General features: G+C 47.0%; 3 protein-coding genes across 14 annotated transcripts in view; 2 read left to right on the forward strand and 1 right to left on the reverse strand.

The window, feature by feature from the left end:
• The first annotated feature begins 11,164 nt into the window (after positions 1-11,164).
• On the forward strand, positions 11,165-137,362 carry PRDM2 (PR/SET domain 2). 9 transcript variants are annotated; one of them, XM_059137559.1, is made up of 11 exons: positions 11,165-11,274; positions 26,745-26,818; positions 42,881-42,995; positions 45,239-45,342; positions 56,839-56,991; positions 62,962-63,088; positions 86,122-86,232; positions 91,893-96,279; positions 112,711-112,779; positions 130,520-130,663; positions 135,495-137,362. In XM_059137559.1, the coding sequence occupies exons 2-10, from the start codon at positions 26,810-26,812 to the stop codon at positions 130,638-130,640; spliced, it is 5,196 nt and encodes a 1,731-aa protein (XP_058993542.1). In that variant the 5' UTR covers positions 11,165-11,274; positions 26,745-26,809; the 3' UTR covers positions 130,641-130,663; positions 135,495-137,362. The 9 variants fall into 9 exon arrangements, with proteins under 9 accessions (XP_058993542.1, XP_058993545.1, XP_058993546.1 ...); XM_059137560.1 differs by lacking the exon at positions 11,165-11,274 and adding an exon at positions 11,893-11,910; XM_059137561.1 differs by lacking the exon at positions 11,165-11,274 and adding an exon at positions 25,031-25,048.
• On the reverse strand, positions 101,767-103,075 carry LOC131810014 (ankyrin repeat domain-containing protein 26-like). The gene has a single exon (XM_059137569.1). It carries the CDS (start codon positions 102,882-102,884, stop codon positions 101,856-101,858), a length of 1,029 nt encoding a protein of 342 aa, XP_058993552.1. The 5' UTR covers positions 102,885-103,075; the 3' UTR covers positions 101,767-101,855.
• Positions 137,363-175,156: 37,794 nt separating the features above from the next.
• The window catches only part of KAZN (kazrin, periplakin interacting protein), a 1,030,689-nt gene continuing 919,221 nt past the window's right edge, over positions 175,157-286,624 (forward strand). For 2 of the 4 annotated variants that reach the window (XR_009344966.1, XM_059134944.1), the window contains exon 1: positions 175,179-176,040. Coding sequence is in view for 3 of the 4 variants with exons in the window: in XM_059134944.1 (XP_058990927.1) it covers positions 175,920-176,040 (121 nt within the window). In the remaining variant the exon portion in view is untranslated. Of the gene's footprint in view, positions 176,041-286,624 lie in introns of all 4 variants that reach the window. The other 2 variants (XM_059134942.1, XM_059134941.1) reach the window with 2 other exon arrangements.

The following is a 286,624-nucleotide window of genomic DNA, read 5'->3' on the forward strand; positions in this document are numbered from 1 at the left end:
AGAAATCTTAACAGGAAAGAATTCAGTGAACCCAGAAAAGATTAAAACACCATTACAATATTTACTAATCCTGTACATACCATTCTTATAATTTTGTTTTTAGAATAAAAACTTCTTTTAAAATAGACATTGCAGATTTAGAGAACATTATTTTTCTTGCTATTTCCAAGTCAACTCCTATTCTATTATTCAGAAATCTTCCAACTCTGGGGGAGAATTTGTAACAATTTCTTTTTTTTTTTTAAGATTTTTTTAAAAGATTTTTTTAAAGATTTATTTGACAGAGAGAAAGAGACAGCGAGAGAGGGAATACAAACAGGGGGAGTGGGAGGGGGAGAAGCAGGCTTCCCACTGAACAAGGAGCCCAATGTGGGGCTGGATCCCAGAACCCTGGGATCATGACCTGAGCCTAAGGCAGACACTTAATGACTGAGCCACCCTGGCACCCCAAGGTCATATAGATTCTTAAAAAAAAAATCCTTAACCACAAATTCTTAAAAACAAAGACAAAATACTAAAATAACTTCAGAGACTAAAACAAATATTTTTAAAAGGAACCTAGGAGTCAAGTTTACATGTAGGACCCATATTACCTTGCACAACGCATTACTTTATTCCCTGATAAAACATTTGTTTGCTCACCTGCAACTATTGTCATAATCTTCCATCACACTCAACTATAAAAAGTGGCTGAGGTTTGTGGTTTGTGATTCCACCTGGTTAAGTAAGAAACAACTCATGGGAATGTCTTTTGCTAATTTCAGTCATATCAGAAGAGAAAGTTTGAAAAACATTGCCTGGGGCATGCCGTGCCCTCATGCTTGGTTCTGTCTCTCTCTCCTCTTTGGCATAAAAGGATATTAATGAAGCTTCAGTCTTGCTAGTAAATATTTTTAGACATTTGCTCTCAGAGTAGTATACACAAAAAGAGTATGATTAATATTAAGCTTTCCATATTGCTATCTTTATGCCTTCCATCAGGAGATACATTTAGAAAGAGGGAAGGTGCCTCTCTGGTCCAAATGCAGCCTGAGTTTGTTGATATGTTTAGATTAGGTCATCAAAGTACGAGGAAGTGGAGCTTTGGTTTTCTCCTTTTGGGGGCTTTTTTTTTTTTTTAATTTTATTTATTTATTTGACTGAGAGAGACACAACGAGAGAGGGAACACAAGCAGGGGGAGTGGGAGAGGGAGAATCAGGCTTCCCACGGATCAGGGAGCCTGATGGTGGGCTCGATCCCAGGTATTAAAGGCAAATGCCTAACAACAGAGCCACCCAGGTGCCCCTCCTTTTGGGGGTTTTAGTTCATTTTTGGGCATACTGTCTCTTTGGATCTAATAAAGCACAATCCCAATCTTATAATGAAAAGCAATTTGGCATGAACAACATTCATTAGTAAAACTAATTGGGGAAATGTTATCTTATGGATACAACAGCCCTATTTTAATCAATGTATTCAGCCTTTCTACTAGTGAAATTTTTTTCTCATAATCAGGATATTACACATTCTCTATATAGGGGCTTAAATTGGTTCTGGTGGGATATAGAATCTTAACTATAAAACATTTAAAAATTCTTGGCCATACATTCTTTTTTTTTTTTAAAGATTTTATTTATTTATTTGACAGACAGAGATCACAAGTAGGCAGAGAGGCAGGCAGAGAGAGAGGGGGAAGCAGGCTCCCTGTTGAGCAGAGAGCCCGATGTAGGGCTTGATCCCAGGACCCTGAGATCATGACCTGAGCCGAAGGCAGCGGCTTAACCCACTGAGCCACTCAGGCACCCCTCTTGGCCATAAATTCTTAACAACAAAACAGAACACCCTAAAATTTCCAAGGCTGAAACAGATACATGGGATCTGAGTTGATATTTAAAAGCTATTTATATGCCCAGAAGTAAACCCTCACAGATCTGACCAAGTGGTTTTCAACAAGGGTGCCAAGACCATTCAATAGGGAAAAGCCAAATGGTGTTGGAAAAACTGGTTATCCACATGCAAAAGAAGAAGAAGGAAGAGGAGGAGGAGGAAGAGGAAAGGGGAAGAAGTTGTTGAATCTTTTCCTTATACCATACACAAAGATTAAGTCAAGATGGCTCAGAGCTCTAAACATAAGAGCTGAAACCACAAAACTCTTAGAAGAAAACATAGAGGGCACCGGGGTGGCTCATTCGGTTAAGTGTCTGCCTTCAGCTCAGGTCATGATCCCACGGTCCTGGGATCGAGTCCTGCATCGGGCTCCCTGCTCTGCAGGGAGCCTGCTTCTCCCTCTGCCTCTGCCTCTCTCTCTTTCTCTGTCTCTCATGAATAAATGAATGAATGAATGAATGAATGAATAAATCTTTTTAAAAGAAGAAGAAGAAGAAGAAGAGGAAGAAGAAGAAGAAAACATAGAGGGGGAACTCCATGATAGTGGATGTGGCACTGATTTCTTGGCTATAACACCTAAAGCGCACACACACACACACACACACACGAGACAAATTGGACCACATCAAAATTAAAAACTTTTATGCATTAAAAGATACAGATGTACAGAGTCAAATGATGTACAGAGTCAAAGGAACCCAAGAATAGGAAGAAATATCCGCAAATCATGTATCTGATAGGACCTTAATGTTCAGAATATACACCAATTCTTACGACTCAATAGCCAGCACAATTAAACATTGAGCAATGAAGCAAAGGGGGAGAAAAGAGAGAAAGAAAGAGAGACAAATCAAAAACCAGACACTTAACTATGGAGAATAAACTGATGGTTATCAGAGGGGAGTGGGTGGGGTGATGGGAGAACTAGGGGGTGGGGATTAAGGGGGGCACTTGTCACGATGAGCACTGGGTGATGTACAGAAGTGCTGAGTCTCTCTACTGCACACCTGATACGAACATGGCACTGTCTGGTGTTCTTCTTTAAGATTTTATTTATTTATTTGACAGACAGAGATCACAAGTAGGTAGAGAGGCAGAGAGAGGGGAGGAAGCAGGCTCCCTGCTGAGCAGAGAGCCTGATGTGGGGCTCGATCCCAGGACCCTGGGATCACAACCAGAGCTGAAGGCAGAGGCTTTAACCCACTGAACCACCCAGGCGCCCCTGACACGGTATGTTAACTGTACTGGAATTTAAATGAAAACTTCTAAAAAATGAGCAATGAACTTGAACAGACATCTCTTCAAAGAAGATATACAAACACCCGATAGACACATGAAAAGATGTTCAATATCCCTAATCACTGGGGAAATGCAAATCAGAACCACATTGAGATACCACTCGTGACCATTATGATGGCTGCTATCCAAGAAACAGAAAATAATAAGTTTTGGCAAGGGTGCAGAGAAGTTGGAACTCTTGTGCACTTGGAAGGAATGTAAAATGGTGCAGCTACTATATAAAGTTGGGGGGCTCAGTCAGTTAAGCATCCAACTCTTGAGCCTGCTTAAGAGTCTCTCTCTTTCTCTCTCTCCGTCTGCCCTTCTGCCCCCTCCCTCTCTCAAATTCTCTTTCTCTTTAGGAAAAAAAAAAAAAAAAACCAGGATGGCAATTCCTCAAAAACTTAAAAATGAAACATCCAGGATCACCCCCCTGGGTGTCTATCTCCAAAAGAACTGAAAGCAGGATCTTGAACAGGTGTTTATACACCTGTGTTTGGAGCAGCATCTCCCAATAGCCAAAAAGGGAAAGCAACCCTCTGACAGATGAACGGACAAACAAAATGTGGTCCATACACACAATGGGCTATTACTCAGCCTTAAAAAGGAAAGGAATTCTGACACCTGGATGAACCCTGAGGCTGTGACACCCAGGGGCATAAACCAGGCACAGAAAGACAAATGCTGTCTGATTCTTCCAATTACAAGAGGGGCATAGAGCTGTCAAATTAACAAAGAGAACAGAATGGAGGTTTCCAGGGGACCAGGGGAGAGGCAGAAAGGGAGTGATATTTTCAAGGATGCAGAGTTCTGGTTTGGGACCAAGAGAAGAGTTCTGGAGGTGGATGGATGGTGGAGATGCCTGCATACCTGCGTGAATGTTCTTACTATCACGGAGCCAGACACTTAAAAACAGTTGAAATGGTGAATTTTATGTCATGGGTATTTTAACTTTAAATTTTAAAAAAGCTGTTTATAGGGGCGCCTGGGTGGCTCAGTGGGTTAAAGCCTCTGTCTTCAGCTCAGGTCATGATCCCAGGATCCTGGGATCGAGCCCTGCATCAGGCTCTCTGCTCAGCGGGGAGCCTGCTTCCTCTTCTCTCTCTGCCTGCCTCTCTGCCTACTTGTGATCTGTCAAATAAATAAATAAATAAAAATCTTAAAAAAAAAAAAAAAGCTGTTTATAATCTTCTCTAAAAGATGAGTTTATTCTCGGCTAAAACACGTGTTTGCTCTTTCGTGACCATGGCTATAGTACTTCCGCAGAGTACAAAGCACCGATACACACGCAGAACAAAAACAGACAGACAGGGATATTAACACTTCATGGTGAGGGGGGCAATTTGAAAGAAATGTCTAAAGAGGCTTTTGGGATAGGAGATGTAACAATAACAAGAACAGTTGAGATGGGGTGCCTGGGTGGCTCAGTTGGTTAAGGGTCTGCCTTTGGCTCAGGTCATGATCCTGGGGGCCTGGGATTGAGCCCGGAGTCCAGCTCCCTGCTCTGTGGGGAGACTGCTTCTCCCTCTGCCTCTGTCCCACCCCACTGCTTCTGCTCTTTCTTTCACTCATCTCAAATAAATAAATAAAATCTTAAAAAAAAAAAAAAAAGGAGTTGGACTAAAAATCACTAACACATGATCCCTAAGAAAGAAAAAGAAAAGAAAAGAAAGAAAAAGAAAAAGATGACCACGGGAGCATGGAGGCAGGTTTGGAGGGATGCGTCTACAAGCCAAGGAACACCAAGATGATCAGCAGACTCTAGGAGAAAGGCGTGGGGGAGATTGTCCCTCAGAGCCCCTGGCAGGAACCAGCCGTCTTTGCCAGCCCTTTGATTTCAGAGATCCGGCCTCCGGAGCTGTGCATTACATGTCTGTTGCTTGGAGGAATCGTGTCTGCAGTACTCTGTTGTTAAGGCAGCCCTGGGAATCTGCTATGATTCCTAATGGAAGATTTTATCACAACACCAGCTTCCGAGAAGACCCAAAATTCAGATGGAGGAGACGAAGGGTGATGGGTAAATTCCAGAGAAAGAGCAAGCTGGGGAAAAACAGAGCAAGCCATTTCCAGAACAGGGATGGGGGCAGTGAGAAGCGTGGCACCTGGTTCGGGCGGCAGATGAAGGGGTACCGTCTGCACAGGGAGGATGGGCCAACCTGTCCATAGACCACCCCGTAAAGGGGCACACAGGAGCTTCAATCTGGGGAAGCAAAGGCAGGCTTGGGGCTTCGCTGCCTCCATGCTTTCTGCCTATTTCTGTACCCGATGTATCTTCTATTCCTTCGTGTACTGCTTGCTATTTCCAGCTGAAAAATATTTTCCCTCTGTGTTTTTGCTGCCAACCTAGATGTTTTATTCATGGTCTCATGGTGGTGTATTAGTGAATTAATTCTGCCTTCAAGGAAAATGAAGACTGTAATAAACCTCCCTTTGTAATCTCTAGGACAAAACAGCATCGGCCTTTGAGCTTGTTATACAGGGGCTCAGAAATAGGAGCGGACGCCGCCACAGCGGACCTCGGCACAGCACATTCTGAACTTTTAAGCAGATTTATGGGTAAGTTTGTGTCTAAAGGTGTGGTGTAAGAAGTACGATGGAAAAATCTAGAAACAGCACTCTGAATTTTCTTATAGGATAGAATACACGTCTTTGGAGGGGATCATGAGTTTGACTTGGTTAGAAATGTTGGTATCTTGGGATTGGGGTTTTTTCCTCTTTTTTTTCTTCGTACATGATTCTTCGTTGTTTCATTCTAGGACAGGTTATTAGACAAACCACAACTGTTTTAAAATCTCAATTCATTCATATGCTTTTGTCCGGCCCCTCCCCAACACTCCATGTTTTTAAAAATAAAGATTTGGTATTTTTAAAAAAGGTTATTTATTTACTTGAGGCAGAGAGAGAGAGAGAGAGAGAGCGTGCATGAGCAGGACAGAGGCACAGACACAAGTGGACTTCCTGTTGAGCGGGGAACCTGATATGAGGCTCAATCCCAGGACCCTGAGATCATGACCTGAGCCGAAGGCAGAGGTTTACCCCTCTGGGCCACCCAGACTCCCCTGAACTGATATTTGTATACATTGTGAAATGATCACCACAATGTCTGATTGACCTCCATCAACCATACATAGTTACAGACCTTTTTTCTTGTGATGAGAACCTTTAAGATATATCTACCTACCTATCTATCTATAACTCTGTCTATATATTATGTTATATAACATATTGTTATATATAATGTCTAACATCATATATAACATATACTATGTTACATATACTACTTAATAGAGATACAGAAAGAATGTGGTATATGTATCATACACTAATGAAATAGGTAGATACCCAAATGTATTCACTCATCCACTGATGGGCACTTTGGTTGCTTCCATGTCTTGGTGATTGTAAATAATGCTGCAATAAATATGAGAGGGCATCTGTTTTTTCAAGTTAGTGTTTTCATGTTCTTTGAATAAATACCCAGAAGGAGAATTGCAGCATAATATAGTAGTTTTAATTTTAATTTTTTGAGGAACCTCCACAATGTTTTGAGGAACCTCCACAATGATTTACCTTCTCACCAACAGTGCACGAGGGCTCCCTTTTCTCCATATCCTCACCAACACTTGTTATTTCTTGTTTTTCTGATAATAGCCATTCTCAGTGGTTTTCTTTGCATTTCCCTGATGACCAGGGATGCTGAGTATCTTTTCATGCACCTGTTGGCTGTTTTTTATGTTTTCTTTGTGAAGATGTCTATTCGGATCTCTATCTCAAATAGTTTTTAATTTTCTTTTCTCTTCATTGGTTTTAATTTTCTTTTCTCTTCAGTTGTATGAGTTCTTTATATATTTTGCATGCTAATCCCTTATCAGATGTATGATTTGCAGATATTTTCTTGCACTCAGTAGGTTGCCTTAAAGTAATATCGATAAAAGAAGAATGGGACGCAAGCCCAGACGGAGCAGGGAGCATAACGATGTTGTTCTGCTCTCACACTGTGCTCTGCGGTGCTTTTGTAAGCAGGCTCAGACTGCTCCACTAGAGCCGAGTTCTTGGAGGGCAGGGATGGTGGCTCTGTCCCTTTGTGTTCTCTGCAGTGCCCAGAGACTGTAGTGCTAAGGGCTCCTCGGTGACTGGGAAGCAACAGCCAGTAGACAGATCACGGACTTTGACACAGGACAGGTTCTTGAGTCTTGTCTCTGGAAGTGACCAGCTATGCCCCTCTACTATCTGTGCTTTTGCTTCTTAGTCTGCAAAATGGCTGCTGTTGTTTGTCTCATTGGAAACCATTCGTACCAAGAAAGGAGACGCAGGTGTGGTTTTTTTTGTTTTTGTTTTTTGGTGTTTTTTGTTTGTTTGTTTGAAGTAAATGATGTGTTTCTTGGACAAATGTGAGTTCATCTGATGCCATTACCCTAGACACCCAGTTCTCTTTCCCTGTGATCATGAAATGCTCTTGCCCGACAGTCCAGGGGGACTACTTAGAATGGTCTCCTTATGCTGATACTGAAAAGACACATCCCAATTCTTACCACAAGTATCTGGGTTTGGGAACAAGTAGTTGAAATCATCTAGTGGGAGAGTTACCCGAACCAGCTCTCGGGCTTTCCAGTGCGTGCACATGTGTGTAGGGAGTAGAGTTTATTTGGTAAATCTGCAGCTTAAGAGGTGGCTAAACTGTCTAGATTGAAAACCTGGCTTTGTGACTCACTGGGCAGATTCTTGAACTTTTGCTGGCCTCGGTGTCCTCAGTTGTAAAATGAGGATAGTTCTCACCCTACAGGGTTGACCAGAGGCTGAATAAGACAGTCTATGCAAATTACCTCGAGTAGAAGCCCGTAGAGAATCACTATTGTTATCATTCAAGGAATTTTAAGCCCACTGACATTCCCATTGGTGATGTGTTGTAAATTCTTTAATCTTGGTTGTAAAATCTTTCATCTTTTTAGGAGCACTGCTGTAGGTCTTCTGGCTGCTCTGCTGAGCAGAAGTTCTGTGGTTCCTATTATAACCATATGCTGTCTTTTTAATGCACTGTCTCTTTGGTCCACACATACTTGCTGTAACCCAGCCAATTCAGAAGAGCCAGAGAGAAGACTTTTCCCTGTTAAAAACATCTATCTAGTGTTTACCATGTGCCAGACAGTTCTGCGTCCTGGGATGTTGTGGTGAATGACGATATGTCCCCTGGAAGGGTACCGCACCCCCAAATACAAAACAGGTCAGAACCTACACTAGATGTACCTGCAGAGAGTAGAGCTTCATTCATGTTACTGATTTAGACAAAGAGTGCATTTTATACTTCCATCCCAATATAGAAATTGTCCATGAGACATGATGAAAATGTCTGAATTTCCTTCCCTCATCTTTTAGCAATATATTTTATGTTTTCAACAAGGCAAAAGAGTAATGTTTAGCACATCAGACAGATAATAAACACTCATGAAACTACATTGTGTTCTTGACAGCATCTTTTTTCAGTTAAGTTGGTAAAATAAATGTAATATCTATCCTGAAAAGTGGCGCAGGTTGAAGAATATTAACACGCTCAAGAAAAATACAGAGGGAAAATATGCAGCGGTTGATTGGGGGTAATTTAGGAGAGCGGAGGATATACCCAGTGTGGCAGGCTAAATAATGCTCCCAAAGGTTTGTTCACATCCTAATTCCCATATGGAAAGAAGTCTTTGCAGAGGTGATTATGTGAAAGATTTTGAGATGGAGAGATTATCCTGGATTATCTGGGCGGATCCGAAATGCAATCACATATATCCTCATAGGAGGGACACAGATGGAAATCTGAGCTCAAGTGATAGATGAGAACGTGATGTGGAGCTGGAGCAGAGAGATTTAGAGATGCTGGCCTCAAAGACTGGAGGGATGTGGCCATAGCCTGTGAATGCTGGCAGCCACCCGAAGCTGGAAGAGGCAAGGAACCATTCTTCCTTAGAGCCTCCAGCAGGAATGTGGCCCTGCTGACACCTTGATTTTGGTCCAGTGATACTGATGTGGGACTCCTGGCCTCTAGAACTGTGAGAGAATCCATTTCTGGTGTTTAGAGCTGCACAGCTATGGTAACTTGTTACAAGAGCAACTGAAAACAAATACACCCAGTCATTTCAGATTAACGACGGATGGAGCCCACTGACTACTCTGTCAAACACCTCTTGGCATGATGTTATCTAATATATGTCTACTATATGTCACCGTGTTCCTTCTAACCTGATGTTCCTTTATTTATCTTTGCATTCTGTTGAATGCCAGACGGCACGGAGATTGTTTTTTTAAATTTTGATTTGTATGTCAGTGTTTTTTTTTTTTTTTTTTTTTTTTTTTTTTTTTTTTTTTTTAAAGATTTTATTTATTTATTTGACAGACAGAGATCACAAGTAGGCAGAGAGGCAGGCAGAGAGAGGGAAGGGGGAAGCAGGCTCCCTGCTGAGCAGAGAGCCCCATGCGGGGCTCGATCCCAGGACCCTGAGATCATGACCTGAGCCGAAGGCAGAGGCTTTAACCCACTGAGCCACCCAGGCGCCCCTGTATGTCAGTGTTTTAATTGTGGATGAAACGGGGGCATCTCTCATCTCTCTCTCTCTCTTTTTTTGCAGATACTCCAGATAATTTTAATGCATGGATCCTGTTGCAGGGCATTGATTTAGGTAAGAAATAGAAAGTCTGATGTCTGCTTTAGTAACATGCATAGGAGTATCTCCCAGATTAGGCTCTCTTTCCCTCTAATGATAGCAGAGGGAAAGAGAGCCTAAGGCTCTCCTTAGGCTCTGTGCTGACCGTCACTTTTTAAGGCCTTGATGAAATTTACTCTGATGAAGTTATCTTGATTTTTTTTTTTTTTAAAGATTTTATTTGTCAGAGAGAGTGAGCACAAGCAGACAGAGTGGCAGGCAGAGGCAGAGGGAGAAGCAGGCTCCCCGCAAGCAAGGAGCGGGTTGTGGGACTCGATCCCAGGACGCTGGGATCATGACCTGAGCCAAAGGCAGCCGCTTAACCAACTGAGCCACCCACGCGTCCTTATCTTGATTTTTTTTTTTTTTTTTTAAACTATACGGACTGGGTCATTGGCTTTATCAACCCTTTGCAATATTAACATGGTATATGTTATATACATCATGTTTTCTTAAGATTAAACCCCGGTTACCTAAATGGACTTGCACACCTGCCTCTCAATGTCTCTTCTTTAGGATGGGTCCTTTCCACGGAGGCCTAATGTTACCCATTCCATTTTCATTCTTCCCGATTTCATTCTCAGGCATAAATTTATTTTCAAGCGCTCATGGGCCTTCGATACCACCTATTCGTGAGACCCCCACCCCCCAACTCTCCCTCTCCCAGACTCCAGACTCCTTTCCTGCCAGCCAATCTCCCCATTCAACGCTGCCCTCCTCCGCGGCAGGGGTTATTCCGAGCCCCCCAAGCCACCGATGTGCTCCCTTGTTTGTTCACAGTTTAGTCCCACCAGGACAAGGACAAGGTCCCGTTCTGGGTCTGACGTGGCTGGGGCACCGAGCACAGGGCCAGGCACAGGGTGGGAGGGGGCAGTCCATACTCGTGCGCCCTCAAGAAGCAAGTGACACCAGGTGCATCTGCCCTTTTGGCGCTTGAGCTTTTTGGGTGACGCTAGACTGGTCCTTCGAGGATGAGCCAAGAATGGGACGTATGTTTATCTGACAGGAACTCAGGGATGAGCCCATTTTTCTTCTTCCTCCGAAGGCTGCGGATTCCCGCAGTAACTTTGAGCCGCTCAGAATTCCAAGCCCTCGGTGCGGTCAGACTGGTCGCTGCGAGCCGCGGGCGCCTGTCGCCGGGGTCCGCGGAGTCCCCGCCAGCGCGGCTGGGCCGGCGCGAGTCTGAGGGGCGGCGGCGCGGCCCGGGGACTTCCGCGCCTGTGCGACCCGGGGGTGGGGGCCCGCGCGCCCCGGGGTCGCGGCCCTCGGCGACGGTGCGGGCCGTGCGGGGTCCCGGGGCCGCGGCCGGCGCCGCCCGACGTCACTTCCGACCGGAGCCAAGATGGCGTCGGCGCGGCCGCGGACGCCGGGGCGGGCGGAGCGGCGGCAGCGGCGGCGCGGGCGGCGGCTCTCGGCGCTCTGAGGCGCGGGGCGCGGCGGGCGCAGGTAAGGGGCGGCCGGGACGGGCGGCTTCCGGGACGGCGGCGGGCTCGGCGCCGGGACGCCCGTCGCTGCCCGCGAACAGCGAGGAGGCGGCGGCGGCGGCGACCCGCGGGGACCGGGCGCGCAGGGCCGGGCGGGCGGGCGGGCGGGCGGACGCGCCCCCTCCGAGGACCCGGCGTCCCGGGCGGGCGGGGCTCCCGGAGCCGGGCGCGGGCCGCCGGGGCTCCCCGCTCCTCCTTCCCGCGCCCGAGCCCCCCCGGGGCCGACCTTGGGGCCCGCCGCGGCGAAGTTGTGTGCGGTTCGCTTTGTGGCCGTTGGGTCGCCGCGCGCCCCGCCAGGGGGACGCGTGTGCGCGGCGAGGCCGGGCGGCGGCTGCGGGTCCACCCGGTCCCCGTGTCCCCGGACGGCGAGGGCGCACGCGGGGTCCCGGGGCCGCGCCAGTTTGCAGCCGTTGATGCTCTCCTCTTTTGTGTTCCGCCCGAGTGTGGCTCTCCCCCTCGCGTTCTTAATTCGTTTTGTGTCTTGCGTCTTTGTGTTTCCTAAATAGTTTTTGTGCGGTTCCCACCTGGAAATGGTCGCCTTTAGTGTTTCCACCGCAGACCCACCGGCGTTTTTGTTTTTAGCCGACGTCGCACTTATGTATTAATTTTGCTCCCCAAGACACCCACGGACCTGTTTTTGACGGGGCCAAGGGAGACGCGAAGTATCCCTCAGAGGTCAAGGGTATGCCCAGACCTCGGTGCTTCTCTCGGACCCACGCGTGAACCGCGGAGCCGCGACTGGGCGCCTTCTGCCCGGCGGGGGAGCTTCGGGAACAATCCCGCGATGTTAACCGGGAAGCCCAAATTCCTTGAGCTACGCAGCTGCAATTTCCCCTAAGAAAGGGGATTCGTGCTGGCCCCTCATTTTCCATTCAGTGTTGTATTGGGGTTTTTGGGTTTTATTTCACAAGTGGAACGCCTTTTGGTGACTTCCAGTCGGTCTTTGGGCCCCCGTTCATCAGACCTTTGAAAGGGTCGCCCCCAGAACACGACTAAAATATTTCATGAAGTTTTTGTTTATTACAGGTTTCTTGTTAAAAGGAACCATAACTGAGCCAGAAGCGCAACCTTTGGTGAAATCTTTTACCTCCCTTACCAGACTTCCTATCCCATCGATCAGTTATGGCCACGTACTGTGAAAATGTGGGCCTCCAACCTTTTTTTTTTTTTTTTTTTTTAACATGTCATGAAATTTGTTGTACAAATATTGAGGAGGAACCGAGACATGTAATTATGTTTTTTTTTTTTTTTTTTTATAGAGGGTTTTGTGTTTGAGATGGCTTGCAGCTGCCCCATCATTCTCTAGAAGCTTCCTTACAAACACTTCCTCAACCGTATTCGTCATTTGTAGACTCTCATTGTAGCCTGGAGAGGACCTTCAAAGATGATGGTATTAAACCCCCTCGTTTCAGTCTGTAGAAACTGAGGTTGCAATCCACAGTGAGACGGAGATGGTTCACAGCTTCTCTCATTCCAGGGCTCTTTCTCCGGGTCCTTTTTGGTTTGATTTAAATAAGTTAATATGCTGTAGTGTTTAGGAAAATAACAGACACACAATAATAACACTCAGTGAAACTTCGCTTTTCTTGATTCGGAAGGTGGTTTCTTTAATTGAAAAGTTGGCACATTCAGATGTGTTTTTTCTAATTTCGTGGACAGTTCCGGAAACAGTATAGTTTAAATTTAATAATCTCTTCGTTTTGTGAGTACAGAACATAACATGATTCTCACCGTAGGACAATATGAACATGGAGAACAGCACAGAGAAGGGGAGAAATCAGCCCTGATCTTCCCAGTCCTCAGATCACCACCGTTAACGTTTTGGCATACCTCCTTCACCTGCATGTCTGTCTTGTGCGTGTGTGTATTTCTTATGTAAATTTACTCACTTCTATGTGTTTATATTTTATACAGGATTGATATCATTGTGTGTATTATTCATACCTATCTTCTTACTATATTCTTACTTCTTACTATATTACTCTATATTGGGGGTATATATTCATGCCCTGAAGTGTTAGTCAATATGATTTTTAGTGGCTGTGTAATATATATGGGTGGGCCATTATTTGCCAAGTCCATATTGATCAGTAAGGTTTCTATAGCCTGAAATTCTCTTTTCATTAAGATCTGTTTAGGTTTTCCTGTTGTGTATTATAAAGTTTTGTAATTAAAAAAAAAATACGTGGACATGTAAATTCTGTCTATTAGCGTTTAAATATGTATTTTTTCTATCAGTGCAGTTATAAGAAGCAGCAGTCAATTTCAGCTCCTTTTATTCTCTTCTCCCTGAGCTGGGTCTGTGCAGTTCCATATACATATATATCTATTTGCACACATACTCTTTTGATGGTTATTTTACGTTAGATGTTTATTTATTCACGGGACTGTTTCTTTAAGCTGCCGAGCTCTTTTCAAGTTCCAGATCTGATTTACAAACCTTTTAAGTCCTGTTAAATCATAGACTTTCCGGGATGGAAAGCACCTCAGGTTATTTACTATTTTCACATCTTCCAACTTGCTTTTCATGCTATTTTTAATACTCAGGCAGAGGAAAGGAAAGCCTGTGGGCTGCACGAGAGAACTCCATAGTGGGAGTGAAAAAGGGAGTAGGCGGACAGTGGGGGAAGATCATCAGACTTGTGTGGCGATGTATAGATACGGGGAGTTTCCAGATGATGGGGACATTACCTGACAGTCATTATTACTGATACTGCTGACGTGTGGCCAGCAGTCTGTGGCTTGTGTGGTGCCCATACGTTGCGCTGTCACTCCTAGCATTTGGTTAGAGGTCTGGCTCTCTCCTTTTGAAGTTAGAAGTTTATAATTAGAGCTGCTAAAATCATCTTCCTAGAGCAACTGAAGGCTATGGACTCCATTACTGAAAGCATTATTTAGGTTCTATTAAAGTAGATTTCTTAGCCTTGGCACGATGAACATTTGGGGTTGCGTAATTCTTTGTTTGGGGGCTATCCTGTACACTGTAGGGTTTTTGGCAGTGTCCCTTATCTCTACCTGTGAGATCCCCCCAGTCTGCACAACTGAGAAAGTCTCCAGACATTGCCAGATGTCCCCTGGTGGGGACCCAGTTCTCAACCACTGCATTAAAGGAAGGCCCATCTGACTGGATGGTGGACTCAGTGAAGCAGTCTGTGGACTCTCTTTAGTCAAAGAACTGTAAGACTAGACTCTATGGTTTACATGAAGTCCACCTTGAAGGGGGAAAATGGACTTAACTGGCCTGTTTTGGTCTCTTCCTCTGTGTGTGTCTTTTTTTTAAGATTTTTTTTTATTTATTTGACAGAGAGATGGAGAGCACAAGTAGGCAGAATGGCAGGCAGAGGGAGAGGGAGAAGCAGACTCCTGCCTGAGCGGGGGAGCCCACATGGGGCTTGATTCCAGGGCCCTGGGATCATGACCTGAGCCAAAGGCAGCTGCTTAACCGGCTGAGCCACCCGGCGCCCCACGGTGTGTGTCTTTATGATATTTTTGAGTCGTCTACTTTCAGCACTTCTGTGGCAAGCGATAAAGCAAGTTGAGATAACCTGGAGACTATGAAGGTGTTTACATGGCCTAGGATCAACGTTGCCTGTATTTGGTTAAATTATTACGGATTTAAATAAATTTGTATAGAGTTGATGCGTGGTGACTCACGTAAGCTTGTGGCCTATTATACTTGAATAGCACAGAAACAACTGTCTTCTGGAAAATGATACTCCTTGAAGCAACCCGTTGAAGATTGGTGGTAGAGACCAGACTAGTTTTTCTAAGATCTTTTTTTTTTTTCTTCTTGCTCTCTCCCTCACTCCCTTCCTTTCTTCCTCCCTTTATTCCCCTCTCGCTCTCGCGCTCTTTCTCCCACCTTCCCTCCCTTTTTCACTTCCTTCTTCCTTCCTTTCTTCCTACCAGTTCACGGAAAGTGATGCATTTGTCCCGAGGAAATAGTATCCTTTTGAAGGCTTATCTAACTTTTAACTTTATGATAAGTTTATAACTGAAAGATCACTCTTGGTCTTTGTGGCACACGCGCATCATTAACACAGCTTCCTGTGGGCAAAGGAAGTGTAGGCTGTCACATCTTTCTTTGTAGTCTTTGAAAGTATAGATAGTGTGGATTGAATTTTTATTGTGGATTAAGTGATCTTTAGTTAGAAGTTAGTAGATAAGTAGAACATAGGAAAAGAGATGTGCTGTTGGACCACATTTGGTAATGGGGTGGCTTTCTCAGTTACGGAATACCTGCAGAATTTCACTGGAATGAATGTATGTGTCATTTAAATATTCTTTCGTAAAGGGAATGCCTTTCATTCCCTGCCCCCACTTCCTCGGAGCATGAATTAGTTATTGTATGTAGTAAATCTGGTTCATTTGGAGTGAAATACACTTAGAATATTTTTCTCAGTACTGTATAGTATTTATTCTTGGAGTCTTGGTTCAAGTCATACCTATACTGTGTTTCATTTATTACTCTTTTGGAACATGCAATAAAGGAGGTTTCACTGAATTACTTATATGTTTGCCAGCCATTTTGGTGAAAAGAATATTTTGTAGCTCTTGCAATAAATCATCTGATAGGCTTTGCTTTGAAAGAGCTAAATTACTTCTTGGCACAGCTTGCCTGAAATATGTAAAGCTAAGTGCAACTGTTAGTTTGATTACTGTGGGCAGCCTTTCTGGGAATTGGTAAAACCTACAGCTTTTACATGTGCATATAAGTAGTTCCACGAAGACTACATTAAACTCTGGTGGGAAAACTCTATGGCATTTTCAAGTAATTTAAATGATGCTGTTTAAAACTGAAAAGAAATTGGAGATTCACCAAACCCTTACATACTTCAGTACGAATCCTGCGCATTACCCAAGGGGTTATTAAGACAGTATAAATTAAGCACAATTTGGAATAACAATGTAAATATGACATTCTAAGCATTTCTCACTCGGTGAGGCTTATTTTAGGGACTTCACTGTAATTCCCAAAGACCTTAGTTTTATTTTAAAGTACATCAGGGGGTCCCTGGGATAAATTTAGGTTTTTCATTGTGAAGCTCTGTTAGTCTTTGTTAGAGGACGTTGAGCAAGTCAGTTTACTTGTTTTGGGAGGTAAATATTGTGTCTGTGCAATTCCATAGTAATTTAATCGAGCCCTGCCTCAGTGTACGGAATAATGCATATCACAGATCACCACAGGGGCTGAATTATTTCTGGCAGTGGTGAGGGGTGGCTCAGTTATCCTCTCCTCTTCCTGTTTGTAAAGTGGGGACAATGATTACTTCTTTCTTTCACCAGGATGTTTTGTGACGGATCGATAAAGAATATGAAAGCAATTGATACTTGTAGGTTTCTTCAAAAATATTAATAGCATTTTTCTTAGCTACTTTTCTTAATACAACAAGTCCTGAGGGATAGCGTGGCAAAATTATTGCTGCGAGAAAGCCTTCCAAATCACCTCTGAGTCCTTAAGGTTTTTGGTCCCCCTGCCCCCGCAAGGTGGTGGAGGGCGCATGGTTTTTTCTAGTCCCTTCCATGACTGTCACAAAGCCAAATCCTTAGTCTTCTCTCTGGGTATTTTTGCCTTTGGCAGTTTCCCTAGGCACCCCCTTGCGGCTGCAGACTTCTGAATCTCCGTCCCTAGCTTTGAAGGCAGTCTGTGCTAGGACTGTTTTTTTCCATTTGATGGATGCAGCTTTCCGTGTGGATGTCTGTTCTCCCCAAAGTCTAAAATGGAGCTCACCACCGTCCACTTAAATACCATCCCTGCTCCTGGCTGCTCTATCTTGAAAGTACATTCATTCTTGCAGTCACATTCCCTGTATTGGACTCCTCTTCACCATCTCTTTTTACTGCATGCTCAGTTGGAACACGTTCTATCCATTCTTCCCTTGTGTAGTGTCGGTCATTTTGTTTTTTGTTTCTTTTCAGCTGTTACCTGTGGTTCACACCCACATACCCCTATCGCTCATCATCTCGAATTCTTAACAGACTTGCCTGGTCTCTCTGGTCTCTCTGCCTTCCCTTTTCACACCTCACTCTTTCCTGTCAATTTCATCTTTTTAAATTGTTAGACATTGTTTCATTTGTGGCATTCCTTAGTCAGAAGCTCCCTGTGGCTCTGTGTTGCTCATCCTAAGTGGCCAAAAGCTGCTTTCCTAAGGGGCAGTGGGGAAATCAGGCTCCTGCCCTGGTCTCCCAGCTGCATGTGCTCATGGGCTCTGCTTTTAAGTAAGTCCTCTTGCCTCTTTCCCTAAAGACCTTTGGGGCTTTTGTGGTGGGTCCGGAGCGGGGATGAGTGGAATAATGACTGCTCGTATGACATCTGGGGAGCCCAGCCGCCAAGTTTGCATTTAACCTGGGACTCAGACTCCTCTAGAACTGACATGTTTAACCTCCTGCTGCTCTGCACTTGAGTCACGCTCTCTGGTTTACCACTGCTGATGGTACCAAGAGATAGCCTTTCAATCTTTTTTCGTAAGTGGGGAGGCATGTATCTTTACCTTGAAACAAGAACTGCAAATTCTTTATTTGGAATCCTGCTTTCCTTTAAAAAATAAAAACTCGCATAGGTTCTAGAGCTATTAAAACTGCCGAGCAACACATGGACAGTGCTGTACAGGCAGTGGGTGTTGCAGTTATGTTAAAATGCTCTTGAGGACAGAAGGACTTGCATATTTAGATGGTGGACCCTACACCTCAGACTTTAGTTAGAGTGAGTCACTCCCTACCAAGATAATAAATACCTTAATAAACTCTTGGGAGAAGACCTTGAATCTTGTAGCAACAGAAGTATGCCTGGGATCTTAGCAAAATATAGTTGAAGTTGTTAGTCTGTCTGGGATAACTTCCAGTTTTGCATTAGGTTCTTTACTTGTGAATTCAGGAAGCCTTGTCATTTATGTATGGTTTGTGGAGGTTGAGTTTTCTTACGTATATTATCCTGTAGGCAAGAATCAAAAAAGCTCTGAACAGCTAGCCGCTGGTAAGGTGACTCTGTTGATTCTTAGAGAGTCTTTGTCCGAGAAAATGAATACTTGGGCGCCATGTTGCAGAAGTTTTCTTTCTTTCTTTCTCTCTTTCTTTCTTCCTTTTTTTTTTTTTTTTTAAGGAAATTCGGAATTTCAGAATTTCAGGAATTTTTTTCAGATTTTCAGAATCTCAGGAAATTTCTGAATTTCAGAAATTCAGAATTGTAGGCTTCCTGAAAATCTCTCAGTTTTAAATGTTTAATCACAAAGGTGACACCTGTATTGGCAACGCCAGTGGAGAAACATTAACTCAAAGGGGTCAACTGAGAATTCATTTTATTTTGGTGGATTGTGAAATGAATGACCATGTGGTGTCTTGCTTTAGAAATTTTGTGTTTGAGTTGGAAACTTGACATTTGAGTGTTAGGAAAGAACTGACTTAATTTTCCTTTTAAAATAGTTTGAAGTTTTTACATGTCTAACATGGGAAAATATCAGAAAAGTATCATTTTATCATTTTATAGAAGTTCTTTGATTTGAATGCCCTTTGGCAGAATGTATAGTCAGCGGTTGGTTAAGCTGAACTGGGAGGGAGGGGAGTTGAGCTGTACTACAGCTCTTGAGTGGGGCAGTTTTCTTCATGGAGCTGGGGCTGGCTGGAGAGCATTCGTGTTCCTGCCCACCCAGCTTTTGATGTGGATTTTTACATCTCTACTTTTTGCCAGCTACTCTGGAAAATGAAGAACGGAAATTAACTTCTTAATTGAAGGGTATTTTGATTGGATGGAATTACTTCAAGAAAACTGACAGTGATTCTTTTTTTTTTTTTTTTTTTTAAGATTTTATTTATTTGAGACAGTCAGGAGCGCATGCGCATGGGGGGCAGTGAGCAGAAGAAAAGGGACAAGCAGATTCCCTGCTGAGCAGAGAGTGCCACTTGGGCCTCCATCCCAGAACCCTGGGTTCATGACCTGAACCAAGGCAGACACTTAACGGACTGAGTCCTCCCTGGCGCCCCGACAGTGATATTTTTGTTTTTAGTGCCCTGAGGAAGAGTATCAGAGTAACATGTTAACATGAGAGTATTATGTTTTAATTTCTTTAGAGAAACTCGAGTATTTTTAATTGTGGGGTTAATTGAGGGGAATTTTTATAGGAACCCTAAACAAAACCTGAAATTTATGATGTAATAAGTTCTGTGTTCAGTGCAATATAATGACATAGATGCGTAAATTTAATCAGAAGAAAGGAGAGCATTTTTTAAATAGATGTCCATAACGAACCACATAAATGGTAAATAATCAGCATTTGCTATACATTGATTGCTAAGCCAGTTCTTTGTTAATGGCTGCTTGATGCAGTATTGTGTGAAAAAGTTTTTTTTTTTTTTCTCTGTAGAGATATTCTAAGGGAAGGAAAAAAAACCCCTAGAATGCCAGTCTAACTTTGGGTTTATAGTACTTTCCTAGTCTGCAGATCTCTTATTTAACATTCTTGTTTCATGTAAACTTACATATGTATTTTCTTTAAGATTTATTTATTTATTCATGGGGGGGGATGCAGACTTTGTGCTGAGCACAGTGCCCACCCCTGGCCCCATCCCAGGAATCCTCGAGATCCTGACCTGAGCTTAACTGATTGAATCACCCACCCACGCACCCCAACTTACGTATTTTATTTTATTTTTTTATTATTTATTTTTATTTTTTTTATTTTATTTTTTTACCAACTTACATATTTTAAACAGAAGTTCTAACCAACCTCATTTTCTCATTGGATTTCTGCACCTCTGAAGCCATTCAGAACAATCTACTTTCTGTTTTTTTGCCTCCATCGTGTGGAAACTGTTGTCAGGATCAGATTGTCCCACCTGGAGTAAATTTGCTGGACTCTGCTTCCTTATTCAGGCTTGTGTCAGGACACCCGGTTCCAAGAATTTGGAGAACCGGGCCCTGGGATATTTGTCCGTGGTGTTCTGGGCTGCTGGGGGGGAAACTGCTGTATTGAAGTGGGAGAAATGATGGGTTTATGTGTGAGCTTTCCATTCTGCGGATCCCCTCACTTACTTTGCAGGCAGGGAAATTCCTCTGTGTGATACATTCTGCCGTACAGTCGCCTTTTTGCCTGGGTGGAAATCATTCTAGAGCGGGGGAGACGTGAGCGTCGGGTTTTGAGAAGCGAGAGATCACACCCTCCAAATCTTTGCTGTATTCTCAGTCTCTTTCTCTTTATACACACACACACACACACACACACACAAGCACACGATCTTTATTCTTAAAATGATAAACATAACAGGTTTGATTTTGCCCTTCCGCTTATTTGGTTTGGTAATACCGTCTGCTTTTTAACCAACTGAGCCACCCAGGCACCCCTGTAGTCTGTCTTTTACAAGGGGACTTGGGGTATATTTTTTAGTGTGAAACTAGATGTTGAGATTATTTTTGTGAAATTGTATTTGTTATTTTAGAAAAGGAAAATGAATGATTTTGCATTTAACAAATTCCTGGGTAGATTCCGTATTCATGAATTACATGTTTTTGCTTAATCTGAGTAAGTGCTAAATGTTTTCATTATTCATCTCTAGAGTTTATAGATTGTAGTTTGGTGATTCCATTCTTCTGGTAGGAGTTATGAATGGTAGTTTTTAATTACAAATATGCTATCTGTGTTTGTAAGTTAATAAAAACTGCTTTTGAGAAGTTGGCGTAGTTTAGATATTTTTACTATTTTTCTAGAGGTTTCTGGATTGCAAAATTCTTTTGGTCATAGTAAGTTATGATCAGTGTTAAACACTGTACAGCTGCTCCACTAAAAGCTTAATCATCTCTGTGATTGCTGTAAAGATGCTTCTTTACCATAAAAGATCTACTCTGCGCAGTGATTCGTTTCAGAATATTTTTCTTTTCTTATGTAGGCTATAAACTTTCTAAGAATTCTTTCACAGATTAGTATTTTTAAAACTTCTTTGCATCTAGTCCATGTTTTTTTTTTTTTTTAAGATTTTATTTATTTATTTGACAGACAAATCACAAGTAGACAGAGAGGCAGACAGAGAGAGAGGAGGAAGCAGGCTCCGTGCTGAGCAGAGAGCCCAATGTGGGGCTCGATCCCAGGACCCCGAGACCATGACCCGAGTCGAAGGCAGAGGCTTTAACCCACTGAGCCACCCAGGCGCCCCACATCTAGTCCATGTTTTTAGTACATTTATGATCTGTTACATTTTGATTTACCATACCAGTTCTCTTATTTCCAGTGACTCTGAATGTGCAAATTTAAGTATTTTCCAGAAAGCTCCAAAAGAGCTTAACTGACCCAGAAGAATAATTGGAAAATAATATCAGTGACTTATAAGTGAATATACAAATCAGATCAAGTAATTATCTTCCCAATTCTCTCCCTTCCTTCTAGATTTAAACTAATCTTAAAGAATCTGCCATTGCTTTTATTTTGCCTCTCATACAGTTGTGTAGATTTTACAGGTCTGCAAAGGGCAGATGTGACAGTTTATTTAATCTGTTATGTGTATTGCATTCATGTTACCTTGTGTCTGTCCTTAGTTTATTCTACCTTATCTCAGAGGATGAGTGATAGAGAGATGCGGGGGGCTCCTGGAAGGTTCTGACTCAGGGGCTGGAGTATCCTGTGTATCTCTCTCCATTCTCTGGTCTCTGGAGCTCCATGTCAGGAGACAGCAGCCTCGCAGTAGTTGAGGTTATCTTGACACTTTAAGAAACCAGTATTGGAATAAAGACCCTAATTATTGTTGCTGTATCGATACGGGTCATGTATAATCAAATCATTTTTATGATATTATTAACTTAAATATTTGTAAGGATGATTTGTCCTAGAATTTGGAAGTAATATCTTGAAAAGTTAAGTATGTACATATTACTGAAGCCACAGATATGTACAATCAGGACCATGCTCTTAGTTTTCTAAGAATGTGTGCTATATTGGGGTACCTGGGTGGCTCAGTCAGTTAAGTGGCTCCTTTTGGCTTGGGTTTTGGTCTCAAGGTCTTTGGATCCCACCCCGCATCAGGCTCCTTGCTCAGTGGGGGGACTGCTTCTCCCTCTCCCACTCTCCCTGCCTGTGCTCTCCTGTTCTCTTTCTGTCAAATAAATAATAAAATCTAAAAAAAAAAAAAAAAAAAAAAAGAATGCTTTTAGCTAAGTGTAGTAGGTGATAAAAATTTGCATGCTCTAAATTTGTGTATCTGCCTACTGTACTTTATCTGATAAATGTCAGCAAGCTGGAATGGAAGGGATGTGTAGAAATAGTCAAGGCAGTTTGGTCAGGTATAGAAATTGAAAAAAGAAACTAAGGCATAAGCCAGGATAGAAGTCTTGGTGATTTTAAGATTTTCAGTATTTGCTATTGGAAAACCAGAGGCACTTAACTATTTAGCATTTTTTTTTTTTTTTTAAGTTTGGTGGCATTATTAAGTTTCAGTAATAGGTTTGGAAAGATTCCTCCCTGCCTCCACACTAATAGGATTGTTAGTTTTGGTTCTCACATGTGATAAAACTTGGACCTTGAGTATATTAGTTAAGTAGGTATGTGAAAACAATGCTGTTGAGGTCAACACTTAATATGAAAATATGTAGGATTCTAGGCGGCTTTCACAGGGGGTTTGCACTGCCGGTGGGATCTTTGGGAAGTTCCTTGAGAAACAGCTTTTAGAATCTGGAGTTGCCGTAAAATATATTGTGGTATCCCAGTAAGTTACATGATTATTGTAGTTCATAGGTTCTCAGCTGGGAAGTTATTTGGGGAGGTGTTTAGGTATTTTTGATTTTCAAAATTACCAGAGGCACTGCAGGCCGTGACTTTTCAGGGCAGTGCTGGGTGGCTGTCATAGAAGGGACAGGCGAGGAGTGGTCGCGCGTCCAAAAGGCAGTGGTCTTCTCTTGAGAGGCACTGCCAGGTTCTCAGTTCTTGTGTTTAACATCCCTTGTTTTTAATATAGTTTAATAAAGGATTTAATTTTTTAAAATAACATGAGAAGTCAGTGTTGGATTTGCAGTGCTTTTGACATTGCAAAATATTTTAGATAAATAATTTGACAATGTTGTGAGTCAAGAGAGGGGAAAAAAAATGACGCGCTGGAGACTGGTTTTTGGCAGTTGGGATTAGTTAGAAGTGATGGAGAGAAGAGTCCAAGCATACATGTATGTAGTGAACCGTTGAAAAAAAAAGATGGTAAGATCATTTTCTGTGGAAAGAAATGGTGAGTGTGTTCTAGTAGAACAAAGAGGGAACAGACAGTACAGAAAGTCAAAGAAGTTATTATTTAACAAGTTGAATTATTTGTTGTAACTTTTTATTAAGAAAAGACGAGATTCCCTGGGATAACAAATGAAAAACGAAAATGTTGTAAGTACTTTAATTTTTGAGTTCTTTGGGATTAGAGGCCAGATGCCATGGAATCTCAGTTGTTTGACTTGTGCCTGTGAGCCAGCAGCCACAAAAGGGGAGGAAGGAAAGGAGGAAAGTGTTAAGTGAAGGGGAAAAAAGCAGTGACAGCAGATGGGAAGAAGGAGGCAGTATCTGTTTTGATGAAAGAAACGGCAGCTCCATCCTTTGGTGTTCTTAGGATAAAAGTCTTGGTGTCCTCTCGGACTTCCTCCTTCATACCTAACACCTACTGTGGCAGCAAATCTTGGGGGCTCTGTGTATAAAGTATATCCAGGATCTGATTACTTCTCCCCTCTCTTCTACTGTATGGGCCAAGTTGCCACCATCTCTTGCCTAGTTGGGGGCATTGGCCTCCTGAGAGGTCTGCTTGCTCCCACGTTGCTCCCTTATGGTCTCTTTTAAACCGAAGTCACACCAGGTGCGCCACCTTGAGCCTCCCAGTGGCTTTCCATCCCTGATGGAAAAGCTCTAGCTATTTTGGTGAACAGTGTTTACTTTGTAAAATCTATACTTTATCTGTCTCCCCCCCCCATCCCTACGTCACCCCCACACCTTTCTGAATCACCTCCTCTACTTTCCTTTTCATTCACTGTGCCCCTGTCACCTTCCTTGCCCTCCCTCAAACACCCAGGCACACCTCCGAATAGGGTTTCTCACTGCCTTATGATGCTCCTTCCTCAGACCCTCCCTGGCCCACAGCTCTTCTTCTGGCTTTTATGCAGATGTCCCTTTCTTTTCTTTCTTTCTTTCTTTCTTTCTTTTTTAAAATATTTTCTTTATTCACTTGACAGAGATCACAAGTAGGCAGAGAGGCAGGCAGAGAGAAAGAGGAAGGAAAGCAGGCTCCCTTCCGAGCAGAGAGCCCGATGCGGGGCTCGATCCCAGGAGCCTGAGATCATGACCCGAGTCGAAGGCAGAGGCTGTAACCCACTGAGCCACCAAGGTGCCCCGCAGATGTCCCTTTCTTACTGAGGTCCTCTCTGACCACAGTGTTGGAGTCCCAGGTAGGGAGACAGAGACTGTATTTCCTACCTCCCTCTTTCCCTACCACTTCTATTTTTCCTTAAAGCACTTTTGCTACCTGACCTGCCCATTTTACTGATTTGTTTATTGCGGTCTCTCCCCGCCAGAGGGCTGGGATTGTTCTGCTCACTGTATGTAGAGTGACTCCTGACCACCCTGAACTTGTCTTGTTAGTTGAGGATGCTAGTACTACCTCTGTAAAACTCAGCTGGGCTGATTTACGTGAAGGTGTAGCATGGTTCCTGCTGGTCTTAGAAGACACCTCACAAATGAGAGCTGCGATGATGATACCGATGATTCTTGTGGGAAGAGGAAGACAAGCCGAAGGAAATGGTAAAGCATCATAGCTTTTTCCAAAGATCTTTCAGACAGCATTTGCATTTTACTGCGGGTTTTTAGTTCTGTTCCTGAAAGAGGACTGACTCCCTGTGGCCAATGTTAGTAAATCCATCCGTAAAAGCTCAGTAAGAGGGCAAGTGAAACTGTTGACATTTCATTCACTTCTGGGTGCCACGTTGTCCATCATGGTCCTCCTGGCAGACTGTGTGGCATTCAGTAGGCACTGATGACAGAGGAGGCAGAGGGGCGCACACCTTGGCATGTGACAACCGGATACACAGCTTAACTCCACGACAATTTCAAGTCTCAGAAAAGGATCGATTCTGCTCAGTAGGAGATGTATATACACTAAGGAAAGGCGTGTTCAGTATATATGAGAGAGATATTCAGTATGAAAATTTAAAGGGATGGACCTCATGGGTTGTTAATCTGCAGTTTTCTGAAATCCTATTCATGGAGTATTTCCTTACTCAGAATATATACGGGTCCGCCTAGCACCGAGCTCTCCAACAAGATGTAAGTTACACCCCTGTGCCACTTGTGAGTAAAAACTAGTTCAGATGACCAGGTCCTGACTTACATATAGTACCTTTGATGGTTAAAGGTGATCAGGTGAGTGTTGTTAAATAGCCCAAGGGGGAAAAAAATCCCCCCAAACTGTCCTTATTAATGAACTGGGGTAAAATGTCAAAGTACTGTTTTTTTTATGATAAGTGGGTAGGCTGCATGTTCTTCTAAGATGAAGAATGTCATGAAGTCACACGTTCCTTTGTTTTATTAGCAATTAGAACATAAAGGTCCTACAATGTGAGTGGAGTCTTGTGCATCTGGGAAGGAGGGAGAATCTATTAAAGCAAGTTCACAAAGAAATAGGAGATTATGCCTGATGGTGTGTGTGCGTACGTGTACCTGCTGGAAGTGTTTAGGACATCACTGTGGAAAGGCCACTTCAAATGGTATGGCTTTCACTTGTGAGTGACTTCAGTGACTTCCGGGATGTCCATGACAGAAAGGAGCATCTTCACAGATTGTCATTTAGAATCAAGTATGTCATATGCATTTATAAGAAATGATTTTTGTCTCAACGTTTCAGGGTACTGTGAATATACCGAATGAAAATTTTAAAGGGATAAGTGCGGTTCTTTCCAAACAGCCTTTATTAAAACATTTGCCTTTTACTACAAGGGTTCTGTTTTGTTCTTCAAAGACCAACTCCCTGTGGAAATGTCAGCCAGTCTACTTTTCTACTTCAGGAATGTGAAAAACTACATAATGTAAAGGGTCTAATTGTGTTTGCATTCGACACAGTATTGATATAAGTGAAAGAAGGACATTTGTTTCCATTGCATAATAAATTACTCAGCACTGCTTTGTGTTTCTGACTATTGACAGAGCTAATCTGTTTCTTCGTAGGAATGATGCAATTTCACAGCAAAATTTTGATGTCATTCTAATGAGTCTGCTTTCGATTGTAGAGTACAATGAAGGGCTAGTAAAGATTATTAAGAAATCTATTTTATTGTAGATAATAAATCTGCAAAGTAAGCTCTCAGCATAGATGGAAGTTGAGCCGGCACAGGGCTGCTTTATGAATAGCCCTTTGAACAAACTCTGCAGTTCTGTATGTGGTTTTAAATCACTGTCAAATTGTAGGCAGGTACATATTACAATTGTCTGTTTTTCTTTTTAGGGCTCATGTAATCAAAGAAGTTTCTTTGTTGTGTGTATCTTTTCAGAACACAACAGGAATTGAAAATGAATCAGGTGAGTTTAAAAATAAGAATTTATACAAATACATTACCTAGATGTTAGACCAGTTCTTGGTTTTTAAAAGATCAAAACACACACATTCATTTCTCCCAGATTTTCTTTTTTGTTTCTTAGTACCATTAACTAGTTCATCACTTTCATAGTGTGCATTTGTTCGCGGAGTGGCGTGTGCACTGTTGTGGCAGGGGTCGGCGTTTCTGTGGAACCCTGCACCGGGGGCTGGTTTTTGGAGACCTTGTGTCTCTGCCTTTCCCCTGCCACACTGTAGTGTTAATTTTTTGTTTTCGTTTTGGAACTTACTGAGCTTTCATTTTTAATACTTTTTATTTTGTCAATTATCCATTGGCTGAAAAGGGAAGATTGAAATTTATTTAATTTATTTTTACAGACTGAAACTGATCAAATGGGAGACTTTATAAGCATTCTGTCCTTGAAAAACTGTGGACAGAATAAAAACAAGAAGGCAGATATTAAAATATAAGATGTGTTTCTTGGTGGAGGGTGTGGGACTACCTGGGGATTAAACAGTTCTGCTGGGGAGATTTCTGCAGCCTCAGGGGTGTTCTGATAAGTAAAATCAGTTATGTGGACTTAACGTATTCTAGAGGATTCTAAGGATTCTTATTTCCTGGTCTTAATATCATTTCACTTGTAGTTGCAGAAATTCATGGGTGTTAGAAACACTCTCTTATGAGATCATAATAAACACATTTAAAACATATGAAAGGCAGAACTTAAAAATGTGAAGTCTAATTTGTTGTGCTTAGCTTTAAACTATCAGACTTGAAAACATTTTGTGTCCCTCCTTTTCTGAAATTTTGGACACCTTTTTATCATTTACAGGTGCTTCTAACTGGAGTCCCAGTTTTATTAGGGTGGCCATGCTTAAGTTCAGTCCCGTGTTGCATTGAGAGATGTGTGATTTTTGGAATGGATTCGATTTCTTTTCATAACTTTCCTTTATCAAAAATACGTTTATTTTAATGCAGAGGACCATACATCATAAAAAATGAATCTGGCGAACACATGGGGCACGTGGTTTCTATTATTTGACAACTTGCAGATTTACTGACATGCTTTTGAAGCCAAATTAGTTTTGAAGTGGTGAGGTGGGGGAGGGGAAAGGCGAACAGGGTGGATTTTTATAGTCCTTGTTCATCAAAGTTAGGTGCCTATATATGTCATACATTTCATTTATTTTTCTATCTGAAGACTGATTCCACATATCTGTTCACCCAAAGGAACTTGCTCTTTTCCTGCCGAGAACTGCTCTCAGAAGAGCCTTGGGATTCTGGATGAGAACGACTGTGAATTCTTCCAGAGTGGAATTCAAATATTGACCTTGCTTTTGGGGCATCACTGTTCAGCAGTCAATTATTTCAGGTGGCTACAAGGTTACCCGTAGGCTTAGTCAGGCTTTAATTCTCACACTCTATTCAGCTACTCAGATTTTTATTTCTAACGTCTTTTGACCTGTTTTGACACCTCATACTTTCACTTTTTGGTTCCTTTTATATCAGGTGACCTTGTGTTTAGAGAAAGTCCACGTGCCTTTCAAAAGAGTTGTAGCCATAACCTTTTCTTTTTTGGCTCTTTCACAATTTCATTTTGTTTTTGACAAGTTTTAATATCAGATTTGCAGAGGACTGCCTTTGATGCCAAATGCCAAATATCGGTGGAAAAGTGTCCTCTTATGTTTCTAATGGTTAGCACATTTCTGATTTGGATGTAATTTAAGTGGTCTGGTAGTAATGAAACTTTTATTTGGATTATAAGAATTGTCCACTTTTTATGAGTAGAATTTTCAGCGTCTTTAGTTATATTTTCCTTATTGGAGGGATTTTACTTGCATGATGGTTTTATGTCATGGCATAAAATCAATGAGTGTTTTTCAACAACTCAGTAATTTTTAAAAATTAAGAATTGTTTCAGGACATTTTACATTTTTCCCCTCTTATATTTATCGTTCTCATTTTCAGCCAGTGAAAATGAGCAATCAGTGCTTTAGAAACTTGAAAGTAACCACACAAAAATTTGGATATTAAAAATGTTTTAACTTGAGGGCGCCTGGGTGGCTCAGTGGGTTGGGCCGCTGCCTTCGGCTCGGGTCATGGTCCCAGGGTCCTGGGATCGAGTCCCGCATCGGGCTCTCTGCTCAGCAGGGAGCCTGCTTCCCTCTCTCTCTCTCTCTGCCTGCCTCTCTGTCTACTTGTAATCTGTCTGTCAAATAAACAAATAAAAAATCTTTAAAAAAAAAAAATGTTTTAACTTGAACCAGATTGATTTTTTTAAAGCTTATTTATTTAAGCAATCTCTCTACCCACATGGGCCTCGAACTCATGACCCTGAGATCAAGAGCCGTATGCTTCACTGACTGAAACAGCCAACCAGGCGTCGCTGAACCAGATTGATTTTTAATTAAAATCTTTAGGGTCAGATTATTCTCTCTAGGGACTCAGCAAGTCCCTAGATGAATTTTAGCAGTTAGCATTCAGGTCTGTCTCTTACAGTGGGCGTGGTCTGGATGATAGTAGCACAGTATCATTCATTCATATGTGTCTGCTGGTGGAGCTTTGGGGACTGAAGGCTCCCCAGAGTGAGCCGACCTTATTGTGCACAAACGGGTTCTGTAGAGGAAACAGCAGATGTGGGAGTCTCACAGTGTTTTAAGAGCTGACTACTGCACCAGTGATCTGAACCGCTCAGTCTTAGACCAGTGTTCCAAGTGGCTTATGGTGCGGTGGCTCCCCAGGCTCTCTCCCCCTCCAGCTCTGGGCTCTGCAAAGCCTCTAGACCCACATATTCTGTGTCCTTTCTCCTCCAGTTTGTTCTCTACTCAACACTTACCCCTTCTCTTATCTTCCCAGCTCGGAACTCCGATTGTGTTTTGCCTGTGAGTGTTTGTTTCTTCCTGCCCGGTCCAGGCCCTTTGGCAGGCAGGGGGGGAGCCGCTCTGCTCCTTGTTTCATTCTCGCATTTTCTTTTCTCTCCATTGTAAATCCCAGATACCCTCTGCTTGCTTCATTAGCATCAAGTTTGCAGATGTTCCACTGTTTTCCTCCTTTTCTCCCCCCAGATGTATCTAGGGGATTACAAACTTTACAAGAGAATTTTTCATTGAGTAAAGAGTTTAGAGAGCTTCTGTAAAACAGAATATCAAGGGTGAGCTCAGTTCCCTAATTGGAATATGCTTATGGTAGTTTAAAATCCATATGCTGGAGTTTACTACCACGTCCTGTCGTCCTGTCTACTGACGGCTAAAGCAACACGCCAGGCACTCTGTTAAGTCTCGTGCACATTGTTTTCTCACTCACTTAGTCTTTGTGGACATTCTGTGAAGTGTAGGTATTATCTCCATTTTATGGATGAAGGCCTTAAAGCCCAGAGAGGTGGCCATGGCTTGCCCATGACCGCTCACACAGGAAGTGGTAAGAGCTCTGATTCACACCCTTGCTAGTCCAGAGCACGGGTTCTTGGCCACCATGCCTTATTGATGCATCAGTCAGGATAAGCCGTGTGATGCTGTGCTGACAGACCGCTCCGGAATCTCGGGGAATTAACGCGCCACCTTTAATTTCTCGTGCTGGGCTGCGCGTCCTATGTGGGTTCACTGTGGCGGTGGCTCAAGATCCAGATATGATGGGGGCTTGGTCTTGATATACATCACTTCTACTCCTATGTAATTCGTCTGAGGTAGTCATTGGCCACATCTAACTGAAAACAAGGAGGTTAGGGGCCGGCTGGTGCGGAGGGCAGTGCGGTCCGGTCAGGTGCCTGGAGGAGAGGAGAGCTGTGGTATTTGGGGATAGCATCGGTCATTTTGCCCCAGCTTTACTGAGATATAGTAGACGCGGAGCCTGGTGTAAGTTTTAGCTCTAATGAAGTACTACAACTGCCTTGATTTCTGGTTTACTGAGTCACGGTTAGGGTTTTTTGTTTTGTTTTGTTTTGTTTTTTTCTTTTAACGAATCTTTGGGTAACTCAAGTTCTTCTTGATAACTTGAACCTTTCTGTGAACATAGTAGCTTATGATTGCGGCATCTCTCCGTCCTGATCACTAATCTACGGTATTGCCCGCAGCCTATAGCAAAACTTAGGTTAGCCACTTAGCCTTCCAGACTTTTTTTTTTTTTTTTTTTTGCCTTCCAGACTTTTAAAAAAAGTTTTATATAGTAAAATAACAAAAGCAGCCTTTAATCACTGGATGCTGCAGCTCCAACCCCGAGAGCAACTCCAACCCTGAGAGCAGCTCCAACCCCGAGAGCAGCTCCAACCCTGAGAGCAGCTCCAACCCCGAGAGCCATCCATAGTTGCGTTATTTTCGCTGTTCTGGATGTTCTTTCTTTGCCTCGTTCGTCCTGCGCACACTGCCCCCCAGCGTGTTGTGGATTCTGCAGTGAACCAGAGAGGCAAGGGCTCTGCTCTGCATCTTACCTAGTCAGAGAGAGACGGTTGAAAAGCGGAACACGAGACCATTTCAGGTGGTAGAAAATGTTGTGCAGACAGTGAAACCCCGTAATACAGTTAAGAATGATGAGTGAAGGCAGGGGGAGGCTCTTCGGATTCCATGGTCAGGGAAGGCTGTTCTGGACAAGTGACTAACAATTAAAACAGAGACTCAGGTGATCACCAAGAATCAGATACGTGAAGATCCAGTGAAGAAAGAGATCTCAGTAGTGATGAGCCAGTAGTGAGCGCAAAGGCCCTGAGTTGGCCCTGAGTTGGGAGTGAGCTTGCTGGTTCAAGGACCCAGACAGAACAGGCTGGGGGCTGGGCTTGGCAAGCATCAGGGACTCTGGGACAAGGTGAAGCTGGGGAGAGGCAGGGGTCAGATTCGTAGAACCTTAAGGGCCATAGAAAGAATTTGTTATTTTATTGGAAGTGCAGTGGAAAGCCACTGGACATTGACATGATCTCTATTCCGTTTTTTAGAGCATCACCTATGTCTTTGTTGGGCAAGAGGATAGCAATATGCTCACTTACTATTGAGATTAACACCGTATTTGAGGATAGTTTCTTCAGTTGGGCAATTTAATGGGCCTGCCAGCTTTTTGCAAGAGCATACTTTCTTATGTGATTCAGAGCTATTTGACTACTGTTGTCTTCCAGAGACGGTCTGAAGGTTTTCTTGTTCTGTGTCCTCATCTCTTTATTGTTGTTACAGTCATAGTCATTCCTTAACCAAACACAATTTAATGCTGTTTCAGTGAGCTGAAGCTTGTTTCATCCCCTCCCCCATTGTTTGCTCCCAGAATAGTAGCTAAGAGTCTTGTTTGCAAGTTTAAACAAAGAAGCGCAGTTCATAGAATTTAAAGTATTAGCACTCTGCTTCTGGGATGTCTTTTGCCGCTAACAGCAATTAACTGTGGTGATTATCATTAGTCTGTTGCAGAATAATATGCATCTTAGTGTGAATGTACTGTGACGTATTCTCCGTGCGAAGTGATGTTCAATCTAATCTCTTCTGCCAGCCTCCGCTGTTGCTCTCCAGTGTTTTGATTAAGTTGAATTTTTAAGAAACTAGGTGCCTTAATTAAATAGATTAAAACATGTATAATCGTCTATGGTCGTTTTCTGGGTGGAGTATGTAAAAAGACTGACTGGTATGGATTTAAATAAAATACCAGTAAAACTGCTTATGTTTATATTTTGAAAAATAAAGACATTTGTGTTTACGGCCTGTCTCAGATGCTGCGTGCAGCCCCATTTCACAGCAGCCAATGCCAGGGTCATGCTACGTGGTGCTGTGTAGAGGAGTTATCTGCCCGGTTCCCCGCGTATCTGTCCAAGAGGTGGGGGGGGGTGGTTGCAGGGAGTGGAGCAGGCTGTTGCCATGGCTACCTTGTGCCTGGAGCAGAGCAGGTGAGGGAGGAATGAATGGGCAGGGAAGTGTGGATTCAGCTCCGTGGTCATCCTAAAGATAAGAGTAGACTTTGGGAGATGGGAAACTTGGAGGCTTTTGATCAGAGGAATGCTTGAGTTGGGTCAGAAAAAAACTTTGAAAGAAAAAAAGGTTTTTTCTTGGCATCAGTATTTTTATACTTCATTTTCTGGGACCATTAAAGTTTCATTTGAACATGATCTAAAGAGAAGAGTGTAGAAGTCACTTATTTTACTTTATAGATTTTATTTATTTATTTGAGAGAGGGAGAGGGAGAGAGAATCGGAAGCAGACTCCATGCGGAGCGCAGAGCCTGATGTGGGGCTTGATTTCACGACTGCAAGATTGTGACCTGAACTGAAGCCGAGAGTTGAATGCTTAACTGACTAAGCCAACTGCGTGCTCCTATTTTATTTTAAAAACCAACCTTGAGGTATAATTTTTGTGTATTAAAATGTGCTCATTTGAAGTGTATAGGTCTTAAGTTTGATAAGGACTTGCCTATATCCACTGCTCTCAACGATGTAGAATACTTCCACCACCCCAACAGACCCCAACAGTGCTTTCTTGCTGCTCTTCCGTTAGTATTCCCCGCCCAGGCCCTGCCCCTGGCAAGCACCGATTGGCTTTCTGTCTCTGTAGGTTTGGTTTTTCCTGCATTTCACATGAGTGGAATTGTTAGTACTTGCCCTTTTGTGTTTGTCTCCTTTTTTTTTTTTTTAAAGATTTTGTTTATTTATTTGACACAGAAATCACAAGTAGGCAGAGCAGCAGGCAGAGAGAGAGGGGGAAGCAGGCTCCCTGCTGAGCAGAGAGTCTGATGTGGGGCTCGATCCCAGGACCCTGGAATCATGACTTGAGCCGAAGGAAGAGGCTTCCACCCACTGAGCCACCCGGGCGCCCCTTGTGGTCTACTCTTGAGCAGCAGTGTTGTTTAGATCCATCATGCTGTTGTCTGTATCGGTAATTTGTTCCTTTCATAGAGGACATTTTTGGGGGGACATCTGACCATGCAGATCAATCTTGTATATTGTTTTATTTTCTATAATTCTATTTCTTTTTCTTCTTTACTTTTCTTTCTTTCTTTTTTTTTTTTTTTTTTAAAGATTTGTTTATTTATTTGACACAGAGAGAGACAGCACAAGCAGGGTGAGCAGGAGGCAGAGGGAGAGGGAGAAGCAGGCTCCCCTCAGAGCAGGGAGCCCGATGTGGAGCTCGATCCCAAGACCCTGGGATCATGACCTGAGCCAAAGGCAGCCGCTCAACGACTGAGCCACCCACGTGCCCCTGTAATTGCATTTCTAAAGACTTGATGAAACCTTGGATGGCTTTCTCTCCTTCATTTTAGGTTATCTTCCCCTTTTCTCCTAGTCCTAGATACGTATACACAGACAGATGCACACACAAGGTGTAAAAAATTGAAACCACTTTTTCTGTTTTAGAATGTTAATCATATAGAATTACATTTATATAGGTAATTATAAATGCAAACTTGATTTTTCAGACCTCTTAAAAAGAGACTTCCAAGTAAGATGATTGCTGTGTGTGAGGACTTAAACCTCAATTAATGAATGTATAGTTTGGAAAATTAATATGTTTAATGGTGGTGGCACTTAAATCTCATTTTGAATCATGTATTCTAACAGATAAAATAGCAATTTTTATGAGGTCTAGGGACCTTGTCTTTCTGAATGAAATATTATTTTTTTTTAAGATTCTATTTATTTATTTGACAGAGAAATCACAAGTAGGCAGAGCAGCAGGCAGAGAGAGAGGGGGAAGCAGGCTCCCCCCGAGCAGAGAGCCTGATATGGGGCTTGATCCTAGGACCCTGGGATCATGACCTGAGCCAAAGGCAGAGGCTTAACCCACTGAGTCACCCAGGCACCCCGAAAATATATTATTTCTGAAATTTGAAAAAGAACTAGCAACTTGGATGACATTTCCTTATATAACTGTGGAAGGAACTATGGCAAGAAGGATTATATTTTTCATTATTCTGATATTAATGCTTTGGTAGAGAAAAAGGTTATAGGATTGTTTAGCTCTTCTGCACCTTTGCTGTCTGGTGACTCACATTCCACCTCCAGTCTTGGCTTGTGACCTGTTGTGTGACCTTGGGCAAGTCACTTGACCACTTAGTATTTGCTCTCTTAATGTTACGTAGACCGAGTAGAGGTGCCCACCCCATGCGGTTGTGGTCAAGAGTAAATAAATTCATAAAAGTAAAGGCCAGTGCCTGGCATGTAGGAGACACTGTGCAAGTGTCAGCGTCATCATCATCATCATCATCATCATTTTCAGCTAGTAACCAGGTGTGGGTTCTGCCCTATAGCATACTTGTCAAGCACTGTTAGTGGTTAGTTCAGACCAAGGCATTGCTTGTTTGGACTATGAGAGAAACCCCCTCATTGATTGTTTTGCTGACTGTCTCTCTCCCCTTGGGACCATTCTCTACAGGCCTTGAGTTCTGTATTCATACAACATAAACCTGACCATATAGGATGTCAGAAAAGTGGGCAGTTACGAGTTGTTTGGAACATCTTCCTGGATGAACTGGGGTTTGAACTTGACCTAGAAGGATGTAGAAGATACTGACTGCTCAGCAGAATTGAGGGCAAGAAAGATCAGTGGTCGGGAGCCCATCAGCTGGAAGCCTGCCTTGTGAAAGACCCCAAGGATAGGAGGACCTCCAGAGAGTGGTGCCTGAAGGGACCAGGGAGGAACTTTAAGAGTAAAATTGGGATTTTTCTGTGATTTCTTCCAATAGAATCCCTACCACCCCCCAAAGCTGTAGATAGACCAAACACACTCCATTGGACTTGAAAGACTGTGGCTCCATAGTTCTGCTGCCTTGGAGGAAGGTAGGTCGAGATTTGGTTGCTGGCTCAGCAGTAACACACTCACTAGGAGGCAGTAGAACTCTCCTTCTGGACAAAGGGAAGGATTATGTTAGGTTGAGAAGAGCTCTCCGGTACCTAATTTACTTTGCCTCTCTCGAACCTTAAAAGACTCTAAAACCAGTAGAGTAAAGGCTGAGTTTTATTTAGAAAGTTCTTAAAAAGAATTCTGAACCAGATGCTTTTTTGAATGATTGATCAGGAAGGCAGAGGGGTTTGGAGAAGTTGATGATAGAAGAGACTGGAAAGCAGAAAACCTTCCCATCACATCACACTGGTCTCCTGCCCGAAGCCCTCCAGTGGTGTCCTGCTGCGCTCCAGAGGCATCCCAATGTCTGTGCCCCGGCCTTCAAGCTTTGCAGGTTCTGCTTGCTCCCTGGCTTACTCTGACCCAGCCACAGTGGTCTCGTTTTGTTCCTGAACATGCCAAGTTGTCTCCTCAGGATGTTTCCCTAGAATGCTCAGTCACTTGGCCATTCTCATCTCTCAATTCCAAGTGCCTGTGTCTGTGATCTTCTCTAAGATGTCCCTTGCCCCCATCCCCATGGCTACCCTAAGTAGGATAGTGTCCCTTCCTTATCTGTTTCTTACACTCTTTATTTCATGGGTCCCAGTGGGATACCCTGGCAGATGGGCAGAACCCGTCTTGTCTTCGCTGCTGCTTTCCTCAGGTGGCTCCATGCTGGCTCGTGGGGCTCATATTGGACATGTGTAGGATGAGGAGTTTGCTGGGTTATTTCAGATTGGAAGGATGATGGAAGCAGTGGGAATTGGGGAAAGGGATAGGATATGGCAGTACCACGAGCTCCCCGGTTGCGTTTGACTGTTGACCTCTCCCCCTCCTTGAACCTTTTCCCTGGCTTTTCTGATGTCATGTTCTTGGTGCCCCTTCTGCCTCTGTGACGTCGCTCCTGGCCTTGTCTTCCATTCTTAGTGGCATCCCGAGGGCTTTGTCCTGGCTTGTGTCTCATTCTCTGATCTCATCCGCCCTCCTGTTGAGTCTGCCCCTCTTTTAGCCATCCCTGTGCACCCAGACTTGGTGGCACTTGTCTGCGGATATGTGTGTGTTGTTTCCAGCAACCACTGCTCGGAGCGAGGCATCCCAGGTCAGGCACCAGGTGCGGTTACAAGTGACAGAACCTGCCCCCTGTGTCTGCAGCCTAAACTTGCCCCGGTGGAGGGGCCATTAAACGGGCCAAGCAGTAAGTGCGGACAAAGTGCAGAGTGCCCTGAGAGGGGGAGAGTGTGCTAATGGAGCCTTGGGGGGGAGATCCTGCTCCGTAGGACAGTGGGAACAGACTTCCTTAGGGTAGGGCAGAGGCCTCGGCCACGCCTGGTGGCTCCCTGATGGGTCTGGCCTTGTTGGTCTCAACCAAGCAGGTGCTTCAAGGAAAGGCGAGGAACTCTCTGCAGCTTTCCTTTCCCTTCCCTGTGCAGGAGCTTGAAGGGGGCACAGACAAGAAGTTGCCTTTAATTGCCTTTGAAGCTACTTATCCCAGTTTATATTTTGCTTGTTCTCCTTTAGCGATGCACAGGGAAACCCTTACCATGAACACCCACCCTCGTGCCCGCAGGGAGCAGCCTCTCCTGCCCCGGTGGAGAAGGAAGGGAGGCAGGACGCGGACGTGCGGGCCCGGCCCTCCTTCCTTGCTTTCCTCTGCTCTCTCCATCATACGGTCCCTCAGAGTCTCTCTTGTTCTCTGCTTCGCAGGGCCGAGTTGGGAGGTGCCCAGGGAGCGGAGGTGGTGTGTTTAGTGTAGCAGTCTGCCAGCTTTTTGTCTCTGTGGGTTAGATTGGTGGATATTTCCCATGTCAGAAATTGAAACACATTTTTTTTAAAGCTTAACTTGGGGCTTGAACTCAGAGATCTCGAGATCAAGAGCCCCATGCTGTACCGACTGACTGAGCCAGCCCCTTGAAACAGAAATGTTAATTGGTGGCGAGGATTCACAGGAAGTTGCAAGTAGTCCTTGGACTCTTACTCAGCCTTACCCAGTGGTGTAACATTTTCCCTTATTACAGGATCAGGACCAGGAAATAGACCTAATTCAGGAGTTAGACTACAGGCTTTATTTGTAAACCAGAAAATTAAAAAAAACACAAGATCAGAAGCTACTTACCCCAGCTACCCCACATCCATTAGCTAGTGGAATTGATGACATCATCACTTGTCATGACCCCTGGAAAACTCCCCTCTTCACACTGGCGGATGAAAAGGGCAGGTGACATCTCAGTGTCATTGTAAAAGTAGCGCTGAGCTTGGGGACTCCTGGCAGGTGGCCCTCAATGATCGTGCGAGGCCCCGCTGATTTAGTGGTTGGAATGGGGGCTCTGGAATCCACCTGGATTTTGTTTGGGCTCCGCTGCTTTAAAACCACGTAGCTTGGGACCATTACTCCCATTACTTGACAGGACAGCTCTGGAGCAGAGTATTTGAGAGTCCAGACCCTGAAGCCTGACCGCCTGGGTTTGAATCCTGGCGGGGCCGCTTACTAGCTGGGACTGGGGGCAGGTTTCAGTTTCGTGTGGAAAGTGAAAGTACCCACACCCGGAGTGGTGTAAAGATGACAAGAAGTGACGTCAGAAAGCTTGGCTCAGAGGAAGCCGTGATGTCCTGCTCCTGAGCTGCTCTACCGTCCAGCATGGGGAGGTCATCCGGCCACAGGGAAGATACTCAGTATTAGGGAAAGGAAAAGAGGGCTCGTCTAAAGAGCTCTGTGAGGGCGGGGCCTGGATCAGCTTTATTGACCTTCATATCTTCACTGCGCAGCCCAGAGCCAGCCTGGGGCAGGCTCCCGGGAAGTATTTGTTAGTCCAGTGATGGACTGAAGGAATGAAGAACTGCTCCTGCTCTGAATCGGGGAGGGGAGGGGAGGGGAGAGGCTGCTGACTTTCTTTGGGTTTGAGTTAGGAAGTTGGAGACATTGATTTAATGAGCTTAGTTGATAATAACTGAGTAATTTACTAAATTAGCTGCTTAAATGTAATGCATCCAATTTAACCTGTATAGCTTGAGATCAGTTAGTTCACTGATACATGTGTGGGAGCTATCCCTCACTAGGCCGTGTTTCCTGTTACATAACAGGAAAGCAGGGAAGTCCTTCTAACGTCCCCTATGCTTACCACAGTGATCAGTGTCAGAAACCCTTGACATGGGAACATGCCTTTATTCTGGGGTTCAGCAAAGATGGGGTGCTGGTTGCTGTTGGCCACCCCAGAGGAAGGAGCAGCCAAGGTTTTCTGGAGTTTGCAGTTTGGCCTCTGGTTGGTTGCCTTCTACTCCTCTTAGTCTGTGCAGTCCAGCAGGTGATTCATCTCTCCTAGGGTACTACCCCTGCCTGCCTCTCCCACCTCCGCTCCAGCTGCTTTCCCCTTACCTTCTCTGCTCGGGACTTCTTGCCTGTCTGTTCTGTGAGCACGCAAAGCTCGCTGGATTACCCGTGTCCTTGCTGGTTGCCTTTCTGGGTGTTTGCCCCCCATCTCTCGTACGATGCCCTTCCCAGTTCTAGAGATGCTGCTTTTTGAAGCGCTTGTCTAAAAGAGCACGCTCTCCATCTCTGTCACCGTGTCCCCTTCTTGTGCTTGAGTTTTCTTCAGACCGTCAAGAAGTTCCAGGCATTGTCTATCCTTGCTTTATTTTGTCTGTCTTCCTCACCAGAGTGACACATTGTGAAGGCAAATGAGATAGCTTACAACGTTGGCTGGTTCTTCGAAGGGACTCAGACATTGAGTAGATGCTGCAGTTTCTTTTAGAAAGAAATTAATCTGGGAAATAGTCCCAGGATCAAGTTGTGATCTTTAGGGTAAGAACGAAGATGACCTTATTTAGAGTGTGATATTATATCTAATACTATAAAGATATTCATATGTGTATATATATGTGTGTGTGTGGGTGGGTGTGTGTAAATGAGATCCCTGTTTATAAAAGTGTGTGGAGGAGAGAAATTTTCTTTTAAATATTCTTTTGTTCCAAAGATTTACTTGTAAACTGACTGCTTGGAATTGAGAGCATATATCACACTTTCTAAAAAAGAATTATTTTATTGACCTAGAAATATACCTACCTCAAATTCAAGAAATTCAGGCACACATGGAAAAAATGCTTTCTGATTGATGACCCTCCTATTTTATTTATTTCTAGCCCTCCTTTTTCTAAAAAAGGGTTAAGTCCATTTACAGGAATTATTTATTCATTCAAGTATTTAAGTGACAACAAACATGTAGTGTGTACTGCTCAGCCCTGGGAATGCAACATTGAATAAGATAGACACCATCTGTCTTCATTGTGGTTTATCAGGGGAGGTACATTAAACACATAATTATACAAATAATTACTTAAAATTGTGGTAAGAGCTACGAAGGAAAAACAAGGGAAAGGAGAGGCAATTTCCAGCCATAGGCACTGCAGCTGGAAAGGAGAGAGGAAGTTCTTAGAGCTGGCCAGGGTTGACTTGGTGTGATTTGAGGTTCCTGAAATTTAGTTGAGTTTAGTGCAAAGGACACTAAAATAAACAGAAAAGAAGCTTTCCTCTACTAGTTAAATGAGCCTAAATTTAAAAACTTGGGTTCAGGGTCACCTGGGTGGCTCAGTGGATTAAAGCCTCTGCCTTCGACTCAGGTCATGAGACTCAGGTCCTGGGATCAAGCCCCACATCGGGGTCTCTGCTCTGCGGGGAGCCTGCTTCCTCCTCTCTCTCTGCCTACTTGTGATCTATGTCTGTCAAATAAATAAATAAAATCTTAAGAAACAGAAAGCAGATAAAATAGATGCACAGGAATTTGTGTTATGTTTCTTGCAGTGGCAGCTCTGCTGAGGTCTTTTATATTCATAGATGTATCAGCAATGTAAACTTGCATGGTCTCCATATTATACTCAAGTTACAAATTTCCTGTGGGAATGACCATTTCCCATTCCTTTTTCCTTAGGAGCTGTCTCCTGTGGACACTTCCATGAAAGATTGGAGGTTTTAGGGTACAGGTTCTCAGATTTCTTTTTCCAGCACAATCTTTTCTTTTTTTTTTCCAGTTTCATGGAGGTATAATTGACAAATTAAAAGATATTTAAAGTGTACGTCATGGTATTTTGATATATGTATAACCATCTAGTTAATTAACATATCCATCATCGCTCATATTTATTTGTCTTTGGGGAGAACATTTAAGTCCTACTCTCTTAGCAAATTTCAGTTCTATAATACAGTGCTATCAGCTGTAGTTAACCATGTTTTACATTAGATCTTTAGACTGTATCAAGGAGAATCTTAACTGGAAATGGCACGGTGGATATGAACTTGGGCTCAGGGTTAGACAGGCAGAGGTTCAGATCCTGGCCTTGAGGAATTTAGACAACTTCCCTAAGCTTCAGTTTCTTCCATTGTTTGGGCTGGGGGTAGGTGATGGTTGGGGAGAAGCTGGGGGAGGGGGCTGCAGTGACAGTCCCTTCCCCTTGGGCTGTTTGGAGTAAATGCCATCATGCGTGGAAGACTGTTAGTACAGTGCCTTGCACTGAGGCCCGGAGGAGTTTCTCAGGAAATATCTGCTTGTTAGTATTATTGTCATAGTGCTTAGGAGGATCAGTTAGAGTAGCTGACACACTGTCTTTTCAGAGCTCTCAGGGAAGTTAAATGGTGTCAAATGCTTTTAAATCTTAGGCTAGGGACTTATCTGAGGAAGGAGAGGAAAACTCTCTCACACTGCTGTTTAATGTTGGCTAAGTACGTCTTAATATTGCTTAATTTATCAGTGCTAAAAATAATTATTATGTAGCCTAGGATACCAACTTCCAATTTAATACCTTTTCCTCCACTGGAAAAAAAAAGGTTTTTGTTGTTGTTGTTGCCAAAATAACTGTTTATAGATCAAAATTTGAAAAATGGGGGTATTATATTTAGAAATGAGAAATTTGTGTGTTAAATTTATTCACATTTTAGCTAATTAAAAATACCATAAGACCCATTCTCTGGGGGCAGTTTTGATATTCCCGTGTTTTGGAAGGCATTTAACTTGTGCTTGGTGATACTGTCAGGACCAGCCATGGACAGCAGGATCAAAGCATTTGTGCTTCTGAAGGGTCTGTACTGTCGGCGTTGCTCTTCTGGAGAAATGGATATCAGTCTGTAGATGCCCACTTGTGTGCATTCCTACTCAGAGCAGACCAGAGAGGAGACCTTCATAATGAGTTGCTCACTGCCGCGGGATTTGTTTCTCTGGAAGCAGCTTGATACTTAAAAAAAAAAAAAAAATTTGAAATGTTTTGAGTACACACATTTCTATGATATTCTCATCTTTGCACAAAACATTCTTAAAAGCTATAAAAGCTTCACTGTGGGAAGATTAACCTCTTTAGGTTGGAGTTTGCTTTTTGCCTACTTTGATTTCTTTGAAAGTCCTTTAGAAACGATTCCCTTGCAGTGAAATACACCTAGACTATAGAACCCTTCATTCTTAGTGGTGGTGTGATCAGTTCTTGGAGTATATGGGGTAACAGTGAAAAGGCACTTGATTTTCCTTTGACTGAATGTTATTTTTACAATAACAGTCATGTTTTACCAGTTGGCTCAGATTTCCCCTTTCTGTTTCCTTATATTCATACCTAGTAGTAATCTTATTTCTTAAGATTAAAGTGAAAACTGGGTGGTAATGTATAAAATTCTATTTCTTAAGACTGATATTCTGGCGACTTCATTAATTAGTGACTTGAGAGAAGTGGTAAATTACAGTTTCCTAGAAAGGTCACATTTCCATTGAGGGCCCAGAAAAAGTTGGAGTGTTCTGGTTGGAATTTTGAAGCCTCCGTGAAAGCGGGTGTTGTTCCCGGAGGGATGAAAGCGTAGATGGGGCGGGGGGCCAGCTGACGGGCAGGTCCTTCACGATGTGTGCCGAAAGTGTTAAGTAGGGAGTATTGATTTTTATTTTTTAAATGTCCTAAAATGCTGATGGTAGCCTTTAACTTCAAAGTAAGCTTAAGCTGTATTTTACTTCCAGATTCTGTGGGAGTGTAAAATAGTATGTTGCCAGATATTTACATAGTTGGAAAATGACTGTAGGTGGCTGGAACGAAGTAGGTTGACACAGATGTGCTTGAAGGGGGTAGTAGTTTCCTTCAAGACGCAGGAGCCACAGTGACGGCAGCTCCTGAGATCCACCACAGCTCCGTTTTCTTGTGTCAGGTGTCAGTTGCATTTTTGCATATTTGCTTATTGGACCAGAAAAGAAAGAAAACACTAACCTGGTCTGCTTCCCTCTGCTCTGATCCTTCTGTTTCTTGACTTGCAGAACACTGAGCCTGTTGCAGCTGCTGAGAGCCTGGCCGAGGTACCTGAACACGTACTCCGAGGACTTCCGGAGGAAGTGAGGCTTTTCCCGTCTGCTGTGGACAGGACTCGGATTGGTGAGGACCGGGGTCCCGGAAGGAGATGGGGAGGGGAAGGGAGAGCCGCCTGTATCCAGGCATCCTTTGGGAGCATGTAAGGTAGGGAGGTCATCATCAAAGTGACAGATTTACACTTAGACTTAGAAAATCATGGTGGAATTTCTGCATTTTCCAGTAAAGAATCCAGGGTGCACAGAGATTATAAAACTAAACCAGAAATATCCACACGCCTGCCCACTGTCCTTTGTGACTTCGCTTGAGTATTCCCTCCCACTGTCTCCTCGGGGCTCTTCTACTGAGTGTGCTGGTCCCTCCTCTCTGATTTCACTGGGACTTGAGTGTGAGTGCGCTGTTAGATTTAATTTCATTGTTTTGTATTGGTTTTCCCATCTGCCCCCTTCATTGATAGCGAGTGCCTTTGTTTCTTTCCTCTCTCTTTCTCCAGTACCCGACACGTTCTGGACCTTAGTAGTACTTGAATGAATGACGACCTGAGTGCATCTGAATGCTTCTGGCTGGAATTTCCCATTGAATGCAAACCCAGCTTTTACTGGTTTTTTTCAGTGTTGTTTTTGTGCCCTAATCTTTAGACAAAAGGCTAATAAGGAAGCAAATTATAAAAATTTAGTCAAAGTATAGTTTTCGAATAGATCATGTTTGTATCCCTTTTTGTTTTGTTTTTTTTTTTTTTTTTAAAGATTTTATTTATTTACTTGAGAGAGAGACAGTGAGAGAGAGCATGAATGAGGAGAAGGTCAGAGAGAGAAGCAGACTCCCCATGGAGCTGGGAGTCCGATGCGGGACTCGATCCCGGGACTCCAGGATCATGACCTGAGCCGAAGGCAGTCGTCCAACCAACTGAGCCACCCAGGCGTCCCCCTTTTTTTTTTTTTTTTTTAAAGATTTTATTTATTTATTTGAGAGACAGTGAGAGAGAGCATGAGCGAGGAGAAGGTCAGAGGGAGAAGCATACTCCCCGTGGAGCTGGGAGCCTGATGCGGGACTCGATCCCTGGACTCCGGGATCATGACCTGAGCCGAAGGCAGTCGTCCAACCAACTGAGACACCCAGGCGTCCCTTTTTTTTTTTTTTTTTTTTTAAAGCCCCTTTTTGTTTTTTTAAGGTGTATTTCTGAGATTCCTGTTTATGTGTATGTGTGTGTGAATAAAGTGTTAAAATGCTTTTCCTAATTCTCATTGAGGAATTTTTCAGTAAATTACTTGAGCAGTTATATTGTTTTTTTTTAATTTTTAATTTTTATAAACATATAATAATTTTTATCCCCAGGGGTACAGGTCTGTGAATCGCCAGGTTTGAACAGTTATATTGTATCATTCACATGAAGGTGGTTGACTGTTCGCTCCACTAACTGACTGTTAGCTTTGTTAGAAACTGGATTCATAGACCTGCAGAAGAGGGACATTTGAACCTCCTAGCTGGTCAGGACTGGCTCAGCCTCCACCTTCCTTCTGTGCATCCTCTGAGAGCAGAAGATGCAGGAACATGTCCAAAGGGTTCTTGTCAGTGAGCATCACCCTGGGTGCTGGTTCCCTTGACGCCAGGACTGTCTCCCGCCGTTTGGCCCGCTGCTGCTTCAGCTCGTCCGCCTGCCTTCCGGTCAGTGCCTGGAACCCAGGAACCGCCGAGGACGACGGCGGGACAGCGGCAGGAGTAGCTCTGGGCTGTTGGAAGCTCTGCGGAGGGCGTTGTTAGAGCAGCTTAGGTTTCAGGAGACTTAGCTGGAGGGGAGAGGGTGTTCCACTTTGAGCAAACAAACTTCAAAAATACCATTCATAAATTGGCATTTCCAAGCCTTTATAAAAGCAATTCATGTTCATTGGAGACCATTTGAAAGCCGCAGAAAAGTAGAAAGAGGAGTTTTGAATTATTTCTAGTTTCACTCCTTTCTCATCTTTTTCTCTTTATTTGTGACTGTGCTGTTCTCTGGGGATTTGTGATTGTACCGTCTGGGTAATTTTACATGTGAAAAATAGAAACAAATATAAACCATTTCTTTCCTACTGATAAAACAATGTAGGTTCTTACAGACTATTTGGGAACTACAGAAGAATATAAAGAAGAAAAATAAAAATCTTTGTGGAAGACTTGATTTCTTCCGACTTGACTTGCTCCCCTTTGACCTGACATTATCTTGCTAATTGCTAGCCTTTTAACTATTTTGTGAAACAGAATTGACTTTAACGCTTCAATCTTTAAAATAGCTACAATAACATTATAAAAATATTGCTTTTATTTTCCAGGTGTCTGGGCCACTAAGCCAATTTTAAAAGGCAAAAAGTTTGGGCCATTTGTTGGTGATAAGAAAAAAAGATCTCAGGTTAAGAATAATGTGTACATGTGGGAGGTAAGAATTCTGGCTCTTTATCAGTGTTCTGTACATTTTTTGAGAAATCGTTTTATTCTCTAAGGATTTGACATTGAAATTAAAAGTCATCTTAGTATGTGTTTTAAAATCAAGAATATGTATTTTTCACTACACTTGATCTTAACCAAAAGGCTGAGAAGCGAAGAATATATATTTTTTGGAAGATTTATTTATTTTAGGGAGAGAGCCAGAGAGAGGGGGGAGGGGCGGGACTGGAGGAAGAAGGGATGCAGACCCCCTGCTGAGCGGGGGCTGACCTGGGGCTTGATCCCACCACCTGCTCCCCCGAGATCATGACCAGAGCCAAACCAAGAGCGGGGTGCTCCACTGACTGAGTCACCCAGGGGCCCCTCAAGAATATTTTTATTAAAGAGAAAATGTGTTTCTTTGGACACAGCTGCTGTTGACATTTGTCTTTTGAAGATGCTTGGCTGTCCTCAACAATAAATGTCAGACCTACTTTTGAACATTACCTTGTTCAGGGTGTTCTGCTGAGGGCTGAGACTTTGGTCTGTCACTTTGCAGGCTTGCAGACAGACACCGTAAAAGGCATTCCAAGGTGGCCACAAATCACCGCTAGGGTCTTCTCTGTGTTTTAGGAAATAATCTCTGTGTTGCTGGAATATTCCGAGCTGGATATATTTAGCACATGGCACATTTATATTTAGTGCTTCAGACTCCTCAGAAGACTTTCAGTTTTGTTGATTTCACGTTCTGTCGAGGATGCTGGAGGAGCGCGGCGCAATAGCGTGTTCCTTACCGAGGTGAAGCTGTCAGAAGCGGAGGTGCCCTGCTCCTCTCGGGTTCGGGGCGGCTCGTGCAGTCAGAACCCCTGCTTCCTGCCTGGCAGCGAGGCGTTGGCTTCAGATCCTCCCTTTAGCTTTGTGACTTTCTGGAGTATTTAACCTCTGGGCCCCAAACTCTCAATTTAAAGATGGCGTTAAGGGGTACCTGGGTGGCTCAGTGGGTTAAAGCCTCTGCCTTCAGCTCAGATCATGATCTCAGGGTCCTGGGATTGAGCTCGCATCAGGCTCTCTGATCAGCGCGGAGCCTGCTTCCTCCTCTCTGTGCCTGCCTCTCTGTCTCCTTGTGATCTCTGTCTGTCAAATAAATAAATGAAAAATCTTAAAAAAAAAAAATAAAGATGGGGTTAATAAAAAATATCCAGAATAGCCAGGAAGATAAAGCCGGTTCTAGCTATTACCTGGAGCGCTGTGTGCAAGTTCAGCATTTACGTGCAATTTAGTTCAGATCAGGTGCTCTGGGGAAGCTGCTCTTGTTCTGATAGGATCTCAGCTGGTGTGGCTCCTTTTCAAAACAAGGGAAGTTTTTTGGCGATTAGAAAAGCATTTCTATCAGATGGTCTCGAATTGACTCACATCTCTTTCACACGTAAACATATACAGGCCTAAATATAAAATCTGCCCAGGAAATGTCTGGATACTTTCCATCGAGAAGTTCTTTGACATTTGTACATCTAAGGTATTTTGCTGTTGTGTTCAGTGTGACCAGCAGTGTTTCTTAACTTGAAGATTTCCCGCAGTTTCTTCCAGTAATTTTGAGTTTGTTTGTTGTGAGTCCCTTGCAGTAAATCTGATCACAGTTAACGCCCGGGGGCCTTAGGAAATGAGGATTTAGCACGAGAATAATCACATTATGCTGTTTCACTATTTCTGAGGTAGAAGAGTGCTGTATTTGTAGAAGAACTGCCCAGCCAAAAAATGATACTAATTACTCAAGATAATGCCTGAATGATTAAAAATGTCTTGACCACAAAATTATGCCCCCAGGTAAATGACTTTTTTAATTTTAGAAATTTCCCAAGGGAACTGACAAACGTGTTCCCCCAGGTTACTGTCTGGAAACCAGGAAATGCATTGCTTAGTTCTGTGTGTATAATGCTAAGCTTAAACAAATGTCATGAATATTAATATTACCCTAAGTTTATTGTATCTGTTTTACCCAACATAACGATTGGGAGATTTTGGGCATAGTATGTAAATGATTAATACTACGCTTTGTAGATTAAGCTTCATTTGTATTGAAATTCGTGTATAGTATGAGTTCATACTCAGCTTGGTGAACATTGTAATTTAGAGCCATGACCTATTAGCTGTTGTATTTCTACTTATAAGTGCGTTAATACTGCCTTGCTAACTTAAGGTACTCTGTTCTACTACAGTTGGTGAATCCTACGACATGGCCAGTTCTTGTTAGTTTTAAAGATTTAGTTCTTGTCATGGCTGACTTTTCCTTCTTAACGTTAAAACAACAACTGGATGTCATTCAGGTAGTTCAGACTACAGGGTATGTATTCCATAGAGAAACCTGTAAGCCTTCTGTTCTGTAAAATAGAAGTAGATAGGATCTGACATGTATGTAGAGATATGTGTTAGGCAAGGTATAGAAAGCATCAGTTAGAATGTATGTATTTCTTCTAGAGAAAAAGAAATGCCAAGTAAAATTTAGTATATCCCCATTAATTTAGTCCAACCTTGGTCTTAGCCTCAGACTTGCATCAGAATGCCTCTTATTAACTAACAAGAACTGCTTATCATTAAAATCTCATCTTGGCATTTGTTCTTCCATTAAAGCCCCTTTAAAACCGGCTTATCTTTTAGCAGCCTGGTGTCTTGCCCCAGCTAGAACTCCATTTTCAAGCTAATCTAAGACAAAGTGTTAAATTGCTTTTCTTGAGCCCTTGATTATCTAACACAGTCTTAAGTCCTCTAAGCTTTCACTGAAAACATTCTATTAAATCAGAAACAACAGAAGAGAGACAAGTATCCTCAGGGTGAATGCACAAAACAGTCAGATTCTCCTAAGAGGAGAGCATTCTTTGAGCAGTTTCTGGGGAGGAACTGCTAGCTAGCCAGGGTAGCTGCGGTCAGTGCGCCCCCCCCCCCCCCCCCCCCCCCACCGAGCCATCTGCACTATTCTAACCACTTCTGACAAAAGCCTTTCAGATTCACTTCATGGGTCTCAGATCTCTTCCCATGAGATGAACTTCTGGGTGGTTTGCCTATGAATTGTTCTAGTAAGTCTTTATTTTTTAGAGCAGTTTTAGGTTCAGGGCAAAACTGAGCTGAAAGTACAGAGAGTTCCCCACACCACCGTCTCCCCCACTACGGCAGCAGACTGGTGCCTCTGTTAGTCATTCAATGGACCCGCACTCACGCCCCGTTATCACTCAAGATTCCTCGTTTTCATTAGGGTTCCTTCTTGGTGTACATTCCAATAAGTCTTTTTTAAATTATAAATGTAATACATGCTCATTGTAGAGTAATGTAAATAATACTGTAAGCTATAAACAAGAAAGTAAAAATCATCTGTGAATATTTTGGTGAACATTCTTCTAAGTCTCTGCTCCTCTGTCTGTTTTTCTTCTGTCTGTCCCCTACACTGGTGGGTACACAAACACCATATATAGACACCGCACGCCACTGAGATCAAACAGCGCAAATGGCTTTGTGTCGGGCTTTTCTCTTTCAGTATGTAGTGGACATACCCATGTCAGGTTGTTTCACCTCTGTCATTATTTCTTACAGCCCCCTAGAATTCCATTGCATTCCTTCCACTGTTGAACCTTTAAATAGTTTTAATCTTTTCATGATATTACCAGTTCTTCTGAGTATGAAACTCACTGTTTTATACGTGGCTGCTTGGCTCCATAGCTCAGGAGTTAGAGCACTGGTCTTGTATACGTGGCTGCTCACTTGCTTGGTTATCTTCTTAAGATAAATTTCTGGAAGTATAATTCTTAAGTCCGAAGTTATGTACATTTTCATATCTGGTGAATTCTGCTAATAGACCTCCAGAAGGATTCCACTAATTTACATAACTACCAAAAGTACGTATTTTTCGCTAGCTTTTGAAAACCTAGTATTGTTAATCTTTTTTATAGTGTTCCCTCTCCGTCCTGCCCCTAGCCTCATTCTTACAAATGAAAACTGATAGTTTTTTTTTTTTTTTTAAGATTTTATTTATTTGATAGAGGTCAAGAGAGTGAGCACAAGCAGGGACAACAGCAGAGGGAGAAGCAGGCACCCTGCTGAGCAAGGAGCCCTATGTGGGACTCCATCCCAGGACCCCGGGATCATGACCTGAGCCCAAGTCAGGTGCTTAACCAACTGAGCCACCCATGTGTCCCGAAAACCGATAGTTCCCTGGTTCTATTTGCATGACATTCATGTAGGCAACAACTTTTGAGTCGGGGATGGCAGGAAGATGTAGAATTGTGTTTCAACTAAAATTGATAAGTTCTTTCTGTATAATGAGAGGACTTTAATTGTCTGAACCGTTAGCATTTGATGTTAGCAAGTGCATCCTCTCGTCTTTGCTAGCTCAACGCTTCTAATTTCGGATTATTTCTAAGTTAAAAATGGAGGCAAGAAGAGAAAAGAGAGTAGAAAAGTCAGTCAGCTGATCCTGTAGAACATTTTTTCCAGAAAGTACTATTCAGCTCTTCTTTCCAGCTTCTAAGCCGCACGAGGGTAGTACTAGAGAAAAAGCCCGGGGTCACATGGACGTGCAGGCTGCCACCTGTTCTTTGCAGCCCTGCAGCTACGAGTGGTTTTTACATTTTTTTAAACAAAAAATCAAATGTTTCATGATACAGGGAAATGATAGGAAACGGAGATGTCAGCTGATGAATCGAGTTGTATTAGGACATAGCTGCACTCATTCACTTGCATGTTATCGATGGCTGCTGTGGCCCTGTGCTGGCAGAATTGACTAGTTCTGACAGGGACCGCGTAGCCTGCCGAGCCAAAAATATTTATTGCTGGTTGTTTACCAGGCTTGAGAAGCGCACCTGTTTAATTTTTAAATTTGTATTTTAGGATTGCCTACAAGTTTGCTGATTGTAGTAAAATGTGCCACCACCCATTGGATTCCCTTGTGTTTCTCTTATTCTAGAATATTCAGAATATTTCAGATACAATAATGTATTTAAATAGTTCTAAAAAGAAGCCTTTGGTTTTCTAAAGCAATCTGAGCAGTGAAGTAGTTGGTGCTAAAGATCCATGTTCGTCTGTAGTCTCCAGGGAGTTATTTCCGTGGGGTGGCAGTTTCGGTTTGTTTTGTTTGTTTAATTAATTAATTAATTAATTGATTTGACAGAACAGACAGAGATCACAAGTAGGCAGAGAGGCTGGCAGAGAAAGAGGGGGAAGTGGCTTCCCACTGAGCAGAGCCCCATGCAGGGCTCGATCCCAGGATCCCCAAGATCATGACCTGAGCCAAAGGCAGAGGCCCAACCGGCTGAGCCACCCAGGTGCCCCGTGGGGTGGCAGTTTTAAAGGTCCTTAACAAGCCCTCCGACTGTCTAATTCTGTAGCTCAAGAATGGCTGGAATGTGAACATACCAAGAAGAAGGTGTGGTATTTTCCAGGTAGCAGTGTTAATAACTTAGGAAGATGTAACTTTCACTAAATATTTTCATTGAAATGCTCATATACCAAGTGACGCTGTCCTTTTCTTTTTTGTCTTACTTTTCGATAAGGATAGCAAGCTCCTCATAGGTTTATTTGGCCCAAAATAAGAAGACGTTTATGAAATTACTTGATAGAGATGAATATGGCTCAGTAAATATTAGCTGAACTTGAACATAAGAGAAAAACACTTGTATGATCTTACAGAGGACTAAAAACATTTGTAATATGTATTTGTAGTTGAGTACTTTTTAAAAAGATTACTGGTCTTCATTTTTGCTTAGAATTTCTTTCCCTTCTAATGTTAGAGAGCATGGGCTGTATTTTGAACCAAAAACCTAGAATAACTGTGGGGGCGGAAATCCTGAAACTGACTTCTGCAAGCTGAGTTGCTGTTTACTTACAGAGACGCTCTGCCTGTTGGGTTTGTAGAGATGTGAGCCTCCCCTCTTCCCTTTACTCCGTTTGTTAGTCTTTACGAACGACTTTACCAAAGTCTTCACAAAAGACTAACAGACGGAGTAAAGGGAAGAGGGGATGGGAGGAGGTGCTGTCTGTCTTCCAGGAGCACATGGGAAAAGTGGGAAACAGTGCATAGATCAAAATATTGGAAATTCCAACAAGCTAAATCCCCAGAGAAATAAAGGTGGAAAGGAGCCTCAGGAGCGTGAGCCTTCAGGAGAGGTTCTGTCCCACCGTTAATAATGCATTAGAGCTCTTTGAAGGGCAAGTCCAGAGAACAGCCAACAGAATGGCTTTATCTCTGTTTTGGGGGGGCTGTTTGGATGCAGAAAAGACCATATAAAATAAAAGATTTTATTTAAGAAAGACCATGAGCAGGAGGAGGGGCAGAGGGAGAGCAGGGAGCCAGACGTGGAGCTCGATCCCAGGACCCCAAGATCATGACCTGAGCCTATGGCATATGCTTAACCCACTGAGCCACCCAACTGCCCTCACCACCTCTGTTTTAAACATAAGAATACAGGGGCGCCTGGATGGCTCAGACGGTTCTTCAACTCTGCCTAAGAGTTGGGTCAGTATGAGGAGGCATCCTCAGTGCCCTGTCTTAATTCCGGGGAGTGATTTCTTTCAGAGTAAGTTGGTTACTCTAGTTGAGAGCGGATAAGGACCTCACAGGCCAGCAGCTGAGGATTTGAACGATGGACCTTTGCAGTAACTGAATGAGAAGTTTTTCGGTTTATGATTTTGAATTAGCGCATGTAGAATAGAACAAGTAAATGATAAGGAAGCTAAGTGAAAACTCTCACCCCCCACCCATGAAGTCAGCGTGTTTAATAGTTTGATTTGTTTTTTGCAAAACATCCTTTATGTGTCAGGAGGCTTTAATTTTGATGCATTTTTAAATTGGAGTGTGTACTGAATTTTGATTTTATGGCTATTTCACAATGACTGGATTAAATTGAATGGAAGTTGAGTGGCATGAAGATGATGTTGTGTTTGACAAAGAGTCAACATCCAGTCTGTGCTCGGTGGTTAAGGGCAGAAAGGAGGTCCGGTCTCGACAACGGAGGGAACGTGCAGTGTGGGAGGAAGGGTTTGGAAAGAGGAGAATTGAAATGGAGGCAGAAGGGAGGGGACCGGGTTTGAATCTTGGCTCGGACTTTCAGTGACTTTAGTATTCTAGTAAAATTACCAACCTTCCCTAGTGTCTGATTTTTAAAAAGGGGCTTCGTAATATTTCATAGGGTTCTTGCAAAGGTTAAATAAATAAAAGAACACATTAAGCATCTAGCCCTGTGCTTGAGGTGGAAGAGTTCCTCCTCCTTGAGTTCTTCTTCTCCAAGTAGGGAATTTCCAGCTGAAGGTTAATGCGTAAAAATTGTCTGTATATATGCAATCAGGTACCTCTGCTTTGTTAAAAGAGACTGCTTTATAGATTGAGTCAGGAAAAATTATTGATTATATGAAAATATTTTTTGGTCATTATAAAGATTTTGGAAATAGATTTGTTGCATATCATTTGTTGAGTCTGAGCTAGAGTGGGAGTTTTACCTGTCTTTGCATTACCTTTGAGGGAAAGGAAGGGATTCTGGTTGGTTCTCCTGGTGCTGCAGCGCTTTTGAGGTCTCGTACTAGTAGTTAACACTCAGCAGAGTGCGGGCACATCTCAATGTTTGGGTTTTGTGTGTCAGGCACTGAAGTGAATTCCGATTGGGAACCAAGGTTTGACCCGCTGAAGTAGAAATTGTATAAAAACATGTTTTCATCCCCGTTCCTAATTATAAGATTAGATTCTTAATAAATATGAGAAAGCTACATACTTTTAAAAAAAATGTGTGTGATGATAATGATGGCACGAGGAGGAGTGTCATCCGGCCTCGGCTGCCTTCAGTCACGCTGGGGCTTCCATGCTGGAGATGGACGTGGTCTCCCCACCCACATTCATTTTTACTTAGAGATTATACTAAGCAGAGGAAAGGCAGGAAAATTCAGCTAAGCAGGAGAAAGAAAGTAAGGTGATGGGTAATCCCACTTCTCAGAGAAAACCATTACTAATGGGTTCGTGTATTTAGAATCAGGTAATTTTTCTCTAAATGTAGTCCTATGTTTAATTTTTTTTTTTTTTTTTAAGATTTATTTATCTGTTTGAAGGAGAGAGACAGAGCACAAGCAAGGGGAAAGGAAGAAGCAGACTCCTTGCTGAGCTGGGAGCCTGCTACGGGACTCAATCCCAGGACCTGGAGATCATGACATGAGTTGAAGAACCGTCTGAGCCATCCAGGCGCCCCTGTATTCTTATGTTTAAAACAGAGGTGATGAGGGCAGTTGGGTGGCTCAGTGGGTTAAGCATATGCCATAGGCTCAGGTCATGATCTTGGGGTCCTGGGATCGAGCTCCACGTCTGGCTCCCTGCTCTCCCTCTGCCCCTCCTCCTGCTCATGGTCTTTCTTAAATAAAATCTTTTAAAAAACCCAAAAAGAAAAAAAATGGTATCATCTTAAACCATACTTTCTTTAAGTGGCTTTATTCATTTGTCAGTAGTTTTATGACTATCTTTTATACCAATAAAAATATTCCTCCAGCTTTTCGTTGGCTTTGTTTTCTTCCAATTATATAATGTGTATTCATTGGAAAAATTCTTACGGGCTATAGAAATATGTAACAAAATAAAAGATTCCACACAAACCAACTAATTGTTTACACAAAAGTACTTTTTAATGTCTGTTTAGTATTCTGCTATGTGCATGCATTATCATCCTGAGCTAATCCATTGTATTTTCCACTTGGCAATTAATTGGAAACAGTCTGTATTAAAAGACACTGTTGTTCTTTTTTTTTTTTTTTTTAAGTTTTTTGTTTTTTTTATTATTTTTTGTTTTTGTTTTTAAAGGTTTTATTTATTTATTTGTCAGAGAGAGAGAGAGAGCACACAAGCAGAGGGAATGGCAGGCAGAGGCAGAGGGAGAAGCAGGCTCCCCGCCAAACAGAGAGCCCCATGTCGGACTCAGTCCCAGAACCCTGGGATCATGACCTGAGCTAAAGGCAGTGGCTTAACCGACCGAGCCACCCAGGTGTCCCATACACTGTTGTTCTTGTACATATATCTTAGTATAATTGCCAGTTATGTCATGAGAATAAATTCCTATAAGTGTATATGCTAGCTAAAGTGTGTGTACATTTTAAAACTTTTTTTTTGTTATGGACTACTAAATTCCATCCAAAAAATGATAACCAGTTTATTCTCTGATCAGCATTGTGTGGGGGGATGTTTGCTTTCTAATTTTTTTTTCCCCTCTTAAAATCTTTTTTTACCAGTTTGATAGGTAAAAATTATTTCATTTGAAATTATTTTTGACTATTATATTTCTAGTTTAGTTTAATGAACTAGTTTAATTAAACTAATTAAACTAATTAAATTAAATTAATTTTAACTAATTAAAGGTAAGTATAATTTTTTTTCATGAGGTTTTGGCCATGTGTGTTCCTTTTTGAATTATTTCTGTACATTTAAAAAATTGAGGTGTTCCTCTTTTTCTGTGAAATAAATGTTTTAGTTTAAGTATGACTTAACTAATGTTTTCATCCATTTTGAAACAAAATGAACCATACATAAATAAGGAATTCACACAAATGGACCAGCAGAGGTCTGTGTTGACCAGGGGGCCAGGAAATTTGGGCACAGTTGGTATTGTCATCCTCAGGTCTGTGGGCAGACTTGGTATCTCTCCCCAGCTGCCTTCTTTGACTATGTGGGGTTTTCCAGTACCATCTCTGTTCGACCTGTTGATTTCTGCATCTGTGTCAGTATGTCTGTGGGGAGTGAGTAGGACTGTGCCATCCACTGTGATAAATCGAAACAATACTTTTGGTCCCCAAGCTAATAAAAAGTAACAGAGACAGACTGCAAAGTACAGTTACTTCCTTTCTCTTCTCCTGTCATTGGCAAACATGACGATGTCTTTTAAAGATTTTAAAGTAAAGCCCCCTTGCATTCTAAAAAAAAAAATCTTGCATTGGGATGCTGTTTCTCTCTCTTTGTAACATGCCATTTGGGGACTTCCCTTTCTCTGAAGGGAGGGGAGTGTGTGTGTGCATATGTATGTGTGTATGTGTGTGTGTGTGTGTGTGAGCAATTCGAAAATGGATCTAATGTGACATGGATAACTTTTCTTTAGTGTGGTGCAGGTAGATGTTCAGTAGAGAGCCGATTTCTGAATAAACTCGGGCAACAAATAAAGGATAGTGAAAATACTCTTCTTGGCATGGCATCTGTCACCTAGCTGGTGGTCCTTGCCTGAGGGCAGCGACACATTCGTATTAACAGCATCCTTTTATCCTTTCCGTACTTAACTCATTGAGAGCCCTACGCAATGCCAGGCTCAGGTCACATCTCCAGAGTGCTCCAGTGAGCGAAAAGACTGACGTGTCTTTTCTTCACAGAGTTAATGCTCTGGTGTGAAGATGCAGTCACTAAATAAAAGAAGGAAGGAAGGAGATGATCTCATACTGTAAAAAAGTGTAAATGCTATGAAGAAAAATAAACCGGGGATATGGCTGGGGGTTGATGGGAAGAGAAGGATTTATGGTTTTAACTGGGATGGTCAAGGGAGGTGCTGTTAAGTATGGTCCAGGTCCGACAGATTTGGTTTAAGTACGTGGGTCACTTCAGGAAAGACCAGTTGAACTCATAACCCTCATTTTCCCCATGTTAAAAAAAAAAAAAAATGAACCTGCTTCATAGGGTTAAATGAGATGATAACAGAAAACTCCTGACATCTGACTCCCACCAGGAAAGCAGAATGGTTTGTACCCAGTGAGGGGGGTGCCGCCTCCCGATAGACACAGGCTGGGCTACGCAGGCATGCTCGAAAGGGCTGAGAGTGGGGGCGCCTGGGTGGCTCCGAGGGTTAAAGCCTCTGCCTTCAGCTCAGGTCATGATCTCAGGGTCCTGGGATCGAGCCCTGCATCAGGCTCTCTGCTCAGCTGGGAACCTGCTTCCTCCTCTCTCTCTGCCTGCCTCTCTGTCTACTTGTGATCTCTGTCTGTCAGATAAATAAAATCTTAAAAAAAAAAAAAAAAAAGAAAGGGCTGAGAGTGAAGAGTGAGCCCTTTGTTCCAGAGGGAAAGCTACGGTAAAGAAGTGTGTGTCATGTGGGCAGGAGAGAAAAGAAGAAATGGGGGGGGGGTCATGAGGATTACCAGTTTTGGATCTCCGTTTTCATTTTTTCGTTTTCTTTTCTCCATTGCTTGTTTTGTTTCTGTGAAATGTAGAATATTGTGTATATATTTTTTAAAGATTTTATTTATTTATTTGACAGAGCGAAATCACAAGTAGATGGAGAGGCAGGCAGAGAGAGAGAGAGAGGGAAGAAGGCTCCTTGCCGAGCAGAGAGCCCGATGCGGGACTCGATCCCAGGACCCTGAGATCATGACCTGAGCCGAAGGCAGTGGCTTAACCCACTGAGCCACCCAGGCGCCCCAATATTGTGTATCTTGAAGAATTGTTTTGAAAATTGAAAATGGAAACATTTAAGAGACCCTCCTATTTGAACAGCGGTGTTTCCTCCCTTCTTCCCCCAAGGTCTATTACCCAAATCTGGGATGGATGTGCATTGACGCCACGGACCCAGAGAAGGGGAACTGGCTGCGGTATGTGAATTGGGCTTGCTCCGGAGAAGAGCAGAATTTATTTCCGCTGGAGATCAACAGGGCCATTTATTACAAAACTTTGAAGGTAAGAGTGTTGGAGCTGGTCTGCTGTGAGTTACTCTGCTTGCATTTTTGTGACAGACAGTAATGACTCTGCCGGCCTTAAAAGAATTTATGTCTGAAAGTGGTTCATCAACACATGGCAGGGTCTTTGTTTTTAAATATACAGTTGCCACTGCTTTGTGTGTACGAAAGCATGAAGATTGGGTTAAGTAATTACATGCTGTATCTTCATAGATACTGATGAGTTAAGCGTGTGGCAGCCACTTCCCTCCTCCTAAGATACAAATGCACCAGCCACTGTTTGACTGGCAGATTTATCCAAGCGTAGGAGACCCATCGCTGGCTGCGGGGCTTCTGTGTTAACCGAAAACACATTCTTGGTCTTCAGTGTCAGTAACTGTGGATTAGCTTTTCATTTCCCTAGATTTTATTCAGAATGGAAGTTCAACAGAACGGGTTTCTTCTTGCTCAGTTTTGGTTTGGGGACATTAATCGGTGAGATGAAAAGAAGAGGAAAGTCATCTTCTAGAGTTTGTGGTGGGGTTGGAGGTCACTGGGTGCGTGCAGGGCAGTTAGCATGAGGCAGCGTTGAGTGCTCTTGCATTCCTGCCACAAGCAAGTCCCTGGCTCTGTCCCTGTCCTCGTGTCCTCTGAGAAGGTGACTCTGCACTGATCCTGCATGGGAATGTTCTCTAAAGAATAGATACGTTTACTAAAATTGCTGCGTTCCAAGTTTCTGTTTATTCACTTCCATTTAAGAATGTCCTAGACTGGGGGACAGTCCATGGAGACACATGATGAGCAGACTTGAAGACAGTGGTCAGCCTTGCAGCATGGTGAATTTTACTAATATGGTAGCGCTGGCACTTCTGGAGATTTAGTTAACAGAGCAGTTTGATTTTCCTTTGCTGTGTTTTTCCTGTCATCATTAGCCAGTTGGACTGCCTTTTATTTCATATACACCCAGTTTCTTGCTTCTAGATCCTCTGGGAAATATTTTTTTTTTGTGGTATCTTCTCATGTAAAACATCTACTCTCTTCCTTCTCATTTTCTTTCTTCTGGATTGTAATCGCACGATCTCCTAGTAGGTATGACTGTGCAGTGCTGTTATACTGCAGTTTGAAGTTGGATTCAGAACCTGATTCAAGAATTCATTCATTGTTTCCCTGCAGTTTGAAGTTGGTTTCAGAACCTGATTCAAGAATTCCTTCATTGTTTCTCAAACTGATTTAAAGGGAGAGGTACCTCTGGTTAAATTGGTGAGGTGGAAGCCTGGTGGAGGTGAACTAGCAGTGAGGGGCTAAGTGGGAGAGGGGACCAAGGGAGAGCAAGCCCAGGGCGATCCTCAGACGCTTTGCATTTCCTTCATCAGACTTCCAGTTAAAACATGTTCATCTCTGGTAGCAGCTCTGAGAAACACTGAGAATGGGGAGAGAATAGGGTTTGGGAGAGTGAGCTCTGAAGCCAGACTGCCAGATTAAATCTGGGCTTGCTTTTTGACCCAAGGCAAGTCACTGGGACTGTACTGGCCGTGTAACCATAGGCAAGTCATCTTTCTGTGCCTTCGTTCCCTTATTTGTAACATACAGATAATTACAGTTTTGACCTCATAGGGTGATTGCGATAGTTGCATAGGTTAGTAGAGGTAGAGCGCTAGTTTGTAATAAGGCTAAATGCTAGCTGTTATTTTTGGTGAGGTGGTACAGTTCTGGGGTTCAGAGTGGGGACTCTGGAGCAGATTGCCTTGTGAGCGAATTCTGGCTTCTGGATGTGTGACCGGGAGAAGTTATTTAACCTCTCTTAATTTTCTCATCTGTAAACAATGGAGGGAATAGTACAATTAATACGGTTGTTGTGAAGGGTCAACAAGCCACTAGTTGTAAGGTTCTGTGAACAGTTCCTAGCCTAACCTGAGTACTCCTAAGTGTTAACCAGTTGTACCATTGCTATTCTTTTTACCTGTCTTTGTTTGAAATAACATAGTTCTGTCTTTGCAGATGTCCCCCAGTCCTGACCTTTGATGTTTGCTCACGTACGCACAAGGCCTTTCAGATTCCTTGCTAGTGATTATCTCAATATAATCTTCTAGATTAAGCTTTCTGTGGGTTAGGTTTTGTAAATAAATTACACGTGATGTTCCTTTGGGCTCTGTATAGCCTTCTCAACTATCACCCAGATAATTAGGAAATCTCCACACTGGCCTTGTTCAAAACTATTTTAAATTCCCAAAAGTTTGATGTTAGCCTGCCCTCCGTTCATTCATCTCTTCATTAGTTTGATAAATATTTATTGAGAGTCTGCTGTGAACTAAGTACTTCTGTTGTAGTGAGCAGAACAGACAAGATCTGTGGTCTCATGGAACTTCAATTTATGGATAATATACAATGAGTAAAATTATAATTTTACAAAATTATATAATTTTATATCTGTTCCCTGGGAAGACAAGACATATAAACCCTGTCCTTCCTACCCTGCTAGCATGGGAACGAGTGTCACAGAAAGGTCCCTGCAGGAAGGGCAGTCTAGGAAGAGGGTCCCGGTGGAAGCAAAAGCCTTAAAGCAGTAATAAGTTAATTTTTTTTATTTTTTATTTTTTTAAGGAATGAAAAAAAGGCTAGTGTGTCTGGAGACACTGGAGAGGAATGGTAGATGAGGCTGGTGAGGTGGCTAGGAGTCAGATCAGGTGGGGCCTCGTGGCCCACAGGGAGAAAGATGAATTTCAGTCTTGAGTTCACCTCTTTGAGAGCTGAGGGTCTGACCCGTGACTTGGAAGAGTTCATGCTGGCGAATAGACTGTAGGTGGCTGAGCATTGACCTGCTTTGTGTATTCTTGTAATTCTAGAGTAGTTCTCTTATTTTGACCTAGTGTCAGGAATATTTATTGGAACCCTTGCCTCTTCCTAATTGGTCTGGTAAAATTTCAAGTTTATATTTGCTGATATTTAGATAGGAAAGTACGCTTGGTTCTGTAAGCCTGTCAGAACTCACAGGAAAAGTTGAAAGATCTTGAAGTCATCTTGTTTTGTTGAACATCACAATATAATACATAAAAAAGAGGTTGTTTGGTCTTAAACTTTATTTTTTAAGATGTGTGTTTATATTTCCTGTGTTGAAGGACCTAATTTTTCTTTTCTGAAATTTGACTTACAAAATCTCAAATGGGCTAAGCAGTGAAGAAAAAACAATGTAGTATCGAAGCAAACAAGCACTGATTAAAAAAATATATATATATTATTTTCCTCTTCATAAAGGTCTCTTAGTTGTATCACTGTTTTACTATGAAGTGGGGAAGTGATTAGCTCTATGATACAGTGATCATCTCAGCTGCTAGCAGTTTTGAAGGTGTTCAGTAGCTAATAAATCAGGTTGCTCTTAACCTAGCTGTTGACCAGCTCCTAACCTAGCTGTTCCTTAGCTATTTCAAGATGTTATATTATGAGGCACCTGTGTGGCTCAGTTGGTGAGGCGTCTGCTTTGGCTTGGCTTGTGATCCCAGGGTCCGTGCATCAGGCTCCCGGCCCAGTGGGGAGTCTGCTTCTCCCTCTCCTTTCGCCCCTCCCCTGACTTGTTCTCACTCTGTGTCAAATAAATAAACTCTTAAGAAAAAAAAGAAATGTTACATTAAATTTAAGAACAGATCCTGTTGTTTTATATTGTGTTTTGCAACAACAAAGGAGTACCCTCCTAAGTAAAGAGTTGGTGCTGATACTTATCTTCAGGCAGTTGCTAGTACAGTCAGTACTCTGCAGAAGATTGCAGTGGAATGAACGAGGAAACTAAGCTCTGAGTCTCAGAGGTATGTTCAGAACGTCCAGTGGGTGTCTTTGTGTTAACGCAAAATGCTGTTTGGGTTAATGACATATTGGGAATACATATTTTCTCTTTCCTTCCTGTGTTTCTTTTTTACTTTGGTTTTATTGAAGACATCACTTATTTCTGTGAATGCCAATCATTTCAAATGTTACAGGATACCACCATTCCATAAATATGTGACTTATAACAGAAAGAGAAGCAGAGTATACATTTGGAACTAGAAATAGCTTATTTAAATAATTAGCTCATCAGATTGCCAAAAGTTATCTGCAATAGCTACTTCAACTTATTAAAAGTTATATATTAGATTTAGTTTTTTGGTTTAGGTGTAACTGATTCAAGAAGGGAAATAAGAGTACATTGGTTTAAAGATAAGAAAATGGCACATTTTAGTCATCTGTGGGGCGCGGGGGAGCAAAGGAAACAATAGCTTGTTCTTTTATTTTAAAGAATTTAGACTATCTTAAAATTCGGACTACATTAACTGAGTTCTATAGAGAATGAAACAAAATAAAGTCTACTTTCAAGGGCTTTATTTAGACGAGAAGTACCTTAAAATGAGGAATTACACTGTTTCTAAACTGGCATCTTAGGTGGAATTCACCTGCATCCAAAACCGAGGGCTTCCTCTTCCATAATCCTCGTGCAGTGATCAAAATCAGGGCGCTAACACCGGCGCCATATTTATCATTAGCTCATCTCTACACCTTACTCACACTTTGTCAGTTGTCCAGCCGTGTCCTTAGAGGAAGAGAAAGTTCAGTTGCATTCAGTTGTAATGTCTTATCAGTCTCTTTAGTGTGGACAGTCCGTCAGTCTTTCTCTTGTATGGCCTTTCAGTTTTGAGAGAACTGGTCAATTACTTTGTGGAATGCCCAGCAGTTTGGGGTTGTTCATATGTTTCATCATGGTTAAGTTGCGGTCATGCATTTGGGGTGGAGAACTCCAGAAGTGATGATAATCTTTCCTGTGCCTTTTATCAGGAGGCACAGGGTGTTGATTTATCTCATTCTAAGGATACTGTTTTTACCTTTGTAATTCATGTTTTATGGGGAGATGTTTTGAGACCATGCTAATACTGTTACACACAAAACTTATTCCTACTAGTTGTAGCATCTGTTGAGGAATCAGTTATTACTGCTGTGATTACCAAGGGGTGGTTTTCTAATTCCATAATTTGTTTTTCTTTGGTTAGTTGGGATCTACATTAAGGAAGAGTTTTTTCCTTTTTATTTATTTACTTGTTCATTCATTACATTTATATCAGAATGGACTCTTATTCGCTGGGTTTTATGTGCAATTTTACTTGTGTTGTTACCCTTGGGACGTTTTGAACAGATGAGTCATTGTGAGAGAAGCCAATGAGCCATGTCCTTAAATTGTTTAGGAATGTGATCGTCCCACTCGGTTATGTTCTTCTTTAGGATCTTCTGGGTGCAATCAGCATGGTGGCGGTCCGTGTCCTCACCACTCCTGGCTCTTTCAGAGTTAATGTTTTAGGAGCATGGTCCCTGTGTGGTATTTATAGGCACTTCCTTCTGCATTTAAAAGTTGTCCGGTACAGAGGGCAGGGCAGTGGGTTCTCCTTGGGCCCGAGCAGGCCGGCGGCGGTGCCCGAGCGCAGAGTGCGGGACCTGCCTCTTCTCCCGGCGTTCCCGTGGTGTCAGTAGCGGTGCGTGTACAGATGTGCCGTGACTCCCAGGTCCTGCATGCTGCACTCGCTCCTGGCATCCGAAACGGACGCGGGTAGTTAGCTTTCAACACTTCTCCTTCCAAGCCGCCGCCTTCTCTTACCTTGTGCTTTACGTTTCTCCTGAGCCTAGATTTCGGGGGCAAAATGGTTGCGCGTCTTATTTTTCCTGCTGCGTGGGCAGTCGTGAGGCTTGGAACAGTGAGGTTCGGTGAGGTGGGGCCCTGCGGAGTGGACAGCGGAGCCGCAGGTCCGCCCGCGCGGTCCCGGGGAGAGGAGGCGGGCCGGGAAGTGAGGTCCTCCCTCCAGCAGAGGGTCCCTGCCGGGGCCGCCCAGCCCCGCGGCCGCCAAGGGTTAAGGAGCCCTTCCTGCCGGGCTGGCCTGGCTCGCCGCCCCAGCTGGCAGCGCCGCCCCCGCCCCGCCCCGCCCCGCCCCGCCAACAACCGCCGCTCTGATTGGCCCGGCGCCTGTCTCTTCTGTCCCCGCAGCCAATCGCGCCGGGCGAGGAGCTCCTGGTCTGGTACAATGGGGAAGACAACCCCGAGATAGCAGCTGCGATTGAGGAAGAGCGAGCCAGCGCCCGGAGCAAGCGGAGCTCCCCGAAAAGCAGGAAAGGTAGGCGCCCGCGCCGCCCCGGCTCCCCCGCCGCCGCCTCCGCCGGGCCGGACCGGGGCCCCGGCGGCGCCCGCGGCTCTCGGTGACCTTCCCCGGCCCGGCCCGGCCCCGGCCCGCGATCCCGGTCCCCGGGCCCCCCTCCCCCCGGGCGGCTGCTGAATCACGGCCGGACGCCGCGCTGGGGCTCTTGGCTAACTTGGGGTCGCGGAGCCGGGCGCGCGAAAGTGAGCGGACCGAGCGCCGGGAGGCCCGGCTGAGGGCGACTTGTCACTTGGCTCGGAACCTCGGAACAGCGCGCTCCGGGTGGGAGCGGCGGCCGGTCTCTCCGGAGCCCTGCGCGCCCGGTGTGTTCTCGGCTTTTTGTGCTGTTCGCCCGCGAGCGCGTCCGGACAGGGTTGCGGCGGTGACAGTTCCAGGTCCGCAGATTCGGCGGCCTCGGGGCCGGCCGGGAGCGCGCGGGCAGGGCCGGACGCCGCCGCGCTGCCCCGGGCCGCCGCCCCGGGCCGCGCCGGGCCCTGCCCCTCCTCTGGGCGCGGGGCCGGGCCGGGACAGGCCCCGCCACTCCTCCGGCTCCGCTGCGCGCCGGGCCGGGCCGTGCTGAGCGCGATTGCAACACTCGGGGTGGGCGAAGGTCTGAGCGCGCCGGACCTTCTCGAAATTAGGCCAGGAACAAAATGGAAGTTGAAGAGTGCTGTTGGGTCACTCTTGACTCCACTCCTGCAGCTTTATTTTGTTTTACGGTGGTTTCGAACAAAAGATAAAGCGTAGTCACACTTAAAAAGGGGAGGGGATAATTTCTGGGTAGGAAAATAGTTTGGTTGGATGTATCCTATTTCCAGCTGGCATTCGGACACGTTGGGATTTTTTTTTTTTTAAATAAGGAATTTTAATGTAAATTCGTGAATCTTTCATCGAGTCCAGTTTGAATATATGCCAAGGCAGGGTATGGTAGTTTCTTAGTCCTGTAAATCCTTTTTTGTTCGTTTGGGTTTTTTTTTGTTGTTGTTGTTGCCTGCCTGCCTTAGGTCTTACGTAAATTTTTGTAGTCATCACAACTTAGGGGTCCGTCCTTTACTCAAAACATTGCCACGTGAGTTGTGGAAATCACTGTAAATAAAATCGTAAGGTAAAGTTAATTTTGGAAGAATGCAAAAAGAATGTTTTAGGCAAGAAGTCAATTGTGGTTTTTTTCCGTTACATATTCTTTGTATTTCACAGTGTAATGCGAATACAACTAACTCATTCAAGAGAAAGTTAGTGGGGTCTTTTCTTAAATACATGTGTTCTGTTTATCAAATGTTACTTCACTGTTGTTTTAGGCCATTAAATGCTTTGCTCCTGCATCAGATGATCTGGGTCTAGAAAGTTCCCAAGTGTTTCTTCTGCTGCTATAATTATTAAGGTTTTTGTTGTTTTTAGGCTTAGAACATAATTGTTGGCAAAGCGTTTACATATTTCAGTTTGTTCCTTTATTTAGTGTTCATTTGTAAGTAATGCCACCAGCCTCTCCAGGTAAGTTGTGATTTGTTTATAGGGGTGGGAGTTGTGGTTGGGGGTGGGGGAGATCTTTACTCTGCTACTAAGTATAATTAATGATATGTTTAAATATATTCATAGCTTCCTAGCAGCTTCTCTCAGGTTTTTCTCTGTTCAGCATATTTTGGTGTGTACGTTTAGAACATTTCATCACTTTGCTTTTTTTTTTTTTAATTGATCTCTAGATTTTTTTTCCTGCTCATTTGATTGGATGTAGAGGAAAAAAAAGCTGAAAATAAACTTTGTGTTATTAGTGATACATGAATCTACACATTTACATTTTTATAAACCTGCCTGGATTGCTGGGTATTTGCGTTGAATTAAGTAGTTCATGTTATCCTGTTATTATTTTTGTATTTACTCTGGGAAGCATATAATCCACTGAGTCTTAGGTTTTAATGAAACCATTTGGATGAAGCTCACTCTGGGAACTTAATAGTCTGTTTTGAACAACTTACTGGTAAAGAGTCCTGAAGTTGAGCGAGTTTAAATAATGAGTCAAACCTTCTTTGCTTTCAAATTAAATACTCGGTGAACACTAATTTATAGCTTGCAAAGACCTGAAACGGAGAACTTTTTATTATAACTTGGTTCTGTTTATGTCTTATGTGTGACCTCAGACACTTGAATATTTTTTCGGGTGGTGATATCAGAAAGGAAATCAACACACATTTCATTCAGTAGCATGTTAGCTTAGGAATTCTGAAAGCCAGATGTTGAAGACTCGCAGCTGACAGGTAGACCGACGGTGGACCCAACTTCATGTTGGTTATGAGGCAGGCAGAGAGAAACAAAGGGCCGAATTCTTCAGAGTTCTGGGCCACGGCTCCTTTGCAGGACAGCTGCTCTGCCTACAGCTGTGCCTTGCATGTGGCGCCTTTCAGAATTCATCCCGTCATGAGATCATGAGGCATGTTCTGGGCAGTCAGAAGCCCCACTTCCTTTACAAAGTGGCCTCTTCTCTCTCTGTCTGTCTCTCTTACTCTTTCATTCATTCCGTTCCTGTTTAAGTCCCTGCCACGTGCTAGGCACTCTGAAGGGTTGAACAGTGTAGTGGTGAGCAGAAAAAAAGCAGTGACTCTTGTCGTGTCCCCTGGAGTCTAGTTGGGGAGACTGACATTAAATCAGGAAGTCCTGGTCCGTACCTTGATGGTTGGCATGGAATAGGCCTGTGGAGTTTGTTGGCTGATTTGCAAACAAAACCCCACACTAACCTTGTAACGAAGGAAGAGAATGCAGTGCTTGGAGAACATAGTTCATATTGTCTCTGACCAGGGAGCATGCAGTTTTGCCATGGGCCAAAGATGTGCATACTTGAGGTGTTTCAGATGAGAATTTTGAATTCTCGGCTTTGTGATTCATCCCAACTTCTTACATGTCTGAGCAGCCCGTCAGGAGATGGAGCATAAAAATTTCTTGGAGGGGACGGCAGGTAGAGAAGAAGGGAGGGTTCTTAGTGTCTGATTCTTTGGTTACTTTGATTTGCACCACAGTAAGATTGTGATCGGAGAAGTAACATAGAAAAGCCATAGAAGAATTTATCATCTTCTTGATTGTGTCTTGTTTGTTACTGTGAGAAAATATAGAGATCGAACTTGCTTGTTAGCAGTAAATAATGATTATTGGCAAAAATTCTTTTAAAACACAAACTATAATAGCAAATTTGATGTTTCCCTGCTGTCTCCTGGCCACAGAAGAGCCTTACCTGATGTTCTTTCATTGTCAAAAAACAGTAGTGGCTCGTATACCTGGACTTAGCGGAAGGAATGTAGAACACGGGATTCCTGGGTTTCTACCAGGTGTGTGACTGGGGAAGTCACATCACCTTTCTGGGGGACAGTTTCCATCACTTTAAAAACCGGTGTTTTAACATGGGAGGGTCTCTGTACTGCCTGGCCTCATGGGGTTGCTGTCAAGAGCAAACGAGATAATAAAAGAGAGTAGTTAGCGCAGTGTGCGGGTCCACGGTGACCCGGGGACAGTAAGGGCTTCCGAAGGAGTGCGGCTGGCAGCTTGTCTCTTGCAGAAGAACTCTTGAGTTTGTGACTCATTTAATCAGTTGGTATTTACAGAGGATTTCTGTAGGCCCAGGCAGTCAGTGGGCCTCGCCACTCGGCTCTTCTGTGGCAGAGTCTCGCCCTTTGCCAGTTCACCCTGATTTTTGGCCTACTTCTAACCTATTGACTTTTCCGTTCACAGCAAACTAGAGAGCGGAATTATTTATAGCAGCAGACAGTTTTTAGAACTGATAGCTGGCCAGAAAGGAAGGCGGTTTATGACAAAACTGGCAGTGAATTGTGAAGAGTATGTTGCTCCTTCAGCTTCCTTGAGAGGTTTAAATAATCCTTTATTAGAAACTGTAAGTAGGGACGCCTGGGTGGCTCAGTTGGTTGAGCGGCTGCCTTCGGCTCAGGTCATGATTCCAGAGTCCTGGGATCGAGTCCCGCATTGGGCTCCTTGCTCGGCAGAAAGCCTGCTTCTCTCTCTGTCTCTGCCTGCCTCTCTGTCTGCCAGTGCTCGCTCTCGCTCTCTCTTTCTGACAAATAAATAAATAAAATCTTAAAAAAAAAAGAAAGAATGAAAGAAACTGTAAGTAGCCCCTGAGAATGCCACCTACATTCTAGTTTCTGTCTAGGTGACTTGTAGTCATCACAGACGTTAAATTACAGTCAGCTTAAAGAGGAAATGTTTCATGTGTCTCTCTAATCAGAGTCATTCAAGTAAAAAATCGTGGTGCCGTGAAGAACACCTACGTTTTCAGTAGTTGCACGTGTTTGAGATGTTTTCTCCTCCAAAGGTGACAGAGCGTATACACACTTGGGTCAGGTGAAGGAGGTAAGAGATCCTTGTGCAAAATGATTTGGTCTGAGGCAGTTTGAGGGAAGGAAGTAAGCACTGACCCGCCTGTGTGGGCGACAAGGACCCCTGATGCCCAGAGAAGGGAGGTCGGCTGGGCGCGCTGAAGGTGGAGAGTAGCAGGGAGGTCGTGCGCAGGGGCCTTATGGGACTGTCAGAGCCAAGTGGCGAATGTCCAGAGGGTCTCCCCTCTGCCTCACGTGACAGGCATTTGCTGTGTCTGTGTCGGACAGTGTGGTAGATGCTGAAGTTACCACAGAGAACTGGGACGACCAAGGTCCCTGCTTTCACGTAAGGTGTCGTTCTGGAGAGCGGGGGATGGCCAGCCAGCCGAGCAATGGTGGGACTGTTGGAACGTTAGGTGTGTGAGTTTGGGGGGCCGGGGTGAGACACGGCCAGGGATGTGTAGCCAGGGATGGCCTTTCAGAGGCTGTGACATAAAGGACACAGGGGTGGGCCCCGTCCAGTTCAGCTCCAGGAAGATGGACTGATTGGGATGTTCGGTCAGCAGCTTGGGGGGATTTATTGCCTCAGTTGGGGTGGGGGCATGGAGGGGCCACCTAGAAACCCACACAAGTGTTTTTGCATCTTTTTTTTTTTAAGATTTTATTTATTTTTTTGACAGAGATCACAAGTAGGCAGAGAGGCAGAGAGAGAGAGGAGGAAGCAGGCTCCTTGCTGAGCAGAGAGCCCGACGCGGGGCTCGAACCCAGGACCCTGGGATCATGACCCGAGCCAAAGGCAGAGGCTTCAACCCACTGAGCCACCCAGGCGCCCCAGTGTTTTTGCATCTTGAAACTCTGTTCTCCAAGTGGACGTATGGACCCCTTTTCTCTCAGGCACTGCTTTCGGTGGCTGGATTGGTAGGGAAGATGAGCGAGATGAGTAAAACATTCAGGGAGGAGCCTGTCGCCTTCTTAATGTAGCTCAGTGCAGGTCAGGCTCCCTAGGTGGTGTGGTTATGTGTGTTTGGGGTCCAGGGTGGGGGGGGGTGGTAGCCAGGATCTCTTTGGGAGAGGACGTGATGCTGCATTGTAGGGACAGCAGAGCACATTGGAGAGGACTCCTGCAAAGGATGCTGAGGAGGGGAAGAAGGAAGGACCTTTCGTAGTTGGGGAAGGAAGAACTTGGAAGGACATGGGAGGTCGCAGGCCACTGCTGGACAGCAGGTAGGAAGCAGGTGTAGCAGGAAACTCCGATGGCGGTGCAGGAAGTACTTGGGGTCAGAGGCATGCGGGTCAGGAGCCCTGAGCAGTGCTGGGCTCTCTGCTTTGGCCGAATATTCCTGTGTAGTCTCTGCCGCCTCCAGATGAGGAGATGGGCCCTTAGCCACCTTGGCTGACCTGTCCAGACTCACTGCCGCTGGGTGTCAGAGTCAGAACTTGAATCCTGGTTTTCTGTGCCTCTGCTTCTACAGGATATACTGTTTTCCATCTGCTTACCCACGGGATGGGCAATGGCAGCAGACGGGACAACACTGGTTCCATTTAAAGTGACCATTTGAGGGTGCCCGTGATAAAAGCTGAGAACAGGGGTGCTTTGGTGGTGTTTGCTGTCCTGGTCTCCCCTAGCAGCCCTCCCTTAGCAGCCGATGGCTCTTTTAAGGCTCCCTGGCCAAAGCTGAATGGCAGAGGCCTGGCTGAATGGTGAAGCCTGGCCATGTTGCCTGAGGGTGACGGCACATGGGCCCTGAACCTTCTGGGTGTCTGGTAGGCAGACACTTCCTTGCAGGGCACTCCTTGGTAGCCCTTTCACAGGTGCTGGCGGTGGGAGGTGGTGATGTTCCCGTGGAAATGTGGTCCCAGCGTTAACCTGTCACGTTGACCCAAGAGAGCAGTGTCCTGGCTGATTCCCACTGTAGCTCTTACTTCTAGCTGAGCGATGCCTCTGCTGAGTGTAGGGCCCCATCTCTGGTGGGTGCCTGCTACGCCGATCCATGCTGCTGTTAATGCGGGCCTTTTTTTAAAAGCTTGAGACAGCTTCGATATTTTTTCAATAGTAGGAAGCAGCGTGGAGTTGTTTTGTTTTGTTTTTTTTAAATTTCTAATTTTATACTTCTGCTACTGACTCGCTCCAAATTTAGGTAAGAAATTGGTGAGTAGTTGTGCCTTTTTTTTCTTTTTAAGATTTTATTCATTTATTTGAGAGAATGAGAGAGAGCATGAGAGGGGAAAGGTCAGAGGGAGAAGCAGACTCCTCACTGAGCCGGGAGCCTGAAGTGGGACTCGATCCTGGGACTCCAGGATCATGACCTGAGCTGAAGGCAGTTGCCTAAGCAGCCCAGACACCTAGGTGCCCCAGTGTTGTGCCTTTCATCTTTGCTGTGTATATATAACTGGTTCATAGGGAAATTGTGTGGATTAACTACAAATTTTCAAAGCATTTTGCACATTTTTCAACTGTAGTTCAGTGGATGAACTTGGAAAAAATCCCAGTACATGTCCCAAGTAGGCTGTTAACACTGTTTCTCCTGTCCATATGTAAATTGGAAGGTAGGACTTGGCCTAATGCAGAAAATAGGTTTGATCATGATGAAATTTTCTAAAAGGAAAAAGGAAACGGGACCCTTAATGTGGTGAGTTCAAACTAGTTTATTTGATTTTTTAAAAATTTGGTTATAATTTGAAAATAAAAAACAAAAACAAAACTCAATTTTCTGTGCCTTCCCTAAATTGGAGTACTAGGTTCTTTTTCAGAATTACGGATTAATTGCTTTTGAAACTCAGTGAGTGCTTCCTTTCCGTAGGCAGTTTCCTGTTCTGGTTTATAGAGGGGCTTCTACATGCACGGACTTAGCAGAACTACAGAAAGGAGTGTTGTCTTGTATTAGAAGTTGCCTGTGAAGAAGCGAGGGATAGCGTGAGGCCCCCAAGGGCGTGGTGCGGCGGGTTCTGCACACAGCCTACGGGTTCTGCACACAGCCTGCGGCTGAGGGAAATGCGGCCCGTTGCCCTCACAGGTAGACCCGCCTGGCTGTGGCGGCCCTCGCGTGACCTGTTTCTGCTGTACCTGCTGCCAAGGACAGTTCCAAAGTTTGGATTTGATTAATGTTAATAATCTGGTTGACGAGTTCAGGGACTCTGAATTCAGGCACGGAGAAGCAAGAGTTCTTGAAAAGCTTGCTGTTGTTTCTCCAAGTGAAAAGGATGAACCCTGAAAGTAGCCGGTTTTCTTTATCTGCACTCCCATTAAACCAGTGTTCGACAGTCTGGGAGGTCCTGGTTCGATTCATTGCTTATAATGGGTTTTGATAGGTTCGTCTGTGGTGATCTGACACTTCTCTGCACATCCTGTTCTTTCGTGGTGAATCACAGCTTTTTGTTGACGGTGAGGGTGACAGCAGTGGTCAGCGGTCAGCGAGTTGCACGTGTGCCCGGCACTGTGCTTGGTTCCGGAGACAGCATTGCTGAAGGCCCTGCTGGTGGTGCTGCTGGGTCGCCAGGCTGCTTCTCCTCCTGTGTAGTTGAGGGCACTGGGGCTGTGGGGGTTATGTGGGTGGCCCAGGTTCACCTTGGCTCCGCCTTGCCTAAATCTAGTTTTTATTCAAAATGTTTCTGAGTAGGACAGTCATACTGAATAAGTAGCAGTGTTTTATAAGGCTTTACTAATTAGCCAAGATGAATGTTTGCTACTCACTGTAGAATTGCCCACTTTAATCCTAAATAATAAGGCAGTGTGATTAAGCGAAGCCTTTGGTATTAGAAAGCTCACTTATGCTGAGAACTAATGCCTTCAGTTATTCTTGCCTTGGGGGTTTATGGATTGAATAGATTTATTGTATTCCTTTGAGCACCTCAAATAAACAGTTCTTAAAAACACTAATAGATTACATTTTGTCCCTTGTTAGCTGTCATCTGTTAAGTGTTTTTACAGTGTCATTTGTTGGTTTGGGCTTCTTCTGAATGTTTCATTTTTCCTAAGTTTTATATTCTTTTTGAAATCAGTTGGCGCACCTGCAGGAACAGAGTAAGACGTTGCCTTGGTCTGAGTCCCTCTGCAGTGCGGGCCGGTTGGGGGTGGCGGAGGTGGGGGACACTTCCAGGACCAGGGAGCTCCAGATTTCAAGAAGATGCTTCCTTTTCCGCACCACAGTTCTTGTGTTGGGAATGACTGGCTATTGCAGTGAATACAGTGTGATTTTGAAAGTTTTCTTAAGCTGAATGTTAGGGAGATCACAAACATGTTTTAATTTACATACACTCCCAAGAGTTCCGTGTGGGAGCTGGGGGTATGTGCAGTGCTGATTTGTTGTAGAGTTAAATCATGCTTGTTACTTTCTTTCACTCTGAAGATGTGACACGGATGAAAAGTGGGGATTTTGTCTGTTGGGTTTTTTTGGTGGTGGTGGGGGTCAAAGTGTTTATTTGGGGGGTGGCTTTTTATCTGTTATTTGTTCCTTTAAGGGGAACTCATTTGAACTGTTGGAAGCAGCACTTTCTTAAGAGGTTTTGTTTGCTCTTAAAGCTGTTCCTGTTCTAGTGGCTTGACTCATTCAGGAGGAAAAGGGTGAAAAGAAACCAGGAGGAAGGAGCTGCCCTAACCTGCCTTTGTGCTCTAGTGAATTTTCCTCCTGAGGGGCAGAGGTTGATTTCTTAATTGTATTTACCCGCTCTAGAGTCTTCGGAATACTTAAAAAGTTCTGAAACTTTTTTTGAAATTTCCTGAATTTGTAACAAAACGTAAGATGGTCTTTTCTACCTGAAACTTTTAATAAGAGTTTTTTACTCAGTTGTTCCTTGAAGATTTGGTCATTAACTAAGGTCGTTAATGCCTCACCCCCATGCTCAAACACACACGGAAGACTGGGCAGAACCTCTGCCTCGTAATCTTTGCTTTTCATTTTTTCCACAAGCAATTTCCTTTCGGTTCTGTCCTTTCCGCTAGAAATTAGGCGGTAGCTTTGTTTTAAAAGGTTAAAACTTGACAACATATATTAAGAAGAAAAAGTTCAGCAGGATTATGGGTAAGAGACAAAGTTCTCAGCATTCTGAGCCCTCTGCTGTACCAATGTCCTCTTCCCGTTTTTGTGGTTATGACCCTGAAATTTAGAAAATTTTTTTTGATGGGAATTTTCACAGTAAGCTCATACATGTATAGTTATTTTAAGTATTATGTATCAATACATTTTAGTATGCATATTTTAACATACACAATACATTTTAAAATACAGTCTTTGAATATTTTCAGAAGCTAGTGACTTACCCTAATGATAAAATAATGATACTGTATGTGTGTGATATATAAAAATACCGGTTTCTAAAATAAGATTATGACATTCAAAATTCTTGTTAATTTGATACTTGGAAAACTTTTCCGTTTATATGTTCTTATTAATTTAATCAGTATCTGAATGACCCAAATCTGATTTCATCCTTAATAAATTAACTGTATGTTACCAGTTATGTGTAGTTGCAGAGAATTATCTTTGCTTTGGTTAAAAAGAAAACCAGTAAGTTCCCACTTAGGCTAACCACCCCCCAGTTAAAGCTGTGGGTGATCAACAGTCTTTCCCCTTGTATTTCTAATCCGTCCTATTGGGGCAGTCTTTTGTAGGTTTCCTGAGACCGCACATGCCACAAAAATGAAGACAAACTGGTTTGTTCACCCCTGTTTAGAACCCCAAAACCAGTCGTGTGCCGTATTTGAAGTTGCGATACAGTTTAGAATGGGCAACCCTGCAAATTCCTGTGCCTTTATTTAAATTTTAGTTTTTTCTATTGTTTGGCTTCTTAGGTTCAGTTTTCATTCTCTTGCCAGTTGGAGGGGTAGGAATATGCCTTTCTGGTTCTGTATTTTTTGTTAACATAAGAGATTTTTAGACCTTGTTACTCTCTGTTACCAAGTGACTGTTGGCGTTAGGCAGAGTGTGTGAGGGTCCTTGGGAGGAGGGAGGGCTTCCACCTCCACCGCCTGCCTTGGGTACCTTCTGTGAGCAGATTGATGTCGGCGTCAGCACAGACCCAAGACCGAAGCCTCACATTCCTCTCCTGGGTTCAGGCAGCCGGCAGCGCGGTGCTGGCCTTGCACACGTGGAATGCTTTCCTCCTGCACTTCCACATTACGGATTGTTGTTTCTGTAGGATTGACAGTGGCGTTGAAGTTACAGTTTCCTTCTCACTGGCATTCCAGACAAATAATCAAAAGGAATAATTAGATATAGTCTCAGTCTTGGTTGGATTTTTGAACAGGGGGCTTAAAATCCCAAATTCGCTTAAGTAGTCTGATTAGCGGCTGAAAATCTATCGTCATAGGAAGTTATCTTCTTTGTTGTGTGTGATTGTGTTGTTGATAATAAGATCAAATTTGGGTGGTAAGCTTGATATTTATAGTTCGGATTCCATCAAAATTACAAATTCAAGAATTCAGAATGTAAAATGTAAATTGCTGCCTGTGTGCCAAGATAAATTCAATTTATGGTTGCACGAGAGTGTAGAAAATGTTAAATCAAGAAGTGATGCTGCATTCACGCTCTTCCTGGCCCTCTTCAGTTTTAGAGAGGCAGGATCCCCTCAGTCTCACAGGCAGTTGGCAGAAAGGGCACGGAGTCGGTAAGCTTTGTTTTCTCGGTGAACGATTATTGTGCTCCCTCCAGCTTCCAGTTTCGTGCTAAAGTATGTACAAGTACACTGCCTGAGCTCCATTATTGCTTCTCTGATTACAACTTGATGACTACTTGGCACATGGATAACCTGTTTAAAGTGAGCCTGAGCTGTGTGTGTGGGGGGGGGGGGGGGAGAAGGGAAAAACTGCTGACCCAGCTGTACCTCTAAGTCCTGGGAGATGTACGATGTGTGGACTTTATTGTGGCATGCCAGAACATGGCCTTGGAATTAGGAGGCCGGGTTCATATCCCAGCTCCACCAGTTAATAGCATTATGATTTTAGACACATGTTTTGCTCTTCAGTTTACCTGTCTGTAAAATGGGGATAAGATTTACCTCGCAGGATTGCCGTGAGCATCCAGCGGGAGCCTTGTGGGAATATGCCCGGCACACTGAACCTTGGGTCTGTGCCATTTTAATTGGGGGGCACTGGCAAAATTAGCTCTGTGGTAATTCTGTCCATCCTTCGGTTTGTTGTGGCCCTTCTGGAAAAAAATGAAGGAATAGTTGCAGCATTTTCTGGTACGGCTTTCTGAAATCCATATGTTTTGGTTTGGCGACACAAAGTGAATTAAGTAGATTGAAAATTAGGTAAGAGTTAAGAGGGTCTGTAGATTTGCAACTGGATACACCTCATGGCATTCGAGAGCTCCTCATGGGCTAGAGACCTGCTTCTCTCTTAAAAGCTCTCTCGTTTTCCTGGTTACTCAAACTAGGACTCCTGTGGTTACATGGATTGTTGAGTAAGATAACTCCTACAGTTTGATTTATTGTATGTGCCTGGGCAGAAGTAAACACGTTTGACTGTTTGTTGCCCAAATGAAGGGTTTGCTGTTTTCGTGTTCTTTCTTACCTCTGTGTGGTCCAGACCACTCATGACTCCTGTAGTGTTGTGACCAAATTTTGAGTGGTTGACATTCTGGATGGATTTGGGGTATGTTTTCTTAGACTTGAAATGATCAGACAGCCCCGACAGTAACTGTGTGGGAACAGTTTCCTGGCGCACGTGACCGATGAGGAAATCTGTCATTTTACGTCTTTCTGGATGTGCAGTCAGGAAAAAACAAGAATGTTGAAGAGCCGTTTTCTTACAGGTTACTAGGGAAGCTGACGGCAGCAGCTTTAAGGAAACAAGTGTCCTGATTTTCTGTGCAGCATTTCTGTTGAGCAGTCTAAGGAATGGGGTCTTTCTCCGGGGTCACACAGGTATACATACCCCTCAGTATGCATGTTTGCATGAATTTAGAGCTGGACTCTGTGATGATGCAGAGGTCCATGAGCCTCCAAGTGTGGTTATCTCTGACTGCCAGGGGAGAGGAGCCTTAAGTGTTGGCTGATCTTAAAAGGGTCTAGGGTTTCTTTCCCACAAGATTAAGAACCACTGAGTGAACTGTTAATGTTTAGACAGTTGGTTAGAAGCAATAATAAAATCAGTAGTTTGCAGATTTAAAAAACTGAAATGTAGGGCGCCTGGGTGGCTCAGTGGGTTAAGCCGCTGCCTTCGGCTCAGGTCATGATCTCAGAGTCCTGGGATCGAGTCCCGCATCGGGCTCTCTGCTCAGCAGAGAGCCTGCTTCCCTCTCTCTCTCTCTGCCTGCCTCTCCATCTACTTGTGATTTCTCTCTGTCAAATAAATAAATAAAATCTTTAAAAAAACAAAACAAAACTGAAATGTAGTCACGGCTTCTGTTCGAGCATTACTGTATATTGATAGATGTGTTAGTGAGTGTTTGCAGCACTGAAGTAAACTTCTGTCCTTGTACCTTTCCATAGTGACATCTGGGTGGGATCGTGTGAATCACTGGGGAGCAAATGAACAGAACAAATGGATGAATTCAGAATTGTTAGTGGAAGCAGAATGTCATTGTCTTCATAAGAAGGAACATATGCTGACAATTCAGACTTGTAGGCGTGGGGTTTCTGTAATTTGTTTGGTAGAATTTACTGTGGGTAATCCTTACAATTGATTCCATTGATGGAGTCTTTGTCAGGTACTGTGCAGAGTTCTGTTTCTCCATTACATGATTTACTCCTGATGACACTACCAGGTATTTGTCACTAGTGTGTATTATAGTTGGTTCCTATCTGCCTTAATCAGGATTACTTCTACTTAGATCATGGCCCACAGTGGTGCTATATTGTTTGTTTTGTGAATTTCAGTTTTTGTGGGTTTGTGCCCTTCGAGAATCTTTTTTATTCCGAGTACCACTCCCAACACACAGGGGAGGGATATGAGAGCCCGTTCCAGAGTCTTAAGTTGGGGAGCAGGAAAGATGTATAACTTTGGGGGCACAGGAATCTTTTGGGAGCAGATGAAATGGGTGGCTGGTGTGAGAGGGAGACCCTTCTCCAGCCTCAGGCACCAGCCTAGGAGGCAACTGTTGAAAATCCTAGTCCTTGGTGAGCCCTTGCCCCCAGGCTGCTTCTCTTCCTTGAGGGGTTTTATTTTATCCCGGTGTTGGTGAAAGAGAGAAGCATCAACTCAGCAAATTGTGGCATAATCCTGGGAGACCAGCACTGAGAAGATTTCATGTTTCAGAAAGGCTGCCATGTCAGTGCTTGGGATTCCGTGGCTTCCATGCCTGAGCAGGGCCCTGGCTGCGCATGCGTCCTTGCTTTACCCAGCTGGCTGCAGATTTACTTCATCCCCTCCCTTGTCTCTTACTGTCCCTTCCCTCCCTCTCCTGGACCTCTGTGGTCTTCCCTCTTCCTGCTTTCTTCCTCCCTCTTTCCTTCTCCTTCATTTTTTACTTTTAATGAGATCAGATTCTCTTGAACATCTTTTCCAATCAGCATTTGCTTCTTGTTGATATTAGGTAGGGCCTTTCTGCAAAGGGACTTGGTTTTCGCAAAGTAGGATGTAACTTCAATTTTAAGTTCCTTTGGAGCAGCCATCTTTGTAGTTATTTATATATATAGTTTTCCCTGTAGCTCGTAACAAACTGTTTTGTAGGTTATAAGCATCCAAGAAAAATCAAAATACTTCTGCTTCACCGTGGTTCCAGAAACTTAGTATTTAGAAGGAAAAATTCTAATCTTGCAAGAATTGAGCTCAAGCTAAATTTGAACAGTAATCTGATACAAGCTGGTGTGTCTGAGTGTGAGATGTAATGTTAAATAGACTATAACTAGTAGGATTTAGTTTTTAGGTTCAGATCTTAAAAAAATCTCCCAATATGAATGTTATTTGTGACTTAAATAATTACTTTATGAGGAGAACACATTCTAGTTCCTTCTCTGCTTGAATCTGAAAGACAGCATTTTGCGTTATCAGAGTGGGCAAATTTGTGCTGGTCTGTGCGCGTGCATAATCCTCTAAAGGTCCAAGCCCTTCCTGGTGGAGCAGCGACGTGTCCATTCACAGGCTCTGGTAGAGATATGTCTGCAGGTGTGGAGGCCAGAAGACGGTTGAGGTCTTGGAAAGAAGAGAACGAGATTGCTGAGCAGTGGTGACGAATAGCCTTAAAAATGATGCCGGAACAAAAGTGTCCCATGGTAGATCCAAGTGATGAGTAGCTTAGTATCTCTGTAGATTGTTTTATAACCTGTTTCTTAAACCTGTGTCAAACATGGCATATTAATTTCACATTCTTAGGAGAAGAAAAATAAAAGCCAGGAAACAGTACTCTCAAGATGATCACCATTGACTGCCTGCCAGCACACTGACCCTTCACTTACACCTGGGAGGCACTCAACACGGTTATTTAAATTAGATTTTTGATTTAAATAATGAGGGATAAAATAACTGAGTGCAGTGAAACAAGAAAAAGAACGCAGGCTGTGTGGCTGCTCAAAAGGAGGAGGGAAATTAACTTTCGGTTTGAAGTCACATGATGCCTGGGGAAATGAGTTGAAGACGACCTGCTGGAAGGTTAGCCGTGGTGATGTGAATCGGGAGCAGTGTCGGCTGCTCAGTAACGTCTCTTCTGACTCTTTTACACTCCCTTCCAGTGTGTGTCTGTTGTGAATTTTGATGTTTTTTTTCCTGGACGCTTAGACTTGGTGTTCAGGTGGGAGGTAGAAGAGAAGCTCCTGTTACTTTCTGCTGTGTAGGCAACATAGACCATTGAGACCTTTTCCAAATTGTACTGTTATAAAATGGCATATGTTAATCTCAGCCAATAGTGGCCATTTTCAGTTGGCTCATTAATTTTGCCTTTGTTAACTGTTTCTTTGAAAAATAACGTATTCATTTGTTTTTTGCATACTGTAACCAAATGTTCATCTAGAAAAATGAGAAAATACAAACACAAGCAGGTATTCTACCTTCCTTAGTGATGAGGCTTGACCCCTGTTCCTCGGAGCATTTCTGGAAATCATTGCAGATAATGATTTTAAGTATTGTAATGGTGTCTTCTCTCAGATTTATATCTAGAATTCACTTCCTGAAAGTATTTTTAATCTAAATTTCACAGTTAATTCATCAGGATATAGTTCCGTAAAATTCATTGTAAATGAATTTCCTTTCAGCTGAGGACGAGGAATTGCCCAGGGTGTGGCTGTGCGCTCTGCTGGGGGGGGGGGGGGTTGCCAGGCGCAGACCACACACCCCCTCCCTACACAGCTCCAGTCCCTGTTTGTTTGGCCTCCGGGGATTGACTCTTGAACTGGAGTTAATGTAGTTGCCAACGCACTACATTAAGTCGGTTTTCCGACTTGAGAAACATTTTTCCCCCCGTAAAACAAAAGCTACTGAAGATCCCTGAGAAAAACCAGAACCCTAGAAATTAAAATAATTATAAAGTAGAACAGGCTGGTAGCTTAAGTTTCAGAGGTATTTAGTTAGTTAGTCTCTAAAATCATTTTGTTCATGCCACAAGACTTTGAGGTTCCAAAGAGTATAAGGAAATGTAATGGTTTCTCAATTTGAATTTATTTGAGTTTATTTGGGGAGTCTTTTCTGGTATTTGGGATTATGCAGTCAAAGCCACTAAAAGCCTTTTTTAGAGAAACGAAAAGCTCCCCTCAGATGTGATCCTTGCTGTTCCTCCCATGAGCCTGGCATGTGGATGAGTTGCGGGCCAGACCCTCCACAGGGTGCAAAGGCTGTGCACCCCCCCAGCGTGAGGCAAGCATCCCAGGAATTTATGCCGGGATCTGCGGCCCTGAAAAATCCAGAACTTTTCCATTGTTTCTGTTGGAAGCAAAGCCTAGAGTCCTGTTTCAATACTATGAGCAACTTAAAACCAGAGAGGTTTTATTTTTACAATTTGTCTCCAGGATTATAGACAGCTTTCTTGGCGAGTGTAACTACATAAAAAGGGTGAAATTATGCCCAAGCTACTCAACAGAATAGTTTTACTATCAGGTACATTTTCAAGTTATTTTAAGTATAAAAGTTATTTTAAGTCTAAAGGAAGTGTGTAGCATATTATTTTCGTGAAAACCAGTTACTGCCCGGCATCGTGCCGGTTCAAAGTGTTTCCCTCCCAGACACTGTGGAGAGCCGGGGCTAGGCTCTGAGTGGCTCGTCTTCCCCCAATGTCACCTTGGGCAGCCGTAGCGGCCACTCTGACCATCTGATGGACACACCCCATCCTGTGTGCAGCTGGGCTGACCTTTGCTGGAGCCTTTCTGGCCGTGGTTTCAGAGGCTCTGCTCTTGCCTCAGTTCTGCAAACCAGTTCCCGCTTGTCCTCACCGTGACTTCTGCTGACTTCCCAGAGTCATCATCTTCTGGTTTTCTTTTTTAAGCATACGTTAAATTATCAAAATGGACTGTTAATTCCTTATGGAAAACTTATCTGCATGTGTTCCAGCTTCTTTCCTCTGTACTCACCAACACTAACAGGAGAACGTTAACCAACCCCAGACAGAAAACTGCTGGGGTCTGACTCTGTTCCCTTGACCAGCCTCCACGGGGACATCTCGGTTATCATCCTTTCAGCCATGACTTTGCTGTCGTCCGTCAATGCCCTTCCTCACTACCTGGTCTGTTAGAGATGGTGTGTGTGTGTGCGCGCGCGTGTGTGTTTTAATGCTGTGAAGAAGTCATTTAACAAGAACTTTATGCTTTTTAACATTTTCTAATTTATTTTTTTAAGTTCATGCCCAGCCCGGGGCTTAAACTCACAACCCTGAGTTCAAGAGTCAAGTACCTTACCGACTGAGCCAGCCAGGCCTACTGAACTTTATGCTTTTCTACCAGCCAAGCCTTTCACCTTGCCTGTGGAACTTGGACTGCTCTCTGAAGCCAGTGTTCTGAGTGCTGCTGTCAGGGCCGTGCCAGCCTGCTGTCAAGAAAGCTACATCCTTGTCTTTCACAAACTTGAAAAGCTCTATACTGACTTGATGTTTTTATGATAAATTTCTCAAACTTGCCTGCAATGCAGATGGCGCCATTAATTATCTTTCATGAGGGTGAAAGAATTAGGGCCCAGAAAGTGTCACTCACAGCAAGGCCTCTAGAACACGGTGGACAGAACAGTGAATCGGATGGGAATTAAAGTCCCAGTTTTGCTGCCAGCTTGCTGTGAGATTTGAGGCAACTCCTGCAGCGAGCTGAAGCTTCCGAGAGGGATGTTGGTGGCGTTTGGGGAGCAGAGAAGGCCACCTTTGAGGCTCCTTCTGCTTCAAATCTCAGGTTCTTCTCTTTTCCCTTTTAACAGCCCATTATTCCCCCATCCCGTGTCCGTTCTGTGTGCCCTCGGCTCAGCCTTTTTAAATCCTTGTACGAAAGCCTCCAGTTTTCAGATTTCTTAGGAGGGACCCTCTTGGCTGAGGCCAGGGAGAAGAGGAACACCGTGCGAAGGAATGCTTGCAAAAGGAGATGTCTCAAGGCCAGGGAGAGGAATCTTAGGAATGTCAGACCCGTGAAACCCTGGGAAGCAGAGGGGAAACCTGAGGCAAATGAAGCCCAAGGAAATGGGGGGTTTTGTAATCACGACATCAGAGGTAACCATGCAAAGTGGGGGCTCCAGTGGAGGCGAGTAGATGGAGGCACATGGCCAAGGTGAAAGGCTCAGTGAGATGCAAGGCCCTGGAGGTGGCAGGCGCAGCCCATCCTTAGGGCACTCCTTCCAGGGGTTCCTCTGGGGGAGTCTGGAGGCCCCTGTTCAGGGCAGCTCATGTTCTTGATGACCTTTCCTGGTAAGTGCTCAGAGATGGAGCCTCACCTTGTATGGAATCAGCTGTGGATGTGAGTAAGACGGTGAGCTCCCGAGCCCTGCTTCTCTGCACCAGTACTGAGTTCTGATGTTGTACCTAGGAGCTGGGTAGCTCCCCAGTGAGGAGGCGGTGCATGCAGAGTTCTATAGGGTTCTAAATTTAGTTCACTTAAATCACGAAGTGCATGAGCCTTCGCTGTTGTGATGAATTTTTAATGGAACTTGAACACGCCTTCCAGAATTTGGTGTTTTCTCTGAAGCCTGCACATTTTAAGTGAAACATTATTCTCTAGAATTTGCTAGGGTTTGACCAGTTTTATTAGACTAGTAGAACACAGTCCAGACCTAGGTTAAACTATTTATGTGATGCTTTAGGCAATGTTGATTTTGCAACTTGCATCTGAGACACCAGAGGTATAATGCTAGACATTATCTTTAAAGAGTAGTCATTATGACTGTTGACTTCTCTACATGGTAGCTATTTCACTAGAAACCCCAGTGTTACTGATACTGTTTAATGGTGAATCATATTTGCTTAGGTTGAGGTTCTGTGCTATGGACTGATGAGCGTTTCTGGCATCAGATGAAATTGAAATGGAAAAAAAAAAATCTGCCTTTTTTATAAACGGCAGTGGATGTCTTTGTCACTTTTTCTTTCATTTACCTTTGAAACCAAGTGAGATAGTGCATAGAGAGTGCTTTGTAGGGGCGCCTGGGTGGCTTGGTCGGTTGTGTGTCTGACTCTTGGTTTCAGCTCAGGTCATGATCTCAGGGTTGTGGGATCGAGCCTCAAGTGGGGCCCCACACTCAGCCAGGCGTCTGCTTGGGTTTCTCTTTCTCTCTCTGTCCACTCCACTCCTGCTGATGCATATGCTCTCTCTCTAATAAATAAAATCTTTTAAAAAAAAGTGCTTTATACAGCATATGATGTTTTTATTATGTCATTACTGGTCTTAAGAAACGTAGTAACAAGAACAATTTTAGCCTCATCATCCTTGCTGGTGCATTCTGGCTCTAGAGCTGATTTAGTTGCGTGACCTTGGGCATGTGACTTCACGTCTCTGGTCCTTGGGTCTCTGCAGGATGAGAGGTGCGGATGGGGCCTTTGGCGAAGAGGGGTCAGAGGGTCTGTTTTGCAGCAGGGATGTGGTGCGGGCCTGAGAGTAAGTATACCGAGTGGGCCCTCCTGTCTGTGGCTGAGAACACAGTTACAGATTAATTTATTTTTATCTGCTTGTGTGTGTGTGTGTGTGTGTGTGCGCGCCTGAGAGCTGATGCAGTAGGTGACTGCTCTTTTCCTTCTGCTTCATTCAGTTTCCTTTATAACTGTGTATCTTTTCCTTAAGCGCACGAAGTTCGTCCTGTCCTCCATTGTGATCTGTCCGCGTTTCCATTTCACTTTCCTTGTGTTTCATTCCTGTATCTTTCTTGTTTAGACCAAGTGGAGCGCGCAGCTGGCAGTAGCTTCTATGTAGGACCCTTCAGGACCCCGATGGTAAGTGCACACGTGTGCTTACCAGGCGCCCAGCGGGCTCTGCCGGACCCGTTCCCGAGGCCCGTCCCGCCTCACAGACACCAAGAAGTCCCTGCACCCTTGTGTAAGCGTCCTTAGAGGTGGTTTTTGGTTATAGGCTTATTTTTATTTTCTCTTTTAGTTTGATTACAAGTAGAACAGAAACCAAAGTAGCAGGAAAAGAAATTTACTTACTTAAGGAAATGTAGCAGGTTCCCCCACCTGTTACGGCAGTATTTGGCTTTGTGAGTGACCCCAAGCCTGCCTAAATGTGAGTTGGGACACCTGGGCCCTAATTTCTGTTCTCTCGTAGACTGATTAGCTGGTCCCTCTGGGGCCCTGGCCTTCATTTTTCTCTCAGAAGAGCAGGTAGGGCAGGTGGTTTTGATAGCCCCTTCATCTCTGGTCTGCGGCCCTAATGGGAAGTAACTCAAGTGTTAGATGGTTCTGATTAAGATTATATCATTTCATGTGTCTGGGAATCTCTGTCTCACAAATGATAATTAGATTCATGATAGGCTCATTTCTATGGTAAGTTAAGTCTGTCGGTGTTCACCAAAGATACTTAGGAGTATATTTAATTGTTCTTTAGTTTTTACTAGTGGTTTATTAGTAGTATTCGCATACTTTTAAAATTCTTAAATATATAGACTGCAGAGCCGCATTATGTCTTTGGTGACCTGTATTGTATTGGTTCAGCCCAGTGGTTCTTAACCTGGGGAGACCTCCCACCCCTATCCCGGACATTGGCCACATCTGGGGACTTTGGCTTGTCACCGTTCAAAGTGGGGGTGCTGCTGGCATGTAGTGGGTGGAGGCCCGGGGTGCTGCCGAGCGTCCTCCAGTACGTGGGACAGCCCCCCAGGGAGGATGTGATTCGTGGGATGCCCAGGCAGCCTGTGGCGCCCTCTCAGTAGGATGCACATGTCCCTGCTTCCAGTGGTTTCTCTTCATAGGGCATCAAGGTTACCTGGTCTTGTTTTTTAAAGAGGACACCTGGAGGGGGGCGGGGGGCACTTCTCACTGATTAGGTTTGCGGAGGCCAGAAGCAGACATGGACATTATCAGCTAGGTGTTTTAATATTCTTTCAGGCCGGGAATGAAACTTAAAGTGGTACTTTTGACTTTTAGATAGTCGTGTGATTTCAGTCTGAATATGTATTAGTGAGTGATATTATTAAGGTTGTGTTGTTCTATTATAAATCTAGGAACGTCACGTATTTAATACTCTTGTTTACATATAGGCCAGTTTTTTTGTATGACCTGCTAACCAGCTTTGTATAGCGCTTGAGAGGCTGCAGAAAATCTCTGAATTGCTTTTTTAAGGGATTCTATTACAATAAAGGACATCTGTTTTTCTGTTAAATTTCACAGTGTGACTTGTTTTAATGTCCCTAAGCTTCCTGTGTACCAGACAAAGTGTACACTGTACCTTCACCTTACTTACTGCAAAAGCTCAGGCCTATGCAAAGTAGAGAGTAGGAGGTAAGAAAGGGTCGTTCCTTGGGCTCTCTGGGGTACATGAGGTAGTATGTGATGTGATGTCTTAAAACATTTTTGTGTTAGGGATGGAGGGAAAAACTTTCCTGAATCTAACTTTGAATTAAGCACTCTGCGGCTCAGGAGTCCTCCCGGGGGTCTCCGCAGACAGGAACTGCGGCATTAGAGGAACTTGGTAGCCGGGAATCATTTCTACCTGTGTTGTTTGTGCCCAGTGATCTGATAGGGATTGGGCATCGCACATAGGGAAGGGCGTCTGTCGTCGGGAGGATAAGAAAATTGTCTGGAAGCAGATGGATTGTAGGCGTCCTGAAGCACAGCCGGATTCCTCAGGAGCCTTGTCATCACATTCGGGCTTCGTGCCCTTCAGTTGACCAAGGGAGAGAGAATTGCAAGAGGATCTTCCGTCTTCTGCTGTGGAGAGGGGTCCTTTGTGTCCTTGCCCTTTACAGGGGGGGGATTGCTTTGTAATCCTCCCCTGCACGCTCGTGGCTTCTGTTCCCTCCAGAATGTGGTTTCAGGGAAGTGCTTGCTTGGGTTCTGAGTCCCATTTTAGGTGCCTTTGGAAATGAGGGATGGAGGTGTTACCAGGAACTTATTTGCACAGACTGTTACCTTATTTCTTGGCAGAAAGCATCAAAGCATTTTTTTTTTTCATGGACCAAAGAATTAGGGATTTAAAACCGTATTGGCCAATTATTGAGTATATTGTACCCCCCCCCCCCGTTTCATCTCTTAATTATTTATCAAAATGTGGTGGTGTTTTTTAGGATTATTTGATTCATATTATAATGGATGTTTCCATTTTTTAACCGTTAGGAACTTTTCAGTGTTATTTGTATCTCTCACCTCATTTTTGTTTGTTGTCTGTAGTTCAGTTAGTGCTGCTCCGTAGTGATCCTTTTCCAGGAGCAGTGAGTGGTTTCCACTCGTCATTTTGCCAGTTCAGACAAAAAGGTCTCACGAACCTTGTTTTGAAAGAGGAAGGACCGCCCTGCATTGCAGAAGGAGAGGGAAGGAGTGTTTGGGGAGGATGAAGAGGAACCTGTTCTGAATCTGAAAACTGAAAAGCAGGAGCTACCAGGACAAACTCGGAATTTAAAAAAAATACCAAAGAAGGGCCACAGATTCTGGTTAAATCCCAAAGAGACTGAGCTTCCAAACGTTCGGTACTGGTACTTTTCTGGAGAATTGCTTATCCGTATCGAATATCTTGGTGACCTGAGCTCCTTGTTCTAGCTTGTCAGAAGTGCTTTGCATTTTAATCTTACCTCCTGAGCTGTGGTAGCGGTTGGAATCCAGTTAGTGTTTCCTGAATTCCATTCTTCCCGTTGTTGAGGGAATCCTGAATTGTACTGGACCCGGAGTCCAGTCCGTGGGCACCCTCAGGATTCATGCCGGCTCGACAGTGAGTTATTTCTCATTACTCTGCATTTGGTATTGGAGCCTCTGCGCATAGGCGTGCGTCCTTGGCAGTTCAGCGGAGCCTCCTCCTGCCATTTCGCTTCACAGTTATGGATACACACGTCTTAACTAAAAAGAGCCCAGGTTCTACTGTCTTGTTTTTCCCCAGTGTGCTTCTCACAGACTTGCCAGTCCTTATTTGTGTGGTATTGAAACTCGATGTTAGTTATCGCTCTCATTTCCCTCCAACATCAATATTTTTAACTTTTCTGGAATAGACGATCTGTTAGTTTGGTAGGGGAACTCATGCCCAAGAAAACGGGATTATGGGTTTCTTTTTTTTTTCTGACACGACTTAAAAGTATTCTGATTCATCGTCTGTTCCTTTCTTTAGAAATCTGATACAGTCGCCTAGAAATCTGCCATTTGCTGTCACTGGATTAGTAATTGTCTTTTTTGAGAATTCAGGGTAATAGTGAGTGCGTAAATAAGTAAATAAATAAATGTTGTGTTTTAGGGAAGAAAAAATCCCAGGAAAGTAAAAACAAAGCAAACAAAACCGAAGACCTACAGCTGAAGACAAGTGAGCCAGATTCTGCTTCTGCAAATATGAGAGATTCTGCGGAAGGTAAGCTTGGAAGTTGGCCTTGTATAATTTAGGTATGTATGAGAAGTTATTGTAAATCTCCTTGGGATGCCCTTCTGAGACTTCACCCAAGAACTGGAAAGGGTTAACAGCAGAAGGCTGCCTGAACTTAACATGGCGAACTGAGCCTTCCACATCCCACTTCCCTTAAAAATATTACTAAAGACCTTCTTTGTTGAAAACGGAATTACTCCCTGGTTAAAATGAAATGAAACATATACTGTATGATGACACTTTATAATAAAGCTCAGAACCATCAAAAACAAATCTCTGGTGATTGAAGTGAGACTGGCAGGGGCTTGAGAAGACTTCGGGGACACTGGCACTAGTCCATCCCTGAGCTGCGTGGGGGCGTGTCAGTGTGTTTACTCCAAAGTATTTTATCCAGCTATATGCTTATGATTTATATCCTTATATTATGTTTGCACTTCAGTTAAAAGCTTACTTGAAATATCGTACACCTTTGATTTTATATATCAGCATGAAAAGTGTGCAGAGTGAAGAGTATTCTTGTTTTTGTGTGTGGTTTTTTTTTTTTTAAAGATTTATTTGAGAGAGAAAGAGGGAGGGTGAGTGGGGGTGGAGGGGCTCAGAGGGAACTGTGGGGCTCATCCTAGGACCCCGGGATCATGCCCCTTGTTTTTTGTTAGAAATTAAATTCCTATTTTATTTCTGTGTGTTTCTCCATACCAGATTTTCTTATCATCCCTTCTGAGGATTGATATTCTAGGTCCTCCACGAGGTGAGAATTCAGAGAGAGGCATGGATTGCAAATTCATCAGAAAGGCAGATTGCTCTGTGCTTCTTGCAGCTGAGCGACCATATTGAGACCTTTGATAATAGAAATGAAGGAGGCCTGTCATAATTTGTTATGTGGCAAATATGTGCAGACTGGAGCTTTCTAAGAAGTGTCTGTAGTGACCCAAACAGGCAAATTTCAAAATGTAGGCTTGTGACTCTTCCAAGAAATATTTGTAGAGGAAAAAACCCAACAAAATATTTCGGATGCCTTTTAAAAAGGGCGAAAAATTGATGTGATCTGAAGAGAAACCAGAGTATTTGGATACCTTTTAATAAACCACTTTATTAGCACTGTTTGCGATGATGACATTCGTAAAGGATTAAATCCTGTGGCATTTTTATGAAGCAAGAACAGACAGGTTGATTTCCTAGAGCCTTGTGACACCAAGTTCTGTGTGCTGATAGCAGATTTGCTAATTAAGACTTTTGTTTGAACGATGGCACAGATACTAAAGAACCGCAGTGCCTTTTGTGACAGAATTAAAGAAAATCCACCAGCTGTCTCTCACCTTCAGTAATTGAAGACAGGTTATTTATTCCTGACATGATGTTTGGTCCTATGAGGAAAAGTACCTAATACTTAACCTGTTTGTGGAGTAGCTGATCCAAGTGTGATTGGTTCCTCACAGGCTAGCTGTCAGCTTCTCCTGAATGTTCGGCATTGTTTTCAGCAAGCAGTCTGTGTACTGAGCAAACAGTCCTGACTCTTCTTTGTGTTCCCCAAACCTTCCTTTATTTTTAAAACTCAGCAGACCTCATCGGGTGTGTGGATACACGTTGGTGTGGGCCTTACTAGTTAATTAATAGAGCTCTGAGTGTTTTGCTCCATATGACTTTGGACAGTTTTAAGTCTGGCACTGTTTACCAATCAAAGGGAAAGAATCCCCCCCCCCCCCCCCCCGTAACAAAAAACACAGATTTTGGCTAAAAATGGACTCTAAAATTACTAAGCCTTAGAGATGTTATTTTCATTTTCTGTTGTCTCATTTGGATTTTTTTTTAGCAAGATGCTGAGTCTTTGTTGAAAATGTACGTGGAAAGGGAGTTAGCTCCTGCCACCATCAAATGACTGGTGTCCCTGTCTGTGGGGGAATCGTGGGATTAATGACGTTTGGGAGAGGAGTTTGGGAGAGAAGGCTGGTCTGTTGGGAGAGAAGTAGTGGACAGAAAAGTGAGACTGAATTCCCTGGGGAGGGGGTCGGGGGGGCAGGGCTGAACAGGTGAGCTTGTCGGGAATACCTGGTGTTTGCCGAGCTAGGAATGGTTGGCCTTGTTAGCCGCCCCCCACATCCAGGTGGTCACCGGGTCTGTGGACAGGTGTCTTCTCCTGACAGTCTGGCTGCTCTTTTCTCTGTCCATTGCTTCCTTCCATTTCCATCTTTTGGTCTCTCCCTTCTGATACCCTCTCCTTGGAGCTAGTCTCGAGCCTTCAGGGCTGTGCTCCTCCCAGTCCCATAAGCCATCTTGCTGCCAGATCTCCCATATGACACTCTGCTGCGTTAAGATACCTTAATGGAGCCCCATTGCCCCCAAGTAAGTCCACACTGATTCCCAGTGTGCAACATGTTTTCATTCCTCCTGTTTGCTTTTCCTTTTCTGTCCTTGACCTCCAGGTTCAGCCTGCTCAGTCCTTTCTCTAAGATGCATTCCTTCCCTGATGAGCAAAGTAGTTGTTGGGTGTTTCTCCTCCGTGCTTCCGTAGCAGCCCGTACTAACCCCAAAGCATGGCCGGGCATTCATGACAGTCTTGGTGCCTGCCTACTCGTCCGAGGCTGGAGATGAAGCTCTGTGAGGATAAGGGTCTGGACAGTCACGTGCACCAGTACAGGCATGTAGTAAATACCGGTGCAGTGAGGAGCCAGCGGTCAGAGTGGCTCTGCGTCCTTTACAGAGCTTTTCTTAACGCGTATTCCGTTTTCTTAAAAGGGGCCTCATTCAGCAGGGACTCGGGTGGGACTGTGCCGAGAGCAGCGCTGTCAGCTTTAAATGGGCTCGTGACAGGACCTGGCTTCGAGTTCCTTGCTGTCCCTGTGATTCTTCCCAGCCACTTCTCCGCTTCTCTGCTTTCCTTGATAGCTTCACTATAGTCTCCCTGTCTCCCCGCTCTGTCCCTTCTCTTAGGAACTCCATTAGGCGATTGTCCCCACTGTTGTCTCCGCCCCCACACCTCCACCTGGTGTTCAGCCCTGTCCTTTTCTTAGCCAAACCCCTTCGTAGTTCCGGACACAGCTGATTGCTCCCTCCTTTTGGAACTTTCTTTACTCTTCTCAGCTCTCCAGATAACCTCACTGGCCATTCTTCTGACCTGTAGGTACTGGAGTCCTCTGGGGGCCATTTCCCCACCCTTCTGTCTGCGTTCATTCTCCAGGTGGCCGCGTGCAGTCCTTGCTCCAAATACCACTTGTAGTTTGAGAATTTATACAGTCTGGGCTCAGCCTCTTTGTTGAACTTGAGTCCTACAAAACAGATGACTTAATATCTTGACTCAGGTGTGTGTGTCAGTGTGTTTGTGTCTCCAAAGTAACTCTTGACTCCCCCTTAACACACACTCTCAAGGCGGGGGGGGGGGGGGGGCGGGCATTGCCTAGACCTACTTTCCCTCAGTCTTGTTAGTAAATAGGATTATTCCAGTTGCTGTGGAATCCTCCTTGGCTCCTCCCTCCCTTCCCCCCCCTCCCCTCCCCATCACAGCCAGTCAGCAATCTTGTTAGCCTTTCATCTTCAAAATACATCTGTCCCGGGGCACCGGGGTGGCTCAGTGGGTTAAGCCTCTGCCTTCGGCTTGGGTCATGGTCTCAGGGTCCTGGGATCGAGCCCCACATCAGGCTCTCTGCTCAGCGGGCAATCTGCTTCCCTCTCTCTCTCTCTCTGCCTCCCTCTCTGTCTACTTGTGATGTCTGTCTGTCAAATAAATAAATAAAATCTTCAAGCAAAACAAAATACATCTGTCCAGTGTCTGACCACTTCCCACCACCTCTCCCTGCCTTCATCCTTGTCCACCTAGAGTCACCTAGAGTTTTCTTTTTTTTAATTTCTCAGTTCCTTCTCACCCCAGACCTTCTGACTTCTTGCTGGTTGTTTTTGTTTGTTTGTTTGTTTGTTTGAGCACATCTAACCTTTGACTCAGAGCTTGTGCATCCGCTGTTTTCTCTGTCTGGAGGGCTTCCCTCCCCCAGATATTTGCATAACTCATTTTCTTTAGACTTATGCTCCGCTGTCCTCGCTGTCCTCATACTAGTGAGTCCCTCCCTGAGTCCCTCCCTGACCACCTGTCTGGGCTCAGGTGGGTTTCTTCTTTTTTCTTTTTATTAAGTTTTTACTTTAATTCCAGTGTCGTTAACATCGAGTGTGACACTGGTTTCATATAGTTAACATACAGTTAACCTCCAGTGTGACACTTCTCATCGCAAGCAGAGGCCTGTACAGAACTACTGAATCACTACACTACTCTTAATCCCATCTCCTGTTTCACCTGTGGCCCTCCCAACCCCCCGTAACTACCAGTTTGTTCTTGGTAGTTAAGACATGTCCTTTATTTGGTTTGTCTTTTTCTGTTTTCCCCTTTGCTCATTTGTTTTTTTTTTTTAATTGCGCACTTGAGTGAGATCATACGGTATTCGTCTTTCTCTGACTGACCAACTTTGCTTAGCACTAGACTCTCTCGCTCCATCCATGTTGTTGCAAATGGCAAGATCTTATACTTTTTTATGGTTGAGTAATATTCATGTGTGTGCATACCACATCGTCTTTATCCATTCAACTGTCGGTGGGCACTTGGGCTGCTTCCACAGCTTGGCTGTTGTAAATAATGCTGCAGTAAACATAGGGGTGCATATATCCTTTTGAATTCGTGTTTGTATTTTGGGGGGTAAAAACCCGGTAGTGCTAGATTGTCCTAGATTGTGGGTAGTTCTATTTTTTTACTTTTTACTTTTTTGAGGAACCTCCAATACTGTCTTGCACAGTGGCTGTACCAGTTTGCATTCCCACCAACAGTGCATGAGGGTTCCTTTTCTCCACAGCTCCCGAGTTTTTAATAATTTGATTTGTCTTGGGAAACGTCTTAGCTTCTAAATATATAGTTTTGGTCGGGAAGGAGGGAGAGAATCATTCTGTTCCAGACAACCTATGAAGAACCTAACCTGGTGATGCGATTTACAATTTCCTAGTTTCAGTTTGGAATCAAGAGGAATTAGAATTCAGGACCAGACTTCTGATATCATTATCAGTATCATTGCATACTGGATCCAAATCCCGTATTGTGTCAGTATCAGATGCCGGTGGATTTTTTTGTTTGTTTGTTTTTTTAGAGGTTTTATTTATTTGAGAGAGAGGGTACGTGTGAGATAGAACAGGCATGAGGAGGGCAGAGGGAGAGGGACCAGCAGGGAGCCCAGTGTAGGACTCAACCCTAGAACCTTGGGATCATGACCTGAGCCTAAGGCAGACACTTAACTGACTGAACCACCCAGGCTCCCCTACAGCAGGGTTTTACCTAATACACTTTCTGTCAACAAAATTGAATTTACATGTGTGTGACTGAACACAGAAGAGATTCGGAGCTCCCCGTGGGCATACCGTGTTCGTACACGTATCCTCACCACACGGCGTGTTGCCTGGTGTGTGGCAGGGGCTCCGTGAGTGTTTGTTGAATAAATGAACAGAATGGATTCCTGTCCACTGTAGCTTCCTACACGAGGAGGTAGAGCGTTCGGTTGCTGGTCATAGTCTCCCGCACCCATCTTCCGTGATAAGAGGAATCGTTTGAATACTAAGAACTGATCCTCAAGTGACTAGTTTTCGTCCTCACGCCCATGCTTCTGCTTCCCTGTGCCTTCTAGGTCCCAAAGAAGAGGACGAGAAGCCCAAGCCCTCAGCCTCAGCCGCGGAGCAGACCGCCGTTCTGCAGGAGGCGGTCAGTCAGGATGTGCTTCCAGAGCTGGTAGCTCCCCCCGCTGCCTGTGAGCCCCACACAGAACCAGACGAGAAGCCAGAAGCCACGAACTGTGAGGGGAATGATTTGGAGGAAGAGGAGGAAGAGGAAGAAGATGAGGAGGACGAGCTGGAGGAAGAGGGGGAGGAGGAAGCGGACATGCCAAATGAAAGCTCTGCGAAAGAGCCAGAAATACGCTGTGATGAGAAGCCAGAAGATTTATTAGAAGAACCAAAAAATGTTTCAAAAGAAATGCTTGCGGGCTCTCTGGAGGTTCCACCTGTTCCCAGAACTCCCAAAACTAAAGAAGAGGCCAACGGCGATCTGTTCGAGACGTTTCTGTTTCCGTGTCAGCATTGTGAGAGGAAGTTCACGACCAAACAGGGGCTTGAACGGCACATGCACATTCACATATCCACGGTCAATCATGCTTTCAAGTGCAAGTACTGCGGAAAGGCGTTCGGCACGCAGATCAACCGGAGGCGGCACGAGCGGCGCCACGAGGCGGGGCTGAAGCGGAAGCCCAGTGTCGCGCCGCAGCCGCCCGAAGAGCCGACCGACGGCAGGGCGCCTGGGGACGGGGCTGCCGCGAAGGATGACTCGCCGCCGTCCGGGCTTGGGCAGGACTCGCTGCTCGCGCATCCAGAGAAGGCCCCCCAAGAGACCATCCAGTCTTCTGTTGGAGAAGAAAATGGGGAAGTCAAAGAGCTTCATCCGTGCAAATACTGTAAGAAGGTTTTCGGGACGCACACCAACATGAGACGGCATCAGCGCAGGGTGCACGAGCGTCACCTGATTCCCAAGGGTGTGCGGCGGAAAGGGGGCCTCCTGGAGGAGCCGCGCCCTCCCGCGGAGCCCGCCCCGCCCGCCCCCAGTGTCTACGTGCCCAGCACAGAGCCCGAGGAGGACGGGGAGGCAGACGATGTGTACATCATGGATATCTCCAGCAATATCTCGGAAAACCTGAAGTTCTATATTGATGGCAAAATTCAGACCAGCAGCAGCACGAGTAACTGTGACGTCATCGAGATGGAGTCAGGCTCGGCAGACTTGTACGGGATAAATTGTCTGCTTACTCCAGTCACGGTGGAGATCACCCAAAACGTCAAGACTGCGCAGGCCTCCCTAGCAGAGGATCTTCCTAAAGAGCCTTCCAGCGGCACAAACAGTGAGTCCAAGAAACGGAGAACCGCGAGTCCTCCCACACTACCTAAAATCAAAGCCGAGACGGAGCCTGACCCCTCGGTGCCCTCGTGTTCCTTATTGCCTCTCACCATAGCCACGTCAGAGGCCGTGTCTTTCCACAAAGAGAAAAGCGTGTACTTGTCATCGAAGCTCAAACAACTTCTTCAGACCCAGGACAAGCTAACTCCTCCTGCAGGCATTTCCACGACCGAAATCCCGAAGTTAGGGCCCGTTTGTGTGTCCGCTCCCGCGTCGATGCTCCCCGGGACCTCGAGCAGGTTTAAGCGGCGGACCAGTTCTCCTCCCAGTTCCCCGCAGCACAGTCCCGCCCTTCGAGACTTTGCGAAGCAGAGCGACGGCAAAGCATCGTGGACTGATGGAGTTCTAGGTTCCAAAAAGCCCAAATTAGAAAGCCACAGCAGCTCACCGGCGTGGAGTTTATCCGGGAGAGAGGAGAGAGAAGCCGGGAGCCCGCCGTGCTTTGACGAATATCCAGTATCCAAGGAGTGGGCAGCCAGTTCTACTTTCAGCAATGTGTGCAACCAGCAGCCGCTCGATTTATCCAGCGGTGTCAAACAGAAGGCTGAGGGCACAGGCAAGACTCCTGTCCAGTGGGAATCCGTATTGGATCTCAGCGTGCATAAAAAGCCATGTGGCGACTCGGAAGGCAAGGAGTTCAAAGAAAACCATCTGGTGCAGCAAGCCTGCAATGCTGTAAAGAAAAAGAAACCAACCACATGCATGCTGCAGAAGGTTCTGCTCAATGAGTACAATGGCCTCGATTTACCGGTAGAGAGCGCTGCAGATGTGACGCGGAGCCCGAGTCCTTGTCAGTCCCTGGATCCCCAGCCAGATGCTGGCCTTGGCCCGGATTCCAGTTTACCGGCCCCTGTGGCTGAGTCCCCACCCGACGTCTCTCCTTCCTCACCTGCCCTGCAGACCTCTTCCCTTTCTTCTGGGCAGCTGCCTCCTCTCTTGATCCCAACACACCCCTCTTCCCCCCCAGCCTGCCCTCCGGTGTTGACTGTTGCCACGCCACCGCCTCCACTCCTTCCTACTGTCCCTCTTCCGGTCCCTTCTTCCGGGGCTTCTCCCCGTCCGTGTCCCTCTCCTCTCTCGAATGCCACCGTGCAGTCCCCGCTTCCCATTCTCTCCCCTACAGTGTCTCCGTCACCATCTCCCGTCCCTTCCGTGGAGCCGCTCACGTCTGCTGCCTCGCCCGGACCCCCCACCCTTTCCTCGTCTTCTTCCTCCTCGTCTTCCTCCTCTTCCTTCTCCTCTTCGTCTTCCTCCTCTTCCCCCTCGCCGCCACCGCTCTCAGCAGTATCCTCTGTTGTTTCCTCCGGGGATAATCTGGAAGCTTCTCTCCCCATGATAACCTTCAAGCAGGAGGAACTAGAGAATGACGATCCGAAGCCCAGGGAAGAAGCCCAGCCTGCAGTTGAACAGGAGATTGTTCAAGAAACATTCAACAAAAACTTCGTCTGCAATGTCTGTGAATCACCTTTTCTTTCCATTAAAGATCTAACCAAACATTTATCTGTCCATGCTGAAGAATGGCCCTTCAAATGTGAATTTTGTGTGCAGCTCTTTAAGGCTAAAACTGATCTGTCAGAACATCGCTTTTTGCTTCATGGCGTTGGGAATATCTTTGTGTGTTCAGTTTGTAAAAAAGAATTTGCTTTTCTGTGCAATTTGCAGCAACACCAGCGAGATCTCCACCCAGACAAGGTGTGCACCCACCATGAGTTTGAAAGCGGCACCCTGAGGCCCCAGAACTTCACTGACCCCAGCAAGGCCCATCGGGAGCACATGCAGAGTTTGCCAGAAGATCCTTTAGAGGCGTCGAAAGAAGAAGAAGAATTGAATGATTCCTCCGAAGAGCTTTACACAACCATAAAAATAATGGCTTCTGGCATAAAGACGAAAGACCCGGATGTCCGACTGGGGCTCAATCAGCATTACCCGAGCTTTAAACCACCCCCATTTCAGTACCATCACCGGAACCCCATGGGCATCGGTGTGACGGCCACAAATTTCACTACACACAATATTCCACAGACGTTCACCACTGCCATCCGCTGCACAAAGTGTGGGAAGGGTGTTGACAACATGCCGGAGTTGCATAGACACATCCTGGCGTGTGCTTCGGCCAGTGACAAGAAGAGGTATACCCCTAAGAAAAACCCAGTGCCCTTGAAGCAGACTGTCCAGCCCAAAAACGGTGTGGTGGTTCTCGATAACTCCGGGAAGAACGCCTTCAGACGAATGGGACAGCCCAAAAGACTGAACTTTAGCGTCGAGCTCAGCAAAATGTCCTCGAACAAGCTCAAACTAAACGCATTGAAGAAAAAAAACCAGCTGGTCCAGAAAGCAATTCTTCAGAAAAACAAATCTGCGAAGCAGAAGGCCGACTTCAAAACCGCCTGTGAGTCGTCCTCGCACATCTGCCCGTACTGTAACAGGGAGTTCACGTACATCGGGAGCCTGAACAAACACGCCGCCTTCAGCTGTCCCAAAAAACCGCTCTCTCCTTCCAAAAAAAAAGTTTCCCACTCATCCAAGAAAGGCGGACACTCCTCACCTGCAAGTAGCGACAAAAACAGCAGCAGCCACCGGCGACGGACGGCGGACGCGGAGATTAAGATGCAGAGCACGCAGGCTCCTCTGGGCAAGACCAGAGCGCGCAGCTCGGGCCCCGCCCCGGTCCCGCTGCCCTCCTCGTCCTTCAGGTCCAAGCAGAATGTCAAATTCGCGGCTTCGGTCAAGTCCAAAAAGCCAAGCTCCTCCTTAAGGAACTCGAGCCCAATCAGAATGGCCAAAATAACTCACGTTGAGGGGAAAAAGCCCAAAGCTGTGGCCAAGAATCATTCTGCTCCGCTTGCGAGCAAGACGGCCCGCGGCCTGCATGTGCGGGTGCAGAAGAGCAAAGCCGTCCTGCAGAGCAAATCCGCTTTGGCCAGTAAGAAAAGAACAGACCGGTTCAATGTAAAATCTAGAGAACGAAGTGGGGGGCCGGTCACCCGAAGCCTCCAGCTGGCAGCCGCTGCCGACCCGGGGGACAGCAGGAGGGAGGACAGCGGTGGCAAGCAGGAGCTGAAGGACTTCAGGTAAGCTGAGTCTTCCAGGGCCGGAGGAAGTCCGAGCTGACCAGTGCCGGGGGGGGAAGACGGTTGGAAGAACACAATATTCTTGCCCAATGGCTATTTTTTCCTGTAGAATTTTGACATAAGTGTTTAAAGGAAGTAGCTGTTGGTTCAGTTGGAGGCATGAAGAAGGGTCACGCTGCTTTGACTGCCTCAGACCTGAATTCCCAGCTTTTGTGTCAGATCTAGGACTCACCGAGTGGTACCGTTTCTTTGACAGGGCCGGTTGTGAATTGAATTTGAAACCATGAAAAAGCTCTCAAAAGTACCCTATTACGAAAAGATGAAATGCTTTCACGCTTATTTCATATCTTGGGTCATATCTCAGTGTCACATTGTGTTATTTCTGGACTATAGATCATCGCTCATGGTTAAGGTTGTTGGATCACCGAGTTCATTGAAACCACATTGTAGTCTTGTTTAATATTTCTATGACTGGAGCATAGTTACAGTAATCGAGCATGCTTTTATCATTCATGCTTTCTTTTATCGTGTTTTAATTTGAAAAAGTTGCCCCATTGGTTAAAAGAAACACACGACACCGTACTCCTTTTAAGATGCCTTATGTCTCCCCACCCATTCCCCTCTCCAGACAGAGGATAAGAAACGGGCCAGATTCCGAAGAAAGGAGAGGAGGGAGCGCTGAGAGCCTTGCATGGGGGCGCAGAGCCTGGCAGGTCCCTCAGGCGGGGGTGTCCGTGCCTTTGTTCCCCCCAATAATGGCAGAAGAATTCATCTTAGGGTGGAGGTGACGTCACCGTTTTATTCTGTGTCCTCCCTGTATTAAGAACTGTTCTCAGTGACACATTAAAGACACAGGGCAGTGGTTAAATTTGTCATACTGACTTTCAGACTTTCCAAGTTACTCAGGTAACCTGAGCTGATGTGTGGTCTCCGAATCCCTGCTCCTGGGTGATTCCTCCCGGTGAATCCCGTGTGACATAGGCAACATCAGATAGAATTGCTGCAAAATAACTTCCAAATCTTGTCCTTTCAGAGTGACGAGCTGCTCGGCTCTAGGCTTTCTTGGCTGTAACTTTGAGTGTCTGAAAACTCTGGTGTTTCAGGCAAAGCATTAGTATGAATTCTGAGGAGTGAAAGCGTTAGAATGAATTCTGGGGCGTGACTGCCATTTCAGAGTCCTGAGGATGCCGAGGTGCTGTGGTCACTGCACAGTTGATGAGCAGAGTCCTTGGTGCAGGTGTGCCTTAAGTCATGGCTGAAGAACGATGTAGAGAAGGGTCATCAGCCAAGGCTGATGGGAATAATTTACTGTAGGAAGGAAGGGTCACAGTTTTAAAGAGCGACTTTCATGAGTGAACTGAATAATCCGTCACGGTAGTTCCAGATTGGCGTCTGGTCTCCGGCCATGGCATATGCCTAACATAGCATCTTGGAGTTTAGCCTCAGCAACAATGCACACCTGTTTCTCAGCTCTTCAAGCTGCCTGCCTGTGGCAGTTTAACTGTGTACCTGTTTGTACCCCGTCTGTGTTCTGGAAGTTCCACAGCAACAGGATGTTCTTGAACCGAGTCCTTTTCAAGGTTAAAGAACCAGAAAGTGCCATCATTTTAATAGACTGTACTGAAAACACCTCCCAGGTGGTTGATGCTCTAGAATGTACTATGCATCCCTTTTTGTCTGCAGTGTTACCTGAAAGCATCACTCATTTTATACTGGATCCCAGTTTATACAGTTCAAGGGTGAGGTTATGAAAAATTAAAGTACAATGAAGATAAAGTCTCTGAGTGACTATACATGTATGAAGTTCATTCACTTGGCCTCTTACTCATCCAGTGCTTTTTTTTTTTTTTTTTTAAATTTTTATTTATTTATAAGAGAGTGAGGGAAGAGGAGAGAAAGAAGGGAGCACAAGTGGTGGGGAGGGGCAGACAGAGTGGAAGAAGACTCCAGACTGAGCAGTGAGCCAGAAGTGGGGCTCGATCCCAGGACCCTTGGATCATGATCTTAGCCAAAGCCAGACATTTAATCAACTGAGCCATCCAGGTGCCCAGTAAGACATTTTTAAATAGAGGTTCATTACCTGGCAGTTCTCACTCATGAAAATTTTAAAGTATGTACATAAACAAAAAGAAGAAAAATAATCCCAAATAGAAATTCTGAGATGTAAGAAGAGAAGAAAAAAGTTAAATATATAGTTCAGTTTAAATGAACATTGAGACTACAATATGAAAGTTATAAAAACGTCCATTATTTTTTAAAAATACAAGACAGAAAACACAAAGCAACAATACATGTAAATTTGAAGTCAAGTAAATTGAGTTAAACATATTCAAAATTCCTTGTATTAACATTATCCATGGACAGGAGAAAATCCTCACTAGGATAGTAGCATATTAATAGTAGTAATGTATGAATCAAATGAATGAAATCACAACTTAATTCAGTTTTCCTGAGAAATGCAAAGTTGGTTTAAATGCAAAATTGGTTTAACATGAGCATATAATGTAATTCACCACTGACAAATTATTAAAAATATTATCTCAATATATGCAAAATAAACCTTCATTCATTTAACATTCATCCATGATAAAACTTAGAAAACTAATAATATAAGGGATCTGTTAATATAATTGTCAAATAAAGACCCTCGGTGACCCCATAACAAATGCTGTTTGGTGTTCTCACCTTTTCTAATCCTTTTCCCTTATTCCCTTAAGTGTAGCCAAGATCTGTGACTTGACTCTAACCATTAGAACATCACAACTGTCAAGGAATCTTGCAGATATAATTAATTGTTAATTTCAAGTTAATAAAAAAGGGATTATTCTATGTAAGCCTGATTGAATGAAGCAGGTGAAATCCTTACAAGACTGAGCCCTCTCTGCAGGGAAATTCTTCTTACTGGCCTCATGAAGTAAAAAGCCATATTGGAGAGGCCTACCTGGCAAAGAAGAAGGAACAGCCTTGCTATAGACTGAATATTTCTGTCCCTCCAGCTCCCAAATTAGTGTGTTAAAATTTAGTGTTCAGTGTAATTGTATTTGGAGGTGGAGACTTTGGGAAGTGATTACTCATGAAGGTGGAGCCCTCATGAATGGGATTAGTGCCCTCATAAAGGAGTCCTGAGAGAGCTCCCATGGCCCTGTGCAGTACGAAGAAACAGGAGGAAGACCACTATCCATGAACCAGAAAGCAGGCCCTCACTGGACACTGAATCTGCCAGTGCCTTGAATTTGGACTTCCCAGCCTCCAGAACTGTGAGAAACAATATAATAAGATAGTTTAGCAAGATAGGTGAATCTAAGCTCAATATGCAAAATAATTTTATTTCTATAACCTAGCAACAGGAAATGAAATTGATTTTTTAAAATAATATTTATGGTAGGATCAAAAGTATCAAATAACTGGGAATAAATCTAAAAAATATCTGTAAGACTTTTATAGGAAATTTTTTAAACATTGAGAGTTAATTAAAATCGTGTTTGGAAAACTCAGTATTTTGAGAGAGAAAACACAAGCAGGGGGAGCAACAGGCAGAGGGAGAAGCAGGATCGCCAGTGAGCTAGGATCCCAATGCAAGACTCAATCTCAGAACCCTGGGATCATGGCCTAAGCCACCCAGGCATCCCTGATCTGAATTTTATCATAAGGAAACATAAAAAAAAACCTGCACTGAAAGACATTCTACATTACTGGAATTAACTCTTCAAAAGATTAAGTCATGAAAGTCCAGGAAAGACTGACTAAGTAACTGTTCAAAACTGAAGGAGACTAAGAGACACAAAATCGGAATTAAATACATGGCTCTGAACAGGAACTTGCTTGCTGTACAGACAAGTGACAAAACTTAAAAAGAGCATTAGGACTAAATGATTAAATGATAGAATGTATAGGGTGATTAGGTTGCTCAGTCGGTCAAACAACTGCCTTGGGCTCATGTCATGACCCCAGAGTCATGGGATGGTGTTCTGTATCGGTCTCTGTTTTCAGCAGGGACCCTGCTTCTCCATCTCCCTCTGCCTGCCACTCTGCCCACTAGTGCTTTCACTGTATCTCTCTCTTTCTCTCTCTCTCTGTCAAACAAACAAACGAAATCCTAAAAAAAAAAAAGAATATATAGTTGACATGGTTTGAATGGGTGTAGTTATATGCAGATTTTTTCAGTAAATACAGGACAGTACTATAAGTGTATTTTCTTTTATGATTTTTTAAAAGATCTCTATTTATTCATATGACAGAGAGAGAGAGAGAGATCAGAAGTAGGCAGAGAGGCAGGCAGAGAGAGAGAGAGGAGGAAGCAGGCTCCCCGCTGAGCAGAGAGCCCAATGTGGGGCTGGATCCCAGGACCCTGGAATCATGACCCGAGTCGAAGGCAGAGGCTTTAACCCACTGAGCCACCCGGGCGCCCCCTCTTCTTTATGATTTTAATAAGATTTTCTTTTCTCTAGCTTACTTTATTGTAAAAGTATAGTATGGAATACATATAACACAAAACAAGTTAATTAACTGTTTTTGTACACGGAAGTTTTCTGGTCAACAGCAGATTATTAGTACTCAAGTGCTTGGGGAGTCAAAAGTTATTCACATATTTCTGACTGCAAAGGGTCTGTGCCCTTAACCCCCGCATTATTCAAGGGTCAACTGTATTAGAATTAATTGTCTGATTGTCAAGGTTGTACAGTAGTTATGCGGAATGTACTGACTTGTAGGATATAAATGCTATGGGAATCAGGCATAATTTAACAATTGTCTTGCAAATGGTTCTGGGGTAAAAGTTCTTTTTTTTCTTCTAATTTTAAGACTATTCTGAAAAAAGTAAATAAAAATAAACAGAAAAGGTGAAAAGCCTTAGGCAAATCTTATTTCACCATGAGGGAAGAGCTATGAAACAGTATTTATTTATTTATTTATTAAAAAAATTTTTTTTAAAGATTTCATTCATTTATTTGACAGAGAGAGAGAGATCACAAGTAGGCAGAGAGGTAGATGGAGAGAAAGATGGAAGCAGGCTCCCCACTGAGCAGAGCGTCCGATGTGGGGTTCGATCCCAGGATCATGAAACCATGATCTTAGCTGAAGGCAGAGGCCCAACCCACTGAGGCACCCAGGCACCCCAGAATCAGTATTTAAAATTAAAATTATACATAGGTTTTATGGCACTATAAAAATTAGAATATGTGTAAATATTGACAATAAACTTAGCAGCAATATATCAAAATAATGTCTGTCTAAATCTCCAGGTTCATATGTAATAATAAAAATTGGAAAATACCAAAAAGTTATCAGTTAACATGACTGAAGTATTCATGAAAATTTGGTTGGTTGGGTGCTGTTTAGAAAGCTGGTATTTGGGCAGCCTGGAGAATGTAAAACCCATGATGCTGATTTCCACATAAAAAATCTGCTTAAAAGTTAATTAGCTGCCCAGAAACATAGCTTAAAATATTATATAAACTTTCATTACACACATGGTCCAGAAATATTTTCCTTAAAGATTTTTGCATATCATCCATTTAATAGGGAACAATTAAAATGTTGTGTAAACATCCAGTAAATAAATTTTTACTATTTATCTTTCAGATGCTATCCTTTTGCTTCAGAAACTCTGAGTACTCTCTGTATGCTTTCATTATGTCATCACAATCTGTATGTCTTGCAAAAGTAGATTCTAAAGAGGTGGTCTCACCAGATGAGCCTGATTCAAATTCAGCAGCCGCTTCCTTTGCTGCTCTAGTTATAGTTTCTTCCAACTCCTGTTGCACCTTGGTGAAGTAAGTATCGATGTCATTACTTGAACGCCGTGAGTTTGAGGTACGAATCACCACGTTTTCTCTTAGAGCAACATTTCTATTGAATAGTGAACTATTGTTATTAACGTTTCTACCATAAGGCAGACCAAGGGCTGGCCTCACATTAATAGTGTCAAGCAAATTTTGCTTTTGCTGCTTCTCCACCAGAAGTTTGGTAGTGGTCTCTGCCAGCCTCTCACTAGTCTTATTCAGTTCATTTGTCAATGACATTCGATGTGTTACTTCTTCTAGGTAGAGGTGCTTGTATCTGTCCAATTCTGTTTTAGTAAAGTCTTGACAACTTTTCATTTTGGATAATTCAAATTCCAGCTCTTTAATTCTGAGTTCCATTTGACTTCTTACTGAAGCATTATTATTTTCTCTTAACTGTGCTATGCTTTCTTGAAATGCTACTTGCGTCACGTTGATTTCTACACAACTTCTGAGGTTTACTTGTCGTTCCAGCTTCTTTTTATTCTTCTCTAGCTTTTCACATGTCGTCTGTATTTCTTTAATAGATGATAATTCCTGAATAAAAGCCTGGTTTCTTGAAGACACAGTTTCCAGTTTTGCTATACGATCATCAACCTGATTCCTACTCTGAGCCAGTTTTTCCTTTAAGTCTTTTACCTCATCTTCTAAATTCATAGGACAATATGATGTCACCTCCAGTGAAGCCACTGACACAGATAGTTTTTTTAGGGTATTGGCCAGTTCTTCTTGAAGCTGTATCACAGCAACCTGATTGAAATTATTTCTTACAGTCCTCAATTCCATATCTAGTGCTCTAAAATTAAATTCAAGTTCTTGTTTCATTTCATCTTCTTTCTTATACTGCTCTTCTCTTTTTGTTAGTTGCTCCTGAATCTTTTCATATAAGATTTCAGCATTTATTCTTTTTTGTTTTTCTTGTCTTAAAAGTAAATCTCAAACTGCAGAGTTCATGCTCCCATTCTATTTTTTGAAGCTCCAACTTAGATATCATTTCTTTTGTTTCTGATAGCTGCTTTTGTAGTGCCTTAGCCATATTTTCCATTTTTTAATTTTTTCTTTTAAGTTGTTCACCGTGAAATTTTTTAAGTTCTATTAATCTTTTATATGAAAGAACCGCATTCTGGATTTCCAATAAACTGACAGAATCTTTACAATCCATGTCATGCTGTTCAGTTAGCAACATGCAAGTCATATGATTAGAGTAAGGCATGTGGAAATCCTCCGAAATTGTTTCAGATGACAGAGTTAAGTCATCGAAGTCATCCATAGAGTCAATTTGTTTTTTGACCTCTTCCACGTCACTAGATGTTTTCTTTGAAGATCTTCCTTCATCTTGATCTGTTCCACTTGAAGTGCTGTCATTATTCATTTGCAGAGGATGAGAAGTTAGAGAAGGGGCTTTCTCAAACCTTGATGTAATCACAGATTCTTTTGATGTTTGTTTTCCTTTATCCTTGCTCCTTCCTTCCTTTATATCCAAAGCAGGATCACTTGAACCGGCCGCAGGCTCGGGGAGCTCGGAGCGCGGCCAGAGGTCAGGCAGACGGGAGTAACTGGGCGCTGTTCTCTGAGGGCGCACTGAGGAGTGGGGCCCCGGGCTCTCGGCTCCTCCAGGCCAGAGACCAGGAGGCCGCAATTTTCATTCCCGTCTTCCGGAACTCTACGGAAAGTCTCATCCAGTGCTTTTTGAAGAACCCTGAAAACTTCAGAGGACCAAAGTGCCTAAGAAAATTTTGTCTCTTTTCTTTGCTTCAGTTAATCTTAATAATTTTGCTTTATTTGATAGTTAATAGAGGGTTCCATGGCTGGAATGGATTTGGCCTAAAAGGAAACACTGAAGAGTCTGATATGAAAACATTGCTGTTATTTCCAGCGGGTAGATGGTGGTGGCAGCAGGACTCTCCTTCCCGGTGGTGGCCCCGGTGGCATAAGTTGCTGGCACTGTACTGTGGGCACATCTGAAGGAAGGACGTGTGTCTTACACTGGGGTGGAGGTGTGGAGGGGGAGAGGAGAGGGCTGCTTACGGGTGACCACAGATTTGTGAAGTACTTTTGGGAAGTGAAAAAGTCAACATGTTCCATAGGACTTCATAGTTTAATTATCTGCACCCAAAAGCGGGCATTTCTTCGGAGAGTTTGTGATCTTCTTAGCACCTTGTTTTGCATTTGCTGTAAAACTGGGATTCCTAAGCTCCAGGCTCGGGCAGTTGGGGGGTCATCACTGTCCAGCCCAGAGCTCTTAGAAAGCCAGGCTCATCCTCCCTCCGTGCTGGGTGTATTACTCTGGAAAGGAATTGTTTTAGCTGTCGTCTTCGTCCCTTCTCTATATTTCCGCTTGCAGATTTTATTCAGGGATGATTTCATGGCACATGTTGAGAAGGAACTGCTTTGCCTTGGTTTTTTCAGTGATTTTGCTTTACTTGGTGCATTGCATATTCAAGACTTGCACCGAATTGGCCATACATCCTTTTCCTGTGTGTCTCAGCCTAACAGACTGTGATGGAGAGCTAGTCCCTAGCCCTCGGACATTTTGCATTTGAATGCCAGTTGAAGATTCCACAGTTTCTCAAGCCATGTGAATGAAGTCAGAGTTTCCCACTGACTACTGAGGGCTCAGCAGAATTTGCCAGTTGGTCATTTCCTGGAGCACAAGACATTGTGCCAGTCAGGGCGTAACAAAGACACGTGTTCCAAGTCTCCTCTTAGCACAGAGCCGCAGAGGACACCAGGCATACCACCCATCTTTAGATGGTCCTGGGACAGCTGTCAGCCCAGCGTGCTCTACTCTGTGTTGGGCTCCCCTCCCACGGTCAGTGGCAGGGGCCACCTGTGTGTTGTGGGACTGGAGCTAGAGCTTTTGCTAAGGGCTCACTTCCACCTGCTGTAAGGAGGAGAGACCAACATCTCTGGTCTTTGTAAATTTCAAGGTGTTCTTACTGTTTTATTTAATGCTTCTCTTAGAGCACTTAAAAAAAAAAAAATACTGTGTACCTGTTAAACACTTAAAGACTGAGAAGACCATGTTTTCCTGCTGGCCATGGATTGATTTAAAATACACGGTGATGCTAAGTTTTCACATACCTGGCTCTGCCACACACTGCTCCAAAGAGACCTGCTTGTGGTCCCTTCCAGCCTCTCCTAAGTTGGCTACCCAAGTTCCTGTGCACCTTCAGAGTCCTTCTGTTGCTGTCGTAATGACATTCGTGGAACGGTCTATGCACCGTTCCGTTAGCACGGTCAAGTCATGTCAGGTGCTGGGACGGTGCCATTCATCTTCAGTTTCCTTCTTTTCTAGGAGTTTCCTGTAGAAAAGCCCCCCAGACAAAGCAAACCTTAATAGGCTAAATAAAGATTGCATGCTGCACTTAAGATAAGCACTACGGCGGAGGATACGAGATCTACCACGCTCGCAAGACCAGTTGAAGTTGACTCAAAAATCCTAACACACAGAGGCACCTGGGTGGCTCAGTGGGTTAAGCCACTGCCTTTGGCTCAGGTCATGGTCTCAGGGTCCTGGGATCGAGTCCCGCATCGGGCTCTCTGCTCAGCAGGGAGCCTGCTTCCCTCTCTCTCTCTTTCTCTGCCTGCCTCTCTGCCTACTTGTGCTCTCTCTCTATCAAATAAATAAAATTTAAATAAAAAAAAAATCCTAACACACGACTGACTGTCGGCAGGCTTCTCACTGCCCTGGTTAGGGTCTGGTCTCCACTGCTTTGCCAGAGCCCAGGCACGTGCGCTGGGCTCCCGGGCGATCGGGGCACACGGAGGAAGGCATGTGGCCACGGTATTGGGGGCTCAGATCTAAGCACAGCCCTGGGTCTTGGCACACAACAGAGAAGGGAATGATTGGATGTTGTGGTTTATGATTAGTTCTCTGTAGATTTCAGGGATGACATATTCTGCGCACTCACTCTGAAATGTCTTGGTCACACACCAGCTCTTGATGCCATCTTTTAAATGAGTTCTGTACAGAGAGGCCTTTAGCTTCTCTCAGCTTATTGGTTCTTTTTGTTTGTTTTTGTTTTTTAAACAAGCAGATTGCCAGCATAATGGAGAGGAAACCAGATTGGATATGGACTTTTTTTTTTTAAATACTTCTTCCACTGTCATTTTCTTATATCCAGATGGACATTATCCTCTCCCATGATTATCTGGCACTAATTTATAACTATTATCAGAGACTATGTAGCAATATATCTGCAGCCAGGATGCACCGTAGGCCTCTATAGATGTATGTGCACACGTAAGTATAAATGAACTTACATGCCAGGTTTTACACTTCGTCTCTAAAAGAGAGCAGAAAGCCCCCAAATTGGCCTTGTCCTGAGTGGATGTAAGTGTTGCTTCTCTCTGCATTCTATGCCTTCCCCTTAATTGATGACTGAGTTGGTGGAAAATGGCTTGGTTTTATTCATGTTGTTTTTGTTCTCAACTTTAAAAGTAATCTACCTCTGAAAATGTGCAGTTCGATGCTTGTTTGGTGAATTTGTGCCACTTTAACCCTTTCGCAACCATTCCTGTTTTGTTACGTTTCTGTTATGGGGACTTTATGTTGAAATGTACAAAGCATTTGTAGCAGTTTAAAAATAAAATATTTAAAATTATTTAAAATTGTTTTGGACACTTCAATTGTACTATATGTGATTTACGTTTTACATTTTTGTTGGAGTTGTTAACCTGAAGAGTGTTCCTGTATTGAAGTTTGCTATTAGTTATTTTATTGTTTCTTGTTGGAGAGTGATATAAAAGACTATTCTAATGAAAACATTAAAATTTACAATTTGACATACAAAAGGGGTTGTCCGTTGATTTTCACCAATATAGCCTTGAGAGAGAGAGAGAGAGAGGTTCCTTCTAGACAGACGTGTCCTTTGGTGTTCTTCCCCTTCTGGCATGAAAGAGATCGTTGGAGCTTGTTAGATGTTTTTATGCTGTTGCTAGCAAGCACTTTATAACTAGAGGGAATTCAAGTGATGAATTTTATATAATTGTAACCAATAAAACACTTTCTAAACCCTTGTGAAAGGACTGCTTTTGTATATCCTTGGGAGCAGTGAGGGAGGAAGAGGAAGGGGCCGCATACCTCGGTAGGCAGTGTGGCACGTAGGGTCCCCCCCAGATGACCCCTCTTCAGTCGTCCTCTTTGGCCTTCACCGGATGTCGGTTACACGGCTTCCATCCCAGTGAGCGGGTAGACGCGCAGTCGGGACGGTGGCGCACGGTGGTACTGAGAAGCACCTGGTGAACTTACTTTGTGGAGAGGGAAATAAAGGATATCATGTGTGGGATCTCCGCTTCCTCCTCTGTGCCTGTTAACAGTTTACTTTGGGGTCTTTTCGTTTTAAGAGTCCCCGGAAGAATGAAACCAGTCGTAACGTTTGCATTAAGCTTATGTGGAATTGCTGTGCTTTTTGTTTTTGAAAATTAAAAGCGGTTGTATATAAGCAGTTCCATAATGTCCTCCACCGTAGCACTTGCTTTTCTCATACTTCGTTTCTGTGTGTGTGACTGCATCGGGGCGACAGTGGTGAAGCCGGAGGTGATTAGCCTCCCTTGGCCACATAGTCCCGTCTCTGGCTTATGGTGCTTAATGGTGCTCTGCTGTTACAGAGACCGGGGTGGAGACAGGTGTGGAGGAGGAGGATCCCTTGATTTAAATGTTGTGCTAAACTGGGCACTCAGCTGACCCAGTGCCCTGTTGATGAGTTGGGCCTTGTGCCTTGTGAGGTCGAGATCGAGCACTGGGCTGGGGCGGAGAAGTGGCTGGGGCCGTCATGGCTCAGGTGCTCGCCATTCATCCGTCCCTTCATGTGTCAGTGAACAGGCATCTGACAGGTCCCGTCTGTGTCCCTGTTGTGGGTGGCTTCACCTTGGGCAAGTTCTTTTACTTTGTGGATCTTAGTTCCCAATCTGCTTAGCAGGGAATGGGCCAGATAGTCTGTCTCTCTGTTTTCCTGCCAGAAGGAGGTCTTTTTCTACCGGGTTTGGTTATGTGCAGACTGCGTCACTGGACTGAAAGAGCAGGGCCAGGTCTGGCTCCTTGGGATCCGGGTGCTGACAGCAGGGCTCGAGCGCAATAGGTGTGTGGACACTGACTCAGTGGCAGAGTCCCCAGGAGGTCCAGTAACTCCCACCCCACCAGGAACAAACTGCCCCTGGTCTGGTTGCTTCTACCCTTTATGGAGTCAACATTTTAAAAAATTCAAAAGGCTAGTAATTGAAGCCGTACGTTTCTGCTCTTTTGAAGCGCCTCTCACTGTTTCTGATTACAAACCCTTCCCTGGGCTGGCTGTTTGAATTTGGTTTATTCAGGTGCTTTCTAGCAAGATGTTGTGCAGAATCACATGAGTTTATCGAGCACCTGCCATATGCCAAGGCTGCGTTCGGGTGCCTGGGCTACGTCAGTGGACCAGAATCCCGGTCCTTGTAAGTTCTTACATTTGCTTGGTGGTCTCACCTGTTTATATGTAATATCGAAAACCTCACTCTGTCACAGTTCTCCAAAGGCTGGGTAGTCAAGAAGATGCCTCTGGCTTCATATTTGAGGGTGGATATCTGGAGGACTGCCATCTTGTAATACGTTCAAGTGACCCTACTGAAATGATGGCTCTTTTCCTGCATTTGATACTTGGGTGGATTTTGATTTGCTGTCATACCTTCAGACGGATTGACCTATATCCATAAAAGAATTGTAAGTGGCACTTATCCTTGAAAGTGGATTGCCTTGCAGGCGAGCGAGAGAAAGGCCGCCTTGGATACCAAGGCCACATTTAAGGACCAGGCTGGTGGTTCGAGGAAGTGGTTTGCCATTTGTCCTAGTTTAGGAGACCCGGTGGCCTGTGGCCTGTTCCTACCTCATGCCACCGGCCCTGCTGCACCCACTTCGGGATCTCATCTTTCAGTGACTGTCCTCCTGAAGCACCATGGAGGGGTTCATTCTAGAGTACAGAGAGGGATCCAGTTGTCCCTAGAGACTCTGCAGGGCATGCGGCAGTGGCTGGCGCGCTGGTTAGGCGACCCACGTGTGTCTTGCGCAGTGCTTCTCTGACAGCCCAGAGCAGGGGCTGAGCTCCCAGCTCCAAAGCCTTACAACCAAGCTTCTAATTTAGACCGTGGGTGGGGCTGGGTCATCTGTAGTTGAAAGCCCCCCGGTAATTTCTGTGCAAGTTGCAGACTTCCTGAAGTGAGGCGGAAGAAATGGTGATGAATGTGTGTGCCTCATGGCTCAGGCACTTGTGTGCTCCCCAAAGTCTAGGTGCTGTGTTTCTGCCCCATTTTTCTGAAGGGCGGGGGGTTGGGGGTGACCTGGGAGTTGGGGGAGTAAGGGACTATTCTGAAGCCAGGCTTGAGCCTTGGGCTGTAGGAAAGCATGTGTACTTCATGGGAAGAAGAGGGGATAGGCCTTGAGGGGAAGAGGAAGCCTGGCGGTTGTGTGGATTCTTAGCCAGTATTCCAAGGTCACAGCCCCTGTTGGGTCCCTCCTTCCGGGTGCCCTGACCTTTTTTTGGGAGTTTGCCTACAAGATGCGGGACCTTTAAGTACACAGTGCTAGGAGATAAAAAATACACAGTAGGAGCAAGGTCTAGATTGGTGGGCATGATGACCTTCATATGACTGTTAAAATTCTTTTTAGACAAAATGAAAAGAGTATCAAATAAAAGATTGGATGGAACAAAGCTTGAGGTTTGAGTGGGTGCGACACTGGCCCTATGGCCCAGTCTCCTTTTCAGGGACCGCCCAGGCTTCCCCACCATGTGCCTCCCACCCACGTCCTGCTTCCAGCCCCACGGTGCAGCCCAGCTCTTCTTCCACCTCCCGGCCATGTGTTCCTTTCTCTTCCAAGGGGTTTTAGAAATGACCTGATAAACCTCGTTAAGTTTGATAACAGCTTTCTAATGCTTTTTGTGCCGTGAGGGACTGTGCTAATAAGTAAACATCATTCAGACTTGACTCTTGACTGTAACACCTTGAAGTTGGTATCGTGTGCAGTTGGGGACACAGACCCCCGGTGGGGGTTGGAGGGGTGATTTTTCTTTTTTTGTGTGTGTGGTGGGGAGGTCCTACCAGTCTCAAGTAGCAAGTTGGGATTTGAGCTGCCTCCAAGCTGTGCCATCCTGTTGATCATTCTTACATATATTTCTTTCTTTTTTTTTTTTTTTTAAGATTTATTTATTTGACAGAGAAAGCACAAGTAGGCAGAGAGGCAGGCAGAGAGAGAGGGGGAAGCAGGCTCCCTGCCGAGCAGAGAGCCCAATGTGGGGCTTGATCCCAGGACCCTGAGACCATGACCTGAGCTGAAGGCAGAAGCTTTAACCCACTGAGACACCCAGGTGCCCCTTATATATATTTCTTAAAGCTTCATTTCCTTTCAATGTAGAATATAGGCCTTGATACCATCTCTGTCCAGGGTTCGTGGCTTGGGGAACAAGTAGAGTCAGCACTGTGGGAAGGGAGTCTTCTGGTGCAGCCAGGAGTGCACACGGTCAGGAGCTGGCCCGCAGACGCACGTCCGTCCGTCTTCACTCTGACCGTGGAATACACCTCTGCCGGTTGCAGACCTTGCAGCTCTGACTGGCTTTATAGGTCAGTCTGCTTAATCACGAAAAATCTGCTTAATAGAAACCAAGCTTGTTAGAGTAATACCCTTTGGTTTTGAAAGTGGTCCTAAGGAAGGGGCTGGGGGGTCATTGGGTGTCCTGCTCAGATGTCACTTGAGAAGCTTGCGTTCACCCAGAAGGATAGTTGATCCGGGCTTGCCTTCCCACCCCAGCCCCGTGGAGAGCAAAGGGTTAAGTTTCTGCCGGTAGTTGTTTTTGAAGCATAGGATTAGAGCCTGGAGGGTATATGTAGGTTTTATTTACTTTCTGGATTAAGAATAAGAATTGGGGAAAACCGTCATGACTCTGCATTGCATTACATGCAGTTGGAAAAAGGATATTCTGTTGTGAGCCATGAAGGTGGTCTCGGAAATCCTTTTTTTATAAGAGAAAACCTGCTGGAACCGTTGGGATAGTAGCATATGTACACGCTTCTGTCTTTTGCCTCACTTGGACCGGCTGGATTCCATTTCAACTGCCTCCTCCAGTTGTTAAGCTTCTGCTCTTGGCTCAGGTCATGATCCCAGGGTCCTAGGATCAAGCCCCATATCGGTCTCCCTGCTCAGCAGGAAGTCTGCTTCTCCCTCTCCCACTCCCCCTGCTTGTGTTCCCTCTGTCTGTCTCTCTCTCTGTCAAATAAATTAATAAAATCTTAAAAAAATTTTTTTTAAATAAAATAAAAAAAAAAAAGAAAGTGACCTGAAATTGAGATGGATATTCCAGAAAAGTATTTTATGTAAGTATTTTATGGAAGAAGTTAGTGCCTAAATGTGCCTTCCTGTGTCCAGCTAGTCAGCCACCACAGGAAGGCAAAGCATCCGCCCAATGAGGGGGGGCATCTCACTGATGAAAGAAAGCTACGGACGGATTTTAAAGTACGAGTTTATGGCTTGAGTCTGCGCACATTTAAGCGAGGCGTATTTTCGTATCCGTCCGTGGTTGGACACGCACCTGCAGTATAATCTGAAATTGTGCTTGGATAACTACCAAGTCCTAGTGTTAAGTCTAAATAGAAGTTTTAAATAGGAATCATTAAAAAAAGACCTGGCATCTGTGGTACAGGTAAGGTAATAACCCAAGGGGATGTAGACCTTAGGATACTGGTTGTGGCAATTTTAATTTTTAATTTAAAAGTAGGACTTTAAGATAACTGTGTGTGTTTTAGTATTTAATAATTGCCCAGAATATACTATTTTAATATTCTCAGTTTGAGTGGAGTTGTTTGACACTCATATGGATTCGATTTTTCCCTTGTAGGAACATTCCCCTCTCACTTGCTGTTTATAAGTGCTTGCAGACCTTGCCAGGCCAGCTCGAGTTTAGGAACATTTTCAGATGGCTTCTATTTCCAAGCTATTATTGGACTTGCGAACTCAGGCACATTCTCCTGTAGTGTTTTAGTGGGCCAGCCATTCAGAAAACCTCTTCAGTGGCCAGTGTGGGTCATGAGGCGTTGGGCTGCAGGTCTGACGGACTCTCCCTGTGCCCCAGGCCCCGAGAAGGACCTGGGGTATAGCTGGCCGCCTCGGGGGAGCAGGGGGCGTGGGTGCTCCTGGCCAAGCTCGTGGGCCAGCCCCGTTCTGAGTGCTTTGCTGGGCTCACCTGCCTGGAGGGAGACGTGAGGGAGAGAGCGTTCTCATTTACAGATACATGGACCAAACGTGAGGGGCATCAGCCCCTGGATTATGTCCCAGCACTGTAAGTGGGGTCCCCAAACTGGCCATGTGATTGCCGTCTCTTCACCACAGTGACTCCACCCACTTCATGGTGCCCCTCAGTGTTCGAGGCTGTGGTGTCTCCCAGATGACTGATGGTGACGTCGTCGCGCCAAGGGCGGTTTTGCTGCAGAGTCTGTGTACCACAGTGGCAATAAACCTCGGCCTTGAGCCCTTGTGCCCTGGGTCTTCGTCCCCTTCGGTACCACTTGTAACCTAGGTGGGCCTACCTGACCACCTCGCCTGTACACTCACAAATAAATCTTGGGGGGGAAAAAAAAGCAGGGGGACGGGTGCCTGAGTGACTCAGTCTAAGTGTCCAACTTTTGGTTTCAGCTCAGGTTGTGATCTCAAGGTCCTGAGACTGATCCCCACGTCGGGCTTGGTGCTGAGCGTGAAGCCTGCGTAAGATTCTCTCTCTCTCCCTGTGCCCCTCCCACACCCTCCCCTGCTCTCAATAAATCTAAATAAATCTTTAAATAAATCAACCTTTAAATCAGTCAATAAATCAATAAAATAAAAGCACAAGCAGTTTCTGCAGGAGCTCTTCCAAAAGCGCCACAGGATCACCATTCAAGTCCCACCTTTTCCACCCGGGCTGGCTGCCAGGCCGTTGGCCTCTTTCGTGGGGCGGGGAGAACTCGCCACCACCACCCCAGCCACTGGCTACTGAACCCTTATACTAAGCATACGGCCCGCCTCCTTGGGACATAGCAACCTGCATAGCAACCTTGAATTTGCCTGCAGGTTGGTCCTACTTTTAAAGGCTGTGGAAGAAAAGGATACCTTCATGGCAGCTGACAGACATCAGTTTCTGTTAGTCCTAGAACAGATGGTTTCTACCTTTGGTGAGATTAGAACGTCAGTCAGAATTTTAGAAAACTCCTAAAGCCTTTGTGGGTGGTCGTCTTCCCTCCATGGGGCCCACCCTGGCCTCCTGGGAGGCCCTCATGGGAGCAGTGTGGGCCCACGTAGGGCTTCAGCCTAGAGTGGCCAGCCATGACCACGCATGAATGGAATTCAAGGTTCAGAATTCTCCAGTGGCCTCTGGCCTTCCCTGAGGGATAGTGTGGTGCAGGCCAGCAGTGGCCTGGTTTTGAGGTTTCACTGTGATTTCATTGAAGGCAGGCAGTGGGATGTAGGTAAGGGCATTGAACAGCTCTGGGCCTGGAGCTGCTGAGCAGTTGTCACCTCCTCCAAGAAGCCTTCCCAGACCATCGAATTGGAAATACTGCCCTTGGCCCTCTCCATCTCCGTACTCTGCCCTCCTGTTCTTGGGGACACTTAACCCTAGTATACATTCTTACTACCGGTTTGTCCCATGTGTTTACTAGAATGGACATTCTGCCTGGGAGGCTGGACCTTGGAGTCGTTCCCTGCTGCATTTCCAGCATCTCTAGCAGTGCCGGGCACATAGTAGCCACTGAATAAATACTTGACTGACTAAAAGATTTGAATCTTGGGTTTATTACTTACCAGCTCCGTAACCTTGGACAAATGACTCAAGTGCTCTGAGCCCCTGTTTTCCTTTCTGCAAAATGACAGTGGTGATTCGACAGCAAAGGCTGGTTGTGAAGACAACGGATGAGCCCATGAGGACCACCCATGCCGCCTGCCGTAGTAAGGGGCTTCGTAAACCATAGTGGCTATGCGGTTCCTGAAAGATGCCCTCTTGAATGTCCACTGTGGCCCGTGCTCAAAGGTGACGTGCCACGCAGGAGATTTTATACGCTGGCACACTTTGCAGTAGCTGGAACACTGATCGTGCCCTGCCTCTGCCCAGAGAGAAAGCTCTCTGGTGGCGAGGAGTTGCCGGTCCTGCTGCCACCGACCCCTGGGCCTTTGCTGCGTCCGAGCCAGGCCTGAGCGACTTCCTGTCCTCGTCAGGCACTCCCACATCAGAGATAAAGGGAAGGAGCTATCAGACAGGGTAGCTGTTGTTCAAATCAGGGTGAGGAAAAAGCACATTGTAATTTTATCACCTCTCCACATAATGTTATTTCTCTTGGTTTGGAATTTCAAACCCAACATGGAAATTTTTAAAAAAGTCAAGTTCAGAGGAAAACCTTCATTAGCTCTGTGTAAAGTCATGAAAACCCAATCGAACCCCAGTTCATTGAAGTAACAGTAGTGTACAAATGATCGCTGTTTACTTTCAAGGGTCTGCTAGCCATCGTTTTCAGGGCTTTTCAGCTCTTCTCCCCTGTGATCATTACGTCTCTACGAAGACTACCCTTTCGTGTTCTCCCATTTTACAAGTGGGGACACGTCACACATCGAGGTGAGGCCATTAGCCCGAGGTCACGGCAGTGTGGCTCCATCTCCGGCAGGAGTCTGGTCCCCCTCTTCCCCGCTGATCTGGGAGTGAGGCCCCCATCCTTCCTGCGGCTTCCTGCAATGGCTTGTCCTTTATGAAGCAGGGAGGAGACCGGCCTTACTTGCCCGTGTGTTGACAAGAAGCACCTGCTACCACAGAGGTGCTCCAGCGGAGGAGGCAGACCGAGCCGCCGACCAGGCCGGGTCCCCAGTGGTATAGCGTGCTCCCAGGAGACAGGGCTGTGTGCTTGCAGCTAGGCCTGCGGTTTGGCCCCATCGCCACCGGAGCTGACCCGGGTGCTGACTGGTTCTGACAGTCAAACCTTGCTTCCTAGTGGCCCCACTTGTCCCTGTCTTCCCCAGTCACGGTTGGCAAGTGGGTTTCCTTAGGTGCGTGGGAGGAGCTGCTCGGTGCTTACAGGCTTGCCTCAGAGGTGGGGTTGCGCTTGGGGACGCAGGGCCGGGCTCAGTGCCTGGTGTCCACCTCAGAAGCAGGAAGGAGTGGCGCTGCCGGGAGTGGGCTGCCTCTGGTCCTAGCGCTCTGCCACTTCCCTGATGTTGGAGACTACACTGGGCAGAATTTCACCTCTCATGGAAGGCTCCAGGTAACCAGGGACTTTGTCGTGAAAAGGTGATGCTCTTCGAGACAGTCCAGGCATGGACGGGAATGGGTAGCCTGTGCGCGCTCCTCCCATGGCCAAGGTGTGCCGCTTCTCTTCTCTTGGCCTAATGGCTGCCCTCTGTGTCTGGGGATGTGCTTGATTCAGTGTGACGTACACAGCGGTGGTCGACTCTGCAGGGAAGTCAGGGCTCACCCATCTCGTCACGTGGCACACGGGCTGGTGCACCTACACGGTGAACTTCCTCCCTTACCTCCAGATCTTGATCCAGAAGCTTTTCAGAATTCTCGGATAACTGGTGCCTAGGATTGTAGGTGTTTATGCCTATCTTTGTCATCTATATCTAGACTCTTGATTGAAATATACCAGCAAGTTTGGTGAAAACCTATGTTAACTGCTTTCGTGTAGGAACCAGCCTTTTCTTTTTTTCTTCTTTTTAGAGCGTGAGCAGGAGGTAGGGTCACGGGGAGGGGCAGAGGGAGATGGGAAGCCTGACCCGGGGCTCGATCTCACCACCTTAAGATATGACCTGAGCTGAAATCAAGAGCCAGATGCTTCACCCAACTGGGCCACCCACCCAGGCGCCCCCAGAACCAACCGTTTTGATGCATCTCAGTGAACCGGTGCCAGACACTGTCGTTGAAGTATGTGCTGTTGTAAATGATGTCATCGCCATCATTAGTATGCTTTTTGTGCTTAAAACTGTAAAGATCACAATATGGCCATTAGTGCCAGCTGACGCAAGTGTTTTATTAAGGCGATGTCTGGAATTGTGTCGGACAGGTGCTTAGGTGAGGTGGGGGAGTGTTTTGCTGGTCCCGCGGGCATCGTCTTCTTAGCGTCCGTGTGAGGGGCTGCATTGCCTCCTGGTGTTCCCAGGTACATGAAGGGGCCGGAGTCTGCCTCACCAGCGTGTTCCCTTGGTGGGCCACCTGCACCAAAACCCATTTGGGAGGCTTGCTTAAAATTCCCAACCTACTAAACCCTGATCTCTGGGCTGGGTCTTTGAAATCTTTGTATTTTAGCTGCTGGGCTGCTCAGATAAGTGTTAAGCAGACTCAAGAGTTCTCTGGGTCTTAAAAAGAAAAAGCACAAGGGACACGGTATCACCCCCTCGTTACTGAAATTGTTTCTGGTCTTCGTTTGAAATCTTTTTCTTTTGTTTATCAGCAGTGTCTATCCAAGCGGCGTCTGCCAGTTTTCAGAACACTTCACGTACATTTCTCCTTAATCCTGATAACCACCCCATGACGGGTAGGCGGCTCCCTAGGTGGAGACACTTCTGGGTGTCAGAGCCGTGGCGGAAGTGAGGATTCTCTGCCTTGGCCTTGGTTGCTCTTTGTGTGTCTTTCTGGGGGTGGGGAGGGAAAGATGACCCTTGGCTCTTACGTTGTGTAGCCTTGGTGCTGTGTAGTCCTGCCAGTGCGGATTCACCGGTCCCCTGCCCCTTTGCGGCACCCGGCACGCAGTCGCTGCTCCCTCAGCGTCTGTGCGAGACAAGGGGAGAAAGCCTCCAGGAATCATGGAGTCAAAATTAGACCACCCTGCTTAGCGGACCCTGACTTAGAGGACTTTTTGGCTTCAAGTGTGAATTTTGGGGCACTTAATTGTTGGGAACTGAATAGAGAGCATCAGTTGCATAAATAAATGACCAATTAAGATCAGGTTGAAAGAAAAGGATTAGTTATTTGGCGATAGTTAATTACAATTAGCATTAAAGCGTTGCCACCTCGGGGCACAGGCCTCAAGGTTAAGGATGAGTAAGGGAAGCCGAGCAAGAAACCAGAGAGGCAGGAGGAGGTTGTATGCTAAAGTCCCGCGTAGCCGGCGGCTCGTTAACTCAGGGAAATAGGGAAACTGCACCAGCGCCCACACAGGCCACCCGTGACTGTCATCAAGCTTCCTGAACTTCATGGGGGCTGGAACTATCCAAGTATTCCTTTACATTTTTAAACCCTTTCTTTCAGTTTTGGCTCTGAAAGTAGGGTCACCCTCCCTCCGTCACCAGATTTAATTCTGCCTTCCTGATACTCGACATCTCCTAAGGGTCCCTCACTCGTAGGACCTCCAAAATACACAGCCGTGGAAAATACTCGTGTGTGTTCATATTTTTGCTCAAAATAGCGAATCCCTTACTCTCAGACGGATTTCAACCATGTCATACACCTGTTACAGGGCTGTGCTGGACCAGGCTGTTCGGCCACCGGGGCCCGGAGCTCAGTGTCACTCACCGGGGCCTTTTTCCCACTCCCTCGTGTTCGAGCTGCAGGGTGATGTGATCCCGCCACCTGCCGAGGTCACAGGGTGATGTGTGCTCCGTGAAGGACGCCCTGGGCTCGCCCATGTGTATGTCTGTCTCCGTGTCCAGCACGGTCACCGCCGCCTGAGGACTAGTGTGAGCACGTCTTGCCGAGTGCCGGGTCGGCCAGGGCAGGTGCTGCCAGGAACCTTTCGGAACTTCTGGGACGATATCAACTGGGGATCAACCGAAGTACAGTTGAAGTTCAGCCAGTGTTTTGTTGACTCAACCCTCCGTATTGACGGATGCTGTGCGTTCCCTCCGGAACGCATCCTGACGACACCCGCAGGGAGAGCCGTTGTTTTTCTATCCCCAGCGGCCAAGTTCAGGGCTGCCAGAAGTCCGCTGTATTTGTTCCCAGGCCTGTTTATGCCACTCATGTCTGTTATTGTCCTCCTGTGACTCGTTTTGTCCGTTTACAAACGGACAAAATATGAGCATGGAGTTTATGAAAAACAGGTCGAATGCTTAGCAAGTCTCATGGTAATTTGCTTAAACACCTGTCATCCAGTTAGGTGTGGGTGAGAAGCCTTTAAAAATTTGCATGAAGGCTTAGGAAGATTTTGCACTGTGATCGCTTTTATAAGTGACTTAAGTTCTTGTCCCCACTTTACACAGTACCCAGAAATCATGGGCCATGCATCATGGGGATGCTTTATTTTGGGAAAGGCAGTCTAGGTCTTAGGGTTCCATCTATTCCTTCCGTTACCTAGACATTTGGATGTCGGGTGCCGTGTGCCCAGCACTGTTGAGGGTGTAGCAGTATCTGAAACTGATTTTCTAGGGTGGGGGAGACGGACTGTGAACAAGCAAGAAGCTACATGGAATGTCAGGTGGTGAGTGCTGTGGACAGAGGTAAAACAGAAAAGTGGGATAGAGAGATCTGAAATCAGAATGGGGGCTACCATTTAAAATGGGGGTGAGGGCGGTCAGAGAAAGCCTAGCTGAAAGGGGGACGTTTAAACAAAGACTTGGAAATGAGGAAGCAAGTGTGGGGACCTAGGGAGGAGGGTGCTTGGCAGAAGACTAACAAGTGCAAAGGTCCTGAGGCAGAAGCATCCTTGGTGTGCTCAGGGAACACTGGGGAGGCCGGCTTGGCTGGAGGGGGATAGGGGGTGAAGTCAGGGAGGTACCTAGGAGCTGCTGCAGCCATTGTAAGGACTTCCCTTGTACTGAGTGAGTGGAAGGCATTGGAGGGCTCTGAGGGGGCTAATACGGGATGACTGGCCTTCTGGAAAAATCTCCCTTGCTGATCTGTTAAGGATCGACTAAAAGGAGCCAAGAGCAGAAATACAGCCTAGGAAGGGAATGCGGTAGCCCAGGTGAGGAATGGTGGTAGCTGGATGGGTCTGTAGCAGTGGAGGTCTGAACAGCCCCGGAGTTCTGGGTGTATTTTGAAGGTGGAGCCACAAGATTTGCTGAGGATCAGCTGGGGATTGGATGGGAGAATTGGGGATGACCACAGGTTTTTGTCTTTTTGTTTTTTGCCTATGTTTTCAGCATCCAAGCGCCTTCTTTTTTTTCCCCTAGTAGGTGATGAGGTGAAGACTCTGATTGGATCCAGTTTGTATGGTGCGTGTGTGCTGGGGATGCAGGTTCAATGATGCGGTCTGCGATGCTGTGAGGCCCTCATGGAGAGATGTGGACAGGGTAGATGACTGAACAGTTTGAAGTTCAGAGGGAAGGACACAGCCAGAAATGTAGATTTGGGTGTCTCACAGGACACACAGTGTTGAAAACCACAAGATTGGAGCCCCCTAAGAGCGAGTGTAAATAAAGAAGAGATGCCCAGGAATTGAGTCTGAGGGCGCCCCAGAGTTGGGGAAATTTGGGAAGAGCCCAGAGGTGTTCTGGGCTGAGGGGGAACCAATGTAGCATGTGATGGCGGGGGGAGGGGGGTTCAGACTGGGCTCCGTGTGCTGGGAGCACCTCTCCTGGACTTGGGGAGGCAGGCCCTGCTGTGCAGCTCTCAGAGGCTTCTCTCGGGACCCCTACGGCTCTCCTCTGGGCCTGCTCAGTGGGTGGAGATGCCCCTGACCTCCCCGGGGAGGCATCTCCACCCCAACCATCCCCACGGAGCTGTCCCGTTTCTCCAGGGCTGTTTCCTATCTGAATCCCAATTGCAGCAAGCCGAGAGTGACCCCGTTGAAAATGCAGGGACTGTCCTCGGCTGTTCACAGATTGTCAGAGCCCCTGATAGTAAAAAGCAAAAGATCCCCGTGTAACCAGATCTGCTAGTCACAGTTCAGAAAAGGCCCAGGGTAGAGACTGGGTGGCTTCTTACCCTGGTCTTGTTCCGATTTGTCAAGTCCCCAAATCAACTTGCTCTGAGACTCAGGAGGACAGGAAGGATCTGGGGGTGTGAAATGGTAGTAACAGTTCTCGCCCCTAGCCCCTGTCCTGGAGGAGTGGCCTTCAGGGACAAGCAGGACTTCTTTGGGAAGTGCTTCCTGGGGGTAAAGTAAGTTATGCATTTTCTGCTTTCTTTACCTTCCCTCCCTCCCCTTGGCCATAAAATAAAACTAAAGGCAACAAGGTAAAGAGAAACAAATCTTGAAATGTATTTCAGATGTCCCAGAGCCCAAGTGTCAGGGCGTAAACAGAAACTGTGCATACACACACACACGCGCGTGCGCACACACACTCACACAGACACGCACAGTATTTCTGTGGTTCGTTCCCTTGTTCTGAGCTCTGTTAGTGTCTATTTTCCACACTTAGTGATCATGTATTTACATCTATATTATACAAATGGTGACCTTCCCCTTCTAGGACACATGCCTCCGGGGGGCAGAGACCAGTGTGTTTGGTTTATGGCTGTGTCCCCAGGGCCAGGTATACAGTAGGTGCCTGACTGATGCATACTTCTAATCACTGGAGTGCCTAGCTTTGTTTAGTGTGGAGACAAGAAGGCTGGCACCCCAAGTCTCAAGGACATGTCCCCTCGAAGGCACATGGCAGCACATATGTGCAGAGCGGGGAACCCGACCCAGAGATTGTACTAAATCAAATTCAGGACACATTGCTTCATACGGCTGATTTTATTTTACTTTATTTTTTACTTTGTGAAGTTTTATATCTTTATTTGACAGAGCGAGAGAGCAAGCACGAGTCAGGGGCAGAGAGGCAGAGGGAGAAGGAGAAGCAGACTCCCCGCCTAGCAGGGAGCAAGACAAGGCATCAGTCCCAGGACCCCGAGATCATGACCTGAGCCAAAGGCTTAACTGACGGAGGCACCCAGGCGTCCCCTAAGTGGCTGATTTTAGAAAATTTCTGTTCAGAAAGGCTAAATTAATTTTTCTGCAGGGCCCTCCCCTCCCCTCCCCTCCAGAGGCTTAGCGTAGATCAGCGCCATCCCCTGGCAGAGTCTCGTGTCTTCAGCGGGCACATCGGCTCGGCTCCCCACCATGTCCTGTGTACCTAGCACAGAGCAGGCCTCCATCGCATCACTGTTACCACATCAATGAGGGCGACATAAGCTTGGGGTAAGTGACAGCCTGCATCCTCCTCTTGGGAATTTATACGCCTTCAGCACAATAAAGGCTCAGGAGTCCTGCAGAGACACGCCTGTTTGGCTTCGAGAGCTCGTGCTCCGGAGGCGAATGGCTCGGGCTCTGATCCCAGCTCTGCCTCTCACCAGCACTGTGTTTTTGGGCGAGGTGCCGAACCTCTCTGTGCCTTTAGTTCCTCGTGTAGAACATCTAGCAGTTCCCATCTCACGAAGGTCTTGCGAGGATTAAATTTATGATTCCAAGTCAAACACTGGGCACGGCCCTTGGCACCTAGTAGGCATGGAATGTTTGGCGGCCAGGGTGCAGATGAGAACGCAGACACACGTGGCATCTGGGGGGACCGGTTCTACTGAACCTCGGTTTGGGAAATGCCGGGTGCATGGGAGATGCATTAGGAAGGTCTTCATTCCTCGCCTGTCACTACTTGGCTGTGGGTCTCTGGGCCCGGGGGTCTGTCCCCCACAGGAAGGTAGCCTATTTGAATGGCCTCCCCATTAGCCTGGGTCCAAATCACCGAGGACCCTTGCCTTTTGGGCGGCATCACTGTTGCTGACCAATGTCCCTGTTCAGGCCCAGAGCAAGCGTGCCTTTCTCATGGCACAGCCAGGCCTCCTGAGATGAGCTGGTTGAGAAGCCTCCATAGCAAAGGAGCCCCCTGAGCTCCCACAAGGCCTCTCCCCTAAGGCAGCCGCCTCTTCTTGTTAGTGTCCGGGGCTGGGCACCAGCATCAAGAGGTAGAGACCCCCTTTGGAGGATGGACCCACACAGGGCTCAGGAGACCCTCAGTCCCAGCGGCTACAGACCATGTGGGCCTTTGTCCCGGGGGTTGAGTCATCTCTTTGACCTTTGCCTCGTGTCAACTTTAAAAGACGGGAATGCTCATAATAATGAAGACTTAGCGTCTTTATGGAATTGTGCTGTTTAAAAGAGCTTTTCCATGAGGATCTCAAGGGAGGCCTGTCCGTCCCTTTCTGTCCCAAAGGAGAACCTGCTTCGTGTGTGTTCATCTTACTGACAATGCATGTATTTGCTTGGGTTTCCTTTTGGTCTCCCTCCTGGTTGTAGATGTCTCCTTGGGTGTTCGAAAGCAGCCTGTTTCTGCTCAGTCAGAGGGGAGAGGGGACAGTGTTGGGGGCGCACCGGGGCTTAGGGGGGCTGGAGCAAAGTGCGGTGCTACGTGTCCGTGCCCGAGGCTCCGCTCGTCTGTCCGTCCTGCTGGGTCCTGCTGGGGCTGCTTGGGCCTGAGCTGGGCTCGTCTGGGACACCAGCTGTCCTTTGCCCGTGGGATGCAGCCAGACCTGAGCCTCTGCCCCGAGGGGAGCGGGGAGGGTCTGTCTGGGACCCCTGAGGCCTGTGGAGTCGCGTTCAAAGAATTGTAACCGTGGGGACCTGGTCCCGTGGTTTGGCAGGGGCCTTGGCAGTGAGAGGAAGTTACGTCCCGGCATGATTTGGTTTCTGAGCAGGGAAGACAGGCGTGTTTGCGGATCTGGGCTCCGGGTTTGCTGTTTACCTGTCCAGGGAACATTTTACAAGCACCGCTTATGCGAGGCGGGTGGGTGAGAAATGGACACAGATCGTGCCCCTTGGGGCTTGAGTTTGGTCTCACGTGGGGCACCTGCCTCCCATGGCTCTTTGTCCCAAGTCTGTTGAGGCTTCACTGTGCCCTACCTCCCCATTTTCGTGTCCCCAAATAGGCAATGAGGCCACTTGTGTCCCCTTGCTGCTTCCCCAGAACAGCTTGCCATGTGACCTTGAGTGAGTGACCTTCTCGCTTGGCTCAGTTTCCTCACTGAGAAAAAGGCGCTGCTTGGCATGAGTGCGGGGGTCCCCTGCTCCTCTCCTGGCCTGGCAAGGTGGGAGGTGCCACCCTGGCAGGGATCTCCCTGCTGGCAGCTCCCTTTGGCTGAGGTCACCACAGGCCGGCCCAGCCTTCCTGTTGCCTGGGCTGTGTTATGAGCTGTCACATGCTGGGTATTTGGAGTTCAAGCCAAACAGGTTTGGGGATTAATGGCCTCTGAAGACCTCAGATCCTGGCACGAAATGCCCGTGAGGCAGGGACACGATTGGTGTTGTGGATGCGTGGTGGCCAAATCCAGAGCCAGCATGGGCACGTGGCCGCCTTCAGAGCTGGAGAGAGGGAAGGAGAACCCGTGTGCTGAGCCGCAGACTTCAGGTCTGATCAGATCTGTGAGTCCTGGCTCCTCCCTCACCGCCCTTTCCCATCTCTCCGCATCTCTGTGTGGCTGCAGTTACTTAACACGTCTGTGTTACTGGTCCCCTCAATGGCCTTTCTCATGTGGTTAGAGGGAAGAGTGAATGAAAATACTGTCAGAGCACAGGGCTGCCGGGGCTGGTGATGCCCAGCGGCCCGCAGTAGCTGCGCGTCCCCCCGCCCCATCCCCGGCCCCCAGCGTCTCTACTTGAAGCTCAGTGACTGTGCAGGCCAGTGGTTTCAGACTTTGCTCCTGTCCCCCAGAGGCCACTTGCATTGTCCTCGTCTAGGCTTCAGAGTCCCTCTTAGGCACGGCCACCTAGCACGTGGCCTGCATTGACTCCCTGCTGAAGGTGTGCCCAGCCCCTCTATCCCCTGACTTCGGTGTACAGATCCCCTGTATGCTCCAGGGAGCTTGTTAAAATTCAGGTTCCTGACTCAGGAGGTCCTGGGGTCGCCGAGCAGTGGCATTTCTAACAAGCCCTAGGGGACTGCGGACCACACTCTGAGGATACAGACCTAGACCAGTGGCTCTCAGAGTTGGCTTTTATAGTTTTCAACGCCTGGCATGCAAACCAGCTCAGTTAAAATCTGTAGGGCTGAGGCACGGGCTGCAGGGTTGTTTTAATCTCTCCAGGTGACTCCAGTGAGCATTGGAGTTTGAGACCCCTGCCTCCCACCCCCCCCAACCCGCCCTGCCTCTCAAGCCAGGGTTCCTCTGCACGGACATGGTTCCGGCTCCAAGCCCGCTCCTGGCCACACGGGTGGCTGACCTGTGGGCAAACGGTTAACCCCATCTGGCTTCTTGGAATATTGAGAAACACTCTTTGGTCCCCATCACTACAAGAACTGCCTCAGGGAGAGGCACCCAGGCACTGGGCTCCTATGGGCCTGGATTCAGTTTGGCTGCACCCCTGTTGGCCAGGAGAACTTGGATGGGACACTGGGCTTCCTCACCTCTCTGAACCTCTGTTTCTTCCTTTGTAAGACACAGATCATCCTAGTTTCTGCCTTAAGGGCTGCTGGGAATATTTAGGGAGCTCCTGTATAGCACCCAAAGTAGCTCTAGGCGCATAGTAGGTTCTCGAAGTGATACTGTTGCGTAGTGTTCCTTGCTTGACATCTCATCTCACGGGTGGGATGGCTGTGGTCCAGTGAGGTGGAGGCACTCTCCCGAGGCCACACAGCAAGTCAGCGGCAGATTCAGGGCTGAGCCTTGGGCACCTGCATCCCAGTGTTGGGCCACTTTTCCTGCCTCTGACGCCTAGCCTGGGGACTTCATCTGAGGGGCAGGGCCTCCCTGGAATGGAAGGGGCTGTCTGCTCGCGGAAGGAAGATGCCACCCTGCCCGAGGTGGCTGGCGGCTGGCGGCTGGCGCCAGGACGCAGGCGGTGACTCCCATAGCCCCGACGTGTGGGCTTCACCCAGCCTCCAGGGAATTCCAGCGGCGTCTCTGGTTGTCCCACCTTGGCTCCAGCTCCCACACACCTGGCCTCTCCCTTCACCTCTGGCTAGACTGCAGAGCATCAGACACGGACTTCAAATGGATGGTGCTCTGAGAGTTTATAGAGAGTTGTGTAAGACTCCTGTGTGGCCGAACCAGCTCCAGGGATGACGTTCTAGGACATTGCCCTTGACTCCTGCGGAAGAAGCGACAAGGCAGGCCAGGGGACGCTACTCAGTAGGTCGTGGCATCCTGGCAGGCGGCAGGGAGACTCCTGCGGGGACCGGAGAGCCCCTGGCCTCTTCCTCTCCCAAGTCCATTCCTCTCTCGGCCTCCCTGGACCCAACTCTCCTCGAGGGAGGTCTCTGGACCCTCCTGTCTTGGATTCACTTGGGGTTTGTCTCTGCCATGCCCTGAAGGCTGCTGTTCCCATGGTTACCAGCAGCTCTGGGCCCCTGCTGATGACCGCTGTGGTTCTCCTTCCTGGCCTCAGTGATCTTTGGCAGTGGGGGACTCCCCCTGGACAGGCTTGCCACCGCTTCCTGACATCACCACCTGCCCCTCCCCATCCCGTCCTGGGTCCCTCCCCTTGCTGAGCCATCCAGGCCGCCCAGATGCTGATCAGCCCCAGACTCATCAGTTCCATTTCAGCAACCCACTTGACCTCTCTCTTGGGTCAAGTAAACACTTCACATTGAATCTTTTTTAAACTGATCTCTCCCTGAATCCTCTCCTGCTCGCTTGTCATCTTGGCTAACGGCAAACCCTCCTGCTTTGGAGGTAGTCGAGACTCTGGTGTCTTCCTGGCCCTAGCCCCAGCCCTGACATCCAGTTCATCCACCCCTCCCCCCATTCCATTCTTGTCATCTTATCGTCTGTGCCTAACACAGTGGCCAGGTCATGTCAGTCTGCTGCCCAGAAGGACACCCTGGCTTCCGCCTCACTCAGGGCTCACAAGATGCTCTCTTCTGCCCCCTTTTCTCTGGCATTCCAGGCAAATTCCACCTCAGGCCCTTTGCACATACCATTTGCAACATGTGCAATGTGCCATGCCAATGTGCCACGCCCCCTGCCTGCAGGTTTGGCTCACATGATTCAGCTCTCCCCCTCCCCATGCATTCCCGAGCTCTCTCTCCTCTGCTTCATTTCTCTCTGTGGGGGTCACTGCGGTCTGGGAGGGTGGGGTTTTGACCCCCTTGCTCTCGCTGTGTCTGTAGCGCTCACACCGTGCTGAGCGGCAGTAAATGCTCCTCCCCAGGGCTGAGGTAAGCAGCTCTGAGAAAGGCGAGTTGAATAGGCTCTCCAGAGCAGGGGTGGGGGGTGCTTGGCCCTCAGAGGGTCAGGGAGTGAGGGAGCCGACCTTGACCTGGTCACATTCCCTCATCTGCGGGCACCATGTTTATGGAGCCTGTCCCCAGTCTGCCCAGTGACTGTGGTCTGTTGTGTTAATAGGCTCTTGTTGGACACCAGGATGGTGCCATATTCATCAGCTGTGTGTTTTCTGTAGCGTCTCTAAATTATGTGTTCAATGATGGGATGGCCTTGGCCCGTTTTCTTACTAGTTTCGCTGTTACATCGCTCCGTCTCTGTGACTCCCGCATCCCCTGTTCTCGGAAGGCTCTGAAGAGGCTCAGGTGTGGCCGCCGCTCCGTGATGTCACTTCCCCCCAACTCCCCTGGGCTCAGTGGTAGTGGGGCTCTAGAACCCCATGTGAGGGGACAGAGCCCCCTTCCCTGTGACCCCTTAGCTCGTGGAGATGCCCCAGGCAAACTGACCAACCCTTGTAGGTCCCGGGGGTCCTTGGGTAGTTCCCTACCCAGGCCTTGAACTAAGACCCGCCACTGTTGGAAACCTCCCGGGGCCCCGGACTTCACTCCTATTTCTTGTGTGTGGCTCCGCGTGCTGGTGCCTCGCCTCCTGGGGACCCGTGGGGGCCGAACAAGAAGGTGGTCGCCAGGAGGCCCCAGTGTTGGCCTTGCACTGGTGGCAGACTTCTGCACCCAAGCGCTTTTCCTCTCGGGGCTGCGTGGTGAGGGGGGAAGTGTCTGTCGTACTCCCCAGCGCCCAGCAGGTGGCGACTCCCTGCTCTGTTAGGCAGAAGGCCTGGGGTCCGGGGTCGCTCGAGAAGCCTCCGTGCAGCCAGGGGACAGTCGGGGGGACGTGGAGGGCGCTGATGGGGGCGAATACAGTGAAGTGAAGGGACCGGAGGCAGGTGGGGAGGGCGTTTGCGGTTTCCAGTGGATTGCTGAGGGGACTCTCACGGAGGGGGATGCCCTTGAGCAAGAACTTGAAGGAAGGAGGGGCAGGGCCGCCCCGTGTAGACTCCCTGGAGCGCCGACAGAGGCCAGTGCCCCATGCCGCCCCCAGAGATGCTCATGTCACGGGTGTGGTGTGCGGACCTGGCCTCCCCGTGAATGCAGAGTGTGGCCGGGGCTGAGGGCCGCGGGGGGAGGGCCGTGCGTGGACGCGTGTGTCATTGCTTCAGGGGCATCCCACATGTGCTGACGTCTCGGAAGGCGAAGCGCCCTCACATCCTGGTCCCTGGGCTTGGCGGGCCGGCAGGGATGGCCTCTCTTTACAGACGGGGAGTCCAAGGTTCGGCGCCTAGTGGGCAGGGAGGGGCTTCCCCCCGGGCCACCCAGCCAGCGAGGACAAGGACCGGGACTGACAGCCATGCTGCCGCCGCCTTGGGATGTGTCACAGCCCCTGGCATCCCTTCAGTTGGTCGGCCCCTTGCGTCAGCACCGACTGCCCCTGTGTAGACACGTGCACATGGATATACTCGCGGGCCGGCATGTCAGGTGCTGAGAGCGTCCTCTAAGTGTAATCAGCACAACCGCCCAGTGGCATTACTACTGCTCCCGTTTTGCAGATGGTGAAACCAGAGCCCAGAGAGGCCCCTGACTTGCCCGGCTCACACAGCCAGGAACCTAGAATCAGGTCTTCGTGTGGTAGCCGCGGCTGTCTGAGAAGGGGAGAAATGTCTGGGTCCGCAGATGCTGTTCCTCAGCGCCTCACATCTCCGCTCCAGGCCGCCCCTGGTCTCTCTAGAGTTCTCTGACCACAGGAAGTGTTTCATGGTCAAGGAAGGAGACTGTCCTGCTGGACATCACTGTCCTAGACACTTAAGTCGTGACCTGGTGTCTCCCCAGAGATTGTGGTCCGTGGAGCTGAAAGCCCTGGGCTCTGCTCCCCCGGGAAAGTCTCCGAATCTCTGTGAGCCTCAGTGTCCTCATCTGTGAAATGGGTGTAAAAAGTGCGTTTTCTCCTCACCTCCTGAGCTGCTGGGAGAGTGCGGTGATAACCGCCCGGAAAGTACTTGGGAATTACAGGGCTGTGTGCATGCCAGCTGGGGTTGCCCTCACTGGGCCAGGCCGTGTGCTGAGAGGTGGTGAGAGGAGCCTGCCTAGGGGGCCTTTACCCCGACCCTAAACTCCACCAACTGCCGGATGCCCAGGGATGGGGAGAAAGCCTGCCCCCTAGTGGAAGTGGCTGTGGTTGCCTCAGCTGCAGGAGCCTGAGTGCAAGGGAGCAGAGAAATATCAGACGGCAGGTGGCTAGAGACCAGGGGACATAAGTTTGTTGGACTGATCTGATTTTTGAGCATTTAAAAGTTGTGAAATTCTGGTAACAGAGAGGGAGACGTGGAAATTGATGATGCAGATCCTGCCTCTCTTCAGAGCTGCTGCTTATTCTGTTCCTGTGCATTAGCGACATTTCTGCAGACGGGGGACAGTGTAGGGGCCCTGGCAGGTGGCTGGGACTGTTCTTTCTTCTCCAACAGGCCCAGGGCATCCTAGATTTCCAGGCTGCCTCACAGGAGACTGTCCCTCCCACAGGCACGTCGGCCGGCTGAGGGGCTGAGTTCACACTGGGGTCCCAGCCAGCCCCCAGGGCCACCTCCTGGGCTTTGGATGGTCCATCGGGGGCACAGGCTTGCCGCTGAGCATGGGGTGTCCTTTAGTTTTCTGCCTTGAGTCTTGCTTGGCTAGTAGAAGCAGCTGACCGCAGACCTTGATCTCACAGTGGTAGGAGGAATCCCCACGGGGCAGCCCCACACCTTGACCGAGAGGCCCTCGCTTGTCTGTTTACATGTTTGTTTAATACATTCACTTACTTCGCTTATTGTAATAGGTATGTTTCGGTAGCTGCCTCTGCCAACTTTGATGCGATTCACTTTTCGGGTCATTCTCTGCCCCGGGGGCTGTCCTGAGCGCTGTGGAGTGTTTGACAGCATTCCCTGACGCATCCACTAGGTGCCGTAGCAATGTCCGGGACTCCCCTCGGAGGTGACCACCAAAAACGTCTCCAGACATTGCCAAGTGCTTGTGCTTGTGCTTGTGAACAACCACTGATCTAGGGGCCACCCGCGTGGCTCATTCGTTAAGTGTCTGCCTTCTGCTCAGGTCATGATCCTGGGGTTCTGGGATCAAGCCCCGCATTGAGTTCCCTGCTCAGTGGGAAGCCTGCTTCTCCCTCTCCCCCTGCTTGTGTTCCCTTTCTCGCTGTGTTTCTCTCTCTCTCTGTCAAATAAGTAAATAAAATAAAATAAACATAACCACGGATCTAAACCCTGATGTGTCAGCTTCGAGCCTGGCCCCATTCCCATCTCTTGCCCCCTCGGGCACAGCTGTCTCTGAGCCAACACGTGATGGAGTGAGGCTCACCCTTCCCGCTTTCCCGCCCACCCCACCTTCCTCCTCTCCTGACCGGAGGGCCTGCTCACTTCTGTCTGGGGAACACATTTGGGACCTGGGACAAGTTCCTTATCCTCCTGTGACCTGTTTCCTCATGTGCAGTTCGGGCTGGTACAGTAGGCACCTTGCTAGGGGTACGTAGAGTAGGAGAGTTGTATGTGTAGGTACTCAGCATGTGTTCAGTGTGCACGTTGTTCTTATCGAACGGCTATTTCTTTTTGCTGTGCTAAGATGGGGGTGCGTCAGTGAATAGGACAAAAGCCCTGACCTTGGGATTTCATAGCCCATGAGGGAGGCAGGTACATGATCCCACCATTGCGATTCAGTGTAATGAGTGCTGTGGTGGGAAAGTGCGAGGGGGCAGTGGGAGCCTGCAGGAGGGCTGCCCCATGCGGGAGTTAAAGAAGGAAGTCTTCCTGGAGGAGGTGGTATCCCGGCCAGGACCTGAAAGATGAGTCTGGGTTAGCGAGGTAAAGGAATGGGGTCTAGGTTATCTCTCTTTTAAAAAATCCTTAAATGCTTTCCTGGAAAAAAAAAAAAAAATCTTATTGAATGGGCTCTGGTAGCAGAAAGAGCCAGACTGTGTCATGGGATCCAGGCTCACACCCCCTCAAGGATGCCCAAAATGAAAGTGCTTGGTGCAGTGAGGCTGGGATAGGGGGCCAAGTGCAGAGCTCCTGGCCTGGAGGAGACCACTGCAGGGGATGGATGTAACGTGGTACCGGAAACCTCCCCAGATGCTTCCAAGGAGGGGGTGATGCCTGGGAGGCAGCTGGGGCACAGCACAGCTGCTGTGCCTGCACAGCTGGGCTCCATTCCCAGCTCGCCTGTCCCTCTCTGGGGCTCGTCTGGACAGCACTGTGCAGTGAGTGCAGTGTCACAGAACCCGGCTGGGGTTTGCTTCTGCTCACCCTGTCCCTTGCAAGGGGAGGGAAGGTGGTGGGCAGAGCTCGGTGGAACTCAAGTGGGTCATTAAAGCCCACATCCCGTGGGCCTTGAGGTGCCATCCGGGGCTGATGGTGTATATCGTTCCTCTCCCCAACAGCTACAGTCTCCGCCTGGCATCCCGGTGCCCTCCGCCAGCCGCCCCGTACATCACCAGGCAGTGTAGGAATGTCAAGGCCACGGCAGCAGCCCAGTTCCAGGGACCCCTCTTCAAAGAGTAGACCCTTCGCCTGCTCCCTGACAGGTACGAGGAGGGTGGGGAAGCTCTGGGGGTTGAGGGGCACCAGGCTTGGGTCTTGGGGTGGGCTGGGAGGCAGGGAAGAGAGTGGGCGTGATCGCCTGGGTGCTGGGGGGGCGGACACTGGGCCTTTCTGCAGGCAGGTGTGGACCCCAGCCCTGTCACTCCCTGGCTGCGGGACTGCCGCAAGGTACTCAGTCTCTCTGAGCCTCAGTTTCCACATCAGTAAAATGGGGAGGACAGAATTACAAGTGTCACGTGTATGCAAAACAGGTAGAAAGTGCCTGGTGCACAGACAGCACTAGCAGTCACTAGCTATTTTAGGACTCGCAGTTAGCTGTGACTTTTAATTAAGAATGGCAGGGACAACCACAACAGCCAGCACTTACTCGAGACTTCTAGAGGCTTTAAGCCCACAGAAGATTGTGTGGTCTTTACTCCCACAATGTGTTTGAAAGTGAAAGTAATAGTATTCTGCAAATATAAAACGTAAACTTAATGTTGAACCTGAAGTCTCTTTCTAGATTTTCTGGTGGTAAAACCTGAATTCCATCATAGAAGCTGGACTTTCCCTCTCCAGGGGGGCTGGGCTTGGCCAGTGAGCTTTAGTGGGCCTGGACTTCTTTGTTGGTGACGTGGCGTGTCTTCTGTCACTGTGTCCCTGAGACGGTGATGGGAGGACCCCATGTGCCAGGACACGGGGGCACCAGTTAAAAATACAGACCCCAAGGTGCAACTCCAAACTTACTAAACAAGCATCCTGGTGTGCAGGGCCTGGGAATCTGTATTAGCAGGTGGCCCCATGATTCTGGGACACATCCAGGTGTGGGGATCCCTGCTTAATGCAGCAAGGGCTGTTCAGGATGAGAACACAGTTGTTTCGGGCAAGAATGGACTGAACTCTGAAACTTTGGGGTCTTCTGTCCTATACGTTCCTCCCTTTGCCTGTCCTGCTACCTGGTGGGCTCACTCGCTCCTCCCTTCCTGAAGCTGCGGGAGGCTCTGGGCTTTATTTCTCTGGGGATCAGGGAGCGGCATGGAAACAAAATCCGCTTTCTCCAGGGACTCTTGTCTTGAGCCAGAACTCAGCCTGTGTCTCCAGAACAAGGTCCAGAGAGGGCACGTGCCCCTGAGTCAGAATGCTGGGGGGCAGAGTTAAAATGTGCGCAAAGCGCAGAACTGGAAGGCCCGGGAGAGGAGAGGCCCCAGGACAGTTCTGAATCCCAGCACAGCCCGGGCCCCTCCCTGTGGTGGCCGCTGCCATGTGGACGTCTGTGTTGATGGGCGCCAGGGTATAGCCTACAGCCCAGAGCAGGTGTTCTTTGTGGCCCAAGGCCGAGCTGGGCGTAGTTGGATCGATTGGGCCACGGACTGGGCCGTGACCGTCGGCCACTCAGTCTCTGGTGGCGATGCGGGGTTTGCCGAGCACTGCTAATTCAGGCTCTGCCCCCGGGGGCCGGGGCATGACCCTGGAAGGATGCCTTCTCTTCCCTTACTGGCAGACATGTGCAGCTTCCCCAGCAAGATGTTCAGATGAGTAGAGGCCCAAAGTAATTTATGTCTGTGACTGATTTATTTATATTTATATATATATAATTAAAATTATATGGATGTAATATATGATATATGATATATTTTATATATATATATATATATATATATATATATATATATAATATGATTTTAAAAACACCATACTTCTACTGTTTGTATAAGCTCAGGCTGCATAACAGAGTGCCGTGGACTCTGGGGCTTAGACAAGACATTTAGCCTCCGTGCTGGAGGCTAAGCCTCTGAGTATCTGAGGTCGGGGTGCCAGCATGGCTGGGTTCTGGTGAGGACCCTCTTCCTGGCTTACAGAGGCCACTGTCTTGCTGTGTCCTCAGTAGTGGAAAGAGGAAGCTCTGGTGTCTCTTGTGAGGTCACCAAACTGGTCACGGGGGCCCCTACCCTCCTGACCCCATCTAAACCTCACACCTTCCGGAGGCCCCACCTCTAAATCCCGTCACACTGCAGGTAAGGGCTTCCCCGTATGAATTTGGCCGGGGAGAGGGGCAGTTCCACATGTTTGCAGAATGATTTTTTAAGTGCTGTGACAGAGGATTTTAGCATGGGAAAGATGTGTGCGTCAGAATCCCCATTTCACAGGGAGGGAGACAGACACAGGGGCAGGTGGCAGAGCTAGAGGCAGAGCTGGAGGCATCTGACTCCCCGAATGGAGAGAGGACTCCAAGGGCTCTGTGCTGCCCCCCTCAAAGTCGTTGTGCTTATGGGGTCTGTTTGGGGGAAAGAGTGATGTCCTGTCTGTTTGGGGAAAGAGTGATGTCCTGTCTGTTTGGGGAAAGAGTGATGTCCTTGGGAGTGCCCAGGCCCTGGGACTGCGCCTTCCCTGCCGCCCTTGCCCGCTTAGAGGCTCTGGCTGGTTAACTCAACAGTCGGAACCCAGTGAGGAGCTCGCCTTTTCTCCACGGCTGACTTCTCGTGTGCCTCCCTCCTCTGGCCTTTATCAAAATTGTGGAAAGCCCAGGGCTTTCTGTTCACTTTTTGGCATAAAACACACCACCCTGTCTAGTCCTGCGAGAAAATGCCCCAGCACGTGCTCTCTGTCTCTCTCCGTTGCCTGAGGCCAGCACACTTGGGCCCTGGGGTCTTTGAGGGGGCTGTCCAGGGAAGGGCTTGGCGTCTCTTACTCATTTGGCCACTTCCCTGATCTTTCCCTCGGCTGCCGCTGGCCTTGGGTAGGCTTCCCAACACTGGTTGTCTCCTGGGGTTCTAGGGGCTGGGTGGGGTGACAAGAACCCTCCCCCTACCCGACAGCCTCTGCTCCCCTCCAGCCCCAGTGGTCCAACCCACAGCCCCTGCTGCTGGGGTCCCCACCCTGGAGGGCTGCTCCTCGGGCTGGGGATAGGCAGGCTGGCTTCTTTTGTGGATCCCACTTGATGACCTGCAGGTGACACACCCCAGCCACACCAGATGGAGGAAATGCAGGCCACTCCTACGGCTGGCCCCTGTCTCTGTGTTCTTTTTCTCCCATGGCTCATTTGGGACACACACAGGCCTCCACTAGGAAAGGAGGCCCCTGTTTCTTTAAGGTACCCTCATCTAGTGCCCCATCAAGAGATTTTGTGGGGGAGGAGTTGGAATGGACCCAGTGTAGTGGTTTAAGTGTGCATTTTCTGGAGGTGAATCCAGCAATCCTGGTAGGTATTTCACTTCTCTGTGTTTCAGTTTGTCCATCTGCAAAATGGGTTACTAGTCATATCTGTCTCATGGGTGTACCATAAGGAGGGCGCAGGTTAGTATATGAAAAGCCCTTAGGAAAGCGCCTGCCTGCTATGTCATAAGTCTGCAGTCAGTTGGCGCGGCTGTTACCGTTGTTCTCAGCCAATCATCACAGCAGTGGTAGAGTAATAATAATACTAGTTAGTGGTCAGAGTGGCAGTTCTAGCACTGATGACCAGGTCCGCAGGGCGAGAGAACGGAGCACCTGAACTTGGCCCAGCACGAAGCCAGGTTCATCTTCAGGCCCGGGCAGCAAGTGTTACTAAGTCCTGACAGCACCCCCAACCACCTCCATTCCTGGCTCAGGGTCAGGGACTGTGGGTGGGGTGTCTGTGGCCGAGGCACGCAGGAGAAGCCGGTCCCCCGGAACCAAAAGCACTCACAGGCTCTGAAGTGGGCTTGACCCGGTTCAAGTCCCATGGCTGCCGCTTGTCATCAGCCTGACCTTGTAAAAATCACTTGTCCTCTCTGAGCCTCTGTTTTTCCGTGCCAAATGGGGATCTGGGGATCTGTGTCACCTGCGTGAGGGTTGTTGGAAGCATTAGAATGAAATCAGGTGGTGACGTAGTTGACTGTGGCAGAGTCTTTGGCAGGATTGATTGAAGTGAACATCTGTGTCCCCGGATCCAGCAGTTACACCACCAGGGAGACACGCGGTGGGAATGCGTGTGCATGCCCACCAGAACCCGCGCACGGGGGAGGTCATACATTACGTGTGCACGCCCAGCACTTCTGCTCGGATGAAGTGTGCACACATGTGCCCCTGCACGTGTCCTCCAGACATAGATAAGCATGACTCAGGGTGGCCCCAGATTGGAAACTGCCCACTTGTCCTTGGCCGTGGACCAGCCAGATGAAGGAGGCACGATCCTCCAGCAGACTCCCGTAGCAAGGAGGTGGACGGAACCACACGCATGGGCTCGGGAGGGATGGATCCCAGACATGTGCCGAAGGAGCCAGATGCAAAGTATACGGACGGATTGATTCCACTTATTTTAGTTAAAAATGGACAAAATCAGTCTATGGTGATAGAAGTCAGAGTGTTTATTCTGGGGATGAGGGTTAGCAGTGGTCCTAGAAGAGAGCCTGGGATGGGGGCGAAGGGGAGGTGAGTCATGTTCGGTTTCCTACGTGGGAGCGGCTCACGCAGGCGTGTTCACAGTGAACATGCATCAGGCTGTGCTTTTCTGTGTGTCAGTGGTGTACCGCAGTCAGTCCTTTTATTTTTCATTTTTTAAAAAGATTGTATTTATTTGTCAGAGAAAGAGAGAGAGAAACAAGAGCAGGCACGTGAGCACAAGCGGGGGACACAGCAGCCAGAGCAGGCAGAGGGAGAAGCAGGCTCTCCACTGAGCAGGGAGCCCGAAGCGGGGCTCAATCCCAGGGCGGGATCATGACCTGAGCTGAAGGCAGACACTTAACCCACTGAGCCACCCGGGTGTTCCACGGTTAGTCCTTTACTTGTAAGAATTAAGTGAGGTGATGCTTCAGCGGCCCAGGGTAGGCACTGAGGATGCGGCCACTGTTACCGTTTTTCTTTTCTTTTTCTCCTCAGCACCTGAAGTGACCTGGAATCAGTGAAGCCAAAGGGACTGGCCTTCTGCCCTGCAGGGAGTACCGACCTATTCCACTTTCATGAGCCTGCGAGAGAAAGGAAGAGTGCGTGTGCGTGTGCGTGTGTGTGGTCTTCAGACGAGGGTCCCAAACCCCAGGGAGGCAGGAAGGCAGCTGATTCCACACCATGGACGACAGTTGGGTGCAGCCGCTGGGACCGTGTTCTGCAGCTCAGCCTTCCTGCTGGGGGCGGGGGGCCTCTCCTACTATGCAATTTTTCAAGAGCTCCTTGATCCTGCTTTTTGCTTCTCGAGTTGTCTTTTGCCATGGCGGGGACTGTGGGCTGGCTCAGAGGTCGGCTCCAGTCCTGTCTGAGGAAGGCCTTCCGGAGGAGGCCGAGTTTCCCTTTTAACCACCCCACCTTCCCCAGCCTTCCACCATCTCTGGGAATCAGCGGCGTGTGGACGCGTCGGACCCTCACTGATTGACCTCATTGGCCTGCGCACTTTGAAAACCTCCCTTCTTTGCCTGAGCTGCTGGCTTGAGATTTAAAATTCTATTCAGTCCATTTCCGGAGAAAGTCCCTGTCCCCATTTGCAGATCTGGCTCCTCCCTTGAGAGAGGCAGGGGATGGGACAGCATGTGGGGGGAGGAGGAGGGCTCCCCGCCCCCACGCCGCACCCCTCCCTGCTGTGCTTCTTTTGCCTCCCTTGGTGGGACCATCAGCACCTTTAGTGGCTGACCTCCTCAGATTAGCTGAAAAGGGAAACAAAAATTGGGAAATGAAAAATAACTTGGAGGATTAAGAAGCACAGGGGAGAGAAGAGATTTCCAGAGGCCAGTCGCCTGCCAGGGAATGATGGAGCTGGCTTCCGCTTCGCACGGGACCACTCCGTGTCTCGGAGAAATGGGTGAGCAGAGCAGGAGTTTGGACCCAGTTCAGTGAGGGTCTTGGGGTTTGTGCCTTTGGGGCAGACCCTAGACACGGATGTCTGAGACCACTTTAGCGCTGTTTTCTCAGCTACTTTCAGTCGTGATGTGCTGAACCACAGTGGAAGGACAGCACTTGGAAGGACGTGAGTGGTCACACACAAAAAGGGACTTTTTTTTCAGGGCTACTATGGTTGATCTTGCAACTCTGTAAATATGTACGTAGACACTTTTAAAAGCACGTATTTATGTCCCTGACTGTAAATGCCCCCTTTTTAAAGTTTTATAACTTGTGTTATTTAATTAATCAGTCGACTGGCTGCAGTGTAGGGTCTGACGATGGTCCGGGAGGAAGGTCTCACGAGACCCTCACATGGGCAGAAAAGTGCCGATCGCCGGCCTCCATTCAGTTTTCCAACTTGCCACCCAGCTCCAAACCATCGTTTGTTTCCAACTTCCATAAGCTGGCATCCTTTTGCCCACTCCGAAAATTAACCCTCAAGCATGAAAAGCTGTGGCTGTTCCTTCTCCTAACGATACGGTTTTGTCCCATAAATGTCGACACTCACGAACTGTACCCCAGCCTCTCGGTTCTGAGGGTTCCCGTTTGCAGCGGCAAGGAAGGCTCACGAATCCAAAGCTTCGAAAGTTACCTTCAACCAACGGTGAATTCCAGAAAATGTTGTGGGGGACTGGGGGACACTAATTTCTGCATGTGCAAATGTGTGGATCAGCCTTCGACCCTCTCAGACCAGCAGAAAAGGCTATGAGTGTCCCAGTCACAAAGACGGAGGCGGGGGGATGGTCTTCTAAAGAGTGGTGTTTCCTGGTCAGTGGTGGTTTTCGGGCATGGGTGTGGATCACGGAAGAGAACGGTTCTGTATCTGCCATGTGAAGAAAATTAACAATAAAAGTGTGAAGCGCGATTGTAAGCAACAAGCCTGGGAGTGATCATTTTGGTTTCTGTGTTTTGCGTCCATTTTGGCAATTTCTGTGGGGTGGGGGTGGGTGGGTTGAGGCGGGCCCCGGAGGCCCCATTCCGACAATGAGAGCAACGCGAGGTTTCAAGGAAGCTCACTGTGGAAATATCCTGCGGGGTGAGCAGTTTACTCTGTCCTCAGATCACTCTCCCTACCTGCCAGCCAGGAAGCTAAGCCATTTCACTGAGGCTAGACAGGACTCTGTGATTGTCAATACATTCTCCTCTTTAGCTTTATTGGGATTGCTTTTACGTACCGTACAATGAACCCACATAAGTCAGTGTACAAATCGGGGTTTTTGTTTTGTTTTTTATATTTGGAATTGCGCAACCATCACTGCATTCAATTTTAGAACATCTTCAATCATCCCCAAAAGAAATCCCATACCCGTTAGCAGTCGCTCCCGATTTCTCCCTTTGGGTGCCCTAGGCAGCCACAGGTCTACTCTCTGTCCTTAGGTTCGCCCTTCCTAGACATTTCACGTAAATAGAATCACATGGTGTGTGATCTTTTACGACTAGCTGCTTTCACTCCGTGTTTTCGAGGCGTACCCAGGCTGCAGTACGTATCAGCACTTCATTCCTTTTTATGGCCTAATAATCCCATTGTATGCTTTTATTTGTGCAATATTTGGGACATAGTCACACTTAAAACAAGGCATCACTCATTGTTGATCTGGAACTCAACTGTGACAGGTGTGCTGGATCCTACCCAGTAAGTCTGCCTGTGCAGCAGTGACTCCAAGCCCACGGCTGACCTCCAAGCCACGGGACCATTTACTGTGAACTGCCATGGGCCAGATACTCCCCGCACATTCATTTTTTCCTATCGGCATCCCAGCAGGAAGGGTACCTCGACAGCCACTTCACAGATGAAGGAACAGGCTAGACACCTTAAGCAATTTGTCCTGGGGTCACACAGCCGGCAGATGTAGGCTGGAACTGCATTCAGCCCTTTAGGGCCCAAAGTTCTGTGTTCCTACTTGCCTCTTGCTGCTGCCTCTGCTGCTGGTTCCTCCAGCTCTCCAGCCACCTGGCAGGTGGGAACACAACAACAGAGGTCAGTCCCCAGCTACCCAGAGCATAGCAGTTGGCTGCTGGACTTCGGCTCCCCCCCAGGTGCCTGGCAGGATGAGAAGCATATGTTTAAAACTATGGGTTCTGTCCCAGGTGCGCGCCCTATTGGCCACGTGACCTTGCTTGGGCTTCCACTGGCCTCAGCTTGGCTCCTTGTTAGTACAAGGGGACGATCACCCAGCTTCCTGGATTCTAGCCACCACTGCATTTGCTTAAAGTTAACTTAAACCCCTCTGGGATCACCTGGCTGATTGTTAAAGGAGAAATCCCTGGTGTCTGCACCCCCCTCCCCCGCCCATCTGTCGCATCAGAAGCCCGGGCGGGGTGTGTGGGGGGGGGATTGCTACCGGGCCGGCCAGCTCTGCAGGGCCCAATAACTTTAACGCCCGAAGCATGTCTGGAAACAAGCATCCGGGCCTCAGGCAGACCACTGAATCAAGGGCGCCCCAGGGATTTGCATCAGACGGGGTCTCCCTATGCCTGTTCTGAGCGTCAAGCTGTGCCTGGTGCAGGGCACCGCCAGGACTGGGGGACGGGCTCCAGAGACTCAACCCCGCCAGGTGCTGGGCAGGTCCTTAAGCCCGCCCGGGTGGCCCGCGGAGACCGGGGAAGCGCGGCGCTGGGGGCGGGAGCGGGCCGTGGGGAGCCCCGCACACCCTGCGCCAGCTGCCCGGAAGGGTTAGGGCGGGGCGCGGGGGTCAGGTTAGGGCGCCACGGCGCAGACTCCAGGGCTGGCCGCGTTCCGGTTGCCCGGGCAACCGTTCCCCCGCCCTCGCCCCGGGTGCTCCTCCTTCTGACGTCGAGTGCCAGGTCACGAGCAGCCCGATGCTGCGTCACGCTACGTCATGCGCCTCCCGCCGCCGGGTCACGTGGGCATCTCCTGGTTCACGTCATCAGGGCAAGGGGAGCGCAGGGCCGGCAGGGGGCTTGGCAGAGAGCCGGAGCGCGCTCCACGTTCCCTACAGTACGTGGCTCTGATTGTCTCGCGGTGTTGTGACTTGTTACTAACCCCGCGTCGCGCGTGCTTTCTCACCGAAGCTTTCTGTCGTAATACCCCGAGCCTTGGTCTGTACCTGTGTGGGGAAGCGCGGGGTCTCCCCGGGACATCAGGGGACGGCTGTGCGCACCGCTGTCCAGACCCGAGGCTGGCGCCGGGGAAGCTGGGCCACCGTCCTGGGCACCTTGGCGGGAGCAGGTGGGCGTCCTCCCTTGGCCCCCTCGAGGGTGCCCCTCGTTAATGCTGATGGAGGTCGAAAGGAGCCCGGAGGCCTCCGAGCCAGTTGGCAGAGCGGGTGGGTGCAGCGGGTCCCTGAGCTCCCTGCTCTGACGCGGGTGGCGTGGAGGCCGCCCCCCTGCTAAGGGGTGAGCTGAAGGCAGGCCCCGCGGTGGCAGGCCAGCTCCTGACTCGCCGGGCTCCGAGGGCGCAAGTTCTCCAGGGTGGGAGACTGGAAGCCTCAGACTGCCCCACCAGCCTTGCCATGGCTCCGCGTTGGAGACCGCGGCTCCGAGAGGGCCTCCTGGCCCAGGGTCTGCCCCTTCTGTACAAGAATCTGGCTGGTGGGGCACGAAGCATCTAGTGGAAGGTGGCCTGGGCCCCAGGGATGGAGCACGAAGTAAGTCTCTCTCTTCTGATCTGCCCTCCCACTCCCGGAGCAGGCTCAAATGAGGAGCAGGTTTGCTGGTGGGGTGAGGTAGGGGAAGGTCAGTGTCATGTGACTTCCAGTCAGTGGACTTCCATGCTGGCCCCGGGTGAGGGGTCCACTGAGAGTCAGCACTTGGAGGCCACTAAGAGTGTGGGTGTTTTTGGATTTTGCACCTTGAAGTTTTCCCATTTGTGTCTTCCGAGCCCTGGTCTTGGCAGCTTGTGATACTGTGTGTTTCTCTGGACTGTGTGCCCATCTCTGAATTGATGTCACTAGAAGAATCCTCTGAGGATTTCCTGTGCACTTAGGATAAAACCCAACTCCCTTCTCTGGTTTAGAAGTCTTACTGGCCCCAGAGTCACCTTACACACCACCATCTTCCTCCTTGCTCTCTCTGATCCAGCCATACCAATTGTATTTTTGCTCTGTCTTCTGCCACAGGGCCTTTGCACAAACTAATCCTCCTGCCTGCATGGAGTTTCCACCAGAAGGCATCCTTCCCTGACCATTCAGTCTAAGGTGGCCTCCCTGTCACCTGTCATTTGGCCTTGTTGATTTGATTCACCACCTGACATTTTCTAGTTTCTCAGCTTCTGTAGAATGTCAGCCCTGTAAGTGTAGATGGACTTTATCTATCTATTCCTTTGTTGGCTACTACATCCAGCGCCTAGTAGGCCTTCAGGGTTTACTGTGGGATGCACTGTAAGTCATCCTGGGGGGAATATGACCTCAGAGAAGGTCTTGATGGGTTGGGGATTGAATGCAGCTGTAGGAGATTGGCTGGTTTTTAGCAGCCTCTGACCTGGGTGGAATTTTCAGCCGTGGCCTGCTTCTGTGTAGGAGTCTCTCTGTGCAGACTGTTTTCATGGCCAGAGGGGGAAATAAGGTGGCTTTTCTTTTATACTTTTAAAAAATGTATTTATTTATTTTAGAGAGAAAGAGAGTGTTGGGAGGGGAGGAGAGAGAGACTGTCCAGCAGACTCCCCGTGAGCATGGACTCTGATGTGGGCTTGATCCCAGGACCCCGAGATTATGACCTGAGTTGAAATCAAGAGCAGACACCCAACTGACTGAGCCACCCAGGTGCCACAGGTGGCTTTTATTTTAAATGTCACTACTGTAGACGTAGGGTTGTCAGGTAAGACCCGGCACATTTGAATCTCAGATAAGGAGTGATTTCTTTTTCTTTTTTTAAAGTATAAATATGTACCAAGTATGGCATGGGACATGCGTCCACTAAAAAATGGTTTGTTGTGGGTCTGAAATGAACATGTAACTAAGCATACTGTGATTTTATTTGCCAAAGATGGAGACCCTCTTCAGAGGGCTAAGCCCCTGAGCTGTGCCCTTCTGGGACGTCCTGCCCGGTTCCAGCTCTCTCTCTGAGCTTGTCAGCCAGCCCTGGCCCTCAGCCCGGCGGCTGGGGCGGCTACTCCCCCTGCTTTTAAAAATAGCTCACGGCTTTGGATGTGAAGGCCACCAGTGTCAAGTGGGGCCCTGAGGGCTCTAAAGAGTGTTCAAGTGGCTTTTGACGCCTGCCTACATCTGGGGGTTGTGGCTCTGACTTTTGCTTGATGCCTAGGATTTTTGTTTTTTTAAGCCATCTTGTCTTTCTTGCCATCTGACGTGGAAGATTCTTGGACAGCGGTGCAAACAACTGGGCCAGTTTTATCATTGGTTGGAAGGATGTTGCCAGATGCTGTCATCCTTGGTCAAGGTACGGTTTCTACGGCTGTGCCCCCCACCTCTGTGCCTTTCCAGAGCCATGCTGGGTGAGACCTTCCATGCCAGCTGATGCATGGTTCAGACTTGCTTCACTTCACCCAAGTGCCTTCAGGTGTCGCTGGCCAGACTAAGGCACAAACTGGGAGAGCAGGGACGTGGAACACTCAGGTGCTCACCTTGGAGCCCAGAGAAGTGTGGCCTGCCCTCTGGGCCATCCATCTCTTCTGTGACTTTGTAGTCCTAGGGGGATGTGCCCAGCTCCCAGTGAGCGTCTCACCTGTGTGTGCAGCCTCAGCGCCCTGGGCATGGGGCCAGTTCTCGTGTGATTCCTTAAACACCAAAATATTTAGTTTTCTCATTGGAAATCGTACATTGAAGTAGCCTGAGAAAAATAGAATCCAAAGATCTCCCCAGATACCGACTGACCCTTCTGTGCCTAATCCGTCGGATTTTTATGTAAACAAAGATTAGCTAACTGGCTGTGCCACCAACCCACCAGTGTGACCTTGAGATGCTCTTGACCCTCCCCGTGCCTCAGTATCCTCATCTTTAACAGGGAGATTATCGCCGACCTTTCCTGCAGGTGTTTGGGGAAAGTTAAATTGATTGCTGTGTCAAAGGCACTTAGGAGAATGCTTGGCTTTGAGTATACTCGAAGGGTTCATTATGATCATACTGGGCTTTTACACTGGAAGATTTTTACGACCGCATTTCTCTTAATGATGGGAGAGGTGGCGGAGGGCTCAGGTTGTAGTTAGCATTTGGATTACTTCTGCCTTTTGACGTGGGCATCCGCGTCCTGATTTGCTCACAGTATGATTTTTTTTTATTGGAATGGAAGTGGAATGGCCATGTTAAAAGGCAATAATTGATAATCCTTATTAAATACACACTGTGGGGGCACCTGGGTGGCTCAGTGGGTTAAAGCCTCTGCCTTTAGCTCAGGTCATGATCCCAGGGTCCTGGGATGGAGCCCCGTGTCGGGCTCTCTGCTCGTCAGGGAGCCTGCCTCCTTCTCTCTCTCTGCCTGCTTCTCTGCCTACTTGAGATCTGTCTGTCAAATAAATAACTAAAATCTTTAAAAATAAATAAATAAATAAATAAATACGCGCTGTGTACCAAGCCCTGGGTACATGTTTGCCTTATGGAAATCCCATGGAGGCAGGCTTTTTCATTAGTTCCAATATTTATGAAGAAGCCATCTTCAAGAGGCTGAATGCCTCTAAAGTCACAAATGGTTTATTTTTTCATTTTTGTTGTGGCACAAGCTAGTGCTCCAGTTTCAGACTTCTGCATACGTGGCTGTCTGGTTTTCCCAACACCATCTATTGAAGAAACCGACCCTTCTCTGTTGTCTCTTCTTGGCTCCTTCATTGTCACTGAATTGACCATAGATCTGTGGGTTTATTTCTGGGCACTGTACTCTGTGCCGTTGATCGATGTATCTGTTTTTATGCCACTACCATACTGTTTTGATTACTAGAGCTTTGTAATACAGTTTGAAATCAGGAAGCATGATACCTCCAGCTCTGTTCTCTCTCAAGACTGCTGGGCCAGTATGGGGTCTTCTGTGTTTCTATGGGAATTTAGGAGTGTTCTATTTCTGCAAAAAAATGCCATTGGAATGTTGATAGGGATTGCATTGTATCTGTGGGTGGCTTCCCATGGGAATTTAATAGTATCGGTTCTTCCAGTCCATGAACACAGTGTATCTTTCCATTTATTTGTGTCTTCAGTTTTTTCATCAGGATCTTACAGTTTGCAGTGTAGAGGTCTCTCACCTCCTTGGTTAAGTTTATTTCTAGGTATTTTATTCTTTTTGATACAATTGTAAATGGAATTGTTTTCTTCTCCTTTTTTTTAAGGCTTTGTTTTATTTTAGAGAGGAGAGGGAGTGTGTGTGAGCGTGGGGAGCAGGGGCAGAGGGAGAGGGACAAGCAGAGTCTGCACTGAGCGTGGGGCCCAACTTGGAGCTCGATCTCACGACCCCAAGATCAGGACTTGAGTTGAAACCAAGAGTTGGACACTCACCCAACTGCGCCACCCAGGCACCCCAGGATTGTTTTCTGAATTTCTGTTTCTAATAGTTTGTTATTAGTGTATAGAAACATAACCGATTTTTGGATCCTGATTTGGTATCCTGTAACTTTACTGAATTTGTTGATCTGTCACGGCCGGCGTGACAAATCGACCAGGAACGTGAGGGTAAGAGGATGGTGAAAAGAAATTAAGAGACAAAGTGCTAAGTTCATTCAAAGCATTAAGGCCATACATATAGTGATAATAGGAGAAGCAATACACCTGTGTCTAGTTGAACAACCACACGCGTTCCCATAATAAGTTTCACATTTAACTCTAAGCAGACCTCGTGACGCCAAATGGCTGATGCCAGTACAGTTGTTCTGTATTGATACAGCAAACCTGAAAGTAATTTATGGGCTGGACTAGGGCAGCAAGGACCAGCAATGAACTTTGGACCCCAACCGAATTGTTCTCATTTGTTTAGCAAGCGTGTGGGAAGTCATGTAGGCGAGCGCACAACACACAGCACAGACCCTTTCTCAGTGCTACTCGACTTTTCCCGAACTAAGCCTTTTATTAGGTTATTCGGACTTTAAGGGAGGCACAAGTCAGGGCCTGGTTTGGTCCTGTCTCAAGCCTTATTGTGGCCTCCCACATTGATCAGATGTGACCACTGTTCTGTTCCTAAAGGTTGAAGTGGGAGACACCCTGTGCCCCCGCCTCCATGGAACATCTTCCAGTTGCTGCATATGTGAGAGGTCCAGGGCTCTTCCTTGGCTTCCGAAGGCTCTCTGCTTTGCCTGATGCCGCCCAAGACCTCCCACATCCATCTTCTCTAATTCAGGGGATGCTGCAGACTCCTCCTGGGAGAGAGTGGGAGGGACTTTGGGAGAGTCCGGGAGCAGGGCCGTCCTGGCACAGGGCAGGGGTTGGTGAGGGCCAGCTGCCTGGGGGTCTGTTTCCAACTCGGGTCTGCAGTCTTGAAGAAATTACATTTTTGCCAGAGTGCCGTCAGTCTCCGACAAACAGCTACGTGGCGGGGGCGGTGGGGGGTGCGGAAGGGCAGAGTGATGGAGGGTGGGGAGCGCGCCAGTGCCTGCATGCTCTCCTCCCGACCGGTGACTACCTCCCCAACCAGCTGTCCCAGGCGGGCTTCTCTGGCTCCAGCTCTGCGCAATGCAGACCCTCTGATGCTTCCCTGGCTTCCCCTGGCTTGGCATCGCCTTGTAGGTGCCAGCCGGGGACCCAAGTCCCCGGTGCGGCTGGATGTGAAGTAGGGAAGGGAGACTGCAGAAGGTGCCGTCCATGGGACCCAAGAGCCATACCCTTGGATGGCCGAGGCTGGATTTACTCGCTTTAACGTGTCCCAGCTCTCTCTGTCTTGCCAGCACCTGCGTATGCCCACTGCTCTGGGGGAAACAATTTCCAGCCACGTGCCAGTTGAGACACAGTGTCCCTTGCTTCACTGTGCTGGGCTGGTGGCCGGGAGAGGACCCTGGTTTCAGCCTTCCTTCCGAGGGGCTGGCTACGGTTCCCAGGCTCTGTCCTCGCCTCCTGACACCAGGCCTGCTCTGTGCCGTGTCTCTTCTGTACCTTGTCCCTCTGTCGGTCCCCAGTGATGGCATCAATCCACAGTCCGTGTAGGAGAGCCACTGTGAGGGGAGCCCTGGACCTTACAGGGGGAAGTGAAACTTGGTAACACGGAGAATGATTGTGATTGTGTGGCCAGAAGGAAGGGGGCGCTTAGGGTGATAGAAGGGTGTACTTGTCCCCAAATGCTAAAGCTGTTTCTTCCATAACAGAACTCCAGGAGTGGCCTCAGGGCAGGGCTGGGACCAGTGGCATAGAAAATGCCTCCTGTAAAGGCTGGATTGCATTTTCTTCTAGAAATAGGCCGCTGATCAAGTCTGTGATGGGCCAGTCCTCACGCTGAGCTTTCACACCTTCCCGACACCTCTCTGAGGCCGGCACCGTCACATGGCCCCTGGTGACTGGGACCAGTCCCTGCCTGGCTGTAGGATGTTGGGTGGAGCTGGGGTTGGAACCTGGGTCTGGGGAGGGTTTCGCTTGGGCTCCCCTGGGAGCAGCCACTTGCATTTCTTTTCAGCCTTTCATGTTTTGTTTTCATTTTTGTTTTAAATCTGGTTGGGTCGGCACACAGGCTTGTTAACAGACGTGCCTTGTATCTGGGATGCTTTCAACCCTCTGAAAAGCAGAAGAAGCCCTTTGCGAAGATGTGCATTTCCCAATGGCTAGACGGGTGAGGAGAGTCAGATGATGACCACTTGGGGGTATGGCACGGGACTGGGCGACTTCCCTTCCGGGTCAAAGAAGGAAAGGGGGTTGAGGGTGAGTGTTCTTCCTGTGATCACACAGGGGAGACCTCCCCACGCCCCCTGCTCCCCACCAAGGTCTGGCTAACCTCCTGAGACCTTGATGGATGTAGGGGCGCCCGAAGCTTGTCAGAGCAAGCTGTGCGAGGGGCTCTCCTGGAACCCGTCTGCTTGGATGGCTCTGTGTGACATCTGGCTGCTGGGCAGGGGCCACGCTAGGCCACTCTGACTCTGGACTCCAGGAGGCAGGGGGCTGCCTTTGGCTGCCCGTCCTTCACCCCTCATGGAGGGGACCACACAGAGCCGCTAGAGGGGCTCCCTGCCGGCTGAACCGCTGCCACGGGGACCCCCAGTCACGTTCTCACTCAGGCGGGGTTTTCAGAAGCGCTCCGTGCTCCCCCCAGCGTTCCCGCTCGTCTTTACACCTGTTCGCTCACGTGCTGACCCCCACGTTACCGCAGCCCGCCCCTGTGCCCCCTGCCCGTCCTGCTGGGGTGGCCCGGCGAGGGTAGGCTGCAGCATGGTGACGGGCTGGACTCTGGTTGGCCCCGGGTCTCATCCTGGTTCTGCCCCTGTGTAGGACAACCCCCACCCCCAGCCAGTGTGGGGGGCTCCTGGGGAGCGAGAGAAGGACGTGGAAGGTACCGGCTGGCTTCTGTCCCTTAGTGAACCCTCAGGGCCGGGAAGGCACTGCGAAGTCACTGGTCTGTTGTTGGCCGTGTGCCGTCATCTGATGTTTTAGGGGCGACTTCTCTTCTGGATTGTCGTTGTCTCTGTGGCTGCGGTAAAGGACCACACACTGGGGGGCTTAACTCGTTTGTTTTCTCACAGTTCTGGAAGCTGGGAGTCCAAGGGGAAGCGGTGGGCAGGGTTGGTTTGCCCTGAGACTTCTCCCCCTGCTCGCAGGCGGCCGCCTTCTCCCCGTCGGTGGGTGGCTTCCCCTCTGTGCACACTCGCGTCCCTGCTGTCTGTCCTGCTCCTTGTGAGCAAGCCTGTCCTATAGGACAAGGGCTCCCCCTATGACAGGTAGCCCTAACCACTGCTTTCAAGGCCCCAGGTCCACACACAGTCACAGTCTCGAGTACACCGGCAGTGAGGACTCCGTGTGAGTTTGGGGGTACAATTCAGTCCATGACATAAATATTCAGATATTTTTCTGTCTTGTTGAAACTGCAAGGGAGGTCCACAGAAGAGACCTTGAGTCTGTAGTAGGTGTGGGCCTTGGGGTATAATGCAGGAAATTGGTCTGAGTCTTTGCCTTTTTTTTTTTTTTTTTTTTTTTTTTTTTAAAGTAGGCTTCTCGCACAGTGTGGAGCACAGTTTGGGGCTTGAACTCACGACCGTAAGATCAAGACCTGATCTGAGATCAAGAGTTGATGCTTAACAGACAGAGCCAGCCCTGCGTCCCTGAGCCTTTGTCTTCTAACTTCATGCAGCAGCCTGTTCCCCCTCCCCGAGGGTGCACGAGCATCTGTTGCTGGTTCAGTGTTGGGAATTCATCTCTGGGTCTCGGGGTCCAGACACCTTTACCTGTGTGCTCACTCTCCCACGGTGCCTGTATCCATCAGGCTGGGCTCTTCATGCTGCGGTGACCAACAGAGTCTTCGTTGCCAAAACAAATGCTTTCTTCTTGCTTATGCCACATGTGGATGGTGGATTGGTTAGGAACACTTTCCCCACGTTTGCAAACTCCTGGCTGAACACAGAGAGAATGGCTGCCATATACACATATAGGTGAATTATATGAAGTAAACTCCTTGCTACCACCCAGGACGGGAATGGAACATCTCCGGTCCCCCAGGACCAATTACAGCTGCTCTCTTTCTCTCCCAAAGTAACTACTGTCTTGACTTCCATAGTGATCACGTCTTTGTATTTTGTTTGTTTTTAATGAAACTTTAAATTTTGAGATTAATTGTAGATTCATGTGGGTTGTAAGAAAATAATATAGAGATCCTGGTTGCCCTTTGCCTGGTTTCCCCTAGTGGTACCTGGAGAAGTCTGCACAATGGAATATTGACTTGGATTTGGTCAAGATACAGGACATCTCATCACCGTGGAGACCCCTCATCTGGACCTTGTGTAGCCACATCAACTTTCCGCCCTTCTCTTTAACCCTTAATCGTCTGTTCTTCATCTCTGTAATTTTGTCATTTGGAGAATGTTACACGTGGGCTCACACTATGTATAACCTTTTGGGACTGGCTTCTTTCACATGGCATAGTTATCTCCAGTTTCCTCCAGGCTGCTGGGGTCTTGCCACTTTGTTCCTTTTTATTGCTACCTGCTGTTCCATGGATGCTCCTCAGCGAACACTTTCCCAGTGGGAAGGCATCTAAGTTGTTTCCAGTTTGGAGCTCCGGTGAGTAAAGCTGCTGTAGATACACTCTTGCACACATTTTTTTTCCCCCTGTTTGCACAGTTTTCATTTCTCTGAGATAAGTTCTTGGGATTGTAGTCTTTGAGATGTATGCCTAGTTTGGTTTTATTTTTAAGAAACTGCCTGTTTTCCAGAGTGGCTCTACTGTTTTACCTTCTCCAGAGTATTATTCAGAGAATGACTTCTGTGCATCCTTGACAGCATTTAGTGTTGTCATTATTTTTTATTTTAGCCCTTGTGGTTTTAATTTGCATTTCTCTAATGGCTAATGGTACAGATCTTTTCATGTGCTTATTTGCCATCTGGGTATCCTCTTCCAAGTAATGTCTGCTGTCTTTTGTTCATATTCTAATGGCATGTTAGTTTTTTACTGTTGCATTCGAGGGTTCTTCATATATTCTAGACAGTAGTTCTAACCTAGATACATGGTTTGCAAATACTTACTTCCAGTCTGTGGTTTGTCTTTTTGTCCTTTTAACAGGAATTTTCACAAAACAACAACAGAAAGAACAAAACATTTTTTTATGAAGTCCTATTTATTCTTTTATGGATCATGCTTTTGGGTCAGGTCTAACAACTCTTTTCATGTCCCTAGGTCCCCAGAAGTTTCTCCTGTGTTTTCTTTTCTAGAAGTTTTCTATCTTACATTTAAGCTGGTGATACTTTTTTTTTTTTTTAAAGATTTTATTTTTTTGACAGAGACACAGCGAGAGAGGGAACACAAAGCAGGGACAGAGGGAGAGGGGGAAGCAGGCTCCCCACCAAGCAGGGAGCCTGATGTGGGGCTTGAACCTAGGACCCTGGGATCATGACCTGAGCTGAAGGTAGAAGCTTAACAACTGAGCCACTCAGGAGCCCCTGGTGATCCATTTTTTAGTTAATTTTTGAATAATGTGTGAGACTTAGGTCAGGGGTCTTCTTTCCTCTTATGAATATGAGTTTCAGTGTCATTTGTTAGAAGTCTGTTTCCTTCATTGAATTGCTTTTGTATCTTATCAGAGGTCGCATGGGCATATTTGTGGATACTCCTGGATTCCCTGTTCTGTTCCCCTGATCTATTTGCTTTCTCCTGTCTTCCTAGGGCAACATAGTCTTGATTATTATGACTGTACATAAATTCTTGAAATTAGATTAATTCTTCTAGCTTTATTCTTTTTTATTTTTATTTTCTCTTTTTTAAAATCCCAAATTGTTTCACTGTGACAGCTCCTTTGCATTTCCATATAATTTGAGAATAATTGTAGAAATTTAGGATAATCTTGTCTGTATGTGCAAAAGAAAAAAAACTCACTAAGACTTTGACAGGAATTATGTCAAATTCCTGTCTTGTCAATTTGGAGAGAATCGGCATTTCACTATGTTGACTCTTTCAAGCATGAACAAGATTTATGTAGACATTATTTGACTTATCTGTGTTGTGTAGTTTTCAGCCTAAAAGCCCTGAATGTGCTTTATTTATTTATTTTATTTTTTTAAGGATTTTATTTATTTACTTGACAGAGAGTGGGCAGGGGGTAGTGGCAGAGGGAGAGGGAGAAGCAGGCTTCCTGATGCAGGGCTCGATCCCAGGACTCTGGGATCATGACCTGAGCCCAAGGCAGACATTTAACCAACTGAGCCACCCAGGCACCTCGAACATGCTTTTTTAGACTTTATCTAAATCTTTTATCTTTTGAGTGATTGTAAGTGGTATTGGATTTTTAAATTTGATGTTCATGTGTTCCTTGCAAGTACAAGAAAATACCATTGATTTTGTGTGTAGATCTTCTATCTTGTGACTTTGATGAACTCATCTGCTAGTTCTAAGGGTTTTTGGCAGAGGCCTTGTCAAGGGATTTTCTATGTAAACAGTCACGTTATCTGCAAATAAGGACAGTTTTATTCTTTTCTGACCTGTATGCCTTTTATTTCCTTTTGTGTAAAATTGGTATTCATTCTTCTTTAAATATTTGACAGAATTCTCAAGTGAAACCAGTTGGGCCTGAAGATTTCTTTTTTGGGAGTTTTGTATTATGAATTCTGTTTCCTTAAGAGCTACAGAGCTCTTCGAGTGATTTGTCTCCTATTGGGTGAGTTGTGGTCAATAGTCCTTTCTTACCTCTCCAGTCTTCTTGTTTCTTTGTCAGTCTTGTCTCTTCCAAGAACTAGTTCTTTGTTTCATTGATCCCCGCCCCTCCCATTGTTTTACTCTTTCCAATTGCTTTGATTTCTGATCTGTAGTGTTTCCTTCTTTCTGCTTGCTTGGGATGTAATTTGCTTTTATTTTTGTAGGTTCTTGAGGTGGGAGCTTAGATTATTGATTTAAGACTTTTCCTCTTTTCTAATTGTGCATTTCATCCTCTGAATTTCCCTCTCAGTGTGTGCCTTGTGCCAGAAATTTTGATATGTGGTATTTTTATTTTCATTCTGTGTATTTTTTATTTCTCTTGAACCTTCCTCTTTGACCTATGAGTTATTTAGAAAGGTGTGGCTTAGTTTCCAAATCCTTGGAGATTCTCCTGAGATGTTCTCTTTTAGTTTCTAGTTTGAGTCCATTTGGTCAGAGAATCGACTCTTTGTGATTTCAGTTCTTTTACATTTGCTGAGGGTTTTTTTTTTTTTTCCACTTTTATGAAACTGTAATTGATGTATAGCATTGTCTTTGTTTCAGACATACAACATGATGACTTACTTATATGTAGCAAATGTTTATCACAACCGTTTAGTTAACATTCATCCCTTCCCATAGTTATACATTTTTTTCTTCTGATAAAAACTTTTTAGGTTTACTCTCTCAGTGACTTTCAAATATGTAGTACAGTGTTGTAAACTGTCATCCCCGGACCCTGCATTATGTCCGCAGGGCTTTTATTTTATATCTGAAAGTCTGTACCTCTGACTGAGGTACAGTCGTTTTATCCACCACCTTCCCCCGGCCCCTGGCAATCACGAGTCCATTCTCTGTATCTATGAGTTGAGAATTTTTAGATTCCACACAGAAGAGAGAACATACAGTATTTGTCTTTCTCTGACTTGTTTGACTTAACATAATCCCCTCAAGAGCCATCCATATTGTTGTAAGTGTCGGATTTTCCTTCTTTTTATTGGATTATATTATTATATATTAATATTATATAAAATAAAATATATTATACATTATATAATATATAATATATAACTTATTGCATTGTACTATTATGCATTGCACTGTATATGTAATCTATTCCAGTATACACACACCACATTTTCTTTATCCATTTGTCTGTCACTGGACATTTACGTGGTTTCCATCTCTTGGCTCTTGGGAATGATGCTGCAGTGAACATGGGAGGGCAGATCGCTCTTTGAGATCCTGTTTTCATTTGCGTTGGATCCATACTGAGAAGAGGAATGGCTGGATCATAGGATAATTCTATTTTTAATTTTTTGAGGAACCCACACACTGTTTCCCATTAGTGCAGACCCATGTATAGTCCCACCAGCCATGCATGAGAGTGCCTTGTACAGCGTTTGCTTTTTCTTGTCGTTTTGGTAACAGCCCTTCTAACAGGCACGAGGGACATCTCAGGATGGTTTTGATTTGCGTTTCCCTGATCATTAATGACGTTGAGAACCTTCTGTGCATCTGTTGCTTGATCACATATCATGCTACTTGATGGTATTCTTGTTTTTATACCTGTTTTGTTTTTTCAGAATTTTTTAGGATCTTTTTATCCTTGATGTTCAGAAACTTCACAGTGTGACTAAGCATTTGTTATACCTGGTGGGTACTCTTTGGGGAGTTTGACACTTTTTTTAAAAAAGATTTTATTTATTAGAGAGAGATAGCAAGAGTGCAGGGGGCAGGGGCAGAGAGAGAGGGGGAAGTAGGCTCCCCGCTGAGCAGGGAGCCCAATATGGGACTGGATCCCAGGACTCTGGGGTCATGACCTGAGCTGAAGGCAGACGCTTAACCGACTGAGCCACCCAGGGGCCCTGGGAGTTGAAAACTTTAAAAAATATATATTATAAAATATGTGAAATCTAAACAAACAAACAAAAAACAACTCCAATGAATAAACAAGCAAAGAAAAAGCAGAATCAGACCTGTAAGCACAGAGAATACACTGACTGACGTTTGCCAGAGGGGTGGCCGGTGGGGAATGGTCAGAATGGATGAAGGGCTGTGAATCATAGGCGTTCAGTGACGGAATGAGTGAGTCACCAGAGTAAAAGGCACGGCTTAAAGAATATAGTGGTATTGCAGTAGTGTTGTGTAGTGACAGATAGTGGCTACACTTGTGATTACTTATCCAGTCCCTATCTTGTACATTTGAAACTAATGTAACATTGTGTGTTAACTCCACCAAAATAACAAAATTAAATCCTTGTCAAACTTATCCAAGTCACTCATGTCATTGATCAATGCGTGGTGTTTCAACACCCATCTTTATTGTTCACTTTCCTATTAATCATTAACACTGATAGAAGTATTAGCTAAGGGGCACCTGGTGGGTGCTCAGTGGCTCAGTGGGTGGCTCAGTGGATTAGGCTTCTGCCTAATAAATAGATAAATAAATAAATAAAATTAAAAAAAAAAGAAATATTAGCTAAGATACTTGTTATTTGCATTAATTATACTTGTTATTTACATTATTTATGTTAATAGCTGCCTACAGATAAAAAGGTTTGGCAAAACCCAATGAAACATTTTGTGAGAATCAATTGACTACATAGGGTTCTCATTAAAGAGTATTGTGTAGAGAGGCAGGCAGAGAGAGAGGGGGAAGCAGGCTCCCTGCTGAGCAGAGAGGTCAATGCGAGGCTCGATCCCAGGACCCCAAGATCATGACCTGAGCTGAAAGCAGAGGCCTTAACCCACTGAGCCACCCAGGTGCCCCATGAGTATTGCATATTTTAATACTACCTATAAACTGTGTGCTCTCTACTCCAAAAAAATGTAAAACATGTATGTGCCAAAATAAACAAACAAACAATTTGTCCCTCAGAACTTCTGTTGTTTTTATGTTAGCTCCTGGATTGATTTTTATTTTAATTTTCTTTTTTTTAAATCTTGATCTTGATTCTTCTATATATTTGTGAGAGCCTCTTAGTACTATCGCTCTTCTGTTTTTAACTTCAGTCACTTTTAAATCTTAAGAGCTATACATTTTTCTGTACTTTTGTGTTAATATCCCATGATTTTATGTGTACAAAATTATCTTCACTTTTTTTCAGTCATCTTCTACATAATGCATTGCCCGACTGTTTCTACAGAACTGCTTTCTGAAGCATTTAATTAGACATTATATAGTTCTTTTATATTCTGGGCACTGTTCTACATAGTTCTACGAGTGCTTACTTAATCCTCCCCCCACGGGATAGTCCTTTGTCCCCAGCCCACAGCTGGCCAGGGGCAGAGCTGGGGGTTCAACCAGGGGCCTCTGGCTTCAGAGCCCACTGTGCATAAGTACTAGGTGGCCCCTCTGGGGTCAGCTGGTTCGAGCTGTCTTGTCACACTTGGGTGACAATGTCTGGGTGTGCTGAGGGGATGACTTCTCCCTGTTGATGGCGTTTTAGGTAGGAGAGGTCAAGTCCATTGCTTGCCTTCTGTTTCTTTACCAATGGGGCACGTCCCCTCTCTCACCATCCTAACCTGCGTGTGAGCCGGGGACCCAAGCTCTTCCCAGCAGATGCCCATGTCTGAGACTTTGACTCCTGAGAGAGTGAGAAAACATTAGGAAAAGGAAAAAAAAGTTAGCAGTGGTGCATCTCCGCTGTTGCTCCCTGACCAGATACCTGTGCCTTGATAAGGCTTCTGTGATTTTTTCTCCCAAGTCCCTGGAGGTCTCTTACATGTTCTTGTACCTCTTAGAGTTTTGATAGTAAGTTATAGTACTCACTGTCTCTTTTTTCAGTAAGGAAACCTATTGGATTTCCTTATAAGGAATCTATTGGAAGGATATGGAGGGCCAGATTTGAAACATGGGTACTGACCAAGGCTGTTCTGGAGGGTTGAGAATTTGGAAGCACATAAGTCCTATTTCAGGAGGAGCAGCCCACTGGAACAGATACACAGCTGCCAAGCCCACATCCCTCCACTGCTGCCCTGGAATGATTCGTGATTGTCCCTTTGTTTCTACTCCCTCCAGATTCAAAATCTCCACTGGGTGGGTGGGGAGCCAAGCCCACATCACATACCTGCCCACTGATTGCCAGGAGCTGGAAGGAGGAAGGAAGAGGCCCCTCCCCACTTGGCTTCTATAGCTAAAGGTCAAGGCAACACATACCACGCCTGTTGGGGATTGCCCCAGAATAAGTCAGATTCTAGACAAGCCCACCATACTGCTCATTTCCATTACAAGTTGCCCTACCTTTGGGTTTTGCAAATTTCCCATTTCTTTCCAATAAGCAGTCTTTGGTTACTCACCAGAATCCTGTGTCCTCGGAGATCCCTAAGTGAAGTACGTCCATGGGTCCCCTAGGGATTTTGTTTGTTTGGTGCATCCCAGAAGTTTGGGGCCCTTGAGGTCTAGACACGCAATTTGTTCTCGTCTCATTAGTTCGATTAAAATGTTTAGGGGAATAAATACCCTGCAAGTCTTCTGCTGATAGCAGCTTAGTGAGGCCTGGCCATGAAGAACATTTTCCATATTCTTGGCTCAAGAGCTCGCTGTTCTCACTGACGTGTCAATATTGAGCCAGAGTGCCTGCACTTGGAGACGGGGCTGTGGAATGAGTCCGTGTGGCCAGTCCATTCCAATTTGGCGCATTCAGGCTTGACTTCTTTTCATCAAGGAGTTCTTTATTTGGGGCTGGAAGGCAATTTTCATGTGAAAATGGATATGAAACTTCTTTGCCCACTGCTGTGATTTGGTTAGGGAGACTTGGCCAGATCAGGGGGGACCAGTGCTCCCTGAAGTGTTTAAAATAGAGAGTCCATGGTCTTCGGGGCCTCAGAGGAGTTCACAGTACTCAGAAAGATCGAGTCATTGATTTGTTTCTTGAATGCTGAACTGCTTAAAAATGACCTTTTACATAGGGGTGGGTCGTTGTGTAACTCCGTAAATTTACTAAAAGCCACTGCATTGTGTACTTTGAATGGGTGAGTTGTAGGGCCGTTGAGTTGGTTTTCAAAATTGTTAAAAATGGACCTTTCGTTAACCTATTTGTAAGTAGGGGACTGCCTAAACAAGGCACACGTCTTGGGTCCTCAGTGAATCTGGGAATTATTGAGCTTATTTGTGTGTAATTGCCCATTTGTATGTATTCCTTTGGCTCTGGATGCACCCAACTCTGATAATTTTGTGGTGCTTCTAAGCGCGTTATTTGGCCTTATATATACTGCACTGAGAACCGTGTCTAATTCTACGGTGGGTTGAAAGCCAGAGCTAATTTCATTTATTGCCCCGTAAATTGTGGTAGTTCTAGTAATGGGAGAATACATGAGCACAGTGAAAGTTTAGCGAAGTTCCCTTGTTTCATGACCCCCATTGGTATTTCGCGCCGTGTTACGGGATTACGTGGTAAGTGACCAAATGCTTAAGACGTTTAGGGGAAGAGCTAATTGATAGCAGTGTTGAGCCTGCAGGGCTGTAATCGAAGCCACAGCAGAAGGCAGACTGACGGCATTCCCACCTGAGGTCCCACCGACTGCATCAGAAAATAAGGTTGACTTGGAAAGCGTCAGGTAAAAAGGATTTATTTGTACCTTGCATGTAGCCCCTCAAAGGCAAGTCTGACTGCGTTCTGTTCCTGGTTGAGTCTTGGATGGCTTCCCGTCATTGCAACACCGCTAGTCTGTGCCCATTTCTGCAGTGTGGGGTGCCCTGACTCTTAAAGACCAGAGGCCACCTGCCCTGTGGGGCTCAGATGGCTATGTTGTAGGTTGCTGGCAGGGCTGTTGATAAAGGCAGGTTAGAGGGGATTGTGGGGCCTTTGGTCCCAGTGCAGAGCTAAGACTCGCCAGTTAGCAGGATGAATGGAAAAGGGACATGAGGGCCACAGGTGGCTGAATGTCTGCTGCTGAGGTAGAAAGTCAACAGGACTCTTCCATGGTGCCTTCTAGCTGCCCTGTTGATCTGCCCCCTGAGAACTGTCCCGTCTCCTCCCGCCTCCTAGGAGAGCTGAGGAAGTCATTCATGTCCAGGAGATCGAACACAGTTCATCTTCATCAGGCTTCAGCAAACCTGTCTGTATGTACGTCGTTCTGTATCTACATTCCATAAACATATGGATACTCTCCAGGCTAACTGGTGTTGAAACAGGTGAAATGTTCTGTTGCTGCCCTGTTGCGACCAACCGTCCCTAAGCTCTTGCTAGGTGCCAAGCTGTGTGCTAACTGCTTTGAATAGGTCATTTTTCACTTAACCCTCTTAATCCCATGAGGTTGGATATACCCATTTTTGTGGAAGAGAAAGCCAAGGCTTAGAGAAGTTAACTGAACTGCCCAGGGCTAGACACATAGCAAGCAGGGTAAGAGAACTCTGTCCTGGGTCGAATTTCATTGCTTTTAACCACTGTTACGGCTCCCCCATTCTAGACTGTATTTCTCTCTATGCTTTCTTGCCTGGTTCTTTCTTTTTGTGCTTGTTTGGAGGTATTTTACCTGGGAAGGGGCCTGAGCAGCTAGCTGATGGCTGTCCTCCTGTGCCATGGGTTAGCAAATCAACCAGCATCTAGACAGGGCAAACATTGGGCTGTGGGTCAAATATAGCCTATAGCCTACAGTGCAGAATGATTTTTTCCATTTTTAAATCACTGGGGGGAAAAATCAAAAGAATGATACTTTGTAATACCTGAAAATTATATGGCATTCAAATTCCAGTGCCTATAAATGAAAGTTTTATTAGAACACAGCCATGTCCATTTCGGTTCTGTACTTACGGCTGCTTCATGCTGCGGCGCCAGAGACGAGTAGCCGTGACTGAGACTGGACGGCTTGCAGAGCCTAAAATACTGATTATCTGGCTCCTTGTAGAAGGTCTTTGTCCACCCTTAATCTAGATGATAGTGTTTGCTCTCCCAGATAAGAATGACTTCCTGAGCTCTTCTGGGAGGTGGGAGTACAAAGTCGATCAATGAGATCTGTGCATACCAGCACTGTTGTGCCGTGTCCTTTGCAGCCACAGTGCGCTTGCTCTCCAGGGGGTCCTGGTGACCCGGGTTCCATTCCTGTCCTGGACAGCTGTAACTGCACATCTGGAGTCATAACTTTCTATGTATGACATGGAGGGGTTCAGAATATACAATCCCAAAATATGCCCTTTGATCTAAGGATTATTTTGAGCTAAAGGCAATTGAGAGAAAGTAGACCCAAGAAAAACACTCTGCCCTCTTCTCACAATAATTCCTAATCACGGGGGACAATTCTTGATTCTTCTTGGGTGCGGAGATAGCACCTGGAGAATCTGTACAACCGACCATCCCTACACGCCTAAACCTGTTCTCTCGTTTCTTTTTGCTTCTCTACAAATGTGTCGTCCTTTGTTCAGGTGTCGTGTAACGGGAGGTTCAAACACCCCTTTGAATTCCTCCTCCAGCTGTCTCCCCTGCACATGTGCACTGTGTGGGTTAGTAAACTTCTGTTTTCGTGTCCCTTGTTGGTCTGCCTTTCGCCTGCCTAATTTTCCCGGCCCCAGCTGGAGAGCCCTGGGTGGTGGAGGGAAAAAGTGTCTCCTCTGTTGCAGACACGAGGCCAGGTAACAGATGGAGGGCTGGGGGCAGCAAGCTTAGGTCAGGGGTGTCCCTGCACACCACTCTATGCCTTAGGGAACGGGCTGAAGGTTGGACCCGCTCTCTGATTGGCGGGGAATGGATACACACAGGGCATGGACTGTGTTGCGTGTTTTGCCTGGTGTTTGATAGAAACCTCATGGTCTGGAGAGGGAACGACACCCTCTCCCTGTAACGATGCTGCAGGTAAGACTGATGCTGGGTGACACACAGTCAGGCCCAGTTCTTGAGGACCCGCCCAGGTTCAGGGGCCGAGCTGTGGGTTCCAGGCCTAACGGACCAACTCCACGCCCTTGGGCTCTGACTGACAAATCCTGAGGTGGCATCTGGGTCCAGACCTGTGTGCCTGGGAGCCTGATGTGTTTCTCCTCCATCACGTTGGTCTCTCAGCGGTCAATCTTGAGCAGCTGTGCAGATGTGTTTCCTGTCAGACTGACCGCTCTCCACGCAGCCGGTCCAGGCAGCATCGCTCCGTGATTGGCACAGGGAGTTTCCACTCGGGGAACTGGTGAGCAGGTGCCGTGTGCCAGACCCAGGGTTAGGTGCTGAGAGTGTGGGACAGCCCTCTGTCTCAGGCCGTCTCTGTAGAGTGGCTGGTGATACAGGACCTCAGGGCTTTGGGTTGTCAGCAGCAGAGGCAGACTCCGGTGAGTTACTGGAGGAAGGGGTAGGTGTTGTGAGGCAAGTGACAACCAGGATCTGTGTGTCATGGACCGTAGGAGTATAGAGGAGAATGCCCAACCCAGCCCCAGAGGTCAAGGAACAGTTTCTGGAGGAAGAAGCCACTAAACTGAAACCAGAATGACAACTGAAGTTAGCCATAGGGCAAGAAGGAAGCAAAACGTCACAAGCTAAGTGCACTGCAGGTGCAAAGGCCCAGAGGCACGTTCTTCCCTGTTGGTCTCTAGGAATGACAGGTCATTTTGCCCAAGGACTTGTGTTTTTAAGGATCAGTGTTCATCCGTCCTTGAGCTCCCCAAGGTCCGCTGAGCATCATGGAAAACCCCAGGTCATGATTTCCTGCTTCCCAGGGAGTCTGCAGGATTGAATAAAATCTTGGGCCCTCCTACGCTGAGAGCCGGTAGAAAGAAAAATGCCGCCGCAGCCCTGAGCGCTTCGATGATCGCACCTTGGCTGCAGTGGGGGAGGCTGCTGGTCACGAGCTGCCTGAGCGGATCTGCTCCGGCGTTAGTCACAGAGTGTGACTTGACAGTTGACAGCAGCTGTGATCCGCACCCATCGATTATTTAGGAAACACCCATAGAGCCGAGATGGCCGGGCGGCTGCCTTGTTGAAAACCTGCTCTAGTCGCATTTCATCCTGATGGGAGAGGGGGCACGGACTGGGAAAGGGGGGAAACACGATCTAGCTTAGATCTTGTCCATGTCTCCGTGGGTAGCAAGTGGCTTTTGCTCACCGCCTTTGATTAATCAGCTCTTGGACTTGTGTGAAAACGCCAGACACCCAGGAGCTCCTTGGAAGGAATTATTGCTCTTCTCTCAGACGCACTTGCTTCCGTATCGTGTCCGTTGGGCAAATGAAAGCCGGCGATGTCTCTACTGGCTGTGCTCTGATGAATTAGCACTTCGCCTGCAAACTGTATTTCTCTGATGAAGCTGAATTTGTTTCCTCCCCCTGCCCCCAGCGCAGCCATTATGAGGTTGTTTCTTCCATGCTAATGACCGTGGGAGCCACAGGAGGCGTTTGGGCCCCTTCCGTTCGGGGATCCCTTGGCCTCTCCATTACAGTCCAGATTCGGAAGGGGCAAGCCCAAAGAGAAGGACAGGAGCTGCCGTGGTGCCAGCTCCAGTGTGGACAGACGCCCAGCTCCTGCCTGCGGCTGAGGGGCTCAGTGACATCGGGACGTGCAGGGACTGTCCTTCCGCTGTGCGTGGGAGGCAGACAGACCCCAGCGGACGGGAGTGTAGGCGGAGGCCTGCTGGAACCTCGACGAGCTGCGGGCTCTCGGACAGAGTTGTGCCCTCTCCGAGGAGAGGACTGGGCTCCCTGAGTCTGTTCGTCTGCTTGGGCTGCCGCGACAGAGGATCGCAGCCTGAGTGGCTAAAGCAACAGAAAATTATTTTCTCACCTCTCTAGAGGGTGGAAATCCAAGATCAAGGTGACTGCAGGGTTCTTTCTTTCTTTTTTTTAAGATTTTATTTATTTTTTAGAGCAAGTGAGCGTGAGCAGGCAGAATGGCAGGAGAAGCAGGCTTCTGGCTGAGCAGAGCCCAATGCGGGGCTCCATCCCAGGACCCCGGGATCGTGACCTTAGCCGAAGGCTGACGCTCAACTGACTGAGCCACCCAGGTGCCCTGGGTTGGTTCTTTCTAAGGGCTGTGAGGGAGAATCTGTCCCAGGCCTCTCCTAGCTCCTGGGGGTTTGCTGGCTGTCTCTGGCCGCCCTGTAGGAGCCTCACCCCGGTCTCTGCCCTCATCTTCACATGGCATCGTCCCTGTGTGCATCCATGTCTGTGTCCGAACTTCCCTTTCGTAGAAGGACATTGGTCCTGTTGGACAAGGGCCCACCCTAAGGACCTTGTCTTAAACTTGACTACGTCTATGAGGAGCCTGTCTCCACATCAGGTCACATTCTGAGATACGGGGGGCTTGGACTTTAAAATGTATGTACTTTTGGGGCACCTGGGTGGCTCAGTTGGGTTAAAGCCTCTGTCTTTGGCTCAGGTCATGGTCCCAGGGTCCTGGGATCGAGCCCTGCATCGGGCTCTCTGCTCAGCAGGGAGCCTGCTTCCCCGCCCCCCCCCCCCCCCGTCTCTGCCTGCCTCTCTGCCTACTTGTGATCTCTGTCTGTCAAATAAATAAATATAAAAAAAAATGTATGGACTTTTTTTGGTGATGGGGGGAGAGTGATTTAACCTATAAAATCTAGCCTGGGACTAGTTATGTGATGATAAATCTTATTGTTTAAGCCTCGTGATTGGGTGATGGTTCCCTGTAGTCTCCCTGAAAGGCTGACAGAGATCACAGCAGCCCCACTTGGTCTAACCTGCGGTGACATGAGTTTTCTCTTCCCACCGCCATGTCCTGCTGGGAATGGTTTCCTTTTCTTGCTGTTGAAGATATTCATGTCCAGGCCCAGGATCTAGAGTCATCTTGCGTGAACCTTCCAGCTCAGGGGAGAGCACACGTGGCTACTGTCATCCTGAGGGGGGAGAAGGAGTTCTGAGGGTTTGGAGAAACAAAAAAGTGAGGTAGCACCATCGTCTGCTGGGAACGCGGCCTCTTCTGTCTGTGGTTGCCAGACCTCATCCTGCTGGCCCCGTTCAGAGGGGCTTTTTCCAGTGTGTCCTCCAGGTGTTCTGTTGATGATCTCATTATGGCACTTGGTGTCATTGTGGTAAGGCTGGACCCTTGCTTAGAACGCCGGAGGCCATGCCTGGTTTGTGTTAAAAATGTATGTCCCGGCACATGGAGCTTCTTGCACTGGTCTAAGGGACACAAAGCTTGGAGCCAGGTGAGGACAGTGCGGTGGCCTTGGGGTGAGAAGCATGAGCTCGGGGCTTAGCAGGAGGAAGGGAGTGGTGGTGGGGAGGGGACAGCAGGAGAACCCTGCACGTGTGTCTAAAGCTGTGCGTGTTTTTCTGAAGAAGGCTCATGTGTTTCATCAGCGTCTTAGAAGGAAGGCTGGCCCTGCCTTGAGCAGTGTTTTCGGTGGGATGCTCGTCTATACTACATGCAGGATTTTTAGGATACAGATCTCAAGGAAAGTGTGAGGTCCAACTGTATCAACATGGTGCCCTTAGGTTGGGGCGCACAAGGATTGCCCGGAGCTCAAGATGAATGCAAACCAGATGGTCCCTATCATGGATGAACCAACATCTGTTTTCCCGTCCGGTAGAACACAGCCCGCCCTCGTGGTCAGTTCAAGGCACTGCCAGTTCTGACACAGAGTCTGGATTCGATTCCATGCTCTTCCCCTCTCGGCTCTGACGACAGGGGCCCTCACTGTTCTGGATCTGTTTTCTCGTGGAAAATGGAAATGAAAATAGCTTCACGAGAATGGTGTTGAGGTTGACGTAAGATCGCATGTGTGAAGGGCTTGACTCCGAGCTTGGTACCAAGCGTCTGAAATTCAGTGTTACGAGGGGAGGAAAAGATGGTGAGGTATAGCGGTCACCAACCTCTGTCCTAGTCCCTGAACCTTGCCTCTGTCCCTGACCTGCTAGTTTTATGGCTGTAAGGTAGAGCATCATTCTTCCATTTTGTAAAAGAGCCGAAATGTCCTTTTCGCAGAGCCGTTGGGAAGGTCAGTGATACTGTGTGTGAGAGGCCTGGCTGAGGCGAGTTCTGTAGCAACATGAACATTACCTCTCGCTGGGTCCTTTCAGGTGGGGGGTATTTCTGTCTCCTATGGCTGCTGGAACAAACCGTCACAGACTCAGTGACTTTAAACTACACGTTTTCATTTTCTTATAGTTTCAGAGAGCAGGAGCCCAAAATAGTTTGGCTGGGCTGATCTCAGGACGTCCTTTGGGCTTCTGGAAGCTCTGGGGGGGAATCCAGTTTCCGTGACTTTTTCTCTTGGCCACGGTTTTCCTTGGCTCATGGCCCCGTCCTCTGTCTTCAACGCGTACCTCTCCTGTCTTTCATTACATCAAGCCTTCTTTCACCTAGAGGAGGTGACCACTTTGGGACCACCTGGACCATGCACGCTGGTCTCCCCCATCTCTAGAGCCCTAAGTCAGTCACATCTGCAAAGTCCTTTTGGTCACAGAAGGTAACGTCCACAGGTTATGAGACATGAGGACGTGAGATTCTGGGGGTGGGGGGTGTCATGCAGCCTTCCACAAGGGGTTAGCCTGTCGGCTGTCCGTCTGCTTCACAGTGCGGCTCTCCTGCCCATTTCTGCTCCTGGCATAGAAGCAGTTGTTTTTCTAGACCTTGATGTGGGGAGGAGGTAGGCAGTGGGCTGAGCATACCCCAAAGCAGTGGTTCTCAAAATGTGGCCCCTGGATTAGGGGCCACATCTCACTTGGGGACCAGTGAGAAAGGCAGATTCTCAGCCCCACCTGAGACCTCCCCCGTCAGACACTCAGAGATGGGATTCAGTGCTCTGGACTTTTAACGAGCCCTACCCTGCGATGAGGCCTTTATTTTAAATTTTGATATTGGATTCATTGTGAAATTTTTTGCATTCATTTTGACCTCTAATGAATATTGCAGTAGGATACAGTTTGTTCTGGCTCCCAAAGGCCTGCTCCTGAGGCTGAATGTCTCACTCGTTTTACCCTCGTTCTGGCCCTGGAGAAAGCTGTGGTCATCACGTCTCATTTCAAGATCTGGGTCCTCCCAGGAAGTCTGGGTCCTGAGTAATGGAGACACTCAACCTACAGGGCCGATCTGAGCTGTATTCCGTGAGGCAGTGATGTCAGGCCTCGGAGTGGAGGGCCAGAGGAACGGGAAGCGGCATTTCAGGCAGAGGGCGGCAGGTGCAAAAGCGAGGTCTGGACGGGGTATAGCATGTAGGAAGGACGGGAGAGACCACGGTGCCATGTGACTCCCTTAGCACATGTTTACGAAGCTTCTAGAGCTTTCAGTAGTCCGGAATTTCAGCCCTGGTGTTGCACAGAAAGAGCCTGAGAGAGGCAGCTGGAACAGAGGTTCAGTCTCAGCGTGCCTGTGGGATGTTGCTGAAGCGTGCCCCGGGCAGTCTTCCTCCCAGAAATGGTATTTGGCACCTAGCAAATAAGGCAGAGAAAGTACAAGAGGCCGCGTATCTCATAAAAGATGCATTTAGTGCTGGTTTCTATTTCAGAGCTCATAGCATTAGCTGTTATGTAGAAAGTAAGTGAATACAATTACCCTGTTTTAATAACAAGGTTGACAGCACAGCCCTAATCCTGGAGGAGCCTTGCTTTGTGTTTTGAGTTTTCTCCAGCCATTGAGTTCTTAGCCCCAAGCCAGCTTGTAACCTTAAGTCTCCGTTGCCCGGAGTGGTCCTGGTGTATGCCTGGCATACCAGTATAAGTGTTAATAGCGCTTCCTTTCAACTCCCAGTGCCGCGGTTTAGGCAGTAGATGACGTGACCACAGTAGTGATACAGAACCGAGAAAACTAAGCCAGACTTGATGGTGCAGCTCCGGACCAGCTCCTTAAAGAAATCCTCCCTGGGCGGAGGGACTATCCGCGAAATCTCCGACTGCCCATCCATCCACGTTCTGTGGGGCTGTCCGTGCCAGGGACTGTGCTAAAAACGAGGCTGAAGGACATCTTAGGAACTGATGCCAGCATTTTTATAGGATATCCGTGTTTTAACATACTCAGGAAAAGCCGAAATGGAACAAAGGGGAAGGGAAGGCAGAAAACGGCATAAGATAAAGCACCGTTCACAGTCATTTAACAGCTCAGTTTGCAAATGTTCAGCTTTTTTCCAGTAACAGTGGCTGGAGAATAGGAAACTTTCCCAGTGAAAGCTAATATATTGCCCAGACTCAGTGTTTAATTAGCTCAAAAATTCCAGCTGTACAACTTTGCAGTAAACAATGGGAAGGTCCCCTCACTTGTCCTGCTGCTTGAGGCCAAGAGCTAAGTTTGGTGTGTATCCACTTGGACCTTCAAAGTGACTTTTCTTGAAGTACAACAACACCACAGATGAGAGAACATGATTGCAAGCCCCCAGGTGTCCCCTGGGATCCTCCCTATGACTCCCATCTCTCTCCTCCTTAAAGGTGGCCGGTGTCCTGACCCCTTACATCAATGGTTAGATGAAGTCCCACAAGACAAACTAGATAGACTCATTGGTGTAGTTCATGTCTGGCTTTCCCTTTCAACCTTGAGAGTCATCCGTGATGCATGCTATCTACTTCCATTCCCAAGTGTATGGAGTACACAAATTTATCTTGTATGGCTGCTGATAAAACTGTGGGTTGTTTGCAGTTTGGGGCTGTTCTGAGGAATGGATGCCTCCATGAACGCTCTGATGAGACGCAGTGTGAATTCTGTCAGGTGTCTACCCAGGAGTAGCATTTCTAGGTCAGAGAGCAGGTGGGAAGGTCAGTTTCAATATGTCAGATGATTTTCCAAAGCATTCGCTCAACCTCATGCTTCCACCAATAGTGTGGGAGTCCCTGCTGCTCGACACCTTTGCCAACACTTGGAATTGTCGGTCTTAAATTTTGGCTGTTCTGGTGGGTATGAGATAGTGATTTCATGGTGGTTTTGATTTACCTTTCCCATTTTAAATATCCTCTTTTGTGAAGTGCTTGTCAGAGTCTCTTGTCTGTGTTTTTATTAAGTTCTTTGTCTCACGGAGGGGAGGGAGTTCTTTTTGTAATGAGAGTAGGAATCTTTTCTTGGCTGTTGGTGATGCAAATTTCTTCCCTTTGTCAAGAGTCACGGTTAAAAGAGTGGAAAGACAGGCCACAGAGTGGGTTCAGTTCTTGACTTTGATGTCAGATTATCAATCTTTTTCCTTATGGTTAACACTTTTTGTGTCTTATTTAAGAAACCGTTGCTTACCCCAAGTTCATAAAGACCATCTTTATTATCATCAAGAAGTTTTGTTTTCTTTCTCTTTCTTTAAAGATTTAGGTATTTGAGAGAGCCAGAGAGAGGGAAAGAGAGCATGGGGGAGGTGTGCACATAGGGACAAGCCAACTCCCTGCTGAGCACAGAGCCTGACCAGGTACTCGATCTCATGACCTGAGATAAGGACCTGAGCCAAAATCAAGAGTTGGACACTCAACTGTCTGAGTCACCCAGGCACCCTAAGTAGTTTTGTTTTAAACTTCCCATTGGAATCTATAATCCATCTAATGATTGACTTTCGAGTATGGTGTGAGGTTGGGGTCAAATTTTACTTTTCTTTTCCCATATGGATGTCCATTTGAGGACCACCGAGCATCTCTGTTGCTCTGCCATGGTGGGTCACCTTCTGGACCCTTTTTTCTTGTCTCTCAGTCCACTTATGTATCCTTGGGCCAACAGCCTACTCTCTTAATTACTGAGGCTTAAAAAGTCTGGATTACTTGGTCTCTCAAGTGGTCTTCAAGAGATCTTGGCCCTTTGCCTTTCCAAATAAATTTGAGAATCATTTTGTCAGTTTTCATTGAATATCTGTTCAAATTCTAGTAAAATTAAATCTAGATCAACATGGGGAGAATTGAACATTTTATGACATTGGATTGCTGAATCCATGGCCTACTGGTGGATTTCTTCATTTGTTTAGATTAGTTTCTCTCCATCTTGTAGAGTTTTCTCTGGAGTGGTGCTGAGTATTTTTCATTAGATATAGTTCTAGTCATTTGACATGTTTTAGTGTTATTATAGTATAAATTTTTTATCTTCTGTTTTATGTGCAGAAATATGATTTATGTCTTCTATATAACTTATATCTAACAGCCTTGCTGAATTTATTCTAATAATTTATCTGTAGACTTTTCTTTTTGGATTTCCCTACAACAGTCATGTCATATGCAAATAGGGACAATTTTATTTCTTTTATTTCAAACCTCGAATTTCATTTTTTTTTAAACTTCCAGTATAATGCTGAATAAAAGTGATGATAGTGGTCGTTCTTATCTCAGCCCTGGTTTTAGGGGGGAGCTTTCGACATTTTACCATTATGAATTATGTTTTTGTATATTTACCATTATGAATTATGTCTTTCTGTGGGGTTCTTTTTGTTTTTAGTTGGTTATGTTGCCTTTTTATTTATTTGGCTGTTTCTGTCCCTATCCTGGCTGGGAGGAGACTGGTTAGATTAGTCTTTTTTTTTTTTTAATTTTAATAAACTTTATTTTTTTAGAGCAGTTACAGGTTCACAGAAAAATTGAAGGAAGGTACAGAAATCTCCCATAATCCCTCTGGTCCCCCACGTGTACTGCCTTCACCATTATCAATACCCCCATCAGAATAGTACGTTTGTTACAATCAATGAACCTAAGTGGACACATCATTACACCCAGAACCCATGGTTTCCATTAGGGTCATTCCTGGTGTTGCACCTTCTGTTGGTCTGGAGAGCTTTATAATGCTATTATCCATCATGATAGTGTCATATGGGGTCTTCTCATTGCTCTAAAACCACTCTGTGGTCTGCCTGTTCATCCTGCTCTATCGCTTTTAAAGTATGTACTCTTTTTCAATTAGAGGAAGTTTCTCTTTATTTCTTTCAATATTTCTTTGAAACTTGAAAGTCTGGCACAGGGAAAATTTTTGTTATGTTCTACATTGAAAAGGTATATTTGGCAGTTGTTGATCACAGTTATCTATATGTGCCCATTGGTCCCTATGTTAATTATGTACCATTTTGTAGTATTTTCTGCTTTTTTGTTTTGTTTTTCTATTTTTCACTTGTGGGTTTATTTTTCCAGATAGTTTATCCTTTTTTTTTTTTTTTTGACTCCTTTTTTGAGGCTTCTAGAATTGATCATTCTGTTATTAGGAAGGATATTTGTGATTGTTACAGCTGCTTTTCTTCTGATAGTAGCAGAGATAGACCCCTTTCTTTTCAGGTCCCTCTTCTCTATTGACAGCTTTCAGACTGCTTATTTTGATATTTGTTGATCCCCTCAATTAATCCAGTGGTTACACCAGAGGTCCTAACTCACATTCTTGTCTTATCAAGATCTGCTGTACACTAATGCTCCTGGTTTTCCTGGACAAAGCAAGGATCTTAGAACATTCTCATTCCACTTACCTTCTCTCAATTTTGAAACTATTTCAGTCTTATATTTTATTTCTACATGTACTTTAAATACTATCATGCATTACTGATATTATTAATGAACAGTAATCATAACCATTAATAATTATAAATATATATGATTGTGCATTAATATTACATGTCAATATTAATTTATATCTAACTTAGATTTAGCTACAACTACCCTTCACTATTCTTTTTTTCCTTTCCTCTAGCTCCAAGCTCTCATGTGGGTTGACTTCTCTTCTTCCTGGAGTAACTTCCTTTAGTATATTTTTGACTGCATCTGCTGGTGACCAGTTTTCCCAGATTTATTTAGTCTGAAGATGTCTTTATTTCATTTTCATTCTTGGAGGATATTTTCACTGGGTATAGAATTCTATGTGATAGTTATTTTCCTTCAGCACTTGGAGAACATCGTCCCAGTAACTTCTGGTTTCCTTAGTTGGTAGTGCTGGCAGGTGTCTGTCTCAATGCACTTAGAAGGTAACTGTTCTGTCCTCACCTCACCACCAGCTGCTTTTAAGATTTTCTCTGTTGCTGGTTTTCAGTATGTGACTGTGATCTTCCTACGTGTGATTTTCTCTTTATTTATCCTGCTTAGGGTTCATTGAGCTTCTTAAATCTTTAGTCAGTTTTTCTTAAATACATCAATGATCTCTTCCAATAGTACTTCAACCCCACTTTCTCTTCTCTCTTTCTGGGATGACAGTTATACCTCTTTGATCTTTCCACTGAATCGTTCTGTCTCATTCTTCTCTGTGCTTCATTCTGACATTCTTCTGTTTTCCTAGCTCATGAATTCTCTCTCTCTCTGTCTAATATCAGTTTGGCGACTTACTTTTTCAATTAGGTGACTTCTTATGGTTTCCATTTCGCTGCTGAATTTCTTTACCTTCTCCTGTTTCCTTGATCATCTGAAGCAAACTTACTATAGTCTGTATCTGAGAATAGAGTTATCTGGATTACGTGTCATTGTCTTTCTCTGACTCTTGCATTTTTGATCATGTTGTCTTTTTTGTCTGGTTATTTTTCCTCAAACCTACAGAAAAACTGCAACAGTAGTCCAAAGAACTTTCCCCTCACATGTTGTAGACATGATGCTCCATGACTCCCAGGTATTTTAGGGTGTATTTCCTGCACATAGAGGGAATTCTCCTCTTCAGCCAAGTGCAGCCATCACACTCAAGGAATTAACATCCATCTGCCATTACAATATGGACTCCATTCGAGTTTTATTGGAATGATTCATGATTACAGTTTGCATTTGGTTGCCCTGCCTCTTTAGTTGCTTTTGATCTGGAATGTTTTTTAGATTTTTTTCTAAATGGCTATGACCTTGACACTTTTGAAGGTTACAGGATAGTTATAGGATGTTCCACAGTTTGGGCTTCTCTGATTGCCTCATGATTAAATTCAGGTAATTGACCTTTGTTAGGGACGTTGCAGAAACGTCCTGCTCAGTTTGCCTTCCACACCCTATTCAATGGGACATGATTTTGTTATTCTGTTACTAGTGATATTAACTTGGGTCATTTGATTAAGATAGTATCTTCACTGGGTTTCTCCACTCCCTTTTCACTTTGCAATTAATAAATATTTTATAGGGACATAGTTTGAGACATTAAGTCTCCTGTTCCTCATCAAACTTTCATCTACAGTTTTGGCACTCATTGATGTTTCTTGCCTGATTTATAACTTCGAATGACCGTCAAATGGCAATTTTCCAGGTGCGTTGTTTAGAATATATTTATTGGTTGGCATTCTGCTATAAAGAAGAGCTTTCTCGGATCTATTTATGGATTTATTTATGTATGTATATGTGCGTGTATTTTTATGTATTCATCAATCTGTCCTTGTGGATTCATAGGTTTCTATTTAATAAATTAAATTCATTATTATAATTTTTTATGCTGGGATTATCCTTGATTTGGCCAGTGGGAGCCTCTTTAAGCTGGCTTTCTCTGTGTTTTTTGGAATGTCTCCAGCCGTCTTTGAATATTTCTAGACTTTCTGGCTGAACAAGACATCAAGCTCTTATGTTTTCCTCATCTCAGCCTTGGAATCAACCACCTCTGGTTCCTTTTAAGGAAGGATGGTATTTACAACCTACGAGATCTCATTTCTCGTGTAGTATCATGGCTTGTGAGCACTCCTGGGGGACAGAACTAAGGCATATAGTAGGGTCTGTATACTGACATACTATACATATACAAACACATCTAAATCTGGATTTATTTCTTTGTATGTATACTTTTATATTAGAGAATATGTGTGTGTGTGTATATATATATACACATATATATATCTGTATATATACACACAAATATATACACACACACACATATATACATATATTGTGTGTATACATATACACACACACACACACATATCCATATATACTTACTTGAGGGTGTTTGTATATTTATACCTATATTTATGCCATGCAGTGTATGCCTTCCTTGTCTTTCTTGAGCTCTGACCCCCCTGTCCTTACCTTATAGATTCCCTCTCATCTTGCTTGGGTTCTCACTCAGCATTGGCCCCAGGACCCCCACTTCAGGCATGGATTTTTATCTTTCTTATCCCCTCGTCTGGATTGAATTGAAATACTCAGGAGGGAAGGAAAGTAGATGGCTGGTTATTTTTGATTCAGTGCTAGAAAGTGTACATGAAATTAGAGAAATAATTTAAGACCTAGGATTGAGGAGACTGAATTTAAGTCCCATTCCTCCAGAGGAACATTATGTTTATTTCTCCAGTTCACTCATGACAGAATAAAAGGAGCGTGGCCTAGATTTACTGATCAGTGACTTCTCTCGCGGAAGAAAGGCTCACCCTTTCTAAATGAGTCTGTTTAGAAATTTAATTAAGCTCCTCTTGAGCCAAGTCCTACTTTTGCCTTTTGCCTTTGCCTTTGCTAGCTTTAAGGTTACTAGGATAACTTAGCGCCATCAAGACATGGTTGTACAACAGGTGTTGTACGAGTCAGTTCATGTAAAAGTCCAGAGTAGGGACATTCATAGAAATAGTGATTCATGGTTGCTTTGGTTGAAGGGGGCTGGGCATTGAGGGGATGACAGACGAAGTGTATGGGTTTCTTCTTGAGGTGATGAGTATGTTCTAACATTGTGCTGATGTTTACACATATTTGTGCATATACTAAAATCCACTCACTTACATCCCTCAAATAGATAAATTGTTTGGCATTTGAATTTTATGCCACTAAAACTTGGGAAATGTCTTGTAAAAATGACATTGATGGTGCCTTGCTTGAAACCTTGAGTCAACATGGTGACCTCCCTGCACCGCGCAGCAGTAGCAGCATAACTTCTCAGTGAGGCTGGTAGCAGTAGCAGCATAACTTCTCAGCGAGCCAGACACAAAGCAGAGACCCAGCAGAACTGCTCTTCTTGGGGATCACCTGTTCATGGCTGTGTAACCTTGGACAGAGCACCTGAATTTCCCTATGGGCAGGTTTCCTCAGCTGGGAATGGGCACGTTAGCATCTATTATTAAGTGAGTATGTCCTTGGAGCTCATGGCTGGCTCATGGCACTAAACAGCATCTGCCGAGTTGTCTTTTGCTGTGAGACACAAAGCATCATAAAACAAGCTGCTCTGAGCTCAGGGTCACTTTTTCCTCGGTTGTCCTTCACTTGGCCTCTACCTGTCTATGATGCGTGGCCATGCTGGTCTGCACCTTTTGGGAACTATGGATCATAATGGCTGATGGGTTGAGCCTGAACATCAGAGAACTGGTTTTTAACTCCTCTGGGACTATGAGGTCTCAGCAAAGCCAAGGGAGCCCTCTGAGACAGATCAGTTTCAAGTATGAAAAAGTATCAGGGGAGATTTTTAATATATGCCTATGACCATTGATTTGAATTAGAGTGAATTTTTATCTTTCCTCATCTAAAGAGACTTAAGTGGCCTTTGGAACCTTCCGGCATAACAGCATTTAAAGGAGCGTTGCCCAAATGACTTGCTTGTGCGAACTCCTCCCAACCCAGTCTTTTCCTTCTACTGAGGCAAAGCCCACTTCTGTTCTCACATCCAGTTGACATAGTCCCCCTCCCTTAAAGGTTTTCCTGAAGCTGTTAACCCTTATCAGTATTGGAATGGCAAGATCTTTGTGATCTTCAGTTCATAGTGTGGTATGTTTTTCTGTTTCAGTTAATCATTCTCTGTGTTTACCGTGTCTGAACAGATTATGTGTTGCTTCTCCCACGTTCCCCGTTTCTCCCCTCCACCCCTTTCCATGCCCCACGTCTCCTCCGTCGGCCTGTGGCTAGCATCATGCCAGGTATCGAATAGATAATAAATGATCTTGATTAGCCCAGATGTAACAAAAACCCTGAGAGTCACTAAAGGTTTTCTCTAATGTAGTTTTCTTTTGACCTTTATCATTGGAGGTGTTTTTAACACCTGAACACATCTCTAGGAGAGATCGGCTTGTATTGTAAATGAATGCACACTAGATTTGGTGTGATAGGAAGGCGTGCATCCCACAGAAAGAGGTATCTGCTGCTCCAGCTGGTTACTAACAAGAGACACACAGATTCAACACCATCAAATCTGTCATGTCTTGAAAAATCGGAAATCTGGGCTTTTAAAAATGTTGGTCACTGATCTAAAATGTTACCATTGGCAGCACAGTATGGGAGGGAGCTAGCAGAACAGGAGGGAGCTTAGGAAGAGACCCATGGGTGCGGGAACTTGATAGATGATGGTGAGGTCACAGTGGGGAGAGGACACATTGCGAAAAAGATGGTTTTGGGAAAATCGGTTCGCAGCCTTGAGAAAAACAAAGCTGGACCCTACCTTATATCAGATATAAAAGTAGGTTCCAGATAGGCCTGTGTGTGAAAAGTAAAGCTGTAAAGGATGCTGATTTTGCCGCCTTAGGGAAGGAGGTTTTAAGCAAGACCCTCAAAATGAACTGTAAGTCCAAGAAGCCATGAATTGGATCACATTAAACTGAAATATTTCTCGCCCAAGAAAAGACACCTTGCATGAAGTTATTAGTCAGCTGACTTACAGGACATATCGGCAAGGTCTAAATGACTATCTAGCAAGGTCACGGGAATCAACAGCAAAGTCAGAAATGAGAAAAATGTTGGGACAAGTGGGTAGAGGCTGTGAACAGGAAATTTTCTGAAGAGGAAGCCTCAGTGTTAATAGGCTTTCCAAGGAGTGCTCAGCTTCCTTCCTAGTAATGAAGGAAAGCGAATCAAAAGGGCGAAGTATGACTTTTTACCATTTGATTGCTCAGCTTCCTCATTTTTGCCAGCAGTGGTTACCGGTAAAGGTGGGAGAAAGAGGGACCCTGCGTGCAGCCCTCGGGAGCCATTCTGGACGAGTACTTGGCACCATTTCCTGAAATCAGATTTGCATATGTTTTTGGATAATTCCACGCCAGGGTAGGGAGCAGGGGGTGAGGGCGGGGGGGATCTTGCACAGATCCCTCCCTCCCCGTTGATGCCACTTATCCTGGTGTAACTACTAAGAGTGATTCTGTTCTTTCCGAGTCCCGAATTGGGTGACATGCTGAGGACTGGCCATTAGGTGGCATCATTACTGTGTTGTTTATGGTCTCAGGAAACGGGAGGCAGCTCAGGTGCCTGGTGCTAGAGAGCAAGGGAGATGTGGGAGATTTCCGACACGGAGCCCCCAGGAGTGGGGATCAGCAGTGGACTAGGTGCGCAGAGGGGGAGGAAGAGAGCCTGTGGTTTTCCAAACGAAAAACCTCTGCAGGTTGAATTAGGGTATAAAGGCTTATCTTGGATTTTTTTTTTAAAGATATATATATATTTTTTTTTTAAAAGAGCAGCTTTAGTTTCACAACAAAATTAAGAGGAAGGCCCAGAGCTTTCCCAAAGACCCCCTCGTGCACAGCCTCCTCCCTCATCAGCATCCCCCACCAGACTGGGGCATTTGCTTCAGCTGATGAACCCGAGGCTTCACGCTTGCTGTCGTGACTCTCTGAGTTTAGACAGATGTATAATGGCACGTATCCATCCTTAGAGCATCGTACAGAGGATTTTCACAGCCCTAAACATCTTTGGTGTTCCTCCTAGTCATCCCTCGTCCCGGCAGGCCACCTGGGATTTTCGTGGGGGCGGGACAGGACATCACAGGTAGGATGCATTAAAACCCGCGGAGCCACACAGCTGTGGGAAGCCACCCAATCTCCCATCCTGTGTGGGGTTTCTGCCCTTCTCGGGAAGTCTGGTCTCCTCCTTGAGTGCCTTAGACCCCAGTGGTCAGCGGGAAGTGTCTCTGATATTCTGTGATGTCATGGCTTGGAGAGGAGCCTCCGCCGTACCCGAAAAGGGTGAGTTGGGCATCCAGGCTATCTTAGAGTGTGAACACGAAGCCGACTCATGAGCTCCCGGAGGGTTGGCAGGGCTCCTGTGCCTCGCCTTCTCCATCCCACACAGCCCTCCGGTGGCGCTGAGCTGTGGCACTTGCTGGCAGAGAGCTCCAGTGGAAAAGCTCCCATCTGAGAGCCTTTCGGGCCTGCGCCTCCGTTGGAACTTTACTCCCTGTATCTTGAACTTTTCAGCTGAAACCCTCCCCAGGTGCTGTGCCTGCCCCTGTGCCGTGTCCCGTTGTCCCTCCTGGTGGGTGCTGTGCTGCCAGCATCCTGCCTACCCTGCAGCCAGATCCCCACCAAGAGTATCCAGAACGCTGGCTGGAGAAGACGCAGTGTCTGTTTGTCTGTCTCTCAAGTCAGAAGTCAGCACCCTGGCAATCCGCAGCCGGGGTGGCAAAGAGAGGCAGTCCCCACTGCGGCAGCGCTTACTGTCTGGACAGATGGGCAGTATTCCTCCTTCCCCGGCCCCCTGTCCAGGGGAACTGTCCCTTCCGGGTGGAGCAGGTTGATCGTTCTGGGCCCAGAAGAGGTTGGGGTTGATGAAAGTGCGGCGCCCAAACCACGTCTGAGTCACTGGGGTGCCGTGGGCGTGTGTGACGTTTTGCCATCTCCTCTGGCTCCTGGATTTTGTTGCTGGCCTTCTCCTCTCTGTGTCTGGCACGTCCTGAGCTGTGGGCAGGAAGAGGTTACAGCACCAGGAACCTGCTGGGCTGAGTTAGCACTTCCCTCCGCATCCAGAATATCTCCCAAGCACCGTCCCTTTTGCATCACGGAAAGGGGTGGTGGTGTGGGCGGGGTGGGGGGCGCTGGCTGCAGTAGGTCGGAGCAGCTCTTTAACCGCGTCTGGCTTTCCTCCCCACAGCTCTGCGAGGAGGGGGCCGCGGCAAGGGAGACGCGTCGGGAGTGAAGGATGCGCGAGCCGGGGACACCTCGCGCCAGAGCTGCAGAGTGCCCGCGCTGTGCCCGCCCGCCGCCCGCGCTCTCCCCGCTCTCCCCGTCTGCATCCGGCCACCCAGGGGCGCGCACACGCTGCCGGCGGCTCCCGGGCTCCAGGAGGGCAGACCGCAGGGCCTCAGTGGCGGGAGCCAGGAGCCGGTGAGGCCAGGTCTCCGGGGCGCCCGGAGCAGCCTCGGCTGCCTGCTCTCCTCGCCACAAGGAGACACTGCAGGGAGCAGGCAGAGCTTTTCCTGCAGCTGGCGGGGACCTGCCGGGGCCGGAGCTCTCCCGCCAGCCTGCCCTGGAGGAGCAGCATCGCCGCAGGCTCTGCCCTTTCCAGGTGGCGCCCAAGAAGGCAGAGGGGGCCGCGTACCCATCGTCCCTCCCAGACGCGAGGAAAGGACTCCTGGCGGGCAAAACTTCGGTTTCCCTGTGCGTCTAACTCTGGGGTGTGCAAGATCTGCTAGACCATAGAGGGTTTCATTTTTCACTTGCTTGGTGTTCGAGAAAAGCTGCACGGAGTGAGTGGTAAGAGGAAGAAGCATTATAAACTCTGGGAGTGGGGGACACCTTCTTGGAAGTGACAGGTAGCCTCAGACCTGCGGTTCCAGGGCCAGTGACAACGTCCTTGGCTCAGACACTCTGAAGGATCTGGACGCTGCCACATGACCCACACCAAAGACCCCAGGAGAGCCATGGAACCCACGCTGGCGCCATCCAGTTCTGCCACGGGCCCGGTCACCTTCTCCCACGTCTTTGGTCAGCAGTGCCAGCTCATGGAAGCAGGTAGGAGGGGGGTCGCGTGGGGAGCAGGGCACCAGCCAGGGACCCCAGCTGCGGAGGCCCCTGTGTCTGTCTGCCGTGCCTCTCCCTGGATGTCATTCAGAATGTGAACTTCAAATGGCCTGTGATGTGATTGCCTGGCATGTTCACTTTAAAGTTTTTAGGACGTGCCACCAGACAGAACTGGGGCTCGGTCATTGAGGACCCTCATTCGTCTTGTCATCTCTTTCCTCTGTGGCTACCTGGAGGATGAGCGTGGGTGCGTCAGGAGGGGTCTGATGACCTGGTGGCTGTGGTCCTCTCTGGGGGGGCGAGGCGCCAATCCCAGACTGGTCATTTTCTGTCAGCTTGCCTCTCTGCTGCCGAGGGAGGCGTGCGAGCCGGGCCTCTCCAGCCGGCGTTGGGGGAACTTAGCTGCTCATGATCGTGTCCACTCTGCAGCCTCTCCCAGCCCTTGGTTTCGCCGCAGGGAGACCCCGTTGCTCTTCACCCCGGACTTTATCTTCTCAAGGCTCATGTATTACATGAGGGGAGACTTGCGGTGGGCTGTAGCCTCCCCCTCTGCCAGCCATCTTGCTCCGGTGTGCATCGGTCACAAGGAAAACCAGGTGAGGGTGTGTGGCTTGGTGCACATGGTCCCGGGGCTGGAATCCACAGACTGCTGCTGGACAGGTGCTTGCGGTTCTGCTGGCGTCCCGCAGGATTCCAGGTGGCCTTGTGTTGGCCCAGTTCCCTCCTCTCTGAGTTCATTCCTGTTGGGAGAAGGACTATGTGCTCTCCAGAGGTTTCCTGGGTGTTCAAGGGTTAATTGTGCATTTCATGTATGAGGCAGGAGGATGATGAGAAGAGCACTGTATGAGGAGTCTGGAGGCCTGCGTTAGTGTTGATGCGAAATTTCACAAGGTGGCTGCGTGACTGTGGTGATGGCAGACCCCACGGCTTCCCCCCGGCCATCTGTCTTTAGCTGCAAAATGAGAACTGGACTCAGGGCGGCCTGATTTATACAGACCTTCCTTTCTGGGGGCTCTGAAGTCCCAGCACACTGGAGGAAACAGAGGAGCTGGTGTCTAGGGACGGAGCGTGTCTGCACAGGGTGGCAGCTCGCGGGGTGGGTGAGTGCGGGTTCAGGAGCTAGACCGCCAGGTGTCCCCAGCATCACTGGTTACGGGGCTGTGTGACCTTGGGTAGGTGACTTCTCTGTCTCCATTTCTTCATCTGTGAAAGGGGGATACATATACTTCCTAGCGTCCTTGCAGAGTTTAAGTCTGTGCGTGGAAAGCCTTGAACCACTGTGAGTGGCAAGTCTTTATTAGTGTGGGATGTGGGGGTGCTGGGCACACGTCCTTCCATGGGCCAGCCGGGCACCCCTGACTGCAGAGAGCAACACAGCTGCCCTCGCTTCGAGGGTATCGAAGCGTTGAACTCCATGTGCACCGTGACTTCTCCCTCCACGTGCACCGGGACTCTCACTTGTCCAGAAGGGTGAGAATCTGTGGATTACTGGGTCCGTGATGGCTGCGGGTCTCTCCTTCCACACGAGGAGGAAGCCTGGGAGCTTGCCTGGACCCAGATTTCACATGCCTTTCTTCTTCTCTGAAGTTACTGTGAGAAGGCAGATTGGATTTCCAAAGTGCCTCGGTGCTGTCCCCTGTGGCTTTACTCTGGAAGCTTTTGGAGGCACCTAGGCCTAAATCAGCCTGTGAAATCCTCTGTCTCCTTTGAAAAAACAAAAACAAAAACAAAAAAAGAAAAAAAAAAACCACCAAAAAACAAAAAACAAACCCAAACCCCTTTATGTCAAGGGAGCAACGCAACACGGGATAATGATGTCCGCAGTCTCAAGGGAGAATTCTCTCCCTGAAGAAACGAGAAGAGTAGGAGCCAGAAAAGCTAAAGTCAGAAGAGCTCACTCGGTTAGGAGGGGGAAGGGGCCGAGAGGAAATGTGGACCCTCTCTAGCCAGTCACTTGGGGGTCAGTTGGCATCACAGATGAGATGCTCCGACGTCACGGCCACAGGGGCTCGCCGCTCTGTCCACCCCGTCTGCTCCCTGGTGAGCCGCAGCCTTCCCTGAGCACCTGCTCTGTGCTTCCTCTGCACGGTTTCTAGAAGAGCAAGTCAATAAGAGATGCTCTTCCTCCAGGAGAGGATGGTCTACTTGGCAAATGTAAAGCATATTGAGGAAAAGAGAATTCTGCACGCTATGACTCTTTAACAATTCTGGTTTTCAATAATCCTTCCAGTAAGTCTTGCATAAATTATCTTAATTTTTAAAAATCCTAACCCTTTTCTCCAGGCAAGGGAAACACTCAGGTTGTCTGTGTGCCCACGTTCATCCACTAGGAAGTAGCGAAAGGGGAAGGTGAACCCTAGTTAGACGCCCAAGCCTGTGACTTTAACTACTAAAGCATGTGGTCCCCAGAGATGACTTGGCTTAATCTCTTAGGTCTGTAAGTCTCCCATGGCGATTCTTTTTTTTTTTTTCTCAATTAAAAAAATTTTTTTTTTTAAGAAGTTGATTCTTCAGAGATGGAGCAGTCAAGGATGTTTGGTGATGTGGTGGTGGGGTGAGGAGCATAAAAGGTCCCATCAGACTTAGGGGAGCAGCAGTAGAACCCTGGCAGCGAGGGTAGAGTTGGGCATGGGTGCAGCCAATGAGAACTCTGACCCAGTTCGTGGTAGTAGGATTGTGATGGTCTGGTAGGGCCACGGAAAGAGTGTGGCAGTCTTTCTCATTCAGTCCCAATTCAGCTCTTTTGAGCTGGCTGTTTATTGGCCGTGTGAACTTGATGAGCCCCCAAACCCTAGACCAGGAGTTGGCAAACTATGGCCCTGGGGCCAAATGCGGCCCACTCCTTGCTTTTGTAAATAAAGTTTTATTGGTACATACCCACATCCATTCACGTTCATTTTATCTGTGGCTGCTTTTGTGTTATGATAGTAGAGTCAAGCATGAGACTATTACTGAGACCATGTTGCCCATAAAGATGAAAATATTTGCTGTCTTGCCCTTTGCAGAATAAAGCGCGCTGATTCCTGCCCTAGACCCACATATGTAGCACAGACTGGGGGTAGATAGAACTTGCGTGGGACAGTGTGGAAGGGCTCAAGCCATGCCTCCTTGCTGGCACCTTTGCTACTACACGGTGCCTCGGTTTTCTTATTCCTCCTCCCATACCCCCACCCCGCTTCACTATGCACAGTAGGAAGCATTTAGAGTAGGTCCAAAAGCTCTAGTAAGAATAGTTCCCACTGTGTTCCCAGACCTGTAGCACGTGTGCTGGATGGGCTCCTCTTCACGGCCACCCTGCAGGCAGACGGGGCCTTTCCTATTTAGCGGGTGAGTTTAGATGTTGGGTGGCCTTGGGACTTTAACCCCAGGCAGCGCGACCCTAATATCTGTGCTCAAAAAGGGCAATCCTGAAGCTTCTGCAAAGGTTTTTGTTTTGTTTTGTTTTTCAAAGTGTCTTGTCTTTCCCAAGGAAGTGGAGAGAATGACATTCTGGCCCTTTTGCTGGCTTTGATGCTCTTGCCCAGCTTCATCCCTGGGGTCCTCCACCCACTTCAGGAAGGCTGGCCCTACAGTTCGTTCTCTTCCGTTTCTCACCTCCAACCCAAATTTCTCCCCTTTTCTCTGGGCCCTCTTGTAGCGCAGAAAGGTAGGAGAGGACTTAGCCTGGAGGCTGCCACTCTTCATTCCTCCTGCCTGACTTCCTTCAGGTGGGAGCTGAGGGCCACACTCCCAGGCTGGTCGCTGGGGACCTCACTGCATTCCACATCGCTGGTTTGGGCTGTCTCTAGCACCTGACGGAGATGCTGGGGGAAATCCGAAGGGAGGGGCCGTGCAGACTCAGCGGGTGTGCTGCTGGTCTCCGCGTAGCTGAGTGACTCCACTTGCCCATCCCCTCCTTGGTCCCCAAAGTGTTGGATGGGGGAGACACTCTGACCTGGGGTTTGGCTGTGTTTCTGCTGCAGGCTCTTGACTGAGCCCTGGGCCTGACAGTCTGTGGGCTGTGGCTCCTGGGGACAGTCTGTGGGCTTCGTGTCTGGTACCAAGCTTGGGCGCGCTGAGCTTCCCTTGTGTCACTCTAGGTCCATTTCCAGCCTGTCTTATCTGGGTGCCAAGCGTTTCCGCAGGGCTGTTTTCCTTGACCAGAATGCCTGAGGTCATTCTGTCCAATACATCCCCCTGACGCTGTGTGACGGCACCGGGCTCCAGGGCTGTGGAAGGAGCAGGAAGATGAATGGGCTTCCACAGCTGGGCTGCTGTTCTTTTGCGCCCCTCCTGGATGCCGCTCAGAAGCCCCCCACAAGCTCCCCGTCTGCACCATTCCTTAAGGATCGTGTAGAAGCTCCAATGTATGCCATATCTGTCTGTCCGTCTGTCTCATAAGTCAGGCTGATGCCTGGAGCCAAAGTCTGGTCATCTTCTGACTTTATTGCCTGGTTCCTTCCGAAGGCTGCCACAGGAACCCCATTTCCTGCCTTTGGAACCCTATAGGGATTTATCTGAATGTGCAGTCGATATGTGTTTGGAAGCCACTTGCCGTATTTATAACCAGGAGAGGAGAGAACTAGGAGTTCTGCCATCTGCCGCGAGCTGAGCACACCGGGCGCTTTTGCAAACGTGGACTAGCTGAAGACGAGCAGAGCAAGGAGCCTGTTTCCTGTGTTTCCGTCTGAGGGAATGGGAACGCGGTGTTAAGGTCTCCTTTTAGATCCCCAGGAGATGGCTGTCTAGGACCTGTTCCTTGCCTGGCCGTTTCTGCGATGGGAACAAACAGCAGGTTCTGACCTTCTGGACCAGGGATTATGGTGGTGCCTGCGGTCAGCTGACCATCAGCGTAGCTGACACTAGATCAGGTGTTTAGTCCGTGCTCGTCCTCCTGCCCAGTGCTCCCGTGTTCCCTCATTTCCTCCTTCTCACATCCTTGGAGGCCAGTGGACGTCATCCCCGTTTTATTGACGAGGAGACCGAGGCCCATAAAGGGACGTGTTTCTCTTAAGCAGTCAGTGGTTGGGCCAGGATTGAAGCCGTTCGCGTCCGAAGTCTCTCCTTACTCCTGCTCGCTCCTTGAGAATCCCTCTCGGGGATGTTGAGCCCTGAGGCCGGCAAGTGAACGTTTGCTGAATGGCCGTGGCCTCTGCCTTAGCAAGAGTTCTTGGAGACAGTGTCCGCCCTCCACGCGTTTGTGGCTCGGAGGGGGCGTGGCCTTTGTCTTGCGCTTGCACCGTAATTCACAATGCGTTGTGTGGTGGTGTGACTCCTGTTGGTCTGCGCCTGCTGTATTAGGCACTAGGCGCCCCAAGGTTGGGGACTCTCATCACGGCTTCTTCACGTCCTCCAAACCTGCTATGGCACCGGCAGCCTTGTCGTCCTTGTCAGTGAGACCACGGCCAAAGTGTTGGTCCCTCCCGGGAGAGCCGGCCGCCTGCTGAGAGGCCGTTCTTGCGGTGCGGCGGTGTGAGCGGAGCCTGGCGAAGCGGACTGGCCGCCACGCTCATTCTCCTTCTCGAGGCTACGTCTTCCTGGCCCTCGAGTTAGCCTGTGGAATCGGGGCCGTGGGGAGAACAGTTTATCCCAGGGGTCCTTCGGGCCAATCAGGTGGAGAACTCTTGACTCCCGGCTCTTGAAGGGGAAGAGGCTGTTGGCTGCTGGGAAGGACAGTGTGGTGGGCACCAGCTGCCCACTGCCCTCTTCAGCTTCTCCTCCCAGCCCAGTCTCCCACCCTCCGCTCCCACGCGGGGTTGGCTCAGCGTCCCGGCGGCCTCCCGAGGGTGCAGCTGCTGTCGGTGACTCCCCCTCTCCCCCTGCCCACCCAGTGTCAGACCTTGACCTCAGGAAGTTCCCGCCTGTGGTGTCTGAGGGGAAGGCAACAGGGACAAGCTGGGTGCTTATCACAGCGGAATAGATCACGTGCACAGGAGTCCTGGCTTGTGAGCAGCCCAGTCCTCCTACGGGCCCTCGTGTTAGAAGTGGCAGGTGCTCTGGTGTTGACTCCGTTCTCCAGAGACCTGTGTGTCAGAGGCAGGGCCATATGGTTGTTAGGATGGACTTAGGAACTCAACTGCATGCGTTCAAATCCCAGTTCTCCTGTTCACTAGCTGTGTGACCTTGGACAAGTTGCTTAACCCCTCTGTGCCATAGAGTCCTCATCTATAAGAAGGAAATAGTGGTTTACCTACTTCACAGGGCTGTGGTGGGTCTGACAGTGAGCAGATAGGAACGACAGTGCCTGCCACAGCATGCATTATGCGTAAACACTTGCGCGCTGCGTTCGTTCAAGCAGCTGTCGCCATACAGCAGACCGGCACCGTAGACAGAAACCTGTACGTCTCAGTTCTGGAGGCCTGGAAATCTGCGATCAGGGTGTCAGCAGATCTGGTGTCCGGGGAGGGCCCGTTCCCTGGTTTGTGGATGGTTGCCTTCTCATTGTAACTCTCCGGTCTCTTCTTCCAAGGGCACCCATCCTACCCTCAGGACCTCAGCACCTCCCCAAGCCCCGCCTCCACATGCCATCACCGTGGGGACTAGGATTCCAACATGGGCATTTTAGGAGGACATTGAGTCTGTAATTGTCGTTATTACTGCCCGTCATTAGCACGTCATCACTATTTGGCCTAGTGAGACAGAGTTTCATAACAACAGGAATTAAAACATTCCCTGTGGTTTTGTCATTCTGACCAGTAAAAAGTTGCTTCTTTTTACCCTTGGCTAATCACTATGATTAAAAAAAATAATAATAATTCCCCCAAATCAACATCTGTCATCCCCAGGGCCAGGACTCACCAGATCCATGAAAATTGCCATCCATGAATCACAAAAGGTGTTAAAAGAAGGTCCTCATCGGACCTGGCCGGCCTAGGCCACGCCTAGTTCATGTCCGTCTTCTGGTATAATTACTACACCTGCCTCCGTTCACAAGCGTGTCCCCCCCTTCCATGATAAATTAGATGGCCAGCCTTAATAAGGGGCAGTTGAATAAATAAAATTCCAAAGTTACTTAAAACATGGAGCATCTGGTCTTGGAGGAAGTAGCTGAAGGTTAAGGGACAGTCAGCAGAAGGAGCACATATTCGGTTTGGAACAGGGTCAGACGGGTCAGGTGAATGGGACGCCAATTCTCAGCATGACTGGGGGGTGTGTGTGTGTGTGTGTGTGTTGTGGTTGTTGCCAGATCTCATTCTCTAGGAGAACCCTGGAGTCCTGGTCTTCCTCTAAAATCTCCTAGTTTTTGAGTGGGCGTCAACCAAACGCAAGACTTCGAATTCTGGGGGTCAGACTGGGACAGCTGTGTCCAGCGTCTGGGCCACCAGGGTGCAGGGTCCGCTCGAAGCCCTCAGCTCCCGTTAACAGGTCTGTCGTTCCAGTCTTTGGTTTGCTTCCAGCTTCAGTGGGATTCCCACTTTCTGGTCTCCCGTTCCCTTGCCTGGTCTTGACTAAGATGAAGGCGTTTGGGCAGAGCTCCCAACCCGCATCCTCGTCCACATCCCTTTACACAAGCGTTGTGGTCTCGCTGGTGCAAGCGCTGGCCCGGGCCTGGGCTTCTGAGCGCTTGCGTGGGACATGGCCTGCCGTGGGCGTTGCAGTGACGATGCTTTACTTGAGCGGCTGCTGTGTTCTCCCTCATCTTAGTCATGGACAGGACTTGGCAGCAGATGGGGAATGGGAGCAAATAGCAGGCACGTGGCCCTGAGGCACCAGGGCATTCCAGTTTTTGACTCAAGGCTGTTACTGTTCCAGAATGGGCAGGTGGGTGCCGCCATGAAACGGGAGGTCTGAGCCAGATCATTAGGGCACCGCCTCCAAGAAGCCCTGGGTGGTCAGACACCGAGCGGGCTCTGGGCTCTTGATGGCAGCACCGAAGGGCAAGGGGGACAGCTTCGATTTCGTGAGGGAGTGGGTATTGCTGAATAAGGAGGAAAGTGGCCAGTTTGTGGGAGAGCAGGTGAGAGACCCCACTTGACCGTCGGTTCTCTCCTCAGAAAGTGCTGGGACTGTGACTGGTGGGCTTCCCGCTGGAAGCTGGCCTGGGTCGTCCCAAGAGCCCACCAGGGAGAGAGACCTGCAGGTGCTTATTCTCGCCCAAGGCGTAGTTGGCCTTTAGACTTGTCCTTGGACACGTTCACTTGATCAGCTTCATGGCGGCGGCTCTCCCGAGGCCCTCGGGTGGATGAACCAGCTTCGGTAAAACTCCTGAGTGATTCTCCACATGGTTTCCAGACCCTCTGCCAGGTGACCATTTCAACGGAGGGCAGGGCTCTCATCTAGACAAGCTTCCCGCGACCTCTTCCCAGATGAAATGGAATGGTTGTAGGTTTAAAAAAAATCCGAAGGGAAAAAAAGCACAGCCCTCCGTGACGGTGTCCCTCTGAAGTGGCTGGCGCCTGAGACAAGCCCTGCCCACAGTGGGCATCATGAGGCAAGAAAGAAGCAGGCAGGTTTCCACACGGGTCACCGGGGAACCCCGGAGTGCAGAGAGCTCCTTGAGGACTGAACACGGACAATGGCATGTTTGGGGTTGGGGGTGAGAAGCGTCCTGCTGTAGAGGATGTGGAAGTATGAGGTAGTAGGATTCTCAGGTTGTCGTCCCCTCCCCCACCTTTTGTGGTGGTGGCATTTAGGCCTTGACAAATAAACCCTTGCTGGTCTGTTGCAGTCTCACAAATGTGTGTCTTCTGGACATCAGCTCCTTTGACCAATTCCGATCTCATCTCTCCTCCTAGGCATAACCTAGATGAAACAGACACAGTCTGGACTTTTTCTGGAAAGGTGACTGTGCTTCCCTTGGTCCTCGACATCAGCCATCCTCTCTCGTGCCTGTGCTTGCCTGTTTTGACTGACAGGGTCTGGTGTCACTGTTGCTAGGAGGGAGCTCCAGCCTCCAACACGAGAGCGAGTCTCAGTCCAGCTGGCTTCCGTCTGAGGAAGACGATGCAGCCGAGGGCAGCCAGGTGCTCAGGCGGGCTCCCCTTGCCTCTTAGGACTTCTCGAAACTCAAAATCTCCTCGAAGTCGTTAGCAGTTACCTAGAGTGAAGACCAGTCTGGACACCTGAAGAGAGGACTGGTTGGGGGACAAGGGAAAGGCAGAAGCGAGGAGGTGGTTTCCTTCCCTCTCCATCCAGCGAAGGAGAGGGGCCATGTCACTCGGAGAGACCAGTTCTTGGGAGGGAGACAAGTGCTCCCAGCTTCTTGAAAAGGCCCGAGTCTTGGCCTTGATTCCTAAGTGAGAAGTAAATCGAAGAAGGCAGTTAAGCGGTGGGTCCCTGTGCATCTCCGGGGTGACTGCAGCCACAGGCAGCAGCACGAGAGTGACAGGTTAGTAGGAAGGGCTTAGAAGAAACAAGTGGGCCACCTCTTGGGGCTGCGGGAGACCCAGAAAGCCATGGGAAGGCAGCGAGGTCTACATGGGGACAAGGCAAGGTCCACCACCTGATCAGCACTCCTGCTGACGCAGTTGTCCCCAGGGCTGGGTGGACGGACTGGACTTTGGTTTGGCCAGAAGAGCAGAGGATGGGGAGGCGGGAGGTAGAGCTGGGATGTGCCTGAGATGTTGGAAGCCAGCACACACCTTGGTCAGCATGGAGGAAGTCCACAGCACTGAGACAGGTGAAAAAGAAAATAGGAAAAGACCCCTCACACTTCCTGCGGTACTGGAGGCAGAGATCCAGGCTATGGAGAGTTGGAGTCTAGAAACCAGGCAGGGGCGGCTGAGATGTTCATAAGTGGTTGGGACCAGTCTGCAGTGGAGACTGGGACCAGCCACAGAAAGGACTCCATAGAAAGGTCTCCATGATTTTGAGTTTCCTTTGTCCAGAATGAGATCTACAGGATAGAGGTTTCTAGGTTGACTTATTTTTCTCTCAGCATTTGGGTAGGATATTCCTGTCTTCTATTGTTGCTGTCAGCTTCTGTTTCTCTTAAAGTCATTTCTCTGGAGGCGATCTGCCTTTTTGTGGATTTGCTTTTAAAATCTTTATCTTGGAAGCTTTGTCGTTTCACTGTAGTGTGTCTGGGAGTGGACCTAATGTCATGTGCCCTGTTTGGCTTTGAGCTTCTCAGGTCTGAGGATCGGTGTCTCTGTTCTGGAAAATGTTAAGCCAGGTAATTTCTCTGAATAGTTTCTCTCACTATTCCTATTGCCTCCTTTAGAAATGCCCCCGTGACCTGCCTTGGACTTCTCAGTCGGAACTGTGTTTCATATTCTCTGTCTTTGTCTTTCTGCTGCATGCTGGACAATGTCTTTAACAACTACCTTCTGGCTGATTAATTTTCTTTCTGGCTGCGTCTGATCTTTAGCTTAACCTGGGCAACCAGGTTTGCCACTTAATATCTTTAAATTTTTTTAAACCTTTAGAAGATCTATTTGAGATATTTTTTAATCTTCCAGGTATTCTTTTTCTTTTTAAAGTCCTCTGCTAACTGCCCTGCTCTCGATCGTATCTTCTATTTAAGCTGCTTAACTATGGAGAATCACATTTATCTGAGAAAGGAGTTTCATAATCCGTTTCTGGCAATTCTGTATTCAGTTCTGTTTTTCTGTTGACTTACGTCCAGGATAGCTTATTACCCCACGTGCTTTGTAAGTTGGGATTTTGAGCTTATGTTTGGGGCTTTATTGTGTGATGCCATGACCGTGGGCAGTGTGAAATTCTGAGCTGGGGATTTCCTCAAGCTCTGAAAAGCATATATTTGAACCCAAACCCATTTGAGGGCAAGCTTGGGGTACCGAGCGGCTAAGGAAGATTGGTCTCTTGCCCTGCTCAATCCAGGACTCAGACCCTACAACCTTTTGCTTGTGTGCATGACTCTTCTCCTACTCCCCTCTTTTCCTGATGGCAAAGCTCTCTCAGGCAGCTGGAGTGTGTGTGTGTGTGTGTGTGTGTGCGCGCAAACGCACATGAACGAGTGTGTCCACGCCTGTGAATGTATGCCTGTATGTGTGTGCATGTGTGCATATATGAAGGGTAGTTCTGGCTCCTCTACCCAGCATAACCTAAGACCTTGTTACCTGCCCCGTGTGCCAGTAGAACTCCAGCACCCATTTTATGAGACCAGCACATGCCTCCAAGCAACCTGGGTGTGAGTATGTGTTATCACTCTGGTTTTCAATTTTGTATTTCTTTGTTAGATCGTTTTGAGGGTATGTTAGTTTCCCTTGGCTACTGTAACAAATTACTGTAAACTTGGTTGGAAACAACACGCTTCTGTTTCCTCACTGTTCTGGAGGCCAGAAGTCTGAAATCAGGGTCACTGGTCTGAAATCGAGGTGTTTCCAGGGTGCGCTCCGTGCAGCCTCCGGGGGAGAATAGCTTCCTTGCCCCTTCTCGCTCCAATGGCTGTCGGCATTCCTCCCCGGGGGCCCCATCCCTCCATTAACTTCCCCATGGTTACACGCCTCCTTCTCTGTGTGTGTGACCTCCCTCTCTTCTAAGGACACTTGTGATTGCATTTAGAGGCCACTTGGATAATAAGAATAGTCTCTTCCCTCAAGATCCTTAACATCATCATGTCTGTGGAGACCCTTTTTCCAAACAATGTAACATGAACAAATTCTAGAGATCTTTTGGAGGGGCCATACCTCTCATGGATCCCTCTACCTCTGAGAGCTCACCTTTGTATTTATAAGGATGCCCATTGTATTTCCAAATGTTGGGGGGCAACCCCCCCCCCCCCAGTCTGCCATATTCCCAGGACAAAAGAATCTTAAGGCTGGAGAGAGAAATGCACAACCCGCATGGTGGGCTGCTCCTCAGAGGGCCAGGGCGTGAAGATGCGAGCTGTAGGTGCTGACTTGTTCCTGGGAGAGACTTGCTGAAGCCCCGTGGGGCAAAAGCCTGGCCTTATCTCATGCTAACAGGACACTGCTGTCTGGAACAGTTGGACTGGCCTTAGCTCTGCTGGCTCACCTCTTTCTAGATTCTGGTGGCTTTGGCCCATTGCTAACTTTGCCCCTTGGCTTTCACATGTGTGTAATTGGTCTCAGTTTCTGCTCCTTTGCTTTAGGAATGGGGCAGATGTTTGCCCCAGAGTATCTCGGGAACTGACTCCAAGCCAGCTGGGCATCACCAAAGCCAGAGCAAGGGGCAGGACCAGAACTGACCATTCTGTAGAGTAGGACTCCTCTGCAGCCATTGGCCCCAGTCATAGGAGAGACAGAATGCATTCCTGAAAATGTTCTCAGTGCCAATCCTCATTCCTGGGGATAGACAAGCTGACCAAGACATTATGTTGTGCTTTTTGTGACTCTTTGGAAACTGAAACTCATTGGCTGTGTGAGGGCCACTGCAAAGTGAAATCGCCTGTGCCCTTAGGTAATAATATGGAGTTGTCAGTGGTGGCTTCCGGGCTCCATCAGCTCAGAGGGAAGAAATACCCTTTGTGGGTAGTTTTTGTTCCTCCCTGTCTTGAAGTAATGTCCTATCCTCAGGGAGTGGCTGAAACCTTGATGGAAAGTGTTTTCACACCTGCAATTCCCTCCTTCTCCTCCCTGGTGAGGTCATCTCCATCATGAAGTGGAACTTTCTAGAACCACCGGGCACCTCCTCCAGGTCTAAAGTTCTACTGAAGGCTGGAAATGTGCTTTGTGTCTCTCCTACCAGTATTAGGATCTACTGGCAATGTCTCTTCACGTGGAGACCGAGTGACCCCTCACGAACTCCCCCCCCCCCCCCCGGAGCTGTGCCAGGAGCTTGGCAGGTTGGGGTCTAGGATCTAAAGTTAGTTTTAAACCAGTAGGACTGGGGGTGCCTGGGTGGCTCAGTGGGTTAAAGCCTCTGCCTTTGGCTCAGGTCATGATCCCAGGGTCCTGGGATCGAGCCCCACATCGGTCTCTCTGCTCTGCAGGGAGCCTGCTTCCTCCTCTCTCTCTGCCTGCCTGTCTCTCTTGTGATCTCTGTCTGTGATCTCTACTTGTGATCTCTGTCTGTCAAATAAATAAAATCTTAAAAAAAAAAAAAATCAGTAGGACTGGCAGAGAAGACCCCAGCCCAGGGCTCCAGGCCCAGTCATGTCCTCACCCAGTTTCAGATCATTTTCTGGGAGGCATGAGGCCAAATTAGTCTGGTGAAATCTTGGTCTCCTGGTGAGAAGTTTCTGAAGGGAGTCAAGAGTCAAGAGTAACATCTCCTTCAACTGTAACTTTTTTTTTTTTTTTTTTTTTTACTTTGATGGTGAGTCTCGTGCTCAAGCTGGGGGTGGGGGTGGTTGGGATTTAAGATTGTGTAGTTCATGGAGAAGATGAGAATAAGCTCCCCCTCAACTACATTCTCGGAGAGAATCCGTGGGATCTGCAGAAGGTGATGTCCATGCAGAATTTATAGTATGCATGAGCAGCAAGAGAAGAGAGAGGAGCAGGCAGGGCGCCTTTGTTCTCAGCTGGCCTGCAGAAATTGAATAATTTGGATTAAAGAGAGGCCCGGCCACATTTTAGCAGTTGGTCGATTTTTCTGCTTGAAACAGAATTCCAAGACTTTGTTTTATGTGAAGACAGAGTTTATTTTTAGGTCCATCAGGGAGCCTGGAACGTGGGTAGTTCAGAAGGCCGGCCTGCCAGTGAATCACAGGCCTGATCGGCGTGTTGTCTTGTGGCCTAGACAGACCCTCTTGCCTGCTGTAGCATGAAGGACCAGCCACTTGCCTTTGAGGGCGAAGAGAAAGGTCATGAGAAAGTCAGAGGGTGTCAAAGGAGTACATGCTTTCTTGCACAAAGCTGATGGCTGTGTGCCCCGGTTTAGCTCTCTGGCCTGAGGACACTGTGGCTAAGAAAGCTCTAGCTGGAATCACTCATTCCCCTGAGCATTGAGTGTTCATTAAAAATCCAGTTTGTCAGGTGGTACCACCCTGGTTGTCCCTGATTTAAACAGAAGTTCCTTTGTGGCCACTGGCGCTTAGGATTAGAACCTTGGAACCATGTTGAGGCCAGAAGGCAGCCAGCAGAGCCTTCACTGCTTTTCTCGGTTGATCTCTGATAAATGAGCCCAGCATGGCATAAGATCTCTGCGATGATCTCGTCCCTTGGTCTGCTAAAGAATCATGGGGTCTGCACTTCACTTTCAGGGCTCATAAACCTCTCGAGCGGTGAGACAGGCTCTGAGCTGGGATGCTGAGTTGCAGAATGTGTGTGTGCAGAAATCCATGGTTATGGGACCGATGCTCGCCTCAGACAGCATAACGCCAGAGTGGCTAAGGACTTGCCTGAGCTAGAGGAGAACATAAAACAAACACGTGCCTTTTAAGACCAAAAAGAGAAGGCACGAGGCCACTGCTCGGGCTGCCTTCATCTGCCAAGTGAGGTTGTGCCTGTCTCGGTTTTTGGGACCTGTAAACGGATGACACCTACCAATTCAGCAGAGCAGGGAGGTGCTCCCTTGTCCTCTGAGATCTCTCTGCAGAAGAAGAGATGGGCCCCTGGGTGGAGCGCGGTGGGAAAGTTTGGAATGCACACACAGGTGACTGAGAATCCGCGTGCCCACCTTGAGTTGGGGATTGGTTGACACACCGTTGAACTGTGCTGGTCCTTCTGCAATGGCACAGTATTGTGTCCGTCAGAGAGAGGGCAGTCTGGACAGCTTTCGAGTGATTTCAGTTAAGGACTCTTTATTCAGGTCTCTCTCCCTCCTAGGATGTCTGGAAATTAAAAGAGCCGTAAGCGCACGGAAGGCTGTGTGCCTCCGTCAGGGGCAGCAGCAGGAGAAGGAGGCGAGGTATAGATCTCCGTGCAGGTGGTGAGGGGGCGAGCGGAGGCTAGGCTGGGAGGTTGAGAGGGTTGTAAAGGAGGGAGAACCTGCTGCGTCGGTCCCGTGCGGTCAGGGATCTCCTTGCCTCCCCGCCCCCTGCTTTAGGGCCCACCTGTTGCCCCCCCCCCCCCCATTTTCTTCAGAGAACAACAAATCGATATTCTGTACTTGGGCCTCTTCAGGATAAAAAGTCTTTTTTGGCTTCTTATGATTAAAGCCTACTTTGAAAATGTAGTGGGACTAATGAAGCATTTATGAGGGGAGGGGAACGCTTCTGCCAGCCTTCCCGGAATAGTCAGCCTGAGCTAAAACCTGTGAGAAAGGGGGGTGGACATGGGGGAGATGGAAATGTCTCAGGGGGAGGCCCCTGTTCTCCGGACCGGCTTTAGAGAATTCATCTCCGATGTCCAGGTGCCTGGAGCCCTCGTTTAAACACAGACAGGGGTCATCAGCCTCACCCCTGTGCAGTGGGAGGCGCAGGCGGGCATCTGGACGGGCCGCTTTAAGTGCGCGCTAAGTGCCAGTAGGCGTCTGGGGCTCTTCCAGGACGAGAGGAGGTCTGTAGGGGAGGAGATTACAGTCCTTCATGGCCAGAGTTTTGGAGTGCTGCTTCCGGATACCAATGAGAACATCATTTCTCTCAGGGACTATAATAATTCTACCATTTTGGAAATCTCATTTTATAATCCAGCCCGTGACATCCACCACGTGGAGGCCCAGGCAGAAACATTTTGAGTAAAAAGCGGTGTCCTCAAATCCCAAACCCTGTAACGCATGACATCGCTTTGCTGGAGGGAAGTGACCGGTGAAGAAGGTTGTCTGTAGGAGGTGAGTGTTGGGTTTGGACCCTCAGAGGTCCCTTCTAGGTGATTCCACAAGGAGACACTTAAAGGCAAGGGTTTGCTGTCAGATTTGGGTTCATTCTGTAAGGTTGGAACCGTGAGGATTGTATCCACGTGCGTGCAAGGGCTCACGCACCCGAGACTGGCTGTCGCTGAGCCACGGGCAGCATCTGAGCGGAGCTCCTGGGGTTCGGGCTTCTCCCCGTGCAGCCCCCACACTCAGCGCACAGATATCGTCCTGTCTTGGGGAGCACCTGGAACTTCTGTTCGCTTAGGTCAGAAGAGAATTTTGCTCCTCCCTCCCTGTCTCGAGGAGCCTGTTGCAGTTCCTCGTTGAAACTGGTTTGGGGTGCCTGGGTGGCTCCGTCAGTTAAGTGTCTGCCTTCGGCTCAGGTCATGGTCCCAGGATCCTGGGATCGAGCCCCGTGTCGGGCTCCTGCTCATCTGGGGGTCCGCTCCTCCCTCTCCTTGCTCTTCTGCTCTTGCTGTCTCGTTCTTTTTCTCTCTCCATCTTAAATGAGTAGAATCTTTAAAAAAAAAAAATAAAGAAACTCGGGTTTATCGGGGCTGATTTGGTGCCTGTGGAGCTGGCATTTTATCCAGTCTGTGGGGCGAGTGCGCACTTTCGATAAGAGGCCGCAAGAAGCTGTTTGCCGCTTGGCAGGACAGACAAGTGCCATTTACTACCCTCCGGGTGTGAACACCCCCCTCAGCTTCCAGGGCCAGGGCTGAGCTGTTCAGGGGCCAGAGGAGCGAGGCTGACACGGGGGAGGGAGCAAGGGTTAACACCCCCTGGGACAGCCTCTTGCCTAAAGGGGAAATGAGGACTTGCAGTGAAAAAAACAAAGTTGGAGCATAAAATTGATTCAGGGTTGACTGAGTTTCCGTATCTGTCACAAAGAAGTCCTGTCCAACGCAAATACCATCACTCCACCCAAGATTTACGTACGGCTGGGCATCCCACAGAAGCCAAGGGAGAAGGTGAGCTGAGCCCAAGAGCTGTGTCGGAAGAGCCCCCTGGGAAGAAGTGGCCTCCGATGGCGTTGGAGCCCCCCCCCCTTACCTTCCTGCTGATGATGGGGGGCTGGGGTGAGGGTCCTGGAACTCCTGCGGTGTTGACGGGAGACCCGTGAGAAGGGCTTGTAGGACGCACACAAGAGGCAGAATGCCCACTCCTTGCCTGCCGTGTACACAGGCACTGGGAACGCGGGAGGATCTGAGCAAGTGAGCAGGGAGGAGCCACTGGTGTAGAAACAGAAGGAATGTTCTGGGTGGGACGTGGTGGGTCTCGCTGACTCGTTGGTTCGGCGGGCGTTCTGCTGGCTTCCAGGGAGGTGAGAGCCACTGCTGCTCCCAGCTCTGCTCTTGGCTAGGCTTCCTAAACATCACCAATTTCAGCCTACTTTGGCCAAGCAAGACAGCTTGGGGGTGATGATCCTTTTCAGAGTGGTTTCCTAACTTCCATGTTAACATACTCCCTGGGGAAGCTTGTTGAAAGTGTAGACTCACAGTTCGGCCCAGGAGGTTCTGATGAAGGGGTCTTGTTGCCGGCCCGTGTAATCCATTCAGTAAGAACCCCGAGGAGCCCCTGCCTCAGGTTTGGGAATCATTATTCTTGTGCAGTGGTTGTCAAAGTCAGTCCCAGATCTGCGTCACTGAGGACCTGGTTAGAAATGCGCATTCTTGGGCCCCGCCTCAGGCCTGCTGAACCAGAAACCCTGGGGGAGGGCCGAGCCCTCCTGGTGAATCCCATGTACACTAAACCTTGGGAACCAGCACACTAGGGTTTGTAACAACCATGGGTATATTGGCTGAATTTCAAGACTTGCTTGTTTGCCACTTGGTCCTGGGGAAGGGGCACCAATCTGGTAATATTGAAAAAATTACAAGGACACCAAAAATGACAAGGAAACTATTCATCCTTGGAAGTCTCACCACCGCCCTCCTGTAATCACAGGGATGTCCCTCTGGACGATGTGCCTCACAAGCTACCCAGCCCTCCTGAGTGTCCATTTCGTCAACCAGAACGTGGGGATAATATGTTACCATCCTCGTCAGAAGTGTTAGAACTTGCAAGAATTCTCCAGAATAGCGCCCAGTATAGAGCAAGGCAATACAGCTTCAGCTGTTTGCTGAAGATCTCGTGGTGGGCAGAATTCCGAGGTGACCCCAGGAGTCCCACCTCCTGGCTGGCGGCACCTGGCAGTAGCATGGGACGTCACTCTCTTGATTAGGTCTCGTCACTCTGTGATCACGTGGTGTTACATAACCCTGTCTTAGTGACTTGGGAGAGATTCTCCTGCTGACCTTGAAAAACTAAACATCCATGTTAACGAGAGACACATGAGGACCAGAGGGCGGCCCAGAGAGCAGAGAGCGAGCCCCGGATGGCAGGTGGCAAGAAAGTGGGGACCTCAGCCATACAGCTACAAGGAGACAGATCCTGCCTGCCGAGCACTTGAGTGCACTGGGAAGCAGATTCTTCCTCAGACGCTTTGGGTGAGGACACAGCCAGGCTGATGTCCTCTGAGTGCATCCTTGGGAGCAGGGACATCGCACTGTCCCTGTCTTCTGACTCCCAGAACCGGGAGATGATGAATGGGTGTTGCTTAAGCTGCTAACTTTGTGGGCATTTGGGACACATGAATACAAAACACAATGGTGTGTATATGTGTGATTATATACAGATGCACAGATGTATATATGTGTGTGTGTGTGTGTGTGTGTTTAAATACCTAAACACACCCGTCCGTCCAGGTGTAGGTAGCTCTCTGTCACAGCCGGCATTTTTCCCTGTGGTAGAACCAGATGAGCCTCAGCAACACCTTGGGAGGACCATGTATGGAACCCAGGGTCAGCAGTCCTTTTGGGGGCTTAGAAAATTGTTTCAATTTCTTTTAAAGTCAGAAGGGAAAAAAAAAATGCACTTTAGGCCAGCAAAAATGTTTTCACGTATAATATTATGTATTAAAATATTAGTATATTTGTCTCCAAATAGCAATAGTCATAAACTATAATTTTTTTTTATTTTTATCAAAGAAGGGACCCAGAAAGGCAAAAAAAAAAAAAATACACCTAAGCCCCGTGAGTGTCCTCCATGGCCCCTGGTGGAACGCAGGTGTCTCTAGGTTCCTTCCTCCTTCCCCACTCAGCCCCCAGGGCCTTCGCTGTGCACCCTGAGCTTGCCTTCCTCCTTGTCAAATTTCTACCTTGGCTGCACCTCCTCTGATCTGGTGGCTGTTACAGGTGAAGGGAGGAGAGAATCTGGGAAGTGAGGTCAGTGCCTAGTGCTTCCTCGTTGCTTTGATGAGGGGATATATATTGTTTGTTAACAATACAGACTAATTCTGGATGGAAACAGAAGTGCAGAAGAAATTTCAGAGAATCAAAGGGGAGATGAAGAACCCAGCTTTGAAAAAGCCTGGCAGCAGGGCAGCACTCAGGGAAGGGGACCTCGGGAAGAAGACCCACACAGCAGGGTCTCCGAGGCTTTCCCAGGAAGGGGGTGTCCATCCCTGTCCTTTTTGAATCTTGCTGCCTGCGGGTCAGAGGAAGGTTTCCAGGAGCGAGGTTCCTGGCTCCGCTTTGCTCATGAGCTTCTCTCTTCTGATGCGGGAGAGTAGGATTCCAGCATCCCAAGTGTAGCTCCTGAACAGACCGCTTGCAGAGAGAGCCCCCCAGAACCGCGTGTGGTGGACACGAAGTCGTCTCTCCAGGCTGACGTTTGCCTGAAGCAAGATGGGCTTCCAGGCAGCAGGTGTCAGCTGTGATTATGTTCTGGTATTTTCTGAATGTCTTATGCGTCTTCGACTTTGATCCTTATGGGGACTCTGAGTGCTGGGAGGGAGGGGCTGTACCTTACCACACTGCTTAGAGAAGATAGTGGGTGTTCAAAGACTGCTCTCAGTAGCCCTTTATTCACCATTCGGCACTTCTGTATGCCAGGTGCTACATACGGGAGCCAACAGAACATAGGGTCTGTGTCTTTTTTATCACAAAATGGTAGAGGGGACCGACATTAATCAGATCACACAAATGTGTGTGAAATTTCAGCCATGGTATGTGCAGGAGTCCTGAGGCTGGAGGGAACGTGGCATGCTGGGGATGGGGGCGCACAGCAAGAGGCCTTCGTGCTGGGGTGAAGGGAGAGGAGACCCAGAGGTGGGGTGAGTGTACGTACAGCTGTGCACGGCATGGGTGGAGCTTGGGAGGGGTAGGTAGCCATACAACGATTTTGAGCGGGGAGAAACCGGTTTTGGTTTTTATTTGATTCCGTGAAAAGAGTTCTCTCAATGCCAAGATTAGCCAGGTTTCTAGCTCCCTTGAAGAGTGTGTGTGTGTGTCCTCACATGCACATGTGAGACACGCATAGGGTTCACTTGAAGTAGCTGCTAGCTGCTTGTGACTTTCTTGCACCGCCGCCCGATACCTGTCCTGTCACAGCTCCTCTGTCTCCTTGCTTCTGCGCGTGCCCACTTTCCGTGTGTTTTCAGAAGAGAGTTTGAAAACCTTCCCTAGTTTCCCATCACTTCTAGAATGTTCTCCGGGTCTCTCCTCCCATCACTGTACATCCAGCTGCTTCTTTCACTTGGACATCGGAGCAGCCTTGTGTGACCACCCAGCTAACCTGCCCCCCCCCCCCCCCCCCCCACCGAATCAAGCTCTAGCCTGTCTGCATAGCTCCATTCTCCCGGCCCCGCGACATCACCTTCTTGATGTTGTTTGTTTCTTTCCTGCCACCAAAAAGTGAGCCGGTGAGGAGCAACCTTTTCCTGTCTTGTCCATTGTGTATCCTTAGTACCTGGAACAGTGTGTGGCACAGAGATTGCACACTGTGCATATCCAACCTCTGCGCTCTTTCCAGGAGCCACAGATGAGGTGGAACTTCTGACTGCTTTCCAGTGTCCAGCTGCCACAGGAGGGAAGCCCAAGGGCAGCATCACAAGTGTAGCCCCTGAACGGATGCTTACAGAGCATGGAATGCTCCAGACGCTCTGGTAGCTGCTTGGAACGTGCAAACGAGCACTCGTACACCATGACCTCTTTCCTGGGGCTTGTATTTTAGTAGGAGAGCTAGAGATCGGAAATAGACATGGGCGGTAAATGAGGTAGTAGGCTGGAAGACGATCCTGGGGACAAAAGGAAAAGCAGAAAATGGAAGCAGACTGGGAGTTCAGGGGAGGAGGGTGAGGTGGAGGGCCGGCTGAGGAGGCCTGGTTGGGAAGGTGCCATCTGAGCAAGGTCAGCAGCAGACCGGTGAGTGTGCTGTGCGGTGTGCTGGGAAGCCGTAGCTCCTGCAGAGGCCGGAAGGCGAGAGTCTCCCGGTGTGCTGTAGGGGCGGCGGGGTGGCGGGGGTCATGGGAGATGAGCATGAAGATAAGGACTCCTTGGCCACTGGGCAGGACTTCGGGTTTGAGCAGAAGAGTGACTTCTTGAGTTCCACTGTTCAAAGAGTCACCTTGGAGGAACCTGGGGGCTCAGTCAGTTGAGCCTCCAACTCCTGCCTTTGGCTCAGGTCATGATCTCAGAGTCGTGAGATGGAGCCCCAAGTTGGGTTCTACACTGAGCACCGGGAGTCTGGTTGAGACTCTGTCTCTCTCTCCTTCTCCCTCTGCCCCTCCCCGCCCATTGAAAAATATCTAAAAACCAAGAGAATCCCTCTGGTTCATGTGTGTGTGTATACACATGTGTGCATGAACACACACACACATGCGCGCGCACACCATAGTCATAATGTCAGCCAGGGTAGTGGCAGGGGGAGTGGTGAGGAATGGCTGGATTCTGGGTGCATTTGGAAGGGAAAGTCCCTAGAATTTCCTGAGAGCCTGCAAGCAGGTGATGAGAGGGGCCAGGTGCTACTCCAGGGTTTTCGGTCGGAACCCTCGGAGGGTGAAGATCCCGTCGACATGGATGGCGAGAGCAGATCTGGGGCAGATGGTCGGGTTTGACCATGTTGGGGTTGAGACATCCCTCGCGTGGGGGCAGTGGGAATGTCATTGGGACACAAGCCAAGACTGGGCGCCAGAACTGGACTGGAGATGAAAATTGGGAAGCTGTAGGCATATAGATGGGTTTAAAGCCTCGTTTTCGTGCTTTCATAAAGATGAATTTACTCAGCAGACTCCTTTCCTCTGGCATTTTTCTTCAAGAGCTTTTTGGTATTCAGATGTTCTTTCGTTTGTAAAGTAGAATTGAAATTACTTAGCAAAGTAAACAATTAGCAACTTTTGCCCACACTGGGGGCGATAAAATTGAAGTAAAAATCGAAGTAAAGCATGTGCCAAAATGTGTACGCATCTGAAGTGTAGCACGGCCCCGGGAAGTACCCCGGAGCGAACTCCACTGTGTGGCCGCCGCTGGGCTCCGGAAGTACCATGTCACCTGCACCTGGAGACTCTCCTGGTGTCTTCGCTCGGTCCCTCCTCCCCGCTTCTCCCCAGGGAGACCTCCGCCCTGACTTCCCACAGGATGGTGTCCTTTTGTCTGTTTTTGAACTTCCTGTGAATGGCATTACACGCTTTCCTTCCTCTCCAGCTTCTTTGTCTCAGCCTGTCGTGGGATTCGTCTGCGGTGCCAAGTGTGGCTGAACTCAGTTCTTTTTCATTGCTGTATAGCGCTCTGCTCTGTGACCACCTCTCACACATGGAAGTCGTGCATTCTGGGGGTGCTGGTCTTTGGGTTACTTCCAGGTCTTGACCATTTTGAACGGCGTCTGTGTACACTCTCGTGCGAGTCTTCTGGTGTACCGTGCACACACATCTCCAGGAGTGGAAGAGCTGCTGTGTGCACTTTTAGATAAAACCTCCCGGAGTGGCATGTCCATCTACACGCTCATTGAACGGGTTTGAGGGCTCCAGTTGCTGTGTAGCATTTTGTCAACACTTGACATTGTCTTTTTTTTTTTTTTTTTTTTCCATTTTAGCCGTTCTGGTGGGTGTCGAGTAGCAGATTGTTGCTATTTCCATTTGCATTTCCCTGATGATGAAAGAGAGCGAGCATCTCTTTTTATTGACCATTTGTATAACTTCTTGGGAGAAGCAGACCTTCCTCTGAGCAGGAAGCCCGATGCGGCACTGGATTCCAAGACCCTGGGATCATGACCTGAGCCAAAGGCAGAGGCCTAATGACTGAGCCACCCAGGTGCCCCAGACATTTCTATTTTTTTTTTTTAAAGATTTTATTTATTTATTTGACAGAGAGAAATCACAAGTACACTGAGAGGCAGGCAGAGAGAGAGAGAAGGAAGCAGGCTCCCTGCTGAGCAGAGAGCCCGATGCGGGACTCGATCCCAGGACCCTGAGATTATGACCTGAGCCGAAGGCAGCGGCTTAACCCACTGAGCCACCCAGGCGCCCCCCCAGACATTTCTAATTTTAATATAATCTACAATATTACTCTATTCCTTGGTGGATAGTGGTTTTCATACACTGTTTAGGGAATGTTCGCCAACTCTGTGGTTTTTAATATTTGGATCTAAAATATACCTGAAATTGATTTTTGTGTATAGTGTGAGTTTAGGGGTCAAGATTCCTCTTTTATGATACAGGTTTCCTGTTGATGAGTCAACAGGAAACAACACCATTGATTGGAAAGACCATCCTTTCTCCATGCTCCGCAGGGCTCTCCGTCATGAGTCAAGCGTCCAGATGTGTGGTCTGTTTTATACTCTCCATGTTCTCTTGGCCCATTTGTCTGTCTCTGTGGCCACACCGCACTGTCTTAATCACGGTGGCATATGAGTCCTGCCGTACAGGAGCGCGAGGCCCTCCAGCTTTGCTTGGAAACTCACTAGTAAGCTTGACGGGCTCTCCAGGTGGACAGGCCAGACGCACAGCTCAGAGGAATGCGGGTAGCGCCTCTGGAGTGGAGCAGTCTAGCTTTCCTTCATGCTCGTTGTGCCCAGACCCGTGCTTTCCATATGTGCCATCTTAGTTATGTTTGGGGTCTTTGTTATTCGAGGACAATATTGGAAAAAAAAAATCCTCAGGGGCGTCTGGGTGGCTCAGTGGGTTAAGCCTCTGCCTTCGGCTTGGGTCATGATCCCAGGGTCCTGGGATCGAGCCCCGCATCGGGCTCCCTGCTCCCCCCACCCCCGCCTGCCTCTCTGCCTACTTGTGATCTCTCTCTGTCGAATAAATAAATAAAATCTTTTAAAAAAATCCTCGAAGTGAGAGGACTTTGCTGTTCTTGGCTCTTTGCATTTCCACAGTGTGTTTTTAAAAAAATGTATTTCTTTGAGAGGATGAGAGAGAGCCCCCATGATCGGGGGGAGGAGCAGAAGGAGAAGCGGACGCCCCACAGAGCAGGAAGCCCAGTGGGAGGCTCGATCCCAGGATCCTGTGATCACGACCTGAGCTGAAGTCAGGCAGTTACTGACTGAGCCGCCCAGGAGCCCCTCCATAATACATTTCTGTAATCAGTTTATCCATGTTCACATTGAAATCCTGATATAATTTGAGTGGAATTTTATTGATTTCATGTTCATTTTGAAGAGAATAGATACCTTTTGAATTCTGAAGCTTCTAGTGCAACTTTTTCTATAAAGATCCTGATAGCAAGTATTTTTGTGCTTGTGGGACAGATGGTGCCTGTTGCAGCTACTCAACTCTGCGGTGGTAGAGTGAAAGCAGCCTGGGGTAGTATGCAAATGAATGGGTGTGGCTGTGTTCCAATAAAACTTTATTTACAAAAGGAGGCGGTGGGCCAGATTTGGCTGCAGTTTGTGGAGTCCTGTTCTAATCCATGAGCATCTCCTTCCAATTCGTTCGTATCTGGAAGTCTGAACCACAGCCATTCCGTTCTACTATGTTTCATAATCCCCTCGTCATGCTCTCATCCTACCCTGCTCTTTATATTTGATTTGGGGTCTGGTCGGTCACAAGCTATCTGAGACCAGGGACTGCTGGCTTTATCACCCCCCACCTCCACTTCTCTGTACAAGGTCTAACACACAGCATGGTATAGTCACTTACTTGGATCTGACTCTGCAGAGGAAGGAGGAGGAAGAGGAGGAGAGGAGGTCACCCTTGAGGCCCTGGGCCCTGGCTTTCTCTGACCTTTCCGTAGTATTTTAGGGGAAACCCAGGGCCCTACAACTTGGCTCTTTCTCAGGGATTATTATCTTCCCTCATTTTGTATTCTTCCCAGAAAGCTCTGGGTTCTTTAGACATACAGAAGAAACATGTATGTTTAAGGTTTTGGGCTCCCTGAGAGCTAGCTTGCATTCTTGATCTCCTGGCCCCTATCATGGCTCCCTGTGAGTGAATGGACTGCTGAGGGGGAAGGAGCTGCTACTTCTCTTTCCCACTGGAAATCCCTTAGGAAGGTCTCCTGGGCTCACCTGGCTTCCTAGTGGACGGCTCATTTGGGGCTGCTCTCCCAGCTCTGCCTGGAAGAGCCTTTTGTGCTTGCTGCACTTGGAGCTTTGTTGTGGTCTGGAACTGAGCGGAAGGAAGAGAACTATGGCCGAGCATGGCCTGGGATGACCACACATCCCAGTCAATGTGACTCCACACACGCGGTCAATAGTCACCTGAGATGTGATGGCACTCAGCAGGTCACATAGCCTTGGAGGCTGATGGGGTATCGGTGTTGGTTAGGGGGGCATGAGGACATCCTGTGCAGCCTGCACTGCTCATCATCCTTGGAGTCTGTGGCAGGACCACATGCCACGACTTCTCAGCTCAGGCCAGAGACTGGGCTCCTTGGAATGTTTTGTTCCCTTACTTTTGGTTATGTTTTCAAAGCTGCATGATTTTATTTCTCTAGTTTAGTGCTTAGAACATTGGTTAGCACATTCTAGCTGCTCAAAGACTTTGGATCTAACTAGTGAGGTTGGTGGGCTGACCCCATGGGCAGCTCAGAGGATTGAGGAGAGATCACTTGGGTGGCAGTGGCTAGCTGTCCTGTGTGTTCACTGTGACCTGGACCCAGGTGAGGCCCTGACACACACTGTCTCAGTTATTCTTTGAGGTTTCTGTCAACCAAAGATGTCCAAAATTGGAAAAGGCCCTTTGAAAGTATATCCATTTAAATTGGGTGGTAAAGGATCTATATCTGAAAACTATAGGACACTTATGAAAGAAACTGAGGAAGACACAAAGAAATGGAAAAACATTCCATGCTCATGGATTGGAAGGACAAATATTATTAAAAGGGTTGTGCTACCTAGAGCAATCTGTACATTCAGTGTAATCCCTATCAAAATGCCATCAACATTTTTCACAGAGCTGGAACAAACAACCCTAAAACTTGTATGGAACCAGAAAAGACTCTGAATAGCTAAAGGAATGTTGAAAAAGAAAACCAAAGCTGGAGATATCACAATTCCAGACTTCAAACTGTATTTCAAAGCTGTAATAATCCAGACAGCATTGTACTGCACTAAAACAGAGACATAGATCCATGGAACAGAATAGAGAACCCAGAAATGAACCCTCAACTGTGGGTCAACTAATCTTCAACAAAGCAGGAAAGAATGTCCAGTGGAAAAAAGACAGTCTCTTCAACAAATGGTGTTGGGAAAATTGGAGAGCCACATGTGGAAGAATGAAACGGAACCATCATTTTATACCACATGCAAAAATAAACTCAAAGTGGATGACAGACCTGAGTGTAAGACAGGAAACCATCAAAATCCTAGAGGAGAGCACAGGCAGGAACCTCTGTGACCTCAGCCACAGCAGCTTCTTGCTAGACACACCTCCAAAGGCAATGGAAACAAAAGCAAAAATGAACTATTGGGACTTCATCATCAAGATAAAAAGCTTTTGCACAGCAAAGGAAACGGTGGATAAAACAAAAAGACAACCTACTGAACAGGAGAAGATATTTGCAAATGTCTCACCAGATAAAGGGCTAGTTTCCAAGATCTATATAAAGAACTTATCAAACTCAACACCCAGAAAACAAATAATCAAGAAATGGGCAGAAGACATGACTGGACATTTGTCCAAAGAAGACATACAAGTGGCCAAGAGACATGTGAAAAAATGCTCCACATCACTCGGCATCAGGGAACTACAAATCAAACCCACAATGAGACACCACCTCATGCCAGACAGAATGGCTAAAATTAACAAGTCAGGAAATGACAGATGTTGGAGAGGATGCGGAGAAGGAGAGCCCTCCCACACTGTCAGTGGGAATGCAGGCTGGTGCAGCCACTCTGGAAAACAGCATGGAGGTTCCTCAGAAAATTAAAAATAGGTCTAAACCTATTACCCAGCAATTGCACTACTGGGTACTTACCCCAAAGATACAAACAGTGATCTAAAGGGGCATGTGCACCCCAATATTTATAGCAGCAATGTCCACTATAGCCAGACTATGGAAAGAGCCCAGAAGTCCATCCACAGGTGAATGGATAAAGAAGACGTGGTCTATAGATACAGATATAATGGATTATTACTCAGCCCTCGAAAAATGAAATCTTACCATTTGCAATGACGTGGATGAAACTAGACGGTATTAGGCTGAGCAAAATAAGTCAATCAAAGAAAGACAATTATCATATGATTTCACTCGTGTGGAATTTAAGAAACAGAACAGAGGATCATAGGGAAAGGGAGGGAAAAATAAAAGACCAAATCAGAAGGGGAGACAAACCCTGAGAGACTCTTAACTATAGGTAACCGAGGGTTGCTGGAGGGGTTCGAGGTGGCAGGACGGGGTAGCAGGGTGATGAGCAGTAAGGAGAGCACGTGACCGTGACGCAGTGAGCACAGGGTCTTATATGCAACAGATGAACCACTGAACTCCACCTCTGAAATGATTGATATGTTAATTCATTGAATTTAAATAAAATAAAATTACAAAAAAATAAATGTGGCCACCCTCCTTGGGTGTCTTGATGCTCTGGAAAAAAAAAAATTGGGACGAAAATTTCAAACTGAGTAGTGGTGGTGGAGGGGTGGTTTAGGACTTTAGTATTAGGTTTAGAGCTTTAGAGGGACGCCTGGGTGGCTCAGCTGGTTAAGCGGCTGCCATCGGCTCAGGTCATGATCCCAGCATCCTGGGATCGAGTCCCACATCGGGGTCTTTGCTCAGCAGGGAGCCTGCTTCTCCCTCTGCCTCTGCCTGCCACTCTGCTTGTGCTCACTCTTGCTCTTCTCTCTCTCTCTGACAAATAAATAAATAAATAAATATCTTAAAAAAAAAAACTGCAATTAAGAGCTTTAAAAAAAAAGTTTCTTTAACGTAACAAAACTTAAATTGTAGTGAGAGTATGAAAGAGACTTCAGTACTACTATGGTACTGGTTTCTCTTAGTAAAAAAAAATCTGAAGCGAACAGGGAAAGGGGATTGTAAGGTTTTTTTCCGGCGAGATAAACACAACACCAGGCAAAGTGGGTGCAAGGCAAGATTTATTAAAAACGCTCTCCGGCGAAGTTTCAGGGCTCAGGAGAAGGGGAGCCAGGAAAGTTGCGCCGGGAGGAGGTGGGCACCCTCGGGCGAGGTTCCGCCACTCTGGAAAGCAGAGTGGCGGAAGTCGCCCCCAAGGCAGGGAGGAGGGGGCTTTTAAGGGGTCTCGGAGGAAGCTCAGGGGTCTTTTGGAAGTTTCCCTTATTTGGATATCCCGCCTGCTCATCGGGATCCCATTGGTCCACAGGAGCCCGGGGCGGGGGTCTCAGATTCCTGCTTGGGCCTTTGTTCTCCTGTCCGAGCTCAGGTCTTGTGGCGGGAACTTTCGCCATCTTTGGTAGCCCCCTTCCTGCCAGCCCAACAGGGATCATTTACCAATTCCAGGTCATGTTAGTCTTTTTCTCACGATACAGCTTTATTGAGATTTAATTCACATACCTTAAAGTTCACCCATTTTGAGTGTATAGTTCAGTGATTTTCCGTATAGCCACAGGTTTGTGCAGCCGTGGCCGCAGTTCTGGTGCATTTTGATCACTTCCCAAAACCCTGCTGGTCTAGATGTCACAACCCCTCCCCACCCGGCCTCGGGCAAACACTCATCTGCTTTCTGTCTCCACAGACACATACCGGGCTTGTGTCTTTTTATGGACGCTGTAGTTCTTTAGACTTTTCTGTAAGATCTATTGTGGTTATGTTGAAAGGATTCTCTCTCTCCTTTATAAAGTTGGATTCATTGAGAGGAAGAGAGAGAATGAATGTGGGGAGGGGCAGAGGGAGAGAGAGAGAGAGAGAGAGAGAGAATATCCCAACAGACTCCTCACTGAGGGCAGAGCCCAAGGCGGGGCTCGATCTCACCACCCATAAGATTGTGGCCTGGGGCGCCTGGGTGGCTCAGTGGATTAAGCCGCTGCCTTCGGCTCAGGTCATGATCTCAGGGTCCTGGGATCGAGTCCCGCATCGAGCTCTCTGCTCAACAGGGGGCCTGCTTCCCTTCCTCTCTCTCTGCCTGCCTCTCTGCCTACTTGTGATCTCTCTCTCTCTCTGTTAAATAAATAAAAAAAAATTAAAAAAAAAAAAAAAAAAAAGATCATGGCCTGAACCGAAACCAGAAGTTGGACGCCCAACCGACTGAGCCACCGAGGCGCCCCTGAAAGAGCTCTCGTATCTGTCAGAACTGAATAAAGCAGGGAAGGGGGATGACGAAAGCAGGGGATTGGGTTCAGCTGTAAACTGGGTGGTTGGGGAAGGTGTCTGTGTGGAGGAGGCATGAGTTCCCAGGAGAAGGTGCCCGAGACAGAGAAGACGGTGAGGGTCAGGGGCGGAGGCAGTACAAGGAGCCTCGAGATGGCAGTGAGGAGGGGGGCAGTAGTCGAAGTGAGGTGGGGGAGGGGGAGATCACTCCAGACCTCGTAGAGTGTGGAAGGAATCTGGCCTGCGTTCCAGGTGAAACGGGCAGCTGTGAGGAGGCTTTGACCAGAGGACTGACTCGCTGACCTAGACCTCCAAGGACCCCTCGGCCACAGTGTTGATGTTGGACTGTAAGGACCAGAGGGCAGAGGCAGGGAGTCCAGTCTGGAGGCTAAGGATGACCGTGACAGGAACTCCAGCATAGGGAGATGTGATGGACCTCAAGGGAGTTCTGCATGTTGTGCCTATAGGATTTGCTGATGGGTTAAATGTTTGGGGTGAGGACAGGAGAAGAGCCGACGCTGACCCTGAGGGCCCTCAGGCCGTGGCCAGGAGGGCACGTGCCATGGGTGGAGCTGGTAGAGTCTTGAGGAGCTGGGCGGGGGGTGGTGATGGATGAAGATCAGGGCTTTGATTTTGAGAATGTTCGCTCTTAGCTGCCACATTCTCATCCTACAGAGTCTGGTTCTTTATTTTTATTTTTATTTTTTATTCGTTTGAGAGAGAGAGAGAGAGCACAAGCGAACACAAGAGAGAGGGGAGGCAGAGGGAGAGGGGGAAGCAGACCTCCATTGAACAGGGACCCCTCCCCCATGTGGGGCTCGATCCCAGGACCCTAAGACCATGACCTGAGCCGAAGGCAGCCGCTTAACCAACTGAGCCTCCCAGGCGCCCCCAGAGTCTGGTTCTGACCCAGCATCTCTGTACTATTAAAATTCTCAGGCTTGGTGTCGGATTATAAGTTCTTTCTCCTAGGAAGCTTTCACCATTCGTCCCGAAAGCAGGTGAGGGTCCTGCTTCCCGACGGCACCACGTGCTTCCCTCAGGCCTGGGCTCACGGTGCTGTTACTGCTCAGGTGGGCGGGCCAGGTGTGACCCTGTGTCCCCTGGTGGCAGGATCACAGGGGATGCTTCTTACTTGGAAGGCATCCCTGCCTACACCCCAGGAAGGTGCTTCCCTTGCCATCTGTGAGGTCTCTCCTTCAGTGTGTGGGGCCACACAGGTCCGTGTGCAGGTGCCGGTGGTAGCCTTCTCGGCTTCTTCTATTTTGTCCAACTTCGCCCGTTTTTGGTTTCCCTTCCAGCGAAGGTGGGCACACAGGGGACGTGCCACTGGGTGCCGATTAGAGCAAAACCAACAGCTCCCTGTTATTAATGAGTAAATAGAACAAGGCACTGAAAATGAGAGGGGGAATTTATGTTTGTTTTTAGAGTTAACAGTCTCTCAAGATCTTTGGTGCATTACTGACATAGACGACTGTAAATTTTCCCGAGCACAAGTCAGTACTTTAAGGGGACGGAAGGGTTACAAGAGTGACAGATTATATTTACTCTTGAGGCGACAGTGGAAAGAGCAGCCTCCTCATTTTTTCCTTTTCTGAGTTAGGGCTTCAGCGGGAATGGCTAGGGAGACAAGAAACATTTATCATCTGAGTTTTTCCACTTTTATTCAAAGGTTAATATTGTTGTTAAGCTTTAAGAAAAAAAAAAAAGCCTCAGGAATATGTTCTAAATATGCATTTGTTTTAAAGAGGCTAAAAGTAAAACCCACCTCACTTATACCTCTTTGCTTCCCACGGAAACCCTCAACGCGGGGCTCTGTCGTTGTCGCGTGATCGCTGTTGTGCTAAAGAGATGCCAGATTTGCAGGGTCTGCAAGCTTCTGTATGGGGCCCAGTTTTTGTGTTCTGTGAAGCCTTTCAGAAGCCTTCTAAGATCAGAAGGTGCTGCAGTCTTGGGTTTTGGTAATGGAAGCCCCGAGGGCACAGGGGCGTCCAGTCCCCTTCCTTGGGATGAATGCAGCCTTAGCAGGACTAGAGAAGAACCTTCAGGAATCAGAAGGTCACACGGGCACCTCGAGGCAGACCGAGTTGGGGTGTTGCAGAGAAGTCTTTGAATGGGGCCTGACCACTGTTTTCAGACACCTGACATGTTTCACGCAGAGGGAGGTAATTTGTTCTGTGCAACACATCAGGAGGCAGGGTTAGAACCCCAGGCAAGAGAACCGAGGGTGGGGGCGCCTGGGTGGTTCAGTGGGTTAAACCTCTGCCTTCGGCTCGGGTCATGATCTCAGGGTCCTGGGATTGAGCCCACATCGGGCTCTCTGCTTCCTCCCTCTCTCTCTGCCTGCCTCTCTGCCTGCTTCTGATCTCTGTCTGTCAAAAAAAAAAAAAAAAAAAAGAGAGAGAGAGAGAACCAAGGGTGGGTGGGGTGAGAGTTTGGTCTTGGCATCAGACTGAACTATGGCTAAGTCCCTACCACCTTGTTTCCCTCAGCAGCTCCTGGTTGAGGGTCTTCTTTGAGGCCATTACTTTTCTAGACACGGGGAATACAGCAGGTTGCGTCTCCGTGGGGAAGCCCAGAATAAACCCATATTCACACACTGAGAAGGTTCCATGGCACTGCAACGGGGTCATAGAGAGAAACGGGTTGTGTGGAAAGGAGGGGCTGCCCTGTCCATGGTGCCTGGGGGCTCTGCCCGCTGGACACACAGGCTGAGGCTCGAGTGACGGGAGGGAGCTGCTCCCAGGGAGATGCAGGGGAAGGGCATCCCGCAGGGTTCCCCGTGCTGCGGTGGGAATGCGGCTGGTGTGCTCGGAGTTCCATTCTTTGCCACACGCTGGTGGGAGCCGTGGGACATATTCACATAGAATGGTCAGAGGTGTCCTTGCTCAGGACAGGAGCTGCCTGTGGCTCTGAATACTGGCCTTAGCCGGGCAGCTTCTGGAGGAGTCTGCCATGGTGGAGAGCCTGCTGTGTTCCTTCTCCCTGCTGGGTCCTGCTGGGGTCACGGATGGTGGCGGTGATGATCACATGGCGTGGCTGACCCTGAGGACTCACATGCGGGTCTCCTTGAATCTCTGCCGGTGAGGAGAATGTCTCTTCCCCCAAGTTACAGTGAGGCTGGGGCTCAGAGAGGATGTGTGACTTGCCCAAGGTCACACAGGTTTTGAGAACCCTGCTTGTCACTAGTTTCCTGAGCTGCACACCAGGAGGAAATACTTTTGGAAGTAGAGCTTAGAAACTCACTGTGTCCGGGGTGCCGTTGTCTGTGTTACGTGTGATTGACATAATAAAAAATATCAGAAAATGGGACTGTTGATATGAATAAAGCATTCATCCAACAAGGCTCCGGGTGGTGGTGATGGTTGGGGACACATGTGGTTTCTGGAGAGTGATCTTCCAGGTAGGGGAATTCTTCAAAGTGAGCTAAGCATCACTCTCGATTAAAATAGCGTGATCTTTAATTTTGAAGGAAAAGATGTTTTTGGGCAAAACAACCCCCATTTTTGGAGGAAGTCTTTGCCCCCCCCCCCCAATGTCTAATTTTGGGGAAAGAGGCCTAATGGGATAGATTCCTATGATTTTCTACTCGTGTGACTGTAGACTCTCTGGGAATTCGCTTTCCAGATTGTAAACGAGATCTGGGTCAGCTGAAGACCGAGGTCAGGTAGCTTCCCTCTTTAATCCTGACTGAGAGGACCCAGGAGAGGCACCCAATGGGCACCTGCCTGTATTTTATCTTGAACATCTTTGTCCTGATTCAAGCTGGTTGAAAACTTGGGCTGCGGACGTACCCTGTGCATTCATTTAGGAGTGAAGCTGACTCCCACCGCGCACTCAGGAGCTTCACGGCTGCATTCTGGCTTCCAAGGAAGAGATGGATTGTCCTGGAGGCATAGCGCAGCTCTGCGACCTGCAGCCATCCATCACCGAGACACCTTCTTTATGGGCACAATGACTTTGGTGACTCGCATCAATGTCAGCCCCGGGCTTTTGTGCCTGACGTAAGCCTGATGTCTGGGTGTACTTTGAGCAGCTGCTAAAGACCGTCTCATGGTTAATAAAGGAATCTTATTAATGACATAAGATACGTGGGCCCATTGTGGGGAAACCAGGGAGTCTGGCCACGGGATGGTTAGCATAGGTAAGGGCTGGGGGCCGGGAGTATTTGGTGTTTTCTGGGAGAAGATCCCGTGCAGAAAAGAGAGGATTAAACTAATGGGTAACATTGACTGAGCACTTGCCATGACTAGACCCTCTGCTAAATGCTTCACATGGATGATTTTCATTAAATCTTCACGGCAGCCCAAGGAATTTGGTACCATTGTTATGTCAGTTTGACAGGTGGGGAAGCTGAGACGCTGTGTGTTTGAGTCACTTCTCCAAGGTTACAGTCTTAGTTGGGGGCAAGGGGAACCGAGATTTGAACTCAGGCAATCTGATTGCAGACTCTCTCCTTACCATTACCCCCCGCGGCTCCCTCCCTGTACATTGTCTATGCACACTCTCTGCCATGTAACTTTGCTACACATCCAATTACCGTAGAGGGAGTATCTTCCCGCCATCCCCTACTATTTGATGTTGGACTTGGTCATGCGTCTTCATTTGGCACATGAAGAATTAGTGGGTGTGATTCAAGGGAGACTTTATGGTGGTGTGATTAAGCCTGGAGTCACACCTTTCTGCTACCTGCCTCAACAAGACCGCACCTTCAGGAGACCTGAACTCAAGCTGCAGCCTGAATGAAGCCAAACTGAGCCCCAGCAGCAGAACGCCGCAGACCCATGGATCCACGAAGTGAGAAACCAATGCTTTTTGTGAGTCAGTAGGTTTGGGGGTGGTTACACAGCCTGCTGATCACAGTGGTCGACTGAGACCGTGAGATCTGCTGAAATATTTCTTTGCTCTCCCTTCCATTAAGTGCCTGCTACCTGATGGGGGCTCTGCGAGGGCTCGGGAAGACGTAGCCACAGTCCCTTCCCTCTCAGATCCCAGTCTCGTGGGGGAGTTCATTGAAAGCCAGATGACCCAAAGCTCTAACACTTGAAACACAAGAAGGGATGAGAGTCATGGACTCAGCCTGGGAGTTTAAAGAAGTCCTTACCCAGGTGATAACATTTCGCCTGCGCTTTGCAGGATTCATACGAGTTTGCCAGAACTGCCATTCTAGGGGAAAGGAAAGACTTTATTTAATAGTGTCTGTGTCCCTGAGGTCTGGCACATGACAGCCACCCATTTGTGGATGAGAAAAGTCCGATGGTCCTCGGAGAGCCCTGGATTGACCCTCCCAGCCAGCCAAGATCAGCTCCGGCAGATCCCCTCCAAAGCCTTCTGGTCTCATGCTCTATCCTTTTAGTGCCTTCCCCCCACTACAAATCCTCTCTTATTTGTCTGGACTTGAATGAAGCAAGAAGCAGCCCCTGCAGGTTCCTGGTAAAATCGTGTGGTCAGAATATCTCTGTACCTTGCCTTTGGTCTTCTCCTGATTAAATAATGAAGGGCTATTCATCTCTGTTCATGCTGGGAGAATTCAATTTTGCCCATTAATGTGAGTAAATTGCAAAATCTAAGGAAATGATAGTTTCCACCAAATACAAGCACTCGCCATATTTTTCTTACATGGCTGTAATGGCCCAAGTACATGGCTATGATTGGATTTGTAAACTGTAAACATAAATTAGTAATTCTCCCTCCAAATACCAGTGCAGCTTCCCTGACACATTTTAATTGCTGTGCTTTGTGGTGCAAGAAAACCTGGCTGGGTGTGACAGGAGCAAATTGCTTCTTTGGGAATTGCCAGTGTCTTCCAGCCAGAGGGACGTGTGCGTGTGTGGGTGGGCACACACGGACATCTGTCTCTTTCTCGAAAGGCGCCGGGGTGAGACTTCACATGCAATCCCCGAGAATCTTAGACTAGATGCAGTCATGTGCTGCGCAGCATCTCCCTTCCCCATTATCCAGACTAATGAGAGAAGAGCACTGGCGTGGAGAATCGAAGACACGGACAGTCCCCAGGGCTTGCCATTGCGTGTGTGTATTTGGCCCCGGGCACGTTAATGTTAATTATTAAGTATGGCTTCGACTGAGCTATTTTAGAATCCCAAATCAGGATGCAGATGTCTACTGGTTAACCTTTCTGATGGGTATGTGTGTTTATACGAGACATCTTACAGAGGTACGCAACCTAATATGACATTTAAGAACTCATCCGTCAAAGAAGGAAGATTATTAGCTAGCTCACCTTCGCTTCCCCGTGCCAGACACAACCCTCAGATCTTTAAACCCATTAACTGTGGGAAGGGAGGAGCTGCCCTGTCCACGGTGCTCAGGGGCTCTGCCAGCTCCGACACACAGGCTGAGGCTTGAGTGATGGGAGGGAGCTGGTCCCAGGGAGATGCAGGGGAAGGGCCATTAAGTGAATGAATTCTTGTGTTATCTCCATGAGAGGCGCTATTCTAATCCCTATTTTGTAGAAAAGGAAATAGAGGCCCCAGGAAGACCAGTTACTCAGCTGTAGTAACATCGCTCACAAACAGGAGAGGCAGGATTCGGACCCGGGTAGTCTGGCTCCAGGACCTGAGCTTGTGGTCACTAGCAATATGTGTTTGTTGATAAACACTTGACATCAGGACTGTTCCAGCATCTGGAAGGATGACGCCACGCATACACTTTTTCTGATCATCCGTCAGCCCGCTGATTCTGAGTCTTGCCGTGATCATTGTGCTAGAGCTTCACTTCGTCCTTTTAGAAAGTTATTCCAAAATAAGTTGATTTTTAAAAAGATAGTGGGAAAAGATATTCTTAAAAAAATAAACTATTTCTGAAGAATTTTAGATTTACAGAAAAGTTGCAAAGATATAGTATAAGAGTGTTCCCCTGCAGTGCCCACCCTGCTTCCCCTGCTTCCCCCTTAGATAACCGTGGGACTTTGTCAAAACTAAGAAACCTCGGGCACATGGGTGGCTCAGTTGGGTAAGCGTCTGACTCTTGGTTTTGGCTCAGGTCATGATCTCAGGGTCTGCGCCGAGCATGGAGTCTGCTTGAGATTCTCTCTCTCCCTCTTCCATCTGACCCTCCCCCTGTTTTCACTCTCTCTCTCTCTCTCAAAAAAAAAAAAAAATTAAAAACAACTGAGTACTGTTAAGTAAACTTGAGGCTTTATTTGGGTTTCACCAGTTTTTGCATCCGTGTCCTCTTCCTGCTCTGGGGTCGCATCCTCACATCCCACCTCCTGTGGGGACACCTCCTCCCCATAGCATTTTTTTTCCCAATTAAAAAAAAATGATACTCATTGAGTCTGGCATGCAGTAAGTGCTCATTCCCTCATTCATTCATTTGAGAAATGTTTACCGAACCCTTGCTTTTTGTCTGAATCCATTCCAGGCTCTGGGGGCACAACTGAACAAACCCATATCCTGCCTTCCTGGAGTTGACATGCTAACAGTTTGTTGAATGACCCTTTGAATGATGAGAATAAAGGCTAATTATTCACTGAGTGCTGGCTCTGTGGCAGGCTCATTTGAATGATGCTGTGATTCAGGGAAGTGACTGATCCCTGGAAAGGCTGAATAACTTTCCTAAAGTCACAGCCCTGATTAGTGGCAGATCAGGTCTTCTCCCCAAGGTGTGTCTGCCTTAGGGCTGATGCCTTGAACCACTGTTTGGTGATGAATGAAATAATGAGTGAATGAATCCTTATAGAATGCAGTCGGACACCAGAGAGGTGTTGGATGCCAAGAGGGAGCTAGTCTATAGACAAAAGAAGGAAAATGAAATTGCCAAGAATAGGTACACCCTCATCTTCGGGTAAATGGAACTATCTTGTACGAATCCTTTTCAATAACGTAGGCATTTCTCCCTGGTGACTAAAACAGGGTAGATGCATAGACGATCAGAAACAGCAATGAATTGTCACGGGAGTCACAGAAGTAAAAGCAACTGTTGTGTTTGCAATGGTTGTATGTGTTGGGGATGGGAAGAACCACTGCCTCGAGACTTCATTCCTGAAGGAAGCTTCTGGAAAGGGCTGCCTAGAAAAATGTGGTAGAAAAGATAAGCCTACAGCTCAGCAGGTGGCAAATCATTACCTATGAATTTAAAGTCACCTGTGTTTTTGCCAAAGTCTGAAATTCCTGTGTGCAGGGTGGGTGGACGAGGTGGTGCACATTGCTGGGAAACCTCCCCGCGTTGACAGCAGGAGGAGAAGACGTCTTCTCGTCGTAAATCCTACTCTCTAGTCATGCTAGACTCTCTGTGGCCTGTGTGTATACTCAGTTTTATGTGACTATGCCTCTTGTTTACCGTTTCCCCTTCTTCCTCCCCCTTCCCCACCCTTGAATTCCTTTCTTCCTCTAAGACCTGCTGTTCGCATCACCAGGCTCTCAGACATTGTATGCCGTCCTTGAGCAAGACTGATATTGTCTCCTTGGGTTGTGTTTACTCTCCCAGAGCTCCTCGAAGGTCATCAGTCTCGCCCCATAACCCAGCTGCCCTTGGCAATGTTCAGTGAGTGTTTTTGCTTTGAGATGAAGTAGGATTGAACTAGGATAATAGTCCTGTTCTTACATACGCTACACATTTTAGATATCTTGTTATTGAATCCTCCTAACAAGCTTAATTATTTTAATTTTCATTTTCTGATACAGAATGTAGGGCTCAGAGAGGGCAGGAGTTCTTGTTCGAGGTACTAGAGCTGGGGAGGAAAGGGGGTGGGATTCAAACCCAGGTGGTCTGGCAGTAAAGTTGGTCCTCTTTACTGCTGCTCTGTGTTGCCACCCGCTTACTCAAGAGACCGTACTGGACTTTGTCCAATACTCTTGACGTGAGGGATGTCATTCTATGGCTCAGATCTGTGGAATGGAGATGTGAACAATGGGGAGCAAGTGCACTGATTTCCAGCTCATTGTTGGGAAGTTCCATTTCTAGCAGAGTCCCAGCTCATTGGTAAGCCCCAAACAAATGTGTAGTTCCACCTTGAATTAAGAAATTCCAAGATATAGGGGCGCCTGGGTCGCTCAGTCGGTTAAGCATCTGACTCTTGATCCCAGCTCAGGTCTTGAACTCCAGGTCGTGAGTTCAGGCCCCATGCTGGGCTCCACATGGGGTGTGAAACCTACTTAAAAAAAAAAAAAGCCCAAGATATAAATATCAGCATTTACATCATGGGATAGTAGATAGAATATGAATTTTGGAGTTGACAGAACTGAATTTAATAGCTGAGCAGCTGACCGTGACAATACTGACTGCAGTTTTGGGGAAGCCACTTTATACCTATGGGCTTGTTTCTCCATCTGTTGAGAGGGGATAAATATATATATACACATATATATACACACTTCTCAATATTGTTAGGAATATGTATGCATATTCCTACACATACACATGTACACATGTGCATATATATATACACACACACATATACACATGTGTGTATATATATATACACACACACAAAATATAATGTATATATGATTCATTCTAGCTCTTCTGTAATATATACATATCAGATAATTTATCAGAGAATTAGAATCTATAAGAATCAATGACAACTCCACAGTTGAAAAATAGTATAAATAAAAGTAACTCATTATATGGATTAGACACAGCAGAAGAGAGGATTAGTGACCTGAAAGATTAATAGGAAAAAATACATGTATTACCTTATTTGTGACCAATAGAATATGTGGATTTAAACTCAGGTATGTCAATAATCATACTGTATAAGTAAATAAATTATTAAATTAATATATGTTAAATTTTAATTAATACATATTTAATATTATTAAAATTAAAGTAAAATAGATATCCAGTGCTGTGATCTTACAAGAGATAAACCTTAAAGATATGGAAATATTTATAGTAAAGGAATAGAGAAGGGTATGTATCCTGCAAACACTAACTAGAAGAAAGCTACTGTCATTTTGTTAATATAAGACAAAGTAGACCTTAAGGCAAAAGCCATTATTACTAGGTTTAAGGAGAAATGTTTCATAAAATAGCAAAGATAGACTCAATCCACCCGAAAGGTATATATCTGAAAGATATAAATAAAACAATTTATATGCACCTACTAACATTGCCTCACAATACATATAGCTATAAATGATAGAACTAAGAGCATATTTACAATTGTAGTGGGAGTTTTTAACACAACTGTGCCTCAGGATGATACACACACACACACACACACACACACACATTATTTAATTTTTGTTGTGTTATGTTTCGGGCCAAGTCTTTAAACAACATTTGCCCTAAGTGGTGTGATGTGTGTGTGTGTGTGTGTGTGTGTGTGTGTGTGTGTGTGTAGGGAGAATGGGGAGAGGGAAAGGAAATTTGTATAGACCTCATGGGTGTGTGAGCTAGGATATTGGGAACCAGAATGCTGATTTTGGCAAGGACCACTCGAGTGGGGGAGGAGGTAGTGGTGTGACCCATAGACACCAGTGATTGTTCCTGTGCTTGCTTTGGTCCCCTCTCTGCTGGGACCCCTGGGACAAACTCATGAGGAAGAACAGTAACAGGTTTTAGGTGTTCCATGGAAGGCATCTCTTCAGCAAGGGTGACCAGATGGCAGATGGCAGACAGTCTGGGCTCCTAAGTCCTTGGGGAGAGTCACTCAGACAGATGAAACTCCTATTTTTTTTTTTTTTTAATTTACTTGACAGACAGAGATCACAAGTAGGCAGAGAGGCAGGCAGAGAGAGAGGAAGGAAAGCAGGCTCCTGCTGAACAAAGAGCCCGATGCGGGGCTCGATCCCAGAATCCTGGGATCACGACCCGAGCCAAAAGCAGAGGCTTAACCCACTGAGCCACCCAGGCGCCCCTGAAACTCCTATTTTTAAATAAACCCAGAGTTAGCCTTTCTGCATTCTTTCCCTGATCAGCAGTTTCTGGTGCTTTTCTATCAAGAAGTGCATTTTTTTGGCTAACCTGAATCCCTCATGTCTTGATTTAAATGCCTTGACTCTAATGTGCTTACCACAGTCTTACTGATAGAGCAGGAGAAGCCTTACGTAGCTGACTCTTAAAACAAGGTTTTAATTTCCTTGGTCATAAAATGAGTAGTGGAATGAGGAAGCATTCAGATTCTGGAACCAGTTTTCCGGTTCCAAAGCTATGTGATCTTCCTCTTCCTAGCTGTGTGATCTTGGACAAATTACTTCTTCCCCCCCCCCCATCCATAAAATGGGGATAAAATGAGGAGTTCTGAGGATTTAAGAGGGATCATGAACATGAAATTCTGCCAATATAGTGATCAGCAGTAATTATTATGCTTACTGTAGAAATTGGAACTATTTCTCCTGTCCTTCTAGTACCCAGGATAATCCCTGGCATCTAGTAGGTTCTATTTTATTTCTTATGGGTTTATTTATTTTTTATTTTTAAAATTTATTTTTATTTCCAGTATAGTTAACATACAATGTTGTATTAGTTTCAGGTGTACAATAAAGTGATTCAGCGCTTCCGTACATCACCCAGTGCTCATCAGGACAAGTGCGCTCCTTCTTCCCATTCCGCCACCCACCTCTCCTCTGGTAACTGTCACTTTCTTCTCTGTAGTTAAGAGTGTAAGTTTCTTGCTTTGTCTCTTTTTTTCCTTTGCTCTTTTGTTTCTTAAATTCCACATATGAGTGAAATCATCTAGTGTCTGTCTTTCTCTGGTTCACTTCACTTAGCATAACACTCTCTAGTTCCATCCATGTCATTGCAAATGGCAGGATTTCATTCTTTTTAATGGGTGAGTAATATTCCACTGTCTACATATACCATATCTTTATTCATCTCTCGGTGGACACTGAAGGCTGCTTCCATATTTTGGCTTTTATAAATGACACGTAGTAGGTTCTTAACAAGCAGTTGTTGAACTAGTATTCCAAAAGACCCATGAACTCTGCATCTGTGTCCCAAAGCATGTGTCAAAGATCCTAACTGGCCAAGGTTTTGTATTCCTGAACGTAATACTTTCTTCATCTGTCTTAATCCATCCCCTATCTACCAGGGCTGTAACTGACCCCTACTACAGATGTGCCATATTTTAGAATTAGGTAGTGTTTTTGTTTCCTGGGGCTGCTGTTACAAACTTGATGGCTTAAAAGTCAGACAGGTATTTTCTCATAGTTCTGGAGGCCAGAAGTCTGAAATCAAGGTGTCAATGGGGCCATGCTCCCTTCTGAGACCAAGAGAGAGAGAGAGAGAGAGTCTGTTCCAGGCCTCTTCCAGCTTCTGGGGGCCCCAGGTGATTCTTGCCTTGGGGTTGCATCCCTCCAACCTCTGCCTCCAATGCCACATTGCCCCCTCCTCTTCAAGAAACCCTCTGCTTCTCTCACATGAGGATCCTTGTGATAGCATTTATCATTTACCTCGGGAATCTGGGATGATCTTCCCCATCTCAGGATCCTTAACTTAATCACACCTGCAAAGGTTGCCTTCTTGTTTAACACAATGTTCACAGGTTTCCGGGATTAAGAACCAGTTTCTTTTGGTGGCCCTTATTCAGTCTATGCAGGTAGGGAGCGGGTAGAAAGGACAGTGAGCATGTCAGGTGACTAAAAGCCACCCTGCTTGTGGGGAGAGGGCAACTGGAATTCTTTCTGCAAGATGGAATCTTCCTGTACTGAAATGTTGGCTTCTGGAGCCTCACCTCTAAAACCTCTCAGGAGCCTTAGACATCATGTTTCTTCTTTATGCAGTCTTCCCTGTTTCAATGACAGCACCTGCTCTCCTGGTTCCCTTCTACATCTCTGCAAGCTTCTCAGAGGCTCTGCTGCCCCTTACGTGTTAGGCTGTCATTTTTGGAAATGAACCTCAAGGTTCTATCCCAGGCCCCTTCCCTTTTTGCAGATGGGAAAGTTGGAGGCTTAGAAAGCTAATAAGCGACCTCCCCAAGGTCACTCGAGTAGCAAGAGGCAAAATCATGACTTGACCTGGTGCACAACTCAAACGTCCCAACTCTTCAATGTCACACATGCTGCCTCTCTGGTTAAATGTGTCACAGCACTTAGCATGTAAGAGATGCTCAATAAATATTCTAGGAAATGCTGAGTAAGACCGAACTCAAACCCAGGCCTTCTGGATCTAATTTATTATTCTTGCCAGCCAACATTTTTGTGAGGACATCATTTTTTTTTCCCCCCAGAGGGAGTAGCTGTCCCAGAAATTGCAGTTCTTCTCAAGATTTTTATTTCTAGCAGCTCTGATTTTTATGTTCAGGGACCACACTTAATTATTGCAAAACATCTGCCTGCACAAAACACCATTTTGTTCCTGAATCATTCCCAAGAATGCCCTGTGAGCTCTTGTACGTGGAGATACAGCTCTTGCAGGGGCTCTGGGCCAGCAGCAATGCCTCCTGTTTAAGTGGCAGCAGGAGAGATTCAAGGTCAGCTGGCTTTGAAAACGATCACTAATTATATGGCTCAGGGCTTAGAAAAAGATGAGCCTTCCGAACATGAGGCAGTGGTCCTTATCAAACAGTTAATAATCTCTGCATGGCTTTTCATGAGCATCTCTGTTTGAGGAGGCATTTTTAGAGAGGAATTCTTTTCATGCCTTTGTATGAGGCTCCATAATGAAGATCATAATAGCTCACATTTTCGGGGCCCTTTCGCCAGGCCAGCCAGCCTTCGCGGTACTCCTTGAACCTCCTCACATTCCAGCTTCCCGACGTCCTGCAGGGTATGGACCGAGACCATCCCCATTTTATAGGGGAAGTCTCTGGGTCACCGGGCAGTTGACTTGCCCACGCTGAGCCAGTTGGCAGGTGGGAATAGGATTTAGATCCAGATAGGCTGATCCCCGAGCCCTCAGCCTCCACCTTTGTCCTCCAAGGTCAAAGGCAGTGGGGGAGCTGAAAACTGCAGCTAAAACAGCACTCAGCCGCCGGTCCAGGAGGATTCCTGCTGCAGCCGTTCACTCCAAGCCTGGCGTTGATGGTAGGATGAGCTTCCTGGCTTCGATTTAGGGCGTCAGGACTAGGTAAAGTATAAAGGCCTTTGAGTGGCTTGTAGGGACCTCCCTAATGCCCTCCCTGCCTCGGTTCACAGCCCTGTCTTCTGCATCCCCCTCCCCAACTTCCTGCGGCTGAGTTCCTGGAGCACCTGCCCCTCCCAGGCCTCTTTCTTTTTCTTTTCCACTTGCTTTTGCTCTGTTTGGGCTGCCCTCCCTCTACCCTTGGGCAGAGTTAGGGGCCAAGGCCTTCTCCCTGCCCTCCCGATGGCTCCCCATGACAGCATGGTGCTGTCATGGTATCCTTGATGTCTTCCTGACCTCCAGGCTGGGTCAGTGCCCTCCAGAGTCAGCTCTCATGGAACCCTGCCCTTTCCCCTGCAGAGCTTGGCGCTGGCATTTTGCACTCGTCTCTGGGATCTGTCTGTCTTTCCCTCCAGGCTCTAAGCTCTGTGAAGATAGGGAGTTGCGTCTGTTTGTCCTTACTGTTGATCCCCAGCCATAGCACGCTGCCGGGCAGAGAGTTGAAGCTAGTTTTTGAAGAAGTGACTTGTCTACTGTAGATTGGCGGGAAGTGGTTGGCATCTTCAGACTGGGTTTAGTGGGTGCTAGGAAAGATACAATGTCCAGAAGTGGGGGCAGGGTGAGGGGAACCTGCGTGGGACAGAGCGGTGGGCATAGCATAACCCCAGGCCTGAGGGGGGCCAGGGGAAGGAGGGTTCAGTTGCAGCCGAGAGAGGGCTCCTTGGCAGACGCTGGGGTCATTTCACTGCCATGCCATAGGGAGAGAGCAGAGGAGTGAAACTCAGACCTCACTTGCTTCTCTCTTCCCACTGGTTGAGCCCACTCAACAGCCACAGGACAAGGGGGTCCACGGATGCGGTTGGCATGGGTCTTGCTCTTGGGGCATGTCAGGGGGGTGGTTGTCTATCCAGAGCTGTGTGTTGAATGGGTGTGAGAAGGAAGGAATGTATGGCTTTCCCAAGAGATGTGATAGTGGCATTGTTCTCAGGAAATCATCGGAGAAGGGAGAACAGAATATTCCTGGTCTTATTGAGAACTGGGCGCACTTGGTCATTGGATTTCTCTTAGTTTCAGCTTTTTATGCCAATACACAGCCCTGTATTAACCTTCCTATTTTGAATTAGCGGGCAACAAGTAGTGTTGTCAGATGAGTTTTCTGAGCAAGGGCTCTAGAGAGGAGGGGGCATGGTAAGGGGATAGAGCAGGGCTTGGGGCTCAGCCCCATTTGAGTGTGCCTCCTGACCCCAGGAGAGACAGTATCGTGTAGTGGTTAGGACATAGGGTCAGGACCTAACCTACTGGGTCTACCACCTCATAGCTGTGTGCCTTGACTTTCCCATCTGTGAAATGGGGGAAAATGGTGTCTGAAGATGAGGTGAGCTGATACAGACAAAGCCCTTAGAACCAAAGCCTGGAACATAGGTGACCACACTTCCTGGTGAGCTCAGGACAGCACCTAAGAATATTTGCTGTCCTGGCATAATTACTGTGTTAATTGTATAACTACTAATAATGGCAATTATTATTACCCCTTCACTCTCAAAGCAGTTTTGATTTGGAGATGACTCATGGTCTTAGACACCCTGAGGAGTCCCTAATGCTGAACGCTTGGCTGAGCTGCCCGGCTGCTCTGAGTCTTATCTTAGCTTGAGTATGGGGTAACAGTAGTGCCCGCTGGTCCGGCCAACTCCACTCTTAGGTGCACTTGGGGGTGATGGGATGATGCAGAGTGTCTCGTGCAGGGTTGATCTCCATTATGGTGATGCCGTTTGTGGTTCTTTGGGCTCTGAGCCCAGGTAAGCTGTATGGGCTTGGATGGGTCCCCTGACTCCCTTAAGCATCCGTTTCTGCATTCATAAATGTGGGTGGCTTCATTGTTTATTCTCAGGGCAGTTTTGGTAATGGTTTCCCAGGGACACCTTGAACCGGGTCAGGGCTATCTGCTGTAAAGAGAGAAGGGTGGTTTAACCTAGATTCCTGCAGGCATGTGGGAGCTGCTGATTGAGGACTGTTGCATGGGTAATCTTCCTTCCAGCAGCTTCTTACTTGATTGGGAGAAAGGGTTTCAGGGCTCCTTAGAGCTGCTTTTGTTTGTTTGTTTGATTTTTCCCTTTTTCTGAGCTGCCTTCTTATTCTCCAAATACCCTGTGCTGGGCCTTTCAGTGGAAACACAGAGAACAAACAGCGGAAGGCTGGGACAGTGTCTGTAGGGAACAGATACAGGCTTCCAGATTCCAGGGCATTGCCCTCAGCTTAGAGCACTTTATTTGATAAAGCCAGCTTCTGGGCCATAGCACAAGGTGATACCCCACTTATATCGCCTTGGCCATGATCCTGAAAAATCTCTTCACTAGATCTTCACAGAGAGCTCTCCATACAGCTCACCTGTGTGTACGGATCAAATTCCAGTAGAGCCAGCTGGGCCACAGCCATGCTGCGTGACCTTGGGGACGTCCTTTTTTCCTCTCTGGGCCTCTACTTCTTCACCTTTAAAAATGAGAGAATCGAATCCAAGTGATCTTGACTTCCCTCCTAATTAAGAAGTCTTCCATTCCTAAGGTACAGGGAAATAAATTTTTAGCTCAACACAGAGCCAGCACTGCCTAGCAGTCCGTGGAATGGGAGTAGTGAGAAGCCTGTGGTTGGTGTCATTCAAGGAGAGTTCATTGGGGACAGTCTGTTGGGGAAGATGTGGAAATGCTTCCTGACTTCCAGTGGACCGTTGGCTTGGGAAGCTTAGAGCTGCTGTGATTTGTCCTGGGACTCTGCCTTCTCTCTTCTCTCCCCCTCTTGTGTTGCAGGTGGGTTTAGGTCCATTTACTCAAGGATGAGTTATGGCTGCTCCTAGGGTCCTGGGATGGTCTAACTCGACACTTAGCTCTTACACCAGGCGGTACATTCTGGCCAGTGGAGAACTTCCTGCTCTAAAAGTCAAGCTTGTTTCCAGTCTCCCTGACTATGGGAGAGAGTTTTGCAGATTTTAGAAAGTGTCTTGGATGAAACCCTGAGTCCAGTTTCTGAGTGTAACTTTTATTTTCACCTCTACATGAATGATAATTTGTCTCAGTAAAGAATTCCTGACCTAAAGTAATTTTGCCTCAGAAGTGAACCTTTTTTTCTTTCAGCGTTTGCTGTTGCCGATGACAAGTCTGATCTCAATTTTATTTTCCTTCCTGTGTTGGTAATCTTTTTCCTTTCCTGGAAGCTTTCAGGATTTTCTGTTTTGATCTGCAAGTTTACTATTGCATTTCTAAATGTGGATCTCTTTTCATGCACTTGGTGAACCTTTTAACCCAAAGATTCATGTCTTTACCTTGTCTCTTACTTCCTCTCCTACATTCTAATTGTTCTGTAATTGTTTTAAAGTTCCTGTTAGATCTGTACTGACCACTCTGGTAAGCCACAAGACACATGTGACCATCAAGCATTTGAGATGTGGTTAGTCTGAATTGAGACATGCTGTTAGGTTTAAAATATGCTCCAGATTTCTAAGACTTATTAAAAAAAACACATCATTAATTTTTTAATATTAATTATGTGTTTAAGTGGTAATATGTTATATGTAATGTGTTAGAATATACTATTAAAATTAATTCCTTGTTTTCTTTTTATGTTGCTATTAGAAAATGTAAAATTGCATTTGGCTTGCATTTATGGCTTCCACTGTATTTCTGTTGGATTGTGCTTAATCAGAGAGCTGTTGGGGCCAGCAGGGTTTCCCTTTGTATATCTATTAACTTTTCCCTTACACTTTCTGTATCTGTGATATCGTCTTCTCTGATTTTTTTTTTAATCTCTAAGATGTTTGAAGTGTATTTTGAGGGACTTCTGAGCTCAATCTTATATCTTACACAATTCATTCTCAACTGTTTCTATTCTGATATTCAAGCCCCCACTGAATTTTTTAATTCTCTGGTAGTCACGTTCTGAAATGTTGACAATCTCTAATTGTTTGTGATTATAGTAGTTGGTTCTTACCTTACAGATTTACTAGGCTTTCTATCCCTTTGAGAATATTAATTATGTTTATTTCAAAAATTATTGTCTATTTTGTTATTTCCATTTCTTCAGGTGTTAATTCCATCCTTTGCTCAATTTGGAACTTCTTTTTCTAGGTGTAACTTTCCTTCAAGTGTGGGGTGAGTCTTGACTATGTCCTTATCCTTAGACTTAAGATTCCGTGTTCCTCTCTTTCTGAGTATTCTTTTTGTTCAGCAGTTTGTGCCCAGGAATTGTGAAGGGTGATTGGGATGTGTAATTTGGTGGATATGCTGGTAGTTTATCTTCCAAGCATGGGGTTCTCTGCCCTTCTAGGGATTTTATCACACTTCCTTAGCTTACTGGCCCCAGGGCCTACACTATGGCTTCAGGTTAGGAATGTTTTCTTCTGCCACTCAGCAGAAGTGGAGGAAAGGTGACTGCCCCAGTGTTCTCAACATTGAGGTTGGGCATCTCTTCATCCCATAGTTATTATAACCATGCTGTCCGCAGATTACTGGGTTATACCAGTGATTCTGTTAGGAGGTATTCTTCTCCTGCCCCCATCACCGATGTCTACATGTGGTGAATGCACGTCATACTAGTACTTAGTGAGACCTAAGGTCAAGATTCTGGAAAGGCTGCTGAAAGAATGAATGATGAATGCATTAACCCTAATTGGAACTGGAAAATAATGTTCCCATTTTTATTAATTGCATTGAAGTCATTTTGTATTGATTCCCTCTAAATCATTAGTTTGTGTTTTCTTTTGTTGGCTTTCTCTTTGTTGTTGTCAGGAATTGTACAATCTTTGACTCTACTTTGTTTGGGATGTTAGCCTGCAAGAATTTTTACCGATGTCTCTAGGAGTCACGCTGTCATTTCTTTTTTTGATCATTTATGAAATGTCAGATTGTCCCAGTTCCAGCCCCAGTTCTCTGAGTGGATTTACTGTTTTCAGTCTTTTACAGAGACTTCATTGTTTGTCTCTGTCTTTTAATTCCTGTCTGTTCCTGACCTATGACAAAACTGTCCTCCAATTCTTTGCCAGCTCACGTTCTGAAAGGAAATTCTAGAAGTATTTCTGAGGAAGGATTCCAACACACACACGGTCGTTCTTTTCTTTCTGGGCATCCCTCCAAGGCTCTCATCACTATGTTTGTATCCTCCAAGTGTGGCCCACCTGGTGGTGTGGCTCCTGCAGGAAGTCTGTATCCTAATACCATTGTGCATGTGTTTGGAACTTGTTGTGTACCTGTCGTTACGTTGTTGGGGAACAAATTATTGTTTTCAGGGTTTACAAAAAAAAATTAAGAACTTGAAGGATGCACCAAGAAGATGTAGGAAAAGGTAGAGAGCTGCTGCCTGCATCTTGTTTCTTAGATGCGTGGGGGAACATTCAAGTAAGGGAAGACCTTTTTTCAAGGTCATGAGAGGTGCTGGTCACTAGGTGAGGCCTTGACATCCTAGGTTGTGAGTTCAAATGTATGGCATTTGCTCCTCAATTTTGTCTTCGGGTTGCTAGGTGGGTGAGGACTTCCCTAGGTTGGGGACAGCCACTGTGCATCTCCCCTGCAGGACGATCTGGCATTTGTGTGTTTACTAGGAAAGTTCTAGGAGTTGGAGTTGGGAGGAGAAATCCTGCCCAGTGTCAGAGCCTTGTGAGCTGCCAGGATCCTTAGAGAAAGCTCCAGACCTGGGAGTAAGGGCTTCAATCCCTGCTGCTTACCCCTGACTGACTGTGACCTGGAAGTCACATGGCCTCCCTGGACTTCTGTCTCCTCATTTGTAATGTGGGCTTTCCCACCTCTGCTTCCTAGAAGTGTCTGGAAATGCAAAATGAGATGATACCTGCGGGCTGAAAGGTGAGAGTCAATGTCTCCTGGATGCCAAACACTGTTCTTGGTGTCGGGGATAAGGCAGCGACCAAGACAGTCTAGGCCCCCTGCTCCTCTGGCCCCGGGGGTCCGGCAACAAAACATGAGCAAACAACTGAGAGATTTCACAACAGTGATGGGCTCCAGCAGGAAGAGGATGATGAAATATGCAGCCACTGGGGGGCAACTTTGAATTGGGTGCCCCTGTTTCTAGGAGGACGTGGGCGGCTGCTGTCATTATAAATAAGACCACACAGTGACAGTGGCTCCCAGGAGACCAGATTGGTCAGTGCCGGACACTCAAGGTTGGGAACCCAAAAGTAGAAATCCTGCAGGTTATTGAATGGGCATGTATGTTAGCGCTGACCCTGTTCATTCATTCATTCAGACATTTATGAAGTGCTCACACATGCTGGGCATGGCCGGGGCCCTGGGTGCTTTGCAGGGAACACTAAAACCGTGGTGTGGACCCAGAGTTTCCCACGGAGTTGGGGGAGACAGAAGTTAATCATACACCAATAGATATTCAGTTGTTAGTTTGGTAAGTAGTCCTAGGGAAGAGCAGGAGTTTTATTTGATGAGATTGATAGGCTGGGGGGGATCTACTTGGGAGCAAAGCTAGGGAGCGTATCTTCGGGGACCTTAACCCAGTTTGGGAGAAGTGATGGCATGAGAAGGACCCTCTGGGCTAAGAAAGGAGTGTGTGTGTGTGTGTGTGTGTGTGTGTGTGTGTGTGTGTGTTTGGGGAGTGGGGGTGAACCCTGGCTTGGTAGGGGTCCAGAGCAGAAAGGACTTGGTAGGCTCCAGAGAAGAAAGGGTACCAGGGTGGTGGAGCAGGGGTTTAGGGGGAGGGGTCTGATGCCCATCCTACCCGTCCCAGGTCACATCGGCCCTGCTACTTGCTACTTACACGTCTGGCCTCTGGTCTTGCCCCCACCCACCTGTTTGTAGCACCTGCACTGAGGGGCAGAGGGTGCTCTGCCCAGCTCCGCCACGGCCAGGTGGCTGCAGATGTCTCCTGGCTGCTCTCACTGGCTCGGCTTTCTGCCCTCCCAGAGCTGGGTGTAGGCCCTCCGCAGCGGGAAACCCTGGTGGGACAGGAGCCCCGCTGAGGACTGCAGCTGACCTTACCACCAGAGGGTCCAGATCTGCAGAGAGGGATGGACAGGCAGGATTCATGGTTGGTTCCCTTTATTCTCCGCCTGGTAAATGCTTCCGTCGGCAGTCGGTCCCGCTGCCTCCTGAACAGGGCTCTGCCCCCTCCGGGCTCTGAGTCACTTGCTCTCCCTCTGCCTGGGAAGCTCTTGTCCCGCCCGCTCCCCTCATTAGCTGCCTTCACCCTTCAGTTATCCACACACAAGTTTCTTCCAGGAAACCTCACTCGACTGGCTGGGATTCCCCATCATACCCTCCTTCAATTCACCACACCCTGGGAGATGGCCAGACTAATGTCCGCCTTCCTCACTAGACCTCAAGCTCCTTGAGCACCAGGCCTGCGTCCGATTCACTCTTTCAGCCTCCGTCTGGCTTGACACCGGCCTGGCTTACAACAGCACCTAGTAAGCAGCCGATGGGAAAGCGTGCGTTGAAGGCCCACTGTGGGCCGGGCACCGTTCTGGGAGCTGGGGCGGGGGCAGTGGTGAGGAGAAACAGATACAGGCTAGTTTTTCTGTACGTTTGAAATTTTTCATAATAAAAAACTACATAAACTCCATCTGTGCTTTCATGGAGGTTACAATCTAATGGGGGAGAAAAGCCATTAATAATCACAAAATATAACCACGCTTGTTATTATAGATCATGCTTAGGGATATGGAGGAGAAGTGATCGTAAACAGTTAACTTTCACAGCTGCGGAGTCTGCGCCGCTACTGCTCTGAGAGTTCTGTGTGCGTCACTCTTGTAGTCACCACAAAATCCCCGTGAGGAAGGCACGCTTATCCCATTTTGCAGAAATGGAAACCAAAGCCGAGAGCTTTGCCCAAGGTCAGGACAGGCAGGAGGGGCTGGGACTCTAAACCAGACACCCCAACTTTAGAACCCACCTCTGATTCTATCTGTTGCCTCTATAAAGACACACCTAGGTTGCAATGTTTAGAAATTCTAGAATCAGCCTCAACACTGTTCTTATAGAGTGCATTCTCCGACTTGCCCAGGCTTCCAAGTTCTGAAAATCAGAACAGAATCACTCCCCAAGGTCCGCCCGTGATGGTACGTGCGACGACAGTGACCTCGTGTGGTCAGAGTGTGAATAGCATGAACTCGCTGCAGGGCGAGGCGAGAGACCCAGCCTCCAGGTTGTTTCTGAAAGAGGCCCCCTCCTGGTCACCCCTGTGCTGGTGCGTCTGCGGACACAGGGCAGGATAAGTCTCCAGAGGCGGCCTTCCAGGCGTTGGGCATCGGATGGAGTTATGGCCAGAAGAAATCTGAACTCCTGTGTTCTATACAGGTGGATGGAAAACCCCAGATGCTTCAGAACAGGAGGGTTGAACAAGCCTCTGGCCCTGGCAGGTTATTTCAGCCCAGTTCACCTCGTCACAGCTTTCCTGGGCACATCCCTGGCCGAGAAAGGACGCGCTTATTCATTCATTCATTGGGCCAAATATTTATTGAGCACCTACTCTGTGCCAGGCATGTTCCAGGTGCTGAGAATGAAGCAGAGAAGAGGAGGGACAAAATTCCTGTGTTTCCCTTTCCCCAGGTTAGAGGAAGGAGGCCCCCTCCTCCCCCCTTTCTTCCACTCCTGGCCTCATTCCCTTCTTCCCACTCCATAACGTTGTATAACGATTTAATTCCTGGGCTTGGTACGTGTGCGGCATCCAAGTGGGCCTGGCGGGAGAGGAGCCCAGCTTCTGCCCCACTGAAGAGATAATTGATAAAGAATATAGAGTAAAGATAAAGAATGGAGAACAAGAGACCCCAGAACCAAAGCACACGCCCACACACAAAATCCGTCTTAGCGATGTTTACCTTCTAGTGGGGAGGAACAGAAAATAAGCAGCTGACGATATGGGCCATGGAGAGAAGGAAAGCTACAGTAAGCGGGAGAGCCTGGAGTGGGGGGTGGGTGCTGTTTTATGGGGGGGGGGGGGGCTGGCGAATCTCACTGCTGAGGTAGCGTTTAAGGAAGGGAAAAGGTGCCTGGGCCGTGCAGTTTCTTTGTTCTCTGTTTCTTGTCTGTCTGTCTGTCTCTCTCTCTCTCTCTGTCTTTCTACCGGAATTTTCCAGAAACCAACACCTCTGGCACTGTTTTCATTTGTTTGGTGGTCAGCAATTCTAGACGTAGTATCTCAGGGTAAAATTGAAATTAAGATCTCCCCATTGGAGTGTTTGCCATTGGAGTGCTTGCCCCTTATGTCTTGCCTGCATTATGCCTCTGGAAAAGGGACCTACAGGACGTGTGGGAATGAGCCCTGTGGGTATTTGGGAAGAACATTCTGGGCAATGGGAACAGCAGGAGCAAAGGTCCTGAGGTGGGAGCTTGGGGGACAGCGAGGCGGGGAGTATGGCCGCAGGGACAGGGAAAGGAGAGGACAGGCAGCGAGGCCAGAGTGGGAGGAGGGAGGCAAGGGGAGGGTCCTGTGGGGCTTTAGGGAGCGCGGTATTGTTGGTGGCCCTGATTTTGGCCTTGTGTCTAAAGGCAGCACCTTCTCAGAATGGTGAGTGACTTTTCCCACGCAGAGGAGGAGCCATGAGACAATACCCTGGCTCGGAGGCGCTCGAGTTCGGGGCTCTCGAGGCCATGATTAGAAGCTCTCGCCTTATTTCCGTTTACTTTGACAGCAACCTTGAGTGACAGATGTCATCGTTCCCATGTTCTAGCTGAGAAGACAGAAGTCGGGGAGAGCTTTTCAGGTGGCCGGAACAGCTGACCCAGGATCTAGGGACATCCCAGGGATGGACAGAAGTCCTGGTGGGGACGACACTGTAGGAGACTGAGCTGGGACCGCTTTGCAGGGACCCGTGGATTCCACTAGGAAGTTGGACCTTGATCTTGAGGTCCACGAGGCGTTTTAAAGGAGGAGGGGCGCAGTAACACCTGTATTTTAAAAATCACTCTAATGTTCCCTTTGGTGATGAGCCCAAGAGAGGTGGGCAGGCGGGTGGAGGCCTCGGGGGGCCCGAGAGACAGATGGGAGATGGTTGGCTCCAATGGAAGAGAACGCGGTTAATCATCTAAAATGGACGGAGGGCTGTTTTCCAAAGAAGCAACTTGATTTAGAGACAGATTGGAAGTTGGAAGTGAGGAAGGGAGGTTGAGGAGGAGGGTGAGGGTTTTTATCTTGCATCTTCCTCATTCTCTAGACGTGCCGGGGAACGGCGCATATGGGGGGTGCAGTAGGCACTTGTGCCAAGTACTCCTTGAACTGAAATGCTCGTCTCCACAGCCCACCATCCTAACGGCCCCTCTGTGTGTCCCGTGTGGGCGGGGCCTGCAGGTGGGCCAGCCCTCTTCAGGGCAGCCTGCAGCAGCTCCTGCACCCTGGGCCTTCAGTTACTGCTACTTTCATTGTTTCATTGTTACTTCTCTGGCTCCTTCAGGAACCTGTCTGTCATCCAGGCAGTTACAGACTTTTCTAAGTAACAACAACCTCTTCTCTCCCTTCTGATCTCTTAAAGTTCTATCCTGCTTTAAAGTCTGGCCCGACTGCCATTCCTCCCATGAAGATGTCTTTTTTTCTCTTCTTTCTCTCCTGCTTCTGTGCTCCTTAAATAGGTTCAGCATTTCTGCCTGGGCTGTGTGTGTGTGTGTGTGTCTGTGTCTGTGTATGTGGTGGGTGTAGTGGGTAGATGGGCAGCAGGGGCAGGACAGTATACTGGATGGGCTTTGGAGTCAGATATCTAGGTTCTCAAACCAGCTCTGCCACGTGCCTGCTGTGCAACATTGAGCTGGTTACTTAACCTCTCTGAGTCTTGGTTTTCTTAGTAAAGTGGAGCTTGAGCCCTTGTCATCACGCTGCTGTGGAAGTTAAAAAAGCTCGCTGACCACATGGCTTGGCACACTGTCTATCATTTGATGAATGCCAATGAATAAGGGGGTTATCATTATTTATCCATTTTGTTATTGATTTTCTATTTACTGAGCAACTACTGTGTGCCCTGTGTTGTCCTAGGCACTTGGGGGCGCACCAGTGAACCAGACAGTAGGCAACATGCGGGGCACGTCTGTTCCGTAGTGTCTTACAGGTAACGAGTGTGGAACAGGAACGAGGAGCAGTGAGGTGGGGGAAGCTGGGCGGCAGCACTTGGGTAGGTCTGTGTCTAACCAACAGTCACCAAACCTGGTGGCTCTGGACGGCAACTGCTGTCTGGCCCTCAGTTGCTTGCCCCGTGGGCTGCCGTGGAGGCCGGGGTTCGCTGAGCGCTTCACCGGGCTTGGCCATGGTCAGTCCTATGCCTGTGGTTGCTGGCTGTCCGCGGGCCTCGGGACATACCTTCTGTGTCCTGCACCGTCACTCACCTCTCGCCGGCCAGCCCCAGCTTGTGGTCACGGGGAGCTGAGCCATCCTTTCTGCTGCGTTCTGTTGGCCACCTCCTAAGGGGAGGAGCTGAAAAGAGGCATCGTCAGAGGTGGGGATATGGGGGTGGGGGCAGGGCCGGTGGTACAGTTCTCTGTGGCTGTTTTGCCGTCAGTCTGCCTCGGTGAGGAGGGTGTGGGAGACAGCGTGCAGAAAGGGTAGTGAGGGAAGGGTCCCTGAGAAGGGGACATTTAGACAAAGACTTGAAGCAGGCAGGGGCCACTAGGTGGGGAGCCTAGAGAAGTGTATCCTGCATGCAGGGCACAGCCAGTGGAGTGCAAAGGCCCTGGGGCAGACAGGTGCCTGCAGGAGGACCAGGACTGTGCGGCAGGGGGTGCTGGGCGGGTGGCAGGGGGTGACAGAGAGACCTCAGGGACCCCTCGCACTAAGTGACCTGGGTGGGGGCAGGGGATCAGAGGAGGGATAGCATCTCACTTGCACTTTCTAAGGGTGATTTTCACTCCTGTTGAGACCAGACTGTAGGAGGCAAGGGTCAGGGTGGGGGGCCTGGTGGCAGGCTCCTGGAGTGACCCAGGAGGGCATCTTGGTGGCTAAGACCGGGGACAGTCACAGGACTACCTCCTCAGTGTGGCGGTTAACCTTGAGAGCAGTTTTGAGGTGTATAGGAAATGGGGTGCCTGATGCTCAGAACGGGGCCCGAGCTCAGCCGCTGGAAGTGGGGGGTGGTTTTTCCTGCAGGGGGAGCTTCGAACTCCTGTGCCTTCCGATGGCGTCACTTGCTGATACTTGGACCGCCTCGTGGCAGCACGAGTATTTGTCTGCAGGGCTTTCCCGGGATGCCCAGGGGCCGGCAGCTCGGAACCCTGCACCCTGGCGTTCCCAGCCCCCTGTGCGACGCCTGTGTAGCAGGTCCTCCGGCGGGCTTGACTGGACTCACGGGCTGCGACGTGGAGGGCGGGAGCCATGTCCCGGCCAGGAGGTCCCGCCCCTGGAATCACAGTTTTCATGTCACATTTCACCTGAATGCGGACTGTTTCCCTCTGAATTAGAAAGATCTCAGGAGGCACCTGGTGTTCCTGATGCCACCTGGTTTCCTGCCAAGCGGCCTGTCTGCTTACAGGAAGGGCTTGGGCTTTCTTGATTCATAGGATTATTTGACACACAGCCCAGGAGAGGGAGGCAGAGTACAGGGGAAAGGGCTGGAAAGGGGAGCGGTCTGCCGGGCCGCTACCCTAGTTTCTGGCCTCTTCCATCAGGCCCTTTGGGGGTGGCTGTCCTGGGACGCGAGGCAAGGTCAGACGCGCTCAGGTCTCTCCAGCCCCATCCCCCTCCCCTCCCCCCACTCCTTTCCCCTCCCCCTCCCCCACTCCTCCCTCCTTTCCTCCTCCTACGCCTCCTCTCTCCCGCTTCTCTCTGGGAATGGGGGAGGAGATAAGGAAGGAGCAGCTTTCTAGGGACTGTGATGAGGCAGGGGACCCCATGGAGCCTTCTGGATCCCCCAGTTCTTTGCTGGGGTTTCCCCTTGGCCTTGGCTTCCATCTACCCTTAATATCAGCTGGAGGGGCAGCCGTGTTCTAGGGGCTGGGTCCTGTGGCGTCTCTGAAGTCATCTCCTGATCCTCGAGAGGGCTCCAGGAGGGCAAAGCCGGGCCTTAGACCTCTCTGGGGGCCACACAGCTGTGGTGACTGGTGATGCCAGGATCTGAGCCCGGGAAACCCCAGTGTGGACCTGTGCTGCCCCCCACGGCAGTCGCTCACCACCTGAATTCTCATGTCCTCTAAGAACAAAATACGCTCTCGATTTTGAGGTTAGAATGTGAAAAAGGAAGTAAAATATCTCGTTAATAATCATTTATACGGATCACTTGCTGACGTGATCATTTTTGGACACATGAGGTCAAATAAAGCCTGTGAAAGTTAACGTCATCTTTTCCCTTTTGCTTTTTTGCATCGTCATTAGTGTCATTCGGAAACTGAAAGTTATGTATACGGCTCGCGTCATGGTTCTGTTGGCTGCTGCTGGGCTAGAGTCAGGGCGTCCAGTCACTATGTTCTAGCGTCTGTAGGGCTGCCCTTCCTTCCTAGCTCCCACCTCCAGCCCCTCCCCGGCTACACTTTAAGCTTCCAAAGTTTTACTGTAGAAGGGCTCATGCCTCCTTTTATTTTCTGTGGCACCTTAGGCGAGACATGGCACAGGTTAGGTTTTTTTGTTTTATTTTTTACTTTTTATTTTGAAGACGTCCTAAACTCTCTGGACGTGGCAAAAATAGCCCAAAGCGTCCCAGGTACCCTGCACTCGTGTCCCCAGGGACGTCGGGAGAGGATGGAGGAGGTGTTTGACAGCTGTGTGTTGGTAATCCCTCACTGTCCCCTCTGGAGAGCAGAACCCATGAAAGTGCTTTTCCTCGTGGCTGGTTGTTTGGATTCACGGACAGTGCAAGTTAGAGGCTGCGGCGGGAGCGCGGTGGGGGAGTGAAGCGATGGCTCAGATCCTGTTTCCATTGTCCTAAGACCAGAGAGCGGGCCTCACTCAGCAGGAATAGAGCTGCTCTCAGCGCCGAAAGCAGGGGCAGCTAAAACCCTGCACCTGCCAGGCCTGGCGTGGATTTTGTCCCCCACAGCCTCAGACGCGCAGATGGGCCAGTGACCTTGGCGTTGACACACGTACCTCTCGGCAGCTTTGGGAGGTGCCAGGTAGGGTGTGGCCCATGGCGCCTTCCCAGTGCTCCCCATCACAGGGCTGTGCATCCCAGGTCCCCAAGCAGCAGGGGCAGAATCCATGGAAACCGTGGAGGCCAGCTGGACACTCCTCTCCCTGGGTCTCTGATAGCAACTCTGGACTGGGGAGCGGGGCTGCCGGTCCTCAGTCCTGCCCCCCAGCTCCACTGTCCCGGGGCATTCATTTCCTGCCGTGATTCCTTGTGGAGAAAATGACTAGTGTGAGAGCCCAGTTCTAAACTGCTAAGTGGTGGTTCCTGGCCCTGGGCATCTGCTGCCTGCAGGCATCCGGAGGCATTCGCGAGGGCTGCTGAGAAAGGATCCTCCGGGAGGGCATCCTGGGACTTCCGCTCGTTCCTGAACTGGGGGCCGGGCGGGCTTGCCGGGTTCGTGAGAAGGTCTGGGAACACCAGGTCTTTAGAGCTGGTTCTGTGGATCCCTGAGATACAAGATGGGCTGGAAGCCGTGGGGAACTCTGCCCCCCACCCGCTTTAATCCTGGCTGCCCCCATCCCCTCCCGTCCGACCCCGTCAGCTCCTGCCTTTCCTTCACCCTTTACAGCCAAATTCCTCAAAAGATTCGACCGAACTTCCTTTCTGCCTTTCCTTCTTTATCATTCATTCTCTGGTCAGCCCCTTCTGGCCTGGTCTTGTCCCCACGGTCAAGACCACCGATGCACTTGATTTTGCCAAATTCCACAGTCAGTCCTTCTCCCCGACCACCCAGCAGCGTCTGACCCTGGTAATCACGTCCTCCCCGAAATGCTTTCTTCTCCTGTTTGTTTGTGAGACTCTGGACCGCTCTGTCTCTCTGGCCGGCTCAACTCTTCTTTCCAGGCTCCTTTGTTTCTTTTCCACTTGAACTTACAGTACTGGGCAGTCCTGTGTCTTTGTCTCCTGACCTTTTCCCTGGGGATGCTCTCTCCCCGGTTGGTCTCATCGGGTCTTACGGCTTTCAATGCCCGGCACTTGGGGACAGCTCCCACCCCTGCAAGCCCAGCGAAGCTGCCTGCCAGGATTCTGTAGTCAATCAACGCGTTGACGTCTGTCCTTGGATTTCCAATAAGCATCTCAAACAACCGGCCTAAAGAGGGATACCGGGTGTGTACGCCCACAACTTCTCCTTCTCTGGTCTCCTCCAGTCATTCATTTATTCAGTGATTCTTTGGCATATGCTATGTCCTAGGGAGTCTTCTAGTACTTGAGATATGGCAGAAAACCAAAACCAAGTTCCTGCCCTCTAGGCGTCTGTAGCCTAGTTGGCAGTACTATGTGTTGAACTGTATTGCTTAAAAACTCATAATGTTGAAGTTCTAATCTCCACTACCTCAGAATGTTAACTTATTTGGAGATAAGATTGCAGATGTATTAATTAAAATAAGATCTCCTGGAGTGGTGGGGGCTCCTGATCCAACAGGACTGACATCCTTGTAAAAAGAGATTTGGACATAAACACACACATAGGGAGACCCTCATGTGGACATAAAGGCAGAGATCATGGTGATCTTCTAGAAGCCAAGGAAGTCCAGAGATTTTCCCCTAAACCACCAGAGGCAAGGGGAAGAGGCACAGAACAGATTCTCCCCAGCCCAGGAAGGATGCAACCTTTCCGATTCCTCGATCTTGTTTCCAGGCTCTGGTACTGTGAGGCAATACATTTCTGTTGTTCTAAGCCATTCATTTCACGGTTTTGGTTCCAGTAGCCCTAGCAAACTCACCCAGGAGAAGACCGGCCACATACAAACACATAATATCCAGGACAACAAACAGGGATACAGGTCATGGAGAAAAACAGTGCAACGCAAGGGGGTTAGGAAGCACTGGCAGGGGTGGTGGTTATTTTATCAAAGATGGTCAGGAAGGCCCCACTGATGGGGCTACACTGGGCTGGAGACCTGGAGAGGGAAAGGGAGGGAGACATACGGGGCTTCACAAGAGCATTCGAGCAAGGGCAGCAGCAGGTTCTGAGCCCCTCTGGTCGGACGGGCGCTTATGTTCCGTCCAGAGTTCTAGGAGGTGTCCTCGATCCCGCGTCTTCCTTCACACCCCACATCCAACCCCACAGCACATCTGGGAGGCTCGACCTTCCGAATCCACCCCACGTGCAGCCCCCGCCCCCCGGCCTCCACGGCTCTCGTCTGCTTTCAGTCACCCCCATCTCTCTGGGACGATTATAGAAACGTCACAGCTAGAAGTCCCGTTTCCACTTGTCCCCACCCATGCCCGCATGTCTGCTCTCCACGCGTGAGCCCCCAGGGCCAGCCTGTCTGAGTCAGACGCGTCGCACGGTTTGTCTCAGCTCGCCGGCCCTGAAGCCTTTCCCTCTCCCTCCAAGGGATGGCCCGGCCCTACTCCGGCCCCGCTCTGGGTGCGCTGCCCGCCCCTCCCGTCCCCACTCCCTGCTCTAGCCACCGCGGGGATCTTCCCCGCCCCGGCCTCCACACCAGCTCTGCCCCTCCTTGGAATGCCCTCCGCGGGCTCCTCGCCGGCTTTCACCTTCGTCTTCTTCAGACCTGTCTCACCTGCCGCCTGGCCGGCTCTCAAGGCTGATGCTCTGCCTGACGTCCGTCTTCGCGGGGGACAGAAGATGACTAGCAGGTGTGCTCTCAGCGGCCGGTAGATCACGTCAGGTAGGCTCCACGGGTGATGCGAGAATGTCGCGGGGCATCGTGTTTTGAATTCGATCGCGGACGCGAGGGCGCGTTGCTAATTACTGGTTCTTAAAATGATCCAGCGGAACAGCCCCCATTTTACGGACGAAACCAAGTCCCGGAGTGGTCCAGCGACTCGCCTCGGGCATAGAGCCGGTGAATGCCAAAGACGGATGTGGACTTCGGCTTGTGTCACGCCGAGGACAATTCCACTCTGTTAAGTGGATTAATGTTCCTGTTCGTCTGTCACTCATGGCCTCGATTCCAGGAATATTTGGTGTAGGGGAAGAAAAGGTTTAAAAGTCAAATAATTATATTCTTGGTTTTTCCGCAGAAGGAATATTCCAAAGGCCATCTGGTCTTGGTCTGTCTTCTGAGGAGAGGAAGCGCTTCTGTGTGGGGATGAGGCTGGCGTTAAGCGTCTGCAGAGAGCTGACAGGTGCTAGTGATGCCTCCTGTTTATCGAGGGTGCCCTCTTGCCAGGCCGAGGGCTAAGCCCACCCGTGCTCCATCTCCTCTGTGGCTCCTCCTCAGCTGGAAGGACAGGCTGAGTCCCGCTGCTGCTCATGTCCCTAGGCACGCTAGAGCTGGGGTCAGAGCCCAGAGGGTCTGACTCCCAAGGATTTTCTCTTTCCTACTAGAATAGGTGGGCTCTGGGCCACGGTACAGCAGGTCTCTGCCCTCTGTCTGCGGTGGGTGAGATGGCATTCTGCTTCGGGGCAGGGCACGGGGGAGATGGCCTTTCAAGATGATTCTTTCTCAAGGGCGTTCCGTTTTCCTTAACCAAAGTGGCAAGGTGTTTTATTTTGTGGCAGAACCAGGGTTCCTTCTTCACAGTGAGTTTGTTTGAAAGACAAAGAGGGCGGGACTTTGCCTACTTCCTGTCTCTCCTCTGATTTCCTGGTGCAGCCTCCCTGCTGGCTCCGTCTAATTTTTACCTAAAAATAGGCCATTTCTAGCTCTCTCGTGGGACTGTAGCTTCTATCGAAGGCAATCAAAATACTCCGTGATGAAAAAAGAGAACTTCAGCCGTAAAGATCTTCCGAGTGTGCGACTGTGATGGGAGCTGAGAATGTCAGTGTTGACCAGGACTGACTTAGGGATTCGGGGGAAAGTGAAGCTTGATGCGTTTTGTACCTCAGCCGCCTGTTGCCACAGACCACCCCAAACTCTGCGCCTTCACACAGTAAGCCTCTGCTCAGCCTGCTTCTGGGCAGACGATCGAAGCTGGGCTCCGCGGGGAGGTCCTTGTGCTCGACCCATCCCATGGCTGCGAGCAAGCTGTCCGGTAGCTGATCTAGGACAGCTCCGGCCGGAAGACAGCTCAGCTCTCCTCCAGCAGGAGGCTCAGGCGTACTCTTGTGGCCCAACAGGGGTGTAGCAGCGCGCGAGTCTGAGTGTAGAAGAGAACAGGTGGAACATGCGTGTGACTTTCAGATCTCTGCTTCCTTCACCTTTGTGGACACTGCTTCAGCCACGGCGAGTCCCAGGGCTGAGCGTGGACTCAGTGTCGGATGGCGTGTCTGTGAGTGGACCCCAGACAGAGGTCAGAGGGCACGGACTCAGAAAGTCAAGAGTGGGGTCACGAAGACAGTCGGTCTCCCCCATTTTGTGGTCACGCATGAATGCATTCTCAATATGGGCCCAAATGACACTCACGGACACTCATGGCCACTCATGACCACGTGCCTGGATTGCCCCACCCAGACACATTCTGCTTCTCTGATTTAAGGGACGCGTGTCTCCCGAGTGTCTCGTGAGTTTCCGTTTTGCCTCACTGGGGGGGAGAAAGTCACAGAGCGCGGCTTCCAAAGAGAAGCATCACAGAGAACTGTCTTTTGTTCAATCAGAGTGGACGGGGCGTGCGCAAAGGGAAGAGAGAATGTTTCAGGAGACAATAATATTCAAGAAGAAAAGACAGCTTCTTGTCCCATTATAACATAAATAACATTAAAACATAAATGGCACATTGCAGTCCCATGTGAAAGACCATCCTGGCTTTGAAATAACCGGAGGTGTGGGGGTGTTCCTAAATACTGTTGTTTAATTAAGAGGAATTCAGCTGTGCTTGCTGTTAGCCCAGTTGTCGGGGCTGAGCGCTGGCAGGGGCTAGGCGGGTTCCTAGGCCACACCACCAGGGGTTCTCTGATCTTCTGTAACCCCCAGATTAATCAGCTGGCATGCTCAGAAGGCAGACCCTGAGCCTTTTACTCTGAAAGACTGTCTTGGAGCTAGGACAGAACCAAACCATCCCTTAATCTTAAAGGTGGAATTCTCAGATGACATCCTTAGAGGCAGCCTGGTTGTATTGGAAGAGAGCTGGGCTGGAATCGGAATATCTGGGTACCGTCTTCAGCTCTTTCGCCGACGTGCTGTGTGTCCTTGGGAAAGTCGCATTCCTTCTCTGGGCTCTAGTTATCCACCTGTACAATTAAGGTTTTTGGCTGATGTCTCCCACTGGTTGTTCTGCGTCTCGAAGGCCAAGTCCCTGTGTTGAGTCAGGGTTTAGAATCTGGGTACGCAAATCCTTACCCGATGCATGAACACGTTTACTGAGTGTCTGCGCAGGCCAGGAGCGGTTTCAGACGCTATCTTGCTCTGCAGGAGCTTCTTGCTCCGCCTCTTCCTCACTCCCCGTCTCCTCACCCGTCCTCTCCTCCTCCTCCTCTTTCTCCTTCCCTCATATCCATCATGATCATCTGTAAAACTGTGATTTGGCGTTTACACCCTTCTGCACAGGGGGTCATGTTCGCTCCACGTACCTCCCTGCTTAATCTTTGCACCAGCCTCCGGAAGGGAGGGACTGGGACTGCCATGGTGGGGGGCGTTGGACATTTGCCCCACCACGTCCACTGTCCGTCCTTCCTCCCCCTGCTTTATGCCCTAGGAGGCTGACCTCATTGAGTGGCTTCCCCATTCTCAGACTTCCATTTGGGTTTGGTCACTAGAGACCGGCAGAGGCTCAGCGGAGAGTGAGGTCCGTGTATCTGTTTATCTGGCTCCCCTCTCACCAGGCTGCCGTGGACCCTGGCTCAGGTCAGGCATCCCTTCTATACGGCCGCCTTTTCTGGAATCCTGGGCACCACTCTGTCTTTGTCTTCCGGCCTTTGGGTGGTTCAGTCTTCCACCTTTGTTAGTCCAAGGGGACTGCCTTATTCTTTGTTGTTTAGATCCTGACCATGTCCTCGTGTGTTCTCCCTCTGTTAAACTCTCTTCCCATAACTCAGTTTGACTGCCCCGTGCGTTTCCTGCCAACTTTGACTGAGATGCCCCCGTTTCGCAGAAGGGGAAACTGAGCTTCAGCACTGGTCTGGTCTGGCTCTGTGATCATTCTAGCTCTCAGCTCGAACACTAGCTTCTCAAGGAAGCCTTCCCTGGTGTCCTACATGCCCCCTTGTCAGGTGTCCCCAAGACCACTTTCAGGTTTGATGATCTGTTAGGACTCACAGGACTCAGCTTGTAGTTGTACTCATGGCTGTGACCTCTCACAGGAAAAGGCTCTAAAGCAAAATTAGCAAAGGTAGAAGGTGCTTAGGGGCGAAGACTTGTGGAAACTTGGCACAAGCTACTGAGAGCCCCCTCCTGCTGAAGCCATGCAGGATGTACTTAATCCCTCCGGCATGGAGCTGTGACAGTATGAGTGAAATGTGTTCTAGCAGAGAAGCCCATCAGAGACTCAGTGTCCAGGGTTTTATTGGAGTATGTACATAGGTATTCTCTGCCTGGCAGGTACCAGAATTCTAGAGTCCCAGAAGGAAAGTGGATATTCAGAATAAGCCATATTGTTTGTACAGACAGAGTGAGCCCCTCTTACCATTTAGGGAAAATCTGATGTCTGTGTAGGGAGCCATTTACGATCCCAGTTCACAGACGGTGGCTGTCGTGTGTTGAACGATGCCCCGTTACGGATCTGCCCACATCTACTTCCGGGAACCTGCCAATGTGCCCTTATTTGGGAAAAGGGTCTTTGAAGATGCAATTAAGTTAAGGGTCGGAGGTCTGGAGATGGAAGTCATCATCCTGGATGGATGACAGGTGTCATCATTGATACTTAAATGGGACAACATGTGTCCTTGGAAGAGACATGCAGGGGAGATTTCAGCGGGCAGAGGCGGGCAATGTGACCATCGAGGCAGAGGTTGGAAGGATGCAGCCACATGTCAAGGAAGTCCTGGAGCCCCCAGAAACACAAGAGACAAGGGCCGGGTGCTCCTGTAAGTTCCCAGAGGGAGCAGGGTCCCCCCAGGTTTGGGACTTCTGGCCTCCAGACCTGTGGGCGAAGAGATTCCCGTCATCTTCAGCTTCAGCCCAGTCGGTGGTAATTTGTCACAGCGGCTGCAGAAACCTGGTGCACCAGCTCTTGGCTGGCTTCTTACCCTACTCTGCGGTCGTCGTTGGGGTCATTCATATATTGTGTATTCATTGACTGCGTTCCATATTCTAGGCGCCGTGCTAGCATTTAGGTATCAGGTAATAAGGAAAACAGGGCTCTGTCCTTATAGATCCGACAAGGGGAAGCTACGATAAGAGGATAGAGCATAGAGCCCCGTTTCGGCTAGAGGCTGAGTCAGCAGCCCTGTCCCGCCTCCAAGTGTGTTTTCAGGAGCTTTGCCACTTTCTCAGAAAGGCAGGTCGTGTGTGCTAGGGGGATCGGTCGTATTGCGTGCCAAGGTCACTGTGGAGAACCCAGGGTGACTTCATCACAGCCCAGACCATGCGTGTGAAAAAGGTCTCTTTGTCCTAAGGGCCCTTTGAAACAGGAGCAGCTTGAGATATCCCTGGGGTGAGGGTCCAGTCTTTCCCCAGGGCTGTAGAAGAGAGAGATGCAGAAAAGAGCTGCGCGTGGACGTTTCACTGCTCTTCCTTGCGGTCCAGACCATAATGTGGGCCCTGCTTGTGCAGCTGTTTGCTCGATTATCATGTGTCTCCTGCTAAAATCATAGTTACCCAGGGACACTCTTGTGTCCCCAGTGCTGAGGGCAGAGTTTGGCACATAGTAGGTTCTCACTTAATATTGAGGAGTAAATGGAGAATCATTCCTTTTTTTTTTTTTTTTTTAAATAGGCCTTATCACACACACACCATTAGGCTATTAGTGTTGGTTCATCTCTCTCCCCAGCCAGACCACGAACTCCATGGGAGCACCAACCAGGTCCAAGCACTTTAGCAGTCCTGGCACACCAAACAGCTCCGCTAAGACCTGCTAAATGAAAATAAAGCAAAGAGGATGAACACGAGCGCATTCACAATCAGCACAAATTTTGCAAGGTGTTTTGATGAGGAATGAAAGCAGCATTTCTCAGAGCGCTTGGGAAGTCTCTCCTAGGTTTGGGTCATTTTTCCTCTGGGTTTAGATGTCCAGAACTATTAATTTTGTTCAGTCCATTGCAACCTGTCCTCAATTCAGATGCCCGAGTGATTTTTTCTGAAAGTTCGGTTGTTGATCTTAGGAGGCTGACTCCCTCATTAATACTCACATCTGTTCTGCTCTCCACATTACATCTTTGTGAGACTTCTTCGAGTCAGCCTCTAGATTCTTAGTTTCCAGATGATTTTCCCATTTGTAATAATGACCATTCTGTCTACTTTTTATCCCTAATATTTCCGGATGGACTTACCAAATGCTTTCATGCTTTTGATCTTATAAGGGAGCAATACAAAATAGACTAATAAAAGTCTATAATGTAACCGTTTTAATAAGTCAATCAATCTGTCCTTTGCTGTCATAGAACCAAGCTTCCATTTCACTGTTCAAGAACTCATCAGATGAAATGACCTCTCCGTCAAGAAAAATTACTCCATATGGTAATGTAATCACAAAGGAGAAACATTATTTTCCTACATATTATTCCCTGCAGAAATTGTGGTGGGAAAGCCATCATATTAAAAATATCTAGGATGCCGAGGTTCCCATTTGCCAGCCTGATGGAGTTTCATTTTCTTTATAGGAGAGGCAAACTCAGTTCTCATTGGCAGCATTTTATTTTAAGGGTTCATTAGGCAATTGTGCATTACACTTGGACACCTGTGGAAGTGTAGATTATATCTACATGAATATAAATGTCTTTGTTATGACTCACACTATTACAGTCAATAACAGATGCCTTTTTAAGGACAGACACTTAAAATGAAGTGTGTAGGGACGCATCCACCTATCTTCCTTAAAATGTTAGTGGCAATGTTGTGTGTTTTTTAAATTTAGGAAGTCAGTATGCAGAGAGATTAAAGCGTCTCTACTCTATTAAGCATCACCTTCCGTTAAAAGTGTGGTACTAGTCAGAAATACGTATGTGTTTAAATTGCATCTTCCTTAATGAATCCTCTCTCTGAACCACATTTACTGCACAAGGAAAATATTTTTCTTCATCTCAGTAGGGCCACAAAGACAATTCAGCCAAGGTTGAGTTGAGCTAGGAGCCCTCCTGTCTTATGTATTATTCAACAGTTTCCCACTTCAGAAATATCGTTTGGTTCTCTATTGTGAGTGAGGATCAGAAAGGAGGTAGGAAGAGGAGGGAATCTTACTGTACAGAAAAATTGTCCTTTATCCTTGTTTTTCAGCTGAATTCCTTTGTTCTGGATGTTATCCAAGAGAGCTGGGAATGAGGTATCAATGGTAGATTGGAAAGAAAGTGGAACTTGAAATATAACTCAGCCCTCCTATTTTGATTTTTTTTTTCTTGTGAGATAGCGTGTAAAGCCTCTGTGCTTTAGTTCCTCTTCTGGAAAGGGGGGATTATTATTGCACAGGATTGTTCTGAAGCTTTAAAGAAATAATGTAGAACTTCTGATTCCATTGGAGGAGCATGAGGAGATTAAGTCTCCCCTCCCTCTGAAATAATGATAAAACCAGATAAAGTGTACCAAAAAGAGGAGAAAAAAATCTCTGTGAAGATACCAGAGAACAATCAAGGTAACAAGGACTTCAGAAACCAAATCCCTGAGCGAGAAGACACTCTCATTCAGATGAGTCCTGCATTTATCCCCACTTTCCCCACTCAGGAATCTACTGATTCAAGGCCACGGAGGCTGAGCAGAAAGAAATGACCTGGAGTTATAGCAGTTTTTATAGCATGAGGGGAAAGGAGAATTTTTGGTGGCCAAGACGGTTGATACTTTGAGGAACTAATGTCCAAGGAAGGAGGAAATCACAGAAAAATGAGCTCAAGAGTCTATTGCAATTTCACATTGATGCGATTGTCAGATTCTTAAGTTGCATGTGTGTGTGGCAAGACTAAGGGAGCAAGTGCAAAGCAGCTGCTTAAAGATTAAAGAGGTAAGCAGGAGCTTCAGCAGTTCAGTGGACCTACTAACATTTTTATATTCACAGTGTCTAGCATTTAATAAATTACTGCACATAATAGGAAATAAGACCAAATGACTAACAACCCTAAGAAAGACAGATATATGGCACAGAGTTTTTAGACGCAGACTTTCAAATAACTATGGTTCTTATGTTCAAGAAAATAGAAGAGAATCTGAAGAATTTTATCAAAGAAGTAGTTTATAGGAAAAAAAAGTACATGGAAATGCTGTGCCTTAGAAATAAAAGAACTGAAGTTAAGAACTCAGTAGATAAATTTAATAGTAGTTTAGACACAGTAGAAAAGAGGATTAGTAAACTGAAAGGGAGGTGAGTAGAAAATACCCATAGTTAAGCCAGTAGAACAAAGGATTGACAAAGGCTGTAAAGAGTTTAAGAGGGGACATGCCAAAAGATCAATCATACGTGTAAATACAATCACAGTAAAAGAGAGATGAGAATGAATAGAGAAGAAGCAATATTTGAAGAGAATACTGACTTGAAAAATTTTTATACTCATCAAAGCATCAAGGCCCCAATTCAAGAAACTTTACAAAACTCAAGATAAATAGAAAGAAAACCATTCTTGTCACATCACAATAAATTCAGAGTGGGAGATGAACTATGAGAGACTATGGACTCCGGGAAACAATCTGAGGGTTTCAGAGGGTGGGGGGATGGGGGAATGCAGTAGCCAGCCCAGTGATGGGTATTAAGGAGGGCACATATTGTAGTGAGCACTGGGTGTTATATGCAAATAATGAATCATGGAACACTGCATCAAAAGCTAATGATGTACTGTATGGTGACTAACATAATTTAAAAAAAAAAGGCAAGTTTGGATAAAAAAGTGCTGACAACCAAATACAAAGGATACCTTAAAGGTATCAAGAGAAGAAAGATACATTACTTTCAAAGAAGTGACAATAAGATCAATAGCCAATTCCTAAGTGGAAAAGATAGAAGGTAGTAGACAATGGAACGACATTTTTAAGTTACTGAAAGAAATATATGCCAACCTGCAATCCTACATCTGGAAAAAACAAAACAAAACATAGAAACTTTAAGAAATGAAGATACAATAAATTTTTTTCCAGGAAACAAAAACCTGAATGACAGTAAAAGGAATGCTTAAGACAAAAGGAAAGTACTTTTGGATGGAAGCATGGTTATCTAGGAAGAAATGCAAAGGGTATATTTATGGTGAATCTAAGTAGAATCTGTCAAATTCAATGATAGTATTCATGCCTTGTGGTATATAAAACATAAATAGAATTAAAATACATGGTGAAGTAACCACAAAAGGCAAGAGATAGGTAAATAGAGTTAAAGTGTTAGAACATTGTAGAATTGTCCAAGAAGTGGCAATGTCTGAATACAGGTAGATTTTAATAAGGTAAGCATAAGCATACATACTGTGATCTCTATGCTAATCACTAAAACAGTACTAAAGTAGTATGTAAATAGGAATCTGATGAAAGGAAGAAAGTAAAATACTTGAGTAATTCAAAGGAAGACAATAAACCATAATAAAAATGGAACAATAATCAGAGGAGACATATAAAACAAACCATGAAAAAGTAGTTTTAACTCCAGTAGATCAAGAATTACACTAAGTATAAAGGGACTAAATATTCCAATTAAAAGCTAATACTACCAGACTAGACTTTTAAGAGACAGTAACTATACACTGCTTATAAGAAATATGTCTTAGGGGCCCCTGGGTGGCTCAGTGGGTTAAAGCCTCTGCCTTCGGCTCAGGTCATGATCCCAAGGTCCTGGGATTGAACCCCGCATCGGGCTCTCTGCTCAGCAGGGAGCCTGCTTCCCTTCCTCTCTCTCTGCCTGCCTCTCTGCCTACTTGTGATCTCTGTCAAATAAATTTAAAAATCTTTTTTTTTTTTAAAGAAATATGTCTTAAAGGTGGAGACATTGAAAAACCAAATGCAAAAGTATGGAAAAAGATATTCCATCAGAGTCTTAACCAAAAAATTGTGGTGTATTGATAACATCAGACAAAATAAACGTTAAGATGAAAATATTACTAGACACAAAGGGAACATTTTATAGTGATAAAGGGTCTTTCAACAGGAATATATAACAAGTCTGAATTTGTTCCTAAATTTCACTGGATTATTCTTTGAGCACAGTGAAATTAAGCAAGACATCAACAAGGAAAAGATAATTAAAAATTTCCAAATGCTTAGGAGTGAAGCTTCCTTATTTTTTGACTGCGTGTTCTATCAATTACAGAGAGAAGTATCTTAAAATCTTCAGCCATAGTTGTATATTATTGATTTCTTATTTAATTTCACTGGGGTCAAAAAATATATTTTGTATAATTTCAATCCAGTGAAAGTTGCTGAGGTATGTTTTATGGCCACATATTTGTTTTCTTTTAGGAAAGGTCCTGTGTGTTCTTGAAAATGTGTATTCTGCAGTTGTTTATTAAGCAATATACTACACAATGATCCACAAATTAAAAGATCATAATGGAAATCAGAAAATATTTTGAACTTCACGATAATGAAAATATGACACCCCAAGCCATTAAACTAAAATAATACTTGAGGAGAATCTATAACACAGAAGGCAGATGAATGGATAAAGAGAATGTGGAGTGTGTGTATACACCACACACACACACACACACACACACACATATGTATATGTGTATGTGTATATACATACACACACACACATTCATACACTATAAAATATTACTCAGCCATCAAAAAGAATGAAACCTTGCCATTTGCAGTGACATGGCACATAGTATTAAATATCTAGGAATAAATCTAACAAAGGTATGTAAGATGTCTATGCAAACAACAACGATTAAATTTTTTAAAAAGATTTTATTTATTTTTTTGACAGACAGAGATCACTAGTAGGCAGAGAGGCAGGCAGAGAGAGAGGGGGGGGGAAGCAGGCTCCCCGCTGAGAAGAAAGCCCGATGTGCGGCTCGATCCCAGGACCCTGGGATCATGACCTGAGCTGAAGACAGAGGCTTTAACCCACTGAGCCACCCAGGTGCCCCACAACAATTAAATTTTATGAAGAAAATTTAAAAAGTAGGGAGTCATCCTCTGTATCAAGTGCCACTGACAGTGGGTGAGACTGGGGAGAACCAACCAGTGGATGTGACAATATGGAACTTGGGGGTTTCTTTGGAATGAACATTTTTGGTATAATGGACCAATTTCAAGGTAAAGGATTCTCCGAAATTCAGAAGAGAAGAGGAGGTGAGGATTTGGAGACAACAGGAATGGAGCAATTTTTTATCAGAGTAATTTTTGCTCATACAGGAGAGAAACAGGATGGTGGCTGAAGAGGAACATGGAGTCAAGAAAGGTCTTTATTGAGTTCTCTTCTTTTTCTTTATTTGAACGTTGGAGATGTGGCAGTGTACAGTGAAGAAGGCGTTGTGGATTGGTGTTGTGGTTTCTTCCATAGGATTCTGGGCTTTCTGTCAGCCAGGGAGTGCAGGCAGGCATCTAGTTCTGTGTCTTCAAACATCCCATGATGTTTAAAAGGTTTCCTGAGCCTCAGCAGGGGAAGTGAAGAGACAATTGTGTTCAAAACACATGGCACAGTGCTTGGGTTTGGCTCTGGCTCAACTCCAGCTTGCTCTTAGGTGATTAGATCACTGGACCTGCATACGTTTCTTCATCAACTCCTGTTTATCCTGGGGATAAAGTTAAAACTGCCTTAGCATGGCTTGTAAGGCTCACCACCGCCTTGCTGCCACTCACCAATCCCTACTCCATCTCCCACATTCCGTGCTCCCCTCTGGCTTGCCTGGGGTGGCCAGCTGAGGGGCTTTGTGGAACATGAGGCCTTCCATGTTAAAATCTAGGGTCTCAGGCAAACCAGGTCAAAGTACTCACCTTGCACATCCTCACCCCTCACACATGCTGAAATTCCTGAAAAATCCCTGGCAATTGCCTGAATGCCCTTGCCTTGTCTTGACTTTGCATGGCTATGGTTCTGCTGTAATATCCACCCCTGTCTTTTTTTTTTTTTTTAAAGATTTTTATTTATTTATTTGACAGAAGTAGGCAGAGAGGCAGGCAGAGAGAGAGAGGAGGAAACAGGCTCCCTGCTGAGCAGAGAGCCTGATGTGGGACTCGATCCCAGGACTCTGAGATCATGACCTGAGCTGAAGGCAGAGGCTTTAACCCACTGAGCCACCCAGGTGCCCCACCACCCCCTGTCTTTTCTCTTGATTAGACCCTTTTCTCTCCTTTGAAAACTCAAGTCAAAAGTTGCATTTTCCAGGAAGGCTTCCCTTCACTGCCTCCTGACCCCCATTTTGGATGGGGTCCCTACTTCTGTGATCCATACCATTCTTTGTCTCTTTTTGTCCTAATTCTGATCACACCAAATTGATATTTTTATCCCTCTATTAGATTGAAGGTTCCTTGAGGTCTAGGAGCTATGACTTGCATCTTCGTATTCTGAATGCTCAGCATAGTACCCAGAACACACTGATGAGTCAGTGCTTATTGAAGTCAATAATGTATAAACAGGCATCACAGTAGGTAGAAGAACCAGAAAGGGTTACAGCCGGAAAAAAACAAAACCAAAGCAAAACTGTAGAGCAATGGTTCCTAAGCAGTGTGTAGCCCTCCCCTTCTCCCTGGATGAGTTGCCAGAATTGAATCCATCTGTGAAATGTATATACTGAATGAATAAATGTTGAATTCTTAGGGTAATTTTGGTATATTGTAAGTGCTCTGGTTACCTGCTATTGAGTAACAAAACATCTCAGAGCACATTGGCTTTTAAACAGCAGTAATAATTTATTTGATTTGATCTCTCTGGTTCTGAGCGCTGGCTGGGCTGGGTGAGTCTGGCTTGGGATCTCTTATGTGATTGTAGCCCGACAGCAGCTGGGGCTGGGGTTCTCCTGTAGACTTCATCACGTGGGTCCAGAAGACTCAAATGATGGATAGCTGGCTGGGCTCATGGGGCATCTTTCTGTCCATGTTGTTCTTCAGCTAGTCTCCCAGCATGACAGCCCCCCCAGGTGGTGAGGCTTCACACATGGCCTGTCACATCTCCAAGAACAAGAGTTTCCAGAGAACCGAGGGGAAGCTGCATGGCCTTTCATGACCTAGTCCCTGCCTTTTAACAGACATGGTATTGTCCTCCGGAGGCAAGAGTTGGTCCATGGGGAAATGCAAAAAAATATTAATCTCTTTATGTAAAAAAAAATAGACACACATGCAGTATAAGAAATATATATGTATAATTAAAATATTATGGAGGTGGAGAAGTGTTTAGGGGAAAAAAATGCCTGAAAAGGCTTTTTAGGGAGACAGTAATGAGTACAAGAGGCTGAGAAACAGCCACTTGGCCTTAGACATTCCGTAGTGTCATTTTAGCTGTACTCTAATGGTCAGAGCAGTCACAGGCTGGCCCAGGTTCAAGGGGAGGCATAGAGATCCCTGCCTCTTAACGGGAAGAGTGTCAAAGGATCTTCTGCCCCATTTAAACCCACTAGAATAAACGTTCTGTGGATTGCTGCAATTCTGGAGCTCGGTCAGGTGCCAAGGTCTACTCAGCAAGCTGTGAAACACAGTGATGAGAGGGATCCATGAGGAGACAGAGGAAACTTGAACCTGTGACAAAACTCGAGGTCTTGTTTATGGGCTTTTGTGCCGACCTCCCCCTCCAGTGCGTGGAAGAAGACGGTCAGGGCAGTTAAGACTCTCCTGTGCCAGCCCCATAGTCCTGTGAGGCTCTGCGGAAAGCATGCTATCTAACTGTAGATGCTTCTAGAGACACTTTGATACACGGCAGCTGTGACTGTGCAGTCATCACTCCTGACTCAGACATCCTTGTTCTAAACATTATTGGGCAGGACCTTCTTATTTTGCAAACCGGAAGACTGCCCTGGAGAGGGACAGCAGCTTGGCCAGCATCACACGGAGAGACAGAGGGCTGTGACCTCGCTTTGCTAGGTTCCCACTTCAGTGTTGACTCTCGTACCTTTGAGAATAATTAAAAGAAATCGTTAGCAACTGATTGACCGCAGTTGTAACTGGTGAAAACGCCACACCCAGAGGAACTCCAGCAGGGCCAGGGCTGTCTCCAGGCAGGAGGGAGAGCCGTGGGCAGTGCTCCAGTGGTCTGTGGACCAGCTTCAGTCCCTCCGTGACAGCAGCCTGCCTCAGAATGCCCTTTCTTCTCATGGGTATTTCCTTTTCTATGCGTGATATCTTAGTATGCTCGTTTATCGTTCCTCTCTGCCCTTACAAAACGAATGTGTCTTCATTCCTATTTCAGAAGTAACTTTATATTTCAGAAGTATAGTTCACTTTTGGATCTCCTCTTTCCTTTTCAAAACGTAACATGGGGGTGTCTGGGTGGCTTGGCTGAGCGTCCGATTCTTGTTTCGGTTCAGGTTCATAATCTCCTGGGTCGTGAGATCAAGCCCGGCATCAGGCTCCTTGATCAGTGGGGCGTCTGCTGGAGATTCTCTCTCTCCCTCTGCCCCTCTCCCTGCTTGTGTGCATGCTCTCTCTCTCCCTCTAAATTAAATAAAACATTAAAAAACCAAGAAACTTAACACAGTGCATTACTGTCTGCTTACCACGTACGCTGAGAGTGGAAGGCGAGAGTAGCACAGAGAGGGCAATGCAGGTCAGTACTTGGCCCAACCTCTATGGCCTTGTGGGAGTGGCCATAGAAATGACTACTCTTGGGTTGCCTTTCTTTGGATTATTGATTGGGCAGCCCAATAAGCCTCGAGGAAATGGAAAATGGACTGGTCCTTATTGGAATCATCAACAGAAAGGGCAGTGTTTCTCTCATATGTTACATGTGGAAGTTTTAACTTCACACAATGCCCCAGAAAGCAGCTTGAGCATCAGTACCTGTGCATTTTTGACTTAGTAATTCCACTTCTTGGAGTCTTTTCTAAGAAAGGAATGGAAGAGGAAGACGAAGACAACTTTGTAAGGATAGGATGTTCATCCCAGTGTTGTTTATAATAGTGAAAAGTTGGAAGTGGTCGAACTTTTCAGCAGTGGGGACTTTGTTCAATGATGGGGACCTGCTGGAGATACCCACAACAACAACCACAAAGCATGGCGAACGATAGGGAAGTGAGCTTGGTGAGAAAAGGCTCGGCCAAAAGTCCTTCAAACATGAAGGAGAGCAAAAGTAGCTTTCGTCAAAATCTACCTCAGTGATTCTTAACATGTTTTGGGTCACGAGTTCCTCTGGGAGTGTGTTAATTTCCTCGCCCTAAGGAATACACATAGGAAGACATTTTTCAGACGATCTCAGTGGTTCAGGCTCTTCCTGCCGTCTGGGGGTTCTCAGGTGAAGAACCTTGGTGTGTGTGGTAGGCAGAGACCAAGGTGACATGCCTTGAGCGCCTACTATGCCCAAAGTGCAGTTCCTGCGGTTACACAGCTAAAGTAGGTGAAGTCCGTGCCCGAGGAGACTTCTTATTTGGACAGAATTAGAGAAAGAAATGCCACGAAGACCAAGTAACCTATAGCTGAGGTCCCTTCCTGGGACCTCAGGCATAGTCCACGTAGCTGCAGACCAGTATGGAAGTACATTCTTCAGGGTTGGGTTACAAAGTAGAAATGGGACTAGCCATTCCTTCATTCGTCCATTTGTTGCATTCAGCTCTTACTCTCTCCTGGGCACTATTTTAAGTGATAGGGATAAAACAGTGGATGAGAGAAGCAGGGTTCTCTCAGGGGAGGTTGTATGCTAGTTGGGAAGACAGAGAGAAGGGCGAATACTAGCAAAGAAATAACATTTTAAGTCACCTAGTGACCACAGGCCCCCCATGAACTCATCAAGCAGTTAGACTCATCTTCGATTCCAAGGACTGGAGGATAGCACGGTTGACCCAAACTTCATGGCCACCTTGTCCCCCATCCTTGGAGAGGACATGGCCGCTGGGCTAGTTGCCGTGGCCGCAGGCAGGACATGCCTGGGCAGATCAAGTGGCTGGAGTCCTCTGAAGTCCTTTTCCTGGCAACAGAAAACCCCGAGTGAGAAACTGCAGAGAGGGCGTTAAAGATGGGGCATCCCCGGTCATGAGATGTGAAGCTGAAAGGAACTTTTTAAACCATCGGTAATGAAAAACACAGTTCACCTCAGAAGAAGGCATGGATGTTTCTTATCAAGTTAAGCATACTTCTCCTCTTTGACCCATGATTCCACTCTTAGGTGTCGACCCAAGAGAAATGAAAACCTGTGTCCCCAGAAAGACTTACCCAAGGGTGCCCATAGCAGCTTTATTCATAACAGCCACAAATTGGAAACAGCTGCAGCGTCCGTCCACACGAGAATGGGTAAACAACTCATGGTATATTTATACCATAGAATGCGACTTAGTAATAAAAAGAAACATAACTCCTGACACAGGCAGCATCATGAATGAATCTCATAAACATTATGCTGGGTGAAAAAAGCCAGATACAAAAGAGAGTATATTGTAGAATTTTCTGTTCCTTGAGTTCTGGACTGGTAAAGCTAACTTCGGGTAGAGACAAGGAGGAGTGGTTTCCCATGGAGGAGGAGTGGGGTGTGGGGTTGACGAAGAAGGGAGCCGTGGTTATCTTCTATATCTTGTCCCACGTTTGGGCTTCACAGGTATGCATTTGTCCAAACTTAAAATGGTACTCTTAAGATTTATTATATTTTACGTAAATTTTACTTCAAAAATGTCTTAAGTTAATAGTATGCGTGCTGAACCTTGGAGTAAAGTGTGCTGATGTCTACAACTTTGAAATGTGTAAAAAATGAGATGAATGGACCAATGGATAGATGATATGATAAAGCAAGTGTAATAAAATGTGAATTATAGAGTCCAAGATGTGGCTATAGGAGTGTTTACTGTATAATTCTGTCAACTTTAAAAAAAAAAAAAGATTTATTTATTTATTTTGAGAGAGAGAGAGAGCACGCATATGAGCAGGGGGAGGGACAGAGGGGGAGGGAGAAAAAGAGTCTTAAGCAGATTCCATGCTGAGCCCAGAGCCCAATGTGGGGCTCAACCCTGAGATCACTGCCTGGGCCCGAACCAAGAGTCAGACGCTCAGCCTTCTGCGCCACTCAGGCACCCCTTGACTTTTCTTTATACTAAAATGCTGGGAAGAAAATGTTATTGTTGAATAATAAACTATTCAAAGATTTGGTGACTTAGAACACTACTCATTGTTCTTGGGTTTGCCCGGGTGGTTATTCTGCTTTGCAGGATTTCGGCCGAGATGCTGAGACAGGGGGAAAGTCCCAAATAGTCTCACTCCACTGGTATTGGTGTCAGCCATCAGCCAGGAGCTCAGCTGAGGCTGTTGGCCGGGACCCTCGGTTCCCTCCCCTGTTGACTTCTTCAAGGGGCTATTTGAACTTTGTCATGACACGGCGACCAGTTCCCAAGAGGGAAGACCCTGTGGGAAGGAAGCAGAAGCTGTGAGTCTTCATCAGTTAGGCCTGGATGGGGAAATCCCACAGTGCTAGTTTTGCTGCATTCAGGATTCAAGGGGAGGAAAGTGGAGTCCATCTCCTGGTGCGGGGGAGTGATGAGAATTTGCAGCTCTCCCTTAAATACCCCCAATTTTTTGACTAATCGTTCTGCAGGACAGATTGCCTTATTTTTGTATTTTATATTCTCGATAGAAAATATGAAATCATTATCAAAGGTGGAGTTAGCCAGGGAGAACGTGGTCCAACTATGTAGGAGAAGGATTATGGAGGTATGTGAGGAAGTTAACTTGATAACAGTATTATCGTGTTGTTTTCTCAGAGTCTTCTGGATTTTGTAGTGTGGGCCAGTATTTGAAAATGGTTTTAAAACTGTGATGATTTCTTTTTTTTTTTTTCATTCTGAACAAATATTTACTTTCAACTTCACTTTGAATTTGTAACTTTGAATTTTTTTCCTTGAAAAAGGCACCCAAATAATATATGTTTCACACTACACCAAACTGGATTCGTTCTATGTAAGAGTAAAATATGAATGTTATTTATCTTTTGTCCTAGACCAGCGAGGATTCTCGGTCCTGGGCCTCCAGAGTATGTCAAAGTGAAAAACACCATACTTAGAGACCACTCGTGCCTTTCCTAGTTGGGCTGCCTCATTGAGAGCATTTCCTTTTCTCAGGTGGTCAGTTTTCCTATTTGAGTCACTCATGCTTTGTCCCAGCCTGACGTTTGGGGCGAGCATTTTGGTTTCAGATCAGAGCTCTGTTGAGTAGCTCAGGCTAGTCCGAACCCATCCTGGTTCATACTTACTCTGGTGTAACTGTGTCCTCTCTCGCCCTAAAGGGGCCGGCTTTGGGCCATCAGTGTGTGGTTCTTGTGAAACTTACTTTGGAAATGGGGTGCCTCGATCCGGGGGTGAGATCAGAGTTCCCTCCTCGCCTCAGCCTTTGAACCGTAGGCTCCCGTGTACTTCTGAGCTTGGGCTTGAGTCAGTGAACGATTTTGCTCGTATGTGCCCTTGCCCAATAGAAGATTCTTTGAAAGAGTTAACACTTATTCTACTAAATGATTATTTAGGATTTCTGTTGATCTGTTCAGTGTTGGTTTCATTTTACTTAAGGTAAATCCCATTTCTGAGATCGTTACTACCATGAGTTAGGATTGCATGTGTAGTTTTGCTGCGGGTTTTTGATCCTTTCATTTTTAAAATCCTCCTTAAATCATCTTTGAAATTTTCTTTAAAATAACATTGCTTCATGGTAGAGATGAACCAGTGGACAGCGCTGAGGACAGTGATCGTGGCAATGACAGTGGTGAATTTATCAGTGTGGAAACTGAGGCACCCAATGGTTGGTAATTTGGCTAAGGTAACATACATGGTGACTGCGTAGCAGAATTAAAAGAAGATTTTAACTGTTGATACTGTGAAGTGTTTTAGGGTGTAGTTTATTAAAACTAAGGGTGTCCAATTCTTTATACTACCTTTGAGATGTTCTTATCTAACCTGCCCATTCTATAGACAAGATAACTGAGGTACAATTATTATTGGAAGCCTAGCGACATGGGGTCTGAATTGCACATCCTGGAGTTTATTTAGGAAGAAAAGGCGGGAGAGTAGAGTATATTTCGGGATAATGATGTGCCAGTGAACAGGAGAAACTGGGGTAGGCGGAGACATGGGGTTTGTGTGTCAGTGAGTGTTCATGATGTGTGTGGTGTGGGGATGGGCACAGAAGCAAGAACAGGGAAGCATAACTAACGTTACTCAACACAGCTGATGATGTCAGTGGTGTGCTGGTGACGTTAACTATCAGCTCTTGGTTAAGGGAGTGAGGTGCCAGGGGAGGGCCTGATTTGTAGCATTCGCCAATTTCTGTGGTGTACATACACCAGCTGTGACTGATTTCAAGCTACTAGTGTGATGTTATGCACAGAGTTGGAAAACACAGCATTTCTACCGCACAGATAAAATAAATAACTTCAAAAACAAAGATAAACAATGAGATGTAGTAAAATCATTAGCAAGGAATGCATTGTGGGTATTTATTATCTTTGTTTTTAAATGTAATTTATTTAATTGCAAATTTATATCATTATGCTTAACGACTGGCTTACAGAATCCCTGAACATGTAATAATTGCAGTCTGGTAGGTGCTGGCACCAGCATGCCACTGCAGAAAATCAACCAGTATGTTTTCATGACGTCACAGACCAGGATTTGCCTTGAACTCTTGACAGGATGTGCCTGCAGAGGTGGGAAACCATAGTGACACCACGTTTTATTTTGGAACGGACCGCCTGATCTTGGTATTAGCAGAATACAACTTGGCATCTCAGGGAGATGAATTTTATTGTGCTTAATGTGGAACAAATGTTCTTTCGTTTTATGTGTTCTCAGAGGTCAGCTGTTCCTTCTAGCTTTGTTTGGGGTTTGACTGAGGAAAGCTGATGGCTGATTGTTTACACTTGGGTTAGTGGGGCTACCATTGGCTAGAGTATCTCTTACCCTTTTGGCATCTTCTCCCCCAAGTCCCTTCAGCAAGTACCATGGTCAACATGGTGCTTCTTGACTTCTCTCTCCAAGTTCATCTTCGCTGTGTGTATCCTAAGCCCCAGCCACCTTGAAGTGGGCGCAGGTGGTTGTATCTCATTCCCACCCCTTTGTGCCTCAGTCATGCTGTCCTCTCTTCCTGGATGCCTTTTACCCCTATCAACCCGTACCCTTCTACCAATCATCAAGCTCCCATTCTCCCCAGCTCACTCTGATTTATCCTTATCTCTGGATTAAGTATGTGTAGGGTCTCTCTCCCCAGTTGTTCCAGGCTGGATGACTAATCATCCCACTTCAGTACAGGCTTACTTTTTACACTTCATGGACAATATTTATTGTCTTTCTTTTAGACTGTAGGTACCCTCAAGTACTTGCACTGCATCTTGTAGGGCAGTTTCTAAGCATAATATAGCACGTCACTGTACACAGTAGGAAATCCATAAATGCTGCCTAATTTGTGAATCTTTATTTTCCTTTTCCCCAAAATTATTCTCCTCCTGAGTCATTTCTTCCATTCCCGTGTGCCAGTGGTAGCCTGCAACTGAGAGTCTCAAAAATCTGTTTTTACTTTCCTCTTCTGGTATCACTTCTTAGTCTCTGGCAAGAAATTTTCTCCCCTTAAGTAATGAGTCATAAGAGGCAAGAGATAATTTCCTGAAAGTAGTGGCTCAGAAGAACACATTTCGCTAAAAGGTTATTCCCGAATGCTGACTGCTGTTAGTCAAATCAGCCCACCTTAAGATAATGTCATTGGGAATTAAAGGCTTACAGTTTCCAGAATTATGTCCCTCTATTAGAGGTAAATTGTCCAGCAAAGGAAAAAGAAAACCTCCATGAAGGACTCTGAACTCCTGGGGAAGGTGAAAGGCAGGAGAGAAATGAGCAAGTTCCTTTCCTGCTGCTGCCTCCTTCTTTAGAGCATGTCAGAAGAGATCGTCTGTGTAAGTTCAGGTAGCTTTCAAGGATAAAATGAGAACAGCTCCTATTTATTTTTCTGAGTTTGGACCTGGAATCTCCACGGTTATCTCTCATCATCTCCCAGTAACCACAGTGTGATAGAGAAGACAAATGAATGGCCAGACATTCCACCTCCCTCCCTGTGGTGCTCCTCCTCCACTCCATTGATGGCAGGCTTGGCCATGTGATTTGCTTTGGCCAAGGCAGTGTGAGTAGAAGTAATTCGTGTCATGTCAAAGCCCAAGTTTGAAGGGCTGATCTCCCAAAAAGAGGCTGCTCTATTAGGCTGGGTCTCAGACTGAAGGCAGCATGGATGGAGCTGTAGTTGACCCAGGGTGGGGTGGGGTGGGGTGGGGTGGACAACTAGCATCATTGAGAATGAAATCCTTATGGTTATAAGTCTCTGGGATGTAGGAGTTTTTTGTTACTACAGCAAATCTTATCCTAGACTGATTGATGTATAGTCCATTAAAGGAGTTTATCAGATTACCAGATTTTTTAAAGAAAGGAAGGGAAAGAGCTTAATTTATTTTTAAAAAGGCTTTCATCAACATTAACTTATTTATTCAATGTTTAGAGAGAAGTGAATTCATATATAATAAGTAAACATTTCCTCTTTATGTAATTGTCTCTAACTTGGCATTATCTTTTGTGTTTCTATAGTAAGCTGATTGGTGGTTGAATGATCAGTCATCCTTTGAATATGCATCAGGGGCCTGCTATCATCCAAGCACTGTGTTAGGTCCTGAGACATAGCGGTAAATAGATGAGGTCCTGGTTTATGAAGCTTTCACTTTGGTTGGGTTAGGCAAGTAAAAAAATGAAGACTAAATAATAAACATGGTAACTTCAGAAAGTGACTAGGTCATAAGAGCAATAAAAGAGGATAAAGTGATAGAGAGTAACTGTGTGATAAGGGCGGGGCATGGGACATTTGATTCATCATTTGATGTGCCTCCCTATACATTACAGAGAAGTAGAACTGATGTGCACCATGCCTTCCTCTCCCCCTCCCCTTTTCAATGGGGTCATAGTTTTATGCCAATCCCTTTAATGAAAGCACTGGAATAATTTAAAGCTGAGAGCCATTTTATTTTACAAATGTTCTTTTTATGATACAAACATTCCTCTTCTAATTCACCTGGAGTTAAGTCTGAGTTTTATCTATAAAAGGACTTCATTCCAATGTTGAAGAGGACTCTTCCTGGATGACATCATGAAGACCTTCATTTCTGAAGTGTCCAGGGAAGCTCCATGACAGGGCAGTTAGCTTTAGTTTGGTTCCAGAACATGGGCCCCATGTGTTCTGTGAAGCTCTGATCTAGGGCGTCCCATTTTCTGATAGCAGGGCTCCCCTGTGGACAAGGTCTACCATCTGCCTCTTAACAAGGCGAAGTTGAGCTCGGAGTGCTAATGGTCACAGTCACAAAAAGCATATCAACTGGCTTTTATGTTTTCAAATTCAGTGAAGCCAATGATACCACAAAAGCAGAGAATTATTCATATTCATCAAAAGTTGACTCCTACCTTTTGTAACAATTCTGTTCTGCAGTCAGAATCCTAAAATGTCAAAGGTAAAAGACATGCAGCTCATCATTTTATAGTTATGGGATCTGAGACCAAGATTGAAATGTATTGTTTGAGTTTGTTTGTTCATTCAAAAAGTATTTCTTGAGCACCAACTCAATGGGACTTGGGCACCATGCTGGTCCCCATAATTATAATGGGCCACAAAATCGTCTTTGTTCTTAGAAGGTTTACAAGGTGGTGTGTCTAGTAGGAGTAAGAGCTGTGAAAGAAAGGCAAATCTTTTTATGAGAACTTGTCCCAAAGTAGTCTGATCTGGGTTTGGAGGCAGTGGCTCAGGAAGGATTCCCTGAGGAAAGGACTCTCCAGCAGAGATCTGTTGGGAATGAGTAAGATTTAGTAAGGAGAAGGGCTTAAAAAGAGTGCTGTGAGAGCCTTCCAGAGCAGGAGGAAAAGCACCTACAGAGGACCTCTGGGAATGGGAGTATGGCATTCTCAAGAAACTGAAAGTAAGCGAGGTTGGAAAGTGGAGAACAAGGAACATATACTGTCTACAGGGAAGCTATAGACTGTCGAGAGCACAGTGAAAACCTCTAAGAAAGGAATGACATGACCAGATTTCTTCTTTGAAAAGAACATGTTAACTAGGAATAGAAGGGCCTCCATTAATGCGGTAAAGATTACAAGAAGCCTATAGCAAATATCATACTTCATAGTGAAATATTTAAAGCCTTTTCCCTTGATACCAGGAATAAAACAAGGATTTCTTTTATCAGTACTTTCTAGAAGTGGTAGACAGTTGTCATAAGGGTAGGAAAAGAAATAAAAATCATAATGCTTGGGGGGAAAAAAAAAGACCTGTTAGCATTTACGGGAGAAAATGATTATGTATGTAGAAAATCCAAAAGAAGATACACATAAATTATGAGTAGTGATACATGAACTTTGCAAGGTTACTGGACACCATACAAAATACATTGTTTTAAGGCTAGCAGCAATAAAACGAAATTTTAATTAAGGCACATTTGTAGTAGCATCAAAATTTGATATTTTGAGACCTAATAAAAGTTTTGAAAACTGAACATTAATGAAACTAAAGAAGACAAGTGACTGGCTGGATACACCGTATTTGTGGATCAGAAAAAGCAACATTGTAAAAATGTAAGTTTTTCCTGAATTGATCTATAGATTCACCGCAATCCCAGTAAAAAATCTCCTACCTTTTTGGGGCAGAAGTTGACAAGGTAATTTAAAATCTATGTGGAAATGCAACGGGTTCAGTCTAGTGAAAACAGTCTAGATGAGGAAAAAAATAGGTGAAGGTCTTATTCTATTTAATAATTGGGCTTATTATTATTATTTCTTACCGTAATCTCTATACCCAATGAGGGGCTCAAACTTACAACCCCAAGATGAAGAGTGGCATGCTTCGTTCGCTGCGTGAGCCGGGCAGGTGCCCCCATACCATGGCTTATTAAAAGTTATAGTCATGAAGTTCTTCCTGTTGACAAATGGATGGACCAAAAAAGACCAGCGGAATAGAGTAGAGGACCCAGACACAGAATCACACAAACACAGTCACTTGGTTTGTAAGGTGACACTGCCGTGTAGTAGTGAATTATGTGTTTGTTTGTTTTAAATAAATGGTGCTGGGTCATTTGGATACTCATGTGACAAAGATGACAGGTGGATTGCAGATTGAGTGTGGAAGATGAAGCAAGCCAAACCAAACCAAACCAAAACAACTGTCACAGAAGAAAATGTAGGAGAGCTTTTTTTTTCTTTTTATTTTTTTTAAAGATTTTATTTATCTGACAGACAAAGATCACAAGTAGGCAGAGAGGCAGGCGGGAGGGGGGGCGGGGAAGCAGGCTCCCTGCTGAGCGCTCGGTCTCAGGACCCTGGGATCATGACCTGAGCTGAAGGCAGAGGCTTTAACCCCTTGAGCCACCCAGGCACCCCTGTAGGAGAGCTTTTAATAAGCCTTGGGGCGGGACAAATTACTTTTAGGATACAAAAAACTCTAACCAGAAAGGAAGAAGGAATAGGTAAATTGGACTACATTAAAATTAAGAGTTTCTGTTCTTCAACAGATTCCATTAAGGGAGTGAAAAGGGAGTTCATGGAATGAAAGAAGATATTTGCAAAGCCTACAGTTGAAAGAAGACTCATTTCCATAACATATAAAGACCCTTACCAATCAATAATAAAAAAGGCAGGCAGCTTAATAGAAAAAATGAGCAAAGGATTTCACATCCATCTCACAAAAAGAGATATCTAAACAGCCAAAAATCACAGGAAAACTGTTCAGCCTCATTAGGAATCCGGGAAATGCAGATTAAAAGCGTGATGGTATATGTTTGTACCCCCACCAGAATGGCTAAACTGAAAGTGAGAGATGACAGGCTAATGCTGATGGGAGTGTGGAGCGATCAGAACACTTACACAGTGCTGGGGGGAGGGCAAATCGGTTACAACTATTTTGGAAAACTGACTATGTCCACAAACACTGAACGTATTCTCACACTATCCCCCAATACTTGGGCTTCTCCAAACCCAAGTACATGTACAGAAAGTACTAGAACATTTACATTGTGTTGTAAAAGCACAATGTACTGTACTATAATGTGGCTAGGGTAGTGACTAGAGGAGGTATGGGTGGTAGTAGGGGGGTCCTAGAGATACTGGTGGTGTTCTTGATCAGGTGCTGGTTTTGTGGGTATGATCACTTTGTAAAACTCATGAGATTGTACCTTATGATTTGTGTATATGTTGTACCTAATGTTATACTTAAATAAAAATTTCATCTTAAAAAATAACTGGAATTCCTGCAGAGTAGAGAAGAGAGCAGAGTGGGCAGCCTGGATGTGGGGTGTCAGGCAACTCTTGCAAGACCTCAGGCCCAAGATGGAGCTGGTAGTTGAGAGGTAGCAGAACAGGTTCTGGAGAAGAAAACCAAGAGGACTTTGGGATGCATTGGCTGGAGCAGATGCATGAAAGGGAGGCGTCAAGATTGCCTCCCAGGTGCTGACTTGTGTAACCAGATAAAGGTGTTTTCCTCCCCAGAGAAGGGGGGCGTGGTGGGGGGGTGTTATTGGGAAGGTGGGTGGTAGAGAGGAAGTTGGGCTTCCAGAGAGTGCACTAGTAGACTCACTGCTTGGGCAGTTGGGTATGTAGGTCTGGAGTCCAGAAGAAAGGCTTGAAAGGCAAGCTGTTAATAAACTGGCCTCAAAGAAGTAGAACTTGAACTGAATTTTTTGAAGAAAGATACCAATTATCCACATGCCAGGCATCCCTGGGCTAAACACCTTATCCATGTCGTCTCCTTAGTTTCCATGTCCATGGTGATACTATCAGTATGTGATGTCACCACAGAGCAAGTGTGCTTAGAGAAGTTAAGTGAATTGTGGATGGATTGAGCTTTAGGGAGAGGGCAGGAAGGTAGATCTCAGGGATTTCCAGATTCAGATCTTCTGACCTAAAGTTCTGTTGAATCCCGAGACTCAGTGGGCTCTGTGTGATGGGCCCCAGATGACGAGCAAGGGCAGCCACAGCATCTATTTAGATCAGATCAGGAGATCTGAATTGCATCTATTGGAAGAAATCTTTGAGAAAGATAGTATATATCCATCTGTGAGTCTGGGAAGGAGCTCAGAGGTTTGAACTTCGTGAGTGTTCCAGATCAGGTTTAGAAGATAAACTCTCAACATTCCAGTCTAGTTAAGCCACCTGCCAGCTAAGTGACCTTGGGCAAGTCACTGAATTCATCCATGCCTGTGTTTTCTGTAGTTGAATTAAAAAAATATCACAACATATGTTTATCATTTGACAGGGTTTGTGGGACAGGAATCTGGGCACCCCTCAGTGGGGTCTTCTCCTCATGGTCTCTCACAGGCTGAATGAGGGGTCAGCCAGGGCTGAGCTCTCATCTGAGGCTTGTCTGGGGAAGGATCTGCCTTCAGGCTCCCGTGCTGACAGGATCCAAACCCCTGCAGCAGATCAGACTGAGGGCCTTACCTCCTTGCTAAATGTCAGCTGGAGGCTACTCTGAGTTCCTTCTGGTGCGGAACTGTCTGTACGATGACGTTACTCATCAAAGCTGGCAATAAAGAGAGTCAATGAAGACCATCTCTGAGCAGGATAGAAGTTATAGTCTTAAGTAGGATATCATGGCAGTGACATCCCATCACCTTTGTGCTGTTCTAATCATTAGAGCCAGGTCTCATATCTTGCCCACATTCAAGGGGAGAGGACCATGCAAGGCATGATCACCAGGAGTCAGGGACCATTAGGGGCTACTTTTGTGTCTGTCTGCCATGATGCCTCAGTGTTCTCATCTGTAGAATGGGACTGACAATGATACCCACCTTATGGGTGGTTGTGTGGAGTAAAGAAGATAATAAAGTTAATACATGTAAAGCACTTAGCACGATTTCTAGAACATATTTATGCTCCAAATATGGTTCATTGGTATTTTTATTCTTCAGATTCTGAAGTCATATGGCCTTATGAAAGGATTCTCACTTTTCAAAAAAACTGGGAAGGAAACCCATTTAGTAAAAAGTGAAACCAGTAACCTCTGGGTAACCTCCAAGGAGATACAAGGTATCCATGTCTGGCACTAAAATATGAGAAGTTAATGCCCCCACTATCTAATAGGGTCCACAGTCCCCTTTCTGCAAATATACAGACCGTGGTTCTATTGCATTAGTTTCCAAATCAGCGGCAGCATGGAGATCATGTTGAAGTTCAAATACTGACTCATTGGCGTGCAAGTACAAATATCTGCCTTTTAGTCACGGACAAGGAAAACATGCATTCTACTTGCTGCTATAAATCAGCAGGCTTTCAAGGTATCCCTTGATGATGGTGTTGACTGTAAGCCTTCAGGAGAAAGAGGAAAGCTGTTGGACTGGGAGTCAGGAGTCTTGGGTTTGACTCCGAATTCAAAGACAATGATCTTCGTGCCTCCGGTCCAGTTACTTCCTTCTGGCCCTCTTTTGGCTCCTCTGGAGTAGGAGAGGTTTTCCTCTTCTGCCTCTAGGGCTCTTTGCTCTGATGAATTTCTTTGACTCTAAATTTCAAAGGCACGTTGGTCTTCTAGGTCTCCTAGAAGCCATTGGAGGGGTGGCCTGCCTCTTGTCCTGTACGAAGGTAGAAGGTCAAGGCATGCTTCTCCCTACCCGCTATGCTTAATGTTCATTTCTTAACCTGAATTTCAAGTTGGTCACACAAGGACATCTTGTGCCCAAATGCATCTGAGGATAAAAATAAGCTTCTGTGAGTTTTCCTCAGGGGTGAGCAATTCTACATCCATTAGTAACCTCAGCTTCCACACGACTGCTTGCCACAAGGCGTGCATTCATAGGATGCTAAAATGTTTTTTATTAAAGGTTTATTTATTTATTTATTGCAAGTACAAGCAGGGGGAGAGAGAGTGACAAGCAGACTCTGCACTGAGCACGGATCTCCATCTCACCACCCTGAGATCATGACCTGAGCCCAAATCAGGAGTCAGATGCTTAATTGACTGAGCCACCCAGGCACCCCAGGATGCTACAGTCTTTTATGAAAATCAGACTGGGGCTGAAATACCAAGCCTGCTGTTTGATAAACCTGCTGTTGCTATTATACTACAAGATGATGTCCTAGGATTTCGGGAGAGGTCATTCATTTGTTCACCCGCTCATTCAAACGTCCGCGAAGGACTTGTAACTAATGTGAGTCAACCCGGAGCGCTTGGAGTTAAGAGTTCTGGAAGGGGGTTTGGTCTTCAGAAGCCTAGAGTTTAGTAGGATAGGCAAGCAAAGGGAAAATTTTATGTACTTACCACTGGATGACTGATGACATTCTTGCTTTAGAGTCCTGCTGTCTTCTGGTTGGAGGACAAGGATCGTGGTCCTTCTATAGCTGGGTGCTATGCTACGGCCTTTACATATATTAACTCCTTTAATTGTCATGAGAACCCTTAGAGGTAGGTTTTAATTTTTAACTCCCATTTTACAGCCGAGGAAGTTTGGGGCCGAGGAGAGGTCAGGATACTTGCTGGAGGTCATGCAGCTGGGAAGGGGTAGATCAGGAGCCTGACGTCGGAGGTCTGCTCTCAACCATGCCTCATGGAGCTGTCCACTCAGCGGGCATTTACGGCAGGTTTGCCATGGGCTAGCGGATGGGGGTGTCAGTGATGTGTCTCCTGTCCCGGAGGGGTTCACAGCCCACCACACAGCAGTCTGTGAGGAGAGGCAAGTGCAGAATACTGTGGTGTCCAGAAGAGCCCAGTGTGCACCCCAACACGGGAGGACGTGTGCCTGTTCACGTTGGTGCCCCATCCGTACGCACGGTGGCGGTGGGCTGGTCTCTGTAATGCCCCCAAGCATCGCTTGCTCCCTCTTTGCTCTTAGCCTGATGTGTATCCCAGGACAAAGATAGACCTTTGGCTTTCAAGAAATGCCTGAATGATTTTGTTACTGTTGCTGTATCAGGAACATCGATATTATTATCTAAATAATAGCTTCAAAAAATCAACTCTATAAGTCTTTTCTTTTTACTCAGATTCATCCTATCACGGACTCAGGATGCTAGTTGTAGTTCCTCCCGACGTGCATTAAAATCAGCGCACAACAAGGGGCACCCAGGTGGCTCAGTCAGTTAAGCGTCAGACTCTTGGTGTCAGCTCAGGTCGTGATCTTGGTGTTATGAGATCAAGCCCCATGTTGGGCTCTGAGCTCAGTGCGGACAGAGTCGGCTTGAGATTCTCTCTCCTCTGCCTCTGCCCCACCCTGCTGCTCTGTCTCTCAAATAAGTAAAATTTTTTTTTTCCTTTTTAAGATTTTATTTATTTATTTTTGAGAGAGAGTGTGTGAATGGGCAGGAGGGGCAGAAGGAGGGGCAGACTCCTGGCTGAGCAGGGAGCCTGAGGGGGGGTCAAACAAATAAGTCTTTTTAAAAAAATTGGTGCCAATTCACATAAAAAGCATCCATGGCCCATATAAAATCCCGCTGTGGCCCGCCATGGAGGAGCCTCCTGCCTGCCACACTTTGTGTCGCATACTGCACTGCAATGGCCTGTCTCCTGTTGTGTTGCTAATGAGGTATCATCTTAGGGACTTTTCATTTTTCCAGGAACAAGGGTGAGTGCCAACGCAGAGTATGAAAATGCTGTGATGCTAAGATACCATTTCAGTTTCTAACCAGAGTTACGTATTGGGGAAAGTCTCTCAGGGCCAATGGGGTCCAGCAGGGGAGACCTTGAGCCTGGGGGGTGTCTCTCAGTGGCTCCGCTCTCATTTCCAAGGCTTTACCACTCTTTGAAACAAGGGCAGCCTCTCTGCAGACCGCCTGCCTCACACCTCTGCTGGAAGACGGTACCCAGCTTCTGTCCTGCCCTTCTATGAGCAGGTCGGAGACCCATGTTTATTGTCAGACAGTATTTGCTGAGCCTTCTCATGATCTTTTGACAAGTGTGGTTGCCGTCATGACTGCCAGATATGCATTCAGGGTAGACGGCGATGAAAGCAGGTGTGTCAAAGGCCATAGTCAGCTGAGTAACATCGGGGAAAACCTGACATCTCCTGGGAAAGGTTGGGTGAAGCATCTTGTGGCCAGAGGAAAAGTCTCAGTGTATAGAGGACCCTTCTTGAGAGCTTGATTCTTTGCCACTGGCTGAAGCCTCCTGGTCATGACCCTGACCTTCACCCCTGCTTCTACTCTTCCTTCAACTGTATCTCCTTTCCCATCTTCCATCCGTGTCTCTCACCGTCTTTTCTGTGCCCTCCCCCACTGGAGTCACTGTTGCTACAGCTCAGCGTATGCCCTGTAGATGCACCTCTGTCTTCACCGCCGGAATCCCCGGCCTGAGAGGCAAGGAGATCTGAATTGCTCTGTTGGGTGGATGTGACACGTGCTCTTGGGGTTCTGGGTTGGAATTTACAACAAGAGGAGAAAGCTGTAGTTAGAAAACTTGAAGTTCCTGCTGTGATTGAAAAGACCCTACATGGTCTGGCCACTGCCCACCCTTCCAGCTTTCTCTTGCCTTCCCTCCCTGGCTCGTCACATCCCAGTTTTAGGTTTCCCCGTTCCTCCCCACGCCAGGCATACGCCTTTGCACCTTCACCACGGCTTCGAGTTCTCCCCAGAGTCAGCCCATGGCCACTTCCTCTGCATCATTGTAGCCTGAGACTCATGAGAAGGCTCCTTGGTCCCTTTGACAGCGGTGGGTCTCCTCTTGTCTCCCTCTCTCCCACCCGTCTCATTTCTTCGTAACACTCGCTATCTTAAAGTGTCTTCTTTGTTGTATTATGGGTTTAGGATCTGTCTTGTCCATGGGACTGCAGCTTCTTGAAGACAGAGCCTTTGCTCTGTGTTTCCATAGCTATCCTCAGTGCCTGGAAGAGGACACGACCCAGATCAGATATGCAAACATTTGTTTTGAAGGAATGAATGGATTAATTAATGAATGCGAGCATTCATTGGCTGTTGAGTGTTGGTTGAATTTTATTGAACTGGTTTAGTCACAGTATTGTAGAACGGCTTACAGACTCTGGGAAGGCTGTTCCATGCATAAGGTGGGCTAGCTTGGAACCTGCCTGGCTAAGGCAGGAGAGGTCTACTGTAGGCCAGCAGTTGGGATGTTTAGTAAAAAAATGTCTAACCAGAGAGATGTCCTTGCTTTTCCTATCTTTTCTTTTTATTATTTTTTTTAAAGATTTTTAAAATTTATTAATTTGACAGAGATCACAAGTAGGTAGAGAGGCAGGCAGAGAGAGGAAGGGAAGCAGGCTCCCTGCTGAGCAGAGAGCCTGATGTGGGGCTCGATCCCAGGACCCTGAGATCATGACCTGAGCCGAAGGCAGAGGCTTAACCCACTGAGCCACCCAGGCGCCCCACTTTTCCTATCTTTTAGAAATCCATGGGTCTAGCTGATTTGAGAGCCTCTGGGATTTTTATTTTTTGGTCTTCCTTAATTCTTTCTTGGGAGAAAGAATCTTAATTATAGAAATAATAATGGTAACAAAAACCACTTATTGAACACTTAGAATGTGCATAGCATGTGCGAGGTGTGTTATAGAAATCACCTAATTTAATTAAGACACCGTTATGGATTGAGTTATTCTTCTCACCCCAACAAATTAAGTGCTGAAGTCCCAAGCCTCAGTACCTCAGAATTATTTGGAAATGGGGTAGTTGCTGATGTAATTAAGACAAGGTCACGAGAGTGGGTGCTAAGTCAGTATGGCGTATGTCCTTATGATAAAAGGGAAATTTAGATACAGAGACACACATGGAGGGACACAGAGAGAGCCACTTACAAGTCCAGGAGAGGGGCCTGGAGCATATCCCTTCCCTCAAACCCCAGAACAAACCAACCTGCCAACACCTTGATTTCAGCCTTCCAGCCTCTGGTAAGGGGTGTTGGCCGGGTGGATACCCTAAAATTATCAACCGTCTGCAGGGAGGTGAGATAGTGTGGGGGTCAGGAGCCTGGAGAGCCGAGCCAGGCTGCCTCGATGTGAATCCCTCTTCTTCCACAGGCTGTAAGACCTCAGGCAGGGGGCAGAACCTGGTGGAGGGCTCCGTACTTCATTCCTGAAACAGCTAGTGGTCACGGAACTGGCTGCGCAGGATTGTTGCAAAGATTACATGCGTTCGTACTCAGTGTCTCCTGGCACAGAGGAAGCTGGGGGTAAGCTGGAGGTATTGGCGCCATTGTGGGGAAGTCACATCTGTCTCCTGCAGCAGTAACACTCTGGGGACACTTCTCTTTTCCAGGGGGCCTCCTGCTTCTCACAGTGATTTTAGGAACCTACTGGCATTTGGTGGGCAGGAAAAGGTGGTAATTGTCCTGCAATTCACAGAGATTTTTTTTTTTTTTCCTCCTCCTACATATCTTGTGAACCTTGTGATGCCAGATGTCTGTGCAGGTGAAGAGCCGGTGGACAATGATCCGATGGTAGAGTGTGTGTGTGTGTGTGTGTGTGTGTGTGTGTGTGGTTGAACTTTTGTCGCTGCCTCATCTAAGTTCAAATGAACTAATTCTTGTTCCACATGCTGGAGTTGGTGATATTCACCTGCTTATGTCTTGATGCTGAATGACCTCAAGGTGAACACGTGATCATAGGTCAGTCCTGCCTGAGAACTTACTTTTCAAAAATAGACATTATTTTTAGCATATATTCCTTTCACTTTATTTCTTCTTTACAATTAAATTTGGGCCATAAAGGGAGATCCCAACCTCTATTATAAAAAGATCTCACTGGAGTCTGAGAGAGAGCAGCAGCTCTGCCCTGTGGTAGCTCTCTGTTGAGCTGAGTCTGTTTCTCAATGCCTGTCCTGTGACGACTCTTCAGATGGCTAAAGAGGGAGAAAAGATTCACCTGCTTACACCCCCTTCATCTTGACCTTCCCGAAAGGTTCATCCGTTGTCCCTCCAGCCTGTTCTCTGATGACATGGCTTCCAGACTCCTCACTGTCCTGGCTGCCCCCCTCTTAGTGGGCTCCGGTTTCTCTCCGTGCTGCTCATGAGAAAACCGACCTTAAGTAGAAAACCATAACCTGTTTTTTCCAATCTGCAGAACTAAAGTTGGGCCTGGGGCTAGGCCTTGGGTACAGCAGCCAGTGTTCAGAGTTCCATCCAGCATAACGAGAAATCTTGCCATGAAAACCTTTCAGTAAGAAGAAAAGAAAACCGACCAAGCCACCAACCAGAAATTCCCCCAAACACCAGCCCACAAAGAGTTTCTGTCGTGAAGCTGTGCTTCTCCCTCGGTGGCAGTGGGAACTTTGCTGCTGGCTACACACCACTGTTTGTCTTTTGTTGGAGGATGACTTCTAGAGCATCATACTCCCAGATCATGGAATTCTTGCCAAAACTCAGAGAAAGGCATCAGAGATGAAGGTTTTGGGGGAAATCACCCAGTGAATGTGGATGTTTAGTATCAGGTCTCCGTCGTGACCATGTTTCCCGACACCACAGTCAAGCCAGAAGCATCTAGATCAGACCCATTGTCTTGATTGAAATGGAATCACTCCTTCTGTGAGCTTGTGCCTCTCCTTCCTGAAGAAGCCCTCTCCAGAGGAACGGTAATGACTTGACCAGGCCACTGATCAGCTGGAAGCTTCCAGATCATGACGGTGATGGCTCTGGAGTTTTTTGGGCCTTTCACCAACCCAAAATTGGTCCTGGTGAATTCTGGTTTGAATTTGTCCCCTCTAGCCCAACAAAGCCACTCAAGGCAGGGCTCCCTTGGGGCCTCAGGAGCTATGTGAGTTAAAATAGCCCTTGAATTAATCAGCTGCAGGGCGCTCTGCTCTGAAGACTGTCTTATGCTTTTTGCAGTTTTGGCATCTCGTTCTCCTGACAACTCCACACCCTGCAAACCACCATCCTTGTGCGATTGTTCTGAATGATCTGGAATTTCCTGCACAGCTCAAGACAGCTGGGAGCGGAGGCTTTCAGAGCAGCCTCGATTCATCCAGAATAGGACGCTTGAACAAACAGCCCAGGAGTGGTGTTATCTCAAGTCAGACGAGAGAGAACCCCTTTCTCCCCCACCCCCGCTAAAATGTCAGAGAAGCATAAGGATGTTGAGCTGCCCCAGGACCCAGAGTTAAGATGTCTGGACCCACAGCTGCTTATGTTTCTGTAATGGCCAGAGCAGGGACGACTTCAGGAGACAGAGCAAGGGTCCACAGACTCTGGCTGGTGCCTTGAATCTGGCTCACTGCCTCTTTCCTTCAGAATGATCTTTACATTTTTTAATGGCTAGGGAAAAAAAAAAATCAAAAGAAGAGTCCCTTTGAGTAGCATACAAAAATGATGGGAATTTCAAATATCATTGTCCATAAATAGTCTTATTGGAAGGACCAGAACAGAGCATCTAAATAAAAATGATGATTTGGAGGAGTCTGAGAGCAAGGACGTGGGACCGTGGTTAAAATAATGAGCTCCTATCCAAGTTAATAAGATAACACTGCCGAATGATGCCGCCCTAATCTGATTTGTACTGGAGCCAAGGCTGAAATGCGTTCTTTGCTTGAAAGGAAATGTAGCCTCAGTGATACTAATATTCAAGCAATTTACCAAGTGATAAAACTAAAGTAATTTATTATAATTTTACGATGAGATCTCTTTCCTTGGCTTGGGAAAGGTTTTAGTGCCTCTAGTCTTGCAATTTCACTCTTGCTAATATTGATTTTACTATAATCTCTTTCCCCTTTTTACACTTCTCCAGCTATTTCTTGATTTGGACAGAATTCACATTTTTAACACAGTTGAAGATAGAAAAACCAGCCTTCAAGAAAACGCATTATGATAATTATATTTTCCTACCATTGGCCCATGTTATGTGTGTGCCAATAGAGAAAGATGTATTTCTAAGTTACTAGGCTTTTCTCTCCCCCTTGGTCTTCTTTTGGCTTAAAAAGGGGGAGCCAGAGGGGACAGGAGTGCCCCACGAGGGCCCTACCTATTAGGAAGACTTTGTAAGGCTACCTGGAAAGGAGACCCACATTCCCTCAGTAGGCTTTGGCAATCCTGGCAAAACCCTTTTGCTGCAGCCCTAAATTACTTCAGAAAGCCACACGCGTTGTTACATCTGTGATTTTATGTAATCCTAGGAGGTAGGTGGGACTCATGGTGGCGTGTGACAGAGGAGGGAAATTAGGTTCCTACAGTTGAAACTTTACCCAGACTCCCACAGCGGCTACGTGGCGTGGTAAGAATTCAAGCCCAGCCTGTCTGGTCCCAGTGCTGTGTGATCTCGCCACCACCCTGGGACTGAGGGCGTCTTTGGACGGCCCTTCCGTGGGGACCAGGGACCCGAGCACTTGAGAGCCCTGGCGTGAAGGGCCACACACACTCAAGCCTGAAGGCTCCGTGTCTCTTTAAGAACGCGCTGGTGCTCAGCCTCGTTGCTAGGCTAGCTGCGTTTCTAGGGAAGCTAATTAGAGCATATCTCCTTTCCGCACATCTCAGGGTGGGTGTTCGTTTCTCTTCTCTCCCAAAGCAGGAAGTGTTGCCAGAGCCTGGTGTTAAATAAAAAGGACAATTTGGGGCTCCTAGGTGAACGTTGCTGTATTTATTAAACACTTCGCACATATTCCTAGCTGTGCAAAGGGAACACATAAGAAATTCTTCCTCTATGAGCCTGATCTGATTCTCAAGACCAAGCAATTTCATGAACGTGACCCTGTGTACGTTCCTGAGGGTTGAATATTGTACCCATTTCTCAGATGAGGGAAACTGAGGAACAGCTGACTGGACTCCTATACCTGGGGTTTCATTACTAAAAATTAGAGACATGGGCATAACTCAGGCTTCCTGACTCCCAAAGGGTCAGTGTTTGGGGCACGTTTGTGATGTCTGTGATCCCTTGCGGACTGTTTGTGAATTGTGAGAACAGCTCAGAGAAGCTTCCTTGAGATGCATTTTCCTAATTTTCTTTTATAGGCTCCCCTCAGCTGTTTCCCAAGTAGATTTTATTGTGGTTTTGCTTCCCCTAGACCTTTGTCCTGATGTCAATGACCTTTGTTTCCCATTAGCCTCTCAGAACCCATATATCACTGGTCGTGCATGAAAACCTATGGTTGCCTTGAAGATCCAGAAAGAAAACAGAGAAACTGGGGTTTGCCCCTGTGCCAGGATTGCATTAAGAAAATAAGTGCCGTCACTTTTGTGTGTACATTTGGGATTTTTTTCTCCTGGGTTAATTCTAGGGCAGTTAACATGAATAAAAATGTAGCTCTGCTGGGCTCTGGCAGAGATCTGGAACTGGCTTATCTTGATCAAGCTTGTCTCTTCTGTAGTTTCTTTTAAAAATGTCTTTTTGAGATGAGTTGGCAGCCATCCTGTTCTATTTCCCATTCGTCTGGTGGAAGGCGAGTAGAACATGTGTCTTCCCCTCTCGCACTGGGTACTAGGTGTAGTATGTTTGCAAAAATAGATCACCTCTCTTCCTTCTCTGATGGATGTTAGGTCAGTTGGAGTCAGAGCCCCGGGTCCTTTCCCTCCAGTTTCCCATCTTCCCTCGCAAATACCGTTCTTTACACCCTGGCACCTGTTGTGATGCCTTTACTCCTTAGTTTCTTTTTATTTCTCTGCAAAAGACTCCATACCCTGAGATGTGTGTCTGTAAACATTGGCCGTCCGATGATTGCTTTCTGGACTCAGAAAGCAATTTGTATAGCGTTTGCATTTCCAGTATAGAAACTGACCATCTCTCCTTCTCAGGAGAGGCAAAGGAACACCTTGTTTTAATTGAGCACTTACTATAATCCAGACCTGTGCATCTGTCCCTCACTGTGAACCTGCACTTTTTTATTACCTCAGTTTTACAGGTCCGGGGGAAGGCCTGTTGCCCAAGTCACTTTACCAAGTGAGTGATAAACCAAGATTTAAACTGGGCCTGTCTGACCACAGAGTGTGTTTCATGAGATCCTGATACCTCACCACAATTCAGAGGCTCTCTCTGAGGTTAAGTGCAGCTCTTGCTCTCTTGCCTAAAATCCTCCACTGTATCCTAATCCCTTTTTGTTTGTTCTAATCGGAAGAAGCACTGGGCAGGCTGAATGGGGTTTCTCCGGTCTGGGAGAAGACTGCCGGTATTCTGTTCCCAGTGGTTGAGCTTAAGCAGAGCGTGATTCATCTTCCCCCAGAGCTGTCATGCTTGGGTCCATGGGGGCCAAGCCCGCTCACCACGACCACAGAAACCACATGGTGTTGCTAAGCTGTGGGCACCTGAATGCAGGGAACCAGCCAGGATGATGATCACAGTCATGATGACGGATGTTTATTGAACGTGTATGTCCCAGGCACCGATCAAAATGCTTTATGCAAATTAAGTTGTTTACTCCTTGAAGATCAAGATCATTACATTATTATCCCCATTTGTCAGATGAGAAAACTGAGGCCCATTGAGTTTGTTACTACTTATCCCTGGCTAACATAGAGGGTTTTTTTTTTTTAAATTTATTTTTTATTTATTTTCAGCATAACAGTATTCATTATTTTTGCACCACACCCAGTGCTCCATGCAATCCGTGCCCTCTCTAATACCCACCACCTGGTACCCTGACCTCCCACCCCCCGCCACTTTAAAAACCCTCAGATTGTTTTTCAGAATCCATAGTCTCTCATGGTTCACCTCCCCTTCCAATTTCCCCCAACTCCCTTCTCCTCTCTATCTCGGGACTGGAAGAGATTATGCTGAGTGAAATAAGTCAAGCAGAGAGAGTCAATTATCATATGGTTTCACTTATTTGTGGAGCATAACAGATAGCATGGAGGACATGGGGACATAGAGTTGTTTTATTATTTATCTGTTTCTCCCTCTAGAAGGTAAACTTCATCAAGGCAGGGTGGTTTTCTTGTTTTGTTTGTTTTGTTTTTTAATTTTTGATTTGTTCACTTTTGTATCCCCAATTTCCTAGAAAAATACTTAATACATGGTAGGTGCTTCATAAATAGTATGGGACGAGTGAAGTCTGGTAGACTAGAGACAGGACAGAAGCCACCCATGGTTGAGCTGGGATTGTTCACTAGAACCTCCGTGTTTTTATTTGCTCACTGGCCGTTTGGTTTAACTGACCTATTGTCTGGGGGAATCTGGAGGAGGCAAGATAGATGCTTCCTCACAGCTGCCTCTGTTGGGAAAACTGTGACTTTCCAGGCACTGGCTGGGGCCAGATACTGTGCCTGGCACTCAGCTGGCAAACTGTCTGTATGAATGAACAAACAATTCCCATGGCGGGCAGTTCTGTGGAGTGGAAATTTACCAGAAGCCCTGACTAGATGGTGCCTCCCCAGAGGAATGTGGTGACTTACCCTTGCGCCCTATCCACTGGCCATGGGGCTGGCTCTCCAGGAGCTTTCGGTCCAAATAGGCATGCCACCCAGTGATGGTTAATCCCGTGTAAGTAACTATGCGAAGTAGACTGGAGGTTACAACTGAGGCAAGAAGTGAAAATGTAGAGTTAGAGTCTGTTATGCTTGCAAAACTACAGCAACAACAACAACACAACCCCCCCCCCCCCAAAAAAAAAAAAACCTTTTCTGAGGAAACTTTCCTGTCTTGTCTCCCCCTGCCCCGCAACTTTCTTTCCAGTCACCTCTGTTCCTCCGTTTATCAAATGCGGGCCAAGTTGTCACACTTTCCGACGCAAGCTTTCCTAACAGATAGCTCCCTCTCTTCTTCCCTCATTTAGATCCTACGGATTTTCTTAGCAGACAGATGATTTTGTTTGAACGATTAGCAGAAACTCCTCAAACACCAGTAAAAATTCACCAAACAAAACTGAATGAGCTCGCTGAACGCCTATATTGACATTTATTTTTGCAAGATTCTTTTAAACGGCAAAACAGGCTGTGTTTAGATGATATGTGTGATTGGGAAGGGCTCATGTCCTCACGTGGATGAACACCTTCTAGAATGACTCCTCCCCAAGGATTAATGACAAGACTCCCAGAAACACGGAAGCCCAATTAGAACAGTTCGCAGAGGTGGTTCTCCTAGGATCGGAATCCCACCTGTGGGGGACGTGGGGGCAACAAGTGTCTCTGTCCTCCCACACCATCCCTCCACACATGTGTGGAAGCGCACACACATGGGGGCACATCCATGAACACAGCCCGTCCTTCCAAGACAGATGTCTTTAACGTGTGTTCGTAAGATGTTTAACGTGCAACACAGATGAGCAGAGGGATTCCGATTGGTGTAGCCGGGCACATTTCCTCTGACGAGTGAATTTAGAATGAAAACCCTTTATAAAGCGTCTGAGCCAGTGAGGCGATGGCCTTTCCTCCCGGTTTTTCGTCCTGCCTATCTGTGGTGTGAAGTTTGCTTTGAGAGCTTATGGCCTAACACGCAGTGGGCGAATCGATGTCATGATACAATGATGTTTGCTTCTAGGAAGAATTTACCAACAAGCAAAATGAGGACAGAGAATTAGAACATATTCATCCCCACCTGTGCCCTTGATGGTCTTACCCTTCTGGGGGGACACTGTAGAACTAATCATAATAGCTGTAACTTGATAGTCATGATAATTTGTGTATACGTGCCCTTTACCTTTTGAAAGCTCGCTCGCATATATGGAATTAATTAGTACTGACTAGCAGAAGGCCAGGAGGAACTAGGTGCTCACTTCCACACTTACCGTTTCAAAATGACTTATTTTATTTAACATGATTTTAAATCTGCATTGGATGCTGGAAAAATACCGTCCACCCCCAAATAGGTCATTAACTGCCGCTACGTTTCAGATGTCTTGGTATAATTGGATTGACGTCTCGTTGCTCATTGTTGCCTGCTGTTCTAATAATATTGGGTAGTGTATCTCTGGGTGTCTTTCTTGGCCCAAAGAGCAAAGTGTATTAGCCCAAAGAGATCCCAGTGCCCTGTTGGTTAGAACGGACAGTTCTGATCTTCCCTTACCTGAACCCACTGCTTATGCTATAAGATGGCTACAGGGCCAAGTGGGGAAACCCACAAGCCCGTTGCCCTCAGTGGCTTGGGTGTTGGGTAGTGTCAGTTGCTCCTAGAGCCTTGGATGATGGCATGAAGACTTGGTGTGAGTGTGTGCTGTGACTGTATTACACCCCGCCTGCTTTGGATCTTTGGTGGGTTCATAGCTACTGGCAAGAGAAAGACTAGACCATGCATGTGTTGCATCCTCTCTAAGCCCCCCTCTTCTCCCCCAACCCCCCAGTAAACTGGAGTATATGACCCAGGGATCTAATCAGACTGGTTTAAGCAGAAAAGGGAAAGCTATTGGCTCATGTAAGTAGAAGTCTCTGGAATGACTGAGCCAATGTCAGGGGCTCACTGGCATCTTCAAGACTTGGTTTCTCTTCAGCTATCAGCCCCACCCTGCTCCATGCCAGCTTCACCTTCCAACAGGTTCTCCACAGCGAGGAGCTCTCCTCGCAGCAGCATCCTTACAGACAGCAGCCCCAGTAGAAAGAGGGCTTCCAACAAGACCCAGATGGAAGGCTCAGTGATGCGACTTGGCTTGTGGGTCCATGTTGGAAGAATCACTGAGCCTGGGGGAGCGGGATACCCTGACTGGCCGGACTTGGGGTATGTACCCATTTCTGAGATCTAGAGAGGGAGGAGCCAGTCTCCTGGGCCAAAGTGATGGAGAAAAATTAGGGAGGGGATAGGGTTATCAAAGGAAAGAAGGAATAGTTGCTGGGCGTAGAAGACAGTAAAGAGATGGGTTCATCCCACTATTTACCCCTACGCTTCTGTGTGTGTATGTGTATATATATATATATATATATATATACCTCAGCGAAGGTCCCCTCTCCTCCACCATGACCACCCCAGCTTCACCCAACAGGACCTCCACCAGCCAGTGGGTGATGCCAAGGATGTATCCATCACTCGGGAGTTGAGAAGTTTTCAGAGCTCTTCACCTAAATGGATTACTGAGCAGGCGAATGTGGCCTCCTCATGGGTTGACCCCAGGGTGCCAGGTTGCCCTACTCCTGACTAGCAGGTATTTTCCAGAGTTTTCTAGCACCACTATTTCCCTGCTGCTATGAGATCTTGTCCTCAGATTATTCTAACATGGTGGGGACAAAGGCAAAGAGTGTTTTGTTTCAAAGCTGACGTCAACGCTCATCCCTTGCTCTATGGGATTCTCACCAGCTTGGGCTGGAGCTCCTTGAAATGTCTTAGGCTAGATAGTCACTCTCTTTCTTCCTGACTCACTCAGCCTACTCCCCTGACCTGTAGGACACAGCCTGTTTTTACCTTCGGTTGGGCTGAACAGAAAGTATCATTTCTCCATAAAATGATTGAGGAATCTAGCATCATTCTTGCTGCAAAATTAAATGTGTCAAACTGCTTTGTGTCATTAGGCGGCAGAGTGTGGACACGTGTCCTATTCCTTAGGACGACCCAGGAAAGGCAAGATAATTCACGTTGGTATGTCTATCCTTCTTTAGATTTTTAGATTTAATTAATTGAGCCAGCAGGACCATTCAAAATCCGATTTCCAGGAGAGTTTTTCCTCTCTGGGTACACGTGATTTTGCAGTATCTGGGTAGAAAGTTAAAAAATGTAGATCATCATCTGGAATTCCGAAACAGTAGGATACTTCTTAAGAAGACCAGTGCCAGGCATCATTTGTCCTTTTCCTTCAGGAGTCTGGGACCCCTGAGAGCCTGAGGGTGAAACATGTAGTTTCCATATTCTCTAAGTCATGAATCAGCTTATGGCAGCCGCTTTGAGAGATGGATGCTAATCGCATCCTTTCTTTTAATGAAGCAATGCAGTGACTTTTGCCATTTGAACTTCCTTTTCTCAGCCAAGTTGCTCACCGTCTTTTTTCTTTTTGTGTGCGTATGTCTCAGAGTAGGGTTTTCCACATTTTGACCCTTGATCATTTCTTAGTTGGGGAGGGTTGGGTTGGGGGGCATCCCATGCACTGTGGGATGTTTAGCAGTGTCCTGGGTCTCTACTCGCTGGACACCAGTTCCTCCCCCCGCTAGTTCTAAGTACCCCAGATGTCTCCAAACATTGCCAAGTGTTCCCTGGGAAGTGCAAGCATCCCCAGCTGAGAACCACTGTCTCAGAGTCTTGCTACTTGGGGGTCATATATCAGAAGCATCAGCGTAGCCTAGGAGTTGTTAGAAATGCAGACTCTGGAACTCTGCTGCATATCCACTGGGTCTTAATCTGCATTTAAACCCAATTCTCAGGCAATTTGAATGCACATATGAGTTTGAGGAGCTTGGTAGTTCAGTGGCTTCAAATAGTAGTTCTCAAACTTGGGTGTATGTCAAAATCACCTTGACAGCTGATGAAGGGCACAAGTGCTGGATGCAGGAGAGAGTCTGGGTCTTTGTGGGTTTTTGCCGCCAAGTTCCACAGGTGATCTGATATAGACCAGAATATGAAAATTACTGCTTTAAGGCATAAAATCAGAAAATAAACTACCTTCTGTACTGAGGTTAGGGCCTGAATGTTATTTTAAAATTCTGGAAGGAAGGAAAATTTTAGATGCAGTAATCCTGTTCAAGGACCTAAAAAGGTGTCGGGGTGGTCAACATCTGGTCACATCTCTGGCACGGAAGGTGACGAACATTTCACGTTCCCTGGGAAAAGCCAGTTCGTTCCAAGAGCTGCATTCCAATAGAAGTTCGAAAGTGTTTGCAATTATGAAATGCAAACTGGAAATGGTTTTCTCCAGGGTCGATACGCTCAAGAGGAAATGGGTTGTGAACAAACATGCTCTTTTGGGGGGGGGGGCGAAGGCTCCTCAGTGCAACGCGTCAGTCTTTCTGTGTTGAATTAGCATCGATGTCAGCCAGACTTCCCAGGCTGCTCCTGGTGAGTGTGAGAAAGAATGACAATTGATTTCGTATCTTGTTGAGTGATGGTGGGGGGCAGGATAGGACTGCAGAGTAAGTAGGATCCTTGGATTTGGGGTGTGTGTGTGTGTGTGTTGGGCACATATTGTGTGAATGTCCTCTTTTTGTAGCCTGGTTCCAGCCAGTTCTTTCTACAGGACAAAAATTGACTTTTCTTTTTCTCCAGTTCATTAAATTCAGTCATGGTGTTTCTATCTAATCTGAGTGATTTAAAATCTTTTTCGATAACTTCACCTTTGCAAATCCACCATAAGCTTTGTATAAATGTTAGCCCAAAGGCCGCTATTATAAGAGAATTGGAAGGACGGAATGAGCAACAGCAATCTTGATTATTAAGAAGCCTTTGACCTATATAGACTACAGGTCTGAAAAGAGCAGAGTGCGTTATTATAGCACACTTTTGAAAAATTGAAAGCGCAAAAACCCAGCAAACAAAACTGTGGATTTCATATGTCATGCAGTGCGGCATTTCTATATTATCGTGTTTCTATCTGAAGACCAAAGACCCCGAGTAGTCCTTATTAATAATAAGAACACAGAGCCATTCTCTTTCCATCTCCCAAGACTGTAGTATTTTCCAGTTTTGTATGTTTCCCTTCTAAGTGACTTCAGTAGTTAATGGCAGTAATGTAATAAAGACTTCCAGATTTTCTTGAAAGAAGAGGTGGGCTCGTTTAGAGGAGAGATATTGATTTCTGGCTTATGCTTGACTTGGGTTTAAATTCCATTTCCACCATGAGGTATCCTGGTGACTTTTGAGTAGGTTCCTTAACTGAATTCCTACGAGGAGTTTTTATCAGTATCATCGTTCTGTCTTACCGACGAGGAAACGTGCCTCTCTGGGCCTCAAATACCCTCGTCATCTGGGGTGACACAGCTAGAAAGTGGCCGAGATAGGGTTCAGACCAAGTGGTCTGGTCCTGAGTTGGAGATCTTAACCCATAAGCCGTGCCATGTCTCTTGGGTAGATACTGGCTGAAGAGTGTCTTGCCTGTGGGTTTTATAAAACAGGATGCAGGAGGACGTGTGCATGGAGGGAGAGTTAAGGAAGGGTGAAGAGAAAAGGGTCTTCTTAATAGGCAGTAGGGGGTAGAATTGCATGGCCAGAAGCTGAACTCAAAGATCCAATCTCTCTTGGGTAGAGATTGTAGCTGATCCTTATATGCATGGCTGACTCCTACACCTCTCCCGATGAGACAGTCTTCTAAAGGACTCTGCGCAGAGTCTGAGAAATTAAGACAGAAACTGATGGGCAACATTCAGTTGTTACCAAATCCCAGCTTCTCAGACCACTGGGACATTTGAGCTGTCATGATAGCCAAGGGACACGATTGGCAGCTACAGGACAAGACCAGGGTCTCACACTTCGTACGCAGTGCAGGAGAATCCCACACATTCAGTATTGTCCCACCCATATGAGGAACGCACCCCACTGAGAAATGTCAGAGGAAATCCTGCTCCAGTGTGTCTCATTAGAGATGGTCCAGGCGGACCAGGAGATGTGCCTGTGCTGACAAGAGAGAAACTCCTAGTCCATGACCCAGAAAAAGCCCAATGCAGAAGGACGTTCAGTGAAGTCTTATTTATCAATAGAAACAAATCGGAGGCAACCCAGACACCCGACAACATAGAACTAAATTATGATTAATCGTCTCAGTGAAAGCTCATGCAGACGTTTAGAATGATGGCCATGAAGACTTTGTAGCATCCCTGGAAGAGTTGCTAACATGAAGCTCTTTAAAAATAGTGAAATTATTTGAAAGATCCCAGGCATTCATGCAGAAAGGCTAAGAGGAAACAGAAAAACGAAACACAAATTTCCTTGGAGGCAGTTAAAATATTGATGATTTATTTCCTTTAAAAACATACTTTAGTTGGTATCATGTCTGTTTCATCATTTAGGGAAAAAAAAATCAAGGTATATGTTCTGTCCTTCTCCGTGTGACAGTGGAAGGGCAAGGAATGGGTGTCTTTCACGGAACCGGAAGGGAAATAGTGGAGGCCCATTCTGGAGCAGGTGCGGAGCTCAAAATGAGCTAGATCCCAGTTCTTTCTTAGCAGAACATGGAGTCAAGGTGTGGGATAAACACAGGGGAGGGGGCAGTACCTCTGTACAAGAAAACTGACTATTCAGAATTCAGGATCTCACTCCTGGCTGCACGTTGGAATAAACTAGAGGGCACGAAAAACACAGATACTTGGGCCCTACCCCTGACCAATAAATTGCTGGGATTGGCAATGGGGCATGAATATTTTTAATAATGTCTCCGACGGACTATCCTATACACCTGGGACTGAAGGCCAAGGGTCCAAAGAAGGAGGGAACCACCTTAGAAAATGTCCCAAATGAGATTTTGGTCCTTGGAATAAGACCCATGGCTTTCCACTACATTTCCCCCTTTATTCCTTATAGAATTCTAAGCAGAATAGGCCACTGGTTAGTGGGCCCATGGGGGAAAGACATTTCTTGGATTTGAATTTGGAGATCAGGGTGGTCAAATAGATGACTGTCCTCTGTCTCATGCAGCGGTCATCACTAGATTCTTCCTGCTTCTCTGAAGACTCTGGCTTCCATACTTCTCCACAGAAGAGCACTAGGGAACTATCCAGTCTATAAGGGAACTCGACTCAGGCCTGTCTGAAGAAGTTTTGGAAATTCCTTATCTTTCTGACTCTGCGTCTTTATGCTGACAATAGATCCTTGACTCAAAGTGTGGTTAGTAGACCAGCAGTGCCAGCATTGCCTGGAAGCCGAGATGCAGAATTCTGGACTCTCCAGCAAACCTACTCGTTCAGAACCTGCATTTTAACAAGAGTTCAGGATTTTCGTATGCCCGTTAACGTTGGAGAAACAAGGCTGTAGACTAGTGCTATCCAATAAAACCTCCTGCAGTGATGGGACGTTCCATATCTGCACTGTCCTGTATGGTGGACACATCGCCGCATGTGACCACTGAGCATTTGACACACAGCTGATGTGACTGAGGAACTGAATTTTAAGTTTAACTGTAATCCCACTATATTTAAATAGCCCAAAGCACTTAAGGCTATCCTATGGGATAGCTCTCGATCGTTCTGAAATTCGGCTCCATCTTTCCTCTCCGGTGGACCATCTACGTTATCATACCTTGCTCTTCCCCCGCCACAGAAAAGAAAAAGATAATCACCTGCTATCTAGGACAGACTCACCAGCCGGGTGCAGAGAACACAGAGCTGTACTGTGGAGGCGAGATCTCCATTCTCACTCCCCCAGCTGAGTTTCTCTTCAGCTTCTGCCGGCAAGATGGACCACAGTCACGAGTGTCAAATTTTGTTGGGGGGGGCAAGGCAAATGTATTCATAGGAAGAAAGAGGATATTTAAAGAGCTCTAGAGAATAAGACTGATAGTTCATTGAACCTTCCCTGTGTCGTAGGCTAAGTTGTTTATATGCATTAGTTCATTTAATCCTCACAACAAAAGGGTAGAGACTTCCGTGGATTTGGTCCCTATTAATTCCCAAGTGTCTGGAATGGTAAGTGGCGCATAGTAGATGTTCAAGTAAATATCTGTTGAATGGTTGAGCTATTACCCCTACTTTATAGATGACAAAACTGAGTCACAAAGCAGTTAAGTAGTTTGTCTGAGGCCACAGAGTGGCAGACAAGAATTTAAGCTCCTGAACCGTGGGTTCCTGACCCCATCCCAGGACCGTGCATGGCTAACCAGCCGGTTTTACTGCCTTAATGAATTGTGGTCCAGTGACAGCTTCCTCTGGATTCATCTGTGCTACCTGAGGCCAGAGCAAAGTTTGGATGTAAAGGGAAGGCTTGAATTTAAAATATTTGTTGAAGGCCTGCCTTTTGCCATACTCTGGGGAAGCAACAATGTGTACTAGTGTTCTGTAACCTCTCATGAGCATGCAAATCTTCTCGGGAATCTTGTTAAAATGCAGATCCTGATTCAGTAGGCTGGAGAGAGTCCTGAGATCCTACATCCCCAGCAGTCATCCTGGAGTTGCCCATGCCACTGGCCCAAGACCTGCAGGAGCAGAGTGAGTGGCACAGACCTGCTGTCACTCCCGGGGGGGTGGGCAAGGAGGGAATTCGCAGTGACATTGCAGAATGGCAGTTGCTCTCATAGGTTGCAGTAGGTTCTGTAGGGTGCTTGGAGGGACAGCCAGCCTGGGGGAGGTGGCATCTGAGCTAAACCTGAAACAGGCACAGGGCATGAGGCAGGGGAAGAGAGAAAGAGTAAGGGAAGAGTGTTCCAGGAAGAAGGAACAGCATGTGCAAAGAATGAGAGGCTCAAGCCAGTGTGGAACATCTGGGGATATGAAAACAGTCTTGATCTCCCGTGGCGCTCGTGCTCTTCCTAGGGCAAATTCCTTATCTAAAGGACAGCAGGTTGGGTTTCAAGCCCTGCCTTTTCTTGGCTGCAGGAGTCAGGTCACCTGCAGATAAACAGCTTCCTCTGAATCCCATGCTCAAAGCGCCGCTTGGTTCTAGTTGATATTTCTGATTACCCGTTTGATGTTTGGAATCCTCTGCCCACTGCTCCTCAGCCCCATGCGAGGCGCTGGCGTCCCCTGGAAGCCTAATGAGGCAGTTGCCATGGAAACCGGGTGACATCCCTCTAGCTGATCCGAATGCCATAGCTCCCTAAACCCTGCGCCTGTTTCTCTCTGTTTGGTAAGTTAATAACATTTAAATTAAACATATTAGTTTATTTCATGTCAGTTAATTTGTGTGTTAAGCTGTAAGCCAGGGTCCCCCTCCCCTCCCCCAACACCCATTAATTAACTGCAGCCAAATTGGGCGCACATCAGAGGAGGTTGCAGTAGCTTCCAGCAAACTACAATTACAATACTCTGCTCCCATGTAGAAAGTAATCAATGTCAAAATAATTGGTTTTCACAAGTCTACCATCGGCGACTTGTCAGATAGTTAACTTATAATTATAACCATTTGGAGATTTTAAAAGAAACACACAGCCAAAATATCGGAAGGACAAGAGGTAGCTGCTGATATAATGACTCGTGTTGACTATTCTCAAATCTCCCCTTTTTAGTCCTTTTTTGTTTGTTTGTTTTCAACACCCAAACCTTCTCCCTCTAAGGCTGGTGATGACTGCCTGAGTCGGCTGTGCTAGCTTCCTGAACTGCGGTTCCCCGGGGGTGAGTCCCGGGAAAGAGTGGGACACGCCAGTGGGTTCATCCGGCTTCAGATGAGCCAGCTTTTGCCTTTATTTTCTGTCTTTGTAGAGATGGTGGAAAAACCAGTTCCTTCAAATGAGATTATGTTCCTGGAATCTGCCACTCGCTGGAGGGGGCAGATGCCGCCAAGCTTAGTGTGAGCCCGGCTAATCTTATTGGAGCAGCCTGTTTCTCCTCAAACTCACTCTGCACAGCTTTTAGCGTGTTCTGGCCTCTTTCTCCAAGCTTTGGGGCACAGCTCTTTATTGATGGTAAAAACTGTTTTCTGGGAAACCGCGCACAGGTAAATGCTGCTGTCATTCCCAGCAGCTCGTTTCTTCCATCTGGCAGGAATGGAGTTGCGGGGAGGTTGATGGGCTTGCCTAGACTTCTACAAATGATCCAGCACGACACTTTGCAAATCGGGTGTGCCAGAGACCCGCTCCTGTTGTAGCCTAAGATATGATGCATTGCGTCCCGGTGGATCCTGGAACTCAGATTTGTCTGCCATCTGTCACCTCCCCGTGTACCTCCATCCAGCTGGCGGGATAGTAAGCAAGTGCCTTCTTGCTCTTGCCTGCCTCCGTGTCACACTCTGGGGCTTGAGAAGTGAGCAAGGGAGGTTTGCCCAAAGCCCACCTACCTTAGAGCTGAGACAGGACCCCTTGTTTATCACTGCGATTTTTTTTTTTTAATCAAAGATCTATACGAGTTTCTCGTTTCTGCTATTGATTTGTGGAGACCCTTTTGACTTTCTACATTCATTAATGACATTTATTTTCCAACGTCAAATATTTCCTCTGTAAAAACAAGCTTCTTATTTGCAGTTTCCAAAGAGTTGTCTTGGGATATGTAAAAAAGAAGCTGACAACGTGTATATGCGCGCACGTGCGCGCGCACGCACACACACACACACACACACACACGGACACGCGCACATGCACGCGCACAACTCAGCCTGCTCATTTTCCTCAAGTTACAGCCACTTCCCCTCCAGCTTGGGCAGATGGGCGCTCATCAGCAGGGTAAAGAGAGTGGCAGGGAATGAGGGTACCTCGAGTTACTAAAAATTTAAGGACATGGGGCTAGAAAAATGACTTTGCAGTTTTCACAAGTAAAAGGGGAGTGACCTGCTTTATGTATGCAGGAGAATTGAATTTACCGTCTCCTCTAAACCATGAACTGTGCCTCTTGACCCAGCAGCTCCTGCACTCTGGGTATTTAATAAATATTTATCGTAAGGTCCTGAATTCCTTTATGTCTTTGCACCAGCCTCTAATCTATTCTGTGCCTGCCATTTCTCCTGACTTAAGAATGATGTAATACCTTTCTTCCTCAAAGATAAACCAAGAATTGGTTGAAAAGTCATCGTAGGACTCCCACATGCCACCTGGCGTGCCCACTTGTAGCATTTATAATTGGACCAGGACTAGAATCTGCTTCTAACCAAGTTGTAATTAACAGGCACTCATTTCATAGGGACAGGTTTGGAGGCACGTGAAGAGGTGTGTGTCCAAATGCCTCGTGTAAATCAGTAAGTCGACTTCAGTAGGATCCTAGGTTAATGTAATTATATGCAAAAAAAAAAAATTGATCAGTAACACAGGCAGGGTTCTCAAAACAAATAGTTCCTGTGTCCTTCCTCATTGTGAGAATGAGCTAATTCCTACAGAGTGGCCAGCTATGGCCAGACGAAGGATGCTCCGTGAGGATTCGGCAGATGACCCGTACTGACAAAATTCACGGCCCCACATACACACAGAGAATGGTTCTCTTCATTCCAGAACTGCTGGGGAAGCTGGCTGCTTTGGTCTTGTCTAATTTTCAAGGAAATGAGAAGATACATTTTAGGACATGCACCGTTCCCTCCCGTGAATAAAAGGCAGAAAGCTTCCTTTCAGTTCCATTGCCGGCTAGATCTTTGGCATAGGATTTGAAAATAATGGAGTTAGGTTGTCATAGCAACACCTCCCGTGCCTTAGTTTTGATATTGTGACTGATTTCTTGATGCTACTTTTTTTTTTTTATGCTACTTTTATTTTAAGAATTGCCGAAAGTTTCTTGAAACTCTGCTTCAAGGGCACGAGGACTGATGGCTTTAGATGTCAGGGGAAGAAGCTGGTATGGGGCTTACCCTCCCTCCCAAGCCTTTTCCACACAGCGGAATTCTTGAGAGAAAAATCTAAAGAAACTTGAATCTTCTTGTTCAACAAAACCACCATCAGGCACCTAACATCTTTCTGAACTTCTAGGTCAAACTTTTTTTTCCCCCCCAAACAAAACCCTCTCCCAATTTGGGACTGCGTGCGTTTTATCTGCTGGCTGGTGATTGTTAGGGATCACGGGTACCTTTTATTTCCTGGGCCTGCCCACCTGCTGCTTCTTCTGGGATCCCCCTCCAAGAAAACGGTCTCTCTTCCCCCGTCGACCTGGGTCGTCTTAGAATCTTCCCCTCTAGTCCGTCTCAGGGATCGCCAAGCCCTGTCGTTCCTTAGAACCATGAGCAGTATGTGCTGAGTGCTTTGTTGGTGTCAGACACCATTCTGACTGCGTTACGTACATTAACAAACTTAACCTTGACATCAACTCTGTGAGGTTGGTCACGTTCCTTATGGTCCTCAATATGTAGATGAGAATACGGCGGCATAGGAAAGTCCACTTACTTGCTTAAGGTCATGTAGAACGGAGACGGCAGGGTCAGGGTTCAAGTCCAGAGCCTGTACTCTTAACCGCCGCACCTGCAGTTCCCCCATCCTGCGCTCTCCGTGCCTGTAGAGCTCACCAACCTTTGCCTGGCCCCAGCCCCAGTACCGTGGCTCAGATCCCACTGGGCTAAGCTGACATTGCTGCCAGGGACCCCTGAACTTGGCCGTCTCTCCCAGCCTGGCCCGTTTCCAGTTTGTTCTGCATGTAGCCTCCAGAGTAATTGTTTGAATTGCCATTGTGGTTACACCCCATGCCATCCTGGCTCAACCCCCTGGATGGCATCCTTGGAGCCTTCCAGGTGTGGCTCTAACCCCTGGACGCATGAACCCTGAGTGTTCTGGCACCTAACTGAAATGGTAGTGAAATTGTGCACAGTCTGGTTGACGATGAGGGCTGACAGGTACTGATTCCATGCCGTGTGCCTGATGTGTCACGGGGGTGGGGGGACATCTCACAGGATGCTCCTCGTAACTCCAGGGGAACTGGCAAGGCTTCAGACGGGACACTGGAACCCCAGCCCACGCAGCCCTTCAGCCACCTCGTTCTGTTTCTGGTGCCTTCTGCACCCCAGATGTCCTGAGCTGCGTGCAGTCTCCCCGAGACCTGTGTGTTTTCTCACCTCCACACTGCCATTCTGAGCCTCCCCCTGCCTAGTCCTGTGCCTGGCACACAGAGATGTTTGTTGAATGAATAGCAGAGCATCACCGAAGATGCTATATTGGTCAGAATCT

This window comes from Mustela lutreola, chromosome 10 (genome assembly GCF_030435805.1).
Source record: "Mustela lutreola isolate mMusLut2 chromosome 10, mMusLut2.pri, whole genome shotgun sequence".
Lineage (NCBI taxonomy): Eukaryota > Metazoa > Chordata > Mammalia > Carnivora > Mustelidae > Mustela > Mustela lutreola.

What these genes read in the sequence shown, in the direction of transcription:
- PRDM2 (XM_059137559.1), top strand. An exon ending in TTTATTACAAAACTTTGAAG is followed by an intron (nt 56,992 to 62,961) that starts GTAAGAGTGTTG and finishes CTGTCCCCGCAG; the next exon opens with CCAATCGCGCCGGGCGAGGA. An exon ending in CTCCCCGAAAAGCAGGAAAG is followed by an intron (nt 63,089 to 86,121) that starts GTAGGCGCCCGC and finishes GTTGTGTTTTAG; the next exon opens with GGAAGAAAAAATCCCAGGAA.
- LOC131810014 (XM_059137569.1), bottom strand. Translation starts at nt 102,884, where the DNA reads ATGAAACAAGAACTTGAATTTAATTTTAGAGCACTAGATATGGAATTG.